Raw genomic sequence first — 255,628 nt, 5'->3', positions numbered from 1 at the left:
CCATTTTGATTGTTTTATTACAGAAAAGTGTGGTACAAATAAAAGTTTTATTTTATTATTATTTATTCATTTAATCTGGGAGCAAATTATCATTGAATTAAATGTGTCTAAAACTGTTTAGTGACTTTAAAGACTAGTGATTACTTGGAGATGAGTTGTCAGAGGCGTTGTGTGAGTGAAAGCTTGACAGACCACTCATAATTTTAGATTTACACCAAGAAAGTGTGCTACCTTTTTCCTTTTTACAATTCCAAAGTGGCATAGAAAGAATATGCACATGCAATTCACTGTGAATCAACGGTGATCCCCAAACTTGGGTCCTCCAGAGGTTTTGGACCTCAACTTCCAGAATTCCTGACTATTGACAACAAAGCAGGCTGGGGCTTCTGGAAGCAGAAGTTCAAAACACTTGGATGACCAAAGTTTGGGAATCCCTAAATTAGAGGAACTGAATCATCAACTAAGGAACTGGATTTCTGTGAATACCTATATAAAATGACTTCATCTGCACCTATCGGGCTACTGAATATATCAGAACTTATTTAAATATGTGTTCTTGGAAATATATGGTCCTAATGTAAGGGTCTCAGAAGACACAAATGGGAAAGGTGGACAGCTTTATATATTTGAATTAATACATGCAGTTTTTCTTGACAAAGCGATATAATGATAAGGCAATATAGTGTGTTTGTTTTGTTATTGTTGTTGTTTTGGTAGAATCACACATCAGTCTGAGGCTCTTGCCATCCTGTCCTTAAGTCTGACCATGACCATCCCTAACCTTCAATACACTAGAATTCAAAGATATAGCCCTGTTAGGAGCTTATTGGATGCACAAGTAAGGCCCAGTACAGACCGGTGCCATAGCACATCATGACATGCTAGGGTTGCCTCGGGGTGTCTCTTACAGATGCCCCACAACCCTAGCATGTCTTCCGTACATTAAAATGGCGGCACCCTGTATAGATGGGCACCGCCATTTTGACGCAACGGACACCTAGCATCCGCACATCGCAGCACCATAATGACGCCGCGAGTGCACTGCAGCATCATTATAGTGCCGCAAAAAGAACTCACTTTTTGCAGGTTCTTTTTGCTCCATGAGGAAGCCGCGCAGTTTGTCCTCTGCGGCTTCCTCGCGGAGCAAACCAGGGCGCCAGCTGACTGCCCTTTTGGGGCAGTCTGTAGCGGGCTTAAGCTGGCTTACCTCTTCTGCATTCAAGCAGGATCCAGGATGCCCCCAGATGTCATCAGACCTAATTTGCCGCCAATCTAGCCGCAATGCACCACCTGGATGTGTCCTGGCTTGAAGCTTCATTCAACCAGGACTTTTTTGAAGTCTGAGAGTTTCCAACTTCAAAAAATGGCTGGCTGCACAAGGCTTTGACCTGGGATGCATCTGGGCAGCATCATCACGGCTAAATCATGACAATTTAGGTCTGATAATATCTGGGGGCATTCCGGATCCTGAATTGAATGCAGAAGTGGTAAACCACCTTATTTGCACATGTGATAAGCTCCTTAGTCTGTAGAATCAATATGTAGAGAGATCTTGTAGCACCTTTGAAACTAGCTGAAAGAAAGAAATTGACAACAGCTCGTGCTGCCAACTTTTTACTTTCAGCTAGTCTCAAAGGTGCTACAAGATCTCTCTACATACTTCAGTACACTGGAATTGTTAAGGATCAGAAAATGCAGTACAATTAATTCAGTGTTAATTTTTAAAAAGCAAAATGAAAGAAAAATACAAAAAAAAAACCCTTAGTGCATGAGAGTAAGGTAGATGAAATATAGGTGATGGATTTTACTTGAAGTTATTTACTGATCACATTGTGTCCATTTCACTTTTAACTTTCTCAACAGCATTTTAAATGCAGGATAGGAAGCCTGAGTAGGATTGGAGTTGTGCTAGGTCAGTGTCCTGATAATATGGCTCCTTGACTCTGTTTTCATTAGGGACACTTGACATTTTTATCCTGAAGTGAAAACATAAAAATTAACCTTCTGACAAAAGAGTAATAACAGAAGGCTTTTAAAAGGGAATTGTCTCATTAAGTGGTCAGCCTCGAGGGACAAAAGGCTAAAATGTTTCCTTAAACTAAATTAATGCAGCTGGCATTGATGAATAATTGTGCAACTGTAACCTAAAGTGAGTATATTTATGGTGCAGAAAAATCTCCTCCACTGATTTTATTCTTCAGTTGGAGAGGTGGGAAGCATATTGAGAGAGGCGGTCCATAAAAGAGCTGGAAAGAAGTCTGCCACCACTGAGACATATGGGGCTCTTTAATATTTCATAAATATAAAGTTATGATTTCATTGCCATGGTGATAACCTATGGAATTCTGGGATCTGAAGTTTAGAAAAGGGTATTTATAATACTCTGCCAAATGACTCTAGTGTCCCACCAACTACTACCTCCAAGATTCCATTGGATTTATACCATAAATGAGTGATATAAAAGGGCCCCTGGTTGCCAGTGTAGGTTATGGAGGAGAACACTATGATGTCTTCATTATTAATTCAGGTGTTATTTATTGTAACCAGGCAGGGAGAGCTAGGGGCACATATTCCCACTTGCACCCTCCCGTACTTGGAAGTGGTAACCCTTGGCCCTTTCATATTTATAGTGCCATGGTTGCCAGCCAAGGCAACCTCCTATGGAATCTTGGAGTTTGTAGTTTGATATGCTAGAGCATTCTGACTATGAATTTTAAACACCCTTCCCTAAACTGTAGATCCCAGGATTCCATAGGATAGAATCTTTGTAAATGAACAGATTGTGCTATAATTGTGCAGTGTGAAAGGGCCCCCAAAGAGGCAGCATTTCTAATCATGAGACTTTTTGTATCCATGTTCACTTGAAAATGTTATACTGTAATAGATCATTTTCAGACCATTCCCAGCAAAGTGAGGAGGGAGAGAGGTTTGGCATGGAGGTGTCCCACAAGTCACTTTGCTACCTGAGGCAGAGCAACAAATACAACACACACACCCCGCCGCCAGCACAGTACCCAATGCCATTCAACTTGTTTTAAAATCTGAGGTAGAAAATCACACAAGCTCCTCTCACCTCCCTGCTAGTAAAAATGCAACAGAAAAGATATAAATCATCAACAATTTGCTGACTTCTTCCTAAGACCTGGCTGTTTCACACTACACAGTTATACCACTATGATTTCACTTTTGTGAGCCATTAGAGCTCTCTGGCTGAAAATTATAATAAACCCTCCTTAAACTGCAAATCCCAGGATTCCATAGGATGTTGCCAAGGCAGTTAAAATGGACTCACAGTGCTATAATTGTGCAGTGTGAAAGGGTACCAGTATGAGCTACCTATAACAATTGCTTGCCTCTGTCTAACAGGAGAGCTGGCTTTTGGAGTAGGCCAGTTTTATGATATTGCTCAGAGATTCTGGGATCTGTAGTCCTGAAAGGTTTCTCCACCTTGGTTGTCTCATTTGATGTTGTCTGATTTGAAATTTGTATCTTGTATACATTAGTGGCTATGGCTATTTATAACTTTTCTTATTATGGTTTTGTGAAAAACATTTATGTTGCTCCTTTGGTATACCATAGTGCATAAAAAAAACATAAATGGGTTAGGATTATAAATTCTAGCTTTATCTTCTCTCAGAGAAAGGTAATGATTGCTTGGTAGCCAAACACAATTTCCAATTCTCAGTTATTTTTAGGGCAGGAGACAACATTTCAGAGAGCTGACAGAGGTCTGAAACTGATGGGACAAAAGGCCACTTCAGGGACATGCCGTGCAGCTGATGTACACCCCCAGTATGGCCAGTAGGTGCTCTGAGACCATCAGAAAAAGGAGCAGCAAAAAGCTGCTCCTTGCCAATGGCCTATTTGGGACCGCCACTGAGGCCTGCTTCCAGAGTAGGCCATCCCGTCCGGTCACTGAAGTCCCTGGCTGATTGTGGGTTGATCGCAGATGGAGTGGCCAGAGGCCACTCTGAGCTGTTGGTCTACCTCAGCCCATAGTCATGGAGATGCACCACTTTGCATGTATGCATGCAGGAACCCATTACACTATCATCTTTATTCTTGGGTTCTGATACTATATCCCTATGTAAACTTGCAGTTAGGGATTAATGAATTTGCCTATTTCATTCTGTCCTGTTTATGAGAAATTTGCAAATTATCCTATGGTCTTATTTTCAAAAAAATAAAGAAAGTTCTCACTCACCTGCACTGGTTGTCCAGTAGGTACAACTATTCATGGTATCAATATACCTGTCATATAACGGTTAAATATGTTGACTAGTCTTCAACATTGGCTGCTTCACTGAGTATACTTAACCTGCTTAGCTGAGTATATTTAAGTAAGTAGTCTCTCCTTGTCCACCCCCACCCCCCATAACCTGATGGAAATATCATTCGCCCATACTTTGATCACCAGCAGATCCTTCTATCCATGCACCTGATGCACTTGTTGTGGGGGTACAATTGTGAAAATAATGTCACAATCATGGCTAAGTAGCAATCATGAACAGGGAACAGTTACAGATAAGTGTAAATGTAGGAGTTAAGAAATCTAGACTCAAAATGCATGGGGTAAAAGGTGCAGGTTCCAACCACTTCAGGGTCATAGTGTGCAGTTGATGCACTTTCCCAGATCACCCCAAAGCTACTTTGAGGCAGCCTAAGGCAGCCCAAAGCCACTGGCAAAAGGAGCTGCCAGCAACCCTTTGGACCACAGCAGCAGCTCAAGGTCAGAGCAGGCCGTCTGGTAGCCATAGTATCTGGCCGGCTGGGAGATGGTCAGGGCTGGAGCGGCCAGAAACAACCAAACCAACAGTCTGCTTCCCCCCTAAGGCTCATTATATTTCAACTTAACCAGAGTTTGGAAAAGTTAACCAGTTTGGCCATGCTGGCTCAGGGATTCTTGTAGTTACTCTAAGAGTAATTTTTCCAAGATCTGTTAGAGATATACCTCAGTTACCAAAGGAGATGTGTTTCTGGGCATTGGTACTAGAGGAAAAAATAATGTGGGAGGCATAGTGGCAGGTCCCTATATCAGAGGAAGTAGAAGAAAAAGAGTAATTCAATATGTTTCAGAAAACTTTTTATCCAAAACTAACAGTATGCACATGTGAAATGAAACAACCAGGTCTGGTAAGCCTGCCATAACTAAACAAAAACATTGTGAACCTTCTGGAGATCGTCTGAAACCTTCTGCAAAAATGTGTCCAGGGATTATTATTTTTCTTTCCCCAGCCACTACTTTCTTTCTATTTCCATTTTTGGTGGCCAGACTTATAAATCTATTTATCTATGCACTTGGGGTAACTGGTGATGAGATTATCTACTTTCCTCTTCTCTCTCTTCTTTGCCCTTCATAATACTCACTGAAAGATTCTCAAGGCAGCTGCTATTTATCTCCCGTGTGGTAAGCATACTCACGTCTACAGTAGAATTTCTAGATTAGACTTACATTTTCTCCCAGCTTTATTGCATTATTTACTGTAGGCACAGTGCTAAAAACTCTGTCTCTTTGGCCCTTTTTTAGCATCTTTCCAATGCAATGCGGAGGAAAGTGGGCAGGACTGACTGGGCATAAAAAGACTGTAAAAAAAAGAGCTTCTTTCTCAGAGGTTTTGTTAACTGAGGTATGCCTGTACTTATTTTAAACACACTTTAAAAGAAAACATGCTTCATGTATTTTTCTTTTCTTCTAAGTTTGACATTTTGTAAAAGCTAATGTTAAGTAAACACACAGGTTCTAGGATGTAGACTGTGAGTCCCTGTGATTTCAGTGCAACTTCCTTTCATGTAAATTGTGCTCTAGAGTACACTATAAATCTAAAACATACATAATGACTCATATTTTATGACATCCATCTTCAGTTCACAGGAGAGGCAGTGACAGAATACTTCACTAATGCCTATGCCACACATGAGTTATTGCTTCTCTCCTCATTCATGAAGATAAATGCCATAACTATAACAGACACCGGACTTATCATGTATTGTATTGTTTTTCAACCTGGAAACACACTTCCCATTTTTAATATGTCACTATTTAAAGTTTAAATACTTAAATACGCCATTCTCTGTTTTGGAACAGAAGTAGTAAAGACAAAGGTGGGAAAATGTACATTTTTGCAGACTGTATCTCCCAGAATCATCTAGCTGGCACCACATGGACTTAATGATGATCCTGACTGAGGAAACTGCAATTCAGAAAAGTAACATTTCCAAACTCCGAGTATAGCAAGTAAGAATGTTGCTCTACAGGTGGGGAGACCAATGTCTGATCCTTATTCATCTATGATGTACACCAGTGGCATACCTAGGGTTGGTATCACGTGGTGCAGTAATTCCCCCCTTGACCTCTTTCTCCCATACTACCACATACAGAATCCTTAGGAATGTTTTTTGCGCTAGTGTTACTAATAAATCATAATTCCCCTATATCAATGAATGTAATGGTAATAGTTACGACATAAACAACTGGCACAATTAAAATTATATGTTTAAATTACGCACAGATACACAGCCTAAATGTATTTACATATACATATACCAGATCTCTTTGACAGAGAAGACTAAAGTGCTTGTCAAAGTACAAATCCCAGGATTACACAGGATGGAGCTATAGCACTTAAAGTGGTGTCAAACTTCATTATTTTGACAGAGTAAAAATAGTTAAAAATCACCATGCATTTAAATACAGATAGAATATAAAAGTGTGTGAAAATTCACCCCCTACCCCCTAAAATTACAAATCCTTTGTCTTAGGGTCCATATGTTCAATGTTAATCTGACAAAAGAAGAACAATCACTTTCTTTGAAGGAGTAAAATGCCATATCCTGGTTTTCTGTGTTTTTGAAAGAGTTAGTGAATGATTTTTAGTTAGCTGTATTAGCATGGTTTTGGTTTTTTGCACATGGGTTAAGACCATTTGATATAGTTTCACAAACACCCCAACTCCTTTACTTCTCAAATCACATGCTTAACAGCTGTAACTGATTTGAAATATTATATCAGTGCTTATTAATAGCTGCAGTTTACTACTTTGATTTTCTGTATATTGCCAGTCCAGAAGTAATGAATAGATATTTTCATTAAAAAATTGAGTTTCCAAGTAACAGCTCCTCATTGTTGTACAAAAACACATTAAATGTATTTTATGCAATTGATGTCTCCATCAAGAAATCGTTTAAATTAAAAGTCTAGTATTGTCAGCTAATAATAAACTACTATGTCCCCTTTTCTTTAAGGATTCCCATTCAGAAACCCATATACCATTATTGATTAGCCCAAGAAACATTGCCAAGAATTAATAAGCATAAGTAGGCAATTTCATATACAGTCATTCAAAATACAAAAATGAATCATGCCTTCAGCAAACTGCTTTAAAATCAATGGTAAGCAAGATATGGGAGATAGATGCTTAATATAACATTTTAACAAATAAATATACTAAAGAAATCCATCTGTCCAGCAGATGTGGAGCAGTAGAGAAGCAGCTCCTTTAATTGACTCCTGAACAGAGTGAAATTATTTTCTTATTCTCTCTAACTCTAAGTAGGTGGCATTGAAAAGCTGTAGAAATCAACTCAGTGAAATGCTATTAGAATGCTCTGTGGTTGTCAGCGCAACTGCTGGGGTCCAACAACCACTGTCAGCAACTCAAATGAGTCCTGGGGTTAAATCAGACCTTTGTAGCAGAGCTAGCAATTTTAGAAGCAGAAGCGTGGCTCCAAAAGCAACTGAGATAACAGCAACTGGATGTCTTCCAGGAACTGAAGCAACGCAGGAACCTCCGGGGACACTCAGTAAAGCAATGCAAGACTTCTACTGACAAAACACCAGAGAAGCCAAATCTCCCGAAGTGCTCTTTATTCACAGTGCTATCATACAAATACAGATCTCCAAAACTCCAAACCATACCAAACCAACTCCTACTACAAACTCACAAGCTATCCCTTGCAACCCCTGGGTTTATATAGACTCCAGACCATGTGAGTTCCTGCGTGTAACCATGACAAGTGTCCCCTGTGCAATCCAGCCAGGTGGTGTCATCATCCATGGCTACGTGCACCTAGACACTGAAGTGTCCTTGAGCCAATGAGCATCAGCTGTGCTAATCAACCTTGTCCTTCTGCTGAATGCTCATGGCCAAACATCAAGCATTTCCCTGTGTGCTGTGTTTTAACCCTTCAAATCCCTGACAGTGGTATCTCCCAAACAATTCATATCTTTTTCTATTTCTCCTTAAAAGCTTGCAACATGAAAAGACAGCTAAGCACAAAGTAACCTATGTTTAGGTCAAAGATGGCCAAAGTGTAGCCCACCCCAAAGTCCCCTCATGATCCTCCTAGGTCTCCCCTTGGACCCTTTAAATCACATTCATGAAGTTTCCAGGAATACTATAAGCCATTTCACCCGATTTTCAGTCTTTCCCTAGTCTGCTTTAGACTCTTGTAGGCCTTTGTGTTTTTGAAAACTTTGTGTTTTGGAAAAAAGTGACCATCCAGTGACTTCCAGGTTTTTATAAAGAGCCATACATGTCTCATTCAAGGGGGGGGGGGGAGGACACAAAGAATTAGGTAAATCATCCACTTCATTCTCAGCCACATTATAAAATAATTAAAGTTCAGTGAGAAAGGAAAGAAAATTTTAAACATGGAAGGAAAGCGGAAGCAACCAAACATTCAACATAGTTCCTGACCTTAGGCAGACTTTCATTGGGAGAGACACTTTTGGCCCTCCCAGTGTTTTATACTACAGCTGCTGCAATCTCTGCTTATTAGCCATAATGACTAGGACTTCTGGGAGCCAAAATCCCGAATATGGATCAAAGTGGCTTCTAGTCCTGGACTATGTAATGATCCTGATAAAGATATATTTGGGCATGTATGCAGTAATGTATCTGATTAGATGAGATTATGTGGCACATAAACATGAATATCAGATAGAATTCACTAAGACAGTTATGAGTGTATACCCACCATAGTTCCATAGCTACATAGTATTTCTTGGTCCAACCTTCCTTATCCCCACTTACCACACAGCAACTGCTGTGACTGTTCTGTTCCCAAGTCAATTGTGAAGCAACAAGCTGATGATCTCACCCCCTCCCATGAGCAATCTTTGGTGACTTTGGAGTTTAGAGCATAGCTTTTTAAAAAACTGGCTTAACTTTGCCAGTTTGAATCCTAATTTGGGTAGAAACTGTGCTCAACCAGCCTCTTTTCAAAACCAGGAGGCTCCCGGCATTACAAATTGGCTGGCTAAGCACAGCTTCTACCTGCAAGTAACCTGGGCTGCACCCAGCCAGCGGCATTGGCAGCATTTTGAGTATGATAATATTTAGATGCAGACTGAATTAGGATTCAAACTAGCAAAGGTAACTCAGATTTTTTTATTTTATTTTATTTTATTTAGCTGTGTGCTAAACTCTTTTGAGACAGCTGGAAGCACTAGATATTGCTCACTTGAGAAGGTGGGTGGGAATGTCAGTCAGCTGCTTCTGATCCATACGGTAACAGACATTTGTTGATCTCAGTGGTTGCTGCCTAGTAAGTGAGGACTGGCCCCTATGCATTCCCTAAACTAGGGAATATGTAGGGACTGTGAATACAAAGCAGTCACAAATGTGTAACTGTTAGGTTACACATTCATAACTGCTTTTGAGAATTCCAGCCAGTAATACAATATGCATTGCATGGAAATAGTTTTAAGGAATGTGAGACAGGCAGATTGGAACACTTAAAAAGGATTTGCACTTCCCAAAATTTAATCCATAGCTCTGTCACCATACTATCACCATGTTTGCTTCCATACCGGCTGTACTCAATTATGGCAGAATATAATATAATATAATATAATATAATATAATATAATATAATATAATATATAGAGATGGTGAGGGGATGAGCCATAGCTCAGTAGGCACAAGATGCCTATCGCTTAATTGCACATGGTGCCAGGTTTACTTCTCAAGTTGAAAAGGTAACAGATTTTGTCTGCATACCTTGAAGAGCAATTGGCAGTATGAATTGGTAGTATGAGGCTAAATGGAGCACAGCACCAGAGGGCTCAGTTTCTCATTAAGAATTAATTTAATTATATCTTTGCTTTACAGTCTTTAGAACCTGTCCATGAAGTAGGGGAGAAGGACAAGATTTTTGCACTTTTAAATGCAAATATTCCTATTAACATTCAGACTCTTTGATGCCATGACTCCAATAAATGGATATATTAGTTTTAGCATCTTCAGATGGACTCCATCATCCTAGAAAATGCAGAGGTTATAATTACCAAATAACCGACTCCAGAGTAATCCCAGAGGCTTCAGTAGGATTTTAATTAATAAATCCTGCAGGAGTTGCCAAGGTCCAGTGTTCACTCAGCTATTAATGGCTTGCAGGCATGCTGGGATTGGGTTTTTTTTCTGCTGTCCAAACTGAATCCCTAAGTCATTCCACAAATTAACTTCTAACATCTTAAAGACTGTCCATTTTTGCAGTATGCAATAATTATGTGATAAAAAGCCATTCAACTGTTGAAAATCAAGATTAAACCAAGTACTCTCAACTGAAGCAAAAGAAGATAAAACAGGTCACCAACACCATCTATAAGAGTCAAAGCTCCAATTATTCTCTGGTGGCAAATATCATAATATTTGGCCTCACTTCTAAATTTTCACAATATAAGGAACACTGGACCATTTATTTTGTTGGTGGAAATAATCACTAGAGCTGTTTAAAGATTTTATACTTGCGTTCAATATACAAAACCCTCTAATCTCTTCACTGATGGCTTTCAATTAATTGCATTCACAGATCCAGTTTAACCAATTTTAGAAGGAACAAATGTAATTTTTAGTTGAATTTATCAGCTAGAGCCTGGAATGGCTGAAGTGCAGACAAAATATTCTTTGCAGATAGATTTTATATAGATTTGCAAATTATATCCCTTTTGCTAAAAGTCCAGTCATAGTTTGTTGATATATACAGTGTGTGTGTGTGTGTGTGTGTGTGTGTGTAAAATCTTCTTCAGTTTTTGCTAATTCTTTGTGATACACTTAGATTTTAAGAATACCTTAATAAAAAACCTATTCTTTTCTATTTCTGCACCCCTGTGACAATAAAGTCCCTCTTGGCATAAATAACAGAGTTATAAAGCATTTACAGAATACTGAACATCATTAATAAATTAGGGATAGCCCAAATGAACTACTGGCAATGTTAAAAAAAATTATGTTAGACCAGAATGAGAAAATGATAAAATCAAGTTAGGATAAAGATTCCAATCAGTGTTTCTTACCCGAAAAAATCATGCCAATGGAAATGTCAGAATCAGCACTTCCTAGTATTTTTCTTGTGTGAAGCAGAACCCAGGCAAACATAAACTGAGAAAAAAGTGTGGAAATAAGTACAGTACCATCTTTCCTGTTAAAAATCCTTAAAATCCAGTGTGACTAATCAGAGGATAAGCTGACCTAATTCTAGAAACTGACATTCTAGTTTATTTGCTGCAGCCACCTATACAGAGTTCCTCTGTATGAATACAGGCAGAAGAAATGAACCTGCTTAGATCCTGAGGTCCAGGCTTCAATATGCCTTCAAAGTTTCCAACTTCCTTTTTCTTTCTGTTCAATTGTTTGTCTTTGTGGTTGAACCACTCTACCTTCTTTTAGACAGGTCCTGCATTGAGTTTTTAAAGCATAAAGTTACTCTTTATACAACCACAAACATATGTACTCTTAATCACCTTCCAGTACACAATTGTACTTATGAACCACAAACACTAAGTGAACCACAACAAATGCACTACCTATCTTCAATATGGCTGAATGTTCAATTGTGCAAGTGTTAAGAACACACAGCTTAACTGTGTATACCCAAAGGCATCACAGAAGTAAAACTGGGCTATATGCTGAATTGTGAAATGCAGTTAACATTTTGTCATTAACATATGATCTATTCTCATATACATCGCTCAAAAAAGTACACCAAACATAAAATCTGCTGTTCAGATTTTAAAAAGGAGAGTTTATATTCATAAGTTTTATTGTTAATTGCATTTGCAATATACATTCTACTTCTAAAGAGCTCAGTATGGCATACAGGAATGTGGATTGTCACTCTTTGTATTGTTGTTATATTTATTTGTAGTCTTTGTAGTCACCAAAACACTGTGAAGCTGAGAAAACAGTGACTAATCCAGAGCTAAAGAGAGTGAAGGATATGAATTCCACCTTTCCAACCAAAGTTAAGTGTTTCAGCCACAGTACCATACTGACCCTGTGTGTGAGATGGGGGGAGATGTCCAGTTGTTTTAATATGTGTTGGGTACTACTGAAACTTGTACAATAATTAACTTATTATCAACCTTTACATGGAAAAAAATAAATAAAATCATGATTACTTCAATGTCAATGAGGTGATCAATCTGCTCTGGGTTTATTCTGAACTTTAAATGAGAACTCTCTGATTTTGGGAATAGGTTTCAGCATTTTGGGTTGCCCCTTTGAAGTTTGGACTAAAATCTGGATTAGACCCTCTGCCACACTAATGTGGAATTCACCAGCTGGCACTGAAGAAAGCCATTTTCAAAAACATTGTTCCTTGATGATGAAGCAGAAAGAGAGGGGGAAAGAAGCCAGCTGGACCTCCTGGGTAAGGGAATTCCACAACTTGGTAGCAGCCACCAAGAAGTTGACCTTGAGCAAGTCACATTATCTCAGTTTTAGAAATCAGCAATAGCAAAAGTACTCTGAATAAATCCCCCCCCCCCCCCAGAGTAGGATTGCCTCAAGTCAAAACTTGAAGGCACAGGTACTGTGGGGACAGTTAAGCTCAGAGAGAGAACAGGGAAGCCTATTTCCATAATTAAAAATCTTTGTCCCTGATTGCTGTGAGGACATGGCATTTCCCAAAAGACTGGCTTTCAGGTTGTGCTCAGTCTAGAGTTGCCAGGTAGATACAAGACTGAGTTTGTTACTGGCGGCTTTTGAGACGATCTCAACTCATGGAGACCCTGTGAATGAGACGACTCCAAGCCCCTCTACCCTCTACTTCCTTACTCAGGTCCTGCAGGCTCAGGCCCATGGTCTCCCTGATTGAGTCAATCCATCTGACATGCAGTCTTCCTCTCTTTCTACTGCCTTATACCTTCCCTAGCATCACTGTCTTTTCTAATGGGTCATGTCTTCTCATTATGTGGCTGAAGTGTGACATCCTCATTTTAGTCATCTTGGCTTCCAGGGAGAGTTCTGCCTTCATCTATTCCAGGACCCATTTGTTTGTCTTTTTAGCTCTCCTTGGTATCCTCAGCATTCTTCTCCAGCACCACATCTCAAATGAATTAAGATTCTTCCTAGAATCACAAAATCATAGAGTTGGAAGAGACCACAAGGGCCATCCAGTACAACTCCCTGTCTTGTGGGAATTCAAAATCAAAGCATCCTCGACAGATGGACATCCAGCCTCTGTTTAAAGACCTCCAGAGAAGGAGACTCCACCACACTCCAAGGGAGTGTGTGCACTGTCAAACAGCTCTCACTGTCAGGAAGTTCCTCCTAAGGATGAGGTGGAATCTGCTTTCTTCACTGTCCAGCTCTCACATCCATCCAGGGTAATAGGGAATACAATGACTTGATCAATTCTAACTTTAGCATTCAGCTGTATATCTTTACACTTCAGGGTTTTGTCTAGTTCTTTCATAGGTGCCCAGCAGGACTGGAGTACTATATATTTAATAACTGTGTGAAACAGGAATTTCAGGATGTGTTCATAAAAAAGCAACATTTGCAGAAATCATCTCTTCTACACAGTCATGAAAGATACAGAAGCCTTTATTTCACATGCCAACCCTGGTTTAAATGAAGGCTGTGGGTAGTGCTTTAAAATTCAAACTCAGCTAGGGAAGTGAACCTAAATGTCAAGAACTGCCTTTTCCCAGAGGTCAGTAAAAAAGTCTTCAGGACTGCAAACTGTAAAACTTTATTTCAGAAAACATGTAGGTCTTAGCAAGAAGACATCAGCAGACAGAAGTGCCATCATCCACCAACATTGGCACAGCATTAATATCGTCTAACCCCAGAATTTTGTGGGCTTTATCTTAATTCATTCACTACTTAAAACATACCAACTCTCTCTTCAATGCCTCTTTCACTTGCCCAGCTCCCAGTATAGGCCTGTTTTCATCTCTACTTTCTGCTTCCCACCAACAGGCTTTGAGAAAATTCCTCCTCCACACATCAGCACATTCCTGCATCAGGAATCCTTTTGAGCTACTACCAATTACTTCTACAAATACTATACTTCCTATTACTCTCATCATTTCCCAATAACCTATAACATCTATTATGTATCTAAAACATTTAACAACCACAGTAACAATCTTATGCCAGAATGTGCCAGATTCTGACACTAAAAGAGTTTTCACTTTTAATTATTATTCTTGTACAAATCTAATAGAAAAGTTTCTGCATTTCAGGAAAATCAAACCAAGTCAAGAGATATCTTCCTTTTAATGCTATTTGATCTTCTAAGAGCAATTTAACCGAAGGAAGAAAATGATACATTCAATTCAACACCTTTTAAAAGATTCTTTTAAAAAGGAAAATATAGACTTTGCATTTATTAGTATTGCGATAATGTTCCTACCTATTAAAAGGTAATTGTATATAGCTACCCTATAAAGCTGAATTAATATTATAATGATTCAGATTAACAAGAAGGCTTGTTTGGAATACATAGGAAGAAGACATTTCAGAGGAAATGCAGGCAAAGATAGGAGGACAGGTTAGAAAAAGAGAGCTATACAAGTCTTGAGATTGCCTTTAAATCTCTCTCCAGGAAAGAGAAGTTGATTGTTGTCAGTAAGGAAAAAAGCAGAGAATAGACATAAGGCAAATTGTTGGCCCTCTGTTTTCGCAGGGGATCCATTCCGGACCCCCCCCCCTGCAAAAATGGAGGGTTGTGCATATTCAAGCCCCATAGGCTTGAATGGGGTGAGTCCCATTAAAAATAATGGAGGTCACACACCCCCCAGCAGATTTTCAAGGTCACAGATCAAAGATCTGAGAGTTAGGCGGGGAGACTGTATAATGTAGGTTGTCTGGTGGCTCTTCTGGAGTGAAACTCAAATTAGGCAAGATGGCAATATCCTAGAAATTCCTGCCTCAAAAAATTAGAATTAGAGAACTCAAGTGTCTCTGATAATATATCATCCAGTTCTCACCATATGCATATCCATCAGATCTCCTAATTTGGCAGGGATGGTCCCAATTAATCCCCCGTCACCTGGCCTTTTCAGCTACATTTTAAATGTCCCAGTTTCTCCCCTCTTCTTCCCACTTTCCTCAGCAGCCCTCCAATTTTTGCAAACTTGAGTTCAAAGTGCATAAATCTGAACTCAATTAACTCAGCAGGAGGGGGTGGTGGGATCTTGCCCTTTCCCATAGGCTCAGGCAGAAGCAAACAGCTGCATCTTATCCTAGCTTGTGTGTTCATCTGCATTAATAACCGTTGCCATCTTGACCGCACTCAAATCTTTCTTGGCCACGTGTGTCCCAGTTTTCATCTGTGAAAATTGGTTCTGGGATTTGGAAGAAAATGATGTCAGTGCACCTTTTCATCCTGGAGAGAAGTAACCAGTGGTGTTCCACAGGGCTCTGTCCTGGGCCCAGTACTGTTCAACATCTTTATCAATGACTTGGAGGAAAAAATTGGGGGAATACTTATCAAATTTGCAGATGACACCAAATTAGGAGGAATAGCTAATACTCCAGAGGACAGGATCAAAATTCAAAATGATCTGAATAGACTAGAAAGCTGGGCCACAGCTAACAAAATGAACTTCAACAGGGAGAAATGTAAGGTACTGCACTTAGGGTGAAAAAATGAAATGCACAGATATAGGATGGGGGCACCTGGATTAAGGAGACAACATGTGAAAGGGATCTAGGAGTCCACGTAGACCACAAGTTGAACATGAGTCAACAGTGTGATGCGGCAGCTAACAAGGCCAATGCGATTTTAGGCTGCATCAATAGAAGTATAGTGTCTAGAACAAGGGAAGTAATAGTGCCACTATATTCTGCTCTGGTCAGGCCCCATCTGGAATATTGTGTCCAGTTCTGGGCGCCACAATTCAAAAAGGACATTGAGAAACTGGAGCGTGTCCAAAGGAGGGCGACTAAAATGGTGAAGGGTCTGGAAGCCTTGCCCTATGAGGAACGCCTTGGGGAGCTGGGGATGTTTAGCCTAGAGAAAAGAAGGTTAAGAGGTGATATGATAGCCCTGTTTAAATATGTGAAGGGATGTCATATTGAGGAGGGAGCAAGCTTGTTTTCTGCTGCTCCAGAGACTAGGACCCAGAGCAATGGATGCAAGCTGCAGGAAAAGAGATTCCACCTCAACATTAGGAGGAACTTCCTGACAGTAAGGGCTGTTTGATAGTGGAACACACTTCCTCGGAGTGTAGTGGAGTCTCCCTCCTTGGAGGTCTTCAAACGGAGGCTGGATGGCCATCTGTTGGGGATGCTTTGATCTGGATTTCCTGCATGACAGGGGGTTGGACTGAATGGCCCTTGCGGTCTCTTCCAACTCTATGATTCTATGATTCTATGAGTAGGCCACAAACAAGTCATATTCTAGGACAGCAACTAAGCATTAAAGGAGCCAGTGCCACATGTACTTTCCAAATTATGCAGGGTAGATATTGAAAGGGAGCTAGTAGTAGTTTCAGTGTCAGACTAGACCCTGGAAAACAGATTTCAATTCCCAGCTCAGCCATGAAACCCACTGGGTGACCTTGGGTAAGTCACATGCTCTCAGACTCAGGGAAAGGCAAAGCAAACCTCTGAATAAATCTTGCCAAGAAAACCCCATGATAGGGTTACTTTAAGATCGCCATAAGTCAGAAATTATTTCAAGTCACATGACAACAAGATATCAAAGGCAGTGCTTGCCTTTCATCTAGTGATTCTCAATAGCTTTTTTTACCTCTTTTAAATCTGGCGGTTATATCTATCAAATGAGATAGAATGATCATGCCATTTCCAACAGACCTTGGAAGTAACTTGTAACGTATTAATTGGAGGGGTTAGTGAATGCCAACTTAAACTCCAAGGAGCTGCTCTGATTGATGGAGGTCTGTGCTGCTGGTGACCAAGGTGCAGCAGGATGATGTTTCCAGCCCCATCCTGCCACAGAGAGAGGGTGTGAGAATCATAAACAGGATCCCATCACAATTCCTTATCACACTGATTCTGGTTATCACTCAGTGCAGCTGCCAGCTATTAAGATAGCTTTGGTGAATGGGTTGGACCAGGAAATAATACTTAGTTGTGTTTTCATAACTAAGCCAGTGGTGCAAGATCTTGGCCTTTGCTTTTAACCATTTTTCTCTGTTGTGATTGGGTTTTGGCTGTGTTTTAAACAATTGAATTGTTTTAATTATTAGCCACTTTGAGTCTCATCTTGGGAGAAAGGTAGAATATGAATAAGAGGCTTCCTACTAGAGACAACAAAGCAGAAATGGAGAATAGCAGCTTTCTCTATGTTTTACCGCATGATGTCATAGCGCTTCAGTTCTCTTCCTGTAGGAAACGGTTGTAAAAATGTGTCTTCTGTTGAACAATTTTTTTCAACAACATTTAGAAAAAAGGCATGCTTTTACAACCATTTTCTGCAGGAAGAGAACTGAAGTGCTATGATGTCATGTGCCCTGGTGGCGCAGTGGTTAAATGCCTGTACTGCAGCCACTCACTCACAAACCACAAGGTTGTGGGTTCAATCCCAGCTGGGGGCTCAGGGCCAACTGAGCCTGGCATCCTTCTGAGGTCGGTAAAATGAATACTCAGCTTGTTGGGGGCAACTATCTTACACATTGTAAACCGCTTAGGGAGTGCTTAAGTGCATTCAGAAGCAGTATAGAAATATACTTGCTATTTCTATTGCTACATGGTAAGGCACAAAGAAAACTACCACTCTATGGTCTGATTTCCACTTTGTTTTCTCATATGATAGGGCTCCAAATAAAGTAGATATGTGAGTGTAGCTTTCCTTTTCTATCTGTCTTGCAAACGAAGGAGAAATAAGGTCAGTTGAAACTATATGCAACTATTCCAAGAAACAGGAAACAAACTTAATCCTGATTAGGGTATTTGCTTTCTCAGATCCAGAATCTGAATTAATCCAGAAAGCTTCTAGCCTACCTGGGGTGATAGCTTGTTAGATGGCAAATTTATGTTGCAAAACCAAAATGAATTTAATGTATGAATGGAACAGTAGAAAGCACTTTAGGAGTGTTCTCAGATGATGGGAAATGATTGGTCTAAGCCACCCGGCTTCAAAGAAACTTGCCACTAATGGAAATGGAAATGATAAAAGTCTGCTCATAAAACTTCAGAGTGCTATCAGTAATCAACAGTGAACACAGTTTTTCAGAGCCAAGCAATACCACTGTGTTCTTATGTTGAGAAATCCTTACTTTGATCTTACAAAGTTATCAGCAACTGAGCTAATAGACCAAGGGTGGGCAAACTGTGGCCCTCAACTTAATTTCAAAAGCCATTTGCAAGAGATTAGTGCAGATCACTAGTAAGAACAATGTGTCTCTCCCCAGGCAGCCAGCTGTGTGGGAGAGTCATATCAGATAGACATACACACAGAGAGAGAATATTTTGGGGGTGGGAGAGAGAGAGAGAACAAACAGAAAGGAGAGATGGGATGCCCCTCCCACCCCTTTGGCTCTAGCTGCTCCATGATAGTAAATCTGCTTTTGACTTTAATATGAACCAAATGAGTTCAACTTGGATAGCTCCTTTCAAGTCCTGAAGTCCAGAAAGGATTAATCACTCCAGATGTTTTTTAGACTGCAACTCCCATTATCCCTCCCCATTGTCTATACTGGCTGAGGCTGACCTAGGCCCTGTCTGCATAGGCCAAATAAAATGGTCTCCCCCATCCTCTTGGAGGGGAGTCAGGACAACATGGCCCAATCCCTGAGTCGTGTGAAGAGTCCAGAAGATGTCTGGCTCATTCAGTACCAAACCAAGGGTATACACACACCCTTATAGCAAAGTTTTTAAAAACACACCTTTTGTTCTGAATCTTTCCTGGAAGATCTTGAATCTTTTGTTTCAATATCAGTGGCAGTAAATATGCCCTGTTGTACAACCTGGCATGGCCACTGCCACAGCCGGTCACTCACTCTGAGGTCAGAATGAGGCGCCCAGCCATGTGATGATTTGGGTGCCTCATTCTGACTTTAGAGTGAGTGACTCACTGCCACCTCCACCAGACTAGGTGACACAATGTGATGCTCATTGGGATGGGATGCTACCTGGCATCAGAAATGAGGTTCCACAGAAAACAGAGGGAGGTCAGGGCCTCTCCAGGGCCAAGATACTTGGGCCAAGATCTTGGAGACTGTACTAACATAGGACTTACTTGCATCATGTTTTATTTAAAATAAAGAGGAGTGAATTTTACTTAGTAAATCAGACCAGTAGAGAAACCTGATAAGATTTACAAATAACATTTACAGTGATTTCTTCATGGAAAACCCAATCAAATATGTTCCAAATGTTTTGTCTGCATTTTTTTCTTGCACTGATACTTTTGTGAGACAGCATCTGTCTTCCCTCTTTCCTACCTGGCGTTCTTCTCTGCATGCATCACGGAAGAAAATGTATTTTCTCAAAGCCATACAATCAATACTTCTTTCTGAGCAATGGTGAGGTGCCACATTTGGTGGTTCTGTTATATTATGTTTTTATGGGTGGCTACACACCAGTAACTTGCCTTGCCAGTAAGCTCCTGTTCAGCCATGGATGACAGCCTAGAACTGGCTCTTGTTTCTTACGGTATAACTAATAATACACTTTAGTCTACTGGGCTTCCGAGTACAAACAGGTGAAGTCAAGCTTAATTTTGTCAAAGTGTGATAGTGTCTATTAAGTTGTAATGGCACACAATTCTACAAGCTTACATTTATAGCTGAAATGCAATAGTTATCTCTCATTGAGACAGCAGTGTAAGATTACCTTATGAAGCTCATACTCAGAATATGAGGATATATGTAGGGAGGGACCTTAACTCCACAAAGCTTCATTGTCAGACCCCCTCTCAACATTACATATGTCCCCAAAAGAGGAAATAGATCACTAACAAAGAGGACATAAATCTGTATCCTTTCTGTCTACAATAATAATATTTTAAATTGAAATTTAAAAGTTAAATAGAAATGAAATATTCATTTGGAATGAATTAACTCACTTGTCTTCAAACACAACAGGGATGTAAAAAAATACGTACAAATTATCTTGTCCTTGACAAGAAAAGGTGCACTGACACTGAAACACCTTGCTGAGAAAATGTTTAAATGATTTACGGTTGTGGGGCTTTTTGATTATTTTTGTATTTCAAGACTTTTGGGTGAGAAAAATCATTTTGATAAAAAACTTATGTTTATGGAAAATGCAACATTTCTATACAGAAAAGGGCATGTTTTGTGCAAAGTAGAAAGCTTTGGGTGCAAAAATGTTACCTATGTAGAACACACACACATACATATTTGTTGTTGTTAGCTGCCCTCGAGTCAGTTCCAGTTCATGACAACCCTGTGGATGAGACATCTCCAAGAAACCCTATCCTTCACTGCCCTGCTGAAATCCTGCAAGCCCTTGTCCACAACTCTCCTAATTGATTCTATCCATCTGGCTTCTGGTTTTCCTCTCTTTCTTCTACTCTCTACCTTTCCTATCATTAGTAGGGGGGTTTTCCTAGTGAACTGGGCGTTCTCATGTGGCCAAAGTACGATAGGCTCAGCTTTTTCATCTTTGCTTCCAAGGAGAGCCCTGATCTGATCTGTTAAAGAACCCATTTGTTTTGTCTTCTTGGCTGTCCATGGTATCCCACTCTTCTCCAGCAGCACATTTCAAATGAGTTGATTTTCTTTCTGTCTTCTTCCTTCACTATCCAACTCTCACATGGTATTTATACATGGTAATTGGGAATACAATGGCCTGAACGATTCTGACTTTAGTGCTCAGTTGTATGTCTTTGCTCTTCAGTATCTTTTCCATTTCTTTCATAGCTGCCCTTCCCACTCCTAGTCTTCTTATTTCTTGACTGCAGTCTCCATTCTGGTCAATGTTTGATCCTAGATATGAGAATTCTTTATTGAGCCCCCACCATGAAATAAAGAGACAAGACATGTAAATTGGATGTAAAATATGGGCCTTTATTAGACCTTAAACCCAAACTGTTCTTTAAACTCTAGACACATCAACTGAGAGTGAAATCTTGATGCAGGTTGAACTGAAGCCACGTGTCTTTCCTAGACCACCTCTTCAGCCTTCCCATTGGGCAAAACACCAGACTCTGAGGGCAATCCAAATACTCAAATTGTATCCTCAGCCAGTCATAGGGAGGTCTTTGATCTTTCTTATTAAGTGTTCCAATTCCTGAATGTCTTCTGCTAATATGGAGCCCTGGTGGCGCAGTGGTTAAATGCCTGTACTGCAGCCATTCACTCAAAACCACAAGGTTGCGAGTTGAAGACCAGCAAAAGGGCCCAAGCTCAACTCAGGCTTGCATCCTTCCGAGGTCGCTAAAATGAGTACCCAGACTGTTGGGGGCAAATTAACTTACTTGCTAATTAGCTTACTTGCTGTTCACCGCTATGATCTTTGGAATAGCTGTCTATAAATAAAACAAATTATTATTAATAATTATTATTAATATGGTGTCATCTGCATATCTTAGGTTGTTAATGTTGCTTCCTCCTATCTTCACTCATCCTTTTTCTGATTCTAATTCTGCTTTTCCTATGATGCTTCCAGCATATAAGTTAAACAAGTAAGGTGATAGGATGCAGCCTTGCCTGACCCCTTTGCCTTTGGGGACCACTCTGTTTCCCCGAATTCTGTTCTGAAGGTGGCCTCTTCTCCTTGGTACAGATTCTTCATCAGAACTATCAGAGGCAGTGGCACCCCCATGTCTTTGAGTGCATTCCATAGCTTTTAGTGATCTATACAATCAAATGTTTGCTATAGTCTATAAAACACATGCTGATTCTTTTTTGGAATTCTTTGGTGCACTCCATTAACCATCACATGTTTGCAATGTGGTCCCTAGTGCTCCTTCCTTTTCTGAGTCCTGCTTGCACCTCTGGAATTTCTCTGACCATGTATGGTTGGAGTCTATACTGCATAATTTTGAGCATTATTTTGCTTGCATGTGAGATTAGTGCTATTTTCCTATAGTTGCTACAGTCTTTTGTATCTCCTTTCTTGTGGATTGGTATGTATGCCCAAAATTTATTTTAACACCAAAAAACATTATACAACTCTGATTGCAAGGAAGAAAAAAGAAACAAGATACAGGCAATGGTCGGCACTGTTGGCTTCCTCTATACAAAGAAATACAAAATAGCTCTGGGTCATAGTCACAGGTATGTTAGGTAACCTTGAAGAATCACCCCAGTGTAATATACCAGCACAGACATGTGAAGCGTATATTTCCACCTTGTTTAGTGACTGTGAAGAGTATGATATAGGGTCATTAGAAGAAATATGCACTGCCTCTTTGAAATCTTTAAACATTCCACACTGGCCCTCTGTAACTCATCATGAAGTCAAGCTCTTAATTGGCACATTGAGATCTGGCAAAGCCCCAGGGCCTGATTTAATTATTCCTGAACTTTTAAAAGCAAACATTACATGGTGGACACCATTACTGGCATCTTTGTTTACCCATATCAACCAAACAGCCCAAATACCATATAGCTGGCCTCAAGCCATTATAATTCCTATATACAAAAAAGGAGATCGAAATGACCCTATTAATTACCTCTCCATAAGTTTATTGTCAGTAGAGGGTAAATTGTATGGTCTTTATTTTAACAACCGACTGATAGAATGGATTGAGACAGAAAAAATTCTCGTGGATGAACAAGCTGGGTTTCGGAAAAGCAAGTCAGTGATGGATCATTGTGTAGTCTTAAACCATCTGGTAGAAAAATACTCAAGGACACATAGTAACAGCCTATATGCTGCCTTTATAGATTTAAAATCAGCATTTGATTCAATATCTAGAGGAAGACTTTGGGCTAAACTCCTTGTCGCCTCTGTTGACAAACACTTACTTGGGCTAATTATTAAGTTATATAGCAACACCACAGTACAGGTCAGATGTAGTTTACAGGGTAACCTTACTAAAACTATCCCAGTTAAAAGAGGTGTACGCCAAGGTTGTATTCTTGTGCCCACACTATTTAATTTATATCTTAACGATTTTGCTGGATGTATTTCCTCAGAGACTTTTCACCCTCTCAAATTGGCCTCAGTTAGTATCCTTTTACTGCTATACGCAGACGATGCTGCCTTTCTTTCATTCACCAAAGTTGGCTTGAAACGAGCATTGAGAGCTTTTCTGGAGTACTGTGAAAATAAATAGTAAAGCCATTGTTCGCTTCTTTTAAACTAAAGGTGAGCAACTGATACCAGCTGCATTGAAAGTATTCCAGGCCAAGGTTCTCCCACAATTATTGTTTGGTATCCCAGTGTGGATCTTAGGTTTCTCGTCAATAGTAGAATGAGCCCTTTCAGTGTTCCTTAGAAAATTGTTTGCATTGCCTAACTGTGTTCCAGCAGTGGCCCTACATCTTGAGGCAGAATGCCTATCAGTTGAATGCACTGCATGGAAATGGGCACTAGGTTGAGAATTATTTTTGTGGAGCTGGCGGCTGGATATGTTTATTTCATGCGAAGGGATACTTATTCCACCCATCTTTTTATGGCCATAAAGGAAAAATTACAGATATTAGGCCTCTCAGATAAATTTCTCCTCACACTGGATTGGCCTAGGGCAAAGCTGATCCTTGCTCAACGGATTAAAGATATTGACACCCAACACCCAATTTCTGTTGCATGGGCCACTTACTCCCACATAAGTTTGGGCCTGGAATTCAATTTAAAAGGGGGTGAAAATTATCTAAAAAATCTAACAATTCCTAAATATAAGCTGGCATTCAACAAGGCCAGATTCAATGTGATTCCATCAGCTGTATTAGAGGGTCGTTTTCAACGAACTGAGTACAAGGACCACATATGCCCTTTTGGGGAGGAACTAGTAGAATCTTTATCCCATATTCTGCTTTTCTGTACTTTTTATACAGATGACTTAAAAGAAGTGTAACTAGTCTTAAAATAAGTTCCTAGGTAGAGCTTCAGAATGTTATCTTATATATCTGCTAGAAGATACTGAAAAAAATAACAGAAGAGGCCGCAAAGTTCTTTTTTCTGCAGCCAAAACACGAAGGACTATGTCCCATAAACATTAATAATTTAAGGATGGCCTTCTGGCCCAAATTGTATGATGTGTTAAATGGGAGTCATAGCCCCAGGAGAAAGAGGGATATCTAAAGTTTGCTTACTTTGGCTGTAAGGTTTTAATAAATGTTTTACACATACACACACACACACACACACACACTATTTTATAAGCTATATTGGTGGGTTACACACTGCCATTAAAGTACGCGCGGAGCGCGTACTAGGGTTAGGGAGGTGCGGTGCTTCCGCACCTTCCTAACTCTAATACGTGCTCCGCGCGTAAAAAATGATGACGGCCGTTCCAGACGGCCACCGCCATTTTTACATAGCGTACGCTGTGCTTACACACGTGTCGCGGCGGCTATGACATCGCGAGTGCGCCACCAGCGCTTCGCAGTGTCATAGCCGCGCCACGAGAAGGAGCTCCATTTTGGAGCTCCTTTTTTGCTCCGTGAGGGAGTCGCGCGGTTTGGCTGCTGCGACTCCCTCGCGGAGCAAACAGCAGCGCTGGGAGACCGCCGCAAAGCGGCGGTTTGTAACGCCTCATTGAGACTAAACATAGTATATATTTCAATAATATTTGTTTTCTCACAAATTTTAAACATATTTTATTAAGTCATTTTTAAAATGCATGTATTTGCACTTAATTATACCATACCATTCTATTTTCCTATGACTTGTTCTTATTCTTCAATATAGAGTACCTATATTTTTGTGTAAAGAGTATAAGATGTATATAACTGATGGAATGTTTTCATTGATTTTGTTATAGCTGTATTGTTGTTGTTTTGCCTTATGGTTTGTTAACTGTAATAAAGGTTTCGATTGATTGATGATTGGTTGGTTGGTTGGTTGGTTGGTTGGTTGGTTGGTTGGTTGGTATGTATATTGAGTGTTTCCAGTCTGTTGGCCACCACTGTGTTTTCCATATTTGTTGGCGTATTTCAATTAGCACTAAAGTTGCATTTGTCTGTAGGCACTGTAGCATTTCAATTGGGGTATCATCTGTTCTTGGCAATTTATTTTTTCCCATTTACTTTATTGCAGATTCCACTTCACTTCTCAGAATTTGGGGTTCATCTTCATATGACTTCCTCATTCCAAATATCATTCGTTCCTTCATCTCTCTTGTATAACTCTTCTGGTATTGCCTCCAGCATCTTTTTATTTCTTCTTGTTCCTGTATAATGTTATTTTTTTTTCTCCATAGAGCATTCTTGCCCTTGGTTTGAACTTGACTTTAATTTTTCAGATCTTTTGATAGAGGTCTCTCGTTCTTATGTGAAGTCAAAGGCTTTCATGGCTGGCATCCATGGTTTTTTGTAGGTTTTTTGGGATGTGGCCATGTTCTAGAAGAGTTTATTCCTGACGTTTCACCAGCATCTGTGGCTGGCATCTTCAGAGAAGATGCTGAAGAATTTCTCTAAAGATGCCAGCCACAAATGCTGGCAAAATGTCAGGAATAAATATAATAATAATAATAATAATAATAATAATAATAATAATAAATCTTTATTTCTATACCGCTTTTCCTGGGATCAAAGTGGTTTACAAATTCAAAACAACTATACAGAATAGGATTTACAATATAAAATACAATCAAAAGTACATTAGGTTAAAACATCATATAAAAGCAGTTAAAATCTCAAAATCACACTTAAACATCCTAATACATTTCACATTACAGGATAGGGGATAGGAGGATGCATTCTCTAGGATGGATCAGGAGGGTATGCTAAACGAAACAAATGAGTTTTCAACATTTTCTTGAAAACATCAAGGGAAGTTAAACTCTTCTAGAACATGGCCACATAGCCCAAAACCCCCACAAAACCCTTCTCTCATCCTTCCCTTTTTGAGTTTTCTTCTATTTCTTTGCATGGATCATTGTAGTATTTCTCCTTATCTCTGTCTGTGAGATGTTGGACAGTTGTGTTCATACTTCTGGCTTTGTTCCTATCTTCCTTTGCTTTTGCTTTTCTTCTTACTTTTATTGCATGAAGTGTTTCATTTGTTGTCCATTGTTTCTTATCTTTCTTTTTGGCCACTGTTAGCATTATTTTATTTTATTTTGCATTCACCCTTAATTATGGCTTTGGCTTCTGTCCACAGTTTTTCAGGTTCCCAGTCAATTATACTCAGTAGTTCAAATCTGTTTCTTACATTGTCCTTGAATTCATCTGAAATGTTATTTAGGTCATATTTTGGTATAATGATGGTTTTTGCTTTCTTCTTCAGCTTAACTCTGATTTTTGTTGTGAGCAGTTCATGGTCTGTGCCATAGTGAGCTCCTGGTCTGGCTTTGGCCACAAGGCTAGAGCTTCTCCATCTTCTAATTCCAATTATGTAGTCTATCTGGTTTTTGTGTTTACCATCTGATGATGTCCAGGTGTATAGTCTCCTATCTGGTTGTATGAAGCAGGTATTTACAATGAATAGATTGTTGGCCTCACAGAATTCTATCAGATGCTCTCCTGCTTTGTTTCTTGTTCCTAATCCAAATTTTCTTACTGGTTTTGATTCTTCTTTATTGCTAACTTTAGCATTCAATTCTCCAATGATTAGTTTGAAATCTTGTGATGGTATGTTGTCAGTTTCTTTCTGGACTGCATACATATACATATACATATACATATACATATACATATACATATACATATACATATACATATACACATACACATACACATACACATACACATACCTATCAGTTAAATCAAAACTCCCCCCATAATGATGTATCGCATTTGCTAACAAAAGAGATAGTTTGGGGTACAAACCTGATTGGTTCACGGAACACTTTTACACAGGTTCACATCAGCATGGATGGGTCTATTTTGCTCTTAGGATAGCTGTTGTTAATTACCATCAAGTGGCATCAGCTTATGGTGACCTCATGAATGAGAGACATGCCAGACAACCTAAAAGTCAGGAATAAACTCTTCTAGAACATGTCCACATAGCCCGAAAAACCCACAAAAAACTATGGATGCCAGCCATTAAAGCCTTTGACTTCACAACCTATCATTATCAGCCCTGCAAAGGTCCTGCGGATTCAGGACTGTGGCTTCCTTGTTGAGTTTATCCATCTGTAATTCAGTACTACGCTTTTCCTACTTCCTCCCACATTATAAGTACTATAGTCTGCTCTAGTGAGTCATGTGATATGGCCAAAGTATGATAGCCTTGTTTTGGTCATTTTGGTTTCTAGGAGGTATTCAAGCTGGATTTGTTCTGAGATCCACTCATATGTATTTTTGCAATTCTATAGTCTCCTCCAGCCCCAAATTTCAAATGAGCTGATTCTTTTCCTTTCAGCTTTGTCTGTTGTCCCCTTTCACAATCACATATAGGCTGACACTGCTTTAACTGTCATGGCTCAGTGCTATGAATTCTGGGATTTGTAGTTTTGTGAGATATCTAGCCTTCTCTGTCACAGAGTTCTGGTGCCACAACAAACTACAAATTCCAAGATGCTATAGCATTGAACTATGGCAGTTAAAGCAGCATCAAACTGTATTATTTCTGCAGTGCAAGTGTATCCTTAGAATTCAGAAATACTATGGAAATACAGATGGCTTTTTCTCATTGTGATCACCATCAATATTGGTATGGCAGCTCTGAGCAGGTCCAAGTCTATTAAACACAAAATGTAATTTAATACATTTGTTAAATTTTTTCAGTGTAATAAAATCCTCAAACAACCTAAACTAAAATAAAGATTTGGGGAGTGAGTTATATTCTGTATTCACTGACAGTTGCAGCCAATGGTGACATTTAATTTAGTGCTGGAAGTTTAGCTTTGCATTATTCCAGCCTTCTTTTTATCACTATGGCCTAGATTTATAGCCATTGGTTGCTATAAAATATGACTTAGTTTTGAAAAATATAAAAGCCAAATATTTGAAGTTCTTCCCTTTGGTGCATTATGCAAAATGTAGTCCATGCCTCTCAACAACCAAAACCTAATTTTTTCAGTAAAAACATACTAGTCAAACCAGAATTAAGCATAATATCCAACAAGCCCATATAATATCCTACCTGAAACTCAGACTCCATTTTGCATAATTTAATAGCACTGCTCCTCTCTTTTAGATCAATAAACACTTCTCCAACCAGTATTACAAAGAAATACTGTTTCAATTTTGTCCTTCTTCAAAATCAAATACTAATAAAGAAAACTGAAATATGTTTGTTGTATTGTACATTAAATTAAAACATTTATCATATATGCCTTTAATTTTGGTCAAAAGCAATAAATATATTTTTAATTTGTCCACTTTTATACATAAATAAAAATATTACGAATTCTACTGGGGGAAGAGAAATATGCCTTATCTGTTCCCTTTTAAGTAGCATACTTAACATGCTGTTTTGTATTCAAGTATGTAACAGCTGCTAGGAGAGCAACTTTGGACCTTGAACTAACACCCAGCTCATGACTTCTGGTGCTACCAACAATTGTGTGAGTGTGATCCAAATGCAGAACAATGTGGGGTGAATTATGCCTTCCATTTTGCTGCCTTCTTTGTGACAGTTTCGGAAGATGGAAGGATCCTGTCCTCAACCATGTCGTGGTTTTGGTGACAATCACTTAATAGTGGTCATTTCCCCCCCCACACACATTTTTTTTTAAAAAAAAAAACTATGGTAATGGTGCAGAACTGGGAAACCACAGCATATGCAGCATGAAAGGGCTCCTGGTTTCAGGATCAAACTACAATAAAAACATTGGTGTGAATCCTGCTTGTTAGTCCCAACTAAAGAAGACCCGCAGTAGGATGGTGAGTCAACATATAAGTACAATATATCTCTTTGACTCAATAGGTCTATCTTCATTGGGACTAATAATGGTGTTTATCACACAGAGGTTTTTGCAGCTCAGATCCCAGGTGACTCCTGTTCAGCTATGCAAATTCACGTTGTAATGTGAATGTTTTATCACACCTGGTTGCCCTTCCATTGCCCTTCTGAATCGAGGGGAAATCGGATCCAAGGCAAAGTGGAGTGAGTACAAATTGTATTACCACACCGGTGCATGTAGATTCAACGATTCAAATTAGCACCCTTGCACATGCTCAGTGGGGGTCTGAACCCATCGTGACTTTGTATGTTTCCAGGGAGAAAAGGGGCACAAGTTCTCGTTCCCTGTTACGCATAATTGCACGATTGCGTGAATATTTGCCTCGTGAATATTTCTATGTCTTCTTCATCCCCTTATTTTTATTTTCCCCTCCATTTCAGCAATTTCAACACACACATAGACAGACAGACAGACAGACATATGTGTATATTCACATTCACGCACATACACACATGTATATATATTTTTTAAAAAATGAGTTGCCCTGAAAGTTACCCTGAAAGTGAAAGGACCACCGAAAGGAAATGGGGGGAAATTGCAGTGCCACATCATGGGAAATTTGCAACCCGGGGGGTTTGCGGTGGTGTACCAGAGCAGAAGCAAAGTTGCATTCCACACCAGACCAATTTGGAGTGAAATCAAAGTGAGCTTGAAAGCGAATTCTGTGAATTCAATTTTTTCCAAATTCATCAAAATGAGGAGTCACTTTGGATTCACTGCGGAAGCGTCATGGAAGGAGCCCCCATAGAAACGAATCACATGTGATAATACATCACGTTATCACATGAATTTGCATTGTTGGACCCTCAGTCACGTTGGATCAGAACTGCAAAAACCTCCATGTGATAAACCTCAATAAGTTTGAAGTCATAGAATGCAGTTTGCTATCTATTTTTCTTACTGAGGAATAAATGTATGTGGCTCTGGTTTTTTTTTTTTTATCATTTTAAAATACACAAACATATACACACAAAAATTGTGCAGTTCAACTTGAAGATAAAGAGGCTCCAGATGCATATGCATTGCAGAAATAGTCCAGTTTGACACCACTGCAACTGCCATCGCTCAATGCTATGGTATTCTGGGAACTGTAGTTTTGTGAGACATTTAGCCTTTATCAGAGAGCTCTGGTGCCAAAACAAACTTCAGTTCCCAGAATACAATCACACCCAGAGTCATAGCCTAACGCTTAAACTACTACACCACACTGGCTCACATCATAGCAATATAATTAGATTATTAAATAAATAAATAAATTCATTTTGTATAATTTTAATCTATTGCTGCTAGGTTTGTAGGCTATAAAAGAACTGTAGTGGAATGCAAACCACCCTAATCATAAACAAAAAGACAGATATATCACTTAGTTTGTGTATATAGGCTGTCATTTTATTTGTTATTCCCAACTACAGTAGACCAATGTTATCAATTGTTGACATTTAGACTCAACATTTAGGCAAATCTTACTGACTGAATGGTTCTACTATAATCAAGACTAGCAACAGGATTTAGTGTGTGTGTTGTGTGTTGTGTGTTGTGTGTAACTGTATCTTTAATAGTCAAAAAATATGTTAGCATCTAACATATTTGCTTGCTATTTGTTGAGATGTTTAAAGGGCTTCCACACAGTAAACAAATGGAAACCATGGCACCATTAATATCTTCTTTAAATTAGAATTTCTGGCTTGCTGCACTTAGCAAATTTATATATAATTATAGTTTCCTAAATTTTATCAATCAACTGCTATTCAAGTTGACTGCTTACAGAAGAATACATATATTTATGCAAACATCCAGAGCCAATAAGCTCAAATGATGGACTTTAGAAGTTGCATGTGGTCTAATGAGAAGACATTATTATAAGTAATAATCACTTTCCAAAATTTCTGCACTGTTGAAGATTTTCAGCAAAGGCACAAATATGAACCTATCTGGCCACATCCCTTCCCACCAATGTTAAGTATAATCTGTAAGCACTAGGTGAAGCTTTGCAAGAGTAATGTGCCACATGTTGAGATTATTGCCTCATGTTTCCTTTATATTACTGTTGGCAAAGATGCAAAAGAAGACTAAGCCCCCACCAAATACCTGTCAGTCTCCTATGTCCATCCATGTACTGGCTATTCTCCTTCTGATACCATTAAGAAGAAATTGTAAAGAGACCATACCAAAACTTTAGTTGAACCAGTAACAACTTGCCCAAATGTTTGCCACTCATTTCTTGATATTGAACTGAAGATGAATTAATGATGGGAAGTTTCATTTTTAAATCAGTGCACGGGTCCAGTGTCACTCTTATGTACTGAAACATTTAAGAATTCAGGTTAAAGCCTAACTGACTACCTAAAAATGACCAAAAAAGAGGATAAAAGGAAGCATCAGCTTACACAAAAATTCATAAGCTTATTGTAAACATGCATACAAGTTCTTATCTAGAATTCCAAAATCCAAAATATTCCAAAAAACAAAAACAAAAAACTTTTTTCATGAGTGGCTGAGATAGTGAAACCTTTGCTTTCTGATGGTTCAGTATACACAAACTTTGGCAGGTTACAGACGGGCAAAAAGGGGTGTGTTCATGACGTCATGAAGGTGTAGCCTTTAGACGGGCCTTACCTGAATGCCGTCATGAACGCGCCGCCCGCACGCCCCAAGCGGGAAGAAGCGGCATTAAAAAGGTGCCACTTTTCCCCGCTTCTTTTTGATAAGCGGCGTATGTGCGCATCTCCGTATGTAAGCTGCTGCACCGATACGCCAGAATTGTTACGCCGCTAATTTAAGTTGCCCATTTAAAAGCTCCTTGTCTGTTGCGTCGCATAATGAGTCGGGGTCCCGGGACATGCGCGGTTTGCAGTCAGGCTTTAATTGCAGCGTCAGATGCCAGGCAGCTGTGGAAGCTGCGGCACAGCTGCACTCTATTTTAATGCTCGTAACCCTAACCCTAGAGCAACATGTACGCATGCGCTGCTAGAATTGTGGAAAGTTTGGAATTTAAAGTGAACCCCTACACACATTCCTGTGCCATTTTCACGTAACAATAAAAAAACACTAAAACTTTAAATATTTACATATGTACAAGGGAGGTGATGGGGGATGGCAGGGGGACAGCAGTGGCAGTGGTGGCAGCGGCGACAGCTGTGGCTGTGCATTGCAGATTCAGCAAGAGCACGGGGAGCAAAGGAGAGGAGGCATCCATGATGCCAGTGAGACTGGCAACGTGTAAGCGGACAAGGATGCCATCACCAGCTGGCAGGAGGCCACCTTTGTTCTTGGGTAGGGTGGGGGGAAAAGTTTAAAGGGGCCTGGGCGCTTTAAATGTGCACATACGCTTTCTGCCGCCGGTGCTGACCGCTGCAGCTGCGCAGCTGCGCATCCGCCAGCCGGCAAAAGAAAAAAAAGCCACGTTTTTGGCCGCCCGTGCAGAAGCTGCCTCTCTCTTTGCAGCATCCTGCAAGGCGGCGGTATGGAAGCTGCGGGTAAGAAACGGCCCCAGGTGAGGTGTCTTCACTACCCCCAGTGTGGAAGCCCCATCCACCTTAGCCACGCCCCTGGGGCGGGCGGTCTGGAGGCTCCGTATTCAGGGGAAGACACCTTCAAGACGTCTTCCCCTGCCCGTCTGTAACCCGCCTTTGTTTCATGCACAAAATTATTAAATGTACTGTATAATATTACTTTCAGACCATGTGTATAAGCTTTATATGAAACATAAGCGAAACTTGGGTCCCATCTCCAAGACATGTCATTATGCATGTATGTACAAATATAGGTATTCCAAAATCCAAAAAATAAAAAAATAAAAAATAAAATCCCAAATCCTAAACACCTCTCATTCCAAGTATTTCAGATAAGGGAAACTCAACCTGTACTTCTAATCATTATTATAATTTAAATAGCTATATACCATATACCTCACCATATGGGGGGAAACTGTAAGTCTGCTTGGCCTGCTCATTCTGCTTCCCAGGTGTTGATGTCCTCAAGGCTCCTGCTTATGATTCTTTAACTGTAAACCAACATGGACTGGAGACCCTTCTGCAGAAAAAGAACCCATTCAAATAGAGGACTATCCTCTAACAACCCTTCCAACCAAGAACCATTCTCTGTACACGAGACCATCCTCATTCAAGCTATATGATTCAGTTTATATGGTTTAGAATAATTTTGACAAAGTTGGTCTTAAGAGGGAGAAATAAGAGCATTCTGATAATAGTTTATTCATAGTTTTTTGTGGGTTTTTCAGGATATGTGGCCATGTTCTAGTAGAGTTTCTTTCTGACATTTCGCCAGCATCTGTGGCTGGCATCTTCAGAAGATGCCAGCCACAGATGCTTTCTCTGAAGATGCCAGCCACAGATGCGGGTGAAACGTCAGAAACTCTGCTAGAACATGGCCACATAGCCCGAAAAACCCACAAAAAACTATGGATACCAGCCATGAAAGCCTTCGACTTTACAATAGTTTATTCCCCTGAGATAAACTCAGAACTGAGAAATCGAGGCAGGATAACCTTCCAAATTCAATTTAGCTACATTATATTTACAGTTAATAATGTGATATGAATCTGGAACATCTACATAAAACCCAGCAGATTTCCACCCCACACACCCCAGCAAAATTATGATATTACAGCTCAGAGGAGGATGCATTTCATTCATGGCATTAAAAAAAAACTTTAAAAAAAAAAAAACATAGCTCTGGGCTGCTTTTCTTTCCTGTCTCCAGCTGCGGTGCCATGTGACAATTGCTGTTGGAACATATTCCTATTATGCTTCCTGCAGAAATAAGCCTGGAGCAATTGGACTACCTGTATTCATTGTTGTGTCACATTGTGCCTGTGCAACACATTGTTAATGATCAATAGACCTAGTGTGGCTAATAGGATCTTATTCTTTATAGAAGCTGTGTCACAGGTACGATTAGGCTTCATATGTCATTTCATTTTCACCACCGCAGAAGGCAGCCAAGCTAAAATGAAATAAAATGTTCAGCTTGCTTGCTATAATTTAATGCAACCTTTTAAAACATTTTTATATGTAAAGTAGAATGATAGAAACTAGTGCAACATATCCCAAAGTTATACCCAGCCCAAGGAAGGAATCTAAAGTTAGTTCGTCAGCACATAATTGTACTTCTCATTTTCCATTTATTCTGAAAATCCCACCGTATCTTACTGATGTTGAAACAGCATTAAGCTGAGTACTGCTCTGTCGGTCAGTAGAACACCAGGCTCTACTGCCTTATATTTAGGATAGGCATCAGATATTTGGGCAAACACATTTTTGCATAACTGTGTTCCATAACCATCCACTGTCCCCATGTCATGTCTCCAGTTTTAGTTTCGCAAGAGTAGGCTAAATGCACAGCCCCTACATAGCACTACAGAATTTTCCAACCCTGAACAGAATGGAAGGAAAGGAGTTTTGAGGAATAATATTTAAAATAAAAGGTAATGGGAATTCTTTGGTTAGGAGGATCAGAGTTTGGAAAGGTGCTTTTTGTTAGTAATAAATCACTATTACAGTTCCAGCCTCTCCCCCTGTAATTACTATTACAGCTGCATTTTTAAAAAATAGCTAGATTTTCATATTGTTTAATAGTAACTAAAATGATTATCATTTAGTAACTATTAAAAGAACACCTAAGAATCCTGTAAGCTTCTTGTTGAGCTGTGGAAGAAAACACACTAAGTACCAAGGCCCCTATAACTATAAAAGTGACCGAACTAGTTAATTATCCTGCAAAGGGATTGAAACTGCAATTGTAATATGACTTATTATGCTCATTATGACTTTATTGCAAAATGGAATTACAAGTAACTCATCATTTAGAATCCATTACTTCCAAGCTTTGGGTAAAACATCAGAAATTTCTCTGTTTATAATGAGATGCTTACTATTTAGGGCTGCATTTTCGCATTCTATTTTCAAAATCTGCATCTGGGAAAATGAAGCAGACTTAAGAAGGGTTACTAAGAAGCTGGGCATTTCATTAGGAACTGCTATTTCCATGTGCATCAAGCATTGCACTGCATATAGTTCAGTAGTGGCCATTTCCATGAAGTGATAATTTGATAGATTAAACATATTAGAGAGCTGCGCAAGAACTAACAAAATGAACTTCAACAGCAAGAAATGCAAGGTACTACCCATTGGCAGAAAAAAAAAATGAAATGCACCAATATAGGATAAGTGATATTTGGTTTGACAACAGTACGTGAAAAGGGGATCTAAGAACCTTAACAGACCACAAGCTAAACATAAGTCAACAGTGTGATGCAGTAGCTAAAACCAACAGGTTACATCAACTGGAGTGCAGTATCTAGATCAAGAGAAATAATATTACCACTCTATTCTGCTTTGGTTGGAGCTCACCTGGAATCCTTGTCCAGCTCTGGGCACCACAGTTCATGGGATATATTGATGAGTCAGAGTGTCAGTTTTGTATTCCTGTGTGGCTGGGAGTTGGATTGGATGGCCCTTGTGGTCTCTTCCAACTCTACAATTCTATGATATATGCTCAATATGACAACTGGTATTTTCTAGGGATCACCAAAATTGTTGAAACAATGGATTTGAAAAGACCACCAAAAAAAGGGGTACTATAAATAAACTTTATCTATATTTGTTTAAAAAGATAACAAACAATGTATATAAGAACAGTATACAAAACCAATATATACAAAGGATACAAAATAAACCATAGTAATAATGGCAAGCACAAAAACAAATAGCAAATAATATAAACTATATTGAAGCAAATAACACAAATATAATACAACAGAAAAAAGTCTGAGAATAGAGTGAGTAAAAGAATAAAGCTAGCCTTATGAAGGCTCAAAAGTTGATTAGAGCTATACATACACAGCTAAGGATCATCTGTATTCTCAGAGCTCACCATTAATCCTATAATGGTCATTAACTGTATAATGACTCAAATACTGTATAGATCTGGTTACTATACAAATCAGAAGGAAGGAATAGAACATTAAGCATGTGTGAACAATCCTTAATTTTCTTCTGAAGTTGTTACCTAGAAATATATATATAAAATATAATTTTATTCTTTTCTTTGTTTCAGAAAACACACATGGCATTCTTGTTATATATGAAGAAGATGCAGAAGAATGGGCATTATATTTAAAATCCATTTTCAAGCACATTGTATTAGAAGACAGAATCTTGCTTTGCAACCTAGAAAGCGCATCCCTTCATGACTTGGAATTACAGTCTCTGTGCTCTTTTGGATGTAAACTCTTGATAATATCAAGTGAGCTTCTAAACTCCTTGAATCTGAAGAAAAGATATTTTCTGGATCAGGTTCTTCAGCCTCCTGAAAAAGTGGTTATATTGCTTTGTGGGATTGAGAACTCAGCCATTATCTATCAGATACTGAGTATAGACACAAACAATCAGCTGATTACCACTGATCAAGATCCTGAAGTCTACCTTGCAGTCATTGCAGACATCATGCAACAAGGTAATATCACCATCCCATTTGATTCCATGTTTATACTTCAAGGAGAAAAAAAGCTAATAGATGTATTTTTGTTTTGCTTTTTTTAAAAAAAATGGGAGTTTTAAATTATTCTGAGTTTAAGCACTTTCTTCAATTAAATTGTTTAATCCTAGTAACAAGTTGTTTGTCCATGTTGTAAAAAATATGTCCCAGTATGCAGGGATGTCTTCAAAGTTCTCCTGAGCTGAAAAGCAATTTTGATGGAATTAAATGCACAATTACAGGTATGCAAGAAGCATATGTGTGGAGAAAGGGATTGTGTAGCTCGGAAAAGTTACTTCTGGGAACTACAACTCCCAGAATGACAAGTCATTGGGGATCCCGGGATTTGTAGTCCAAAACTGAACCATTTCCAGGCTGTGTCAGAAACAGCATACGTACACACTTTCTAGTATTTGGAAATAAAACATTAAATAATGGAGTACTCCTAACATGTTGAGTCTTTTACAAAAGCAACATTAAAGACCCTCCATCTATGATTTCTGTGAATTGAGAATCATGCAATTAGAAGAAGAGCTGCATTTCTGAACCTATCTCCTTTCCTCTGCCTCCTCCCTTAGCCAGGAACTCTCAAAGGTTGGGGTGTTGTTGTTGTATACACCCCAGCTTGCCTTGGATCCACCTGTATATATGCTCCCTTAATTTTTTTTCAGGTTTTTATGTCCCTCCAAGACCACAACATGTTTGCACACTACAACACAAATGGTTGGCTCCCCATGGCCCCCTCAACTCCTGTGTCACTCCATAACACAACAAAATACTGTAAGTCTGGAAACTGCAATTGGAAGTTACTCCTAAATGCAATTTTGGTAGGTGTGGGGTTTTGTTTTGTTTTGTTTTGTTTTGTTTTGGCTAATTTGGATGCAAAGTGGCTTGTCATGGGTGCTCAAGCAGAAACTGACCCTCAGACCCACTGCAGTTGTCCATCTCTACCCTAGGTGTCCATGCTGTGGACTGCCTCTGCCTAGGGGAAGCCTGTTCATGAACTGCTCCCATAAAACAGTTCACAACCACACATAGATTCCTGAGTGGTGGGGCCATCAGAAGAATCCCTCTCCCAATAGATATATAAAGGAGTGTGTGGTTAATTCAAAATACTGCCATAAGTACTTTCATGGGTAACTCCACCTCTTCCACTATTACTCCATCTCTACATTTTCAGCCCTTCCTAAATCCTACACCTCTTTCACCTCTGTAAAGGCTGGTGTATGCAGCTCTGATCCTATGGGATGGAATGGTGTATGTATATGTGTGTATTCATAAACAGATAAATAGATATCCCACATTTCAGCAGACTTCTGTAAAAGTTCTGGTGGAATGATTTTCAAAATGACATTATAGTGTTGTTGGTTTTTGGGGGAGTAAAAAATTGTGTTCTATTGCAAATTCTTTTCCATAATGGAACCTAAATTCTAAAAGTATGGTTCTAGAAAACAGGCCAAAGAAGAGAAGGCATGAGCTTTGTAAAAAGTTAAAAGCATAAAACCAAGGTTTATTTTAATTTTCCTACAACTTATGGTAAAATTCTGATCAGTTCTGCTATCAGAAAAAAAACCTGAGCAATGTAAAAGGAAATTTATTAGTTATCACCTTCACATGCATTTACAAAGTGAAGTGGCTTCCTCTTCCACCTCATGAGAGGTCAGCTTTCTCTATAAACAAAATGTCCATTCTGTGAGCCTAAAGATCACTTAGTGTGTTCTGTGTACAGTACAGGTTGTTCAGCAACATCCAGCCCATGACATCTCATTATGGGTTTTTATTGCCCATAGAAAGCTTGCTACACAAATATTAAAAATATAAAAGAAACAACTTAAAAACATTAAATAAGCATTTAGTATGCATGGACATGAACACTATGCCCATTTGTCCCAGTTTAATGCTAAAGTACTTCCAATGAAATGAGGAAATTGGGGTCCATTGAGCCTGTAAGAAGCTTACAAAAGCACTGCATGTCTCTATTTTCCAAAATACATGGCTGAACATAATGATTCTACTGAAGTCATATTCTTTCGGTGCTATTTTGATCCACCAGTATCTCAAAATGGCCTTAAAAATGGAGTGCATTTCAGAACCTACATGTTAACATCAAGCTGCAGGACTATGGTTGCTTAGGTTTGATGTATTTGTCCAGTTACTAAAATTAGAGGGACCAAAAATGAATTTCAGCGAAGTAACAACAAACTGAAATGAACTGTCCTCAGTCACATGAACCAAATTCAACAGGCATAGCCATTCTCAGCATGGAGAGGGCCTACCTGCTATACAAGAGTAAAGTTGAGATGCAGATGGCAACCCCATTTAGCACTAACATAATGAAGAAGGGTGGAAACCAGACCAAAGCTGCACTCCGGGGCTAAAACCTGGATCAAACATAACCTAGGATAGTTCAGCTTTGTGCCTACATATAAACTCTCTGATGTGAGTACAGGGCTGCAGTAATGCAAAGAAATGAAAGTGTGACAACTCCAAAGGATGTAATTACAACATATACAAACCAGACAGTCCAGTGGGGGCATGCAGGGAAGGGGGCTCAATGATTGTGTTTGCCAGTGTATTGCTCGCATACCAATACTCTGATGCTATGTATGGGAAGAGTATTGCACGTATGACTGTGTGGCTCTTCAAAGGGGTGGCCATCCAATGGGATGGCATCTGGGTGAACATGGGAGGTACTTGTGGATTGCCAGTGGTGTGTTTGTGTAATGGTGTGCATGTAATAATAATAATAATAATAATAATAATAATAATAATATAGTTTATTTGTATTTTCCCGCCTCTTCGAGATGGATTGAGGTGGAATTACAATCAATTAAAATCACATGCATCAGTATAAAATACATTTAAAATACATCAGTAAAATAGCTCAATTAATCTTAATGTATGGTGTGGAGGCAACCAAAAAATATTACCCAGTAACGCAGCTTGATGCCACACCATGCCATCGGCCCATGCCCATTCAACCCACCTTGCGAGTGGGTCGTGCTGGCAGCAGGGTTTCAACCTGCTTTGGGAGAAAGCAGAATTGAATTGAGCTGCTTTTTCCTACCTGTCTGGTCCAGGCCCTAGACTTTTTTAAAGTTAAGGGTTCAAAACCTGAACCTGAATGTGTGAATCAATCAATTTTTTCTTTCTCCCACATTTCATTTTTTAAAAAATCTTTCCATCATGAAGAAATCTGGAGATGTTGCTGTGTTGTTGTGTGCCTTCAAGTAGCTTCCGAATTGTTGCCAAGCAACATCAGAATATGGTCAAGACGGCAAAAGTTATTAATGAGGAAGAAAACACAAGCTAGGAGAGGCTGCACCAGTTTGCTTTTGCCTGAGCTTCCTGGGAAGGGCAAAAATCCCCCCCTTTTCCTCTCACCCACTGCTCAGTTGAGTGCAAACCATTTTTGCATTTTAAATTAGTTTGCAGCAATCAAAGTAAGCTGGGGATGAAGTAGGAAGAGAGAAATTGGGACATTTTTAAAGTCACTGAAAAAGTGGGACAACAGAGTATTCATTGGTACAATCGCTGCCAAATCTCTGCCTTTCACCACCGATTTCTTGAACACACAGCAGAAATCATCTGAATTCACTTCATGTTAGTATGAGGAAGAAACGAAGAACAAATTAGTGGGAAAGATGAAAACAGGATTTGGAAAGAGTCACAACAGAACAAAACAATGGAAAAAGATCGAAGGCACAGAGATTTTTCTTGTTTCCTGTAATGGCAGACACTTAGGTTACCGCATTACACTCTTATAGTGTTGCTATTCCACTTTAACTGCTCTGGCTGCCTCCTGTTGCATTCTGAGGTTTGTAGTTCAGTGAGACCTAAGAGCTGTCTAGCTGAGAATTCTAAATGCCCCTCAACTGCAAATCTTAGAATGCAACAGGAGGCAGCCAAAGCAGTTAAAGTGGAATAGCTGCACTCTAAGGGGCCGTTTCCACTGGGGTATAACGCGGGTTACGAAGCGAATTCAGAAAGTAGCGTGCCCATTTGAACCCGATTTAAACCTAGAATGGTTCTAGATCACCCCGCATGCGTCCCCATTTGAAATCGATTCATATCTTGGTTCTTTTTATAAACCGCGTTAAAGGCGGATAACCCGCGTTAAAAAAATAGAAGGGTTGAACCTTCTATTTTTTCCTTGATTCGGGATAGGAATCTAGTTATTTAAATGGGAACGATCAGCCTCTGAAATCGGGTTAGCTGGATGGGAGGAGCGAGCGCGATGGGCCGGCTTGGGGGAGTTGCCCTTTCTGTCCCCATCCGTCGTGGCCATCGGCATCTTTGCTTCCCTCACCCCTTTTTTCTGCTGCGGTCTTTCAATAAGAGATAAGGATTTTTATTTTATTTTAATGGTTTACAGGCGCTTAATCTCTTCAGCATCCGTGCCACTCAAGGAGAGGGTTGCTGCACAGCAATCTCGGGGGAGATAAGGAAACCCTGTGTGTGTGTGTGTGTGTGTGTGTGTGTGTGTGTGTGTGTGTGTATCAATGAACACCATTTGTAATGGAGGGGAAGAGTGCTCCCTCCCTGGGCTGTCTATAGAGCCATGAAGCGGGGATCCGTCCTGCAAAACCCATCATAGTTCCTCTGGAAGGAGCTTTCCCTAAGCAAGCAGCCTCCGCCAGCCTCTCTGGGGTCTTTTTTCAAAGGCAGCAGCCAAGCAGAAGTGCTTTGGGGAGGCAGTTTCTCTCTCCCCTCAACCATCCTTCCCCACGGATAATTGCAGGACTCCCCTTCCTTCGAAGGGAGAGACCAGAGAGGGAGGAAAAGGAAGGAAAAAAATCGGTCTTCAGAATTCACCCTGCAAGCGCAGGCTCCCAGCTGTGGGCAAAGCTACCCCTCCTTTCCCTCCTAAACACACACAGCCTCGCAGAGCAGAGGAGTAACCCGAAACCTTCTGTCCTGTCCTCCCCCCAGGAGACAGAAGGAAAAAAAAAATGCAAGCCTGCTCTTTGTTTGAGAAGGAAGGCTATTCTCCCTTTCCTCACATCTAATGCTCCTTCCCTTTCCCGCCGCACTTTAAGTGCCTCCTCATTGGCTCTTTTATAAAAAAACCGCGAAATTTAAAAGTGACGTTTTGATGACGTTGCTTTGATTGACAGCCCCAAAATGGTGAGTGGGAACGAAATAAGGCTAAAACCGGTTTATATATACACTGTTTTATTTGAATAGGAACGCAAGCGGATCACTTAAAGCGAATTAGTTGGTAAATGAGAACGAAGGAAAAAAAAGCGGGATAAGACCAGGGTTATTTTGAATCGGTTTTATTTAAAACGGTGTATTTTAAATCGTTGTAAATCACAAGTGGAAACAGCCCCTAAGAGTGTAGTGTGGTAATCTAGTTAGTCTGTAAGGCAAGACTGAGAATTGTTTGGCCTTTCAGATATTGTTGGACTGCAGCTTTCAACATCCTGCAGCATTCACTGTATTGAATAGGGTTTCTTGGAACTGCAACCCAAAAGCATCTTAAGTGCCAACACAATTCCTAACCCTGGGATCCTTTCCCCCTACACAATTAGTACAGTAAGATTCTACTTTAACTGTCATGGGGCATGCTATGGAACCCTGGGATTTGTAGTTTGGTGAGGCATTAGATCTCCCTAGCTGAACTTCCTGAATTCCATAGGATGCTGCCATGTCAGTTGAAGTGGCTTCACAGTGCTATAGTTGTGCAATATATAAGACCCAGCAGAGTAAACAAACAGACCCATCTGCCGAATGGCAGGGTTGGAAACTATGCAGCTTTTCGATGTTGCTTGCTTATAACTTCTAGCATTCCTCACCATTGGCTATGTTGTCTAAGTGTGCTGTGTGTTCACCAACATCTAGAGGGTTGTACAATTCCTGCCCCTACTATAATCATTTAGCTTACCTTAGGTTACCTAGCAATTCAAAGCAAGGAAGAGCTCAGAAGGAACAATTTCACTTTATAAAATTAATGGGATGTATGCTTAGCCTTTAAATAACACTGTTCAGAACCTTTCATGCATATTATTTCAGTAATCTTTGCAACTCTGTTAAAGTAAGCCAGAACCATTATTCCCATATTATAGAGAAGTTATGATGATGTGTTGCCAAAGGCCATCCACTGTCCCCATGGTTAAGCATATGGTCCCTGACTCAGGATGAACCAGGGACGTGCTAGATATGGAATCTATTCTGAAGGATGATACTACACTGGCACTCAGAATTATTTCCAGAATATCCATTTCTTACTTAAATATGTAAGTGGAAGATTAATTTGAAAGAAGTAGGTCTGCTTTTGCTTCCGAATGCCAACAAAGTGTCACGTTAATATGCATTATGTATAGTGATGAGAGGTTATGGGCACGTAGGATTAAGAAGCTCAGACATGGAATAAAAAACACACCTTTTGAACTCTATTTTCAAAACTTTTAAGCTTGAGGTATAGAATGGCTTGAGAATTAAGTGAGTTGAATGACTTGGCACTCAAACCACGATATGAAGATAAATAGGATTTCAAATGCTGCATCAGCAAAACACTGGTATGATTATGCAAGCTCTAGGCATTGGAAAGATGGCTTGTGAAAGAGATTGGATTTAACCATTATAATTTTTTGTTCTTTTTAACTGCAGTCAAGTTGACTTCAAATTATGGTGACCCCATGAATTAGGGTGACTTCAAAGTCACCCTAATATCAACAACCCTGCTCAGGTCTTGCAGTTTCAGGGCCATGGCTTCCTTGACTGAATCTATCCAACTGCAATGCAGTCTTTCTTTTTTCCTACTGCCTTCTACCTTACCAAGCATTATTATATTTTCTAGAGAAACATGCCTTCTCATGATATCACCAAAATACGATAGTCTCAGTCTAGTCATTGGGAAAGTTTAGGCTTGTTTTTTTAGCAATCCACAGTAGCCATAGAAACATACAACCCTATAAACTGTCAATTTCAAGGGTTTCTGAATGAAACAGATTATCTGCATCCGTTTCACTCTGGCTTCAGACCTGGCTATGGGACGGAGACAGCTTTGGTCGCCTTGGTGGATGACCTATCCAGGGAAATGGACAGGGGAATGTGTCCTTGTTGTTCCTTTTGGCAGCGTTCAATACCATTGACTATGGTATCCTTTCTGGGATAGAACTTGGTTAGAGTCTTTCTTGGAGGGATCAACTCAGAAGGTGATGTTGGAGCACTCCTGTCCAACCCCTTGTCTTTTAGGGTTCTGTTCTGCCCCCCCCCCTGCCCTATGCATGTGTAATGTAATATGATGAATGTAAGATACCTTACATGCAGTGCAATTCAATATAATAAAAGCAAAGTGCCAGACAATGACATATCTATGTTTCACTCTAATGAGTGTGTATATATTTATATATGTATGGTTGGGTATAATAAAGTAGCCTAAAAGGTTACCAGAAAGCCTGCTCATTCTTCCATGTAAATATTCTGACATTCCAATACTTAAGAATGCTTAAGTAGGGTTTTGATGTTAATGTTACCTGTCAGGATTTCACCACCATTACAAGTTGAATACCTAGATGGCCTAAAGGTTAGAGCAGGATCACCAAAAAGACTACTGATTAGCTGACAACTGGCAAAGGACCCTCAGTCTTTCAGCCTAAATGGGTTGGGGAACTACATCCTTTCAGGACAGACTCCCATCACTCACAGCAGCTGCTAAATCCTGTAAATCAGGATTTGGCGGGGGTGGGTGACAAGTCAGGAGATGCTACTTTGTAAACTACACTTTTTCCATTCCTAGTTATCATTTCCTGCTTCTTTTTCTCTCAGGCGATTTACAGACTGCCCCTTTGGGGCGGCCTGTTCCCGCCCCTTTCCCCACCAGATCGGGGCCTCAGCTGCCACAGAGGCAGCCTCTAAGGCCCTGATCCGTCGCTTTCCAGGCTGCGGGGAAGCGGAAAAAGGCCGCTTCCCCACGGCCTGGAAAGGGGTGTCCTTGGGGCTTCATGCCCCAACGACACCTGATGGCGGCGGGGACAAAGAGAAAGGGGCCACTTGGCCCCTTTCTGCTTTGTGTCGCTGACGCAGCCGTCTAAAGGCTGAGCCCAGCAACACAAAGCTGGAAGGAGCTCCGTTTTGGTGCTCCTTCTGGCGCCACAAAAGGACACCCCATGCGCCCTCACGCAGCACCAGGATGTCACTTCCACATGGCTCTGTATGGAGGCGGCGCAGTCATGGCGTCACAATGGCGGCGCCCATGTAGAATGGGTGCTGCCATTTTGTACGTGCTCAGCACGTACTAAGGTTAGGACATCCAGAAGGGACGCCCTTTCCTAACCCTAGTACGTGCCGAGCACGTACTTTTGGCGCGTGCAGAACACACCTCAGTTAGAGAAAGGTAAGCAGCATGTGGAGTTTCTATAATGGCTACCTAAGCAGACTTGACCACATGGAAGCCAGCTTTAGGGGTGTCTATAGCCAATTTTAGAGCTTTTCCTCATCCCTATCTTTGAATAAATGTCCTAAAATGGTAAATATGTTTTCTTTTTATCTTATTTATTTATTTCCAGGATTTATACCGTGCCTTTCTCCCACAATGGGATTCAAGGCAGGTTACAATATATTGTTTAAAAAAATACAGAGTTAAAAAATTGATTACAAAAGTTAAAAATAATTAAATACTACCAACATTAAAACGTAAGATTAAAAACAGCATAGTTAAAAACAGTAAAAAAATAATCATTAAATATTAAAACAGCACAACACATTCCTCAAATAAAATCTACCCACCAATAGCCTGCCTAAATAAAAATGTCTTGAGCCAGTTAACCTTTTTACCACCAGTAGTGGAATAAATCATCAATTATTTCATCCTCACATTCAAAGACACATAATTAAAATAGTTTTATACCCTCTGCAGGAGGAGACAAATCTTCCTTCACAATGTTTTCTTATATTCAAACATCCTGAAGTGTGGTGCAAGAATTATTTTGCTGCGAAAACATGTGGTGGCATTTCTTTTTTAGCAAACCCTTCCCCCCTCTCCATTTTCTGTTCAGAAAAAAAGGGGACTGTACTAAAAAAAACAACATGTTTTTCTCTGCAGAATAATTCCTGTGCAAACCTTCAGGATGTTGTCTACAATGAAAAATTATGTAAAATTTGTGCTGATCTATTATTCTTTCCAAGGGGGCCAGGAGTGGTTAACAGAAAATTCATTTTTCAACCTAGGAATCAATAATTGTGAATATTTTTCCATCCATATCCTAAATTTACCACATCATCCCACTGTAGTCTTCAAGCAAAAATCTCCAGTATCCTTCATCTGGGGCCCTGGAAGCTACCCAATGATGCCAGCTATTGATGCTGACCCAGAGTGTCAACATTTGGTTTCATTTTAGGTTAGGAAAAATGAACAGGCTGTACTAAACAGTACTGAATGGAAACAGGTGGAGCACTTATAATCATGTTGGATCTTCCAGTGTTATATTTCTCCACCAAGATCCTTCCTTCATTTTCCTTTGTCCCAGTAGCTTCTCACAAATGTTGGTTCTTGAAGGACACTAAAGTCTGATTTGCACTGCAGAAACAGTGCAGTTTGACAACACTTTAACTAGTATGGCTCAATGCTATGGAATCCTGGAATTTGTAGTTTTGTGAGACTTTTCTGACTTTCAAATTTTGATTTAGCCTTATCTGTTAGAGAGCTCTTGGTGATACAACAAACTACAAATTCCAGAACTCCAGAGCATTGAGCCATGCCAATTAAAGCACTATGAAACAGCATTATTTCTGTAGTGCAGATTAGACCTAATTTCTATAGCTACTACTTTACTACTTTTTAAGGGTTTTTGTGTTTTAAGAACATGAAGTGAGATTGGGGGTTCTTTAAACACATCATCCACTCTACTGCCTAATGCCCACCTGACCTTACAGAGGTGTGATGTTACTGGGAAGTACCTTTATACTTATACCTTACTTCCTGGAAATTTACCAAAATGCCCCAAACCTTCACTGCCTGCAAACAGAATGAAGACGTTTGGGGGTTGAATCAGTACAATCTTCTTTTATATCTTCCTTCTGTGAATTTTATATGTGGTAGCAGAGCCTTATCATGGACCTCTCAAGCACTCACTAGGTGATCCTTTATCAGCCTGTGAAGAGAGGTGTGAGAGAGATCTATTGACTAAGGGAATGCTCCAGCAACAAGAAGTGGTACTTGAGGCTATACAAAAGTACAGGTTGTGAACAAGAGACAAAGAGCTTTATATTTATGGGGAAAGAAAAGACATAATACTGTGCTCTTTTCTGGTCAAAAAATACACAGGAAGATGACTTTCCGGTGAAAACTTAAGGTGATCAGCAGCTAAACATTGAAGTACCTGTGAAAAAAGTACCTATCATTTTTTCTGCTTTGTATCCTGCTAGCAATATTCTCCCCTTAGTAGTTGTTTTTTTTTAAATGGGTTGCAAGGATTTTTTTTTTACTTCACTTCCCAAAGATGTGACATGTTGACATCCATGGTTCTTCTTTTTTTTCTATTTCACATTTTTAATGTACCCATTTTTTTCTTTGACTAAAGGAAAGGTGGACAAAGTGCCATCTTGAAGCCACGTGCCTTTCCCTCAAGCTATCATTTGACACTTCCAAATTACCCTGGAAGTGACCATCCACTTTTTAAATAGCCTAATGGGGTCCCCACTGCCATTTCACATAATAAAATACACAATTTTTTACAAACTAAGAAATGGACTTCTGGCCACTTCTGGTTTTGTTTAGTTGGCAGTCTATGCAGTGCACTGGTGTAACTGTGGAGGTTGTGGGGGGACAAAATGATAAAACTGACCTGCCTCAAGATTCTCTCCCACCCCCATGAAATTTTCTCCTAGCTTCTCCATTTCTAGCATTGCAGTAACCTAAAATTTTGGTTGAGCATTTAGCATCTAAAGAAAAATGAAGATTAAGTTGCAATGTGGACATAGCAAATGTAAAGGTTCCAAATATGACTGATTTCACTGTGTCACTCTTTGCAAGAGAAATTGATGGCAAAGTCACTACAGCATCAAAATCCACCACCACCCCTGAAAATAGTGAGTAGAGTAGGAAGTGGGGGTGAATTTTTCCTTAATATCTCTTCCCAATTGAGTTCATGAGAAATTGCACTTACAAGTTTTGTCTTAGTGTTGTGCATATCAGTTTTAGTACTCTCCTACTTGAGGATTAGGAATGGAGATGGCCTGATCTGTCAATTTCAGATTCTCTTTTTCTCAGTCTTACGTTTATTTCCTTACATTTTTTCCTTTTCAATTTCATTTCTAATTAATTTTTTGTATATTTTTTGTGGATATGTGCATCTTTGTGCAAATATCCCTAGAGATGTACATGGTTTTGCAGATTGTTTTTTAATCTAGGGAACCATGGCCTGTTACAGACTGCCAAAATAAAGCTGCTTCGGGTCTCTTTGAAGGTATGCTATTTAAATGATGCATGGGTCCTAAGAGTCCGGAGATCGCACCAAAGCCACACTCCGTTCCTAAGCACTGGAGTGCAGCTTTGGTGCAGCTTCCGGATTCTTAGGGTGCATGCATCATCTAAACAGCATACGTCCAAAGAGACCCGAAGCAGCTTTATTTTGGCAGTCTGTAACAGGCCCATGTTACAAAATTGATGCAGCCTTCAAAGTACTATTGTGGATTGGTTCAGATATTGGTTTGGGAAATGCAAATTTGCATTAAAATGCAAACCAAATTAATTTTTCTTCCCTGTCTGCTTGGGAAACATAATCTGCTTCTTTTTGTAGATGGCCACTGTATCATAAATTTGATTCTTGGTATTGATTTATATTTTTAACTAGTTACTTCCAAGTTGTGGAAGTGGTGTACATTCAGCAGATTCTTACGGAGCTCCATGGTAAAGTTGGAGAAATTGTAGCTTTCCAAATGTCATTGTACTACAATCTCCATTTGCTCCACAAAGCATAGTCAATGGTGGGATGATGGGAGCTGCAGTCCAGCAGCATCTAAAGGACCACATGTTCTACTTCCTTGGTGCTTTAGACAGTGGACCATGCTTTGATACTTGCATAATTGGCAGCATGTAACAGACACAACCTTAAAGTCAAACTGCTTATCTGCTTGCAAGATGTCAATGGGACTAAGAGTTTCAGCAATCAGGCCTGCATAACTTCAAAATGAATACTTGGTGGCTTTGCTCTTGATTCACACCCAGATAGCCAAAAGGTTGCAGCAGTTCTTCATCATCTTTGAGTCTACACTTTCTCTTTTCCTGTCCTCACACCCTCCAGCATTTCACAGCTAAAATCAGGATTCTGTTTTTTAATATCCCTATGATCACTCTGCCAGACACATCCTCTCCACTGTTACATACAATTGAAAGCTTTTCTCCAAATGCTGTATGCAGTAGTTATGTATTGTACACACCACATGGAGGGGGGAGAGATGAAGTCATACTTGTCCTACAGCTGATGATCAGCAGTAGAAAATATGGTGCCATCAACTGAAACATGTTGCCAAAGACACCCATACCAACTGCTCTTGATTCAGAAGCCTTTGACCATTTGATGTGATAATCTGTTTGTTTTATACTCTTCTTTCCATCTTTCTTTCTTTTTCTTTTTCTTTCTTTTTGTTTTGTTTTGTTTTGTTTTGTTTTGTTTTGTTTTGGTATTTTTATCTCCAGAATTGTAGTCCAATGCCCAAACCATTACACCATGGTGGCTTTCTTAAATATTATGCATCTGTAAGTGAATACACTGTAATCCATCCAACAAAAAAGAAACATATCATATACAGTACCACAGGGAAGACTAAAATACTTTTGGAAGCAATAACTAAATAGCTGACAGAACCAGCAGGTTGTTAGAAATTCTTAACATTTTTCCTACTTTCTTTCTGTCATCTTTTATCATCCCAGATCTTCTGATTATCATATAATCAGACTTGCATAACATCCTGGCAGTTTAGGTTTTGATGTGTCTAACCATTTGTGGTGACCTATGCTCTCAGCATGCATACAAGTATGTGATGTTTTTCTCCTCTTTTCAAGACTAATTGGACAAAAATTGCTTACACCTGGTAAAGTGAATTGACTGAGTTAATAGAATTACTTCTTTTATGTATAAAATGGAGCTCATCAGTAATAATCTGTATTGCAAGTTTAACTCATCTACTTGAAAATATAATAGTTGGGATTCATAGGCAGTATTCATCGGTTTATCTCTGCTGATTATTTTTTTCATGTGAGCAGTATCACCTTTTTCTTTTTCTACTTAATGCATTGCAGTAACCCTGAAGGTATGTTTATGACATGTTTCAGTCTTGCATCTATTTTGCTTTCAGAAATGAAATGGACAGTGTAACCACATTACTGCATTACAAACTTAAAATGTTGTTTTCCACAGTTCTTCTCTTGCTGCCTCCTGTTGCATTCTGAGGCTTGTAGTTCAGGGAGGCCTAAGAGCTCTCTGGCTGAGAATTCTAAATGCCCCTCCTTAAACTGCAAATCCCAGAATAAAACAGGAGGCAGCCAGAGCAGTTAAAGTGGATTAGCAGTGCTATAAGACTGTATAAGAAACACCCATCAGTCTGTGATTAGTTGAACTCATGAAGGCATTTTTGCCTTCTAGAAATAATTGTAGCCAACAATTTTACTCAACAGTTAACAGTGAATTACTATGATTCCTTAAGTGTCTAAGAATGTGTGTATACTAACACATTTACAGCACTTTGATACTAGTTTTAACTTCCGTCATTCCATTCTATGGAATCCAGGAATTTGTAGCTTGGTGAAGTATTTAGAATTCTTTGCTAGAGCATTTATGTCCTTATCTGAACTACAGAACTAAAGTATTATAGTAGAGAATTCTAAGTTTCTCGCCAAACTATAAATCCCAAGGTCTCATATGCAGGATCCATAATGGTTGAAGTGGCATCAAACAACTGTAAATTGTGTAGAGCAGGTATACTCCAAGAGACTAAGTTCTGTAAAAAGCAAATAATTGTTTACAGTTGAGAAGACTTACAAAAAAAGTCACAAAACTGGTAAGAGAATACAAAAACCACAATCTGTCCAAACTGTATTGTTGCCAAGGAAGAAGACAATGCCCCACACCCATTCTGTGCACAAAAGCTAACTGGTCTGGCAGGTGAATCTTACTTTAATATTTCTGGCAGGGCATGTAGGAGAGTAGAATGTCCATCTCATGGGTATAATCTGGTATATGAGGTCCAAGGAAAGCCCTCCTCCTCAAACCCAACCCCCATATAGGAGAGACCCTCACTCCCACCCAGAGGGGCAGGTTCGAGTCCAGAAATAGTGAAGGATAGCACTTGTCTCTTTCTGCATGAAGAAAGAGCTGACATTGAGAATTTTGTGATGAGGATTAAATAGGGCAAAATAAATTGATATGCTTTGTGGCAGGACCCCACTTGTCATGACATTATCTGATACAACAGTTTGGTCTCAAGGGGAAATCTGGCCCCAAGAACAAGCCACATCCTCATCCTTACTGTACTGAAGGCAGCAGATTATTTGATATCCAACACTGCTGCTGACTCCCAAAATCTAATGACAGTGAGGTGTCTGTGTCACTCTTGATGATGATAGAACAAGTCCTGATTAAGGCCTCCTACTCTGTCCAGAAGTTGGAATTTGAGTCTCTGAGATACCTTGCCAGGGCAGTCAGGGCCAAAGGCAGCAAATGCCAAGATGTTGAATGCAGATTAAGCCATGTCAGCATGGCAAAGCCTGAACCAGTCAAATCAGAGTTATTTGAGCCAATGATATGTGGACCTCTCTGAGCCTGCACCCCTTAAGAAACTATCCTTTAGTTCAATACATTCAGTTCAATCCTCCATGCAAGTGACCACTACATGTCTACCTGATAGCACTGTGAATAGGTTAGAAGGAAATGAACAGAAAGGAATTATAGTAAGTCAAAGTAGTGCTCCATTAAGCCCGCTTCACTCTTTGGGGAAAGAGATGGAGCTTGAGAAAAGTGTTCTGGCCCTGGAGGAATGAAAGGCCAGAAGTTGAAGTATCAGACTTTGTTAGATCAAATTGCTGTCCTGAAGCTCTTTCTGAAATGTTTGGCCCCATTGTGTCTCATGGGCTTTGCCCAAAGATAGAATGGCAACGGTACTATAAAATGTTGGGATGTAAGATATGCTAATAACTTTTCAGAGTGAAGGCTGAAGTTCCTTGAGGTAAGTTGAGCTTACAAAAGTTGATTTGAAAATCTGGCAAAGAGAAAACAACGTGGTTAATGTCAACCTTATTTGGCATCACTGGGACTTAACCGTAGTTAAGGGCAAAAAAGCAAGAGTGAGGATTCAGTCCTAAATATGTATATCCTAAATGGCACTAGTCCCTGTATGGTTTTTTTTTTTTTTTTTTTTTGGTAGATTTTTGGGAAATCAGTACTGCATCTACATTGGGTCATGGTTTATGTAACAAGATTAACAAGTGGTAAATGTTTGTACTAGGAAGAACGTTTAAGGCAGGAGTGGGGAATCTATAGCCTTTCGTGTGTTGTTGGATTCTTAAATCCCCCAAAACCCTAACTGACACAACAAATGGAAAGGAATATTAGGAGGGGTAGTTCAACAATATATGAAGGATCACAAGTCCTCCATCCCTGATTTCAGAGGTACAAAGGAAAACAGAGCTACAAGAGAAAACAAACTGAATGTGTGCCACCATGCTCATAAAATCTAGATCTGTATTAATACGAGTTCTGTTTCTGAGACACAGGAAGTGATGATAATAGATCAGAAAGGACTGTAGGTGCCATTGTTTAAGAAGGATGTTGACAGGCTGGAAAGAATTCAAAATAAAGACCCCAGGATAATCGCTATCTTAATCCTAAATGTACTTATATCAAAGAAAATATCTCTAATTTCATTGTAGTTTATTTCCCCTTAAATGTGCTTATGTGTTCTGCCAAAGTCTAGAAGGCAAATCAGATGAGGAAAAACTGGTGGAAATTGGTATGTTTACTTAAGGCACAGGAGATGAATGGGTGTGTGTGTGTATGTTGGCAGTTTTCAGTTGTTGAAAGGATGTCAGAAAGATAACAGAAAACAATAGTTCACTCTTTGCAGTGAACACCTGATGAGAAGCAATCAGTTAAGCTACAGGAAAGCAGATTCAAGTTAAATATTAGCAATGCTATTCTAACCTTAAGAGCAATCCCACATTGTGGAATCCCTGGAAATTTTCAAAAAAAAGTTTGGAAAGGAGTGTTTCAAGTGTGAGCTATTTGTTTCAATGTGAAGTCAAAGGCTTTCATGGCCAGCATCCAGAGATTTTTGTGGGTTTTTCAGGCTATGTGGCCATGTTCTAGAAGAGTTTCTTCCTGACGTTTCCCCAGCATCTGTGGCTGGCATCCCCTGTGGCTGGGGATGTTTAGCCTGGAGAAGAGAAGGTTAAGGGGTGATATGATCACCCTGTTTAAATATTTGAAGGGATGTCATATTGAGGAGGGAGTAAGCTTGTTTTCTGCTGCTCCAGAGAACAATGGATGCAAGCTGCAGGAAAAGAGATTCCACTTCAACATTAGGAGGAACTTCCTGGCAGTAAGGGCTGTTCAACAGTGCAACAAACTCCCTTGTAGTGTAGTGGAGTCCCCTTCCTTAGATCTTTAAGCAGAGGCTGGATGGCCATCTGTCGGGGATGCTTTGATTGAGAGTTTCTGCATGGCAGGGGGTAGGACTGGATGGCCCTTGTGGTCTCTTCCAACTCTACGATTCTATGATTCTAAATAGTATGAAATACCCTCTATCTCTCCCATGCCACAAATGCAAGCCTTAAATTTCTTGGAATGTTTCTTTATCTGCCATCCAAGGCAGACACTGGCATAGTTTGGAAATGTTGTTTTGTAAATGCTGTTCTCAGGGGGTAAAGGCAATTTGATTTCAACAGATGAAAACATTGATTTCAACAGATGAAAAAAAATATGAAGATTTAATTGAAAATAAGTCTTTATCATTATCCAGCCTTAGTCCCTTAGCTTGTTTCTAACTCCAGGAAGACAAAAATATATTTGAAAGGGTTAATAAGTCTTGAAATAGCTTAATCCTGCCACCTTTCTTCCATTCTTTGCCTAAGCAAAGTTTAGGGAGGTGGTTCTGCATCATGTCCAAGACTCTCTTATAATACAAAAGGGCTGCCATCACAGCCCTAGCTTTTACAGATACCACACCTCTCCCTGTCCTGAAGAATGTTGCTGGAGTCACCAGAGGTACTACCAAAGTACCTCAAAAACATGTTCTCAGATACTTCCAGGTCATTCAAGTTATTGTGATTGATCCCCCAGATCTCAATGCCATATTGCATTTGAACAACTGTTTTCCCTATAAACACTTTCAATGCTGGAATTTCCAGCCTCTTTTAGAGTAGAAAAAATTCAGTATAGCATGGGTGACCTCTGTGCTGTCATTTCAGTGTTTTGTAGCTGAGTCTTCCAAGAATTTTTCTCATCAAAATATACTCACAAATACTAAAAGAGGGGATCTGTTCCATCTTGTTTCCATCTAAATTCAAATTAAATTTAGGTGACTGTTTGCCAAAGACCTTTCATTTAGCATAGTTTATTCTAAGGTGTCCTATTTGACAGAATTCAGAGTTTAATTTAGACTTCTCTTTAGTCCGATTTTATTCTTAAATGTTAATAACGCAGTGTCATCAGCATATTAGTATTCCCATTTTATGAATTCCTATTTTTTCCATTTTATATAGTTTATTTACAGCTATATTAAATACACTGTATTTTTATGTACTCAATGTATTTTTCTCCCCCCCCCCCCCAATATTTTTATTCAACAATTTTATCCATACCTTTACAAATTGTTATTGTACATTATATTACATATTGTTTGCTTATTGTCATGTAATATGGAATATTCTTTTTTTTATGAATTCCTGTTGAGGGAGGGAAGTGATCAGGGCAATTTAACTTAAATATGTTTGATTAGTTGATTGTAATAAATCTACAACAACTTAGTTAACAATATTATTAATATAAAGATTTACCAGGTGGAGGTGCTAACAAGCAGTCTTATTTAATTCCTTTTGTTAAATAATTTTCCTCTGTCAACCTTCCATTAGTGCTAATCCTTAATCTCATGGTTGCATTGGTGTATAACTCCTGAATTAGGAATAACAGCCTCTTATTGATATTAGTCCCCACAAGTTTACCCCACAATTATTCCTATCAATTAGATTAAAAGCTGAGAAGACAATGAATGCAACAAAATGCCATTTGGAAAGACTACTAGTATATTTACAAATTAAGTGATGTAACAAAAAAACCCAGCTTCATTCTGATGAAGACTATTATTTTGCTTCACCCAATTTGTCAACTTCTGGAGAAGGAAGTGACTGTAAATCTTAGAGCTAATATCCAACAACTGATAATGTTGAGGGTTTAATTTATCTCATTTCTTATTAATTGGTAAGGTTTTGCTCTGGGTCCATCCCTCAGGAAAAACGTCTGTAGAGTTTATGTGAGAAAATATTTTTTGCTAGCGGGGGCTCACAATTCAGAATTGTTCTCTAATGGAATCATATCCTCACCAGAGGCTTGGTCATTGCAAGAGCATATAGGAGTTCATTCTCTTCTTGTTCTGAGGCTGGGGGACAGTCTGATAATGCCATTAACAAATCTGATTAGTACTTGATCTATTAAAACTGCTAGCCACACCACTTTGAAAATATTGCTAAAGTCAAATTCCATACCCATCTTTCATTCCTTTCCAGGGTTGCCAACCTTAATTCCTTCCAATGAGCAATCATAAATATTTTTTCCTCTTTTTCTTAATAAATTCATACAAATTAGGTGGCAGGAAGCCAGTGCTTCCAAATCAGCTTTCATCTGCATCTGCCTTACCCTCCTGGTTAGTTGGGCTGGATTCCTTTTAGCTTGCCTATATTCATGATCATACCAGCCCACTTTGCCAGAGGCCATTCTACGCTGATGGGCCATTTTAGGTAAAAGTATGTATCCTGTGACAATGTTCTGATGCATGTTCAAAAGGAAGGAACTATCCCAATGGTCCAGGATTGACTGTTCAACAGCATAAGACAACTTTAAACATTGCTCCATAATTATTATTCCCTCAACCAGATCAATGATATAGCCTTAGGGTCACTATAAGTCAGAAATGACATGAAGGCACACAACAAAACATTAGCTTTGAGAGGCAGAAGATATAATCAGTAACACTACCTACTATGGTCTTAAAAAATGTAAAATATCCATTAGAATTAGCTTAGCACTGCCACAGAAGTTGTCAGTTGCAGGCTAGACATTAACTCAAGTAACTTCCTACCTACTTTATTTACCAGTTCGTCTAAAGAAAAACAATAAAAAACAATCAAGTAAAAAAAAAAACACACCTCATTACAGTCCAAGTCTAAAACATGTTTCTTTTCATTAGCACCTGAACCAACACTAGCATTGAAATCACCACTCACACTATGGTTACCTTAGGATACTGTGTTTCGTAAAGATGCAGTCTCTTCCTGTTCATCCCAAAAGAACCTTGAACTCTCAGATTTATCTGGTAGACAGTATACATTAAAACAAGTTAGAGCATCAATCTGACCCCCAATTAGCTCTTAACAATATAGATAACTGCTTTTAGACTGATAAATTACTTCAGACACAACATTCAGTTTCACCGAAATGAAAAATGGCTATGCTGCCCCTGTCTCTTCCCTTCTTAAAATCATAGAATCATAAAGTTGGCAGAGACCACAAGGGCCTTCCATTCCAACCCCATTCTGCCATGCAGGAACACACAATCAAAGCACTCCTGACAGATGGCCATCCAGCCTCTGTTTAAAAACCTCCAAAGAAAGAGACTCCACAACTCTCCAAGGGAGCGTGTTCCACTGTTGACCAACTCTTCCTGTCAAAAAGTTCGTCATGTTGACATGGAATCTCTTTTTCTGTAGTTTGAATCCATTACTCTGGGTCCTATTCTCTAGAGCTGCAGAAAACAATCCTCAACATGACACCCCTTCAAATATTTAAATAGGGCTATCAGAATGCCTCTTCTCTTCTCAAGGCTAAACATACCCAGCTCCCTAAGCCTCTCCTCATAAATCATGCTTTCCAGATCATGGTTTCTAAAATTTTGTTGCAAGAAGCAAAAAAGTACTAAACTCCTGTAAGAAAAGATGAGAAGTAGCTGATATCCAGGTTTTCTAAAAACATAGAATGTAAAATGATGAAAGAAATATCCTAAATTCCTCATCTGAAATTTTTATTCTACCATCCACCAATATTTCAATATAAAACTGAGAAGGAAAGCTGTGACTCTGAGCTGTCCAGTCATGGAAAGTGCATTAATGGGATCTTGGTAACAAAAGGAAAATCTCCAATTTTCCCTAACCTTTCTTTAATCCTATCCCTTCTTGTCAGATCAGAAAGGTTTTATAATTTCTTGTTAAAATTTAAAGCGTGCCTGTTTATATCTGGGTTGGATGCTCTTAATGTGAACTCTGAGGGGGATCAAGGGATTAAGAGCTGAAGACCTAGAAAATGGCTTTATCTGATGCTTCTGGACCTTCCAGGAAAAAGGGATTTTATTTGGTTGCTTACATATGAAGGCATGGCTACCAATACTGCCATTATATATCTGACTATCTGACTGGACTGATTCAATCAAGGAAGTCATGACCCTAAATTTGTAAGATGTAAGCAGGGCAGATGATGACTGGGGCTCTTTGCAGTCTCTCATTCATAGGGTTGACAAAAGTAAACTTGATAGCAAAAACCAACAACATGGAGCCCTGGTGGCGCAGTGGGTAAATGCCTGTACTGCAGCCATTCACTCGAAACCACAAGGTTGAGAATCAGGACCAGCAAAAGGGCCCAAGCTCAACTCAGGCTTGCATCCTTCCGAGGTCGCTAAAATGAGTACCCAGACTGTTGGGGGCAAATTAGCTTACTTGCTAATTAGCTTACTTGCTGTTCACCGCTATGATCTTTGGAATAGCGGTATATAAATAAAATAAATTATTATTATTATTATTATTATTATTATTATTATGTCTTATTCATAGAATTTCATTGGTGCTCTGCTTGATGGTACAGGAGGTGGTAGTACTGAAAGGAACTTCAGATGTGCCTTTAGGACTGGGATCTTGAAATTGTATATATTATGCTACATATATTTACATAAGTATATATATAATGTGACATGGAAGAAATGAAGCCTCCCAAAGCACTTGGAATAACTCATTCATGGTATAAATATCTCTTTGGTGTTTAGCATCTCAGAATGTAAGTTTCTTCATACATTACAGAGTTGACCCAGGCGTGAGGCATTTTGTTCCCTCTGTAGAATGATAAAATAGCACAGAGGTTCACTATAGGGCTAGCTGAATATTACTTCAACAATGGTGCTGGGATATCATTTCCCACCAAACTTAAGGACAGTAGATTCGTTTCATGGCCAACAAGGCAGGCTACATAGCATCCAACATCTCACTGCTATTCTTCCTCCATCATCTGCTGCTTTGGGCAGCTTTACCTTATGGTAAAGCTGCTCCTTGGCTCAGCCACAAGTCACCTCAATCTTCAGATCAGAGATTATTTGTTGATCAAAGTGGAGACCAAGAATGCCAATACTTTTTCCACAGAGCCCATACCTTCCAACATTTTGCAGATAAAAAGCAGGACATATAGCTAAGCACCATCAGAGCATGGTCGAGATAGCAAAAGTTATTAATGAGAAAGAACACTTTGGCCTGTTACAGACTGCCAAAATAAAGCTGCTTCGGGTCTCTTTGGAGGTAAGCTATTTAAATGATGCATGCATCCTAAGAATCCGGAAGCTGCACCAAAAGCTGCACTCCGGTGCTTAGGAATGGAGTGTGGCTTTGGCGCGACCTCCGGACTCTTAGGACCCATGCATCATTTCAATAGCATACCTCCAAAGAGTCCCGAAGCAGCTTTATTTTGGCAGTCTGTAACAGGCCATAATAAGGGGAGGCTGCAACTGTTTGCTTTTGCCTGAGTCTACACAGAAGAACAGGATTCTGAAATCCTCTCTTTCAGAATCTTTCCCATACCTTCACTGCACTCCAGCTCTAGCCAAGCTGTGTACCATCCAGATAGGGTCATGCAGATTTCTTTACATACATCACAGCTGCTGCATTTGCCATAGATCCTCTGAGATCGGTAAATGTATGTGCCTTTCTTATGCAGCTTCTTATTTCACACTACCATGAACCAAGAAATCAATACTACACTACAACCTTCCCCATCCAGGGCCCTCCAAATGGTAGTTGTAGTTAGGTGATGGTTGTATTCAGACTCATACAGAGGACATCAAGGAAATAAACCCTTTTTTCAAAACCTTAGCATTATTGATCCTACAATACTGAATCATTTTGGATAAAAATGTTAAACGTATTCTGTATAATAAGGAAACTCATTAACGGTTCGATATTTCCCCCTGGAAACATGGCAGTTTCACCTTCTGTTCTCTGATCTCCCCCACCCTGTGAAACCACAGATTAACAAAGCAATTGTGTTCTCAAAAGCAAGACATACTAAATTCACTAGATTTACATCTAGGTAACCATGTACAGTATACAATTACAGGCTTAAACATTTTTGTTTCTCTCTTTCAGCAAGGCTCGTTGCTGAAGGTTATACCCCAGCTCCACTTCCTATGTTTTTTGTTGCGTTCCAAAAGACTGAGGAAGTAAATGAGCCACAGTCTGACACCTGCCCCCCAATTTTTTCAGCAGGGTATATCTTGAATTCTCCAGCATCAATAAGACAGTGCTAAGAAGGCTTTCAGGCTTCTGAGGTTCTTTCATTTGCATCTTGTCAGAATTAAAAAGGGGAGAATGGATGTTTTCAGAATATGGAACAGTACGGGGCAACATGCCTGCATTCATCTACCCACGCTTCCACCACCCACACATTCCTCCTGGGGCTATCAGAAAGAAAGAGCAAGCTAATCGCTCAGCTCTCCCTCCCTCACTGTCATGAATATATGCATAGCTTCAAGTGAGAAGTGCAAACACCCCAATCCTCCCACTTCTTTGGACTGGCAAAACTTGCACATCTCCTTGTTTCTCGTAATGGGCAGGGTGATCCAAAGAAAGGGAAATGCTGCTTTACAGAGGATTGGGGGAAGGTAGGAACATGCTGAGATGGTTCTCTTTGCAATATAATGCCTCTACTGCTCCATCTAGTGGTAAAAGCCATGGATGATGACATACACACTGCAGACAGTAGCTTTTAAGGATGTTTCCTTAGACAAAGCCTGTAAGGGAGTGTAATCATCTAAACAAAGAGAAGTACATTATTTTTCCACTGGTCAGAAATATGAGTGTTATTGTATTTCTAGACCTTTTGTATGCAATATCACATTCAGAATAGACAATTCATTACTAAAAATAATCAGTGTTGATAGCTAAACGATGGAAAGGTACAATAAACCAAAGATTTTATTTGGATCCTGCTTTGTCACTTCAAAAAGTAGGCCATTTCTGCTCAACTGATTCAGAGCTGGTCTATTTCAGCTTGGGTCCTGAAAATCCAAAGCTTAGTGCTTGTCACTGACTATCATGGGAAATAAAAATAGTTATCTTTTCGGTTCTCTGACATATTATCCTGGAGGGAAGTGACCAGTGGGGTCCCACAGGGCTCTGTCCTGGGCCCAGTGCTATTCAACATCTTTATCAATGACCTGGATGACAGAATTGGGAGCAAACTTATCAAATTTGCAGATGACACCAAATTAGGAGGAATAGCTAATACCCCAGAGGATAGGATCAAAATTCAAAATGACCTGAATAGACTAGAAAGCTGGGCCATAGCTAACAAAATGAAATTCAACACGGAGAAATGTAAGGTATTGCACTTAGGGCGGAAAAATAAAATGCACAAATATAGGATTGGGGACACCTGGCTGAATGAAACTACGTGTGAAAGGGATCTAGGAGTTCAAGTAGACCACAAGTTGAACATGTGTGAATAGTGTGATGCGGCAGCTAAAAAGGCCAATGCAATTTTAGGCTGCATCAATAAAAGTGTAGTGTCTAGATCAAGAGAAGTAATAGTGCCACTGTATTCTGCTTTGGTCAGGCCCCACCTGGAATATTGTGTCCAGTTCTGGGTGCCACAATTCAGAAAGGACATTGAGAAACTGGAGCATGTCAAAAGGAGGGTGACTAAAATGGTGAACGGTCTGGAAACCATGTCCTATGAGGAACGACTTAGGGAGCTGAGGATGTTTAGCCTGGAGAAAAGAAGGTTAAGAGGTGATATGATAGCCCTGTTTAAATATTTGAAGGAATGTCATGTTGAGGAGGGAGCAAGCTTGTTTTCTGCTGCTCCAGAGAACAGAACCCGGAACAATGGATGCAAGCTACAGGAAAAGAGATTCCACCTCAACATTAGGAGGAACTTCCTGACAATAAGGGCTGTTCGACAGTGGAATGCACTCCCTCGGAGGGTGATAGAGTCTCCTTCCTTGGAGGTCTTTAAACAGAGGCTGGATGGCCATCTGTTGGGGATGCTTTGATTTGGATTTCCTGCATGGCAAGGGATTGGACTGGATAGCCCTAGTGGTCTCTTCCAACTCTACAATTCTATGATTCTATGATATTATGACATTTGTAGTCATAGTAGCCTCTTTGAAGGGAACCTCTGGTCTAAATCCTATTGTTAGTCTCAACTCGAATAAATCTTTTGAATCAATGGAATTCATTTATGGGTTGACTCAGCATTCAACAACAGATCCATTAGGTCTACTTGAGTTGGGACTAATTAATAAGATTCAGGCATATATTAACCAAATAGCAGGTAAGTAGACACAAAGTCATTTCCCCAACAATCACTATCCCCCTTTATGTAGGAACTAATAACTTTGTTTCAAAATTTGCATTCTTATCACTATAGACCTCATGGCCTTTTCTGTTTCTTCACCATACCTTAGTTGTTGTTTTTTTGGTACCATCTAGTTTGATTTTCATCTAAAAACCATGCCAAAAGACCCCAAAATGCATAAAAACATTGAGAAATGCCTTCCTATGCCATCTAATCATATTGGATTCCACATGAAAAAATACTTGTTTGGGGCCATACGTCAGCCAAAATGGTGACAAGAAGTTGCATCCTTTCCAGTTGCCATTTTCACGAGTATAGGGCTGCAAATTGATGTATTGGGGAGTGCTGACAGAGAGGGGTGGTCTATAGGGATTTGAAGAGGAGGATACCTCAGCTCTCAGCTTTATTTTCATTTTATTCTGCTTTATGTGAGAGATTGAATGAATGAAATGAGGAAATTTAGTTTTGGCTATGACACTGTACCAGCTTTAATATGGGAATCAGAGACATGCATGACTTATTAACTGGGAAATGATGTAATATGTTTTATTTATAGACCGCTATTCCGCGATGATCATAGCGGTGTACAGTAAAATCGTTAATACAATAAAAATACAGTTAAAGGAGGGAGAAGTCTCATCCTTCAGGCAGTCCAAGATGTTGCTGGTCTGCCTGCTGGCTCCCTCTGAGGCCGAGATGACAGTTGAGGAGGGAGGGGCCTCTTCCTTCAGGCAGTCCAAGATGTTGCTGGGTCTGCCTGATGGCTCCCTCTGAGAGTAAAGAGTCCATGAACTACCTTAGGTTTAGGGAAGAAGGAAAAGCAAAGACTGACAAAAAATAGCATAGATTAAATTACCTGGGATATAAAATAAAAATTGGAAGGCAGCATAATGTTGACTTCTCAGATCAAGAATGAAAGCTAACTGTATCAAAAGTACAACACCTAAATGAAAAGGCAGTACTGCAAAGAACTCCTGACAAGACAAATGGCAAGAAAGTAAACAATATATCCAATAAAGCAAAGACAGATGAGGAATGCAACAGAGCCAGCAATCAATGCTGAATGATTGACGAAAGAGATTGTGCAATGCCTGGAGGAAGTAAAAAAAGGCCAACATGCAAGTTGGAAAATGGAAAAACAATATGATCTCTGGAATCCTTTGGGGAAATAAACTACATAGGCAGATGTGAAAGGAATTGATCTGTTGGGACTTGGGAGTGATGAAGAATACCCATTAATGGTACACTAATCAAGGTGATAGAGATTTATGAGACCTAATTCTGATAAACAATATAACAATAATCTGATTCATAGTTTTGCATTGCAATAGAATTCTGTAATGAAGCTGGATGCTGTTCAAGCCAAAACAAAACAAAACCATACCAAAAAAAACCTCTCAACTGAGTTGTTGGCCACACACTGTTGTAGTCATTAATTCATTAAGCTTTCTAACAGTATTTTTGCTTCTTAGCCAAATATACAATTGCAATGTTTGCTTAAAAACAAAAGAATTCAGAGCTGAGATTATATACCCTCCATGATGTCAAAGATGAAAAAAGGACATGTGTAGCCAACAACGACAGAGTGTGGCCAAACTGGCAAAATTCATTAATGAAAAAGAACATGCAAGTTAGGAAAGACTGATGCGGTTTGCTTTTGTCTGAGTCTACTTGAAAGGACTAGACCCTTTTCTTCCCCCAGCTGAGATGAGTGCAAACTACTTTTGTACTTTGAACCAGGGACGTAGCCAGGATTTTGGGAAGGGGGGGTCCAGACTAAGTGCCACCATTATAATGGGGCTTGGGTGTGGCGGCGCAGCAGCACACACCATTCATTTTATCTAAAGGAAGGGGGAGGTCCGGACCCCAAGAACCCCCCCCCCTTGGCTACGTCCTTGTTTGAACTCAATTTGCATCCATTGAAGTTAACTGATGGTGAAAAGTGACAGTGGGAGGAATAGAAAGAAACTAGAACTTCTTAAAAATCAACTGAAAAACATGGAATGATAGAGGGTTAATCTGGACTGTACCTGCCAAAGTGAGACATTTGAGGGTATGAGATTATGCATGTTGGTTTGCTAAAGTGTAAATTGAAAATTAAGCAGTCTTGAAATATCTGAAGATACATCTGTACAGGTTTTGAAGTAACGGAATTATGAGGGAATATAGTGTTTTCTAGTGCTAGAAAAATGTTCTTAACTTAGGCTTTGAAGTTAGGATGTTAAGCAAGATAGACATTTGGGGTATGATCCAGAATGCTTGTGGTATGGCATTTCTCATTATCTAGCCTAGCACCTTTTCTAGGACAGCACTATACATATAAATAATAATAATAATAATAATAATAATAATAATAGGATTTATTTATATGCCACCCAATCACCAGGAATCCAGGTGGCTTACAACAGAGGGGATCATATTCCCAGGCATTGCATAATTGTCGCTTACCATCTGATGTTCTTTTAGTGAATGTTTATCAAACCATTTCCTGTATTGCTATGTATTGTATTTGTATTATCCTACTTGAGAGTATATATTTTCCCTGGATGAAGATTAACCTTCCATTTTGAAGCCAAGCCCTCCCTCCAGTCCATCTGCCTTGGTCCAGGCCTTGGAGGTAGAGAGGAACTGCTGGACCTCTTACCCTCTCCCTCCACCACTCCCTTCTCCTTCTGTGTCATGTCTTTTTAGATTGTAAGCCCGAGGGCAGGGAACCGTCTAACTCAAAAGATTGCATGTACAGCGCTGTGTAAATTTACAGCGCTTCATAAATAAAGGTTAATAATAATAATAATAATAATAATAATAATAATAATAATAGACGGTTCCCTGCCCTCAGGCTTACAATCTAAAATCTATCTAGAGTTGTACTTCCACATTGCTAGGTTTGTTTCTTCTGTATTAGATCTGAGGCATTTTTTCAAATGATTATTTTCTTAGAAAAGTACTCTGAGAATTTTCTTTATGAAACGTTCTAGAAATAAGATCATTTCAAGACTTTCCACTGAAGTTTCTCTATGACTATTTTTGTGTAGTTGGTAATCACCATTCCCTACATTGTGATTTGGAATAGTGCTATGAAAAGATTTCCATCTCTACATCCATTCAGAATCAATTCAGTATTCCCACTATGTTTACTGCGATTGAATCTCACTATGCCATTTTAAACCTTTTGCCATTTGCATTTACCACCGTGTCAATTTAAAGTGGAGGTGCCTCCATTTCTGGAAACGATGTAGTGCGATTCCAATTGATTCAGTAGTGTGGTCACACTACCGAAGATGCAGATCATTGCAGCTCTTTAAAAAAGAACCACTAAGGGGGCTGGTGCCAAATACACCAGTTTAAGTGAGCTTTTCGGCTGCTACCCCCCCAAAAAACTGCAACAAGTTCAGTCAGATCAAGTGTGAACTTCATGGAAATAAACTGGTTCCACACCAATTTATTTCCATAGTGTGAATGGGGCCTAGGTCTAAACATGGGCCTGGTTTGTCCCCCCTGTGTCCCTCCTAGGTCATCTGTGGAGCAATTTAAGTTTCCTAAGGCTTCAGCCTTTGTGAGGAAATAAAAATATTTAAATATCAAAATATCAAAGCCAAGCCTGTTAGAGTTTAGCTTTAAAAATTAGCAGCGTAGCAGAAATGTGCTCTTGTCTAACTATGCTTTCCTAAGAACTGACTCCAAAAACAAGAAAACATATAGTTTGTAGTTTAAAATAAAAGTTTATTAATGGCTTAATCTATATTTACTATTGTCCTGGTTCACCAAAGCACTCACCCCAGCTGATAATGCAGGCAGATGTAATGAATTACAAACAGCTCAAAAATGTCCTTGCCTATGAAAGTCAGTTGAGAGGAAGGCATTGGTCAAGCAGTCTGAGTCAAGGGAGGCATCAGGAATCGTGGTCAACATGGTCTAAAGGTCAAAGAAGCCTGGATGTCTGAAGTAGGAAGGCAGAAGTCTAGAAACAGATAACAGGAATGCTGGCCTAGAAACAAACAAGTTGCTTCCAGCAACTCCTTAGGTAAACTCAGCTCTTAAATAGGCTAACACCAGCTGGTTCTAATCAGAGCTTGCTGCTTAGCCTGCAGCCTGGCTGAGCATTTTAGTTCTTACGTTTGTTGGATCCTTACATTCCTTGGTTGAGTCTTGCTGCAATTCCACAGGATGAGCTGGCTGAAGCTCTTCAGCAGGGAGGGCTGGCTGCTCTGCAACAGGGAGAGCTGCAGGCTGTTCCCTGTTTGGAAGACTTGCCTGGGTCCTTTCCTCAGCCTCCTCATTGGACTCTTCCTCCAGGTCCCAGTCCTGCAGCTGCTGGCCCATGACAGCTATAACCTAACCTAGTTAGTGAATAGTTCAGGTGGAAAAGAAATCTTTATGTCACCATATTTCCAAAAAAAAGTTGAGAGAGGAGGAAAACCAACAGTTCAGTTGAAAATCTTTAAAAAGAATGTCAGTTAGTCCCAAAGAGGGAGTGATCTAAGTTACATGGGCAGTTTACAGACTGCCCAAAAAGGATGGTCTGCTGCCGCCTCCGTTTCTGCCGCCGGGAAGCCTCAGCCTCCAAATGGGGAGGCTTCCCGGCGGCGGAAAAAGAAGCCGCAAAAAGCGGCTTCTTTTTGCGTCGCAGTTGCAACGCACGAGTGCGCAAATGACACACTCGTGACATTGCAAGTGCAGGGGGACGTGTGGACACTAAGTGTCTGGCACGTCAAAATGGCAGCGCCCATGTGTATAGGGCGCCACCATTTTGTATGTACTAGGTACATACTAGGGTTAGGGCATCCGGAAAGGACGTCCTTTCCTAACCTTAGTACATACCTAGTATGTACTTTTTGCGCGTCTGGAACGCACCATGGTTAGTTGAATGAGAGGGAGGGAGGGAAGAATGTGCATGCAGGAAATCCCTATCAGCCACAGAGGAAGGAAAGGGGAAAATTTCTATGAACAAGTCGTGTCAAGAAACCCCGATGACAGAATTGTCTTGAGGTCACCATTAGTCAAAACTGACTTGAAGTCGAATAGCAGCAGCAACAAAAAGGAGGAGAAGGAGGCCTTACTATGGAGAAGAAAAATGATTTTCTATTGTTAAACTGAGCCCCAACTCTGACAAACTATTGAAGAATTTTTCCTCCCATTGTACCCCAACTGTAATAACACCCTGAATAAATAACTTTAGTTTAATTGACAGTTATAATTATGTGGTTATCCAAGTGTGCTGCTGCTCATGAGTGCAGCTAGACTTCCAAAGATCTATTAGGTTTTATTTAGGGCTTGTTGCTCTTCTTACAGTGTCATCATTGTTGGTTGCTTCCACACCTCTGTTATTATTTGTCTTTTCTTATCCACCTCCCTTCTGTTATACTGCTGGTGTCTAGTAGACCTTCCCAAAGGTTACAGAATGGCACTAGCATTAGAGTGACTCATATGAGAATAGAGGACAAGAGCCTCTTACCTGGCACTTTCTTGAAGATTCCTCCCTCCCTCCAACCTGCATCTAACCCTGGGTTAAAGGAACTGACAGAGCTAGAAGAATGGCATGAATTTCTGCATTTGGATTACAGTACAAAATCTGTTGGCTCTCGTGCAACTCTGAAATGCTCATCATTTATTTGTTTGTTTGTTTGTTTGTTTTTCTAAAAGGATATTCCTAGCATGCCAAGAGACAGAGCTGAAACCTTTAAAGTGTCATTGTTTCTAACAGTGTAGAAATGAGTAGTGGGGAGGAGGAGAGAAAAGTTTAGCAAGAGTTTTCAGGTAAGATGAAAGTTTATCTGTGGTTGTCACCTTGCAATCGAGATACCATTCATCTAGCTTCAACCTTCCAGTGGGGGACCAGGCTGCTGCAATATTTGATGCACTTAAGAGTAGCTTTTTTGAGTAGTGCAGATGACATTACTGGGGTGTGAGCTCGGTGGTTTAGTGGTGAAATGATAACTTGCAGGCACTCATCTTAAAAAGGGAATAATCAGTGGGCATTTTGGCCATTGTAGGCCAAAATTATAGCCTTTTATTTTAGTGCAGATGTGGACAATCCATGGGCAATATGTGGACCATGGCCATCTCCTGAGCAGACCAGGTTGGGTCCATAACTATAGGGGCCATGTTTTACCAGATCAGCTGAGTAGCAGATGGTGTAGAACACAATGGAAAGCATTCATCTTGTTTGTTTTCTTATGCACTGAAAAAATGTTCTTCCCACCCTCAGTTGATTGGTGCTGGGAAATGTGTGATGGCATCAACATGGAGAAAAGGTAGATTTAAACATCCCCTATGCTGGGATGGACAGAAAAAGTGAGCAAATACATGTGTTTGTATGTCTCTAAATGCATGTATCTCTACATATGCACATCTTAGCACATGACTCTTGGAGATAAAAATGTTGTCTATCCCTCTTTTAGTGTTTTAATTCTACTAGCTCCTCTGGGATGAGTTACAAGGTGAATAAGAACTCATATGGGCAGATGAAAAGGTTTTGAATATGACATGCATTATACCTGTAGTGTGTGTGTTTTAAATTTGAATGATGTACTTCCTGTCCTGGTGTATTCCCTGTAAAAATCCAAGACCAGCTACAATACATTTTTGACAACCCAAGTCAGGAGGAGAGCTTTAAAAAAATCCTGGGAAACTCCAGCACAGGTAGGGGTTAACCCTTATATCTGATTCCATAGTTCCCCCTGAACATCTGGATGATTGAACTGGGATCTCACCTTTGGTCCAGAGCTTCCTCTCTTCTTTCCCCCAATATATGTCCATGGGTGAAGGGAATCCCATTCACACCACACTTCAACTGAGAAAACACAAAAAGGATGAAACTATGGCGGGTTACAGACCGCCCATTTGGGGTGGCCTGCACCTGCCCCTTTCCCCGCTGTATTGGGGCCTCAGCTGCCAGACCGGCAGCCTCCGAGGCCCCGATCCGTCACTTTCCAGGCCACGGGGAAGTGGCAAAAGGCTGCTTCCCCGTGGCCTGGAAAGGGGTGTCCTTGGGGCTTCAAGCCCCAAGGACACCCCACGGCAGCGGGGAGGAGGCGAAAGGGGCCGCTTGGCCCCTTTCTCCTCTGCGCCTCTGGCACAGCCGTCTGAAGGCTACACCAGCGACGCAAACTCAAGAAGGAGCTCCGTTTCAGAGCTCCTTCTTACGCTGCATAAAGGGCGCTCTAAGCGCCCTCACTTGGCGCAAGGACGTCATGTCTGCGCTGCCTCGTTTGGAGGCGGTGCGGTTGTGACATCGTAATGGCGGTGGTCTTGTGGAATGGCCGCCGCCATTTTGTGTGCACTCTGCGTCTGCTAGGGTTGGGAGCGTCCAGAAAGGACGCTTCTTTCTATCCCTAGCACGTGCGGAGCACACACTTTTAGGCCCGTCTATAACAGGCCAAAATATATGAATGTGTGTGTGTGTGAGAGAGAGAGAGACATGTCTGGATGCAGCAAGGCTAAGTACCCAGAGTCAAATTAGTGTGATAAATCATGAGTCTTTCCTCCTAACCTGGATGAGCCAGTCATGCAGCAATAGAACATTCTGTTGTGGCAACTTGAGAAAATTTTGTTGGACTCAACAAATAGTCACATTTGATAGGCAATCAAAAATGTATCATTAACATCTGGCTAGGAGGTCCTGAGGATGGGGGAGAGCTTTCATGATGTTCTGCTTGCCATTAAGCGTTTCATCCTGTTTCTTTACTGACTATCAGTAGCAACTTGGTCAGTGAGACAGTGAATCTGTTCTGGGTTTCAGCTGGAAATTTAATGAAGCCATTGAAGGGGCAGAACCATATTCCCAAAACAGGCTCACCACTTTGCACTAGTTCTTTAATGTTTGGACTAAAATTTGGAGTATTTTCACTACCTAAGTGACATGGGAACCGCTGCCCACCATTCCTGCTGTAAATTTTATAGCAATTTATGTGTACATTGTGGATAGCGATTTGCCTCAGTCCATTTTTCATCTTCATTCTGCCCTGCTGCAGAGCTTCTAAAAGTTATTTTTGGACTTCAGATCCCAGAATCCCTCAGCAAGCATGGCTATGGTCTGTGTTACCTGCGGGACTCTGGGCATTATGATCCAAAATAGCACCTTTTTCCAAGTTGTAGTTCTGACAATGTAAATTGAATCTGCAAGATTTAAGTCCCACTGAGTTTACCCCCAAAGGGACCACTCTGCTGGAGCCAGGACCTAACACAACCACCCCTTTCTCTAACCACCACCACAGACAATTTTCCATGGGTATCAATTTCTGATCTGTGAAAACCATCTTTCTTTATATTATGCAGAATTGCATAAAAACCATTATCTCTTTCCAAAATGGCATTCAAACTACAGTAAAGCTAAACATATCACAGTCATAATAGTGAAATAACTGCAGGCTTGGGGCATTTTATCTTATTCAGACACTTCTATGGACTTCATCAGCATGATTTCTAAATGTAAATGAAAAATAAAGCTATATCTCACTGTGCTGTCCCATAACCCCAGCTCATAGTTGCTCTCTTTTTGCCATAGCTGATGCATACAGGATGTGCCCTGTGGGAGTAGCATTTTGAATAATGGTGCATAAATGCACATCCTTTTTTGTAAGATTCAAACACCTGAACTCATTAGTAGTTTCTAATGATGCTCAGACTGTGTTCTAAGCTGGAAACTAAATAGAAAAATATATGGTCCAATCCCCCGTTTTAAGGTACTCCTGTTGAGAAAGATAGTCTAACAGAAAGGAAAACCTTCTGTCTGAAGTTGCTTTCTTTGCCATGCTACTGACAAATATCTCCTGCTATACTTCACACCCAAAGAATTAATCTCAAATTGCACTTTATGTATCTCAATAATAAAATATTAGCCCACTGTCTGTTACATACATTTACTGTCACAGTGATTAATTTCATTGGATATTGTGCTGATGCTTTGAATTTTATAGCCATGGTGTTGTGGTTTGAGTGTTGCACTCTGGAGATCAGGATTTGAATCCCTGTTTGGCCATGGAAACCCACAGGGTGGCCTTGGACAAGTCATACTCCCTTAACTTCAGAGGAAGGTAATGGCAAACTCTCTCCAAACAGATCTTGCCAAGAAAACCCCATGATAGGATCGCCTTGGGATCACCATCATCTGAAGGCACACAACAGCACCTCTCTTTAACTCATATTACTCAGTACTTCATTTCAGCCAGTCTTATGCAAAACATTTGCAACAACCCCTGCATTATGGCTTTTACTTGTGTGTTGTAAAAATGAACTGGTGAAATAACTTTGAAATTCCAACTTCCCAAATAAACAAAATATTTGTCATGAACCTTCCCATGACTTCAGAAATAGGGTGAGTAGGGATATTTGATTCCAAACAAATAAAAGTAACTCTGCACTTCTATGCCTATCTGCTCAAAAGTGCATCTCACTAACATGGCTTATTAAGTGCTTACGTTTGCAGTCTTAATTGTCAGCGCATATCATTTCTGCTCACTGTATAAGATTTCATGGTTATGTAGCTGGAATTTTTTAACAGTGCTTCCTAAGTTTTCTGAAATGTTCTCTGTCTACATTTATATCCAAATTTTGACACTCTAAAATTCTGTAATATACAAACAATTACACCTTGTCTAGCAAGACAGAACAATACAATTTCTTTCAGAAGTTGCCATTGCCACCACACTCTTTGATTATTCCACATTTTTGTGGGATTGCATTGCATTTAATGGACATCTTTTTACTTGATGTACCACTTAATCATGTGGTACCCTAAAGGTGGACATCACATGACGTTAACTGCCATCCACAAATGCTCATTTCAAATATAACTTTTTAGCCTTTACATTACCATGAAACTCTGGGGGCTTAAGCATCCGATTAAAATATAGCCCCTTTCTCCATCCCTGATATATAGGATAAGACTGCATACCTTCCAACTTTCCCAGTTTGGCAGAGATAGACCCAATTAATCCTCTGTCAACCCATTTTCCAGCTGCTTTTAAAAAGTCCCAGTTACTCTTTCTTTCCTCCCATTTTCCACCTTTGTCCCTGTCCTACTTAAAATTTCTGCAAACTTGAGTTCAAAATGCAGAAATACTTTGCATTCAGTTAACTTAGCAGGAGGGAGAGGAGGGGAGGGGGTAATCTTACCCTAGAGTCAGGCAAAACCAAAGGTTTACTCTTTTATATTTATTGTTTTATGTACAGTGTTGTGCAAATCTACAGCACTATATAAATTATAATAATAATAAAGAATAATTTCTCTGTGTGTTCTTTCTCATTAACACTTCTTACCATCTTGGACACACTCTAATGATTCACTTTTATGGCAATACGTATGCATACTTATTAGGGACCCAAGCCCTTCTGGAACTCAATATAATTTCTCTGGCAGGTCCTCATGAGCACTTGTCTTTGGATTTAAAAAGTAGCTTGAAGCTAGAAGATATCAGTGTGGAAACAGAGGAGATCTTGGAAACCTCAGAAAGGACAGAAGTTTTAGTGCTACCAACAAGGATATCATGTGAGGTAAGATCTACTGATAGTTTAAAAAATTATCATCATCTATAAGTCTAAACATTTATGCCCAAAAATTGACCCCAAAATCCTAAGGTCAACTTATTTACAGGTCCATCTGATAATGTGATAGCAGCTCTTTCAAATTTCCCCATGCAATTTCTTTCTGTCCTGAGCCAAATAGATAGAGTCCTTGGTGATTGATTGATTGATTTATTGATTGATTGCTCTTTGTTTAACAGTCCCTCTCCGACCCACACACTTTGCTGCTTCGGGAGTGAAAGCTGAAACACTATTGATTGCTGCTTCCCTCTTGCTGCTCACATACATACACTGAAGCAGTCTCCAAGTTTTACACTTGACCTATCCATGGGTCATGTCAAAATCCATAATTTTGGTCCCAAAACCTGCCCTCGACTTATATATGAGGTCAACTTATAATTGAGTATATACAGTAAATTAAAGTGTCATTCTTAGACCAAGGTTGTATCTACACTGCAGAATTAATGAAGCTTGACATCACTTTAACTGCCATGGCTCAATGCTATGGAAAGCTGGGATTTGTAATTTTGTGAGATATTTAGCTTTTTCTTTCAGAAAGCTATGGTGCCACCATAAACTACAAATCCCAGGATTCCACAGAATGGAGCCATGACCATTAAAGTGGTGTCAAACTGCATTAATTCTGCAGTGTGGCAGCAGCCATAAAGTAGCATTAATTCTACTTGATTCTGCAGTTGTGCAACTGAATGCACAACTCACATCAAGACCTTGAGCTTGTCTTTTGTTCAAATGTTAATTAGTTTCTTCACTGATCAAGTGAAAAATGAGAATGAGAGGTCTTTACCTGTACTTTTGCAAAATGCTTTGCTACACTGGGGACCATCCTTATGTAACTTTTGAGAAAGCAGAACTGATTGCACAACTATTTTTACACTAACACAGTGCCCCAGCAGATACCAGCATTCTAAGATTTCTCCCTGTGAATGTTCTCTTTGTGTTCCATTTATAAAATCAATTACATGCAAATGCAAAGTAATCTAATCCCCCTTTATCAGTCCCTTTAAACACAGTGAGTCTTGGAAGTTTATCGCACAGGCCCTAAAATGGGCCTGTTGCATTACAAAATGAGTGTACGCAGGGGTGTGCACAGAACAAGATGGGGCTATGGATGACATTTTATTGCATAGTGGAATGTTGCCGCTGCCGCCAGGCTTTAGAACAGTCCTCAGAAATCGCGCCCTCTGGAACGGAGGGAGGACATGATTGGAATGCCTGGCGGCAGCGGCATCGCTCCAATGTGTAATAAAATGCCATCCCTAGCCCCATGTCATTTCATGCGCACCCCTGCACACACTTATTTTGTAATGCAATGGGCCCATTTTAGAGCCTGTGCAATAAACTTCTTGGATTTAGCAAACAGGCTGGCAGAGTGTAAGTCTTCACCTATATATTTATACCACCATGAAAGGGAGTGAAGCAAGTTCCGCCAACAGACTTCTAGCTATGGCTCTCTTCTCCCACCCAATGACTGCGCACCAGGATGTTCCCAAGTGCATTACAGCTGTTCTTGCACATCCCATGGAAAAAGATCATCCTTTGCCTCCAACATAAGTCTGCTCCTTCTTTGTACATGCTCCAGAGGCCAAACACAACTCTCTAATGAATCAGTGGCAGGAAGAATGGACACAGCATTTGTAATCTTCTACATTTGGTAATCTACCTTCTGTTGGAGGTAACAATGTTGAATGAGGAGGTACAAGTAGGGTCCCCAGATCTCAGGGCCTGGTCCCTCCTCACATGTCCTCAGGACAAGGAAAAGGATCTTAGGCTGAAAATACTGTTTTGAAAAAAATGTGTGTACAGTACATATGTTTGCTAATTTATTAAATGTTGTGTTTTTTATTTGAATGGCATATTCTTTACAAATGTGGTTGATGCTTAATGTATCTTGTTTAATGACATTCACCAGGCCTCATCTTCAACTTGCCATGTACTAAACCCTACATCTTTGGCCCTCCAGATGTTTTTGGAGTACACCTTTCCCAGTCTATCACCATTGGTTTTGCTAGCTGGGACTGATTGTGCAACAACATCTGGAAAGCCACAACTGTTCTTCCCTGTCATATGTAGATTTTGCTGTTATGAGTGCTGGCAAACACCTCAACATGACCAAGTGGTACATTGGGGGGAAAGTTTACTAGAGATGTAAATCTTCATTCACTTCATTCTCATGCACAAGAATGGGAAATTTTAAAATATGTCTTCCTGCTGGCCGAGATGACATGTGTTCATGTGCATTTTAAACTTGATTTCCTGCTTTTCAGGACTTCTTTGTTTGAAGATGTTGTTTTCGGCAACAATGTTGAAATTTGTGTAAATCCAACAAAATGAAAAAATGGGGGAAACAGGGTTTGGACAGTATATTTTTACTGAACAGTAAAGGGGGGGGGGCATTTACCAGATGAAATAAAAGTCAGAATCTTATACTTTTAATAGTTGCAGAGAAAAGAATTTTCCACAGATGTTGCACAACAACCAACACCTGCTAAAATTCCTTCTCCATGCAACAGTTAAAGATACAGGAATATTTATTTCATCTGACAACTGTATTACAAACATTCTATTTTATATAAAAAAATATTTTTAAAAAAACATGAAAAAACATTTTATTTTGTTGAAAACCCCAACATTTTTTAAAGAAGAACCCAAAACATCCCACCTCATTCGTTAGCCATTGCTGCTGTTTCCATAATGCTCTGGTGTTTTGATTTTCATGTAGGAGAGTGTCAGCAAAATGCCACAAAGGCAGGGGTTATAAATATTCTTTACATCGTTACTATTCAATCATTCCATTGTCTGCCATGCCCCCTCCAAATTCCTTCCAAAACTCTTCCTGACCCTAATGTTTTCAGCATGATCCTATGTTCTGTTCCACATGCATAGGGAAGCCGTATGTTTCTGGATGGACTGTTTATGCATATTTACGTATAATATTTATATAACCTACCATAACTAAAGAGCAAAACAGACTAACCTGATAGAGTGGCTCTGTGCCTCTCCTGGGAGTGCTGGATTGGGCCCATGCTTTACTGGCACAAAAAGGGCTGGCAAAATGCCACTCTTTCTTAAAGTGGTGAAAAGTAGTTGTTGCTGCTTTTCGCCGGTTCTTTAGCACAGAGCATCTAAATGCTGCACCAAAGAAAGGGCATGACACTGCCCACCCTTTGGCATCAGGGAGGAGTCAGGGCATCCAGCTTATGGTCATCACACCCCCACTCAACCCTGATGCCAGCTCTTTTGGCCAGTCTGTACAGCCCCTAACATTTTCTAGCTAGCAAAAATTCAAAAGTGGACATGACACAAACTTCAAATCTAAAGCACAATAAAGACAACAAGAATGCCAGAAACAGCAAATATTACAAAAAAAGAGCTGAGCAGAAGAAAAGGAGGTTAAAATGGAAAGTTCCAGGCATATGAAAAGGTCTTTGCATAGCACTGAAAAGATCACAGTGACATTTCCAGTTCAGTCTACAAAATGAAATCAGGAGTGCATCTTACTACATGGGTTGGACCAATTACATTGGCATATCCCATAGCTATCACATGGTCAGTGCAATTTCTATATATACCTATGTACTTTAAATAACAATCATGCAAAATTGTAATTTGTTAATACTTCTTCATTTATTGACATGAAAGGATAAATGGACATAATTCTTATTTTATAGAGCCCTGGAGAAATATTCATTCTCTTGAGAGATGAAGTCCCAGATGACTCAGTAGTGGTTGAGTTCATAACAGAAAAGAAATGGATCAGGACTGAGCCAGGCTTTTGGAATCAGAAGGTCAGGTGTATGAAAGCTTTAGGTAAGAGGATTAGGGCATCAAAATATTCAAATATATGATCTTTTTCTCACTTCATTTGTCTTGTAATACAGAGTTTTACTTTCTGTCAGAAGTATGTGCTACATTTTAGATGTTCCTTATTCATGATTTTTTGTTATTGGATGCCACTATATTAATATACCATCATTCAAGTGTGAGATTTATGAGAAACTAGATTTATTGGATTTTTGGATTGATAAAATGGCAAGTGACAGTCTTTAAAATGCCATTGATTAGTCACAGGTTGCTATTCTCAATCAATTCCTGCTATAATATGTAAAGGGTTCATATTTCTCTTATTGCTGCTTCAAGTTTAGAAGAATGTTTTCTTGCTTTATACAGCTGAAACCTTTTCTGGTCATTTATTTGACAATTATTCATATTAAGTTCTGCAATCATTTTTATTCCTTTGAAGTTAATAGTCACTGTGCTCTTTTGCATGATTCACTGTTTCCTTCTTTAAAAAGGAGCCACTATGCAGCTCCCTTCATGCACCCAGAAAGAAAAAGAAGAGAGATTCAAACTACTATCAATATATGTACATGAATCTGAAAACTAAGCATCCCTATTCCTCTAAGATAATATGCAAATGTACTCAATAAAACTATCCCATTTTTAAACTGCTTTTAAAATGTCCTAGTTTCAGCTCCCACTTTCAGCTTACTTCAAATGGAATTCATAGTGCAAAACTAATTTGCACTCAATTAACCCATCAGGAAGGAGAGGAAGGCAGAGTGATGTCCTTCTCAGTACACTTAGACAAAAGCAAATTGCTGCAGCATCTCCTAGATTGTATATTCTCCCTCATTAATAACTTTTGCAATCTTCACCACACTCTGATGTTGCTTGGCCACATATGTCTTGGTTTTCATTTCTAAAATACTGGAGAGTATGTTATTGTCTTTTATTGCTTTCTCTGTTCTCTGAGAAATGTATACCTGGTGAGATCATAGAATCATAGAATCGTAGAGTTGGAAGAGACCACTAGGGCCATCCAGTCTAACCCCCTGCCATGCAGGAAATCCAAATCAAAGCATCCCCAACAGATGGCCATCCAGCCTCTGCTTAAAGACCTCCAAGGAAGGAGACTCTATCACCCTCCGAGGGAATGTGTTCCACTGTCGAGCAGCCCTTAGGAAGTTCCTCCTAATGTTGAGGTGGAATCTCTTTTCCTGTAGCTTGCATCCATTGTTCTGGGTTCTGTTCTCTGGAGCAGCAGAAAATAAGCTTGCTCCCTCCTCAACATGACATCCCTGTTGATCAGTTTAGATCAGTTTAGATTCTGCATACCCTTCCCCATTACACTTTCAGCAAGACTGTCAAGACCATGTCATTACTCGTTCCCATTTTTTCTGGCTAATTTTTGTAGCATCATGTTCAACAAAAGGACCCAATGATGCATAAAGTTTTGGTTGTTGTTTTTTAGTTGTCCTAATAAAGGTATTACCACAATATGGATTTTAACATTTCTGGTCAAGAAGGTCTCCCTAACTAATTTATGTGCATTGTTGTTTAATAACTCAGTGGTGCCTAATTGCTAGGAATCACTCATCTTGAACAAGGCGCCCATTCTTAATGATAGTGCTCTACTCCATATTGTGTACTATGCAACTTAGAATTTGTATATTGATGAGGCACCAGAGCTCTCTGGTGGAGATTTCTAACACTCAGACCACTATACCATACTGCTCTGCTATTAAAAGGCTAATGCTCTGCTATTAAAAGGCTGAAATTGATTATTAGTTCCCAGTACCTTTTTTTAGTTCCCAACTCTGTACCCTAAAGTTCAAATCATAGTTTGGAAGGGATAGTTTCCTGGGGCCTCTGCCTTGCCTGTTTATTAAAATGGTTGAGAGATCCACTATTGTTATCATATTTCCCAATACCTTTTCTTCCACCACTACCACCTCCTCCAGCTGCTGCACCTGCTCTGGCCTTTTGTGAATCACTAGCATCCCACTTCTTTGTCTTTTTGTCTTTTTTTACTGCAGTTCCAGAGTGCCCTTCCAATTAGCACTCTTTTACTCTCTGCCTTTCAGGATTTGTTGTAGCTTCTGCCTGATTCCTCTGAGGCATGTTGCAAGCCCCACTTGGGCATTCCCTGAATAAAACAGGGTTCATAGACACATGGAAAACAACATTCCACATCTATTCTTTTTAGACTGTAGTACAATGAACATGCAGTTTTCAGAGACAGAGCCTGCTGTGCCACTACTGCCTCCTAGTGTGCCCATGGATTGTACATACATATGATGTATTACAAGGGCTTATCTCATCACTGACACTGACTTTATGTGACAACCACCAGTGTTGGTCTCAGATCTCTTTAGGTGATTGCTCCCCCTCAGTACTTCCATGGTATTTTATTTTTACAGTGTCTTGTAAACTGAAATTATTCAGATGATTTAATTTTTTTTAAAGAAAATTGCTGTGATTTTTCTTTTTCTCACTCAACCCCATCCCAAAGAGGCAGGCTACTTGGAAAATTTTTATCTTTATTTTATAAAACATATTTCCCTTCAAAGAAAAGTGATGGGGGACTTGGCCAGGAAGCAGGGGGTTCACTAGCAACTGTATCATCTTTTCTTTAAAGGTTGAGGAATTTAGCTACAATTTAGCTACAAAAAGAAGTTTGGTAATTTCAGGATTATTTCCACTAGTGATCAGTACTAGCTGAGGAGAACTCCATCTTTGAGTGAACTGAGAAGGTGTACATTCAGAAATATGCAAGAGTGCAACCCAGTACATGATGATAATTCAGACAGACACATCATTCAAAAATAACTGAAACTGAGGTATGGAAATTGGATAGTGGAGCTTGAGAAGTATAAAGAGGGTAATATTTACCTGTCCAAAGAAGAGACAGAAAAAGCAGGAAGTGGCTTAGAATGAGGTCTAAGAGCAACACAGATCATACATGGAGCAGAGACTGGGGGCCGACTGTATGTGTACTCTGCATGCAGAGGCTAGGTTTTGGGACTAATATTTATATATGGGATACTAGCATAAAGGGGTAAGCTAGCTTGCAAATTAGCAAAGACCGGCTGTTCATCCCAGGTAGCGACAGTGGGATTCCAGACAGGTTGATGGCTTTAACTTTGGAATAACAACAAAAAAAAATAGTGATTAGATTAAAACAACCACAGAGTGAAGGTATAGGGAATTTGGTTGGGAACATGAAAAAGGAGTATGCTTTTGGTACAATGAGACTGTCTTTGTCTTTTGGTGCAAGAGGATATGCAGAGAGACTGGGGGAGGAAGGAGTGATCAGCACCTCCTTTTAGCCTTTGTTTTGGTATTACCTGGGTCCTCCTGCATATCTTTGCGTTTCCATGTCCTTCCTGTGGAAAATTCATATGGTGTTCCAAACGTGTTTGTGACCTCTTAAGAACATGTCCAGCTCCAGATATGAAAATATGAAAATATGGCAACCCCAAATATAACGTGGGGTATGCAGAGTGTATTTACATGTGAGAGCCACCTTTTCTATACAATGATATGCACCCTAAAATACTAAATTTGTAGTATGTAATGATGGTGTAAAATGGTATAAAGGTCACAAAAACAGTTCACATTACTGCTTGTGTCAGCAAGAGAACATTTTAGGATTAAGTAACTATCCTACTGCTGCTGTTGATTATGAAGTTCACCCTTAAAATATTGTTGGAGAATTTCTTCTCATTCTGGATGAAATATTTCATGAAATATTCCATCACTTCAGTATGATTTCCTCACCAATATGATTTCTCTAGTATAATTTCTTCACCAATAGAGCAAGCGCCCTCCACACAACACATTATAGCATGATGATCCCATTTTAACGGCCACAAATGCATCCTATAGAATCCTGTGCTTTGTACTTTGGTGAGGCACTAGAGCACTCTGATTCCAATTCTAAATATCCTTCCTTAAACGAGAAATCCCAGGAATCCATTGGATGGAACTCTGGCATTTAAAGTAGAATTATAATGCTATAATTGTCTAGTGGGACAAGGGCCCAAGTGGAGAGTTTTGCAGGACTATTTTTATATAGTTCTGGAATGGGCTCTACCCATTTCCCAGATAAATACTTAGCAGTGTCCACACATGACATGATTCCATCACAAGATTCCACTTGCTATGTGCATTGTAGAGAGTGGCCCTGCTTTTACACTACACCCTACAGGAGGAATTGTGGCAAGGATCATGTTTCTGACTGTCACACTGGAGTTTGCTGGAGCGATGGGGCTTGAAATGTCAGTTTGTAGCTCAATCAACAGGAGAACAGACCTCCATTGCTTACAGCAGCTGCTGCCTGGTAAGACAGATTTGGCAGTCAGACCAAGAAACACTATTTAGGTGACTAGTGCCAGCCTGTGGGCGGAACCATGGCACAGCATCTGCACACTGGATGCTGTGACTCCACCCCCATTGTGTCATGATGCCATGTGTCCTTCTAGACAGCACACAGCATCATGGTGTGGCCCTGGCACTGCATTTAGATGATGCAGCGTCGAAAGGGCATCACAAAGTTGTACCACCACTGCTACGACACCCTTTAGAGGGCGCAAAAAGGAGATGCTTTTTACAGCTCTTTTTTGCTCTCTCTGGAGGCTGGATCGGTGCCGCGGCATGCAGTTGCTGTGGCACCAGTCCGGTCACTAAGGGTGGCTGGATGTCGCCCATCTGTACAGCCCCTGTCGTTGATTTAGAATCTCAGCCAACATCTCCTGCATGATGCCTGTGGAAAGGTAGTACTAGGCGCTGCCTATCTGGAAGCATACTAGGCCTGGTTGGACATTAAGAGCAAAATTTCACATTTTTCATTTCAACAAAAGATAAAAATTTTAATGAAAATTGTCTGTAAATGGAAAAACCTTACCCAAATATGTGGAAGAACAGAGGGCCATACTTTACATTATGGAAAATTACTATTCTCTGCAATGTATCCATTTTTCCTTAAGATACAGGTCTCAGCAAAAAGTCTCACAAATTAAGTCATCATTTACCTTCTGTTGACTAATCACAACCCAAAACACCCCAAATGCAAGATGCATAGGTGAGGAGACTTGTATGCAGTGACAAACAGAGGTCTTTCATTGTTTGAGGGAACACACCTTCTAAAAACCTGCTAATCACACTGTCCAGTTTGATTTATTTAACTCTTATGAATGTGTGAAAGCAATATTGTTACAAATGCCCAGAATTTTTTGCTTCTGGCAGTGATGTTTTTTGCGTGGAGAAGGAGATAAGATAAGTTGGAATTAAGAAATCTATTAATCCTACATCAGAGTTTTGGCTCCCATGTTGAAAAAGAGGGGGAAATTGGCTACGAAAGACAAGAAGCACATGAGCCAATCAGTACATTAGTAAATGAAGACTTTATGGTATGATAATAATGTAGACAAAAGAGTAATGAAATTTATTTTGAATATATCTTTCTGACATTTGACAGTAGAAAAGTAGTATACTGCACATACAAGAATGGCTAAGAATTTTAAAAGCCTGTATAGACAGAACTAATCCAGACTGATGCTTTTGGGAAATTTGCAATTTGATTACTGAGATACCAATGCTTCCTCCTTTTACCAACCTAGAAGTATACAATATTGAGATATATTAGTGAATAAGCCAAAAGAATCAATCATTTTCAAGAAGTCTGGTGGCATCGCTCTGAAATAATGTTTTCAAAAATACATTTTCACTTTAAAATCTACATGTTGACTGATTCACACTTTTGACTTGCACCCATATTTGACCAAATGTAAAAAGGTGACTTGATTTTGCACTTTTTACTAAGATAATAAAAATATGTGATTATCAACAAGTTATGGGAATGATTTTTTAGATAAAACTATCTATAGCAGATAGATAAGGACAGCTAAAAGTTAAGTTGTTGGATATGCATTCAGCACACTAACCACAAAAGGAGAGGTTTTTAAAAAACTTAAGTTCTTTTCTCTTTTCATATCAGTAGGTAGATAAAGCCAAGGGCCATGATAATTAAATGTTTTCTGAATGCAAATTGTACATAATACTTTCGATGAATGGTAAAATTCTTTCTTCTCCTTCATAACTTTTTTATTTTCTGTTTCATCAGATTTTCCTGCCGGCATTGTAAATGTAAATGTCTACTGCGAGGGAGTCATTACAGCTACAACTCAGATTGAATACTACACAACAGTTGGAGAGATTGAATCCGTGCTTCAGAAAGTGGCTGATCCAATAGCCTTTGCTTGTCAGGTAAACTGATCTTTGCATTAAGTTAATAAAATAGAGGAGGTGGACAGATGTGCCACTATGAAATAAAGAATGCACATTTTGATCCAAATGCTATATTTTATTTAATCATTTAAGAATATTTCTATGTAGTTTCTCATTTAATAAAATCCCAAAGTAGTTTACAGCAATTAAAACAACAAATGTCAATGTGATTTTTAAAAAAAAATAAAACACAGAAATACTTTGTTAAAATAATCAGGGCTGACATAGTAAGAGGGAGAATAGAATCAGTTTCATGTATTGGTTTGAAAATTGGACTATGACTCTGGAGACTAGGGTTCGAATCACCACTCAGCCAAGGAAATCCACTGGGTGACCTTGGGGAAGTCACACTCTCTCACCTTCAGAGGAAAGCAAAGGCAAACCCCACTGAAAAAATCTCATCAAGAACACTCTGTGATAGGTTTGCCTTAGAGTCACAACAACAGCTATGTTCCACATTGCAGGAGAAACAACAAAAAATGTTATGGTGCCAGAAAATCTAACAGGTTTTTATTTGGTTTGTGGGCTGGGGTCTGCAAAAGCTTAAATCAAATATAATTTATTTATATATAAAAGCTGCCACAAGACTGTATATTGTTAATTCCAACAAAACAAACAAACCAACAAAGTGTCTCTGAAAATGAATACATTTTCACTTGACAATGGAAACACCTGCTGGGGTTTTCTCTGATGATGCGAAGATTAATCCACAGAGTAGGGACCCCTATAGAAAAGGTCCGGCTCTGCACAACAATCATTGGACCTGTTTAGGCTACAGTACATTTCATAATGCTTGTATCTCAAAGTAAATAGACTAGGGTGGTCTAGCTGGGGAAAATGAATGATGAAAGGAGGAGGAGAAATGGATCAAAAGGGAGTCACAGAGATGTGGAGCATGGATGATTGGACACAGTCTTAAACCAGGTGAGACTATTGCTCTACTTACATCATTAACGCTTACCTGACTGGCAGCAACTCTGCCAGTTTTCAGGCCTGAAATCTGTCCCAGTTGTATGTGGAGTTGTCAGAAATTGAACCTCAGTGCTTTGGGACACAAAGCATTTGCTTAACCACTGAACTAAATCCCTTTCACTGGAGGCAACTGTTAACAGACTTAGGTGTAAAGAGAGGAAAAGTGCTTTGATCTCAAAAATCTCTGCATGGGTTCTTGCAATTCAGGCTTGTTATCACTTCTCTTTTCAGAGAGGCTCCTCATCTTTAATATCTATATGATGGGAAGACCCTACATGCACGGAAAATGCATGTGTCTATTGAATTTGGCGAGTTTAAATGGGAAATAATTTTGCTCCAGATCATTTTTTGAAGAATTTCTTCCGAAATCCACACATTTCCTTCTGATGAGCACTAAAAGGACCCTAAGTTTATAAAGTTTTGAATGCAGGAAAAAGCAAAATAGTGATATCTGCCATTCCCTACAGGTTTAATAAAGGTGCAGTACAGACCGCTGAAAAATGGCAGCCTGCCGGCACCTGTTTTTCCCCTGGAGGGAAGCCGCAGCCACCAACCACACAGCTTCCCTCTGGTGGAAAAAGAACCTGAAAAAGTGGGTTCTTTTAAAGCCGCAGGGGCAGCATAATAAGTACACCACTGGTGCAAGCGCCACATGGTAACATGCAGATGCCGGGCAGCACTTACATAACAATGGCACTGCTCATGTATACAGGGTGCTGTCATTATTACACCGCTGCTGCCACATATTAGGGTTGTGGGCCATGCGGTTGCTCCACCCCCGTGCAAGCCTAGTATGTAGCCAGGCTGGCACAAAGTGCCGGTCTGGACCGCACCAAAATTATTAGGTCTTTTCCAGGAAGTGAATATGATAATGGAGCCATGTTGTTTATAGAAATATCAGCAGCCAGTTTCAGTCTTCAAAAATCCCCAAATAAAGTCAACAATCAAATGGCATTATCTATCAAATTAATTAAGTATGGTGAAAGGGATTCAATTTACAGTAAATGTGGTGTGTGTGTGTGCGCGCGCGCATGTGTTTGTGATTTAGGCAGCTGTTTGACCTTTCAAGAGGTTTGAATATTGCTGTGCACATGTCTTATTCTATATATCTCAGGACTGTAAACATAAAAACAAGAGGACATGGCCTCTGCAGTTCAAAGGCTGCCTCTGCCAATGTCACATAATGGGAAAAGAAAATCTATTGTAGGAGAGGAAAGGACCTGAAATATCATTTGTCCCACAGACGCTGGTCTGAGTGCACTTGACATGTCTACATCATAATTGCAAAGCAAGACCAAAAATAATAGCTGTGTTTGTAATTCAGGCAGTCTCATTTTCCTGTGACAAATCTACCATGTCTGCCGCCCAAGGCATTACGCTCATAACAAAAGGATTAATAAAAAATGATGCATTACATTATTAGCACTTGGTTAAGGGCTGTAGTAAATTCCTTTCAAACACACATTTTTAGGACACCATTGTTCTCTTGAAAGTACATGGGTATAAAGTGAAAACAAGATGGAACTTTCAGAGTTCACTCATCTCTTAAAATCTTTATTGCATTTTTTTATTTAAAAAAAAATCTATTAAGGACAGAAGATGAGCTTTCTTTTAATTTGAGAAGAATGCTGAAGTTTTAAAGAGAGGCAGAAGTGATACCATCAAATTTGTTGCAAACTCCCAGAAGCCTCCAGAGAGCATGGCCAATATATAAAAGATATTCACTAATGACATAGAGATTCTGAGTGATGTAATTGTTTGAGAGTTGGAGTAGGACTCTGGGGTATCGGTGCCCATTCACACTACAGACTTATAGTGCTATTGTTCCACTTCAACTGCTGTAGTTCCATCCTATGGGATCTTGGGGTTTGTAGTTTGGTGAGGCACTAGCGGGCTTTGGCTGAGATTTATAAATGCCGCTCCCTAAACTGCCAATCGCAAGATTCCATGGGATGGAACTATAGCAGTTAAAGTGGGTTCAAATCTCCTCTTGACCAAGGGAAACTACTGGGAAACCTTGGGCAAATCACACATTATTAACTCAGAAGAAGACAGTGACAAACCCCCGTTGAACAAATCTTACCAGGCAAACCCCATGATAGGGTCACCATAAGTCATAAATGGCTTGAAGACACACAATACCAGTGGCCTTTCCAAATAGAAATTACTTGACCTACCAACATCAGAGGTTAGAAACATAATTTTTTTTTGATCAGAATTGCCCAGACTTCCTAGCCACAAATTGTCGATTTTATAGCCAAAAACTAGTTTTTCTGACTAGAATATAAGTTTGTGGAGAGCCCATAGATCACTAGTACGTATGCTTCCATGTAGAAAGTCCTGGATTCAGTCTTATGTATCCCCATTTCATTAATACTAGTTAAAGACTTTTCCCTATGACACTCGCAGCAGGCTAGTTGAACTAGTAATCTGACCTGGCAGCTTCCTATGTCCCAATTAAAAATGTTTAGCTGCATTACAACCCAAGCATAATTTCCCCTGAAAGATTTTCTTAAGCTCAGATTTGTTCTAGGATCTCAATGTCCCTGGAAAGCAGTGGTGAGCAACAGCATGGGGAATCTACTCTGATTTTAGTACAAACTTTGAAGGAGCCATCCAAAGTACTGAAGGTATGTGTGGGATGGTAGCTTCAGCACTTTGGGAACTTCTTTCCAATTTCTGACTAATACTGGTAGTGGATTCATCACCCCAGTGACATAAATCCCCTCCTCCTAACTGCCAGAACTCCGAGTTTGTTGTGTTTCTGTCCAGTAGTATTCTAGGTAGAAGTAACCCACAGAGATATTGTTTTCAGGGCTGCGAACACCCACGATAAGGGAAGACACAGGTACGTTGGAAAATACATTACCATGGAAAAATACTATAAGGTGGGATGTTTGATAAGGAATTAAAGAAATAAGATACAGTGGACCCTTGTTATACGCTGGGATTTGGTTCCAAGATCCTCCGTGGATAACAAAATCTGTGGATGCCCAAGTCCCATTAAATAGAATGACATAGCAAAATGGTGTCCCTTATAAAAAAAATGGAAAATCAAGGTTTGATATTTGAAATTTATACTTTTTTTGAACATTTTCAAACCATGGATGCTTGAATCCTTGTTCATGTCTTTTTAGATTGTAGATTTAGATTGTCATGTCTTTTTAGATTGTAAGCCCGAGGGCAGGGAACCGTCTAATTAAAAAGATTGCATGTACAGCGCTGTGTAAATTTACAGCGCTTCATAAATAAAGGTTAATAATAAATAATAATAATAAGTATAAAAATCCGTGTATAAGAATGGCCGACTGTACTTTCAAAACCTGCATAACCTCCAACTAATCCAATTTAACAAGGACAGGCCCAATGAATCCTTTGCTGTCCCACTTTTTCAACTGCTTTAAAAGTGTCCCACTTTCAATTTCCTACTCCAGCTGTCCACCTTTGTTCTCTAACATACTTCAATTGCTGCAAAGTGTTCAAAGTGCAAAAGTAGTTTGCATTCAATTAACCTAGCAGCGGGGAGAGGAGAGGACAGAAAATTGTCCTTCCCAGTAGACTCATTCAAAAGCAAACTGCTGCAGCCTCTCCTAGCCTATGTGTTCTATCTATTTTACTAATTTTAGCCATCTGGAACACCATATGATGTTGCTTGGCTGCACATGTCCTGGATTTCATCCGTGAAATGTTGGAGGATATGCACCTGCCAACATCAATGATTTCACCTCCCCATCTGTTCCTGCCATCCACTCATTCACCTTCTCCAATTGAGCTCAAACTGTACTGCCAAAAAGAATAGTAGAAGTCAAGTGAAGGAAACTGCCTGTGGTCTCTTCACTCTTCCCATTATTTGCATACTGAAATGCCATATGGACAAGCAATAACAGAAAGGAGATTCACCAGGAAGGCTAGAAAGATTTTGGCATTGTCAGTGTCTCCCTGCTGGGGTGTGGGCCTTTGCCAACACACAGTGACACCTGACACCATGTGCCTAAAACCTGGGACACAGCCTTTGCAGAATTCAAGGCATGTAGGAGAGAATTTTGCCTCTTTAATTTGGAACATATGGTCTTGTGTTGTGGTTTTCACTGTACTACTAAATGAAGGTAATTTGGACTAGAGTTAAGGGTGGCTGGTTTCAGCAGTTATGTGACCAGTCTATGTGCATTCATTAATATGGATCTCCATACACTGTGCAGAAGAGAAAGCTCATGCTTCTGGGCTAGAAAAAATAGCCTTCTGGGCAAGGTAGAAGAACCAAATTTTCATGCCAGAGTAAGCCTTAGTAGATTTTCAGCAGCCTAAAGGCTTTTAGATATTTTGAAATTTGAAAGGGGAAAAAAAGAAGAAAACCCTATTGTAAATCTTGGATTTGTTGTATTGGTAGGTTTTGAGTCATACTTAGTTTCCTTGTGGTGATACATGATCATCATGTTATGCTTGCTTAAAGAAAATTATATTTCCTTTACTGATGTACATAATTTATCCTCAATTTCCACTTCTGTTATATACTGTAAAGTTAAATAATGCCAAAACTGCACTAGAGAAAGCAATACAATTATTTTATCACAATCCTTTCATTTTATTTATATTCATATCAGATTTATGGCATTGTTTGTAACACATCAGTTCTAAATTGGTTCCAGTAACAGGTAAATTCCTTAGAGGTCTTTAAACAGAGGCTGGATGGCCATCTGTCGGAGATGCTTTGATTGAGATTTCCAACATGGCAGGGGATTGGACTGAATGGCCCTTGCAGTCTCTTCCAACTCTATGATTCTATAAACAATGTGCTTGGAAAATCCATGAACCTCCTCCATTCCCATTGTTATAAATAAATATTTAATTCATAAGAACTATTTTTCGCACACCACCCCTCCTCCATTGTTCAACAGTAAGTAGTGCAGCTGTTCTCCATTCCTTCAACAAGAGTTGGCATGCCTTTACTTGACACACTCCTTTACTGGATGCTCACCAGATTGGTCATGCTTCATTAACAAATGCATGTGTAAACATTTGTATATGCTTTTCCTTTCTCTATGTTCTATCTTCAAAAGGAGATGGAGCTGCACTTACTTATTTAATGCATACATACTGGGTTTTATATATACATCCTGTATGGAATCCTGTATGGGAGTTACATCTTCATAAGTGGTCTTAAATATGCAGGAATTAAAGTTGGACATATCTGTATCCAGCTGAGCTCTTGTGACATTATTACATAGCAGAGCCAGCAAAGTGATCATTGTGCAACAGGGTTGATGCATAATGGGATCAATGCACTTCATACACCAATGCACATTAGGAACTATTGCCAGTGTCCTGATCCACAATTTCATGGGCCCGAACAGATGGGCCAAAATAAAACTGCTTTGGGTCACTTTGGAAGTATGCGATTTAAATGCTGCATGCATCCTAAGAGGCTGGAAGTCGCGCCTAAGCCATGCTCCAGTCCTAAGGACTGGAATGCAACTTTGGTGCAGCTTCTGGCCTCTTAAGATGTGTGTTTTATTTAAACAGCATACCTCCAAAGTGACCCAAAGCAGCTTTATTTGGGCTCGTCTGTTCGGGCTCGTGAAGTTGTGGATCAGGACACTGGCAATAGTTCCCAATGTGCATTGGTATATGAAGTGCATCAATCCCATTATGCATCAGCCCTGTTGCACAATGATCACGCCAAATGTGCACATCCTCATATTCTTTCTTCTTATCTTCTTATTTATTCTCATTCCCTTGCACAGGCTTCCAGGTTTTCCTCAGCAGAAAAAGTGGATAGCATTCTCACCTTTTTATTGAAAAGTCCAATTATTTCTCATGGTTGCTTTCGACATGAAGACTTGGATTGTCACCAACAGACTGGTGTGTACACTATCTTGCTTTTTGTACTGATTGGTTACCAAGACAGACCATAAGTTGACAATTCATCATCTATTCAAAGTGGTGGTCCCAGCACCAGTGCTAGACCTGAATCCACTGGCTTTGTGGGGGGGGGGGATCCAGTTGGAGTTGATGGGCTCAAATATGCTAGTCCCTGGCACAATGGGGGGAAAAATAACAGTTCCCCACATCATTCTAATGGTGAATCTATTATCTTAAATACTGCTCTTTATGCAAAATAAATAAATAAATAAATAATGATTATACCAAGTTCCATACCAAATGGAAGAAAACCCACAGTTGGGTGGCAGAAGAGCCAAAGTTTGGTGATAGGTCCCACATTCACATGACAATGTTTAAATATCAACTTTGTTCCAAAGTTGGTCCATAAATGTGCTGTTTTGAGGAATTTTTTTTAAAAAATACAGAAATCCAAAATGCCCCCCCCACACACACACACACCAGAAAGTACCTGAAATAGCTAATGGATTATCTCCATTACTGGGGTCTTTCTTTTGGGTATAACAGATAGCACACCAGACTGGTCAGAGATCAAACATGTGAATTTGTACAGCATGAGAGACAGAGAAAAGGGTACACTCTACTCTGTATAAAGCACACTATAATATACAAAGCATACTATACTACGTATATAGCATATCTATATGCTATATAGAATATAGTATATATTATAGTATAGTTTCTACAGTAGATAGTGTATCTTCGAATGAGTTACGAAAGTGATGATCAGTGCACAAACCTAGCTTCTAAATAGACTGGAAAACTTTTCCCTTTTAGGATTTTTTACTATGCCCACTTTACTCTGATTTTATTTATATTATATTATATTCTGAAGAGGTTGGCTAGGTGTCCCTGTGGGATCAGCACATCAGTCTCCCATGGAAGAGATGGGCCACTTAGGTTGCCATGAAGTGGTAGTATGTGCCCCAGCCCAAACCCTGGAAAGACTACTTTTAGGAGTTTATCAGACAAGGGAAATTGGAAGTATAATCCAATGACAATCTGAACTCAATCATGGGGTTTAACGTTATTGCATGATAGACTACCACACACAATTTCGGGCAATGGGAAGTCAGTCCAAACACAATCATGGGGTTTCACGTTATTTCGTGAGAGGTGATCACATGCAATTTCGGCCAATGGCAAGCTATTTTCTGGCAATGGGAAGTCAGTTCGAATGCAATTCGAATTCATGTAAATTCGCTGAACTAGCGAATTCATGTGAATGTGTTCTGGCTCCACTTTCTTTTCATTCGAAATTAAGAGAAATTCCTCCCATGTGATAAACTCCTTAGACTTTAACTCCTAGAATCCCCTAGCCACTACTGGGCTCCTGCAAGCAATCCCTTGCTGTTTAGAAGATTCTAGGAGTTGTTGTCCAAAAATCTATCTTTTCTAAACTCTTACTACCCAGATCATCTGGATTATAAAGGACTCCCGCAACCAAATGCTTTATACATTGGTGAGCTATGTTTCTGTTGTGATAACTGCTGCGCATGCATTCTCATTCTGTGTGCTGATACTGAAGATGAAGGTTTACAAGGTCAAGAGTAGTAATTATCTGTAATTACAGTGGGCTCTGAATAAGGGGTGGTAGTGGAATAAAGGCTGTCCATTCAGTACATGATAGTAGCAAGAAAATGTGCATCCCCTTAATAAGTAAAATACATGTGTTGGTTCTGAGTTGACAAAGATTGGAGATTTTTTGAGAGCTGAAAAATCTTGTGCCATAGCTAGAAAAATCCTTACATAATTGGATACTGAAATGATACAGTGAAGACTGCTACTTATTCAGAGATATAGCAGGGTTAGTCTGGAAGATCAGTATGCACAGAGATCTTGTAGCACCTTTGAGAATAACTGAACAAAAAAGCTGTAGCATGAGCTTTTATATACTTGGAATGAAAAAAAGCCTATAAAAACTCATACTGCAACTTCTTTCACTATGGAATAAAGCAAAAATGACAAGTAATTGCATGAATGATTATCACATGCAATTGCGCAAATAAAGTGATACTGGAAATGCATTGTTGCTGAAATCCCAAAAGCAAAAATATGTGTGTTAATGCTTCTTTGTGACCCATTTTAATGGCAGGTTTTATGCTGCATCGTGTGAAATCATTTCGCATAATTATGCAATTTTTCTGGGATATTCACAGGATAAACTCCCAATCTCCTTCGTGTGATAAACTTGTAAATTAATCAAGGGTGCTGTCAGGGCTACTACATCCACGCTGCAGATTTAATGCAGTTTGATACCTCTTCACTGCCATTGCTCAATGTTTTGAAATATTTCACCTTCTCTGTCACACAGCATTTGTGCAACAACGGACTATAAATTCCAAGATTCCATAGGATTGATCCATGACTGTTAAAGTGGTGTCAAGCTGCATTAACTCTGCAGTTGGAAACAGCTAATATCCCTCTGTACCTATTTTTTACATATCATTGGCAGTATCCACCCAGATTTATGTATAAGCAGAGTTTCAGACTGCCATTTCCATATGTCTCAGCCAGCATGGCCATTGAACAAGGTTTAACGATGTAGTCAATCACCATTTTGTCAGCCCAATCTTTTTTCACTGAAAGCAATGGAACCTAAATCTGTTTAATACCCCCTGGGTTGCCCTTGCTTAGTTTTTTCCCCATGTAGGGCTTGTTTGTAGGCTTAAGGTACATCAGTGCCCCCATCAAATAATCCAATGGAACTGTATTTCTCTTCATGGAATATCTTCTACATTTCTTTTGATAAATGGAAATTTTTGGTGCATGAATTATTTGCATATGAGGCAGATTGGGTAACACAAGAGGTTCTTATGTAATTGGACATTATTCCCAGAACAAAAATTTTTACATAGGGTTCAGCTAACTGCCATGAAGCTATTTGTCCAGTGACACAATAAAAATGAGGGCAATGTTTCTTTTCTCAACCCAATATGATGGATTAAGACTGGCCCAAGGAGTTTTACTGCCCAAAGCCAACAATTAAATGGTGCCCCTTCACATTCCACATAGAGAAATTGACCAGACTGGCAACTGAATCCTATTTCAGTGCTGGCTGCATTTGAGGAGCATAGAAAAAGCTGTGTGCTACACATGCAGCTCAGTTTTTCTCCAGTTTTTGCTTTTCAATTTTTCCTCTTGGTGTCTCAGTCTGGCTTCTGAGTTTTCCCAGATGGTCACACTTCCTTTTCCATTATACTACTGCTTGGTGGTTTCCTGTCTTTTGTATGCTTCTTTCTCCCCATCTGAAAAGGTGAGATGCCTTTCCTGGGACTTAATTTCTGGCAGTATGTTCTTTTAAGTTAAAGCACTTACATGTTTTTGGTCCCATCTTTTTGACTTTTAAGTGGAATATGGCCCTCAAAACTTTTCTGAAATTGAATTTGGACCTCAGGCTGAAATATGATCTCCACCTTGGCTCTGTATTCTTATATTTAACTGTGGAAGTCAAGAGTAGGGTTCTATGAGGGTTAGAAATGGGGCCAGTGCCCTTGATTGTTTCCCTCCATGCATCCAACCTTCAACATTGTTACATTCATCATTCATTGTTTCTTCCAAAGCTTGTGAATGGATTTAGTTGTTCTCTATTTTTAATAAGAGGTCATAATGTCTTTAATATGTCTCATACTTGGGTTTTTCCTATATGTAGGGAACCAACTGCTTTATTGCACTGAATGTCATGTCAGGATCCCAACTTGGTTTAGGAATACAGCTTAAACATTAGAAGCAAAAGTTAACACCTCTTGCTTCACAAATCCATCCACGATACTGTGGTTTCACTGTGCAGTTATTGCATTTGAAAAGGTGTCTTCCTAATGATGCTTAGAAAGAAGTCTGCATTTTCCTCATCACATTGCTCTAGCTGCTAAGCACGAGGGCCGTATAACAAATAATTGATTTCAAGTCACCTCACTTCACAAGCTTCCCAAATGGCAAATAAATGGGACAGTGTAAGTTCTTGACCTGCTATTTTGCAATTGTGCTTAACAACCTCCTGCCTAAATTTGCAAATTACAGCAATCTTAAATGGTCTGAATGCTTAACAAACCAATACTCTTCACACATTTTAACTGCAGTTATAATTCTGTGCCATGGAAAAAGCCATTATATATCCAATTACTACAGGAGATCCCCTCTAGAAATTTTGTGTTAAACTAGGCAGCTAAGGACAAACATGTTTTTATAACAAATGTCTACCAGGTTTGTTTATAATGTAGAATTGTTTTTCAATTATTATTATTATTATTATTATTATTATTATTACAAATGGTAGGATCCCCCATTACATATCACCCATATTAACTTCCAGTCCTCTTCCCTGTACAAGATGCCATCTATAAAGAACTAATTGCTAATTGTGGAAAGGAGTGCTGCTAACTCTGTTAAATGAAAGATAATATGGAATGACTGGGGAACCAGTTTGAATGCTAGGTGTGGCTTGGCTTTTTCCTGCTGAAGAGTTTTTTAATGGGAGTGTATTGGGATGGAAAAGAATTTCATTCAATTCCTTAGTCTCAACAGATGCAGCCTTTCCATACATCCCAAGACTCATGTCAAGAAGAAATTTGTCTCACCTCAAAAATTCACATGAAAGGCTTACAGAGAGTTTAGGGAAAACAAAGCATGTACAAAGCAATGCATACAAGTTGAAATGCAAGTAGTTACAGATGCACACAGTTGAAAATAGACACATGAGCATGCTTTTGCCAACAAGAGAAAAATTAGGAAAAATGCATAATTAAAGGAATACAGTCAGAAAATGCATTAAAATGTAATTAATTTTTCAAGTCTCACAAACTGGTGCAAAACAAGAATGATAAGAAAATGAAGGTAAGATCTGGTAAAACATAATGGAACAGAGACATCCCTAGCAGTATTGTCACACCTGGAAAAAATTTAGTAGGATGTCTCGACCTGAATCCGCATTAAGAAAAAGAAAAAGGACTGTTTCTACAAGGGCCCCTCAGGTTTATTCCAGATCACCACTTTGACTGTTCCATCTTTGTTTTGCAATAAGTACATCTCTAGTCTTTCCTTCTTGTGGGGATATAAGAAAATGCTATATGCCTTCAAGTCATTTTCAACTTACAGTGTCCCTAAGTTGAACCAATTACAAAATTTTCCTGGCAAGATTTGTTCAGAATTGGTTTGCCTTTTGCCTTCCTCTGAGGCTGAAAAAATGTAATTTGCCCAATGTCAGCCAGTCAGTTTCCATGGCCAAGCAAGGATTCAGACCCTGGTCTCCAGAGTTGCAGTCCGATACTCAAACCACTGCCCTAGGCTGGCTTTCATCATATAAGGCTACCCATATTTATATGCCAGTTGTTCTCCAGTGACTCTCCATTTGAATTAAATCCCATCATCACAACACTTCTGGCTATGGGTTTAGACTGAACAAGGACCTGGTGATGCAGTGGTTAAATGCTGGTACTGCAGCCACTCACTCACAATTGCAAGGTCGTGAGTTCAATACCAGCCAGGGGCTTCCAGGTTGACTCAGCCTGGCATCCTTCAGAGGTTGCTAAAACAATTATACAGCTTGTTGGGGTCAATTAGCTTACATTGTAAATGGTTTAGGAAGTGCTGAAGTGCACTGATAAGCGGTAAAGAAATGTCCTTCTATTGCTATATTGCTAAAGCTGTATACCAGCATGCTCTCAGTGTAGTAGTAGGAAACCCAGACTTGTAAAAAGGATGTGTTTCCTCATGTATATTTGCTTTTTTCTGTGATACAGACTTGCACTTGGAAGAGCTTCCTTCACTTCTCCACTGTGCAGCAAAATTTGGGCTAAAGAATCTTGCTACTCTTCTTGTTCAATGTCCTGAGGGAATTCCAGCTTGCAGAATGACCAACATATATGGAGAAAATCCAGCACAGCTTGCTGAAAAACATGGCCATAGGGAGATTCAGAAGATCATTAAAGAATTGTCAGTAAGTAACTACGTACACTAGGGGTGGCTTCAGAGTGAAATAGAGTGCAGAAAGATGCTGCGATACTGGTCATAAACCTTCAGAGATGTGTAAGACTGACTGCCTGTCAGTCAGCTGGCCTATTAGTTGCCTCTAGGGTTTCAAAGCAATACTTTCTGCTTAGTGTAAGGTTAGTTCTGTTCAAATCAGATATTTTGGTGAAAGTTTGGTTGTGTGAGTGTGCTGTGATGAGAAATTGCATATTAATATGTGAGGTGTGCCAAGAAGCCATGATCTCTCTTTAAACATATGCAAATAGAGTGGAATTTGTGAATATATCCCAATTCAGGCATTGATCTTTCCAACCTCCCTTTGATATTCCTTTGTTCCAGAACATATACTGAGGGGTCATCTATTCTGTGTCTTGGCAGAGTGAAGCATTCTGCCACTGGTTTTGAGGTACTGCCATTTCGAACATTGATTTGATCGTGTCACATTGCCATCTGTTCTCTTGCACAGAGACTGTACTGCATAGAGTGCAGAAGGGGACATTGCAGGCAGAGGATCACATATCCTAACACTGGAAAATGAGCAATGCACCTGTGTAGTTGTGGGTGACATTATTAGGGCCTGTAACAGTATGGTCAGAATGCGTGTATGAACAAAGTGGCATTTAGATTTGTACCATGGGTCCAAAACACACTGCAGAAATAATCCAATTTGAGCCTGCTTTAACTGCCTTGTATCAATGCTAGGGAACTCTTTGAACTGTAGTTCTGTGAGCGATTTTGCCTTGTCTGTCAGAGAGCTCTGGTGATACAATAAACTAAAATTCCCAGGATTCCCTAGCACTGAGCCAGGGCAGTTAAAGCAGACTCAAACTGGATTATTTCTGCACACGCTGCTCCTGGGAACAACAGGAGCTGCTCTAATGGCGGTATGGCCACATGCACACATCACAATTGAAGTTTAGGACCATAGTCTTGTCCCTGTACTTCAAGCCATATTATGTGTCCTTTTGTTTTGAGCAGTTGTCCATAATCTTGTTTATCATCAGCCTGTGAGAAGACAGTGTTGTTCTTCAGAACTGGTGATAACTTGTTGATGATTGTTTTGAACAGTGTAAGCTGTAACAATGAATGGTTTTGTCATTTTCTGATTTCAGACTTGTTCCTGGTTTTACTCTTGCCTTGTTAAACTTGTTTTTCCACCCCATTGGGTGGATATTGTAGTTTGCAAAAGGCCTGCTATAAATCCATAAGTTTTGAGTACCTGTCTTGTGGTTCTAAGCAAACATGGTTGTATTGGAGAGCTTGACTATAAACAATAGATTTGATGGTGTCTTCTAGGTGGAAGCTGGAAGCATGTAGGTATACATAGTGATCCAAGGCATTTAAAATAAAATGCTTACTTGTCTGTTAAAAAGGATCTAAAAAAATCACAACTCAGCCATCAGCAACTGATATAGCAGAATAAACTGCACATCAAGAAGTAGTACTCATGGGTCAAAATATCACACAATATCATTAGTGCCCTAATTATACTTTTAAATAGCAGTAACTTCCAAGTTTCCTTTAAAGATGTGAGGACACCTGTCCAGTTTCAAGATGCCACAAAATCCTTGATTTTCCAAAAGCAAATTCATTGTTACAGAACTTGCAGATAAGTTCCTAGACAGGCAACAGTTTGCAGTTTGCAGAAAAAAATGATAATGTTGACTCATGCATATGCAATATGCCATGTGCAATGTAGTGTATATGCCATATGCAAGAAAGCTTTAGTTTTGCCATAATGTACATATGCTTTTGGAATGTGGAAAACAAACAATGGTAAATAACAATAATGTGATTCTTATAATTGTTACTGGAATCTGCTTTGCAATAACTGAATGTTGTTTTTGTATATTAATGATGTAGTTCTATAGATGTCATCATTATGTGCCTTCAAGTTAACCTTGACTTATGTTGATCCTATCATAGGGTTTTCTTGACAAGAATTATTTAGGAGAGGTTTGCCATTACCTTCCTCTGAGAGAGAGGGAGAGAGTGACCTGCTCAGGGTCACCCATTGGGTTTTCATGGCTGAGCAGGGATTCAAACCCTGGCCTCCTTATTTCAAACCACTTTGGGTCCTTTCTTCTCAAATGTACACCCCGGGTGCATCTACACTAGAATAGACATAATAGAGTGTTGCACCACATTAAGTGCTGTAGCTCACTCAGTCTTATTGTTGTCGGGAAACCCTCTCCATGTCTTCTTGCCCAGCCAAGGAAAAAGATCTTGATCATTTTGGGGGATTTTGTTAGAACACTATCAAATCCTGCGATTTTGTAGTATTACTAGGTCTTTCACTTTCTCTTCCAAAGAGTGTTGGTGCCTCAGAAAACTACAAATCTTAGGATTCTGTGGTATGGAGCCATAGCACTTAAGGTGGTGTCAAACTGCATTACTTCTTCAGTATAAATGCACCTTCTATTAAGCAGAACGGGACTTATTCTCAGATTAGCATTTTTAGGATTGTGGTCTGTGTTGAACTTGCAATATCAGCATGGCATGTCTGAAAGACGTATGACAACAAAAACAAAAACATGGTTTTGCATCATGTTACATAATGACATTCTATAAAATACATTAGAATATTGCCGTTCATCTGAAAAGAAGAGGAAATAAATTAGTCTATTTAGCTTTAAATTAAACACTTTAAAGAACTGTTGATTTCACTGGCTAAGTGAAGCATCTGATTATATCTTTTCTATCAGAGCCCACAAAGTACCTTTGATAGACACAGACCATAAAATAGGCAGAAATGCCACAGTAGTACTGTTGTATCAGAAAAATCCATCTTCTTCTTAGCTTCTCATGAGCCAGAATGTACATATTCCTTTCTTAGTCACAGAAGGAGGAAAGAGAAGAACAGATTGCCCAGCATGTGTTCTTATTGTGGGAGTTCATCCAGGCTGGCCTCAGGCAGAGTAAGGCAAGAACTGTTTCTCCGCTGAAATGGTGCTGATAGGATCCAAGTACAAATAACAGAACTCTGCAGCTAGAGCAGAAGATGTAAAACAACAAGAAAGGTCACTAGAGTATTATATGTGTGAAAGAGTGTCATGCAGATGGTCCAAGGTATGATGTAGGTAAACTTTCTGCTGCTTGGATGTGACCATATACATATGGGGATGAAGAACATTCTTACTTCCTAAAACTGAGTTCAGAAATAATCCCATTAAAAGGCAGTTTGTAATATCTAACTTTTTGTCTGCCCATCTCATCTGCTGAAAATAAATGAAACTTAGGTTACCTGCTGGAACAGGAACTAATTACTATAGCTTTGGATGCTTGCCCATGGTTGGGGGGTTGGGGAGAGAATTGACAAAAAAACAAGTGCAAAACCAATCCTGAGGCCGATTTTTGAGAACTTGTTTTGCTTACAATGGAAAATTAAGTCTCGGCTGCTGCCACACTGCAGAATTAAAGCAGTTTGAAACCACTTTAGCTGTGACAGCTCTCTCCTATGAAATTCTGGAATTTGTAGATTGTTGTTACATCAGAGTGGTATGGCAGCAAAGGCTAAATAGAACACAAAACTACAAATCCCAGAATTCCATAGCAATTAGCCATCTCAGCAAATACTATGTCAAATTTCATTAACCAACATGTTTGTTTGGTTGGTTTTTTTTAAAATATGTGGCCTTTTTTCTTTCTTATGCTGAGGCAATGAGAGCTCTCTGTCCTTACAGTACCTTTCTGCAATGTTCATGTTGGATTGTCAACCAACTCATGGGAGGAGACCATGCGGGGGGGGGGGGGGATGGCCTGGCTGTGATTTTGACCTCTGGGGTGGTTGCCAGGATTTTGTGACTAAAAAGCAAAAATGCATGCTGTTGTCAGATATTCAGTAAAGCTGGATTTATTTACTCGTTGAATAAAAATTCAATAGCTGCATTTCGCAGACACACTTTAATAGGATAACCTGTGCCTGCATATTAAGGTTTACTTTTTAATAATAATAATAATAATAATAATAATCCCAATACTAAATATGAAATGAACATTCTCCATTTCAGAGAAGAAAGGTAAAGAAAAAGAGCAAAACTAGTCTTCTTAAGAAATTATTTCCTGACCACCATGACTTTACTACTGCAAATGGCTCAAACTTGTTCTCAGTGATGCCTAACTGGTCACCTTCCCCCTCCCTCAAAGCCATTTGTGAATATTAATATTCCATAATGTTACTATGGGACTTCTGGCAGGGGGTGAATATGCTATCAGCTACCAGCAACCATTTTGTTTGTATGTTTTGATCCCATGTACTTTCCAACAAACAACCCTCCATTGCATGCACCTGCAAATGAGGAGGCAAAACATCAGCCTGGCCTTGAACCTGAAGTCTCATTGTCCCTAATGGCAGTGCTAATGCGGACAACAGGAACTTCCCTAATGGTGGCGTGGCCATGTGCACACCCCACCACTGGGGACAATGGAACTTGACCATCTGCAGATTTTGGTATCCGGGGAGGAAGGGAATCCAGATCAGATCCCTCATGGATCCTACGTGAATTGTGATTAAGGATTGTGTATGATGTGGTATGGGAGTTGAAGTGACACCATGTTACCCCACCAGGTGACACCATCCCTAGTGACACCATTGTACATAGACCAAAGAAGCAGCATAGCAGTACATTAGTGCTAATGTTGTTGCTGTTGTTGTTGTTGTTTATTAATTAATTATATCCAGATATTGGAGCTTAAGTTTGCTAAGTACAAGTTCAAAATGGTACAAGTTCAAAACAATACAAAAACTTTAAAATGTAGATATAAGGCTAAAAGAAGTGATTAAACAGTTAAAAAGGTTAAAAACATTACACATTTAAAATAGTGAAATATATTTAAAACCATATAGTAACTTGACATCCAAATTGCATGGCATTTAAAAGCCCAGCCCTTGTCTGTTTGAGAAAGCCTGATAGTACAAAAATGTGTTCACCTGCTGACCTAAGGAAAGCAGGGATTGGGCCATCCCGACCTCTCTAGGAGAGACTTTCAGACCCTGAGAGCAGCCACCAAGAAGGACCTCTCCCTTACTCCCACCAAACAAGCCTGAGAGGATGGTGGGACAGAGAGAATGGCCTCTCCAGATGAACTTAGCACTCTAATGGGCTCATAAAGGGAGATACAGTCCTTCTAAACCTGGCTTTAAGGTCAAAACTAGCACATTTTCGCAGCACTGAAACTGATGCTCAGACTCACATACATAGATCTTTTGTCTTTTGAAGAACCTGGTGCTTAACTCACCTCCCACTTTCAAGCACACAAGCCCATGCAAATTCACTTGCTCCAGTTCCTGACTTATTGGAGTATCTCTGCTAACCATCCAGACACTGGGAGTTGCCTACCATAATATATAACAACACTTATCAGCCTGAATGCTTTGAAAGACAGTTAGAAAAAATCATCATGGATGGATCTACTAATGGTTGCTGATCGTGATAGCTATACCCTACCTTCAAGTATCCGAGGCAGAATGCCTCTGAATATTATGTGGTATGTATGGACTGTGAGTAAGAGGGTGGTATTGCACTCATGTCCTGCTGGTGGACCACCCACCTACTTCTAGGTCACCATTGTCCAAAGATAATGGTTTTGGTTTGATCTAGCAGAGCACTTGTTATGACAAACAGGCTTCAGTCAAAGCTCTAGCCTTCATGTTCAGCTTCAATTGGAAATTTCCAAACTCTCTTCAAAAACAGCCTCATAAAGAGTACATTTCAGCAATCTAGGACAGATATAAAAAAGTTGTGTATCAATCTGACACAGATAGCACATTCATAGTCTGGTATATCGACTTGGTTTGTAGCACTCGTATCCACCAAACATGAGTACCACTTTCTGCCTTACTGAGAAATATTTTACTTGCAGGTTTGTAATCAGATACTTAAAGTCATGTGTATGTGTGCCTGTGACTTCAAACTGGCCATCAGCATGACAACCTCATGGATATTATAAGTTTTATTTTTAGGTAAGGAATACTCAAAGTTGGTTTTACAATTCCTACCTCTGAAATATAGCCTTACAGCTCCTTTTTTGGTAGTCCCTTATGCAACTACTAACCAGAGATGACCCTGGTTAGCTTCCAAGATTAGATAGGGTCTGGTGTCTTTAGGGTATTTAGGCCAACTACATAAAACCATATTAGAACTGCAAATCCATTGAGATTATCAACCATTGAAATCTGGCTCACCAGGCACAGAAAAACAGTTGGTCTCTGTCACATTCATTCATTCATTAAAGATGGCAAAATGTTTATTTTTTTCATTATGTTAATATAACTGTTAGCAATATGACCCTCTTTCTATGTGGTCCTCAGCCAAATTGAACTATTCAGCTTAATATGATTTCCAGCAATTTCCCATTAGAATTTTAAAGCTTGTCTTCATACACAATGCAAATGTTTTGTAACCAGGGACTGTTTTAATATCACTGCTCAACTTTCTGAAATGGCTCAAAATACTCAGACCAAGTGATGCTAGCATTGTCCCAAGCTACAGTCATTGGGGCACCAGAAGGGTGAGTGTCCAAGCTCTAAACTCCATTTCCTCTTGGATCAAAATTGGAGTGGGAGAAGAAATCCTTTCTCACCAATTGTCTCAGCCTTCCACTCTGCCTAGAGCAGGGGTGAGCAAAGTGCAGCCCATGGACCTTATGTGGCCTGGGGTGTTTTGTTTTGTTTTTGCCCCAAAATATTCTCTATGGGTCTTGGGACATTTTTCACCATGTTTTGTGGTGGGAGCCTGTATCACTTCCATTTAAAAAAAGAAAAGAAGGCCTCTCCTGGGCCTAAAATGGCCCAGGAATAGTTAAAAACCAGGAGAAAATGCCCCCTGCACAACCTAGAGGATGTTGGGAGTAATTTGGAAATTTAAAAAATAGTTTTTGGAAGTGGAGAGTGCAGTGGGGATGAGACCCTCGAAGATCTGGAGGGGCTATTGTATCTGCCTAGCCTCCCATAGTTGCCCTCCTAGAGCCTTCTTTACCACTAAAATACACATTCTCAGTTCTCTTCTCTCTTATTCTTATGGAAGCAATTGCACCAGCAGCTCCCCTGCTCCCCAAAAAGGTAAAAGTGGAGGTTCACTCCATCCACCTGCCCCTACTCTGAATAAGAGACTAAAAAGAAATGGTAGTTCATGGTAATGAAATGAAAACGAAAATGAAATGAAAATTTATTTCTATACCGCTATTCCTATACAGATCACAGCAGTTTACAGTAGCTATAGTTGTTTCAAGTTGTTCCTTACACTTGCCATTAGGATGTCTTGCCATTTCCTTGGAAGAAGTATTGCACCTACAGACCATCATTCCTCATTCTACTGTTAGGAAGCCAGTTAAAAGATACAGGTAAAGGTTTTCTGTTGAAAAGATTGTCTAGTCGTGTCAACTGTAGGGGGCAGTTCTCATCTCTGTTACTAAGCCAAGGGACATCTCTGTTACTAAGCCAAAGACGACTCCATGGTCATGTGGCCAGCATGACTATACAGAACACTGTTACCTTCCCACCAAAGTGGTACCTATTTATCTAGGTTGGCAGAAGCTAGGACTAGTGATGGGAGCTCATTCTGTTCATGCAGTGCTTGGGTCTTGACCTGCCCACTTGCCAGTCTTGCAGTCGTGAGAGTCAGCATCTTGACCACTGAGCCACCATGTCCCACCATGTCAAGCCAGTTAACTTGACATTTATTATGACATTTGACATATGAATTCTTCCTTGTAGATGGAACTGGTTTTGTCTAGTATAAATGAACTGTTTGAACTCAGCCAATTTGGCAATACTCTACAGCTCACCAAATCTTTCCATAACTCATGGGGTTTATGTTTTACATTTTTTCCCACTACCAAGATATAGAAAACAAAAAAAGCTTCATTAAACTGGGGGTGAGATATTTTGACAATACCTTTCACCTCAGTTAGAAGAATTACATACAGCTTTGACCCACAGCACTTTTCTGCATTTATTTATTTATTTATTTATTTATTTATTTATTTATTTATTTTCCTGCCTTTTTCCTGGATGGAACTCAAGGTGGCTCACAACATAAATTAATAAAGGTGCATAAATTAAAACCTAGCAATAAAAAAGTTTTTAAAAAACAATTAAATAAGCAACCATATTAATAAATCGATAGTGATAACCACATTCAGCAGTAACTTTTATTTTCATGTAATTGTGCCAGATGGAGGGAAGAGAACCTCTCCTATCTTTTCCAACATTTAATCTTTTCCAATATTTCAGATTCATACCTTAACAGAACATGAATTGATAGAGGTATTTTGTTTTTCTGAGATTACTGAGCTCCTCTTCCTTAACGTTTGTGAAGTATTGTCAAAGTTGACAGTGAAAATGAAACAGTCCCTGAAGTGAGTGTCCACCTCCATGTAAGTGGAGCACAAGCTCACGAGAAGGGGGAAATCTGCACTGTATCTGCATGTAGAATTATCTGCTTGTGGTACCATCTGTATCTGTGTGTAAAATCTAACAGGGTCTTGAATGAGTGGAAAGGCATGGATCCTTCTGCAAAGTAACAAGTGGTGGTTCTCCCATTTATCCTGGGGCCCTGTATTCTTGTACTCCACCCAAGACTTTCTAGCAGCTGCAATGACGTTCAGAAATGGCTTGGGAGTACAGGAGTCTTAATGGGGAAGAAAGGGCAGGAATTCTTTATTACATCCATGCAGTGCTATAAGTGCTTCTCTTGGTCCACGTATGAGGGGCATGTGGCTTTCCAGATTGCAACTCTTATCTGCCCTCAGCATTCACATTTATTGATTAGGAAAAAAATGTATTGATTAAAAATGTAACCCAATCCAAATTGTGGTTGTTGTTTCAGCTGCCACTCTGGAAGCTGCATTCACCATTTAAAACCCTCTAGATCTAATTGTATCCAGTGATGAGGAAGGTGGAAGGTGCAAGTGAAGAACATCTGGAGGGACCACACTTTGTCCATCTCTGCCTTGTACATGGGGGAATTCACCTGTGTTCTAATGTGAAATTAATTTGTATCAATTTATAAACAAAACCAGTTTTTGTCCTGTATGATCCTATCATGGTATATTTTAAAGAGTTACAGACAAGTGAACTGGTAGAAAGATGTAGTCTCAAGGTTACCCTAGCAACCACTCCCAAGGAACAGAAAGAATCATAAAAATACTCTTTGTGCAGCTCGCTGTTATGCACTAGAATTTACAGCATGAAGGAAATACTCAAGGAAAATGGAAGTATGTTTGGAGCACTTCCTGCTTTTTTTCATGAGTGCATATTGTTTTCTCATGCATTTCTAAAGCTTGGAATTACTAGTGCAGTGCATTTTGGAGTTTTTTTATAAATTCTTTTTGTCTTTTTTGCCAATGGTGACATAATTTGAAAGTGCTCATAAAGATGTTTTATTCTGCATTATTTTAATGTTAGTAACAAGACAATGTGTCTCCACAAGCTATTGTCCTGTCTTGTCTCTGATTTCCTCTAAGGCCTAATGAATAATTGGTGCAAATTTAGTGCAATATAACAAGATGGCTATCTATAATCCAAGTGATGTAAGCATGGGGGGGATGAGAACCTTGCCTCTCAAAAAAGACTTCCCATCAGTCCCTACACTGCTAACATTTTTATTTAGGTTATATATACAAGGGGTAGAACCAATAAAGACCTGGAGTAATTACTGAGGAAGGTTAAGGAGGAAAGTGCCAAGGTAGGCTTAATGATGAACATTAAGAAAACAAAACTAATGACCACAGAAGATCTACAAGAACTAATCCTAGATAATGAGAAAACTGAACTAATCAAAGAGTTTCCATATCTTGGATGAAATATTGACCAGAATGGAGACTGTGGTCAAGAAATTAAAAGAAGACTAGGACTGGGAAGAGTAGCTGTAAGAGAACTAAAATGTAAAGATATAACTCTGAACATTAAGTGAGGATCATCCAAGCCATTGTATACTTCAATACCACGTACAGATGTGAGAGCTGGACAGTGAAGAAAACCAATAGAAAGAAAATCAGCTCATTCCAGATGTGGAGCTGGAAAAGAGTCCTGAGGATACTATGGATGGACAAAGAAACTAGAATACATCAAACCTGAACTCGCCCTGAAAGCCAAGATGATGAAACTGAGGCTGTCATACTTTGGGTACATCATGAAAAAAGCATGAATCATTAGATGCTAGGAAAGGTAGAGGGCAATAGAAAGAGAAGAAGACAACATGCCAAATGGTTAGACTCAACCAGAGATATCTGAAACTGCAGGAACAGAGCAGAGCAGCTGAAGATAGGGAGACTTGGATGTGTCTCATCCACAGGGTTGGTTTTTTTTTTTTTTAATTACTTTATTTTATAGTGTAAGACATACAATTCAGAATCAGATCCTTCAGTTAACATAAGTTCAGCCAAAACAACTTGCTTTAACAGAGAACTTTTAAAAGAACAATTATTATTTAAGCTAGCAGCCATAACATCTGAATTGTATTTTGTTACTTAATGTTGGTGTAGTCCTACACATTTGGGGGAAAAAACTGGTTTAAACAAAATCAAGCCAACCTTGGTTCCCTCCCCCCACCAAAAAAAAATGGCTTGAAGAGATTCCAAAATTCCCCTTTCGTCTATATTATCATATATACAATATATTGTACATAATAAAGTAGATACAGAAATAATTCCCCCCCCATCCATTCTTCAAGTAGATCTGTGCTTATTACCTTCCAGCGTCTAGCAAATGTAAGGCGAGCTGCTGTGACCAAGTACAGAACAACTCCTCTTTCATCATCCACAGGGTTACCATGAGATGAGGATGACTCGAGACCATTATACAACAACAAGAAGTCCCGTTGAACAACAAGGGTCTTACCTCTGGATAAATATACTTTTTTAATACTATGCACAGTCAGGCATTGCACTTTGCAAAGTTTTTCTGAAGATACTTTGCTTTCTTTGTTTTTAATAGCTTATTCCTATATGGTTTATGTTCAGCAAGACCCAACAATTCTCTTTCCACTCGCATATAGATTCCAGCTGAAATGCAGTTGTGAACATTCTAATTGATGGCTCAATAAAAACCATCCCAATGGCAATTCTCCATTATAGACCATATAAGGATTATTACCAAATGTGTCATTTAAGTAAAATGATTGCCATTCTCATTTGAAAGTATACAATTGCTGTTTCTGCACTGAATCTGGGGAATAACATGCTTTCTCCCACATCCACACCCACACTCACTTGACTGAAAGAAAATTACAGGTCCTGTGAAATTTTAGAGATCATTCTAGTTAGCTACTATTGTTGTTGCTGTTGTTGTTGTGTTGTTTTTTACTTATGGTGCAAAAAGAGCACTAGGGGTAAAAAATTGAATGTGTTTTGTCTGCATTTTTAAATTATGAAACAGAGCTGGTAAGGAATCTGTGGGCAAACTGTGATTATCTCTTTGTTGGTTATTAGCAAATGTGCCTGTTTGCACAAAGGTTAGAATACGCTTAGGTTACCCATAGGTTAAAATACTGTTAGAATACCTTATTTGAAACAGTATCACATAGTGACCAGATGCATTGTCGTACTTTGTCTGGATAAAATCATGGGGGTGGGGTGGGACCTTTAAATAACCCACTGATATTGTGTATCCTTTCAGTCCCCTCTTGCTGGAACTACCACATGATAGGGGAGGGATCATTCTATAAGCTGATCTTCCAGGTAAAGCTTTGCAAGGGTTTGAGAAGTCTGCCATATACAGGTTGTGTTATCCTGAATTCCAAAATATTCTAAGATCCAAAATTGTCCATCTGGGTGGCTGAGGCAGTGACACCTTTGCTTTCTGATAGTTCAGTGTACGCAAACTTTGTTCTATGCACAAAAATATTGTTAAAATTGTGTATAAGATTGCCTTTGGGCTATGTGTATAAGGTGTATATGATACATAAATGAATTTCACATTTAAACCCATCTCCAAGAAATCTCATTATGTATATACAAATATTCCAAAATCCAAAAAACTCCTCAATCCAATACACTTCTGATCATAAGCATTTTGGATAAAGGAGTCTCAGCCTATAATGAATGGAGATGGTATTGTGGTCCTCAAACTCAGGGATGTGTTTAAATTGCTTAAAATAAATTATCTCATGTTAAAGGTCAAATGAGACACACCTGTAAGATCCCTGTCAGTATGCATGCTAAAATTCAAGTGTCTAGACTTAGACTTATATCTCTGACAGACAGCCATTCTCTTACATATTACTGCACTGTAATGTTTAGAATGATTGGTTTAGAAAAGACCAAAGTTGTACTATTTTTATTTTAAAAAGCCTGCACTCCAAGCAGAATGCAGAAGAGTTGTTTCACACATCAGTGATTTCCTGACATAGAACAAGTCCCACAGGCGTATTGTCTGAATGGCTCCTACACACTTTTACCTGACAAACTCATGTCTTTTGTTTATTTACAACATTATTGGACTACTGTTTTTAGAAGTCTAAGAACAGTATACAAATAAAAAAGAAATTCACAATATCACACAAATTTTAAAAAAATTAAAAGGGAGTGTAAAATAAATCACAAATTTACAATTGAGAATGCTCCTTAGTGGGGATATAGCCATTATACATCTGTCTGCTGATAATCAACATTGTTGTATGGTGCCTACAAGGCAACTCTAACTTATGGTTAACCTATCATAGGTTTTCTTGGTAAGATTTATTCTGACAAGGTTTGCTCTTGCCTTTCTCTGAGGTTGAGATTATGACTTGCCAAAAGTCACCCACTAGTTTTACATGGCTGAGAAAGAATTCAAATCCTTGTCTTCCAATGACATTGTCCAGCACTCAAACCATTATACCACAGTAATTATCAGTGCTGGTAAACCATGCTAGAATATAAATAGATTGCAAACCTTTAAATAGATGGGAAAATTAGCTCTGTTCTTTTTCCAGAACTGTAACTACAGCTAACTTCTTCCACCTACAGGCTAAAGTGAGTATTGTACTTCCTCTGCAAAGCAATTGTAGTCCCTGCTTTGACCTGTAGGTGGTAAAATGCCAGTGTACAGCATTATTCACAATATTGTGTGTAAAAAATGTTTCCTTTATACTTTTGTATTTGATATAGCTAGTCAGTGGCAAACCTCCTCTAAATAAATCTTTCCAAGAAAATCCCATGGTGTGCTCGCTCTAGGATTGCTCACTCTAAACTGGAAATGACTTGAAGGCACACAACAACAAATAGCTAGTCTAAGATCTTCATTATCTGAAATTCAGATATGTTGAACTATAGTTCCCATCTTCTCCACAGGTCATATCAATTGCTGTGTTGTCAGCAGGTGGTGGGAAGTGTAGTCTAGAACTTTTTGAAGAGTGCTATATTGGGGAAGGAAGTTATTGGGATTTACATATGAGACTTCTCACCAAATTATTATTTATCCTCAATTGTACACATCTGGAATTTGCTTTTGAGAATGATAAATATATATTATCTGCACTTATTGTGTTCAGTGTTCCAGTGGGTACATTTATATAAATATCCTGCTCCTTCTCACATCTTCTCAGTAGGATAGAATGAGAAAACACAGAAGAAACAGTACCTAGTAAGAATGCCACCAATTTGCCAAAAGAAGTAATAATGTTAGTTTGTCCTCCGTGATGCCAAATGAGGTGAGTGGAGATATATGTCTCTTCAGTCTCGCAGCTTTGGAATCTGCTTATAGTGTGAACCAGTTTATTGCCTTCGCAAATAAATATGCTAAAAGTATTGACAAAAAGCTTGTTACCACATTTCATCCTGCCCCTACTTTTCAAAATATGTCCTCCTCAACCATATTATTTCTTATTACCCTGCCTGCACCTCTGTTTGAAGTGAACCCCCCAAAGCCCTCATCAGCCCATTGATTCATTGAGGATATGGTGGCATCCATGCTAATTACTAAGAATATACTTTGGGGCTTTCCCAGATGTGCCCTGATTAGTTTGTGGGCACTGAACATCCATCTGTGCTTTCCAGAGCTGCCAGTGAAAAATTGCTTATTGAGGAGGAATGAGTACATTAAGAGCCGAGAGAGAGGGTGAGGGAGAGTTCTTGACACAGCGAGCTGAAAATCTCAAAGCTTTAACACTTATTTTAATAACAAGGTCATACAGAAAGTTGGTCATTCCATACGTAGTTTATATAACAAAGGGGAATCCTAGACTGTTGTATAGCTAAGAATTTGTGTGAATTAATATTTATCTTCCTGTTATTTAAATTATCACTGCATTTTTTGGCAGTGCTATCAACCAGCCATACTTTTCTGGGTCCAACCAGTCCTGGAACCTGAGGAGCAAATTAGTATCTTAAGGGAGTGACTGAATAAAATAACTTTATCACACAGGGATCCTGGAATGGGATGAGAACACGACAAAGGGGCCTGGAAGGGAACGGGACGGAACGAATGGGGGATGCATTTTACTGCACACAGGAAGTCCCTCACTCATTCCGTTCCCTTCCCTTCTGTTCCAAATCCGTCCCCAGAGGGGGCGATTTTTGAGAACTGTTCTGAACAGTTCTCAAAATCGCCCCCTCTGGAATGGATGGAGAACGGAACGGAACAAGTGAGGGACTTCTGTGTGCAGTAAAATGCGTCCCCCATTCATTCCCCACTCATTCCAGGTCCCTTTTGTTCCATTCTCATCCCATGCCTCCTTCTGTGGTGTGATAAAGTCCAAAAACTCTGGGATATGTAAAAAAAAAAAAATGTTAAAAGTCTTTTTGAAAGTTCCCCACCTTTAAAGATGAAATAAGTGGTAAATGGACATGGCCTTTTCTGTGGTAGCATGTAAAATATGTAACAGCCTCAGGTATATCAGCCAACTTAAGTAGGGTGCTGGTACCAGTTAACCATTTTAAAGAATACCCAAGAATTTTCTATATTTTGTATCTTATTTCATGATGCTCTTCCTCCTCCTCATCCCTCTTTTTTGGTTATTTCTGAGCCTGTTTTGTTATAATACAGTGTTTTAGCTGTCTCTTTGTGAGCCACTTTGCAGGCTTTCTATCTGATAGAACTGCAGGATTCAGATGGTTTAAATCAATACATGGATGTCAGACGCTGACTACTTTATCTGCCAGTTATTAATCTGGATCCATTCTCAGGCTTCTAGGTTTTTTGACTTACCATAGGCCCTATACAGACAGGCCAAAATAAAGCTGCTTCAGTTCACTTTGGAGGTATGGTGTTTCAATGATGCATGTGTCCTAAGAGTCTGGAAGCTGCACCAAAGCTGCACTCCAGTCCTTAGGATAGTTTGATATTTGACATTTATACTATTTTGGAACATTTTCAAGCCATGAATGCTTGAATCCATTTATAACAAAAATCCGTGTATAAGAAGGACCGACTGTATATTCCACTTTAACAGCCATGGTAACATCATGACATAATATGCCCTATGAGGAGTGGCTCAGGGAGCTAGGCTTGTTTAGCCTGGAGAAGAAAGGTTAAGATGTGACATGATAATCATGTTTAAATATTGGAAGGGATGTCATATTGAAGAGGGAGCAAGCTTGTTTCCTCTGGCTCTAGAGACCAGGACATGGAGCAATGGATTCAAACTACAAGAAAAGAGATTCCACCCAAACGTTAGGAGAAACTTCTTGATGGTAACAGCTGTTCAGCAGTGGAATATCCTGCCCCAGAGTGTGGTGGAGTCTCCTAATTTAGAAGTTTATAAACATAGGCTGGATGTCCTTATGTTAGACGTGCTTTGATTACGTGTTCCTGCATGGCAGGAAGTGAGACTGGATGTCTCTTACGCTCTCTGTCAGTTCTATCATTGTATGATTCTTTGGAACCCTGGGATTGGCAGTTTGATTGGGAGTATTTAGAATTCTCAGCCAGAGAGCTCTAGGGCCCTTGGATTCATTCAGAGAGTAATCCTTAGATTCATTCAGAGATTCAACCTCCACACATGATTACCCTGTATTATGAGACATTTCCAAGCCTACCTATCCTCCACTGCTTTACTTAAGTCTTGTAGATTCAGGCCATGACCTCCTTGACTGAGTTCATCCATCTGGCATGCAGTCTCCCTCTCTTTCAGCTGTCTTCTACCTTTCCTAGCATTATTGCTTTTCCAATGATTCATACCTTGTCATGATGTGGCCAAAGTACGACAGCCTAAATTTGTTTATCTTTGCTTCCAGAGAGAGTTCAGGCTTCATCTGTTCAAGAACCCATTTGTTTGTCTTTTTGGCTGCCCACAGTATTCTCGCCACTCTTCTCCAGCACCACATCTCAAATGAGTTGATTTTCTTTTTATCTGCTTTCTTCACTGTCCAGCTCTCGCATCCAGACATAGTGATGGGGAATACAATGGCTTGGATGATTTTAACTTTAGTGCTCAGTTGTATATCTTTACTCTTTAGGATTTTGTCTAGTCCTTTCATCACTGTCCTTCCCATTCCTAATCTTCTTTTGGTTTCTTGATTGCAGTCTCCATTTGGATAAATGGTTGATCCTAGGTATGGGAAATCTTTAACTATTTAGTTTTCTTATTGTCTAGGTTGAATTTATGTAGGTCCTCCATAGTCTTTGCACTGTCTTCCTTGACCATCCTTACTAATTGTTCCAAGTCCATGATGTTATCTGTTAGTAATATGGTGTCATCTGCATATCTTAGACTGTTGGTATTCCTTTCTCATATCTTTACTCCTCATTCTTCTGAGTCCAAACCTGTTCTCCATATGATATTTTCTGCATACAAGTTGAAAAAGTAGGGTGATAATATACAGCCTTGCCTGACCCCCTTGCCAATTGTGAACCATTCTGTTTCTCCATATTTTGTTCTAACAGTAGCTTCTTGTCCTAAGTACAGATTTCTCATCAGGACTATCAGACACATTAAGAGCATTCCATAGTTTTTTGCAATCTAAGAGAGGAATCCTATTGAAATACAAAGAATGGCAGTTTCAAGTGGCATATAGACCTAGGTGTCTCATAGTTGTTGTTTAATTTGTCTCCAAATACGGCAATGTGGCACATTCTTGGGTTGTGTATAATTGTATACAGCAGAGCTGAAAGTTATTTGCTACTTTCAGATTATATTGGAAATCAAAGGCAGGACAAGGTTTTGGTGCCTGCCAGGTTTTAAATGCTCAAGCGGTCTATTGATATATTTCTTAATTTTCCTTCATCAGTACGGCCTTTGCTTCTAACTTTCTTTCTTATCCAGATCCCAATCATTTCATTGTTCTTCTGTCTAAGCAATTGATTGCCAGCTACCTCTGGATGTCCTCCTCAAAATATTCCAAAACTCTTTTAGAAAGTAAGTGCATTGGCATTTTCTTCATCTTTTTTTTATTCATTTTTACATGGAATTTTATGGCAAGATGAAACATTCCTGCAGTTCTTCTTTCATTATTTGTTCTTCTACACCATCCTCATCTAGTAAAAGCTGTATCTTTACTGACAATTAGTGTTGCTATTTTGTCAGTGATCTGATTCTTTGTATTGTGTCTTAGTTTGAGCACATCCAATGGGCACTTGTTCCAATAGTAACTACAATGCTTTCTTACCTTTTAGTAAGACTTGTCTGTTTTATGACTGAGCAAATTAGACTTCTCAAATTTTAGGCTGTCCTAATGTATCAGACTACAACTCCCATCAACCCTACCCCATGCTGGTTGTGAGTGATGGGACTTGTCCTCCAGCACATTGACAGGGTACTGAATTGGGAGTGGTTAATGTAAACTGTGGGTGCATGCAATGTTCTTGTGAGTCATACTTTTCTGTTCTGTAGATATTGCTTTCCTTGTGCTTATTGATGGGAGACAAAGGGTACTTACCTTAGTCACCCCCATTTGCTAACTTGGCTCACAAAGGCCAGGCACCACTACTGTGGATAATACTGTATTGGAATGCCCCATCTGTCCTGGTTTGGCAGGGACAGTGCCAGCTATTTTCTTGCATCCCACTTTTTTAGCTGCTTTTAAAATGGCCCACTTTCTCTCTTCTCCTTCTTCTTCCCCCTTTGTCCTCAGCTTACTTCCATTCATGGAAACAGAGATTAAATTATAAAAGTAATTTGGGCTCAATTAACTCAACAACAGGGAGAGGAGAGAAGGGATGAAATCTTGCTCTTCCTATTAGTCTCAGGTAAAAGCAAACTGCTGCAGAGTCTCCTAGTTTGTCATTAATCATTTTTGCTGTCTTTCTAATTGTGCTAATGTTGCTTGACCATAAGTGTCACAGTTTTCATCTGTAGAATGCTGGAGGATATAGGTGTCTGCAAGCTGCCCACCATTTAAATCATCCAAACTTATTGTGATGTAGTTTTCCTCCACAGTATCATGGAACATTAAACTAGGACACCTGTTCACTGGGTCTTACAGAGTGATTCATGGTTCAATTTGGGGGCTCACCCTCAAATGACAGAGTGAGATGCTGCCCTTGCCAGGACAATGAAGTGAAGGTGCTGCAGCGTACAATTTTAATTATCAATAATGACGATGACGATAAAGGTCTCATGTTATGTTGGATCAGAGGCACTGTGATTAAACAAAATGGTAGGCAGTATTGCAGGTGATTGCTACTAAGAAGAGTTGGGTTCTTCATCAGGTAGAATTTTTCTCAGGCCCTCTTAACACCTGGTATTTACCCTAGGAAAATGTCTTGAAATCTGTATTTCTCTTGGGGAGGAGCTGACATTGGTATGAATCTGCACCTCCAAAATACCTATTTAACATTTCTGTTTGGCTCAGATTCAATCAGTTGCCATTCTTTTCTTCCCTGAAAGAAATACAACCTATAGAGTCTTCCTACTATTTGACAGAACACCAAAAACAGTGGGATACTCAAGTCCCAAGTTATACAATGGTGTAATAAAATGGTGTCCATTATATAAAATGACAAAATCAAGGTTTGGTGTGTGTGTGTGTGTGTGTGAATTCAAGCCATGGATAGTTGACTCCGTGATGTACAATCTGTGGATACAGAGGACCGACCCACTGTACTATTTTCTTTGGCCCTTTACTAACCATCTGGTAGCAGCAGGCTCTTGGACTTGTGTTGCCATCTCTTCTGGCTTCCCTAACAGGTTGCATTACTTATACAAGATCTACACAAGATTATGAAGGATAACTGGAAGGTTGAGATGATTTTAATTTTTCAGCTTATAATTTCCTGAGAGAGAAACACTGTGGGCTCTTTATTCACATTTTGGTTTATTTCAGAAGTCAATATGCTTTCTCATTTTCCTTTTCTAGTGGTGTTCTGTATTTACTTGTTTGCCAACAGCTAACAATCAGTTGGCCAGACTCAAGGAGTACAAAGTCCAATCAATTTTGGGAAAATGTCCAAGCCAGAAAGAAAGAAAAAGTATTCTCTAGAGCCCCTTAAGTACTAGGATTGCATCGATCAATTACAGAGCTTGCTGACCACCTGCAAGATATAAGCCATTTATAGCTATCAGGACTGCTGTGCACCAAATGGCGTCATGATGGAACAGACGTTAGAGCTTGTACAGATCGATAATTGGCTTCATTTGTCTTTGTAGCAAATGGCATTATTTTGTCATCTGACTCCATTGTGGCTCAGGCACGTGTGTTCCCCTAGGACTCCCAGATCCTAAATAAGTCTTGCCGACTCCAAATCACTTGCTCCTTTTTATCAGAACACTGGGACTATTTGCACCTGTTAATGGTTCAGTTTGGAGGAGTTCAGTTTGGGCAGTACAGCAAGTCTGACCCTACCCACAGGCAGCATGAGGCAACAGGCTGGGAGAAGTGGAGCAGTGGCAATAGTCAGTAGTGAGTGGCAGCTTTCATGTCACTGGAAGAGTGAATGTATTTTGGGTTTTAGTCTGCACTAAATGGCTTTTGAAGATACGTAGATCTGGATGTTTCCTTTAAAAGCCAGTTTGAAACCTGGAGTGGGTCCACGGCCTTATTTACATGGACCAAATAAAATTGTCTCTCCCCATTCCCACAGCAAAGAGACCAGATGATACATGGCCCAAAGCCCAGTTCTGGTGCAAGCAGACCTGATGATGGCCAGCCTACTCAGCACCAGAACTGGATTTTGCCCCACTTACCTTGGATTTAAATTTTCATCAGTTGCTCAGGATCTTCTGGGAATATCCAGAACCCTCCATTCTGATGCCAGGCAGCTGTTTGAAATATGTCCCGCTGAGCCCCCTGCCATATCTGCAGCCACCAACAGTTGCTCACTGTGAGATCTGAACAAGGCATCCAAACATGTGATTATCACTGGGTGCCTCATTCTGACATCAAAGTGAAGTAACCCATAGTGGCAGCAGATGCACCAGGTAGCTCAGGAGAACATGTGTGCAGTCAGCCACCCAACTTCAGGACAGAGAGCTTTGCAACAGAAGGGGAAGAAGCCATAGGAAGATGATCAGACATGCTGATTTTAAAGCAGAAGTGGTAACTGTGTGATCCTCCAGAAAATTGTAGACTGGGATTCCAAGCATCAGTCACCATTAGCTGTGCAGACCGGGGCTGCCGGAAACTGCAGTCCAACAACTTCTGGAAGGCTGAATGAGTCCCACAAAATGATGAACAATGTGGATCAAGAATGGATAGCTTTTTAGTGCCCCCAAGTTCTTATTGAGCATTAAGGGACAAAAAAAAAAAAGTTACAATCTGGAACACAGCTGTAGGATGACAAAGCTGCTGTCTGGATTGTCACATGGATGGGAGCTGGGGTGTGGCAGTCGAGAAGAAGGCCTGGATCCTGAATGCGTTGCACAAATGTTTGTCTTTCTCAGTAGTACGGTAGGCCCTTGGTATGGGTTTTGGTTCCATGACCCCTTGTGGCTACCAAAATCCATGGATGTTCAAGTCCTGTTAAATACAGTGGCATAATAAAATGGTGTACCTAATATAAAATGAAAAAATCAAGATTTGCTTTTTGGAATGTATATATCTTTTTAAGCTTTTCAAGGCATGGATGCTTGAATCCATGTTTTAAGAATCCATGGATATGGACAACCAACAGTATCATTTATTGTCAGTTGCTTTTGACATCCATTGTAAAATTGGTAGATTTCCAAGAAAATAAGAATGATTTATAAAATTTCAAATCCCATGTAAAGATGTTTAGCCAGTCCCTCGGGGATGCAAAACTACCACCAAGCAAGTGAAGAAAGGGAGGCAGAATCCTTGAGATTCGCTCCTGTAGACACTAAATGAAGTGGGCTAACCAAAGAGGGTGTCTTCCCAGCTCCCAGCTGAGCCAGGCTCCAGGTTGGTCCAGGTACCAGAATGCCTTCCAATTTCCTGCCCCTACCTGCTGCAACAAGCAACCACCTTTCCCTCCTCCCCAGTCTGCCCCAAAAAGTCAGGAAAGGAGGGGATCAGGTGAGAGAGACCCTTCCTCAGATCCTTCCCTTAATGCATACCTAGGAGTCCCTTTTCCATTCTTCTCAAAGCCATCATCCTGGCCTAGAGAAGCTTACTGAGCTCATTGGTAGGTCTACAGTCATCCACCAGCAATTCTTGCCCATTACACAGATCTGCTGTCAGTCAACAGCTGGGGCCCTACCCCACCAAAAAAAAATCACCAGGGGTTGAGCCCACTCTTGGCAGCCCTATTGGCAGCTCTGCTGGTACCACTGTGGACCTGTTTGAGATTCTGGTACCACTGAGAGGAGTGATAGCTCTGTATCCTTCCACTAACTGAGATCCTCAAGGGAAGAGTGCTTTGTGTTCAAATATGCAAAGCATACACCACCAGGTTTCATTGTAATATATAGGCACTCCTGTCACTGTGCCCTCTCATCATTATGAGGACCATTACAACAGTTAGAAAGTAAAACTTTGTCTATCTAAAACATAAACTACCCCAGTGCAGGGCAAGAATTGATGTTTAAAGAAAAGTTTTGCATAATAGGCTCAGTAGCTTTGAAGGATGTCTTTTCTTAATGGTTGATCTATTGTTGCAGAGCCTAAGGACAATTTTCCTAATTAAGCAATAAATCACCCTTGCAGAAAAATTTGGTACATCACTGTTAGAGCTGTACAGAATTTTCTTAGTTTAATTTGTGCCAGCTAACATGAATAAGCCTGTAAAAGGAAGAAAACTGCTTCACCCCCATTCATTTTGGATGCCTCCTTGCAAAACACTGCCCCATTTTTTGCTTTGCATTTCATTTCTCAGTACTATTTGATTACTCTAAATATTTTTGAATTATTAAATCAACATTTTATTTATCAGTATACATTTTGAAAATGGGCAGTTTAGATTATGATATCTCCCCCCTTAGAAATCTGTGGCCCATTATGATCAGAATTCAAAAAGAGACTTAAAAATCAATGGGACTGACAAGTGTTGACTTGACTCACAACTCATTAGCTGGGACAATGGATCTACTCTACTTGGAGTTACAAACAACAGGGTAGGAATGATGCAGCTTGCTAATGTTGCTAATGGACTGCATGTCCCATCGCACCTAGCCCACATAGCTAATGTTGAATACCAGGTATTGCAATCCAACAACATCTGGAGGGCTGCCTGAACCCCATGCCAGGCAAATATGATTCAGGACTATGAGTCACATTTGAGGTTCACTCAGACTTGAACAGGAGGTGTTTAGTGGAATACTTGCTATTCAACAAAAAATAGTTGGGGTAACAGAGATCACCTTAATACCGAGTCAGATTACGGGGCTATTTAATTCAGTCCCATTTATGTTATCTGGTAATGACTTTCGGGGGGCTTTATTTTTTCCTAACACTACCTGAAGTTTCCAGGAATTAAATATAACAATTTCCAACATCCAAGGTTCATGCCGCACCACACACCCTTTTCTTCAAATTTATCTTGTGAGCTGCCTTGGATTCCTTTTTGGGAGAAAGATGGCATAAAAATGAAATAAACAAAATAAATAAATTCAAAGGGTACTCATCCTGTTTCTACAATTCTACTCAGATAAGGCACTTCAGTGGAGCCTCCTAACTTAGTAGAAGTGGGAGCATGAAAGCTAAGACCTCTCTCACAATGAGTGTGAATTTGTGGGTACTCTGTGCAAAGTGGGCCCAGAAGTGGTGTTGTGACCATTTCCATCTTTGGATCTCCAACAAATGCCCTGTCTCACTGTTTTCTGAAAGGTGGAACTTACACATCTTTTCCATAAGGAGATTTCTATAATGAACATCAGGGCAGCTCATCTTCCACATCAAAAATGCTCAAGTCATGCCTACCCATTATGAGACACACCCACACGATGCCACATTGATTTCTTAACATCTTGAGATTAGAAGAAGGAATATCATTCCTTCTGTTGATTTGCCACAGATGGTACAATCTGTACACATACCTGTATATCAACTGTGGAGAATATGCACCAGACAGGCAAACTGAGGTTAAAGGGGTGATTGTGGATGTACTATGAAGATAGGAAGGAGAAAATAATATGTATCATAGTTCAAAAGCAGAGGATGTATTTTCTGATGTCATAATATGAGTGTTACCTTGCTATCTCTCTGCTGATATCTCTTTATAATATTGAGATCTTCATTATAACATGGAGGGAGATAGAGTTAAACCAACGCTGTCAGTAATACTGGCAGCCAAAATCACCATAGAACAGGAAGTTAGCCATCTTTACTTTTCTCCCAATTATGCACCTTTCTAGATTTTTTTTCTCATGTAGGAAAGCCATAATAGGCCAATGCCTGGATATCATTTCTGGCAACCATAGTAGCTTCTGTTGCTGAAGAACAGCTTCAAATGTCTTGGCACGATATCTTTGCTTTGGCTTACAAGAGCAGGACAAATGAAGGCATCAACCATTCACTGGAACAATCAAATGCAGATTTTAGAAGTTTCATTTTTAACAAGAAGCATTTTTGTCATATGGCTTGGCTTTTTAAAAAGTTTTCCATCACTGGGTTTGGATTAGAGCTTGGGGTTCTATGTTTTGAAAGGAACTACTTACTTTATCCATTACTCTTTACTCATTATTTGTTATACTTATTGCAGTCTAGAAAGGTAACTCACTGAGTTACTCATTATTAACAGGTTAACATTACTGTTAATATTGTACTACTACAAAATACAAGAAAATGTTCTCTAGTTCCCACAAGTGGCCAATTCAGATACTGTTCCTTGGAAATTCTAAGAAAAATGCAAAACACATTACAAACCAATCATTCCCGGCTGCAGCATGAAACAGTCACCCATGTAATCCTTTCTTTTGCTCTTTCCATTGCTCAGACTGAGTTAATACACATTCTCAGTTATGAGTAATAATAATAATAATAATAATAATAATAATAATAATTTATTTATTTATTTGTATCCTGCCTCTCCCTGTATTGAAGTAATAAATAGGCAATCTGTTCCCATTACTGTATAAAGTAGTGAATTACAGCCATGTCTGTTAGAGACAGAGATGTTTATCACACTATACTCTTAAAGTGCTACTATTCCACTTTGACTCCTCTAGAACTTCTCTGCCTGAGAATTCTAAATACCCCTCATTAAAACTGCCAATCCCAGAATGCAACAGGAGGCAGCTAGAGGAGTCAAAGTGGAATAGTAGCACTTTAAGATTATAGTGTGATAAACATCAAAAAGTAACTGTTCTAGCTCATAACTGCAAAAAATAACTGATTGTCAAAGTATCAGAGCTTCCTAGCTGTAGCTTGGCTTTACCTGGTGTAATGTATAATTATTTTTCCTGGTTGCATCTTGTTTGCAAAAAGAAATGCACTGATTGTTCATACAGGTTGGAAGCATTTCTCCACCTCCTTCTAACCATCCAGATTACCTCTGTGGTGCTGAGAACTTCAAGTGCAACCATTGCCAAAGTTTGGTTTGTTCCTATACAATCCCAGGTATCTCATGGATACAGTGGCAAAAATGGTATATTTTTGATTTCAGCCTTTAGATACAGTTGTTCACATCATTCTCAGATTCATTCTCAAAGTATGAATGCAATTTATATCTAGCCAAAACAGCACCATCCACCCAGAAAAAAGAGGGATTGATAAATTCACTTTTTTAAAAAAAGCCAAATTTAAAGAAATGCAAAAAAAGTGGGAAGGGGAAACAGCCTGATGAGGACTGTGTATGCTCAGTGATCACAAAATGTTGATAGTGGTGGATGGGAATGGTATGGAGTATCCTGGAATAGAACATAGCTGTCTACATTGCCCCATACATTGTTGCATGGCTGTTGCCCATCTTGTTTAACATTAAGTGAGTTTTGGAAAACTGTGGGGTTTGGAAAAGGCCATCCATATACCATATGCTGCAATTTGTTGGTACTTCCCCAGGCACGCTGTATTTTGTTAGCCTTGTAATTTTGTTACATTTGTTAGCCTTGTAATTCTTCACTGAACTTAAAGAATGAAAGCTGTCTATATAATACGTATTCAGTGACTGCAACATTATTGATTATATTGAGCTTATATAGCATTTTCTACAAGTTAGCACTTTAAAAAATTGCTGACTTTGAGTTACTGTGTGATTATTATTATTATTACCATCATAATTGGCAATATTCCTGTGCCACTTCTACAGCATCTATGAGCTCACCTCTAAGAGCTGTTAAAGTGATTTTTCACAACATATCCCTTTCTTTAACCTCTTAAGCAGAATTTCCTTTTCTTTCTGATTAAACTTTAAACTGCAAAACATTCTATGAGAGTAACATTTCTGGAATGATGTGAGAGGACTGAGTTATATTCAGCCATAGATAAAATAAATGCAAGAATGAATTTATGCAAGGGAGGAATGTATGCAGCTGCTTCATGCTAATTCATTAACTATACTCCATGTTAACAATCTTTCCTTTTTTTCTCACAACAATTCTCAACAATAAGGTAGGATAGACAAAGAGAAGGTAACTGGCTCCAAGGCCTGTTACAGACAGCCAAAATAAAGCTGCTTCGAGTCACAGTGGAGGTATGGTGTTTCAATGATGCATGCGTCCTAAAAGTCCAGAAGCCACACCAAAGCCATGCTCCAGTCTGGAGCGTGGCTTTGGTGCGACTTCTGGACTCTTAGGACACATGCATCATTGAAACACCATACCTCCACTGTGACTCGAAGCAGCTTTATTTTGGCTGTCTGTAACAGGCCCAAGTCATTCCAGGAGTTCATTCTCAAGCAAAGATTCAGACATAGACCTCCCCAATCAAATATTTAACACTCTTTCCCTGCCTTTTCCAAGCTAAGACACCTCCAGATCTGTTGGGCTATAAGTCCTATCATTCTCACCTGGGGTAACATAGCCCAGTTCACTGGAAGTTGAGGAAACTTCCTCTACACTACAGTAGCTCTCACTGATTATGGTATCTGTAAAGAAACCACAGTGCAAAGCTGTTAATCTTGAAATCATGGAGTGAAAAGAATACTGTGTAGTGTTGTTGTTGCTGTTACAGTATGTGTCTTCAAGTTAACTCTAACATATGGTGATCCTATCATAGGGTTTTCTTTACAGGATTTACTCAGAGGAGATTTGAAATTATATATATATATATATATATATATATATATATATATATATTTGTATCCCGCCTCTCCTTTTTCAGGATTGAGGCAGGTAACAGCAGAAGTTAATACAGATACAAAAACAATAACAAAGAACAGCAATCCCCCAAATCCCGCAATCCTTCAACCCTCCCTCCCTTCAGTATAAAATTACAACAATAAAAGCCATATAACTACAGAACAATTAAAACAATTCAATAAAATGGCAATACCAAGGGGGGCTTAATAAGATGGGCAGTTAATTCTATTCTGGGCAGAGGTCAGTCTGGGAAGGCCCACTGGAAGAGGATCATTTTTATTGCCTTTTAAAAAACATTGAGGGATGTAATCTGGCGAGTCTCCTCTGGCAGGTCATTCCAAATTTTTGGAGCAGCAGCTGAAAAGGTCCTCTGGAAAGTCACCACCAGTCTACTTTCCTGAGGACCTGAATGTGCGGGAGGGATTATATGGTACATCACCTTCATCTAAGGCTGAGAAAGTGTAACTTTGTTCAAGATCACACTTTGGGTTTCCTTAGATGAGAAGAATGAAAACTCTGCTCTACCAGAGCCTTAGTCCAGCACTCAAACCACTACAATGTGTTGGTTGTCTAGTTTGCAGTTTTACCAACAGGACATTGCCAGCATCTTGTTCCTGGTCTATTTGCTGCATCAGGTCTACAAGTTCCAAAGCTAAATGGTAATCTAATTCCCAATTTTCAGTCTATGATCAATGGGTTTTCCCACTTATGTGGGTTAAATAGTTGGTTTTAATGCCAACCGTTTTTGTTCCTGAAGTCCATTTTGCCATTTTTCTTTGTAATATACTCCATCCTTTGTTATTTCACTAAGGTGTTGAACCATTGGGTATCTTTTGTGAACCAAGTAATAGTTATTAGGCATTATGCAAGCTTTTGAGTCAAAAACAGCCTATCTCTTTAAGGCTGCAATTTTGTATGCACTTATCTGGTTGTAAACACCACTGAACTCAATAAGGCTTACTTTTATGTCAACATCAATAGGATTACATTGTGGTAAAGTGAGCACAATATACATTTTAAATGAATGAAGCCTGCTTTGTTTCTTCTTTAGCGGTAAGAGCATTGGACCAGGACAGATGACACCTGGGTTTAAACTGTGACTTGCCCATGGTGACCTTGGGGCATTCACTCTCAGCCTAGACTACTTTACAAGATTATTGTGAGAATAAAATAAAAAGAGTGCCATGAATGCTCGATAATTATTAATTTCTTTAACCAAAAAGATGATTTGTGACCAAATGGTGCAATATAGCTCAAATTAAGCTTTCTTTACTTCAATGGGAGAGCATTTATTTAAAAAATCTTGTCTAGAAGCTGTCTTATTGCCAGTTGGAGGTACATTCATTTCCTATTCTCTGGGCTGTGACTATTCCTAACTGTAGTTATTGTGGCCTAAGATTTTCTAGTTAAAATATTAATATTCTTTGTAGAAAGAGTATATATATTGATGTGTAAAATCACTAATTAAGTGCAAGCATGTTTGAAACTATCTGTACTAGCAGGCACTGAGAAGGTAGGCTTAAGCAATGGCCAACTCCAGTGTCGTAATTTGTTCTACAGTCATCAATACACAACTGTGTTATATCATTTCTTATCTTTCTCCCAATTACGTTACTTGTTTTTAATTTAAAAGCTATCCATCTCTCTCCTCAAAATAGAGGACTCAGTGTGATTAATTAGAAATGAATGAATCAAATACAGGCAAAAACATGACATTGATTAATGAAAACATCTCACCATTATAAAAGCAAATGCAAACAACTCATTTTAAAAAAAGATAGTACCTCCCCAAATCAAAAGCCCCCACTTATTGCAACCCAGTTGACTTTCCCAATAACTGCCTGCATAAAAAGATATTTACCTGCTAGCAGAAGGATGTTTGGGAGATGGCCAAGCTGGACTTTCTTAGCTGGGAGTTCCAAAATGTTGAAGCATCCACCAAGAATTATAAAACCATTAAGTCTTTAAATCTACCTTTCTTTCTGAAGGTATACTAATAGATGCCTTCCCATGTTCTAGGGCCAGCCTGATCATTCAGCAAAGAGATAAGTTCATTGGCAAGGAAATGTTGGCAAAAATGGAGGTGCAAGTTGGTATCCAATGCGTTGAACTCTATTGGCAAAATAGGTTCAGCACATTGGACAGCTCATTTAATAGATTAAACCTTGAAGTGAATTCATTTCCCCCATCACTGGTGCCCTATATCACACTTTCTGCCCTGAGGTTCCTTGCAAAATGCTATCCAAATGCCAGTATTGGAATAAGATTCAATTGTCAATTCAGTTAGTTTCTGGAAATGGAAGGGAGCAGCATCTTTTCCTTCACATCAGGCAGCAAAAAAAAACTTTGGGTGTCCCCGAGATATCTATAATGATATCAAAGTGATCATGAGTTTTGTCTATTACTTCTGGGTAATTTTAAATTGCACTGACATTTTCCATTTCCTGAATTCTAGCTATCCAAAAATGCTAGGTATTCATATTCTGATATTATGCAGCCAATGTCATCCCATGGCAATATAATTACATAAGGAATTTGGAAGATACCTTTCCTAAAAAAAAAACTAATTCTCCTAGCCTCAGCTCATGATTTTCTCCCTCCTACTATGTTTGCATTTCTATTATGCAACTGATCTCCAGCTGGAGAAGGAAAGTGCCTCAGTTTGCAAAATATGTTTTGCAACATCCTTTGGAAATACTTAATACTGACATATGTATGTAGGACATAGATTTTGTCACGTTGTCAAACATTTTTAAAAGATATGGTATGTGGCAATAGGTCAGTTATTTCAGCATTAAAATATAGTCTGCAGCATGGATTTAATGTGACTTGACACTGGGCAGAAATTATCTGTCATCTGTTGTTCTTATCACTTTCTCATTTCGCCCTGTAGAAATTTTACAGATAGGTGAACAGAAAAGATTAAAATGTTCTGGTGAAACAAAAATTAGCCCAACTAACCAAGAGGCGGGATGCAGTGGCTCAAGTGGTTAAGATGCCGACTCTGTTGATTGCAAGATCAGCAGGTTGGCAGTTAGAGGTCTGGTTGCCGCATGATGGGGTGAGCTCTCATCACTAGTCCCAGATTCTGCCAACCTAGCAGTTCGAAAGCATGCAAATGCAAGTAAATAAATAGGTACCATTCCGGTGGGAAGGTAAAGAGCATTCTGTGCAGTCATGCTGACCACATGATCACAGAGTACTGTAGTCTTTTACAATGCTGGCTCTTTGGCTTAGTAACGGAGATGAGCACCACCCCCTATGGACTGACATGATTTGACAACCTTGTTAATGGGGAATACCTCCCACCTTTAACCTAGAGGCTTAATAAAACTCCTTTCCTTGAAAAAGAATAAGAGGTAGTAGTATAAATTAGTATCCCAATTATCAGTCTTATGATCATAAGAACCAGTGTGGTTTAGTTCAGCTCTGGAGAATAGAGTTCAAATCCCTGCTCAGAAATGAAAACCCACTGGATAACCTTGGGCAAGCCATATCCTCTCAGTCTTAGAGGAAGGCAGTGGCAAACCCCCTCTGAATAAATCTTGCCAAGAAAATCCCATGACAGGTTCACCTTAGGGTCAAGGCATCCAACCACAACAATGAACATAATACACCAATGAGGTCATATTATAGAAGAGATCTAATAGGAATTATGTTTGCTATTTCCATAAAGATGAAAGATTAAGCACTGTGCAAAAGTTGAAAGGAGCAAAGCTTGGAAATGTGTTTGTTTTTTATTGTATCTACCCAATTCTACAAGAGGTCTTGCCCAGTAGACAGGTTGCTTGGAGGATTCTGGAAACTGAACTCCAAAAAAAGTAGTATTTCTAAGTTCTGAAAAGAAGATAGCTTTTGCTCATGGACACACAGTACATCCAGAACTAAAAATTAGCATTCAGTGAACTTCACTGTACTGATCCTTATAGTAAACACCACATTTGCCCCTAATCTTCAACCAAGATTCCCATTAAAATTTACTGTATTCCCAACTGCAGAGCAGCTTAGTCTAAAAGATCACAGAAAAAAGACTTCTACTTATGCTATCACGTGGGTTCCTGAAGATTCAGGTGAAGGGCCCACTATGATGATGTGGGCCATTTTTCTATTTAAACTGTAAAAATATTTCTAAATTCATATATATATATATATATATATATATATATATATATGAGAATTTATATATATATATATATATATATATATATATGAATGAGAATATATATATATACACACACACACACACACACACACACATACACACACACACACACACACATGCATAGACACCTATGGATAGTTCTACAGATATTCTATCAAACTTGAGTTAATTGTTAGGTGAGCGCCGAGGATCTGCTTCCCATTGGTAGAGCCCTACTCATGGAACATGTCTCCATCTATAGGGAACTATCTCCCAAATCCCCGCTCGGCTATGGAAACCCATGGGTCGACCTTAGGCAAACCACGCTCTCTCCGAGGAAGGCTGTGGCAAACATCTTCTGAAGAAATCTTGCCAAGAAAAACCCTGTGACAAGTCCCACTTTAGGCTTTTAAAGCCAAGTTGTAGGTATCCAACACTGCAATCCAAAGTGAGATTGTGGGGAAGGTAGATCTACAACCTATTCATTTTGGAATCTTTGGTGAGGTAAGACCAGCACAAAGCCCATTGCTAGTAACCTCACACACAAGGAGTTTTTCATGGATAGCATGGAAATCTGTATGTCACCATCTAATTCTTGTCCCCTCCAATGAGCCAGATGCAGTGGTTAGTATTTGACTGCCAGTCAGCAAAGGAAGAGGGACCCCTAGAGCAGAAGAGCAGAAGAAAGACAGAGACAGCTACCTTTTGATTGTTGAGTGGCAGCAATGGAATCCTGTCTTGCTTGTTCACCAATTAAAGGACAGTCTATTCTGACCAAGGAAAAAGAACATTTGTATCTTGCAGTAGTCTTCATCTTGAATCTTTGTTAGTTGTTTCAAGTGGAACCATCAGGGAAGGACTTTGAGGCAAAAATCCAGAGCCTCACTCAACAGAATGAACAGGGCTGGTTTACCCCATTGTGAAATAACTGAAGTAATCAATGTTGCCATCTAAAGAGCCTTCCACACTAATACCATTAAGTCTAGAGTCTAAAATTACCTAACTGAACTCCTGCCAGTTTCCTTTCAGCAGGAAAAATAGACAAACTGAATGCCCAAAATCTGCTATCAGTTGCAGGGGAAAAGAAACAGTTACATTACTCACCATTTCCCTTGAATCTTCTAAATCTTTGTACTGATTAGGCTAATGTGCTTAAGTATATTGCAACTAATGTTAATAAAACGAGGGGGAAATGCTTCAAAAATGATGCATGAGTCAGATTTAATATGCTACATTTTGCTTGGATACCGTTGGGATTAAGAACTGCCAGGTTTGCCTTTAATTTTCTTTCCCACATCCTCAAAAGGTTTTTTGATTTTCAGCAAACTTGGCAGAGTGCACTTATCTTCAGGCACTGAACAATGCACAAGGAGCAAGCAACAGAGCACATTTCATTGTTCTTGATCTCCCACTAACAAAAACTCAATATGCCCCAAATCTGCATTCAGGGATGGGTTTGATGGAAGTAGATTTAAATAGAAAATAGCAATGGGATGGGGAGTGTCTTTGGGTTAACTCTGAGTTATGGTTATCATACAGTTTTCATGTGAGATACATTCAGAGAAAGTTTGTCATTGCTTTCTTCTTATGGCTGAGAGGCTGACTTACCCAAGTTCACCCAGTGAGTGTCTGTGGCTGAGTGGGGATTCAAATCCTGCTCTCCCTGAGTTCTATTCCAGCACTCAAACCAACATATCACATTGGCTCTTATACAGATTCTAATGAGTGCAAATAAACAAGTAAAGAACTCCCCTGAAGCAATACCAATCCTCCCCCAAGTTTATGTTACCTCTCTTAAAACTCACTCATTGTCATACATTCCATTGATTGTCATCTATGTGTTTAAATATAATATAAAAATAAAAGTTGGAGGAAGTTAAATCTGTTGAAATTCTCTCACACATGGCTGTTGAAAGGCACAGAACCTATTCATTGGTATGAGTGATCCATTGTCTCTCCAGTGCTCTGTTGAACAAATCATGATTAATATTCTAGCATATTTTCAGTGTGGTTTTCATTACAGGGGACACAAAACAGTAAATGGAATGATTGTTAAAAGGAACAATTGTTCTGTAGCCAAAATAAATAAGCTGAATAACTCTTGAGCTTCAATGTGAGTGAAGCCTGTCTTTGACAATAATACATAGGGTTGCTGGGAATCAAGGCGCTGGCTGAAGTCTCAACAAATTGCTGTGCTTCCCGAGGTAGGGAGATAGACCCTAAGACAAGCAGTAGTGGAAAATGAAAAAGATTAATTTGTGTGAGAGAAGTGACATCAAATCTTGGTTATCCATTTGTATGTGTTCTTAGTTGGTGTCAGGGCTCATTGGTTCAACACTCAGGTGTTTGTATATTTGTTGTGCTTGTACAATGTTAGCATACTAGCAATGTGGGGAAGGGATCAATGGAGAGAACCGATAAGTCCATCTGTGATTTCTAGAGCAAGAAAGGTCTGGTATACCAATCCTATTGCTCATTTTCCTTTTTGTTGGATAAACAGAGCCTGGAGAAAACACTGCCCATGATCTGGTGGTAAGTCGTCTACAAACTCCACAAGTAGCATAGACCCTGGGAAAATTTCATCTGAATTATAAGGCTTTGTGGGGTAGGAGCCTTAGGAAGATTATTAGCAACCACTGCAGCTGCTTTGCTTACCTGGTTCTTGGTTACCATATTACCTGATTAGCTAAGATTTACACAGATTCTGGATATTTATATTCTTTTCATGCACAGTTCTACCTTCCCAGTCTTACCATTGTGGCATCTCAAGACTCCTCCCTCCCCTAGTTTCAATTTTTGACTCTAATATAAACCTGACAGCTCTAGCACTGCCTAAGGGGCTCTCCAGACCACCCCAAAGGGACGGGCTGGAGGTTTCCAGTTTCCCTCCAGTTGGACGGCGCACCAGCCAAACTGTGCAACCTCCCTCCAGACCAAAAAGAATCTGGAAAAACCGGGGTGCATGGGGACGATGTCATCAGTGTGCCATTGGTGCACTGTGGCGTGTCCATGATGCAAGCATGGTGCCCTGAGGTGTGGACACAGCACCATGCTTGCATTGTGCACATGTGCCAAGTATGGACGGCACCACGTAAAGATGACACCGTCCATACATGTTAAGGTTCTGGAGACTGCCGATGCTGTGTGCTCCAGAACCCTAAAATTGGCCTGAGGACGGTGCTTACCACCTGTCTCAGGCCTAAGTTTAGATTTTCTTCTAAGGAATTGGAAATGATTGGTATGATGGTTTCTGATTTGGGAGGGAAACCAGTCTAAAGCTTTTAAGTTACATTACACAATTTAGGGCTCTGGGAATACTACTGCAGGAACAGGACTTTGAAGACACACTTATTTCAAATGAAGAAAGTTAAAGATGGAGTGGAAGTAAGCAGGGAAGCATGCACTCACTGGTACCTTACAGACTGCACACGAGTACACACTCTGTTTTGAAATGGGTGGGTGAACAGTAAGTTCTTTTTTGTTCATTCCTTTCTGTTTCAATGCATTTTGGTAGGCAATTTCCACTACTTAGTGCAAAAAGGAAGCCTTAGTGTTAATCATAAGCACATAAGCTTAATCATAAGCTCAAATGTAAAAAAAAGAAAGATTTGTGCTTTATAGCTAGAGTAATGAAGCTATAAATTAATGACACAGTGCTGACCTGGTATAACGTAATAATATTTAATTGCATCCTTTCTAATATACCCAGTATGGTTTCACAAATTAACTTCAGCTGTTCGGTGGAAGCAGAGTGGGTTTCAGAAATGGACTAATTCCTGCAGGCATTATCTGGACATGAGCTTGCCCTCCACTTACAATTCCATTCATGCCTCCCCAGTTAATTTGGAGAGTGTTTGAAGTCTAGAAGCCATTCCATCTCAAATTAGTCTCAATTGAGGGATAGTGGAAACTTTCTAATGTTGTCACATATTACTGCCACTTCTTTAATATGTGACAGCTGATTATTCAGATCTTAGAAATGTTATTTTGACTACAACTCTCAGAATTTATTGGTTATGTTGGCTGGGAGATTCTAGAAATTGTAATCTAATTAGAAATGTTTCTAAATTTTGTGATTATTGCTCAGATACAATAATACCAATTATCTCTTCATCTTCTTTACATACCTAGTACCCTGTGTATGTAAGTATGTGTATATATGATACCTGCCCACTTAGAATGGTATTGCATGCACCTGAGGACAGGGACAATGGTATATGACAAACCATGCCAGAATAACAACATAATATATCCTCTGGTGGTACCATTTTTGGACCAGCCAAAAGGCACAAAATACATCATGCTAAAAAACTGGATGATAGGTTTATCTTATGGTCACCATAACTCAGAAATTACTTGAAGGCAACAACAAAGCTTTCAGAGGTTCACAGGGTGCTTCATCAGGATTCAAGACAGTAAAATAACATGAAGGGGAAAGAAAATAAACAGTGTTGTGGTCTTATTGTCAACATTTTGGATGTCATAGGAAGTGAATTGAAATGGCATGTACAGACCTCCATGGTCAGAAGCTGAGTGAGAACATAGATATTAAAACAGCAAATAAAGTTTGGCTTCTTCTTTTGAAGAACTATGCTTGCATCTCTCTCGTATGAAACCACAGCTCCATATGCTTGAAAAATGTATGTAGTCTCTCAGGAAGATCTCTTTATTCTCAGATATGGAAATAACTTGAGGCAGTGGAATAGACAAGGTCTATCAACTGAAGTTGCATTAGGTTGTATTGATGCCATAATAGATAGTTAATGAGTGAGATAGCATGAGAATCATTGTAGTTTAGTGGTTAGAACTGTGGGACTGAGGCCTGAGAAATCAGGTTCAAGTTTACCATGAGACGAAACTCCTTGGCTGACTTTCAGCCTGTCATTCTTTCTGAGCCTAATCTTCCAAACATGGTGGTGGTTATGAGGATAAAAGAAAAGTCATGCATACTGATTTGAGTTCATTATGGAAGACAAGAAATAAAGGGGATAAATAAATAATAGTTCTCAAGATGCCTCAAGTCTTTGTTGTTTTGCTACAACAGATTAACACAGCATTTCCTCTGAAATTTTTAGGAAAGCTATATATCATAAAAGTTAGGTACTCTGGGATGCATTCAGCTCCTTAAGCAGCCATGAGAACTCTTCTTTACTGATGAATCCTACAAATGTAGGACATAAAGAGAAGCTTCAAAGAGCCTGCTAGAATAAACTGTAGGTTTGGGGATGAGACAATCAAGTACTTAAATCAACAATATTTAAGAAGGCAGTAGTCCTCTTCACATGTTCATCAAACACATGGATGGGGAATAGGAATGTACTTGCTGTTAAATGTGTGAAAGGGGGTTCTGTGTACCTGTGTAGGTTTTTCCATATAATTGGAAACCTCAAATTTTGAAACACATGGGGAGCAAATCAAATGAAAGCCCCTTATGCATCTCCACTGTTCCTTTCATATTTAGCTACAAGCTAAATCTTGGAGTTTAGACCCATAAAATCCACCTGAATTTGGCAGGATTGTTCCACTGAAAAGTGCATGAAAAGGAACATGTGAGGGATGGTATTGTACATATTTTCTACCAAGTAAGTCCCACTTGTGTTCTATCTGCTTCATTCCCTTGTAAAGGACTGTAGCTTCAGTGTTCATATAACTAAATGTCATCAGTATATTTGAAGGAAAGGCTTTTTATTTTTTTAGAAAGAAGCAAAATTGGATAAATGTTTGATGAACTAATTAACAAAGAAGCAAAAACTAAACATTTAACTGATTATGTAAGGTTCTGGTGAATTAGCTAAGAAAACAGAAGATACAAATATTGGATTTACCCCATTTTATGTGCTGCAAACAGAGAGCACTCTGGCAGCAGAAATAGCCTCTTATTTAAACAATTTTCAGATTCCTATAGTGTCTTTTAAAGTTAATTGAAAGCTAAATGTACCAGTTACTTTCTAATAATAAATTAGGTTCAGTCACTGGGGAGTCCTTGGTCTTGACAGCTTTACTGCCCAATTTTATCAAACTTATGTGCTAATACTTGCACACCTTTAGTAGATTTATTTGGTCACTGAACTGTTCAGAACATTACTTCTGAATCTTGGATTGAAGTAAAAATCATCTTGATACTGTGAGGTGCAGATCCTATAAGACTTTCTTTTACTAACTTTTCAATACTGACTATAAAATGTTGATTGCAATCTTGGGATGGATGAATAGATAGACAGACAGACAGACATGCAGACAGACATATAGCATTATATCTTTATTCGGAGGCAAGAATTTACATAATAATATTAGAAAATAGTTCAAGAAGTACAGCAAAATCCCTGAGCAGCTTCTGAACATACCGAATATCCTTTTCTAGAGTAGCAATAGGCAATATACAGCTTCCATGAAGTCTTCACCCATTTATTGGCTCGTAAAAATATGAGTGCTGAAAAAATATTTTATTTATAAACAAGGACAGACAAAGTCTGGAAAGCCTCCAGGGAATGAGATTCTCCTCTAAAGACATGTACTTTTGCTTTATCCAAAAAAAAAACTATTTTTACATGTTTAGAAATCTAGAGAAGAATATCTAGTCATTTCAGGTTTGTTTTAAAAACTGAGGGAAGCAAATCACATTTTTAGGCCCACCAAAGCTGCCCAGCCCCAGGTTAGAGTGACGGAGGTTGATGCCTATCCCAGTTCATTGTGCTCTCCAGACATCTTAAGCAGCAGACTAGTTTAAGGGGATCTAGGTGAATAGGTCACATACAGCTGTCTTCTCCAACAATGGAGAACTCTAGGGAATTCAAGGGGAACAAGAAGGCTACTGACTGTTCCCAGCATCTGATACCTAAAAGCAGTTGACTCCCTTTGTTTAATGGTAGGCCCATTCCTGGTGAAAGCAAAGAGTTACAATATATATAGTTTGCATTATGTACAGATGTATTGCATTAAGACAGAGGGCACTTGCTATCCCCACTCATCAGCATGCAGTATAATTTCTGAAAGGGAATATGTATTTTTTTAAAAAAAAAATCAGTCTAGGGAAGGTGCATCTCAACCTATTTGATATGGAGGACCAGCACTATGATTTTTTTTTCTGTACCTTTATTGAGGAAGTATTTAGATACAAGGCTTATGTTACAGTAGAAAAATACAATTTTTAATTTTTAATTCCACTCAGATTTGCTCCATTCAAAAATACAAGTGCTTGGGAGAAATCAGGTTACGGATGACTCCCTTTTCCTGGGTCAAACTGTTGATCTCACCCACTGTACATCTACCCCTTTTGATAGCAGCTCTCTGAGGTCTCTGACTACCAACCTAAGAAAAGGCATATTTCTTTATTTGTGCTAAGATCCTATGCACATGAGTTGAATCTAGGCCTTTTCCTTTGAACTATTTCATGATAGCAATAGCAATAGTAAGTACATTTCTATACCGCTTATCAGTGCACAGTTTACAAAGTGTAAGCTAATTGCCCCCAACAATCTGGGTAATCATTTTAGCGACCTCAGAAAGATGCAAGCCTGAGTCGAGCTTGAACCTTTTCACTGGTATTGAACTCGCAAATGTATGGTTTGTGAGTGAGTGGCTGCAGTACAGGCATTTAATCACTCTCTCCTGTACCCACCCATTCCCATGCACACATACCACATACTAGATCTGAAACTAAATCATGATATTATTCACCTATCATATTCTTCAGCTAGGAAGGTGAATCCTCAACAATTTCACTTTTGTCTACAAGAATGAATAATTACATTGGTTTTCTTCTTGCTATTGGAGGAAATGAATATTTTGTGGTTGTATTCTCCCTGTATTCAAACACCCCAAAGTGTTGCTGAGATATTATTCTGCAGAGGAAAACATATAAGGGTTGGGGAGTGCACCAAAATTCTGTTTTCTACACAGGACTGAAACAGAGTTTTCTCCTCAGAAAATGTTTTTTATGCAAAAGATAAAAAGCACATTTTTCCCCTGCAGAATAATTCCTGGATTTGGATACCAGGAGAAAATTGGACAAAATCCTCAGGGGTCTATTATTCTTCGTGATTGTCAGGAAACATGTTTTGTGAACTGTGAACCAATAATTTTGATTTCCATCCCAATCTGCAGCCATTGCATACTGAAACAAAACACTAGAGATTCTAGAGGTAAACACACAGGAATACCTATATTCTGTGTTTAGCCTGGAGCAGAATCTGTAGCAGTTATATGATAGCTCCTTTCTAATATTTGGAGGGGGTGTTATGAGAAAAGTGAAACTGCTTTCCACAGTTCGCAAGGATAGGACCCAAACTAATGGTTTCAAACAACAAGTAAGGAGAGTTTAACAAAATATTAGAAAGAATTCCTCTATAGTAAGAGTTGCTCAACACTGGAGCATAGTGTGTTTTTTGTCAGAGGTTTTTTTATGTGGCAGAGGTTGGCTGCCATGTTTGCTTAAGCTCTGTGTTGATAGGAGATTGGACTAGATGCCTTTGGTTAACCTCCTAGATCTCATATGCTGTAAAAAATAATGCAGTTTGAAACTTCTTTAAGTGCTGTAGCTCCACCCTGTTGAATCCTGGGATGTGTAGTTTTGCAAGGTCTTTAGCCTTCTCTGCTGTGCCTCACAAAACTACATATCAAGTTATTTGTAGGATGGAACCGTGGCAGTTAAAGTGGTGTCAAACTGCATTCTTTCTACAGTGTGCAGATGAATGCTAAGGTCTATCACATTCTATCGTTTCCCAACATTCTCAAGTTCTTTTTGTTCACAATATATATATTTTAAAAATTTTCCAAAGAGACAGATTTCATTTAAAAGAAATTAAAATCATTTTCTCTCAGGGGCATTACGTACACAGTCAGAAACTGCTTGCATTCTTTAATGGTAAATTGCAAGTGCAAGTGCAATTCAGAGGGCCTTATCACACGAGGGGTTTTGCAGCTCAGATCCTGAGTCACTGCGGGTCCTGCCATGCGTATTCACGTTATAACGTGATGCATTATCAGACATGATTGCTTTCTGGGGGGGGGGGGTTGTTCCGAGGCTGATCCGCAGTGAATTTGGAGTGACTCCTCATTTTTGTGAATTCAGTAACAAGCAAATTCACAAAAATTGTTTCCAAGCTCACTTCGATTTCACTTCGAATTGGTCTGGTGTGGAAGATCACCCCAATCTCGCCCCCAGTGACCCCTGTGAACTGTCCCATCATCCCCTGCCTGCTCCTTCACCCCAATCTTGACCCCAGTGACCCCCTGCGATCTGTCCCATCATCCCTTGCCTGCTCCTTCACCCCAATCTTGTCCCCAGTGACCCCCTGCCACCTGTCCCATTATCCCCTGCCTCCTCCTTAACCCTAATCTCACCCCCTCTGGCACCCTGCCACCTGTCCCATCATCTCCCGCCTCCTCCTTCACTCTGATCTTGCCCCCTCTGGCACCCTGCCACCTGTCCCATCATGTCCTGCCTGCTCCTTCACCCCGATCTTGCCCCCTCTGGCACCCTGCCACCTGTCCCATCATCCCCTGCCTGCTCCTTCACCCTGATCTCGCACCCAGTGACCCCCTGCCACCTGTCCCATCATCCCCTGCCTGCTCCTTCACCCTGATCTCGCCCCCAGTGACTCCCTGCAACCTGTCCCATCATCCTCTGCCAGTTCCTTTACCCTGATCTCACCCCAGTGACCCCCTGCCACCTGTCCCATCATCCCCTGCCTGCTCCTTCACCCTGATCTCGCCCCCTCTGCCACCCTGCCACCTGTCCTATTATCCCCTGCCTGCTCCTTCACCCTGATCTCGCACCCAGTGACCCCCTGCCACCTGTCCCATCATCCCCTGCCTGCTCCTTCACCCTGATCTCGCCCCCAGTGACCCCCTGTGACCTGTCCTATCATCCCCTGCCTCCTCCTTCACCCTGAGCTCGCCCCCTTTGCCACCTGTCCCATCATCCCCTGCCGGCTCCTTCATCCCGATCTTGCCCCCTCTGGCACCCTGCCACCTGTCCCATTATCCCCTGCCTCCTCCTTCACCCCAATGAAGGATGACAGCTAAGAAGGGGGCAAGGAAGGATGACAGCGTCCAGAGCCCCACTGAGCATGTGCAAGGGTGCCAATTCGAATCGTTGAATCCCTCTGGTGTGGTAATACAATGTGCATTCACTCCACTTTGCCCAAGTAGAGACCACAATTTCGTTCCTCAGGTAGGATAATACTCACATGAATTGCCTTGGATCCAAAGTGACTCTGCTCCCCCCTCGCTTCACATTGGAGCTCCTGTTTCACGTGTGATAAGGCCCAGAGTAGAATTCAGGGAGAAGAGATGCCGCTTTTGCTGCTGTTCAGATATGGACCATACATGCATACATGCACACCTTGCAGCTGCTTCTTGCACTGAAAGAAAAATTCCCTCTGTACCCATGAAAATACAAAAACTACAAAGATGCTGTAGGGCTATGTTTTATTATTTAAAGGCCTGATGCATTTCAGACTGTTAATATTTTAAGGCCTTCTGCAGGGTTCTGTTTTTAAAAAACTATAACAAATGACAAACAAATGCATGTATATAAATATCATACAGACCTGCGTTATGCTCTGTATATACCTTCTGAAAAGGAAAGAGGCTCAGAAATTTCTCTGATATAATTTAGTCATGACTGAAACCAAACGGAAGCCTCTGGATTTTTATTGCCTAAAAGATGTTATGTTTTCACATTGCCATAATGTGCTGATCACAATCAGGGGCATACATATCTGGACAGAAATAGACCAGAGGACGGGAGGGTGTTTCAAAACTCCAGATATTGAAAAGAGTGGAAATAATTCCAAGTGCTAGTTAAAGGGCCAGCAGTTTTAAAATCAATTCTATATCTCATACATATAAGAGACCCAGCTATATGCATGATTCAGATTTGGATCGTACTTACTAGTGGGTTTCTTGTTAGTAGGGCAATAAATCTATTCCAGAATATAGCCTGAACTTGAAAAAAGAAATCCAAGGGACTGAACTCTGTCCCCGCCATCAAAATAAATTCAGCACTTTGAATGCCTTTTTCAAAAAGTTCAGATAAAATTGCTAAATAAATTCACCACTCCACTGACATGGAAGTCCCCGGACCCCAGTGAGGTCAAACAGGAGAAAAATAAAATCCCTCCCTCTGAGAACCCTGTTGACAATTCTATGAACAGGGTCACATATGTTTTGTCCAATAGCATAGTGGTTTGAGCATTGGACTACAATTCTGGAGACCCAGGTTCAAATCCTGGTTTGGCCATGAAAACCTACTGGGTGATCTTGGGCAAGTCACACTCTTTCCGCCTCAGAGGATGGCAATAGCAAACTCCTTCTGAAGAAATTTGCCAAGAAAACCCCATGATAGGTTCACCTTAAGGTTGCCATAATGCGGAACCGATGTGAAGGCACACAATACCAAACAATAACTGTGTTAATGCAGTAAGAATAGTAATCCTTCTATAGAAGGAAGAACATTTATCTCTTGCCTCTCAACTCACCAGAACCCAAAGGCAATGAACAATTTAAAACATTAAATATACAAAGAAAAACTTTTAAAATTGAGTAAAATAACTTCTAAAATAGTTTTAAAAACCAGAAGGATGGCAAAACTGAGATTCTTTCATCACTTTAACATATTCTTATGCAAGGGCACGCAACTTCTAAGAGTGAGTAAATGCTGCAGAGCCCTTCCTTAAATCCATCAGGGGCACTGCCACACTATTGAATTTCATTCATAATTTTCAGTAGTGTGATGCTGACAAATATATGCACAATTTACCTCTGAAACAAGACATCAAGAACTGTCCACCTTATTTTCAACTAAATCACACTTTGAGGATCATCATTCATCTTGAAAGTAGGGTGTGTATTCCATGCATGCTTTTCTTCTACAGATAATTCATAGCCTTTTTTTTTTTTTGCCTCCATGCCACTAACATTTGGCAGCGCAGCAAGAAACTCATGGCCAAAGGTTGCATGTTGCCAACCTATTCTGTGCTGTTCACTTACTTTTATCAACAAAATATAACAAATCTTATGTAGGATATTTTTTCTAGATGATTTTTTTTAATTTGCTGATTCTGAACTCTACACTTTGTCATAACTTTCATAAAATAGTTATGGCATGATTCCATCATACATTAATTTTAGTTCATTGAAGTCTAAAGATCAATGCTAATAAATATTTCAAAATAAACACATACAAACATAGTAAACTTTAAATGTATTCCTGAGTCAAGCAACTCTTGCTGGATTTTGAACATTTTGTTTGCCCCAAAAAGAAATCTGACCTTGAGTTTCATTTATCACTGAAGTTCCCTGAGTTTCTTCTACACTTTGCACAGGCTTCCAGATGCATCCTCATATGCCCCTGCACTTTATTCTGCTATGACAGTCAAATTTACAAATATACCAGCCTCAACAAAGGCAAAAGAGCCATTTCCTGCCTGAACCATCAGCGTATTTTGAACTTCTGAAAAACAATGAAACAGAGAAGATTGATGTGAGGTGCAGCAAAATAAATTATCATTCATCATTGTAATAGGTTTCATTCAATGTACTTGGAAGCTTTCCATTCAGTTCCTTCCTCTTCCATGTATTATTTTATGCCTGAAAACAACATTATTGGCTAAGGGAAGGAAATGTTAAACATTTACCAGTATCTGCTTCCTCTAGTGTTTTAAGGAGGAGGGAAATGTTCAGCAAGATTGTATGATGTCTAGGTCCTAATTCAGACCCTGGGAAATTTCGTTTTCCTGTTAAGTTAGGCATGCTTCAGATCAACTTGCATAGTATGTTTGCCTCACTTGCAGTCCTTCTTCCAATTTTTGGCTTGAAAGAATCTCCTGACATCAAATCCATTTGCTGATTGCCTTGATCTTAAGCCAGAAAACAGCAAACATGCCAGCCAATCTAACTTAAATTTCAAGAATGCACTCTTTTTATGTTAGTGAGGCCCAAACAATTTTGACACATAAAGGGAGGGGGGACATTGAAGCTAACCCCTCTCAAAGGTATCCTCTTTTTTAATATTGTTGGCAATTGCTTCTTCATAATTTTTAAAAGACCTTTCTATTGCACCAGATATGAGATCTAGGGCTACAGTGACTTAGTGGTTCAGACGCCAATATGATGATCAGAAGGTTGGCAGTTCGAGGCCCGAGTCCTGAATGATGGGGTGAGCTCCCATCATTAGTCCCAGCTTCTGCCAACCTAGCAGTTTGAAAGCATGCAAATGCAAGTAGATAAATAGGTACCACTTCGGTGGGTAGGTAACACTGTTCTGTGCAGTCATGCTGGCCACATGACCACCAGCATAGTTTTTGGACAATGCTGGCTCTTCGGCTTAGTAACAGAGATGAGCACTGCCCCCTACAGTCAGTTACAAGTATACATTCATATCAAGGAATTACTTTTACCTTTACTTATGAGATCTAGGCATGCACTTCTCAGGTTGACTGTTTTAACTTGGTTTAAAAAAATACTTGGTCACTTTAGAATCCAGCATTCAGAAGGGTCCAAAGAGCAAAATCAGCCCCCCAATCCACCCAAGTTAACTACTCCTGCTCTAAATAAACCATAACCACATTACAATGAAACAAGCAAGGAAGGAGGTGATTTCATTCATTTCTGATGTTGTTATGTTTTCTGGTGCAGTTCAAAACAGCTAAAACTTCATGCTGAAATGATTAGGTGATGCATGCTATACTTATACCACCACCAATCCAAGAAAAGCCCTGCATTTATGCAAAGGTGTAATTCTGTGCTCCTACCAGCACAGACTGAAACTGGTTTTATGCTTTTACTCTTTTTTCTATAAATACACATTGGTCTACACTTACAAGTAGAATGGCTGCCTGAAACAGAATGTTTGCCCCAGGCAGTCTTGCCTGGAAATCATACAAAAATCACAATGGATAAAGAATCTGTGGAATATTTGGGGGATTTGGCTCCAAATCCATAGGTCCCTAGAAAACTAGAAATTTTGGACTACAGCTCCCAAAATCTTCCATTCGTTAGATGAAGGGGTCTGAGAGATATAGTCTTAAAAAAGTAACTTTCCCCAGCACTGCAGAATCATGTAATGCTGAAACAGTGAAAGATACAAAATGTAATCCAAAATTCTGCTGAGCCATGCCAATTTGTGATTACATCCTCAACTTTTGTCATTTAGTCAATCCCACTTTGTCAGCATTAGACAGCCACTGCATCAGCATCCCTGAAGCTCCTTATAGTTCATTTCAACAGTATACATGGCAACCCTTCATCCACCGATGCTGCTGCTACTATCTTTTCTGCCTAATATAATGAAAGATAAAGAAGAAAGGAGCATTTAAAAGTAAATAATCAGTTTCCTCAATGGCTGTTTTGACTGTTCAAAGGCAGTCTTGTGTGACAAGAGTCCAGCAGCAAAGCAAGGTGAAGTTAACCATTTGCCAACTAGCCAAGATTTGATTTGGTGAATTTCTGTGGAAGAAATGTTGCTTCAACAAGGCATTGTGCACAATTCAGTGAACACCTAAATAACAAAACACAGACATACCAAGTCCTAGTAGACCACAAGTTGAACATGAATCAACAGTGTGATACAGCAACTAAAAAGGTTACTGCTATTCTAGGCTGCATCAATAGCAGTATATTGTGTCTAGATCAAAGGAAGTAATAGTGCCTCTCTATTCTACTTTGATCAGGCCTCACCTGAAACACTGTGTCCAGTTCTGGGCACCACAATTCAAAAAGGATGTGGAGAAACTGGAGCGGGTCCAGGGGAGGGCAACCAAAATTATGAAGTGTCTGAAACCATGCCTTATGATGAGAGACTTAGGGAGCTGGGTATGTTTAGCCTGGAGAAGAGGTGATATGATAGCCCTGTTTAAGTATTAGATGGGGTGTCATATTGAGGATGGAGGAAGCTTGTTCTCTGCTGTTCCAGAGAATAGGACCCGGAGCAATGGATGCAAGCTACAGGAAAAGAGAGTCCACCTCAGCATTAGGAAGAATTTCCTGACTGTAAGAGCTGTTCAGTGGTGGAACACACTCCCTCGGAGAGTGGTGGAGTCCCCTTCTTTGGAAGTTTTTAAACAGAGGCTGGATGGTCATCTGTTGGGAGTGCTTTGATTATGAGCTCCTGCATGGCAGAGGGTTGGACTGGATGGCCCTTGTAGTCTCTTCCAACTCTATGATTCTATGAGTAACCCTAAATATTATAGAATGCTATCTTGACACCCCAGCACAACCAAGGAGTTTTCAAATGTATCTTTTGTGCACTGTGGTGGGAACTTGTAAGAAACTATGCTGGATGGAGATGAGATGGAGTTCAGATACTCATTTAGGAATACAGGAAGTTTGTTTTAATTGAGTGACACCATTGGTCCATGTAATAGCTTCCCAAGGCTTTAAGTGATGTTTTTTTTTTCCTGAGTGCTATGGATTACATCTATAGATTTACATCTATAATAAAAGAGAAGGTGAGTTTATCAGAAGCATATTTCCAAGACCATTTGTCTTGGCTATTTGTATAGGGGTGTTTTCATGTATTCTTAATTGTTTTATAGCATATGATGTTTGTACAGGGGGGTTGTAATTTGTGATCTATGATGTTTTAACTGTTGTATTATTGCTGTAATTTGTGATCTATGATGTTTTAAGTGTTGTATTATTGTTGTTCACCGCTATGATCCTTGGAATAGCGGTATATAAATAAACCATATTATTATTATTATTATTATTATTATTATTATAAAATCTAAATATCTGAAATGTGGTAAATGAATAATATATAGGGATGGGCATCTTTGGCCTTCAAAATATTTTTAAAATCTGCTCTAGCCAGCATGACCAGTCATGAGGACAACACTTCCTCTCAACATTGATTGACAGAAGCTCTCCCAGGTTCCACACAAGTCTTTTCCAGGAGCACCTAGGGATGTCTAAGATTGAATTGGAGAGCTTCTGCATTCAGTGCCATGTGTTCTGCTTTGAATGTAGGGTCCTTCTCTTAAGGAGAGAAGTCCACTCTCCTATCTTCAAAAGATCAGGTGTCAAATCTTTCTCTGTATGGCCTACAGAGTGCTCTTTCTCAGATGTAGGAAACTGGTGGGACTAGAGGTATTTTTCCACACATGCTGGATCTCTGAAAGAGAAATAGCAGCAACTATCATATTAACTTTTCCGATTTTAATATATTTTCTCTGAAAGAAGTTCTGGTGATTTTGTAGAAGTTAACTTTTGTAGGAGTTAACATCTAAGGAGCAGGCATAGATGCCTTATTTCAATTTCAATTTAATGAACAATTTATGATTGTATTTTGTTGTTAAACACCTTTGAGTTAATTCTGACTCTCGGTGACCCAGTGGATGAGACATCTCTAGGTCTCTCTGTTCTCCATTGCTCCGTTTAAGTCCTGTAAATTCATACCCATGACTTCCTTAATAGAGTCCATCCATCTAGCATGCAGTCTTCCTCTCTTTCTACATTCCTCCACTGTTCCTAGCATTATTGTCTTTTCCAATGAATCATGCCTTCTCGTGATGTGGCCAAACTAGGACAACCTCAGCTTTATCATCTTGGCTTCCAGGGAGATATCAGGATTTATATGTTCTAGGACCTAATTGTTTGTCTTTTTGGCTATCCATAGTATCCACAACACTATTCTCCAGCACCAAATGTATATTTCATTCAATTGGGTATCCATCATATGGAGGGGAAATTGAAGCAAGCAACTTGATTGAAGTGCAATGATGTTCACCTCCATTTGTTACCTAGCACCATTCATAGATTCCCTCTGTCTCAGAATCCCTCTTTGAAGCATCTGGGGCAAGGTACTTCACATATCTCAAATCACTGTGTAGGGTAAGGCATCTCAGATTTCTAACATCCCAGACGTCCTGTTCCTGTATGCCAGCCTGTATTTGCTATATTTTTCCTGTATTTTAAGTTTGCATATTTATTTGGGCATCAAAGAACTGTTTAACATTTGAAACATTTTAAGTTTGCATATTTATTTGGTCAGTGTGTTGACTCCTGTCCTATTATTGCTATTGAAGGAATTACTCCAATACATCTATAATAAAAAAGAAGGTGAGTTTATCATTGAAATGTGGCAGATAGGATAGCCTTAGGAATTTGTATTTAGGAATTATTTTGTTCTTAATGCACATTAAATAAATTTAAAGTGTCTGCATGTTTGAAGCCTGCAGTACCAATTTGATTTACTAGATCAAAGATAATAATAATAATAATAATAATAATAATAATATGTTTTATTTATAGACCGCTATTCCGCAATGATCATAGCGGTGTACAGTAAAAATCATAATGCAGTACAAAATACAAGGTGACAAAGGAGGGAGAAGTCTCGTCCTTCAGGCAGTCCCTGATGTTGCTGGGTCTGCCTGATCGCTCCCTCTGAGGCCAAGATGACAGTTTTGGAGGGAGGGGCCTCTTCCTCCAGGCAGTCCCTGATGTTGCTGGGTCTGCCTGATCACTCCCTCTGAGATTTCCCTAACTAGTGCACAGCTCTGTAGTCAATACAGTTTGAAACCATTCGGAAGGCGGGGCAGCCTGAGGAGCACTTGAAGGAATTATCTTTCCCTCTTTTGTGGCTCAGCCTCCCCCACAAGCATAGTGTACATGAACCCCTCCCTCAAGGGATTCTGGGGATATATCATGATAGTGGATATCCCTACAGTTCGTAGCAGCCATGATTTCACTCAGTTGGACACAATGTGGCCAACTCTGCCAGCTTATTAACTTTGTTTGAAGGCTTTGATATATTTTACCCCATGGAAAGACAGGTTACTTCACTATTATTTAATAAAGTATTTATCATGGCAAAACTAAAAATCACACAGTTATTCTCTGGCTTTCCTTTAAATGAAACCTATGAAGCGGTAGGAGGGTGGAATTACAATATAAGCAAAGGCATGATCGATGTTTAATACCTAACCTGCCTTCCATCCACCCTACTAACCCAAAAGAACAGAGGGTCAGTCCAACCGTACCACAGACTCTGTCTCTGCTCCTATGCAATGCCAGGTCAATTAAGAATAAAGCCCACATAATACAAGATCTTCTGGTAGAGGAAAAACCTGACCTGGCTTGCATTACCTGGCTGGGGGCCGAGAGTAACGCAGTGTGGGCACAGGCTCTCCCAGCTGGGTATACCATTAAGGAGCAGACCAGAGCATGTGGGCGGGGGGGGGGGGGGGGAGGGGTTGCCATAGTCCATAAAAATACTCTTACCTTGATTAGAAAACCCATCCGGAAAACTGACTTGATTGAGTGTATTTACCTGACCCTGAAGGCTAGGGATAGTCTGGGGATCCTGTTGGTCTACCGTCCACCCCGTGGTCTAACAGACTTCATAGCCGAGCTGTCACAGCTGGTCTCGGAACTGGTGCTGGAGTCTCCCAGACTTCTTGTCCTGGGGGACCTCAACATCCCTTTCGAGGCCGGCTCACAAGATCTAATAGGTGCAGCTTGGGAGTTCATGGCTTCCATGATGACCATGGGCCTATCCCAATTAGTCTCGGGTCCAATGCATTGCTCAGGTAATACGCTCAATGTGGTCTTTAGTACGGATTGGGAAAATCCATGGGCAGAGGTTCTTGGCACCTCTGCTCTGTCATGGACAGGCCATTTCCTAGGCGAGGTGCGACTTAAGGCAACTACCCAAGTTCTCCCCGGGGTGGAGGACCTATTAGAATGGTCCACCCTCGAAGGCTGATGGAACCCAAAAGGTTCCAAGAAGCCCTAGAGGGGTTTATGGTTGGAACTGACGGAGACTCTGTTGATGCCCTGACCGGCATCTGGGATAATGATCTCTCCAGGGCTATACACAGTATCATTCCCAAACATCCTTTCCAGCCCACTTCTAATAAGAAAGCCTGGTATATGGAAGATATTTGGGAAATGAAGTGGGCCGTGCAACGACTAGAGCGCTGCTGGTGGAGACACCAGCGCTTATCTGACAAGACACTCCATCAGACCTTTTTGAAGTCCTATGGAGTGGCAATAGGTGCAGCAAAGAATTCTTTCTATGCTGCACGCATTGCGTCTGCAGAGTCACATCCAGCAGAGCTGTTCAGGGTAGTGAGGGAGCTGACTCAGCATCCACCCACCCTGAACCCTATTTTAGAACCAACTAAGGCCTGCTGTGATGATTTTAACAACTTTTTCGCAGATAAAATCTCTCGGATAAGGGTTGATCTTGACACCAGCATTATAGCAGAAACAATAGGAGAGGCATCCAGAGCTTCCGTGGACTCCATTGAACTGGATTACTTTGAGTTTGTACATACCGATGAAGTGGACAAGCTTCTTGGAAGTGTTAAGAAGTCGATGTGCTCTCTCGATCCCTGTCCCTCTTGGTTGACCTCCCAGGGTGGTGATGCAGTAACATCATTACTACAACTTATAATTAATGCATCTTTCAGAGATGGTAAATTTCCATCTAATTTGAAACTAGCAATAGTTAAACCTCTTCTTAAGAAACCCTCCCTGGACCCCCTGGTGAGAAATAATTATAGACCAGTCACCCTGTTGCCATTCTTGGGCAAGGTGATCGAGAAAGCAGTTGCCTTCCAACTCCAAGCAATTTTAGATGAAACCGATTATCTGGACCCATTTCAAACTGGCTTCAGAGAGGAATACGGAGTTGAGTCTGCCATGGTCGCCTTAGTTGATGATCTCCGTCTGGGCATCGACCAGGGAAGTGTGACCTTATTGGTGCTCTTGGACATCTCAGAGGCTTTCGATACCATTGACCATGGTATCCTTCTGGAATGCCTGAGGGAATTAGATATCAGGGGCACTGCGCTTCAGTGGTTCCGATCCTATCTCTCAGCCAGATTCCAGATGGTGCAGTTGGGGGACATTTGCTCCTCTAAGAGGTAGCTGACATCTCGCGTCCCTCAGGGAGCTATTTTGTCCCCACATTGTTTAACATTTACATGAAACTGCTGGGAGAGATCATCCGGAGACATGGGGCGCGATGTTATCAGTACACTGATGACACCCAAATATGCTTCTCTGTGTCTCTGACTGATGCAGTGACTAAGGATGGCATCTCTCCCCTGAATGCCTATCTGGAGTCGGTAATGGGCTGGATGAGGGAAAACAAACTCAGACTGAATTCAGAGAAAATGGAAGTACTTGTGATAGGCTCCCCAGGTCCAGGGAAGGAAATTTATCAACCTGTCCTGGACGGGGTCACATTTCCCCTAAAGGACAAAGTTCGCAGTTTAGGAGTACTTCTGGACTCATCCCTGCAGTTGACATCTCAAGTAGATGTGACGGCCAGAAGTGCTTGCTATCAACTTCGGTTGATATGCCAACTGTGACCCTACCTGGGCCAAAGGGACCTTGAAACAGTGGTACATGCTTTGGTAACCTCTCATCTAGATTTCTGTAATGCGCTCTACATGGGGCTACCCTTGTACCAAGTCCGGAAACTTCAGTTAGTACAAAATATGGCAGCCAGATTGGTCACCGGTGCATCTAGGTTTGACCATATAACACCTAAGTTGAAAGATCTTCACTGGCTGCCCATTCACTTCTGGACACAATACAAGGTGTTGGTTATCACCTATAAAGCCCTACATGGCTTGGGCCTGAGTTACTTGAGGGACCGCATCTCCCCATATGATCCACCCCACACACTTAGAACATCTGGTAAGAATTTATTGGAAACCATCTTCCAAATATGTTTCCTCATCTCAAAAGGCCTTTACAAAAATGGCCCCGAGGCTGTGGAATAGTCTTCCTGACAAACTCCGTCTCATGAACCCCTTGGAAACATTTAAAAAGAGACTTAAAACCATGCTCTTTCACCAAGCTTCCCCCCCCCCGAGGAGTGATAACCAATCTGCCTGTCTGACAACGATATTCTGCCCTTGCCCCTGGATGTCTGATGGTTTGATAAGCTATTGATGTTATATTTATTCTTCATATTTTATAAGATTGTTGTATGTATTTTGATTTTAGTAGCCTGTAACCCCACTTCAATCCATCGGGAGAGGCGGGGAAAAACAAATAATTTATTATTATTATTATTATTATTATTATTATTGTTGTTGTTGCAATATTCCACAGCTCAGTCTATTAAGACTGAAAGAACTGATGTCCACTTCAGTGTTCTCTCAGACCTAGATCCTGCTGTTCCTTTCTTTCAGTGTAATAACTTTTTCATCACATTGATTAATTTGTCATATATCTTCTAGTGTGATACACTCTGGCTTTGTGGATCCTACCAAATGTTGTTTAGGAATCAATAAAGTTAATTAAGATGGAATTTGCCAAGCCAAGGGTTTTTCAATAAACTGCTGGAGGTGGAATATAATCTTGCAATGTATGATATGTCTAGGCAAAATTGAACCTCAACAGCTTCCTTATTCCATTTGGTATTAAAGGACTTTTTTCATTTTATTTTGTTTGGACTGATACTTTTGCTACAGTTTTCTATATTAGAAAGAAAGGCTATATAATACTATCATGTTACAATGTGATATAATAATATCATCTTTCAGACCTACTGACACTTATGCTTTCATATGTCATTCTAAAATTGTTGATAGTTCTAGCAAAAACCTGACCATATTTCCAAGATATCTCCATTTTAATCCTGTCAACACAATGAATATTACCTTTCTCATATCTTTTTGGTTCCTAAAGTTTCTTGTTCTTTGAAAAATCACATAAAGGAACTTGGGTTACAGGTTTTATTTATTTATTTTTTATCCTATGGGTATTTTCAGTAATAATTAAGAAGGGAGTACCTAATTCTAGGTCTTTTTTTATTTCAGCATTAATTTATCTCAGACACAAGTCTAGAATCTTTCTGTGGCAAAAAGAAGGGGAAGATTTGTGGTAAATGCTACTTAAATATATCCATTGTGTCCCTTCTTCAAGGCAAATACTTCTCTTAGGAGTTTTCATTACACACACATATAATGTAATTAATAGGCTAATCATATACCCCATTTGACAGAGTGTTCTATTTGAAGGGATGCCAAGTGCATTTTTAAAAAAACACAGTCCTTGGATCTTTGGAGGGGTGTCCTCAGTTCTGAAGTAGAATAGACATGTGACTTATTGAGCCTTCTCATTCCATGAATAAGACAATGTTACATATGGAGAGGTGAGTCTTTTTTATGAAATGAATATTATATGTGGTTTATTATACTATTATCTGTTAAATAAAGACAAAAGAAGTGGTAGTGTACAGGTCATGAAGTTGCATACCAGCATTCACACAGAACAGTTGGTAACAGTCATCCTCACTGTGATGAAATGCATTACATTTCAATTTCATGTATATTAAACGTTTCTATATTTGCATTACTGTATATTGGTGTAGGCAACTGCATACAGGACAGGAACTGCTTTTTACCCTTCCAGACTTTCCATGGGCAACATCAGCATGTCCTGGACACAGTGGAAGTTGTACAATGCCATTTCCAACCGCAATTTTGCCCCATTTTCAGCTGATATCAGTCATTTCTGAAGAACAACTGGAGTGTTGCATATTTTGGAGAAGTGAGTTTAAATGTTGTGTTAGCAGGTAGTTTTGGCATGTCTTGAGCAAAAACTTACCCAAGAACTCACCCAGAGTTTTTTAAAGGAAGGCTTAGGACTCTTTGGGTGTCTCAGAAGGAATTCAAGGGCCACATACAGCCCAAAAGCTGCAGTTACTTTAATCCTGATGTATTTAAATCCCTTTTTATGCAAATCTATGTCCTCTTTTGTCCTCTTTTTTGATGTTGAATTTCATCCCTTATTTTTCAGCGACTGAGCCGCCACCCAATGTAGTTTTCCTCAAAGTAGTTTCATCAATTTCGTCCTGTCCAAAATAGTATTACATAAGATATAATGGACAAGAATCTTGTACTATGCATGACTTTCAGAAACAGTGTTGTTTTACAGATTGTAGCCTTAGGGAGTAATCTAAATGTATTAAAATGTCCCGGACAGTGCTTTTTTCTTTTCTGTTTTTACTGTTCGCTTTCTGAAGTTTCCCCTTTTAATGCCCTTTTACAAGATCTTTTTAGGGGGGGAAATATTAGAAATTTCAACAGAGTAGTTTTTGACTGCTTGGTACACTGCTAAGAAACATTTTATTGAGAGTTAGACAGTAAGCAGTCCATACAACATAAACAATGAGGGCACAAGCATCCCTGCTGCTACTGTGTAACAGATGTACAGAAACTGTCTTATCTCAGCATTCTGCTGCCCTCCAGATGTGTTGAATGGCAACTTCCATCACCCCAGCAATACAGCCAATAATGATCAAGAAGATTTCTTCTACTTCAGAAGACAAGATGGACTCTAGCATGGAATCAACTTTTTTCCAACAGTCAGCCAAAGTCATGTCACTGGTACCATTTGGATGTCTGATTTATATGTATATGACCATAAAGCTGAAAAGATAATTGTCAGAATTTTGTTGGGACCTTACATCTTTGTAACTGGACTTTATTCTGTATGAATTAGAATTGTGCAGTTGGATAATGCCCATATGCAGTAGAGGGCTGCTGTTGCATTATTACATAGCTAAGCCAACAAAGTGCCTGATGTGCCTTGGTGCACATTCTGCATTGGTGCTCTTGCTGGTGTTCTGTTACACACCTTTGTAATTCAGTTAAAGGGTTTCTGCTATGTAGCTAAGCATAAATAAAGTTGGTTATCTTAACAGATCATACAATATTCCAGTGTTTGTCTTTCAGCAAGTATCAGAACTATTTCAAGGCTCTATCAGAGGGATCTGTTTGTCACCATGTCATAAGGTGAAATTAGATCTGCCGAACTGCACTATCATGAAGCGTGTGTGGTTTGTGTGACAAGGCCGGGACATCTAGAGAGAAATGTCCTTGAGGAGGCCAGACACTTAATTGTGTATTGGAATACACCTATGATTAAGCTATATGATGTAATGTATGAGCAATGGTTGCATCAGACAAGGGTATATAAGTCCCACCTAACTGTAAATATATGTGAGCCATTGTGAAGTGTGGATCAAAGTTTTGGAGTTGTTGAGAGAAAGAGTTGTGAAGAGAGTCAGGGCAATTGCTGTGTGTATATTGAGTATACCACAGAGTTCTGTATAGCCCTGTTGCTGTTGGGCTATTGAGGAGGAGGAAAAGAGTGTTGTACTTCCATCCTAGAACTCTGTTCTGTTCCTGCATCTGTAAATAGTCTTCCTGATCACTGTGAGCTATTCGGTCCTGCTTCCTGATTTCAGCAAAGTGTCTCAAGGTCTGGCAGAGATACTGAATTTCACATTCGTGCTTCAGTCTCAGTTTGACAACTAGACCCAGTGTTGTTCAGCATCTTTATAAATGTATTGGATGATGTAACCGGAGGGGGGGGGGGCGTGCTTATCTAATTTACAGATAACATTAAGGTAGAAAAGGACAGTGGAAGCTAGAATCAGGATTGAGTTATGCCTCAAATAAGGTAGTTATCCTTTGTTATGGTACAATCATAGTTGTATTTAGTTATCAGGGAAAGGACATATTACAAGGAACAGGTTATTTTTAACTAGTTTCTTCTAAGCTCTACTTCTTTGAAGTGGTTTTCTGAAAGCAAAGTAGTGGTGTTCTGAAGCAGCATCTAGTATTTTTAAAGATCAATTTACTACTGAGGGATAAGGAGATTTACAATTTAGAGTCCTGTATATACTTTAGTTATTGGAGAAAGGAACTAATTTGAACTAATAAGCTGTTTCAAACTCATTATTGCCAAGCTCTGGTGGTTTGAAATTGTTCCTTGAAAGTAAGTTAAAATGCTCTTCTGAGGTGGCCCCATGTAGCATTTTTGAAGAACAACTTACAATAGAGGGATAAGGAGATTTGACTTGTTTTCTCTTTTCTGGGCAACTTAACAATAGATATTTCTTATATCTGTATCCCAAGGGAGCACAAATGGGGAAATGAAAAACAAAAAGTATTAGTGCTCATCCAAAAATTCTCATATGGTAAACTTTTCTTGGATTTGATAAGGGGTAATCCCTTGACTGAAACTCCTTTGACTAGTATTTGTGATAATGTACCAATACACCTTAATTGTAAGAAGTTTTTTCTGGCAGCCACTGGACAATGGTCACCATTTTTCTTTCTCTAGGAACACTAGTATGTGATGGTAAAACAATGCTCTAACCAGTCTTCTTAGAAAAATAGTTGCCTCAGTTGTAGGCAGAAACAGCTTCATAAACTGTTGGTATGAGTCACCAGACAAGAATCAGTGCTCCTGAAAAGTCAACCACAATGATTGCTCATCTGTTGCCCTATCATAGTGTCCCAAGAGGGCAGGAGATTTTTTTGGGGGGAGGGAGTTTGTCACATATAATAAAAATAAAGAAACAAACTTTTTTCATGCCTATTTTCCCCTTGCCAGAGACAAATTCAAGATCAGTTATCAAATGTTTGGAGGATTTGGCCCAAGGTCTTTTGGCTCTAAAACCCAGGACTCTTATCTAGTATGAGTCTGAGGGCAGATGATTCCCACCTTAATCAGCATAACTGTGATTAATTGCTAAACAGACCAACAATTGGGGGTGGGAAGGGACTGTAGTGGATTTTCCAAATGTATTAAATCATTTTATGTAACCATTGACAGCTTCTACAGTTCGGTTGGCTATGAGACAGTGATTAAGTGCTAATCAGATTCCATGCTTCAAAATGTTAATTGCTTGTCTGCTGCAGTTTGTAGGAAAATTTTTCCACTCTGTTGTTCTCAGATTGACTAATGTGCACATTCTCACTGGCCTATATCAGAGAAACCTTTCCATGGCTGTCATACACATTTTTGAGAGTCTACTGATTTAGGGCAAAACCACATGTTATCGTGGCTGCAAGTCTCCTGCTGATCCATGACCCTCTTCCCACTATCTCTCTAATGATGTTTTGTAAAGAAGTGGCATCATCATGTCTCCATTTCTCCTCCCAGTCATTGGCTGTTACTTGCAGGAGGCATGATCATATCATATCATGAATTTATAAGGGCCTAAATCCAACTATTAGTCCTAGCAATGCATTGGATTAATGGAACTTTCTGGAGTATTGTATACCAGGCTTCTACCAATTATATGGGTATATTGTGATTGGTAGTAAGGATGCTATTCTTCACTGATTATCTTGAAAGAAGCAATGAGTAATTTTAGCATTTTTCTTTCTGTTGTGAGAAAGTCTTCAAAAGCTATGCTGTTTTCTATGCCTATTTGGAAGCCAAGATGTATTCTATGCAAAAAAGATTTCAGAGGAGACAGCTTTTTTTTTCTACCTAAAAGAGGCTCGTGCAAAACATGCTATTTTCTGTGCAAATCAACCATATGCACATTTTGTAAAATAAGTCCCCAATTAAAGCATTTACTGTGCAAACAGCTTTTTCTGTACAGAAAATAATATTTTGAACAGAATAACATTTGAACTGCAAATATTATTTGTCAGTTAATGATTCCTATTGTTAAGGATTGCTCTTTAGAGAGGGACTAAGAACACTCTTGTGAATTACGAAGATGTATAGTGGGACACTGGCAAGAGTATCTGATGTGTATTGGTCCCCTTGTGCATCAGACCCATTGTGTGATGGACACTTTGCCAGCTGTGCTACAAAGTAATATACAGCAACCCTCGACTGGGTACAGATATTACAAAACTTCCCATTTCTAATTCCCACGTACATAAGTTCACTTATGAAGACATAGCTTCCATACAGGATTCCAGCCTATATATTGAAAAACTAGATGTTTAAATACAAAGTTCTGGGTTTTTAAAAAGCAGATCCATGTGGAAATGGGAGAGGTAGAATTATGAATTAATATACATAAAAACATAAATTCATCAGAAATTGGTCTGTTCACACATCTGTTGGCCACTGTCCTGAATATCTAAGCTCATGAATTACTTGTGTGAATTAATTTACACTCTGTGGTAGGCCTGTACAGCTTGTGAACTCCAACTGAATGCAGCCTAACATCCATGGATAGCAGTTAATCAAAGCAGGCTTGTCATAAGATTTTGGCACAAAGTCCAAACTCTACCAGCTAGAAAAGTCTATCACAGTTTCCAGCTGGGCCTGACACAAAACAAGGTTCATATCTCACTTCTGTTTTCATCCAGCAATCCTTGTCCACTGCTGCTCATATTCTTATGTAAGCAAAACCAGCAATGCTTTGTAGGAGAGAGTAGTATCAGTTAGAAAAACCTTAAGCACATATTATAATCATTCTAGGAAATAACACTCAATGCATTATTGGTAAATAAGGTAAGGAACATAGGATGTTGTTGTTGTTTGCCTTCAAGTTGACTTTGACTTATGGCAACCATGACCTAGAATTTTCTCAGCACCCCTTATTCACAGGAGATTTGCCACTGCCTTCTTCTGAGGCTGGAAAATGTGATTTGCCCAAGGTCAACTAGTAGGATTCCATGCTGAGCAGGAATTTGAACCTTGGGCTCTCAGAGACCTAATCCAACACTCATGTGACTACATGATGTTGGTTCTCATGGAAAGCTGTATTATATCAAATCAGACTACTTGTGTCCAGGGAAGCAGCCAAATGGCTGATAAGGCCAGCTCAGTTCTCAAACAAACAAACCCCTAACTGGGGGTCATTGAGTCTAAGTGCAGCATCATGAGAGGTATTGCCAAAAGAGTTGTCAAGAAGTCTGAGGTCCTGGGTATCAGATAGGCAGGTCAATAAGGCAGTCCAAGGTCAAGGGTTCCAGATAATCAAGATGGGTCAGCAGTCCAAGGAGCAAGGGTTCAGGAGCAAGAGACAGAGTTTTTCTTCAAGAAGGTCAGATAATCACTGGCAACTGGACACACATTCTCCAGCTGCCTAAATAGGCAGGCAGCAAGTGTTCAGATGTGTCTGATTAGCAGCTCATTTCTGATAAAGCCTCCGCGACTTTCAAATGCCTTCCTTTTTGGCTCAACACTCCCTGAAGATAGGCACATTTCCCTGACCCTCCTCTATGTCCACAGACTTGGCCACAGGTAGACTTGACTGCTGAATCTCTGGAGCGGCCCCAGACTCTGCTACAGCAGGCTCAGGTCCCAGGGGCTCTGGCTCATCCTCTGAGTCATCCTCCAGGCTGGGCATGACAACTAGAGAAATCTAACTCACTATCTTATTCTCTACTGTGATTGGCAATCATTATCTGAGGTTTCAAATAGTCATCTTTTCTAGTCTACCTGGAGGTAACAGAGAATGAGCATGGGATACAAATCATGTAATAATGTGTCATTGAACAACGGTCCTTGTCTTAGTAGCTGATGAAACTGGAGACATGTCTCAAGATGTTCAAAAGATTTTTGTTTTCTCCATAAGAAAGCCCAACATGTTTTGGCATGTGTATGCTTTTATGCTCTTCAGGCGTTCTTTGGACTAAGAAATTCTCAAACCAGTCACTGGACAAGATAAACATGGTTATGACCATGGAAGGGAGGAAAAGCTGATGGAGAAAGGTGTGATATCCTATTTGGTTTTCTATATGTCTCTTTCTAGTGCTCAAAAAGACCTTCTAATTATTTTTTAGTGTTTTGTGAGATACTGCATCATGCCAAAATATTAGGAGAGTGGGAGATGATGGTGTTTATAACAGAAACATTGTTTGCCTGCAATCAGTTTCTCCTGGAAGGAGAATTTGTTGATCAGCTCACTCATAATGCATGGTGTCTTTCTTTAACAGAGGTCTTAATGCTAATCTCCCATTTAGAGCTCTATTACAGCCAAATAAGCATAGAATGATTTGTGCAATTGTGCCAGATGGATAGACTCAGTGAAGGAGACCATGAGCATGGCAACACAGAGAATCTGCTGTCTAACCGGCCTACCAAGGGAGGTTGAAGATATTGGAGCTTTGAGATGTCTCATTCACAGGGTTGTCAAGAGTTGAGATCAACTTGAACACAGTTAACAACAATTATCCATCCTCTGAAAAGTGTTTTAAGAGTAAATAACAGACATGGTAGGCCTGATCCGGGAATTACCTATCAAGAATTAATCCATGGACACCAAGCTGAGCAGGAAAAGAGTTACCTGGTGATAATCTTCCTTACAGTAGTGACTTACATTGCATTTCTATTTAAACTATAGTAGTTCTGCATCTATCAAAACGTATTAGCATATACAAATCACTCTCCTTTTTTTGTCTTCTTTTGAGGAAAGGCATTTCTTCTTTTTTGTCAGTGCACAAGTGGCCATCTTAAATAAGGCCCTGGTTTGTAAAGCAATCTGTGCATTGGCTAAGCATTGTGCCATATTACCTGTATATATCAGAAGACACTTGAGACCGTACCAACACAGAAGGTGCACGCATAATATAATAAGCACATACAACAGCCATTGCACTAGTATCACCATTTTCTGAAGGTCGTATCTGTAAAACATTTTTTAATAAATGCAATAGCACCACCTCATGGATTTAACCTGATTTATATATAAAAAAAAGTTTGGTCCTCAGTTTTGGATGCATTTCATTTTATTGAACTAAACTGAATAAAAACAAAAGACAAAAATATGTTTCCTTTTGGTCATCACATATTTCACTGATTTTTTTTTCTTTGTTCGTTAATGTAATGACAAATTCAGAAGAAAATGCACTTTAAACAATTCCACTAAAACAGCTATATTCTTTTGGAATGTTGCCTTAAACTAGTATCCATAGTACTTACATTTTCTGAGATAAAAGCATTAGGAACATAAAGGAATATAAACAACACTACCTACACAAGAGGATGTGTGTTCTATATTTAAACCCCTTTTGGTTTATAACTCTTGTGCTTCAGCAGCCTGTATAGGCCCCAAAAAACTGCTTTGCAATAAATAGGGCTTGGCTTTCGAATCTAACTGAGAATCATCCGGAACCTGATGTCAGAAACTATTTACAAGTGTAAAAATTAATTTCATGATTTATTGGCATGTTTGTGTTTTATAAGTAAAAGAAACACCATGCAGGACTATAGCAGAAAGACCAGAGTTGTGTTGTCAGCCATTAGTAAATAAACAATTACAGCTACTTCAATACTAATATACTAATACTTCTTCATCCTATAATATAATTGGTGAATGGTCCAGTCATTTCATGGTGAAGCCTGGAACAATTATTCAAGATCTGGGAAGAGCTTGCAAATACTTGTTTAATGGCAGTCCTGCCCACCACCACTATTCAGATCTCTGGGTCAATGGACAATAATGGCTGCAAGGCCAGAGGCAAATAGCGGAATCTAGGAAGGCATAAGTCAGTTCCTGAGGCAAAAGCAAATAACATAGTCTCAAGATGGTGAACAACATGGGATATGGTGCACAGAAGGTTGGTTAGAAATCTGAATTTCTTTCTTGGTCTGAACAGCAGTGTGATGAGTCTCTCATGCAAAAGGATCTCTGGCTTCTCATGCATTTGGCTTTGCCTTTAAGAAACGCATTTGTCTTTCAAGAAAGCAGATGTGTGTTGCATGATCCCATGCTCAAAACAGATCTGATTCCTTAGAGGACAATATAGATGCTACAGAACTCTCCAAAGAAAGGAAACCTTGAAATGAACGGTTGCCTCGGGATTAGTTAATTTTGGCAGGTTATAGACCGCCGAAAAGCGGCAGTCTGGCTCCGCCGCCACTTGCAGCGTCCGGGAGATGCAGCCTTTAAACGGCGCGACTCCCGGACGCTTCAGAGAAGGAGCGCGGAAATCGCGCTCCTTCTCGGGCCCCGGAAGAGGCACCGCAAGTGCCAAAGGGCGCACTCGCGGCGTCACTTCCGGTGCGCCACGTGCGGATGCAGAGCGTCCGTTACGTCAATATGGTGGGCCCCATGTGGAAGGGGCGCTGCCATATTGTATGTATTCCATATGTACTAGGGTTTTGGGGGGTGCGGAAGCACCGCCCCTTCCTAACCCTAATACGTATGGAATACGTATTTTTGGGTGGTGTGTAACCCGCCAATAATAATAATAATTTGTTTTATTTATATACCGATATTCCAAAGATCATAGTGGTGAACAGCAAGTAAGCTAATTAGCAAGTAAGCTCATTTGCCCCCAACAGTCTTGGGTACTCATTTTAGCAACCTCGGAAGGATGCAAGCCTGAGTCGAGCTTAGGTAGGTTTGGCCCAGTATTCTGAAAAACACACCAGAGAAACCAATTCTGCTCTGGTTCTCAGCCCAGGGACATGGCAAGTTACTTTAACACAAATTCACATTTCAGCAAGATACTAGATACATATTCAATAAAATAGGCATAACAAGATGTTATCAGGAAGGCATAGGTATAACATAGTCTTCTTGGGTAAAGTCTGTTTCTTTAAGAAAGCCAAGACAGTGTCTGCATGGAGGAAATGAAACATTCCTGCGCTGACCTGTTTAGACAACACACAGGGCCCATATTTTTTAGCAAGATGTTGCATGTTTGTGTCTTGGGTTCTGACACATCCTGTCCATGTTCCTGTGGAGAATACTTGAATTCCTCAATTGTACTGACAGAGCAAAAACAGACAACAAATATACGATTTGTATGCACATAGACTCTTCTGAGCCCAAACAGCAATGGCAATTAATTTGATAATGTTAACTATGAAAAATTGGGAAATGAATCTATTACCATAAACACTGATAACTGTAATCATTTAACTGGTTGATGTGTCATTGATTCACTTGTGTAAAATGTTATTGGCCGGAGCATGGAATTTACAGAGAACATCATGTAGGTTGTCACCATTGACTTTCAAGAACCACATTTTGTTTCTGACTGACTCCTTCAAAAGGAGTCTTTTTTGTCTATTTAAAGTTATCTTCCTGAAATGTAGATTTCTTTCCCATGTGAACTACAAATCCCATAATATGAGCACAACCTGGGAATAGTGGGTACCCAACATGTCGGTGAAGTTGGGGAAGGCTGCCAAAGATATGAGAGCTCTTAAAGATGAGGTCTCATGCTTTTGGACAGCCATCACAAACACTTCACTTGCTGTTCAAATACTTTCTTTGTTAAAGAATAACTTTCTTCATTTTAGAAGGCACTGATCCACTGCAATTGCAGCAATAAATGGATATCTACAAAGACTGAAAACTCTTAATCTGAAATTTATTAGAGTCTCTGAACGTTTGCAGATATTTGTTCACTCTATGCAAAATATGCAGAACATATTTCTCTGCATAACTGAATACTGTATCCTTTCTGCCTCCCAACTCCCACTCAAGAAATGTGATCTGCAAAAAGCAGTAGAGCTTTTTGTTTAGCATGTAGGAATTAGAGATCCCAAATTCAATCTGTAGCATCTTCAGTTTAAATGATTAGGAATATAGCAAACCCACTCTTCCCTAGATCCATCTTAACTTAATTTAAAAGGGGTGGGTAAAAAAAGAAAAAGGAGGGGATAGGTAACAAGCAGAATAGGGGGAGAGGGAGGAAAAGCCAAGAAACAAATAAATGAAAAATACGTTTTTGGGAGGAGACTTTTAATTTAATTATACAAGCACAAAGTACTGTGTGAACAAGATTACAAACTGATTTACTGCAATTCACCTCAATTAATATTATACAATATTATATATTTTAGAAATAGAAAGCAGTCCATAGAATCAGTAGAGGAGGAGAGCTTGCAAGAATCACAAAGCACACTCACCACCCAGAAAGATTGCTCACACTTTCCGTCCCTACAGGTGCCCCAGAGAGTGGTATTTGTCATTCAGGGCCTGAAATTCTGAAAGGATGCTGAATGACTGAGGGCTTTACTCTCCTGCTAAAGAAACAAATCACTCCTCCTCCAACCCATTCCAACATTCACTTTCTTCTTTTTTTTCTACTCTTTCTTTTCATTTTTTCTCAGTGCATTTCTTCTTCTTCTACCCAAACCAAACTCTTCTGCTCTGACCTGGGCTCCTGAAAATCCTCTCCTTACCTCTCACTGCTGTCTTAACTCCAAAATCACATACATTTGCCTACCTAACAACAGAGCTATCTGATATATTTCCTCTAATTCTAATATTTCCTCTCCTGAAGCAGCAGGCCTTCCTCTTTTGTCTAGCATGTCACAGAGAGAAGCACATACCCTAATGAAGCCTAATGATCAAATTCACTAAAACCTATTTTTAACTTCAGCATTAATTGGAGAATCTGGTGGTTTGGAGAAATGGTTAGAAATTCCTAGTGGTTAATAACAGCAAGTTTTTAAGTTGATTCCAAACAATAACCAGGCTATATTTTTGTGTGCAATAGAAAGGAGAGCTAAACAAAATGCCCTTGTCCTTAGATTTTCCATTCCAGTTTCCTTATTACTTGATCTTCTTGTGTTTAGTAGGAAGGTTTAAATGGGGCGTTTACTCCCATTTGCCTGAACATGAGTAGAAGCTGCTGCTCCATAACGATTCCTTTTACACAAATAAATAGGAGGAGAAGTCCTCTTTCTCTTGAATATATGGAAAGCAGATCCAAGTCTAGTTCATTCAGACACACAAGGGATATTCAGCCATGTAGCCTTGACTCACAAGTATTTATTGACCCTGTCTGGGCACAGTGCCTTAACAGGATGTACCTGAACAGTGATAATAAGAACATTGTACTTGTGAATGGACATCATCTAAGTCCCTCTTTGCACAATGAAATTAATATCTGAGTTTTGTGTTTAGATGTTGTTAGCATGCTGAATCTGCAAAATTAAATATTTCTTGACAAGTAAGATGCTGATAGACTCTGGCTAGATTAGGAATGTTCAAATGTTTTATTTGAACAAATGAGAAGTGTTCTCCCACTCAAGATTTCATTCTGTAAACTTGAGACAGGGAATGATGATTCCTATTACATATGAAGTGCTTGAATCCTTTATATGTTTTGTGATTCTTACATTTTAAGTGCATTTTAAAATATGGAGTTCAGTTCCAGAGTACAGCTGCTGTTGCTTACTTAGAAGAAGGTGTTAAGAAGCCAGTAGGTTTCAGATTTAAGTATATATGGCTATGCAAATTCCACAAATGGATTCATACTGACAATCTGCAGCCTGGTGTCCTCCAAATTTGTTGGGCTGCACATCCTATTATCCCCAGCACACTAGAGTTCAGCACTCCTGTAAGGCTTCAGATTGTATAAAATTAGTCTGTTGCATTCACTTTCTGAATGTACTATATTATCTGCTTCAAAGTAAAAGTAAAGTCAAGTATGCTAAAATAACATGTGCTTAGTTTAAAGGAAGGTGGTTGAACATAGCAACCTAGAAACATTTTCACTTCCAGTAGTGTCAACCAATATGGCTCACAACATCCCTATACTGATTACTCTTTTCAAAATTTGATTCAGGTTTCAGAACTAGAGACCAGAAATGGGAAAAATGATCTTTTAGGACTATAGCTCCCCAAATCCCCCAGCGAGTATGGCCAATAGTACAAAATTCAACTTTCATGAGCTCTGGTAGAAACTACAAATAACAATCCAGAAAACACACAATTAGACCTACAGGTTTGCCAAGTAAACCATTTCACATGCTTGAACTCTCTTCCTCCATTGCCTTGACAGTAATTTCCCTGCCTGGGATAAACTCCAGGGCAAAAAGCTATCAGTAAGAGGAGTTTGGGGGATAATTACTTATTGGAATGAGTTGAAATTTTGTGTGTGTGTGTGTGTGATATTAAGACATCCATTGGATGGTATCTTTGGCACTCCAACTCAGTAGCTTTGTACACTAGCATGTTTGTTGCTTTTCATTTATGCAATTTCCAGGGTACTCTATACTATTCCTCATAGATCATGAAAACAATTGTTCATTCCTTATTAACACTGAAACAGGTGAGAAAACAATCTGAAGTGGATGAAGTGCAAAACTTGAGTTCACTACCTACTTTAACGATAGTCTACAGAAATTCATCTGGAATACTTGAGTTTAGTTCCATTTATTTCTATTGAGCTAAGCAGACATATATCTAGGACTCCAACCTCTAAATCAAGAGTAGGCAAAAATCAGGACATTTAAACCAAGAGTAGGGATGCTGTATGATCAGAAGGGTAACATAAGTCACAACCACAATGAAATAAAAAAGATGGAAGGAATATACAAAGATATATTAAAATGTGAAACAATGAATGACATATGGGAGGAAGAAACTTATGAAGATGAACCCCAAACATTGAAAAGTAAAGTAAAAGCAGCACTCAAAGAAATAGGGAAATAGGGAAGAAAAAAAATCACCAGGAACAGATGACAAACCATTAGAACTGCAATCCACAGAGACAGAACCAAGTTCAACTGTTACTTAAATCTGCCAACAAATATAGTAAACAACAATGGCTCACTATTGGAAGCGATCAGTATACTTTCTCATCCACAAAAAAGGAGACACAGAAGATTGCAGTACTACATTAATTTCAACACTAGGAGGAACTTCCTGACAGTAAGGGCTGTTTGACAATGGAACACACTTCCTTGGAGTGTAGTGGAGTCTCCTTCCTTGGAGGTCTTTAAACAAGGCTGGATGGCCATCTGTTGGGGATGCTTTGATTTAGATTTCCTGCATGGCAGGTGATTGGACTGGATGGCCCTTGTGGTCTCTTAGAATCATACAATCATAGAATCATAGAATCAACTCTATGATTCTATGATTCCCGCTCAAACAAAGTTATGCTTAAAATTCTGCAGCAAAGACTCCTACAATATATGGAGGGAGAAACCCCAGCAGTGCAAGCTCGATTCAGGAAAGAAAGAGACACTAGAAATCATATTTTAAACATGCAATGGATAATTGAGCAACAAAGGAATTCCAGGAAAGAATTAGACAAGATCCTAAAGTGCAATGATATACAACTGAAGACTAGAGTTAGAATCATCCAAGCCATGAGTTTCCCCATTACATTGTATGGATATGAGAGCTGGACAGTGAAGAATGTTGATAGAAAGAAAATCAAATCATCTGAGGTGGTGCAGAAACAGAGTGCTAAGAATATGATGGACAGCCAAAAGACAAATGTGTCCTAGAACAGATCAAGCCTAAACTCTCCTTGGAAGCCAGGATGACTAAACTGAGGCTGTCATACTTTGGACATATCATGAGAAGGCACAGCTCATTCGAAAACACAACGATGCTGGGAAAAGTGGAGGGCAGTAGAAAGAGAGGAATACTACTTCCTGAATAGACAGACTCAGTTAGGGAGACCATGGGTCTGAATCTGCAGGAGCTGAGCAAAACAGTAAATGACAGGAGATAGCAAAACCAATTTGTTCACCAGAAGTGGGCAACTGTCAACTCAAGGGCAGTTAACAACAACAAAGATGAATAATTGACTTTGTCATCCACTCCATAAGCCTATGAAAGACTCTGGAATGTGAAAACTACAGCAGCTGTATTCTGTATTGAATTCAATCCAAGAAACTTCTGTCTTCTCTGTTAGATGATTGGCTAGCAACAAAATGTGTTTATTCAGCTGTTTCTCCATTTTTAATGCTCTTTGCTTATCCACTGCCTTTTGACTTATGGCTTATCCTTTGTCCCTATTATTTATTAAAGACCACTTGCTTTTGCAGTACAAACCTTCTGAACTGTGGAGCCAATGAAATTCATACAATACAAAAAGAGCAGAGAGGAAGTACTAAAACAGTAATTTAAATTTACCTCTGACAGCAGTTTCTTCACCCTGCAGAACAGCTTAGTAGCCATTTTAAAGGAAGAAAGCAACAAATAGCAATGGGAGGAAAGATATGTAAATCAAAAGATGGTGATAGATCAAGAATGAGAAGTTTTTGTTTTGATATTCTAGTGTTTATAAGTGGTCAAGTGTTGGCTTGGCATCTGGTTGTCAATTGCAAGTATGGCTCTACAAGTAACCTAATCTGTTTACCTTTAGAGAATAGACATGGCTCACTGATAAAGCACTCTTTTTGCATACAAAATATTACAGGTTCAGTTCCAGCATCTCCATTTTCTCATGCTGTATAGCAAAATACAATAACAGCCAACATCCACAAAACAGTGATACCTTTATTCTGACAACCAAAATTCACAAAAAATATGAAGCATTTGGGTTGGCTGAATAAAAATATCACTGTTTTGTGGATTTTGGATATTACAGTACTTTGCTATATGGCCAACATGACTATCTGTCAGAGTTAGCACCCAGAATCCCAGACAATCAACCAGTCAGCTTGATTGATATAATCAACAGCACTTTATTGATAGATACAGAATCAGACATGTGCCTCACTCAGCTTCTTAGCTGAGACTAACCACACCCCTCCCACAGACAAAGTAACAGAATTCCCAAAAGCCAAAATCCCCTTCCATGCAGAAACCCGCCAAGCGAAGCCCCTCCTGGTTCCCACAGAACTGAAAGCACATTCCCTGCTCAGAGAGCCAGGCCCTCAAGGCCACCCGATAAGACACCTGGCCCTGCTATGCACTAAACATCACTATCTACATTTCTAACTGCAACTAAAGCCCCACCATCCCCAACTACTATACTACAACACTAACCACTATCTGGTAGAATACTAACAGGATTCTAACACTATCCCAAATATGTTTCATACAGTATAGATGGAACAAAAGGTTTGACAGCACAGCTGAACTTCAAAGTATTAGATAGTGGAATTCAGTGCCACAAGATGAGATACTGCTAACTTAAATGAGTTTAAAAGGGGATTTGATAATTTCTTGGAAGTTAGGAACATCAAGATGACCATATTCCAGTATCAGAGTCAGTATGCCTCTGTGTATCAGCATCTAGGAAACTCATGTTGCAGACTTCCACATTTTCCATAGTCCACTAAGTGAATAGAATGCTGGACTAGAAAGCCTCATGGGCTAAACCAAAATGGCTCTTCTTATATTCTTATTTTAAAAATCTTTCACTGCATTTTTCTGCCTCCCATGTATGATAATCATTTTCCTGGGAGAAAAGGAATGACTGGTTTACTTCATAACAATATTGTATTATAAAATTGATGTGCATTTTGGAAAGGCAAAGGACCATGTCAAAAATTCCCTTTGGAGTGATCTTTTAGGAATCACATTGATTACTCAGCATCACACAGCTGTCCTAGCTCACAAGTGGAGAATCATGGATAAGGCAGGCTGCTGAATATATAAAGAGGTATGGTTAATCTCAAACTGCAGAACCTTGGAAAGCTCCAAAGAGACAGTCCTTTTGAGATGAAACATTCACAAACTGAATCTACATGAATTAGTCCATATAGACTAATTCTGCCACCAGTGTATGGACACTGCATGTACACTCTGCAGAGAGAAAGCCTTTGAACACTCAGCTGTATGCACAGTAGTGTCCATGTGATCTGGAATCTTCTGTGACTGAGGTTGCCCTTTTTTTTTTGTAGATAGCCATACAATTGAGATGTTCCTGCTGTACATGCAAATGTCAGAGTGGGGCAATTCAGTGTACATAATATCAAGGCTGTGGGTAAATAGCACAGTCTCAGTCACCATTTTTACACTGATTCAAGTTGTGTCTGTTCTCTCTGGAGCTTAAGTAAGACTTTTTTATCCATCCTAGCTCAGCTCATCATCCCCAGGCTCTTCTCCATTGTTTAAATGTAGAGATTCTTAAAGTGGTAGGTCTCTGACTTGGATCCTGGTACTCTGTTTCCTCTCAGTCAGCTCCCACCAGATCTCCCCGATGAGACTGTTCTACAAGAGGCTCATCAGGAGTCCTTAGACCCCTCACCATAATTCAGGATCTGTTGTGGCTTTAGATCCTGCCTGAAAGCAGAGCTGGCCAGACAGAATGATCAACACAGAGAAATACTTAAGACCATTGGTGCCACTATGTGGGTGCAGGGAGCATGGATGCCACCACTCCTCAAATACCTACTTTTGGGACAGAAATGGGCTGTGGGTGTGGTGGAACTGAGGTGAAGCTCTGTGGGAGGAGAAAGGAGAGGCCCCAGAATTTTTTTAATTTCAAATTTCCAAAAATTTTAATTTAAAAAAAATGTTGAATTTTTTTAAAAAATATTATTTTAGAATTTTCTTTAAAAACATTACATTTCAACCAAATCTTCACTATACGTATGTAAATACATTTAGGTTGTGCATATTAAATTGTAATTTGAAAGTATAATTTTAATTTTGCTAGTTGTTTATGTCACAGCTATTAGCATTACGCTCAGTGGTATATGGGAATTACAGTTTACGAGTAACATTAGTGCAAAAAAGCACTGCTAAGGATTCTGTATGGTGTGAAACAGGAGGAGGTCAGTGGGGGGGGGGGTGACACCATGAGTGACCACACTGGGTGGCACCTACCCGAGGGATGCCACTGCTTAAGACTATCATATTTTTAGGGATGTAATTGAAACAGCACCCCTGGAGGTACTCCATATGATGCTGAAAGTGACAGATTCCATGGTGCAGCAGCCACTTTGGTAAGGAAAATATTATTAGCAAACCCTCACATTGTCAGGTGGTAGTCTCATAAATATGCATGAATGAATTTGTGTCCAGAAATATGAAAGCTGCTGATATGGTAAATAAGTGACAGTGCAGTACAGTATAATACAAAGTACAAGGTTTATACTTTTGTATTGTTTCAGCTGTGCAAGCCTGGGGCAACTGTGTTTATTTAAATGTGTGGCATATAGTAGATGCCAGCCATTAACTACATTAAAAAGTATTTATAATTATCTTCATGGTCTCAATAATGCAGATTTTCTGGTATGTGTACTGTGTCCTTGCTTGTTTACAGAGGAGGTAACATTTACTTTTTTTCATACCAGTGTAGGGTTTGATATAAATAATGCATGGAGCCATGTTTGTATAGTCCTGCACAGTAAGCTAACGGTATGCTAATAGATTATATGAGGAACAAGAGAAACAATGCACCATTCCTTCCTCAATAGTGAAGGTTTTTCAATTGCTGTACCCTTTCCTAATTCAGCTATGGCCATCAACCTGATGATAATAATGCATTCTTCTGAGATGCTCACATAAAACATTGGGTGTGTCTTCCTCTCTCATAATGGTGGAACTAGAACTCATCCAGTGAAACTAGTTGGCAGATGATTCAGGACCAACCCCCAAATATCTTCATATAGCTCATCATTTATGGAACTTGCTTAGATTCCTTTGAAGTAAATTGCACTAATTTTTTTTTTTGCATTATTTAAACTTTTGTGTTAAACTGTATATATAGGTGCAATTTTGGAAATAATAACTGTGACTTGGATATACAGTGAACCATCCACATTTGCTGGGGTTGGGGGCACAGGACCCCCATCAGTGGAAAAATAAATTAACTGAGACAACACCACTCTAGGAATCTCTAGGTCCCTGTGGTCAACATCTGCCAGAAGTTGATCAAACAATTGCACTGGTGAACCTAGAGATGCCTAGAGAAGTGTTATCTCTAGGAACCTCTAGGTCTTGCAGCATGACCTTTGGCAGATATTGACCACCAGGTTTGTACTTGGCCCTTTCCAAGCTCTAGATCAACTATGTACCAGCCTATACTCCCTCTATTCATACCCACTTTCATACCATGTTGGACCACTGTGCTATGCTCTCAGAGACCAAGGGAACGTCTTCATAATGGTGGGTCTGGGTGTGATTTTTTGCCTCTATCGCAGATTAACTGACACCTATCTAGGCTTGGTTTTCCCTATACTGAGATTAAATATCTATTTGTGGGAAATATACCCATTGTATCTCAGCCAAGTAAGCTAATTCAACAGCACTTGGCACCCCCTGCTTTTTTTTTTGGTCTAAATATATTTGTTTAGAGCTGAACAATGTCTTGAAAACAGCTGAAGTTATAGCTCTGCTTCTGCTGAACAAAAATGAATGTGAGAAAACACACACAGAGACCACTTACTATCTGGATTGTGTCACACTCAACAGAGTATTGCAAAGTTTCCTGTGATTCTGTAGCCCCCACCCCCACCCCAATAGCAGTACCTTCCTTCCATCTTTCAAAAACAGTGCAGATGTACAGGAACAAGAATTGTAGTCATAGAGGAAGCAAGCAAAAATGAATCAAAGGACTCATTACTGAATCTAGGCTCGCTCCAAGAGAAATCCCTTGGTATTTGATGTTACTGTTCACATTATACATGGGTACAAGCACTGAGAAAGTACTGTATTCCAAATGGGGACTAAAAGACTCTCTTTCTGTTTCTCCAGCTTTATAAAAATGCTTTCCAGTATTAGCATTTCTGTATATAACTGCAAATACAATTGACCGCTTGCAGGTTATTTTTTCCTTTATTGTTTCTGAAGGCAAGAGTGAAAAGGCATCTGCAGTTATTTGAGTTGCTATACCATAAGACAGATGGCCACAGAGGATGAAGAGCTATATCTCATTTCAGGCACTTGGCTATAGAAGAATGAACTGAAGTCATGTATTAAAATCAAAAAATGCTGAGCACTTGAGTTGAGTTTCCTGCAGTTCTTGCTCTTTGTAACTTCACCAAACTACAAACTTTTCTCTGAAATTATGTATGGACCAAATGAACATACAGTTTAATCTCTGGCCAGGATTCTGGGATTTGTGGTTCAAACCTGGAACAAAAGCACTGCCTTCTTCCCTTTTTGTTGGGGTGCAGTTGACCTGATGAAAGCCAACAAGGTGTAGTGGTTTGAGCATCAGACTACTACTCTGGAGACCAGGGTTTGAGTCCCTCTTCAGCCATGGAAATACACTGGGTGAGTCACACACTCTCAGCTCCAGAAAACCCCATGAGCGGATTCACCTTAGATTCATGATAAGTCAAAAACAACTTGAAGGTATACAACAACAACAACAACAATGTTGACTTGAAAAGGAGAAGGGGAAGAGGAGACATGGGTAGACCCAGAGCACCTTCAGGTTGAGTATAAATACAGTATATTCACTAACCCCCTAATCTGGACTTTCTCCCACAGCCAATTTAGTCCAGGTCTGCCAAACAACTTTTTGGGAGCAATGTAATAAGTATCTGCACAATAGAATCATCTGGGTCTCAGGGTTTAGGTAGGGAATAGTGGAAGATATTCCACTGAATTAGATGAAATCCTATTTTGTTTAGCACATCTTTGCTTATTTCAGACAACCTGTGTCTCTGGCCAAGATCCAGGAATGCATGGTTCAAAAATGGAATGAAAATACATTAAAAATACATTCAGTCTTGAAAATACATTTAGCACACCCTAGCAAAAAACCAGCTAAACAAAAAGCAACAATCAAAATAAAAAGACACCCTATGTCTTGACTAAGAGAACAGGAAATAGACCAATGTTTAAACTTGCTTTTTATTATTTCTAATTATATATTTTAAATTGTTCTAATATGGTGAATAAATCCATTTTAGTATTTTTAAAAAAAACAATTTATGCTTCAAATTATATTTGGACAGGTTTGAATTTGTAAGCCTCCTTGAGTCCTACTCAAGGCGTTGTGGGAAAAATGGGGGATAATAAGAATAATAAGAAGAAGTCTTCGATCCAGTCTACATTAATGAGATATAGGTGCCATCAAAGACAACGAGAATTGATTCATGAAAAACATGTCCCATTTATTTCCATACAAGTTAAGTTCAATTAAATTAGGGTGAAATCCATTGATGTTAGTAGGGTTGGTCTCACCCAGTGCAGTAACTCATAGTGTCACCTCTCCCATTGACCTTCTCCCATGCCACACTTTACAGAATCCTTAGTAATGTTATTCATAATATCATAATTCCCATGTATCACTTAATATAATGGTGATACTTGTGATATAAACAACTAGCAGAATTAACATTATACCTTTAAATTAGAATATCATACTGACAACCTAAATGTTAATTACATGTACATATGTTTAAAGTAAAAAAAATGGTTAAATGTGATGTTTTTAAAGAAATTTTTAAGCATTTTTAAATTTAAAAATTAAAACTTATTTTTTTGAAAATATTTTAAATTAAAATTTATTTTTAAAAAAAAGGGGGGGGGGCTTTCCTTTCTCTTCCCACTGAGATTTGCCTTACTCACACCATCTCATCAGTGTTTTAAGAGGAACAATGGTGTAATCCTCCTTAGGGTGTCGCCTGGTGTGTTCTCCACACCTGTGAACCTCCCTAGTGATGTCCCTGGATAAATCCAGTCATTAGTTCCAAGTACAGCAGACCCGCTTAAATCAATGGAAACTTGATAGATTAACACTTGCATTTAGTCCCCCTGGTGTAATGAGTCTACTGTAGATGGAACTACCGATAGGATCTGATCTCAGTATAACTAAATACAATGTCAATGTCCACAATACAGAGACTATGTAGGCAAAACATGCTACTACTGTCCCATTTCTGTTTGAAAAGTACACCAAAAGTAGCTAACACAGTAAAACAGTGGTGTGTTCAAATAAAATGAGCAAAAAGAAATGGACAAACTGGCCATAAAAACCAAACAAACTCTTTACCAACCTCAAGAAACAAAATGTTTTTTACACAGCATCAGAAGAACAGGAGTTGCACAAAGAAACCTCCCTAGAGGTTTCTAGCCCAAAAAACCCACAATAAATTAACCTCCCTAAGAGGCTGAGATAATCCCAGAGCCAAAGTAGGAGGGCTGAACAGGATCTGCCTTGTATATTCACTTGCCTAACTTGCAAAGTTGGGTGGTGGGTACCATAGACTAACAGCTGTTCTGAAGACCTTAAAAACTGGCTAGATTAAGAGAAATAGTAGCCTGTAAGGATGCATGAAGGTTTATCCTGCAAGAAGCAGACCTCTACTAACAACTTTTTGTCGTATTTCCCATTCTTTGCCTCTGAGTGTATTGGATACTCCCATGATATTAAAAGATAATGCTACGAATGATCAGAATACACGAGAGTCTTCACATGGTGTTACTGATAAGACACAGGGTAAATGTGACTCATACACCTACTTGGATTCTGCAAAGGAATACAAAGATTGCTATTAAAGAAGTGTAAATCTGTGGCACAAGATGGAAAAAGGTGCTAAAGGCATTAGCAACATTAATATCAACAACAACAAAAAACAGTAGCGACCAAGTTGAGTGATGGACTACCTTTGTATTACTTGAAATCTCCATCAGCCTGGATAAAGAGCCACATGGTTTAAGCAATTATACCAGAGATGGTATAAGGAACATAATGTTACAAAAGGTCACGACTGCTGGCTACTAGAAAGCTCAGCTACAACTAATGATTTGCCTTCAGAATCTAGTGTTAAAATAATTGAAATGATAATTGGTGCTAAAACACATTTACTCATCTCAAATGTTAGTTTCTTCACTTCTTAGCAGTTGTGCCTCAACTCTAAGCAATTTCCTTTCCGTTTGCTTGGTTAACTGCATTAGAGTTACGTGTCAACACAGCCCATTTGTAATTAAAGAATGAGTAACAGAAATGCAGTACTCTACAAATGATGGTGTTTGTCTGACATGTTTGTCCTGTACTGCCATTAGACCTTTGGAATGAACAGATCTGTGCAAAATCACAACCATTCTACCATAAACTGGGTTCAGAACAGAGAGGTCTAGTTTCATAGCATTACATGGCCATGAAGCTCACTGGCTCATCTTGAGCCAATCGGACTCCTTTTACATTTAAGGCATTTATGTATTGCCTTTAAGCCCACCAGGGTCCCTGAGGTGATGTACAACTTTTACTCTTAGCTTAACCTACGGAACTTGGAATTAATATATTCAGGGGCAGCTGTCTTGGTCCTGTAGCAAAGTACTACAACATCCACAATCCACAAAATGGTGATGCCTTTACTGTGCCCACCAAAAGGCACACCTGTTGCAAGCTTTCAAAGCTCCACTGGCTTCTTCATCAGGCAAAGATGTTAAAAATCATAATGGAGAAAAAATTATGATGATGTTAGTCGTAAGTCTGTATTTTGTCAAACTGTGGCTGTTCTCACTTCAGCTGGTATTGGAGAGACACTCCTGCAGGGAGGCCCCTCCTCCTTCTGGCCATGTGATTACTCTAGGAAATAAAAAAAATAAGTTCCATTAGAAAGACAAAAAGATATGCTCCTCTTGAGATCCAAATTGCCTGTCCTTTATGAAGCTACAAGGTCCTTTGTTAGGCAGAGAGCATTCTGCTGAGACAGTGGAGATTATCACACGGAGGAGGAAAGCATCCTTCTTCCATCATCAAATCGTCTCATTCACACAGTCGGGAAGAAGATTATCACACCCTCATGTGCTTATCTTGTTCTTCTCCTGCAGCTAAACTGAGGAGGGATTGTAAACACCCCTCCAGAATGATGCAATTCAGATCCATCATTCCCACTTGTTGAATCCACTTCAGAATTGATTCTTTTCAAAAGAACCGCCGAAGAACTAGTGTCCGGAAAGAGTGGGTTTTTTGTGTTTGCCTTGCTTCATCGCAATTGAAACTGAGCACAGTAGAACCGAAACTGGTTTCAGATGGAAACGATGGTCATATAACCCAATCAGCAATTTGCTTTAAATCATAGTGGGAACATGGCCCATGAGAAGGCATGACTCATTGAAAAAGGCAATAATACTGGGAAAGGTGGGTGGAAGTAAAAGGAGAGGAAGTCTGCATGCTAAATGAATGGACTGTATTAAAGAGGTCATGAGTGTGAGTTATTTGTGGGGGGTTTGGCCTATGTGGCCATGTTCTGGAAAAAAATTATTCCTGACATTTCACCTGCAACTGTGGCTGGCATCTTCAGAGGCTGATGGCATGGAAGTGAGTGAGGATATGTGGAAGGATATGTGTGTCTATTTAGTGAGCAATCCATTGTCTGTGGGGAAAACCCCTGACTTGGTTGATGTTCATTTGCATGTGTTGAGTTTTGATTTTGGTGTTTCTCAGGACTGGTAACCTAACTTTGCTTACTTTCAGGGTTTCTTCTTTCCTGTTGAAGTTGTGTCCCTGTGCATTCTGACCTGATAGTTGTTGGCATGGTCCAGAATTTCAGTGTTTTCAAATAGCATTTTATGCCCAGGTTGGTTTATAACATGTTCTGCTAGTGCTGATTGTTCTGGCTGGCCCAGTCTGCAGGAGCTAACAAGCCAGCAACGGGGGGGGGGGGGGGGGAATATGATGGGAGAGGAAGAAAAGGAGAAACTGTGAAAACTTGAGCTGCACTAGAAACTCCAGTCAGCTAGATCTTAAAAAAAACTTTTAACAATGTAGCCTGCCTTTTCTGCCATTCTCCATTCTGCTCAAATGAAAGAGCTACTGCTGTCGCTGCTGAAATGAGCAAGAGAGAACAACTCCTAGGGCAGCACACATAGCCAGTATTTTCTGACTCTCAGTATTTCTGAGATTTTTGTTGAGAAAACCTGTCAAGGATTCTTCAGTCTCTGAGAAAGTTCTCTTCTCCAGTAGAAGTGCAAGGTACCAAATACTTTTTATCATTGTATTTTTCTGCAGTTTGTGCAAAAGATTTCTGTACAGAGCTAACATGTTTTCCCTTCCTTTAGCTAAGCACACAAACATCAAAGGACATGAAGCAAGCACAGAAGGACAGACTGATTGATCCCTAAGATACTACAGCTTTTTAACAGTCTGTAGAACAAAGCTATACTTGTTCCAATGTTGTAATTACAGAAATGTTCAGGAAAATGTCTCAAAAATGCACAGTACCTCCAAATCTACAAAAACAAAAAGCAAAAACACCGTGCTGTATTCTAGCAAGATGCCTTAATCTGTGTAGCTATGTGTTGTGTCAACCTCTGCAGGAGGACCAACCAAGTTAGAATTTACATCCCTAGCACGAATGCATATATTATCACTTTTAAAATTTAAATCTGCAAATGATTGTGAAGAGGTGTATGCTTGAATACAAAGGTAGTGTTCCTGCTCAGGAACCAATATTCAGAGTGTTGGGAATTCTGAGATACAACAGTGAATCTTGGTTGACAAAGGAGACTAATCGACAAAGCAGAAGGTGAACAACAACTGATTCCATGCCCATTCACAGGGTCTAGCAGATAATATGAATAATTCAGTTGGCTTTGTAAAACATATAAAATTAGGCTTACTTAAAAATATTTTTGTATAATCAAATATATGGTTTAATGAGGAGAGAAAGGGAAGAGAAAATGGCTGCAGGTTAGAGTGATGCAGGAAGAGAGAGTGTTTGTGTGAAGATCCTAACACATAACGTATTCACACATATGAGTAACATAGAATCTAGCAATTAGTGAGGATGTGGAGGAAATGGGGAAACAAGGTAGCCTCATACCACAAATGGAGAAATGTTTCTTTATGGAACAAAGTCTGCAATCTAAGCCATGGAGTCTGAATCCTCTTAGTTAGTCCCAGTTTGAGTAGACCTATTCAGTAAATCATTGAATTCAAACATCTCGTAAATCTAATTGGTTCTGCTGTCCTGCTCAAGTTGAGACTAAAATAACTTTCACATGTTTGGTTTCTCTTGCCTTTTTGGTTTCTCTTCCATGTATTTTCAAATATCCTCTGAAAATGTGCAAAAATGTTTCTTATTACCTGTACACCATCTATAGATACTGTCAATCTGAGTGGCTTTCAACTGAAGTCTTTCTCATAACAGACATCCTGGAGTTTACAAAGAATAGCAAAATAACCATAAGTGAGAAACTATGAGGCTTATCACATGCATCTTAAATCAGCTTAGCTATATCCGGTTTAAAATTTAATTCGGGCAGCATCCTGATGTTACCAGACAGTTTTTACCTCTAAATTTGCTGCCTAATACAACCCGGGTCCATCCCCACTTCCAGAACCACTCCTCCCGGCTCTTTTTGGATCCGAGAGTTTCCTGAGTTAAGAAAATAGCTGCCAGAGTGGCTCTGGAAGTGGGATGGACCCGGGCTGTATTCACGCAAAAAGTTCAGTGGTAAAAACTGTCTGGTAACATCAGGATGCCATCTGAATTAAATTTTAACCAGATAGAGGTAAACTGAATGAAAATGCATGCAATAAGCCTCTACTTATAGACAAAATATTAACACCATTATGGAGGATGCTGATTTCCTTTTTTCTTTCTTTTTTACTGTAAATAAAAAGAGGTTTCTGAAAATAAAAAACATGACCTTGCAGCCTTACCTAGAGATTCCTTTTGATTCCTGCCTGGAAACCAGTATGAATACAATTTAAATAAACAGAGAGGCCATTCTTAATCTTGCTCCATTGTATCCAGAACAGGTGCTATGAAATCCTGGCCTAGAGCAACTCAAACAGCTGATAAAATTCTGAAGTATCTATTTTCTTCGAAGTGAAAAGGGGTTTCCACTGTTCTGTTCTAAGGGACTAGTGGATTAAAGACTGTGAGTGTGCTGGATACTAAAAGAAAGGAATGGGCAGCTGAAGTTTGCTTGTGGCATTTGCCTTTCCAATATAGGGAAACAAATGCTGTAAAGTTTTCTTTAGATGTTCTGCCCACCCCCATCACCCATCAGTCTGAAATAAGCTGGTAGTGTCTCTTCTACAGAGAAATGGATATATAGTCGACCCCCCGTTTTCACAGACTTGAAGTCCATGGGGCTTAAATATATGTGAGTTTCCTTTTTCGCAGGGGGGTCTGGAATGGAGGGCCAACTTTATTCCAAGCTGCCAGAAGATCAAAATAGCAGTTCAGGGGAGAGCAATAGCTGCAGCCCAGTAAAAACAGGGTTTATGTATGTATATGTCTCTTTATATGCCTGTTCAAGAATTGACGTCTATTGGAACAGACCTCTTCTGTGTCCCACAAGTAGGGGAAATACATGTCAGGAAAAAGCAAGATGGGATATATAGTCACAAGAAATATAATATGTATATGAATGTATTTGAAAGTAACATGACACAGCAAAAGCAATTGAAATGGCACATAGGTGTTGCATATAATGTAATTAGAAGTTCCTAAAAGCCAAGGACACATGTGGCAAGGACAAAGTGAAAAGGTGCAAATTGATATCACCTGAAAGTCATTGAGTGGACAGCAATGTATGATGCAATGTGAGGTAAAGATTGAGCCAAGTATGATATGTCAATCATAATGTATGTACACGCCCAGGAGGTGGCAACTGTATAATGAATGGAGAGACAAATGCCTATATAAGCAATAATGTATGGCAATACTTTTTGTGGGTATTGAGGAGTATAGTAGTGTGGGTATTGAGGAGTATAGTAGTGTGAGTTTTGTGAGTAGAGAATTGTTTTGTGCATAGTGTATATATTAGAATAAAAGTAGATCTTTTATAGAAGACTACTGTGTTGACTGGTGTCTTGAGAGCTGAACAAGAACCAGCAGACTCCAGAGAAGATTGGAAGACATCTTCAGCCAATTCTCAGAGCTACTGGTCAAACTGGTTGTTCTTCCGCTGACCAGGGGGGTGAGAGTGAAAGCCAGGAGAAGAGCTGCAACTCCCATCATGCCTAACAATACATTGTAGGAGGGCATGAGAGAGGGCCTTCTCTGCAGTGGTACCCCAGTTGTGAAATCACCTTCCTTTGGAGGCCCAATAGGGACCAACATTGGCACAAAGTCCTGACTTGGCTTTTTACTAAATCCTTCTGATTTAATTGTTTTCATCTGGGCTGCATCTATGTTATATTTGCACTATTTTAAATTGTTTTAGCTGGTATCAATTGTCTGGGTTTTTTAAAATGTTAAACTAATATATTTTTAATCTTTTTAAATGATTGTTACTATTTATTGCTTTAAACTGATATTATTGTAAGCCACCTTGAGTTTGTCAGATATAGGGTGAGATATAAATATTTTAATTTTATTTTAAAAAAAAGTCACCACCACCATCTTTTCCCCAAGGCCTGAACTGTGTAGTTGGAAATCTGCCATACAAGCATTGTGGAAACAGTGTCCAGCCACCATCTGTAGAAGAAACAACCTGTCAGAGACAGAGAGAAATGGAGGCTTGCAGAGTCATGCAGAGAGGGGAGGAAAGAGGAAGACACAAATGGAGACTAGCTGAGACAAAGACAGGTCTAATGGAGAGGAGAAAGCAAGCAAGAGCATTCCTTGGGTTGCAGCTTGAAAGAGAAAAGGAAGTTGTGTTGAAAATATAAAAAGAATTCTGGCAATTGGCTACATATGTGGTGGTCATGCCCTGTGATAGAAAAAATTTGGAGACAAATACATAAATCAATTCATTCTATTCTAGATATTTCTTTTCAATTTATGCCAGAACTGTATCTATTAAATATGATGACCATCCTCCAGCATAAAGATCAAACTAAATATCTGGAGGGCCACACTTCTACCACACCTGTCATGTGTTTGCATGGTCTGAAGTCATCTTCATCAGTTGATGTGTTTCCTGAATGAGAGAGAGAGAAAATTATCCTGAATTTGAATGAATGGATGGATAAGATAGACATACCACAGTTGGGCATGGACTATACATTTAATATTTTAATATATACTACACACCCTCCAACTATCCCAGTCTGGCAGAGACAGTTCCAATTAAATCCTCTGCTATCCCACTTTTTCATCTACTTTTAAAACATCCCAGTTTCTGTTTCTTCTTCCCACTTTCACCCTTTGTTTCTAACTTACTTCAGTTGCTGCGAAATAAGTGCAGAATGCATATGTAGTTTGTATTCAGTTAATTCATCAGTAAAGAGAAAAGAGAAGGGGGCAAAATCATGCCCTTCCCAGTAGACCCAGGCAAAAACACCATGCTGCAGCCTCTCCTAGTTTGTGTGTTCTTTCTCATTAATAACATTTGCCATCTTGTTATTTCAAGGGGACCTTGAAACAGTGGTACATGCTCTGGTAACCTCTTGGTTGGACTTCTGTAACACGCTCTACATGGGGCAACCCTTGTACCAAACCCGGAAGCTTCAATTAGTGCAGAACATGGCAGCCAGGCTGGTCACTGGATGTTCCAGGACCAGCCGTATAACACCTGTTCTGCATGATCTACATTGGCTGCCTATTCGCTTCTGGGCGCAATACAAGGTGTTGGTTATAACCTATAAAGCCCTAAATGGCTTGGGCCCAGGGTACTTGGAGGACCGCCTCTCCCCATATAATCCGCCCCGCACACTTAGGTCAGCCGGGAAGCAACTTTTGGTGGTTCCACCTTCGAAACACTCTGCGACTGCACAAAGGGCGTTTTCAATCTCAGCCCCGCAGTCATGGAACTTGCTTCCCGAAGAGCTCCGCTTGACCCCTTCCCTCAACCTTTTTAAGAAGAGACTCAAAACCTTTCTCTTCGAACAAGCTTTCCCCCAGTTGTTGTAACACTTCCCTTCCCCCCTCCTTTGCACTTGCACTTTGGCTAGTTTTTGTATGGTTCTTAATTTGTGTTTTTAACTCTTGTTTTTAATGTTGAATTGCTGTACATTGATGTTTATACTTATCGTTTGTTGCTATTAAGATGTTGTAACCCACCTTGATCTCAAGGAAAGGCGGGCTATAAATAAACGATTTATTTATTATTATTATTTATTAATATCTTGACCACACTCCAATGTTGCTTGGCTTCACATGTTCCAGTTTTCATCTTTGAAATGTTGTAGGGTGTATATGCTATGCACTGATATTTTTAATATATATCATCGTTGTCATGAAATTGTGTTACCGTTCATTGCAAAATACTGAATTTAGCAGCTGCAAAACATGTAAGAGAAGAAATGTGAGGGATAGAAACATTCATTGTACACAGCACAATATTATATTAAGTAGAGGCAAGAGAATTATAAGACCTATACAATTACCTGGTAGCACCACTGGGTAGAGCTCTTTTCTTCTGCCACTTTTCTGGATACATCATGTTAGAAACATTCACATAGAACTGGAAGCAAGCAAAATGCGTAGATCCACAGTTCCTGGTTGCTAGGCGACAGCATAGAGATGCACGATATTTAATGTGTAAACGTGTATATTTACAACACTGGCTTTGTGGCTTTGGGAATATGTGTGTGGAATAACTCAACTGACAATGATGTATAGAGCAAGCCCAGCTAAGAGGAAAACAGAATGGTGGGGTTGGTAAATGATGATGGTCCAGTATATAACAGGGACATGGACTGTGATGAAAAAGAAAAAGAAATAAGGGGGTAAAGATAAAAGATTCCCATCTAGATTTTCACTGAGTTCACTTACGTTTTCTTATTTCACATTAGATTGTAAAATGGGTGTTCTTACACAATGAATACACACTTTTTTCCTGCATTTTTTATCATATGTGGTACTCACTTGTTTTGCCTCGATCCAACTAGCACATTGCTGGAATTACAGGCTCTACCAGCACAACTTATTACTTCAGTTGAGTTTTAAGAAATACAATGCAGGGATCCAAAGAAAAGGGGGATAGGCAAAATTACCAAAGGAATGTGAATCTTGAAATAGAAGAGTTCTAGGTGTGAATGATTTTCAATATCACACTCTCTGCACCACTAGAAATTTGGAGACTGGTTGAAAAATTCATTTGGGGGATAGGTTTTTGTGGTGTTTTCAGGCTATGTGGTGTTCTGGAAGAGTTTAATCCTCTGAAGATGCCAGTCAGAGATGTTGGCGAAACATCAGGAATAAACTCTTCCAGAACACTGCCACATAGCTTGAAAACCCCACAAAACACTATGGACTGTGGCCATGAAAGCCTTCGACTTCTCATTTGGGGGACATAATTCTTACTGTTGAAGGATAACTACTTCCTTCTCTACTTCCCCCACATGTAGTTACATCTTGGATTAGGATGTTTTTTTAAGAATGAATATGCTTTAAAATGAAAATGATATGAAGTAGTATGTTTCATAGAAATACTTGGATGTCTTTATTTGACACATAATAGTAGAGTTGGCCCTCCTCATTTGCGGCTTTGATTATTTACAGTTTTGATTAATATGTTCTCTCTAGGAATGTCTAGGTCCTCCAGTGCAACACTGCCAGAAGATGACCATAGTGTTGTGCTGGAGAACCTAGAAGTTCCTAGAAAAAACATTTCTCTAGGCTTTTGTAGATCCTCCAGCACGATTCTATAATCAGCTACTGACAGATGTTGACCATAGAGTTTCAATGGAGGACTTGGATGTCCTTCACCCCTAACCCCAGAGAATGTGGAGGGGCCACTGTATATGGTTTGGTTCCCAAGAAAATTTAACTTCAGAAAGCTCACAAAAGTAAAGTCTTCTCCCTCCTGCCGCCACCACCACTACCCAACTTCTCTTGAACAATGTGGATAGGGCATGAGAAATGCACAGGAAAGAGGAGACACTAAACTTTCTTTCCATGAGATTCCTCTAGTTAATCAGCCTTAAAATCCAATTCTCTTTCTCCTGCAGTCTCTCACCTCCATTTTATATTGTTGGGAAGCACCCCCTGATCTCCCCAAACAACCTTTGGAAGAGGCACAGGAAAAGACAAGGAATTTACATTCTGTAGACTTCTTTAAGTTAACTTTTCTTAGAATCCAGGACTACATGTTTTATTGTGGAGTTCTTTCAGGGAAACATGTTAAGGCTGTCGTTCAGTTGATGTTCATTGTCTTGTAGACGGAATTCATGCATTTCAAATAGGGAGGTAAATTCTTGTTTGTCTCATTCTTGCATGCAAGAAGAAGAAATTATAAATATGTCTCACTTTTAATCCAGACAAGACATTTTCTCTCAGTCTCTCAAGAGTATTTGAATTTGTAACAAAGATTTTTGAGCGAATTCTGTAAATGACATAAATTGCATAGATGATAGCTGTTACCTTTTTGCATTGTTTTAAAAATTAAAAGCATTAGATGGATTGTGGGGGTCTTTTTACACAATCAGGCCACTATCTGCCCCTGCTCACTCACCCACTTGCACATGCTCTCTCTCTCCCTCTCCCCCTCTCTCCCTCCCCCCCCCCCTCTCTCTCACAGGCCTCAATCCAACATCCCCTCGATGTAGCAAAAGTATCCACATGTGGACCTGTACTATGCTGAGTCTCCAGTTTACTGTAAAATCCCTGAAGTCTCCTGGTCATTTCATGTTTCACCACAAAAGGGCAGGATAAGTGTGGAACACATGGCTACATCCCCATAGCCAGACACACAATGAACTTTATCGCACGGTCCCTGAAATAGGCCCACTGTGTTCTAAAAAGGGGTCGTTCTGGGGATGGAATGGGCCCAGAACGCATCTTACCGCATTCTGGAACACCTCCGCTGCCACTGGATGTTCCAATCACGGCCCACATCCGTTCCAGGGGGCACAATTTCCAAGAACGCTTTGGAATAGTTCTCGGAAATCACACCCCCTGGAACGGATGTGAGCCACGATTGGAACATCCGGCAGCAGCGGCAGCGTTCCAGAGTGTGGTAAGATGCGTTCTGGGGCCCATTCCGTCTCCAGAACAACCCCTTTTTAGAACGTTCCAGGGCCTGTGCAATAAAGTTCAATGATTATGGTAGCACTGAGCCACCTGGATGACACCAGACAGATCTCACTACTGATGTAATCATTTTGCATCTGGCAATGCAGAGGTAATCTCTAATCCTGTCTGCTGTTCGTGAAGCATGGAATGGCTATAGTCAGTAGCATCACTAGGGGTGTGAGGGGTGCAGACAGCACCGGGTGACACCCCAGAAGAAGGGTGACACCCAGCTGAGCAGCCCCACATATATCTCCCTGCCCAGTCCAGCTTTACTCGCATGTAAAGCCACATCAGGCAAAGTGGGAGAGGCTCAGGGCACCTCTTCCTCCCTGCCCAGTGCAATTTACTCACATGTAAAGCAGCACCAGGCAGGGAGGTGAGGGGTGCCAGTTTGACCCTGTCCCATGAAATCCTACCCCTAAAGCCTGGGTGACGCCCCTATGTGGGACACCACTGGCTATATTCAAGGGCTTTACAGTAAGTTGGGGAAGACTTGGGGCACTGCAGAGGGAGGGAGGAAATACCAGCCTCTACAGCACAAAGTAAAGGGCACCAACACATATGCAGGACACTTACCCATTTTTATGTACTTAATAGAATTCCAGCCACCCTCTCTCTGTGTGTAGGTGTATGCTTTGTTTCACAAAAAAGAAAAGACAGTCATATTACACAGAACAATTTCTGTGCAAATGATGAGAACCTCAGCAACAAACAAAATGATCCTTTTCTCTCTCATTCACATGTTGAAAGTGAGAACTCGCATGGAGCCTGGTGGTTTCACACTGAGCCAGCCTTTTTTTGCTACAAGCTCATTTTCAACATTATCATCTGACATGCAAGAGGCTCAGATTACAGTAGCTGGGGAGAGGAGAGGCATGTTTGGAAGCTGGAATAGTGTGATCTCACTCCTCCACTGCCATATAAACTCGACACACATTTTGAGGTAGTGTGAAAAAGGCTTGCTTTCATCTATTCCTTTAAAAACATGCTCCCATAACTCTGAATTAAGAAAGACAAACAATATGTTACCTTCCTTCACTGAAAATTGCCAAACTCATCTCAGACAATATAAGGCAGTTGACAGCAAAAAGGTCAGGGAAGCACTCATCATTATTCTGTTGTGTTATAAAAAATAATTGTTCATTTGTCTTTTCATGTAGTGGGGGAGTTCATTTCTTTTTTGTGCTCATGACCCTTCCTACCATGGCTATCATTCTTCAGAGCAGTGGGCAGAAAATTCTTTTAATTGTTTTAATGTTTCCGTTGTACAAAATGTAGAACAAAATGGGGACTATGTAGATGTTCTTCCCTCTGCCCCAGAAGTCAGCCACAGAGCTTTATTTTGACAATATTTTCATAGGGCTGTCAAAGAATAATTAAAATTATGTATTTGCAACATTCTACAATACTATGTTGCAGAATGTTATACTGAAACACTGCAGAATCCCATAAACATTTTAAGAAGTTGGAGAAACTAGACACTGATTATTTCACCATCTGCCATTGCATTCTCTCCAACTTTTTCAGTTTTGCAGAGACAGTCCTGATTAATACTTTATCATCCTAATTTTTCAGCTGCTTTTAAAATATCCATTTCTTGTTGTTGTTGTTGACATTTTGCTGTCCCAACTGTTGTGGGACCTAGATAGTCATGAAATTATGAACTTCAGGCTGCTTTGGGACTACAATGGATTTGTAGCCATCCTAGTTCTCCATACATCTTCTGAGCCCTGGGTCCCAGTCACATGGCATCCTGTGTTACATCAGAAACACCTTATGTTCAGTGATGTGCATGACGATGTTGGTGGTTGCAATGAATGCATTTAGCGTGTATTTTGAAGAGGTCTTCCCACCAGTCAAGAAAGAGATCTATTTCTCATGGCATATGATTGTCCTCAATTGCATACTGTACATTTGCATTTAGTGTACTCCATTTTGTGATTGGTTTTGGGAGGCAAATTCTACCCTGGTATGCAAGTCAGATTGCTGTAGCTTATTTCTTTGAGGAAACCCTGTTAAGAGGGCAAACTTCCTCATCATAGGTAGCATGCATTTAGTTTGACCCTTAGCATTATTTGTAATGCAGTCTAGATCGTTTGACTCTTTCTTCCCCACAGTTTGGCAAGTTACCTGTTACTGTACTTGGAAAGTAACTAGTTGCTCTTACTTATTACAGTGCTAAGTAAAGTAATTCATCATGTTCTTTGTTTCATTTGTTGTTGTTGTATCCCTTCAAGTCATTTCTGACTTATGGTGACCGTACTAAGGTGACGCTATCGCGAGGCAAGATATGTTCAGAAAGAGTTTGCCTTTGCCTTCCTGTGCGGCTGAGAGATTGTGACTTGTTTAAGATCACCCAGTGGGGGTTCCATAGCTATTCCATGGGGATTTGAAGCCTGGTCTCCAGAGCTGTAGTCCAGTGCTCAGACTACTACACCACAAATGCTCTCTGTTCATTTCACTACTAGTTGCTTTTCTATTACTTTGCGTTACATTTTTGAGAGGAAGAAAGTCAGGATTGATAAAATAAAGCTTTTTTAAAAATTCAGCCAGAAGGCTTCTGAAGTGTCTGTTAGATGTTACCTTTGAAAATAACTCAAACCCATTACTCATTAAACCAATAAAGTAACTTCATTGTTTCTCACTGTATTGCTTTTGAAGTATAACTTCATTCTACCTTAATTTCCATGTGAAGTAACTAATTTCAACCTTTCCTGCAGACTTCTATGCCTGTTGTCTTAATTCCAGTCTGAATCAAATAATTGGTTAGGCAAGACCTGGTGTGCTTCAAAATTCAAAATATTCTAGGTTCTGGGAAAGTTTTCAATCAGGGAAATCTACATTGCTTAATAACTTCCATTGCTTTCCATGGTTTTAACAAAATGAAACTATCATCATTTTTGTAACACTCAGTCCTGAGTATTTATAATTTGGTAGGTCTGCAGTGCTGATATGCAGGCTGTAGACTATAATTATTTATGGACAAGTAAGTCTTTTCAAGTAACTCTCACTGAGTAAATCTCATTGCTTGATCCTTCGGTCCTGCTACCTGTCAGGTATATCTGGGGGAACACAAGAAAAGGACTTCTCAGTGACTGTCTCCAGGCTCTGGAATAACATACCTAGGAAGACTAGATTGGTTCCTCCCTGTCCTAACATCTGTAGGTGAAACACTTTTTATTCCAACAGGCTTTTAGAAACTATTTTGTAAGAAAATGTATTTTCTTAGTGTATTGTCCTTTTTAGCTTTTAAATGGGTATATTTTTAATTATTGTAATTGTTTATGATTCAATGGCATTTTAAACATAACTCTTTTGTTTCAGTGTCTTTGTGTTTTTATTTGAATTTATTTTTATCTTGTAAACTGTTTTGAGTCAGCTTTGGGATGGGAGATGGGGTATAAATAAGTCAATACAACTTATCTCAGTAAAATACAATACAGTAATTGTACACTGAGAATAAGGATTAACATGATTGCATCTTAAGTGCTATTACACAGAGGAGGGTGCAGGCTTGTTCTCTGCTGACCCAGAAGATAGACCAGGCCTAATGGTTCTAAGTAACAGGAGGGTAGATTTGATTGAATTTTAGAAGGAAGTTGACAATAAGAGTGTTTTGGCAATAGAACTAATTACCTATAGCCTTCTTGCATGTTAAAAGGAAGCTGAGACACAGCAAGAGACATGCCAGTTTCAGTAAAGCCTTCAACAAGATTCCCCATGACATTCTTGCAAACAAGCTTGTAAAATGTGGGATAGACAAAATAACTGTTACATGGATTTGTAATTGGTTGACTGGCTGAACCCAAAGGGTGTTCAACAATGGCTCCTTTTCACCCTGGAGAGAAGTGACCAGTGGGGTTCCACAGGGCTCTGTCTTGGGCCCAGTGCTATTCAACATCTTTATCAATTACTTGGATGACAGAATTGGAGGCATATTTATCAAATTTTCAGATGATGACAAATTAGGAGGAGTAGCTAATACCCCAGGACCTGAATAGATTAGAATGCTGGGCCAAAGCTAACAAAAATGAAATTCAACACAGAGAATTGTAAGGTACTGGAAAAATGAAATGCACAGATATAGGATGGGCAACACTGGGCTGAATGAAACTACATGTAAAAGGGATCTGGGAGTCCAAGTAGACCACAAGTTGAACATGAGTCAACAGTGCGATGCGGCAACTAAAAAGGCCAATGCAATTTTAGGCTGCATCAATAGAAGTATAGTGTCTAAATCAAGGGAAGTAATAGTGTCACTCTATTCTGCTCTGGTCAGGCCCCACCTGGAATATTGTGTCCAGTTCTGGGCACCACAATTCAAAAAGGACATTGAGAAACTGGAGCATGCCCAAAGGAGGGCGACTAAAATGGTGAAGGTCTGGAAACCATGCCTTATGAGGAACGACTTAGGGATATGGGGATGTTTAGCCTGGAGAAGAGAATACCTGAAGGGATGTTTAAATACTTGAAGGGATGTCACATTGAGGAAGGAGCTAGCTTGTTTTCTGCTGTCGCAGAAAGGAGGATCCAGAGCAATGGATGCAAGCTCCAGGAAAAGAGATTCCACCTCAACATTAGGAGGAACTTCCTGACAGTAAGGGCTGTTCGACAGTGGAACACACTCCCTCAGAGTGTAGAGGAGTCTCCTTCCTTAGAGGTCTTTAAACAGAGGCTGGATGGCCATCTGTCGGGGATGCTTTGATTGAGATTTCCTGCATGGCAGGGGGTTGGATTGGATGGCCCTTGCAGTCTCTTCCAACTCTACAATTCGATGATTCTATCTCTCTTCATGCTCTTGAAGCACTTCCATTCTCTTTCTGAGAGATACAGTTGTAAAAGCATGTATTTTATTGCACTGGAAAAAATTGTTTCGCAAAAGTATGCTTTTACTACCATCTCCCTCTGGAAGGAGAAAGGATGTGCTACAACATCAAGAGGAGGGGTAAGCAGAAACCCAGTGCTCTCTTGCTTTGACATGCAATAAGACTCCTGGAGAGATGGTGGTGTCTCTTTCTCTGAACATCTTCAAAAAGGGATTGGAGAGACTGCTAGGGATGCTCTAGCTGGAGTTCCTGCACTGAGTAGAGGCTTGAACTTGATGGCCCTTGGGGCCCTCCCAATGCTATAATTTAGCAATTTTTTAATGGACTGGCATCTGAATAGGCATATATAGGATTGCACTGTTAGCTCCTTTCAGAGAATTAATGGAAAACAGTTCCAAGGGTAGAAAGAAAGAATGGCTACAGTCATCTTAAGGATGTAATACTGATGCCCAGATTGTTTATTAAAAACAGTTCTTGGCAGTCTTATATGAATTGCATAAGGCTTCATCTACTGGGTTGATACTTGTCAACAAAATGAATTCCCGAAGAATCTCCTAACCTACTTATTGTTTATTGTTTCTCCACAATTAATTTCCCCATGTACTCAGCTTCTGGGAATCAGGGCCCATTTACATTACCGAAGAGCTGTACCTGGTTTTAATTAGACACAGAAACGCCATCTTAGGAGGCTTCTTAGCTTTCAGCTCAATTGCTAGAAGGAATGGGTTGTCAGAGAAGTGCATTTAAAAATGCAAAATGATGATAAGTTTACTGAACCCTGGGTAAAAGTTTGTTACCAAGCACAAATCTTAATTGCATAATCTGTGTTATTATTATCATTATTAGTCACAATGGTAAAGAACACAAGAAACAGCCCTGAAAATTAACTACTTTTACCATTTTGCTTGATGAAATGCCTCAACTCTCCCTCCCTCCCTTTTTTTTTTAGCAACTTCTTCTAAACTTTATGTATACTCTTGTAGGAAGTATGAGGAAGAATATCATCTAGAAATTGTGATGACTGTGAGAACACAATTTTTGACCAAGTTGCACAGCTTTAAATATCAGGCTAGCAGTCCCAGATCCATAGACAAAGGTGTTTAAAGCTCATGTGCATGTGCCCAAGTAGATGTTCAAAGGTGAAGGGAAGCTGCTAAAAAAGAAAAACCTCAGGAATTATGACTCCATAAACAGAATAAAATAAGAATTGCCAGGGATGTCATATACTTGTATATACTTGTGTGTACAAGTATCTGAAATCATCAGATTTTCCTTTCCAGTTTTTAAAATCAGTTTATTATTAAATTAATGTATTTCTTGCCAGGATCCTACATCAGTGTCTTAGGGCCTGTACAGACTGCCCCTTTTAGCACCAGATCGGGGCTGCAAAAAGGACACCGTAGGCACCGGCACCAAGGCTTTTCAGTGCTCCTTTGGCCCTGTGTCATCTAGACACATCACCAGAGGAGCGCTGTGACACCACCCACCGTGTGGTGTGGCATGTGGTGTAACACTGGCCTGGGGGTGTAGTCTGGGTGTGCGTCATATGGACACCATGCCCCAACTCCACCCCGAGGCCAGCCTTAATGAACCCTGATGGTCTGTATAGCTTCTTAGCTGTGAAAGTGTAAGTAAGTATAGTCTCCTAGTCTCACTCTAAACTTACCTTGACAGTTAGCAGCCCCTCCAAGCAATAAACTGGGAGAACAGGGCGCAGTAGGATGACCTTTCCAGCTTCCTTCCACCAGAAATATGTAGTGTGACAAGTAATTGCCATAGGGGTCTTGTTTCTGAGGGTCACATAGTGGTTTGCTAGCAGGAGGCTGCTAGAAATGTCATCCTGCTGCACCCCAATTGCCAGCAGAACATACCCCCATTGTTCAGAGCAGCTCCCTAGAGTTTAAGGTGGGATACAGGGGACATTTACAATTCTGAGAATAATGTCACTATCATGAATACATAATACAGCTGAATGCAAAGCAGTTACAGTTTTGTAACTCTTGGTTATGAATCCATAACTGTAGTACATGATGCTATATCCTGCCTTACTACCTGTGAGATTCTAGGAACTGTAGCCCAAATCATTAATTTTGCAAAGTTGTACCCAGTTAAGTTAATGGGTTAGTACAGAACTGAGGCAGAAGATGACAGCATTACAGTCAGTCCTCCGTATCCAAGAATTCTACATCCAGGCATTTGACCATCCACAGTAAATTTCCACCACAGGTTGAAAATGTTTTTATCTAAAATCCAAAATGCAAAGCTTGATTTTACCATTTTATATAAAGAATACCATTGTATAACATCATTATATATAATGAGACTTGTATATCCTCAGATTTTGGTATTGTTGGGGGGGTCCTAGAACCAGATCCCAGTGGATACCAAGGGTCCACTGTATTATTTTTCTCTTCTCGTGTACTTTTGCTCACATAGGGAATGATTGTACTCATATCAGCTCTCATGTGGAATATAATAGAAAGTAAAGCCCAGCTACCAAAACCAACCTGAATAGAAAAATCTAACAAGATGTCTACACATGCATATTTTCATAAGAATGAGAGCTCCAACATACAGTCCTTAAATTCTGGCCTTGAAAACGCTTTTGAAACCCGAATGCCAGTGAGTACACATTTTACTACCTTGTTGTTTTTTTAAAAAAATCCTCCCATTAAAAACTCTCCACGGAGTTCTAAAAATGATGGAATTGGTACTTGAACTGACAACTGCGCTGATTTAGATCAAACACCTAAAATTCAATGTAAATACAAAACAAACAAAAAAAGCCCGGTTTGGCAGCTGTCTACTCATTGTTGCTCTGTTCCACTGGATAATGTGTACCAGCTGGGTGATGCCATAGAAATAGAACTGAAAAGGACAGAATTTATTATTGGCTCAATATCCAAGAGATCTCTGATTGTAGTGTTGGAAACAAATATGTTTCTAGCCCTTAAACTTAAAAAAAATAGGCTTGATGGCAGAGATAATACAGTTGGCCCTCCATATTCATGAATTCTTTATCCGTGGATTCAAACATCCACTTGAAAATATGTGGTGTGACAAGTAATTGCCATGTTGTTGTTGTTGTTGTTGTTGTTATATTTCTTTATATCCCTCCCGTTACCCAGAGCAGCTTACAAGATTAAAAACAGTACCATTAAAACATAGAAAAATGTTACATTAAAATAGGATTAAATTATTACAATATTAAAACAGATTGCATTAAAATACTTTAAAAGAATACAACATCCAGCTTGTTCTTTAAAAACTTTCTGCTTTAAAAGCCGATCTGTAGAGGAAGGTCTTTGCCTGCCAGCAGAAGGCCAATAAGGAGGGAAGGGAGTTTCACAGTCTAGGGGCAGCCATGGAACAGGCTCTCTCATGTTCCCACCAATGGTGCTTGTGATGGGGGTGGGACAGAGAGAAGGGCCTCTCCTGGGGATCTCAGACCCTGGGCTGGCTCATACAAGGAAAATATTGTTTTAAAAGTATAAATTCCCAATATAAACCTTGATGTTGGCATTTTATACAAGGGATGCCATTTTATTATGCCATTCTATTTAATGTGACTTGAGCATCCACTGATTTTGGTATCGACACTGGCTCCTGGAACCAAACTCCAGGCCCATTGTAGATAGTGAAATGACCAAAGCCAGAGAAGGGGCTTACCAGATTTCTAGTGTTTCTAGAGGTCAAGGCTTCACTACCTACTGAGTTCCTTGCTGTTCTGTTATCAGACAGAATAAATTACTTGAAAATAGATATATGTTTTCAATATATACAAATTTGGTGTATGAGTCAAATAATTTAGCTTTTCTCATCACAGATGTTGGGATTTTTGATTTTTTATTCAAAGTGCACATGGATCTGAGAATTAATTGTCCTTTGCATTCCCCACCTACCCCTGCACTCATAATTGCTGCAGTATAAAGTGGAAGAAGAGCCATAATCAAGCAATTCCAGGGGGGAGCAGTTGTGCCAAAGAGAGTATTAATCTGTTCTGCCAAAGAGAGGAAGGTGTATCTTTAAAAACGTCCATGGCATGGCAAGTCCATGACTAGTAGTGCAATCCTATGCATGCATAGGCCATGCTGATATGTCCTGAAGACAGCAAGGCCAATAAGCTAAAACATAATCAGAACAAGTCAAAGAACCAGGTGGGTGAGTCTTGGGTTCAAGAATTTGGTAACCTGATAAACGATCTGTTCTTGAGGAGTTTACACTATCTCTGAAAAATTCTATGTGTAGTCTAGGGACTTTCTTTAATCCAGCCTTGTCACTGCAAATCCAGGTGGCCTCAGTGTCCATGTTTGCCTTCTGCAGACACTACAGCTCTTCTTGGATAAACAGAGTTTAGTTACAAATCTCCTCTCCTGCTGGGACTATTAGAGTGAGTTTTGTATAAAGATGCCCTGGAAGACAAGATGGATGTTATAGTTGGTTCACAATGCAACAGCCAGGATGATAGCTGTCACACAGACCATGTAAAATCAGTTCTGAAGAACTTGCACTGGTTGCACTGAAATCCATATAGTAATGTGGACCTGTTGAGCTCCAAATGACTTGAGACCAAAGTGTCTAAGGAACACTTCTCCCTTACTTATTTTCTTAGGCTTGTAGGAGACCTATTTTGTGATCCCATCTTTGGAGAAGTACATTGCTTGTTGATCCCAAGACAGGCGCTGCTCTTAGGTGACAACCCGGTTTTGAAATCCCTTTCCCTAAGACAGTAATACTTGGACTTTTTATTCTTGGGATCCCCCTTTACATCTACATGTAGATGTTGTCCTCCACCCCACTTGACGTAATATATGAATAAAAATATTTGTTGATTTAGTGTGCTTGTTTTCACTTGCACATTCTTGTATATTCCTATTTTAACATTTTATAAGGAAATAACATTGTTCAAATTAGAAGTTTTATTTAAGTTAATTCAATATTTAATTCAATGCATGTATAAATTTTACACATAAAAAGTTTGAGAAGAGCAGGAAGAGGGCTCACAAGTTTCCCACCCTCTTCCTCTTGAGCAACTGTCACCACCCCCAGGGGTCCTGCCCCACTGTTTGAGAATCACTGTCCTAAGATATATTCCTGGTATCAATCTTATTCTCTTTGCAGCACCAAGTTTAAACCTCTATGTTCACCTGGGCTGTTACAATGTATTTGACCCTTGCTGTGGCTTAGTTCATACATTCATTTTTATTACCTGCATTTTATATTTTTATTACAATTATTTATTTAAAAGTGTTAGTTTATTGCTTGTTATTTAATGCCATCATTACTTGCTTTGGGATAGATAGATGGATAGACTGATTAGCTTTACCAAAGAGGAGAAAATAATTTAACATAAATAAATAAAGGAAGCCTCTTTAATTCAAGTCAGCTCACAGAAGGTAAATTTCTTAAGAACTCAAGCTGGATTTTCCCGACTTTTCTTTTCAACACAACTGCAGCCATGAGTAGAATGGAGGTGCCAGTTAACATGGGCAGCAAAGGAAAGAGGATACTTAACTCATGCTGTTTTCTAAATATAAATCCTAAAAATAAATCCTACATTCTACTGTTGCTACCCAGAAACTCCCAGGCATAGCATATCTTGCAGGGAAAGATAAAAATGTAAGAGGTCCAGTGGATCTCCCACTTCAGATATCTTTTATACTGTGCAATCTGGTGCGAGAAACAGAAACAGAGTTATATATATATATATATATATATATATATATATATATATATAATACAGCTAGTGCCAGCATTGATTCTGACTATAGATAGTTGCTGGTCCAAGGGAAGGTTGGTTCACATGCATTGTCCAGGGGCAGGAACATCACTAGGGGGGTGCAGGCTACACCAGGTAACACCCTAAGAAGACATGATACCACTGCTCCCCAAATGTCTGTTTTTTTGTCAGAAATGGGCCATGGCATTTGACCACATCCCATTAAACCCTGGAGCTCAGCAGTAGAGAAGGCTCAGTGGGCAGAGAAAAGAGAGACCTCAGGTTTTGTTTTTGTTTTTATTCTTCAAATTTTCTTTTAAAACGTGTTACCAAATTTTCACTTTAATCACATGAAACTATATTGTTGTAAATATATCTCACTGTGGGTATGGTATTGTAATTTAATAACTTTAATTTTTACTAGTTATGTTACAACTATTGCCATTACATTCAGTGATATACGGGAATTACAATTTATCAGTAGAATTAGTACAAAAAACATTATTAAGGAATCTGTATGGTGTGGTATGGGACGAGGTCAATGGAAGGGTGACACTATGAGTTACTGCACCTGATGATGCCAGTCCTAGTGACACCACTGTGCCAAAGAACAGCACAACTAAGTTCCACAGATATGAAAGATACTCACAGTTTTTAATCATCCTTGATGAGAAAAAGTGTCGTCACAAATTCAGACACATTGACAAAAAAAGATAATGCTAGTAATAATAAATTGCTATACAATTTGTCACATTTCAGATTTTAAAAAAAAATCCAAAATTTTCATTTCTTAAAAAATTTTTAGCTATAGTGTGCTTGTATAATATGAATCTTCACTCATGAATTCAGGTGATGGTTGTGTGACCTCACCTTTTTGCTGAATACAGATTTTGTGAAACAAATTCCATATATACAAATGTGCTTGATTATTGCCCCATTGTGCAATTGGGATGTACAGTGGAAATCTTTGCAATCTCAGTGGAGCAAGTGGTACATTGAAGGCACTGATAAATAGTCAAACGTTCATCCAAGAACACATGACTGCAAATGCAACAGTTACACATGTGGAACTCTGCTTATGCAGCTGTGAACTGAATACCAAGTTGGAGGAAAAAGAAAATGGGAGGAGTAGAGAGAAATTGGGACATTTTAGAAATAGCTAGAATAGCTGAAAAAGTGGAGCAACAGAAGATTAATTGGGACTGTCCTTGTCACAGCAGGACAGCTGAAGGGCATGGAAATGAAAGGATTTTGTTTTAGTGTGAGGCTAGGGGGAATTTTGTTTAAAAAAAAATCTACTAGGCATGTCCAAGGTCTTGGATGCAACTAAAATAGCTATTTGGATAATAGCTGTGGTAATCCTTGCAAGTCAACAGAACCTCAGGAAAAGATCTAGGGAACGATTTTTTCTTTTGGTTAGTGCGGCTCAGTCAGTTACTTCCAAACTGTCATGTTTCAGGTTTTTCTTATGCCCCAAGTCACACAGAGAATTATCTGCAATTGGCTTGGATGGTGCCGGCACATTAGTGGTGGTTGGGATGATGTGCTTTTTGGCAAAGACGAGAATCAAAGGGCACCTATATGGCAAGAAGAGCCTTTCTGTCTTACCCTTTAGATTCTGGGGACTGGTGATGGGCAGGAAAATTGGGGGGGGGGGGTTTAAGGCATGTTGTCTTTTGAATTTTGAGGCTTGGTGGGCATATTCAATCAGGAACTGCCTTGATAGCAAGAGATACATCAGGCAGCAAGAAACTATTAGATATGGATTAGTGTCAGAGCCATGACATTCTTGGCTCATCCCTGGCAGGGCAAAGGAGGTCATGTGGATGACACTTTCCAGACAGCCTTGAATAGTACTGCCGATGATTGTAGAAATGTTTATAAAGTTTATTCAGCTTTTGCATCCTGCCTCTTTCTTTTAAATAGCTGCACTAACCATTTATGCAAAAGTCCACAATGGATACAACATTGGCATGTCTGGTTTCAGATCTGTGATATCAAACTGCACTGATACCTTTATTCAATATCCTTGTTCATATCTGTACTTTCCAGATAAACGAAGACAATAAAGAAGACAATGAAGAAAGAGATGATCCAGAAGAAGAAGTGAAGGCTGAAGATGACATTTATGTGATGATGATGAGATCAGAATCTCCTTGTAATGCACTTGGTAAGTTCCTAGTACAGAAATTTCTAGGGCTGCTTAACTGGGTTCTCCCTCAGTAATGTCTCATTGTTAAAATGAGAGTGGAAAAACCCTCTGATATTGTGATCAGGTTTTAATTTTAAGGTACATTATTCATGAGACTTTAACATGTTACATTTTGCTCCTAAAGCCACCCCAACTTAGAGCATGTGATAAGTTTTGCTCCTAACTCTTTGTTGCACTGAGCTGAACAGAAACCTGGAGTCTATAGTATGTATGTATGTATGTATGCATGTATGCATGCATGCATGCATGCATGCATACACTCTCACAGAGAGAGGAGGGGTGGTCAAAAGTTCTTCCTTTAAACCATGTTACTATTCCCGATGCTTCCCATGTAAGACATTTGCTAGGACATCCATAGAATAAATACATAGCTGGTTGTACCATGGATGAGTTTTCCTTCCCACCTTTGCTTTGTAGCCTTATAAAAGCCATTGGTTTTTGCTACTGTTTGTAGTTAGATAGTGTACTAAAGGGGAGCCACAGTCAATTCAGACAATTTGACCATTGTTTTGGTTACTGATATTGCAACTATCACAGTGCAGTGTTCCCCAGTCCTCAGTATCCAGATGTTTGGGACATCATCTACCAGCCAGTATGGCTAAAGTTTAAAGTTTATGGGAGTTGCAGTCTATCAGCATCTGGGTCATTGATAACTGAAGCTGCAAACAAACAAAATACTGAGATATATTGATCACAAACAGGGATAACCACAAAAATTATACTGAAACAATTTGCCAATAGTATCTTTCCCCTTCTGCCCCTATCTTGACTCATTTTGAAATATATTTTTTTTAAACTTTTTAAGGTCAGGTTTAAAATGTGTTTTTAACCTGTTTTTAAAGAATATTGGCTTAGATCTGGGGTGGGTTTTTAAAATCCTTTTAAATGTTTTACTGTGCTTCACTATGACAGCCCCAGTGAGTAGAAAAGCAGTAGACAAATTTTATAAGTAAATAAATAAAATGGTCTTTGAGGTCATTCAAATTTCTCTTCCTTGTATGTGCCCTCAAGTTAATTCCAACTTGTGGTGACCTAACCATAGAGTTTTCTCTGAGCAAGACTTGTTCAGAGATGGTTTGCCATTGCCTTCCTCTGAAATATACCCGACAGCACCTGGTATTCCCCGGCAGTCTCCCTTCCAAATACTAACCATGCCTGACCTTGCTTAGCTTCCAAGATCAGACAGAACCTGGTGTCTTTGAAGTAGTTAGGCAGTTCTCCTCCTTATGGTCATATTTATTCCAAGTTGAAAACATGTTAAATAACCAGCCAGCAAGCCACACTGTATTTATTCTTACAGTTGCGTAACCTATGACCTGCTATGCTCATGCATAGGTACAGTGCTGCATTCAATGCTGGAAAGGGATTGCTGAGGCCTGCAGGGAACAGCACTGTGTTACCACAGTCATTTGGAGAACGTCTAATATTATCAAACACATGAATATGTTGTGTGTGGCAAAGTTATAGAATCTAATGAAAGCCTCCACCATTCATTTAATAAATATTTTAGAGATTCCTCCACTGGAGTTATAGATGTGACAGCTTTCCACAGTATTAGTTCATGAAAGTTTTATTAGCAGTGCTGCTGTTGCTCCTGTGAAAATCTGCAAGATATGAAATGCTTCCAGATGGTGTATTTTAAATGAAGTACTAATCTAGCCTACCCAACATTAATAGGCAAAAGAGAACACCCTGGAGCCTTTCGGAAAATCGAGAAGAACAGAGGCATGGACAATGAGGCAGAACAAGAAGAAGATAGAGGGGAAAGAGTGGTAGAGAAAGAAGCATCAGCAGAAGAAGAAGGAAATAAATCTGAGGAAAACCTGCATCGCCTGGGTGGTAATGATGAGAAACATAATATCACAACCAAGGAAGTCTCCCAGTCACATGACAGAGATGTGAACTACGCTGAGAGGCCACCATTACCACCTCGAGTTCAACCTATTACCACAAGACAGGATGAGTTTCCCTATCTGTCTCCAGGTACACACATATGGAGGGAGCAGGAATGAATTCTGCAAAGATGTGTACGGTAGAGCTACATTCATCTACATGTCCAGTGGGATGCTTTGCGAGGGGGGAGGGCCCCAAAATTATAATGTATTATATGCTTACCTAGGAATAAGGCACATTCATCTCCATCAAATTTACACCTGTATGGGGTGGAACTGAATGATAATTAGATTATGACCTTGCATTGACATGGAAAAACATATTCAGTTTACAAAAATAGGAATTATTTCAGGTATCCATGGGAATTTTACTAACATAGCAACATTAGAAGCTGACTTATTGTTAATGACATGTGCTGACACTTTAACTGCCAATGCAACATGGCATGGCAGTATCTAAACATTGTGGCACCATGCATGCATCATCGCTGTGTGTGAGTGCACTATTGGTGCACGCATGACACCTGCCACGCAGACTAAAAAGAACCCTCTTTGAGCTAATGGAGGCTGCAGTGTTTGCTTGGTGCAATCTCCATCAGGAGTAAAAACGGGCGGATCCAGCCCGCCCTTTCGAGGCAGTCTGCCAAACCCCTAAGATTCAGTAACCAGACTAGTAACCTTCTGTATGTATGTGATAAAATGGAATGTACCTTTTTGTCTTTTCTCTCATATAGCCCAGTATTTTGGACTGGCTCTACAAATGGGTGTGGAGTTTGAATTGTTCTTGCTTCCAGTCCTCATCATATTGTTGTTCCGTACCTTCAGTTTGTTTCTGGCTTATGACAACCCCAAGTTTTGTTCAGATACAGCAGAACAATACCAAATCTCAACAAATTTAACAATTGACAAGACGCTTGAGGACAGGGGAGTGATATTAAAGATATTGCCACTGTGTAGCATGTAGCAACAAGTATTGTGCCTTTTTACCTGGAATAAAAATTGAAGTGGGTTTTGCTGTGCATGTGCATGATAAAAGTATTACTCTTCTGGAAGATGGTACCATTTGACCAAATCACTTTTTGCATGGTTGCCACCTTTGAGTGGTTATGTTCTTACAAGAACCACCTACCCCAACAGAAGAGAAGGGATTAAAAGATTCATTGGAAAGAATTTAGAATAGCTGGCTGGACCGCCAAATTATTCTACTGCATTGTGAATTTATCTGTAAGCACACACACACACAGGCAGTGCCAGTTAATATCCCAGGGATGAAGCAGAATCCCTCTGAAGCACTTTCTGCATGAATCTTTCAGTATAATTGTGCTGTGTTTCCATGAAGTATTAGGTTGGTTTCATCTTTGGGAGGGGATGATCGTTTCTTTTCAAAGAGAAACTGTAATGAGTCATCCCTCCACATTCTTTAGAGAGCAGTTTACTGCAGGTACTGCAGAAGAATAGCTAAAAAGCCATCTGGAGTCACCCTTCCCCCAAAATCACACACACACTTTCAGGGAAAGGTTTCTTTTTCAGTGGCATCAGTGCCCCCTATGGAGGTTCAAAGCCAAGATTATTGGGAGAAGAAGGAGGACAATATAGGAGGAATAGCATGTTTCTCACACAAAGCATTTTATACTGCATTTATTTTTAATCCAACCCATTGGAACATTTTAAAAGTGGATTATTTAAAAAGTTTTTAAAGATAAAAGGATTATCAATATGCAGAACATTTCTTTATTATTTATTTATTCTATTTATATGCCACATTTCTCTCAATGTGGGATCCAAGCCAGTTCACTAAGTTAAAAACAAGATAATCTAAAAACTTGATAATACTTATAAAACACAATCATCACATTTATACCAATATTTTTAAAAGTAAAAATCATTCAAAAGCATAGCAAAGTGTTTTTTTTAAAAAAAAAAAACATACATACTCCCATAAAAAGCTCCCTGAAAACAATTACACATTAAAAGCCTGTTTGAACAGGACTGAGAGAAAGCCCTCTCCTGATCTTAAAATTTGAGCTTGCTCATAGAAAACAACAGAGCCAGCAAGGTACAGTGCTTTATCTATTGGACTAGGACTCTGGAGACCAGGGTTCAAATCCCAGCTCAGCCACATAAACCCACTGGGTGACCTTGAGCAAGTCACATTCTCTCAGCCTCAGAGAATGGCAATGGCAAACCTCCTCTGATGAAACTTTCCAAGAAAACCCAATTGTTTCCTAGGGTCACCATAAGCCAGAAACGTCTTGAAGGCACACAACAACATAGTAGACTTGGGCCTGTTACAGACCACCCAAAAGGGGCGGTCTCGGGCCGCTGCCGGTTGCAGTGCGGAGGAGTCGTAGCAGCCAAATCGCGTGACTCCTCCGCGCTGTAAAGAAGGAGCGTGAAAATCGCGCTCCTTCCAGCAACCCGGAAGAGACGCCGCAAGTGCCAAAGCGCACACTCACAGTGTCACTTCCGGGCCGCGACGTGCGGACGCAGAGCGTCCGTTACGTCAAAATGGAGGCGGCCATGTGGAACGGCCGCCGCCATTTGTTACGGACTCTGTCTGTAACAGGGTAAGGGGCGTCTGGAAGAGACGCCCCTTTTTCAAAATGGGATGTCCTAAGGACGTCCCTTATGGCGGTTTGTAACGTGCCATAGATACAGTCTTTAGGCCATGTAGGGCTTTAAAAGTGATAACCAGCACTTTGAATTCTGCCTGGAAATTGACTGGTAGCCAGTGATGCTGTTTCAACAAGGTGATAGTATTTTTCCTGTAACTGGCCTCAGTCAGCAGTCTGGCAACAGTATTTTGGGTAGTTTTTTGTGGGTTTTTTGGGCTATGCGGCCATGTTCTAGCAGAGTTTCTTTCTCATGTTTCACCAGCATCTGTGGCTGGCATCTTCAGAGAAGTATTTTGGATGCACTGAAGTTTTGTAAGTTTCCAAAGGCAGCCCCACATAGAGGGTGCTACAATAATCCAGTCAAGGCATGGACAGAAGCTGGAATCCTGTTAGTGACATATGAAACCATAATGTCAAATTATGCCTCTGTGTGCTTTCTTATGGTCAGTGTAGACAGAGGTGTTATGATCCAGACAGCTGCAGAAGTACAGTGAGCCACTGTGTGTCTGTTCCCCCATTCTCCTCTAGTGACAAAATGGCCAGAACAGTAAGTTAAGGGTACAGCAAGGGGAGAGGGCTCTCTGTTACAACTGGCAGAGCTTGATGGGGTGCAAGTACCATTAGGATCTTGCCCAATGTGTTGTTTTAATAAGGGGTGAACAAAACATAGGAGCAGGAGGGCCATATTTCCCCTCCTCCCCCCCCCCAAATATCCTGCATCCATGCTACCAAATCTGCCGATGTGGTAGTATCAACAACAATTTTTCAAAAAATGCCCTCTCACTTTCTCTTTAAGCGAAATTATGCTTCCAGGTGGTTTCTGGAAGTGCAGATGGGGTCAAAAACATGGTACATGTGCCTCCCAAATCTTGCTTTAAAGGGAGGTTGGGGGAAGGTATTGCCACCGCAAATTAAGCAGCCATAGAGGAGTACATACCAGTACAGATGAGAGCTGAACAGTTAAGAAAGAGGATAGGACCCTCATCCACAGGGTCACCATGGCTCAAGATTGACTTGAGGCCAGGAGAAGCAGTGACCTCAAAAACAGCTAAGGGAAGGCTGCACAGCTGTCACCCAGTCTTGCTTTAAGCTAGTGATAAGGAGCCCTGGTGGTGTAGTGATTAAATACTGGTACTGCAGCCAAATTATTGTGAGTTTAATCCAAGAGGGCTCCAGGAAGCCTTCCATCCTTTTGTTGGTTGCTAAAATGAGTACCCAGCTTGTTGGGGGAATTGGGTTACAGACTGTAAACCTCTTAGAGAGTGCTGAGTTCACTATGAAGAGGTTTAGAAATGTAAATGCTATTGTTATTGCTATTGATTCCCAGACTTTGATCCTTCAGATGTTTTGGATTTCAACTCCCAGAATCCCCAGCCAGCCTGGGTTTTGGGAGTAAAAATCCATAACATTTGGAGGACATTTGGAATCACTGCTTTCAACCCTTTGGTAAATCAATGAGGCAAGTGAGGATTTCATTCAGTGCATTTTTAAAATAACTTACTGACCTTTGGAAATTTCTTCCTAAATGGGGTGGACAGAACTTGACATTTAAATGACCCAATTATGAGAGAAAGTGAAACTGACAGATCTGTCCATTCAGATCCAGGGCTTTGTATCCCTGCAGATGCTGCCATATTTGTGGTGCTTAATGAGGATTGCCACTTTTACCTGATCAGCTACTTATCTTCACTACCTCTAGCAGACCAATGCAGTCATGCCCTCTTGCTACTGGAAATGGCTGCTCCAGTTGAATTTGACCAGTGCAGGTGCATAATAATTTCCTTGTGTTCATTTTTTAAATAAAACCTAGCCAAAATAAGTGTATTTCTTCATGAAGAGGACAGGAAGAATGTAATTTTTAAAAAAGTGGAAGAAGCCAAATAAGCATTAGCCCATCCCTATTTAATAGGCACTGGCAATTCACACAGAACTCTGGGCCCTTTTACATTACATGATTATAGGTTATGGCTGTCATAAACTAGACTATCTTTCATATTCACATTTGCAATGGTGGCACCATTGTCACAGCCACAAATGTTCCTAAAACCCACCTGAATCCAGGCAGACATACCAAGCAAAGAAGTTGGGGAGTAGGGTACTGAAGGATGATGCCTCCAGCCCCCTCCAACCACCAAGTTGCAGTGTGACAAAGAATTGCAACAGAAACCCACTGGGATCAATCTTTATGCTCATTCTATCATGGTTCACCACAAATGATATCATAACTATCTGTCCCATGCAGAATCTTGCTCATTATTTCACTTTACCTGCAATGGCAACATGCTTTGGGACTTCCAACAAACCACAGGATCCCAAACGATGTTGCCATGACCATTAAAGTGAATTATAGTGGCATAATTGTGTTGAGTGAATGGGCCCCTTCAGGACTGTTATTTTGTGGAAGTTGAGTGTCATCTCTGTCAGCGCATTTGCCAATCCATGCCTTCCAGGTTTCTTTTGGGAAAGCTGGAGCAAGTAAAGACCTGTCATGAGAGTAAGCAAAAAAATTGCACTCAAGACAAAAGCATATTCAGCAAAACAAGATTTCACGTCTCAGTAAGATACATCTATTCCTAGTCCTGTCAGAACACTCAGATGCTTTAAAAAACTGACATGTAAAATACAGAGAATGCTAAGATTATCAGACAGCCTAACTGTTGACATTTTATAGATAGGTCTTTTCACAAAGCTTTTGCAAAAGATTTTTTTTTAATGAGGGAGTGGTCATTTAAACTGAGAAGTGATTTTGGCAAAATTTGAATGAAGAATATTTGCATAACTAAACCCAATGAAATGGCAAGAACTAGTGTCAGCACCTGGCATCCTCAAAAGATTGTTGGGATAGTGGTTTCTCCTAAACAGAAAATATACACAGGGCAACAAACAGCCAGTACATACCCAATAATCTCCATATGAATGCCATAGTATTGCCACATAGAAACAGTTTGAGGGCAGGTCTGGATGTCCTTAATCTGCAGTTCCTCCCAGCAACCCCCCTACATATTGGTACTGAGTTCTATCATACATATTTCTATAAAACGCATTACTATTTGCAATGATCTTCCTAAGAGACCTAGGATAAGTTAGAGAAGATCTCTCTTTGCAAAAGTGGAGAGAAAGGTTCACCCTTGGGGAGATCTGACTTTGGAGCCTCCATTCCAGCCATTCTAGAAGCATCCATGGTGAGATGTCTTCAGTGTTAGAACTCTAAAGTCAACTGGGAAGAAGGAGGCAATATGACAGGGGGACTGCTGGGAGGGGCTGCAGATTAAGGACCTCCAGACTTTCCCTCAAACTAGTTTCTGATCTAATCAGGTCTGGAGCTTTAGCTTGATTCAACAGGAAGTAATTTATAAAAACATTTTTTAAAAAAAAATGCAGTCACAGAAAAAGGAAAACCACACAAATCATGCTTCAGTGTCACTTTAACTGTAATCTCAACAGGGCTTTAGATATCTTTGAAGTTTTAGTGTTGGAGCTTTCAAGAGCTTTGGTACTTCTAGCACTTAAGACTTGCTTCTAGTCTTAGGTCAAAGATGGGCAAATGCACAACAGGGTCTGGGGTCACTTTCATCTTTGCGGCCATGTTTCAGACCACACTGGTGCAGCGCAGCATACCAGAAGTGGCATCATATCACTTTCATTGCCATTTTCAGCTGGCTTTCATCCTTAAAAAAGAGGAAGGGTTAGGTTCTAGGTGATGGGGGAGCCACACCACATATCCACATGTTTTCAATTCAGTTGGGGGGGGGGGCTTTCAAGTTTTTAAAACTCAGATTAAAAAAAACAATGTGAAGCATTGAAAATGGCTTTTTTTGAAAGAGTTGGGACATTTGGGAAGATACATTTTTTTCAAGTATTCAAAACCCTTCATCCCAATGAATTTGCATTGTTTATAAAGACCACTGGGATATTTCAGCTGTCAAATATGGAATGAAGCAGACAGGTCTCTCCCTAGGCATTCTGCAGAGATCTTTTACAAAGGTGTGTAGTGTACTAGAAGACCTCTGCTCATCCACACTGGTTAACCGTATGTTTGTTGCAGTGTGGGAAACAGTTGAAGACAGAAAGGTTACCACAGAAGGACAGGGAGACTGGAAACGGGAAGACAGATTTCAGAAAGAAGAAGAGGAAGATCCATACAGTTCTGCTCTGTTGGATGATGGTGTCTATGATATGATTCTTGCTAATGCAATCAAAGAGCGCAGTAAAGGAAGCAGATCTTTCATTATGAACCGGCCACCAGCACCTGCACCTCGTCCTTCGTGTGTCCCAGTGAAACAGGAGAACACTCCCTACATAGCACAAGGTAATGCCTATTTACCTTTATTTTTCCATGTCACTAGAGTAGTAATTCTGTGCTAGGTTTTAGTCCAAACATTAAAAGATTTATCCAGAGTGCTGAACCTGTTTAGGGAATATGATTTAGCACCTCAGATAGCTCCTTTAAATTCTGTTTCATGACAGAACTGTATGCAGTTAACTGCTACATAGTAGGTTGAAACAAGCATACCAGGAGCCTGTTTACATTACACAGTTATAGCAGTTTTATTCCACTTTAATTGGCATGATTCTGGCCTATGGAATCCTAGGGCTGACAGTTTGCAGAGGGCCATTTAATATGCCCATTCCAAATGCTCCAATGGCTCACCAAATTCCACTCCCTGGGATTCCATAGGATGGAGCCATTCTATTCCAATTAGACTGGAATAGTAGCATAATAATTGTCCAGTATGAATAACCCCCTAAACATTTTGCAGGGAAATATGTAGACCTCTTCAGGGAAAGCTTGGTGGTACATGCTATTTTCTCACAGAAAATGCAAATGACAGAGCTTGGAAATCACTTTTTGACTACAATTTGAGCAGGGTTCTGCAGGTAATGTATTATTGATATTTGTTTCAGTGCTTAAAAAAACAATCCCTTGCATTACTCACAGTGATAGCTGGTGGGCTCCATGTCAGTTTCCTTGTTGGTGGAATGATAAATCCATTCTTAGTTTTAATCTGAATTTAAAGGAGCTATCCAAGCTGTTGATTCCATTTGGGGGAGTAGAGTGCAAAATCTTGGATTGTTCTTTATAGTTCAAATTATGTTGTTGTTGTGTGCCTTCATACATGTTATAATACACCTTTAGGCCTCGCTGCCCCTGGTATATAACAACATGCACAGAGTCATGCTAGATTAGCCCAAAGGTCAATTTAACCCAATATTTTGTTACCACAATGGACAACTGGTACCTATTGGAAACCCACTACCAAGTTGTCAGTGCAATAATGCCCTCCTGCCCAATCTCCTGGTACCTTATGCACCTCCAGTTAGAGAATCTTAGGTAGCAGGACTGAGAAGGATTTACCAGTCAGCATAGCTAATACTGTCCTAGATGAACAAATGGTCTAGGTCAGTTGCAAGGTAGCTTGAAATATTCACACATTATTGGAGCAAGTTGTTTTTAGTCAATTAAAACCTACAAAAAAGTAGCCCAACAAGGTGGGGGGAGGGGGTCTGGATCCTATATAGGCCACCCACACATTCCACTAAATTTCCATCCCCAGCAAGGACCATCAACAAATCAAAGTAGAAGTAATGTGAGCATTTGGGGACACAAGCAGTAGAAATAATCTGGGCATTTAGGGACTCCAATAGCAATCCCACTCATATATAAACATGAACTGAGAAATCACAGCAGTAAAGAGAAAATGAGCCAGCTGAATCATGCTTCTCGCTGTGGGAAAATAGCCCACCAAGTGTCAGAATATCCCACAAGCACTATAGAGAGAATGTTAAGAATCATCTATTGGAGATTTCCAGTTCACTTAAAGAACTACATTTCCTAGGGTTCTTGGTAAAAGGCTTATTTGCAAGATAAACATCTATAAGCAATCTGTAGTGTAAATGTAGTCTCATTTAGTGAAGAGACAACAGTGAATCTGGAAGCAGGGGTGATGATCTCTTGGCTACCATTTATGCAGAATTATTTTACAAAATAAAATAAAGAGTGGAGGACTGAATGTCTCAGTTCATAAAATGGAGTAGGTGTTCTCTCTTTTGCTCTTTCTCTATCTCTTCCCCTCCCTCCTCCATCCACCCACACAGAGTTCTTTTCAGAAATAGATTTACATTTAGCGGGAGAATACAGTACATTGCAAAATAATGCTGTCTGTCCCCCTCCAGTAAATAGCAGTGAATCTCCTGCCCACCAACTCCCCAACCTTGCCTAGTCATCATACAATTTAAAGCCAGATATATTCTCCAATATGAGGATATCTCATCAAAGTGAAGCCATGCTGCAGTGCCAAACTGCTTTGCATCCTGATGGTGTGCACTCTCAGGCTGCTCGCTTCCTGTTCCTTGAGGGTTTTTTTGTGTTTTAAAAAATTCTTCATTAGGTTATTTCAATATACTGCCAGTTGCAGATTGACAAAAAAATAATGTTAAATTGACTTTGAAAAGATAGGGCAAGGGAAATGATTTGCATCCTTCTGGGTCCTATTACATTCTATCCCATTCCTGCAACTGCATAGGTGTGCTTTATACCTGAAACCTTTGGTAATGCATCTCATGAAGTAGGTTTTTATCCACAAAAGCTCATGCTAAAATAAAAAAGGCAGTTACTCTTAAATGTGCTGCCACATTTCATTTCTCTTTTTTCCATTCCCCTTCTCTTCTACCTCTTTATTCTGGAAAGTGAAGTTTGTGCAGTTTAACCACAGATAGATGCCATTTTTGTTTACTGTGATCTGTCATGTAACTCAGCTCTGACCTTTAAGAACTGCTTCAGGTCTGAGAAGGAAACTTCAGTCTCTGTGTTTCATGGCTCCTTGACATCCCTGGCTAAGATTACAAGTAAGAAAGCCTGCCAACTTTGGTTAGTGTTTTTGTATTTTTGTTCAATTCAGCCCACTTTCCAGTGGGCAGGCTTCTGTATGACCCTGTCCCATTACTTGAAAAGAAATCAGTATGTTTATTCAAAAGGAAGCCCACAAAGCAAAGCCCTTGACTGCATAGATCACGAAAAGCTATAGGTTGCTCTCAAAGGAGTGGGAGTGCCACTACATCTGATTATCCTGGTGCCAAGTTACATTTTTTGGACTTCAGCTCCCAGAATCAAGATGGAAGATTCTGGAAAAAGTAGTCAAAAAGCAGTAACCTGTTCAAACACATCCAAGGGGAAATGCTAACACTTTCTCCACTACTGTGCTGATTCCACCATGCAAATTACATTACCACTTCATCTCTGAGCTACTGTTATCTAATGAAATAAGATGGGGAAGAAGCCCAGTATATATGTCAATCTCTTTTCATCTCCATGGACAATAGCTGCTGGGGAGGTGTGGTTTTTATTAGGAAATCAGCAAGGAAGAATAGGTTGACAAACCTCTCCCCATTTGCTTTTGCAGTAAAAGGTTAAGGAAAAAAGAAAAGGAAAAGACTAGGATCCTATACTGCCCATACAAGTGCCATAGACAGAGCTTTGCTACACCAGGACTCTCATAGCCAGATTCAAATCAATGACATTGTCTACTGAGATCCCCCTAGATCTCAGTGGACAATGTCATCAATCTGCATCTGGCTGTGGAGCAAAAAGGCGTTTTGAATGTGGTGTGCTATGAGCTTTTTATATTTTAATTATATTGTAAGTATATTTTAAATATATTTTAACTATGCAATTTTAAATAGAATTCTCTGTTTAATTGGCAGAGAGGGGTTCTTTCATAAATATACTTTTAGCTAAGCTTTGTTTCAGTTTTTTGTAAGCCTCTTTGTACCTTGTCAGGAGGGAGAAAGGTGAACTATTAAATAAAATGAAATGAAACTAAATAAATAAATAAATAAATAAATCTTCCATGAAATAATGGATAATTTCAGTTATTTCCTCCCCTTTTGCACAAATGCAAGGTTTTCTGTACAGTTTTCAATTATTATTAGCACTGCAGCCCTTTTATTAACAAAATTATTGGGAGGGAACCGTGATGCTTTTTTTTTTCATAAAAAAGGCTTTTCTTCTACAAAATATACTATTTCTTGTGCAAATATTTTTCATGATTTCTATAAAACTATTCTGTTTCCTGTAAAAAATAAAACCTAGGTAGAGGTAGGAGTGAAAGAGAGAGTTGAGGCAAAAGATGACAGGAATAAAAGAGGAATACAAGAATGGCTTTGTATCAGGTGGGGCTGGGCTGCTAACATTTCTGTACTGATGTAATAGCTAGCCAGAGGTAGGCTAAAACATTTTCTGGCCTATGGTAAAAGACCAAATAGTGTTTTCCACCCACCTAAATCAAGACACATAATAGTACTCAGAACCAACTACGCTATTCTGATACATGAGCAGAAAATCCCAGGAGTACTTCTCCTCCATTGCTGATGGTTAAAAAAAACCAAAACAGAATGATAAAAAAATTGTTAATAACTTTCCCCCATTCATGACATCTAAAATCTACTGCCTTAGACAGCTGTCCCACATTCTAAGCAAGGAGCCCATTATATAAGCAAAAGGTAAGAATAATTGTTTGAACAACTTACTCCATCCTTTTTTCACGGACTTGTTTTGACACCCAGGGTTGTTTTTCTCCCTCCCCATTAGGATGTAATTCTTTTATGGCTACATATCTTAACTGTAAGCCCACTAGCCTAAGGTCTTGCTAGAATTGTACTTTTATTTTGATGGTCTGATAACAAGCATATTCTCATTCAAAGCACAATTTCCACTAATGTTCATGCGTATGGAGTATTTTCTTTGAGTCAACAAGACTTGTATCGTGTCATCAATGATATCTGAGGGCTTTTGTCATAACAGGTGGTACTTCCAATGAAGCAAATCAGCTTCTTGCCGCCTCAACATGCTACATTAGGCAGTTAAAGCTGAGGAAAAAATAAGATCAGTGTGTGCATGCGTGTGTTTGTACACTTTTTAAAGTTGCCTGTTGGAATGTACTAAATTTACCAAACACCTATTTTGCTTCACTGTTTTATCCAAAATCATCTCATAAAATGTTAATTTTCAGGGCATCACTCCTAAGGTACTTATTAACACTTTCTGTACAATATCAATAGATGGTCATCAGTCTCTCATAAGGAAAGCAGGTGTTTCATATAGAAAAGTGCTGAGCATCAAAATGGGTTCACGAGAAAACCAAATTGTTACAGATCTGCACCAATATCCTACATCAGCTACATACAGTAGTTATGTCTGCATAAATAAATAACATTCCCAGCACAATACAATCCCACCACCACCAGTAGCCAGGAGACAGATCAGGTGAAGTAGGTCCATTCAGCTTCCATTTGGGATACGATGGCATTTCCACCCCTCATCCCACCAGTGAGTGAGGCTGTGACAAGAATATGTGACATGTCACAAGTGTCATGCTTCTGGTTGTTGCAGCCTCACTTGCTGGCAGGACAGGTGATAATGTCGTCCTCCTTGCACCCCAATTGGGAGCTGAACAGACCTCCTTCACTTGATCTGGTTGTTGGCCCTTAAGAAGGGCTGGGGTGGCATTTATATAAGTTTGCAGTACAGCTATGTAGTTTTACTGTGCAAAGATCAGTTACAGTTCTACAGTTGTAGGTTATGAATCCATAACTTTAGTACTGAATTGTAAACCAATTGATGCCTGTTTGTATTTGAAAGGAATTCCTTGTCATCCCAAATATACACACACACACACCTATACATATCAAATCTGAGGGCCTAAATACCTTAAAGCCACCACTGTCATATCTGTGCATAGTTTGAACTGTTTCACCCTTTTCTGCTGTTTTAATCTGGTGATTTATTTAATGTTCTTTTCTTTTGTTGAATTTATTAAAAGCAAACATGTATGATTGAATGCCAGCACCGTGGCTGCAACATACAATATGTGAGGGAAAATACCACACTGCATAAGATTCAGGAACCATAAACCAGCAACCATGGCAAAATAAATCAATAAATAAAATTTAAAAAATGGTAACAAGTTATCACTAATCATTTTAATGAGGAACAGAGCCATGGCTACATTTCTAGTAAAGAAACTCTATGACCCAACCATGCAGGACCCAACTATGCAGGAGAAAGGGGGTGCGTTACAGACCGCCGGATTGTGGCGGTCTGCCGCCGCCGCCGGTTGCTGCGTCCAGGAACTGCAGCAGCCAAACGGCACGGTTCCCAGATGCAGCAAAGAAGGAGCGAAAATCGCGCTCCTTCTTGCAGCCCGGAAGAGATGCCACAAGGCACTAGTCGCGCACTCGCGGTGTCACTTCTGCCGCGCAACGTGCGGACGCAGAGCGTCCGTTACATCAAAATGGCGGCAGCCGTGTGGAACGGCTGCCGCCATTTGTTACGGACTCAGTCCGTGCTAGGGTTAGGGGCGTCTGGAAGAGATGCCCCTTTCTAACCCTAGCACGGACTGAGTCCGTCCTAGGGTGCCCGTTCGTAACGGGCCAGAGAAAACCTTTACAAACCTTAATAAATCTTGATAGCCTTTAGGGCTGAAGGGCGTGTTATAATTACCATAAACAAACAAACAAACAAACAAACAAACCTGACACCTTAACAATAATATAGTCTCCTACATTAATTCTGCAATGGGGCAGCACCCTCTATAATGGCACTCTTCCCTCCAGCACCATGCTCTTAATTCCATTTTTAGACACTGGAAATTCTATAAATGACACTGGATGCTGTTTATGTCTACCATTACAACAGATATCAGTGTCTTATGTTATTACAACTGGCCAAGATCCAGCATCATCAGACATAACTATGGCTGCATCTTCACTGGAGAAATAATGCAGTTTGACAGTACTTTGCCATGGCTCAATGCTATGGAATCCTGGGGTTAGTAGTTTGTTATGAGCACCAGACCTCTCTGACAGAGAAGGCTAAATGTCTCACAAAACTACAGATCCCAGAATTCCATAACATTGAGTCAGGGCAGTTAATGTCAGGGATGATGGGAGTTGTAGCTCTTCACCTCTGGCTCAAACTCACCACCTTGTTACGCACCGGCGCTGACCAGTTTTGGCCACTGGATAAAGCTTTGCTCTAAAGCAACAGAGTTACAGAGAATAGGCTGAAGACCCTGACAAACTCTCCAAGCCTTCTCACTCTTGCTTCCACAGAAGTCTTCACACTTCTTCAGGATCCAGCTGGCTCTTGTTACTTGACTCAAGACACCAGACAACTCAGTAGTCTTATATAAAAGATCTACTTTATTCTACTATATACAGCTCCAAAACTATCCAACACAACTCCAATACTTCTCACGACTACCCACACAATACATTGGGATTCATAGCCATTATTATAGTCATTGGAAAACACCACCCACTCTTGTCAGTTTCCACCCAGTGGGCGTGTACATCCATTTTCATTGGTTCTCTTGGTTCAACCCATGATTAATGATTTCATCATCTCACCTTGTCCACTTTAACAATTCTCAGGTGTGTTCAATATCCACTTTGCATTTCTGTCCTTGGCATTTAGGACTTGTTAATTACATTACCATTTACACCTGTGTGGCTCCTAATTGCTTTTGCTGAGTCATCCTGACTCTCACATACATGTTTTATTTCTTTGACTGTATATCCCATGTTGCTTTTTCCTTAACAGTTAAAGTGGTCTCAAAAAGGTAAAAGGTAAAGGAAGTCCCTTGACATGAATGTCTAGTCGTAACCAAGTGTAGAGGGTGGTGCTTATCTCTGTTTCTAAGCTGAAGAGCCAGCGTTGTCATCCGAAGACTGCTCTGGTGGTCAGGTGGCCAGCATGACTGCACCAAAAGCTGTTACCTTCCCACTGAAATGGTACCTATTTATCTACTTGCATTTGCATGCTTTCAAACTGCTAGGTTGGTAGAAGCTGGAACTAGTGATGGGAGCTCATCCCATCATGCAGCACTCAGACCTCGAACTGCCAACCTACCAATCTTGCAATAAATAGAGTCAGCGTCTTAACCACTTGAGCCACCGCATCCCTAGTGGTCTCAAACTGTATTAACTTTGCAGTGCAGATGCAGCTTACGAGTGCCACTTTCCCACTCAAAAAGTCTATCTATTCAGCCTGGCACACTCCAACTTAAGGCCTTCTGGAGTGCTCTAATTTGGAGCACTGCATAATGACATCTGCAGAGTTTCTCCTGATTGTAAGGCATGTCAAGAATTGAGACTTCGAAAGCCCCCTACCCCACAGGATCCTGTTGCAACTTCTAGCCTCAGTCCACCCTGCAACCCAGAGAGTACTGCACCCCAATCTGCAGTACCTCTAGCCAGCTTGAAGATGTGGTGTTTGGGCAGAGGAGGGTGTCGAGTTCAGTCATTAATAACTATAAACATGACTCCTCAGAAGCAGTTATGAGTTCATAAATCCAGATTATACCCTCATAACTACTGAACATACTGCCAGGCGCCTGTTTTCAATAATTTTATGAAATTTTAATAAAAACAGCTTCAGGTATATAGTATCCTCCTGAGATCCAGGTTCTAAATAATGCTGTAGGCTATGCCTTTCAGTGTGTGTCTCTCTGTGTGTCTCTTCATAAGTAACACAAATTTATCTCAGCCTCTGAACAGGAAGAACTAAATCCACCTACCTGCACCCCTTTCCCTTTTGAAAGGCATAAAAAGGCATCAACACTGCAGAATTAATGTAATTTGATGCTGCTTTAACTGTCATGGCTCCATCCACCCTAGGATTTGTAATTTTGTGAGAAATTGTCTTTCAGAGAACTCTAGTGCCACAACAGATTACACATCCCAAAATCCCATAGGATGGAGCCATGACAGTTAAAGCTATGGAGATTATTGCATGGCCATTTTTGCCTGAGTCGTGCACTGGACAGGCAAAAATGGTCATGCAATAATCTGCTATGTCTAACTACATTAATTCTGCAGTGTGGGAGCACCCTCTATGAGCATGGCTACTAAATTAGCCTCTTTATGAGAATATGAATTTCCTCATCCAACAAGGGGCATATGTATGGAAGCCATCTTGCCATACCTCAAGTGGCCCCTAGTTTAATCGATGCAAATATTACAATAAAGAAAAATAAAGGAATCAATATGAAAGAATCAACAAGAATAGAAACAGTAGCTCTTCTTACATGTAGAAAAGAGGTGGGGGGGATGAAATCCAAAAGAGATGCAACACTATAGAAACAGAGGAATGTTGGTAATGTGCCAATATAGAAAGAATTGTTATAGTTTTGGAAGTGGTAACATCCAAGTAGTGGTAGTTGGCAGATTCTGTGTCTGTTCAACAGTAAATCCACTCTGGGATTTTTTCAGAACTTTAAAGGAGCTATCCAGGGGGTTGAACCTAGTTGCAAGTGAAGCTTCAGCCCACTTTGAAATTCAAACTAAAACCTAGATTCAGTTCACCATTCCACTGAAAAGGAAGCCACTACTGCTCCCAGAAAAGGATAACTACAAAGAATTTATCAATCTGCCCTATCTCTCCCCCCACAAACCCATTGCAAACAACATTGTGCTCTAGATATGCCACCTTAGTAGGAATACACTTGATGACCAAAACCAGGGGGAAAACATGTGAGTTAGGAGAAATTTGAGAGGCAACGTCAAAATGTTTGAAGGACTGAGTCCAGTGTCTGTGATTTAGCTCTTATTAGGGCCAGTTAACACTATTTCCAATCATATATATAAATGTATTTCATACTAACTTGCTAGAACAGTTTTAGTAGTAGTAATAAGATTCACATATTGCATTGCACCATTGTACTTTAGTCTATAGATTTTGAGGGGAGTGTTCACTGTTACACAAACTGAAGAATGTTTCTCCACTATTTCCCCTAAAATTCTGAGGTGTTTGTGCATCTGCCATATTGCAATGTAGTTACGTGTCTTCCTAGTTCAGTCCAAAAAGTGGGTAATTTATTTTCTCTCACCTCGCCCACTCAGTGTATTTGTTGCCAGCTGAAATAATTTCCAGCAAGATGCTGAATGCAAAGTGGTTCTAGCAATTTGACTTTGAACAGCTGGAAAAGAAATTCCTTTTTTTTTAATTGCTTCAGCATTGGAAAAACTCAGCAGAAATCCCCAGGCCTATCAATTAAAATGTTTTCTAATCAGGTACATTACCTTGGACCTACCTGAATTCCTTTTCTAAGGGTTTATCAGAGACCATGACTCTCAAACTCTCCTGCTCTTAGTCATGAACATAATAATCCTACCATAACTTACATCTGTTAGACAGGATAGAATTTGCCTCAGTACCCTAGTGTTGGCTAAAAAGATTCTACCACTATAGCAAAGGTCTTGTGACTGTAGTTCACAAGAAACCTATAAACAGGAACAAAGGAAGCTGCCTTATACTGAGCCAGACCATTGGTTCATTTGACCCAGTACTGCCAATTCTGCAGCTCTTCAGGGTTCCAGGCATTATTCTTCTATAGCACCACACAGAAGAATCATGGGGCACTTTCACACTACAAAATTATAGCACTATGATTCTGTTTTAACTGCCATGGTTCCATCTTATGGAATCCTGAGAACTGCAACTTGTTGTTGGTGTGTGCCTTCAGATCAAGTACAATTTATGGCAACCCTACCAATAGGGTTTTCTCAGTAATATTTATTTAGAGCAGATTTGCCATTGCTTCCCTGTAAATATGTGAGATTGTGACTTGCCCAAGGCCACCCAGTAGGTTTCCATGGATGAGCAAATATTCAAACCCTGGTCTTCCAGATACCTTGCCCAAAACTCAAACTAAAACTCCATGCTTGATCTCTCACATTTGCTATTTAGGAAGGGCTATTTCAAATTCTCAGCCAGAGAGCTCTACTGCCTCACCAAATCCCAAGGTCCCATAACGTGTTGTCATGACAGTTAAAGTGGAGTCATAGTGCTATAATTGAATATTGTGAGGGGGCTCCAGATATGTCAAGATATTTGGAAGGTACCATGGTAGGTGTCAAAACAGCGCCTTCAATAGTCAGTGTGTAACATATCACCTTCTGATTCTCTATTACTCAGTGCTTCAGGGGGAAAAAACAGGAAACTAGTATTTATATATCAAGGGCCATAGTTCCAGTATGAAAGGATTTAGTTCACCCAGTTTCTCAGTTTGCCTTCCATATTGTTGGCTGGGTCTACTAGCCAACCAAAAAATTCAGAAATGAATTAATTTTGATGCAGCTGTCCAGATAATGCAAAGGATAGTCCTAGAAAGTTATGCTTTCCAAAATAATGCCTGTGAAAAAGCTTTCTTCTTTCATTCTGTTTTCAAGGGCTTCAGACGCTCTTGTGGAGTTCTGAAAGTCAGCCATCTTTCTTGTTATTGTGTTGCTATGATTTGTTTCCTAATTTGCTTTTCACTGCAGTTTTTCAGCAAAAGGCGAACAGAACTCATGGTGATGAGAAGTCACTCTGTGCTGCTGGAAAAACAGGTATGGGACTTGATCATTCTTTTAAAGGAACTCAAAGACTGTTTAATGCCAGTAGAATGACTCATTTTTGCAATTATCCCTTCTTACGTGTAATTCATAATGCTATCAACAGTACAGTTAGCTGCAAAAATATCATTTGCTGGTGGTTGTCCTCAACATAGTTCTTTGGAAGTGCATCTGCATCAGCCTTCCACCAACCTAGTGTCCAGGAAGGAGAGTCAATGGGTCTCAGTTCCAAGCACGTTAGGGGGGAATGTTGTTGATATCAGAAACCTTATTTTAAAAAAGCTAATATATATTTGACATGTGCCACATACTAGGGATGGAAAGAATATTTTAAAATATTGCCAAAAATGGTTGAAAGGGGGTTTCTTGAGTGTAAGGAAACCCTAGTGAAAAGAATCCTGGATTGACACAAATCTTCACAGTTCAGGAATTTGCACATTTTCTTGCAAATGAAACAGCAATGTAGGAAACAGCATTTCCTAGACAAAAATAATATTTTTGCATAGAAATATTGGCCAGGATCAGACATGGAGATACAATGTCATGGCTATGTTCTGGCTTTTGATCCAGCCCCTAAAATCCACCTTAAAACTAGACAGCCATACCAAAAAACAGTGTTCTGTCATGCTGGCAAGAGGGCTGCTGAAGAATGACCCACCCAGGCCTCTCCCACCAACAAGTGGCATTATAACAAGACGTTGCAAGAGGAAAACACAAGGGTCCCTACATCTGCACATTGCACTCCATTTCCTAGGCAAAAAAAGGGGGGTCATAATTTTAGTGCAGCATGCGTAGTTTTTGAAGACTTTCACACAAGAGGAACAAAATTGCTAAAATTGCTCATTGAGAATTACTCATTTACTCAATTACACTTTGATAATGATAGTACTGAAAATTACGTCCCTAACATACACACCTGGAAAGTTCATATACTGGGAGGAAAACTAGGCTAGAACTCTTTTTCTTGCTCTGCTGTGTTTGTTTACAGAGTAAGAATATTTATTTTCAAAATGTGCATTTCAGTTTACTATTTTCAGTCTGATGTGACACTGCAGAAATAATCCAGTTTGACACAAGTTTAATCACCATGCCTCATTCCTATGGAATTGTTGTGGCACCAGAGCTCTCTGACAGTGGAGTTTATCACACGTGAAATTGGAACTCCAATCCAAAGCCATTCCGAAGGGAAGGAGAAGCAGAGTCAATTCAATCCCAAAGCAATTCACGTGATTAATTATCACATGTGAAGAATGAAATTGTTGTCATTCCTGAGACAAAGCGGAGCGAGTGCATATTAAATTATCACACAGGCACATATCATGTGGATTCAGTGATTTGAATTGGCACCCGTGCACATGCTCTAAACGCATCGTGAACCTTTGCACTTCCGGGGTGATGAAGGGGGCCACTTCCTGGTTCCAGTTTCATGTGAATGCTAGCCCCACATGAATGCTAGCTCCCCATTTCTTCTTCCCTTCTATTTTATTCTATTTTTTACTCTTTTTACTCTATTTCAACAATTTAGCAATCCCTGCAACTCCCGCCATGTGTGCTCTTGAGTATACATACAGCCACATCCAAATGTGTCTTCAGTGTCACCCTTTCCTACATGCCTCCCTGGATTCCTCCGAATGTCTCCCGTGTCCTCAGTGTCACCCTTCCCTACATGCCTCCCTGGATTCCTCCGAATGTCTCCTGTGTCTTCGGTGTCACACCCTTCCCTACATACCTCCCTCGATTCCTCTGAATGTCTCCTGTGTCTTCAGTATCACCCTTGCCTCCATGCCTCCCCTGTTTCCTCCAGTGTGTCCTCCCTGTCAGTCCCCCCATCCCTCACACAACATCCAAATGTGTCCTTCATTCTTGAAGAAGTACTAGAAGCAAATGGGGCAAAATTGCAGTGCAGCATCATGGGAAATTTGCCACCTTGGAGGTTTGTGGGGTTGTACCAGAATAGAAGCAAAGTTGCATTCCACACCAGACCAATTCGGATTGAAATCAAAGTGAGCTTGGAAACAATTTTTGTGAGTTCGCTTGTTACCGAATTCACAAAAATCAGGGGTCACTTTGGATTGACTTTGGATCCGGCTCAGAACGACCCCCCATAAAAAGCAATCATATGTGACAATCAATCACGTTATAATGTCAATTTGCATGGTTGGACCCGCAGTGGCTTTGGATTGGAGTTGCAAAAAACCCTAGTGTGATACCGTACAAAGTAGGCAAAATGTCTCCCAAAACTACAATTTCCAGAATTTCATAGTATTGAACCACAGCAGTTAAAATGATGATAAAATTGGATTATTTCTGCAGTGCAGATGCACCCTGGTCTTCAACAGTGCTATATTACTTTAGTCACAACAAAATTCAGCTCCCAAGTCTTAAATCAGAAACCTCTTGGAAACCTTTAATTGGATGTGGCTAATGCTTGATAACATCATTTTATTTACTAGGGCACTTGCAACCATTTATGATCAATGCTTCAGTCCTCTCCATGTTGAGAAACTGTTGAGCAAAAGAACACTGCAGTGGCTGTTCATGCACAATTTGGGGTCCATGTTATGAAATTGCTGTGTTCATACCCATTTAATCGGTGAAAAAGAATTTCTAGTTCACTATTTGTTTGTTTTTTAAGAGTGTGTTTACTCTAACCTTCAAACAATATTATAATATTTTCCTAAGAGTGATTAAATATCTAGGTTAACACTGCTGAAGCACCAGTGTCCAAGGTTATTGCTGTACAAATCCAAATAATTTCTAAACATCAATCACCAACTGAAATGAAAGTATTTTTCCTATGTTGGCCAGATGCTCCATTGTACTATGTTATCTTGTAGCCACTGGGTGCAATAAAAAAATGAAAAGGGAACCATTAATAAAAGCAGCTTTGCAACAGTACAGATCCTCCAATGGGAATCAACTCAGGATATATTGTGGGTTGAAGGACAACAGAAGACCCACTGATAAGAATGCCAACAGTGTGAGCAAGACAGAGGAGAAAGTATCTTTTTATTTCCTACAGAAAATTAGGCAGTGTTACAGTTGGCCCTTCACCCACTGATTTAAGTATCAATAATAATAATAATAATAATAATAATAATAATAATAATAATAATAGGATTTATTTATATGCCACCCAATCACTGGAAATCCGGGCGGCTTACAACAGAGGGGATAATAGATGGTTCCCTGCCCTCAGGCTTACAATCTAAAAAGGCACGACAAAAAGGAGAAGGGAATGATGAGGGGGGGGGATATATATACATGGCTTGGATATATTTTAAAAAGATACAAATTCAAGAAAACAAACCTTGATTTTGCTATTTTATATAAGGGACACCATTTAACTATGCCGCTGTATATAATGAAGCTTGAGCATCCACATATCTTGATATCTGCAGGGTATCATGGAACCAAACCCCAGTGGATGCCAAAGTTTCGCTGTATTAATAACCTTTAATTAGGAGGTGCTAAATTGGCCCCTACAGTGTTACAGCTGGCAATTCTGATGAATCTATGTGGACACCCAACTCTACTACTCCTTTCTACCCCATTCTTAGGAAGCTCCTCCTGGACCTAAACCAGTGTCTGTCATCAGTAAAGAACTTGATGAGGGCAAACAAACTCCAGATAAAACAGAGATGTTCTTGGTCAGTTGTAAGGCAGATCATTGAACAGAGATTCACCTTTTGTTGGATGGGATTACGCCAGGGACGTAGCCGGGGGGGGGAGTTCTTGGGGTCCGGACCCCCCCCCCTTCCATTAGATAAAATGAATGGTGCGTGCTGCCGTGCCACCACACCCAAGCCCCATTATAATGGTGGCACTTAGTCTGGACCCTCCCCCCTTACCAAAATCCTGGCTACATCCCTGATTACACTACTTCTAAAGACATAGGTTCACAGTTTGGGTGTATTCCTGTGTTCAGCTTTGAACTTGGAGGCCTAGGTTTCTGCAGTGGCCAGGAGTGCTTTTGTACATTTAAAGCTGATGCATTAACTGTGCCCAAACCCTAAGATGTCAGATATGGCATATTTCTTAGTCACATCCTGTTTGGACTACTGTAATGCACTACTTGGGGATGCCTTTGAAGAATATTCAGGAATTTCAGCTGGTTCAAAGAGCTACAGCCAGATTAGTAACTGGGGCAGATTACATACTACCCCACCCCCCATACTACCGTCTCTGGCCACCTGTTTGTTTCTGGGCACAATTCAAAGTGCTGATGATTACCTATAAAGCCCTATTTGGCTCAGGTCCAGGCTATTTGGCAGGCCGTACATCACTGTATGAGCGGGCCCAGGCTCTGAGATCATCAGGAGTGGTCTATTTCTTAGTCCCACCAGCATCACAAGTATTGTTGGTGTGGACACCAGGCAGAGCCTTCTCGGTGGCTGCCCTTAGATTCTGGACCTCCCTTCCCAGGGAGGCCAGATTGACCTCTTCCTTGTTGTGCTTCCCTCCTTAGGCTAAAACCTTTTTATTCAGACACGATTTTGAAACAGAAAGTTTTTAAAGAATGTACTACAGGATGATGTATTGTTTCAAATGAATAACTTTTTTTCTTTTTAATTGTACTTTTTTATTTAAGGCTGAATTGTTTTAATACTGTAAAGCATTTAATGTTCTTTTAATGTTAATTTTTGTAAGTTTTTGAATACATTGTTATTTTAAATTGTGAGCTGCTTTTAGTCACAGTTTTGGGGGGAAAGTGGGATATAAATAAATTCAGTCACCATAATCATCTAAGCCACTTTCGGAAATACTTTATGGGGGGAAATTACAGGTGTCCCTCCCGATTTGCAATAATCTGTTTTGGACACCCCTGCGAATCCAAAAAAATGCAAATTTTAAGTTGAAGAGCGGGGTATACATAAATACAGTAAATAAATAAATGAAATAATGCAGTGCGGGCATTATGGCATAGTGGTCTGAGTGTTGGAGAATGACTCTGGAAACCAGGGTTCGATTCCCAGCTTGGCCATAAAACCCACTGACCTTGGTCAAATCACATGTTCACAGCCTCGGGGGAAGGCAATGCCAACCTCCTCATAACAAATCTTGCCATGAAAATCCCATGATTTGTTCGCCTTAGGGTTGCCATAAGTTAGAAAGGACTTGAAGTCATACAGTAATAACAACACACTTTGCTTTTACATTAGGATGAACAATTTTGGCCTTCGATGTTTGGAGCCAAAAATATTATTTATGCTTGCTAGGGCCAATGGGTATTATATTCCAACAATATCTGTCCTCCATCACTTGACATCCCACATAAGATGATGATAAAGATATAAAAATTTTATACTTCATCTGTGAAAATTTCATGGAATGTTTTGTGGACCATTAGCGTTCTGAATCAAAACACCCATTCAGAATGCCATCTGCCATACTGGTTGCCATTAGTCCACACTCCAGACAGAGCAGCAAAAAGAACTTAGATGGGGTGAACAAAATCCAAATTCAAGGTTGATCTCTTTAATCCTCTGAAATAGGAAGTACTACTTTCTTCTGGGCATGACAGCCAATGTGAGACAGTGGATATACAGTAGTAAGTTGGGATGAGACTAACATTCCATTCACTGGCTGCATGCACACTGAAGAAACAATCCAATTTGACACCACTCTAACTGCCATGTCTCGATGCTGTGGAATTCTGGGAACTGTAGTTATGTGAGACATTTAGCTTTCTCTGTCAGAGGCTTCTGGCACCACAACAAACTACAATTCCCAGAATTCTATAGCATTGAGCCATGGAAGTTAAAGTGATGTCATACTGAATTATTTCTGCAGTGCAAATGCAGTCTGGGTGACTTTGGGTCATTCTGTCTCAATCTCAGCCTAATCTACATACATCGCATGGTAGCAATGATGTTAAAGTTGGGAGAAGGTATTGCTGTTGTGAGTTCACTTAAGAATAATCAGATATAATTATTGAAAATGATCTGATAAATAAGCAAGAGACCATTGGTTTCCTGAAAAAATAATTCCAGAGATTGACTCCTCCAGAAGCCCTAACCAGTTTTAAACCAGTTAAGATACTGGGAGAGCACTGACTTATGTGTGCCATTCCTTCAGCTTTAATTGGTGTTGGAAGCAGGTGTGTCCTCTCCATCTTCTTTTAAAAAGAAAAAAACCTTCTGGAGCACAAATGAATAGGGGGAAATTGATATTAAGAAGGCAAGTAACAGCCCCTTGTGTCCATCATAGCAGTCTCTATTATTCTAAGAGAACAACAACAGCCTGAACAATTGTGTAGTTGTGCAGTAGACAGGTAAAAATGGGACTTAAGGGATAATAGGATGGCAGAACAATATCAAAGCCTTGGAATGTTACCTTTTAAAAGTAATTTGTTTTTGTTACAGGGTTTGAACCATCTGTTGCCATTACCTTTTATAATTTGGGAAAGTAACTTGTTATGTTCCTTGTTACACTGCTTGTTGTTTTTCTATTACTCTCTGTTACTTTTTTACTTGTAAAGAGGAAAAACTGAGTTTAGTAATGGAATAAAACATTAAACGTTCCTGTCAAAAGGTCTCTAAAATGCACCTTAAAAGTAACTTTTGAAAGTAATTAAAACAGATACATGTCGCACCAATAAAGTACCTATCCCATGATGTATAATTCCCACCTAGGGGCCAGACAGCATCTTGTCTGCAGAGTCTACAGCACCATGTCTCCCTGCCAATTGTGCTGTCTGTGCTAAACCGAGAGGAAGAGAGAGAATCCAGCATTACTCAATGCTTATCTTTGGGAAAGTGTGATATATACAGGGTTTGGTTGCTGTGCGACACTATCTTGATAATGCTGTGTTTCCTGTCCTTGTTTTGTGAACCAAAGTGCTTGGCCTTAATGTAATGTGTCAGTACTTCCTTTCTAGAGTTTCATAATTAGTTAATGGCACAATGCTATCTCATAATGGAAACACCAATGACAACTAAATTTAATGAAGATTGAATTAATCAGGCAAGTGGCCATGAATCTGAATGCTCTGTACACCAAGATATCCACCTCCCCCACTGCAGCTAAATATTGGCTTTTCGTTGTTCTGTGTGGGTAGCATTCATCTCATTATATCAATCACAACAACACAAAATCCATTCTGGAAAGTTAAAGCTTCTTGATACCCCAGCTGAAATCTAGATTGAGCCTTGCAAGATCAAGCAGGCAAAACAGAAGCTAAGACACAGGGAAAGGTGTGGCATGCTGCCCACTGATCTATGGGGGCGGGAAAGCAGAACTCTCATAGCATATATGACTGCTACTTATAACAAAGGCCAACACAAGTTGTTACAGTGCCTGAGGCATAGCTGGAAAAGTTGCCCATCAGCAACCAAGGCACATAGGATGCAAAGTCAGCTATGTTATTTTGGTATGTGAGGCAGAAATTCTCACAGGTGCCTCTCCCTATCCATGGCATTAAAAATACAAATATAACACATAAAAGAAGAAATAAATGGTGGCACAGTGGTTAAATGCCTGTACTGCAGCCATTCACTCAAAACCACAAGGTTGCGAGTTCAAGACCAGCAAAAGGGCTCAAGCTTGACTCAGGCTTGCATCCTTCTGAGGTCGCTAAAATGAGTACCCAGATTGTTGGGGGCAAATTAGCTTACAGTTGTAAACTGCTTAGACACTGCTTAAGCGGTATGAAGCGGTATATAAATGAAGCTTGTTTAAATTACTGCCGTATCATGACACTTCAAATTTTTTGCCTGAAATTGCTGCCTCACTCTACCTAATGGTAGGGCTGGCCCAACGAAAGGTTCTGTAGGTTGGTATATTTGAGAAACAAGATTAAACAACATCTGTGTCACTAAAACATTTACAGTTTGGGCTTACTTACTGGGTATAATTCCATACTCTACACTTTAAAAGTAAGTCAGCTTTCCTCAGACTGATACCTTTCATATTTGAATCCAAAATGCATTCTAGGATAAACAATGCTGCAATACAAGCCAGAGTATCCAGTAATTACTTCAGAACTATCCATTTTCTGACAGGGATTTTTATTACACTAAATACAATTCTGGCTGTGATTTCACCTTTCCCAAAATTTTTATATTTGCTACTTGCAGACAGAACTGGAAATGACAGGACCACATACACTACCATCAAGCCAAGTGTCCCATCAGGGCAAGAAGAACTAATACTACTGCAGGAGCAGGTGAAGAGAGGGATAATTTCTATGGATGAAGCTGTGGAGAAATTCAAAGAATGGCAGAACCAGAAAAGTGGATTACAAGTCATCCAAAAGGTAGGATTCTCATGGATTTCCATGGGTACTTATGTGCTAGCCATTATTTCAAGAAGAAATGATTAAGCTTGGATGAGTTTGAGGTTTTTCTCAAGTTGTACATTAAATCAAATATGCATGTGTTAATTATATAGGAAAATGTTTCCTATTGGGTCAGATTTATGTGGTTCTGACATTATAGTCTCTGTGGTTTATTGCACCAGGAATAAGTTATGGGCTCATGCACTCATTCTTTGCTCCTTATCTTGTGTGCCTCACTTTGGTAAAGATATCCTGGTTTCTTAAACCACAATTCCTTCTGAAATGCAGACTGTAATTTAAGGCTTTTCTCCAATTGAGGGATGTGAAAATTTCTCAGAATCAGTTTCACTGAGTTTCTCCCAATCTCATATGCATTTTTGTTCCATTGTTGTTTCATGCAGCATTGCATAATTTTGGTTGCCTCCTGTTGGTATTTTATAAACACATAATTTCCTTTACACACAGGTCCAATAAAGGAGGGTAAAAATTTGTTACATGTTCCACGTAAATAACAAATTAAAGTATAGATTTTGGTATCTTAGCCATGCGTTTTTCTCTAAAATTACCATATTATCCACATTAAAAAAATATGTGATGCACACATTTTGTCTTTATGAAGGGCCCACTCCTCAGAAATACAGGATTTGAAGGGGGATTTTTATAAAAAGAAAAGCTTTCCAATCCTCAAATAGAGGACATCCCTTATAATAAGGGACACCTGGCAACCAAGGCACAGGCAATTGACCAAGGTCTCATCTGCACTGCAGAAATAATGTAGTTTGACACCGCTTTAACTGACATGGTTCCAGCCTATGGAAACCTGGGCCCCATTCCCACTGGTTTATAAAGCGGATCAAGACTCGGATTATGGGAGTATCGTTCCCATTTGAGCACGCATTCGATCCTCATCACACCAATTTCGTTCCCATTGGAATGTGTATCTGATCCCCATGTAATCGATTTTTCCAGGAAATCGGGGGTGGGGATCAAACCTGGGTTAATTTGACTGCACTGGGGCAAATGAATGGAAACGACATGGGTGTCCAATTTGGGAACTTGGGGATGGGAGGTGTCACCCACTTTGTTCTCTTTCCTGCATTACCAGTGCCATCCCCCCTCCCCCATTTGCATAGCCTTTCCCCCAGTGGAGTGGGAAGCAGGGTAAGGTGATTGCATGTGTAGACAATTTTTTTAAATTAAGCTTTCGATCGCCTAGGCACTCTGTCGGGTGTCCAAATATAGCAAATTGCTACATTGGCCTCCAAACGCGGTAAACACATTACACCCCCCTGCAACCTCCCCCCTGTTCCACATGAATAGATCGACGTGTGAGGAGAGCCATTGAACACCATTTTTAACTATTACTTTTTCTTTTTTTTTAATGCCTGCTCGATTGCCCTCCAAACAGCCCAGGGAGCAATGGGGGAGGCAAAGGGACTTGGGGGGATGGAAACTCCTTCTCCTTTTCCCAGAGGGGCTCTAGGAAGACACAGGAAAGCTTGGGAGGCAAAGGGACTTGGAGAGATAGAGGCTCCTTCTCCCTTTCCCAGAGGGAAAAGGCACCTAAGCAATTGGTTGACTGCTTTAAAAAAAACAGAAAAACAGGTTTGAAAGACACAAATGGGAACGGGGAACAAAAATAGCCCACGCCAAAATGCATCAAAGTAACTGACATCACTGTGACGTCAAGCGCCTAGTCACTTGATTGACAGCTGCTTTAAAAAAAAGAGGTTCCGGAAGGGCAATGGGAACGGGGAGTGAAAAAGTCCGCTTCAAATTACAAAGGAGAAAATTTCAATGGGAACAAAAAAAAAACTAAGTCCGTTTGCACCCTTTTGTAATGGGAACGAGGGACCAGATTCGAATATGGCTCGGAAAAAAGATCCAAGTCAGAATCTCAGCGAAATATGTTGCTTTATATGCCCAGTGGGAATGGGGCCCTGGGATTTCGAGTTTATTGTGGCCCCCGAGCCCTCCATCAGAGAAGGCTAAATATCTTAGAAAGCTACAAATCCCAGAATTCCATAGCATTGAGTCATGACAGCTAAAGTGGTGTCAAACTGTATTATTTCTACAGTGCAGATTAGACTCAAGTTATCTCTGCCAAAGTACATTTGCTCCATGGTCCCTCCAAACCATGCACTGGAGAAACAGGTCACTGAAAGCCAGCAGACATCTCTCCCTCCTACTTCCCTTCTTTTTACAGAACCTTGTAAAAAGTGTAATGATCCATGTAATGAATAGCTATAGGTGGGATATGCATCAACAAGACTCCAGCCCAAGTCTATAAGACAATTATATAATAGAGATAGGGGAGTACAAATAAGGTTCACAGAACAAGTTCTCCCTGTAACCCATTATGGTTATAAAATATGTTCTTCTGATTAAAACCATGAGGATCAAGGCAGTTCTCTGTATGGAGGATAATAATTGCCTCTGGCCTTGGAGAGTGGGTGGCAGAGGTGGTGATGTTTCATTTGCTCTTGGAGAAAACATTCTACAAATCCTGTGGTATCAGATTCTAAACTACAAGGATTTTCCCAGGGAGGAAAAGAAGAGGGATGCTTTTTGTCCTGCCATGTATTTTAAAAATGATTTCCTGTGCTAAAAGGCTGAAGTGTGCAGCATATTAAAAAGCTCTTCTCCTCCAGCGACTCATTCATTATTTTTAACAATCAACTGCAGCCATTGATTTTTGTTGTTGTTCATGTGTTTGTTTCTTACTTTAGGAAAAAACATGCCAGCTCAAAGTCTCTATTATCAGAAAAAGACCAGAGGAGGAAAACATATATGGTAAATTACATTTTATTAGTATCTCAATACACTGAAAGAAGGGGCTTGTAGAATAAAAGCAGGCCTGAAATAAAACTAACTGAAACCTATGGGGAGATTTCTGTAGTTTTTCCATCATTTGATGGTTGACATCTTGTGCAGTAATTACAGTGCCATAAGCCACTTTTGCAACATTGTAATTGCACTAGTTCACTTCTATGGTTGTTGCACATCACAGTGACCAAAAGTGCCCCCATACTACCTTTTAAGACATGCAGTTCCCCAAATAGAGGAATTTTTGAGGTGCTAGACAGCAGGGTGATGCTTGATTATGCTTTCAGCTTTCTCCCATTAGTGAGTTGCACCACAACACTTCCTTCAGATGTCCAGGGGGAAGTAGAGTGTAGGATCCAAAGTGCTATGTAGACATAACTAGGGCCCTGTCTGCATGAGCCAAATAAAATGGCCTGCCCGCTCCCATCCTCTCAGTGGGGAGACCAGACAACATATGGCCCAAAGCTTGGTTGTGGTGCTAACAGATTGGGTGATGTCTGACTTGTTCATCACTAGAACCAGTATATGCCTCTCTTAAAGAAACGTAAATGTATTCCCCTTTGACAAGGATGTCAAGTCATGTCTGACCAAAAGGGGCAGTGCTCATCTCCGTTACAAAGCCAAAAAGCCAGCATTGTCAAAGACAACTCTGTGATCATGTGGTCAGCATGACTGCACAGAATGCTGTTTACGTTCCCACCCTATTTATCTACTTGCATTTGCATGCTTTCGAACTGCTAGGTTAGCAGAAGCTGGGAGTAGTGACGGGACCTCACTCAGTCATGCCTCGAACTGCCAACCTGTAGATCTTGCAATCAACAGAGTCAGCACTGTAACCACTTGAGCCACTGCATCTTAGCATTCATTGAAATAAAATCCCTCCATTCCAATGCTGGGCAACTGTTTGAAATCTATTCCAGTGAACTGCCTGGCCCATCTGCAGCTATGCCCAGTCACTCAGTCTGAATGAGGTGCCCAGCATGTGATCATCACTGGATGCACTGAGCAGCTCAACAAGATGTACATGCAAACAGCCACCCTGCATGGAGGGCCTTTGTGATGAGGGAGGGTCAGAGCAACTCTGAGGCCAGGATATACTCTGGGCTGCCCCCAGAGTATCCTGGCCAGTGCAGACAAGACTTCAGTCATCATAGCTACATCTCCCCAGGCAACATCTCACCCTGTTGGTGTCTGACAACCTAAAGACATGCATTCCCATACAGAAATATAGAAAATACTTTTCATTTTTTCATTTTAAAGTTTGCACGGCATGCTCTATGTAATACAAGCAGGAAACAACTCTCAAAGATTTGGAGGCAACAGAGTATAATACAGAAGTATAATACACTGGTGCTGGAATTTGTCAACAATTGTCAAATTCTTGTGGCAGTGACAATGAGGGTGGGTGTAATAATGATGCTCCCAGTGTGTCCCAGGGGCATCCAATGCAGCTCCCACAACCTTGGGAGCTTTTGACACCCTCTTTCTATGTAGCCAGAAGCTTCCAGGTTCCTCTAACTGAATCCATTCTCTGAACTGCTAGAGCTACCTGTAAAAATACCTTTGCAACTCAGTCTCAGTATTGCCTCATCACCCAACTGCTCATCCTTTGAAGCTGTAGGCTTCAATTTGCAGCAGCCACAGAAGATAAATATCTTTGAGTAGGAGGGGAGCACAGAGATTTCCAGTTTCTCTTCAACTTCTTCATGAAGAAACCTAGTAACAAAGAGGATGAGAACAAATATTGAGAGGGGTGGAATGAAACTCTGTGTGACTGCACTAAGAGAGGAGGTGTGCCAATTACCTGCTTTAAAATGGCAGTTGCATATCCTGTCTGTTTCTCTCTCCATTTACTACCTGAATGTTGGTTGAGAAATAGGGTGAGACTGCACTCTGTGCTGTTCAGTACAAAATGTACTAGAAATTGCCATGCCATCAGGCAATTTTCATAGCAAAGATTATTCCAAAAATTTCAGCACTACTATATTTATATTTATAGCGCCAAGGTCAAATCTGGTGGTGTAGGCTGCATCCACACTGCAGAAATAATCCAGTTTGACACCACTTTGACTGCCATTGCTTGGTTCTAAGGAATTCTGGAAATGATAGTTTGTTGTGGCACCAAAGCTCAGACCAGATTGTTTCTGAAGTGTGGAGCAGCCATAGATATAGCCATAGTGGACACAGAGCCTAATTAGTAAGTCAGGAAGGGATTAACTGAAATAACTTGTAACCACAAGGTATTTTTCTTTTTCTTTTTCCTCTTTCCCTTCTTCAGACCAAATAAGTACTGTTCATTATCCACATGGTAAGTCACATCAGCTTAATTTCCTAAATTGTACTTGCAAATAGTTTACAAATTTGCCCTTACAGAAGTGACAATCTGTTACTGGATGGATATACTTTCCCTCCCATCATTCCATCCATCTCTCTCTCCACCCATTCATTCATTATATTTGTTGTTGTTGTTGTTGTTGTTGTTGTTATATTTATTTATATCCCACCTTTCCCCCAAAATTGGGACTCAAAGCACCCCAATCTGAGGATGCTTGTTAGACTAGCTGTTGATAATAGTGATTTTTTATTGATGTTAATATAATGCTGTGATTTTATGGACTGTATTTTATATGGAACTGTAATTCTATTTTTATTGATGTAATCCCACCTTGATCTGCAGGGAAAGGCAGGAAATATAAATAAAAACTACTATTATTATTATTATTATTATTATTATTATTATTTGGAAAAACAAAAAGCTTCTTTTGTTTTTGAGTGCCTGCTAAAAGTGGAGAGAGATTTTATCATATGAACTATCTATGACAGAAAATTTGCCAGCTGTGATGCTACCACCAAGATATAGGGATGAAACTACTAGCTAATTAATTTTTTGAAGCAGCCATTACTTATTTAAGCAATTTTCTTACTGGTGTGAGAAATTCTTCCAGTTTTCCAAGACTAGTTCAGGACAAATTCTGTACCCATTTTCAGGTGGGTTTTGTGCATGAAAAACAGTATTTTCTGCCTAAAAATAATATTTCTCTGCTGAAAATGTTATTTCTGTGCACAAGATACTGTATTTGATAACTTATTCTGTGGAAAATTTGCATTGAAAATGCATGTAAATTTTATACAGAATAAGTCCCAAACTGTGAAGATTTTCATCAGTCCAGGACTCTCACTGTCAGGGTTTCCTGACACTTGAGAAACACATTTTTTCAAATATTTTTAAATATTCGTTCCACGCCTACCAACAAATTCCATAGGGTTGAACTTCAAAGAGCAAGGTTTCTCATAGAACTGTCTCTTCCAAAAAGCTAAGTATGTAGGTAACAATACACAAAAAGAGGTATTTCTTCAAGTAAACTGAGCTACATTTGTGTAAAGCATCAGTGAACAATGTATGGCCCTCCAGATGGCGTTGGATTGTAATTCTCATTAGCCCTCGCCAGCATAGACAATGGTGATGAATTATCTAACAACTTCTAGAAGGCCAAACATTCCACACTGCCAGCGTAAGACTTTAAATTCTGCACATTCTATACTCCTATTAACCTAAATACCCTACAGGCATCAGATCCCATCTGATATTGGCAGCTAAGCATCGTCAGCTCTGGTTAGTACTCAGAAACCACCAGTGAATAGGGTATATTTCAGAGGAATGAACTGGCAAAACCAGTTTTGTATCCGTTGCCTAATGTTATGAAATTTATGGGGTCACCATAAGTCAACATGTAAGGTACACACTCACATACACATCTATTGATTTGTCTGTTGTAAAACAAAGATCTTTCTATCGACTGAACAGAACCAGTTTGACACAAAGTGTTACTAGTATTTATGTATTCTAATAGCTTCCATGAAAAAAGGAAGAGAAAATGTTACTACTGAAGGCATTGTGTACACCACTCCCTTTGGAAAGCAGGTATGTACACACTTTTTCAAAGCTTTTGTATGTGGGTTTTTCTTTAAGTTAAACATTGGAAGACTGGTTTTGAGACCAAAGTGTTCTGCCAATTATTAACTGTTAAAAAATGTCATCCTGTTGCCAGATTTCAAATCTATATATTTAAGAAGTTGATCCTTACTGCCCTTAATTACCTTTTTTGAAGCCTTTTAGATTTTACAGCATACCTCCTATAATTTAAAGTCCAACTGTGAAAACAGTTCTTTTAAGGTGATCTGAAATTTGTTTCACAGACTTTTTCTATAGCCATACTGGCCATATGTGTTTTTGTCTGCACAATTGTTTTCTAAATGGAATTGGAAGCATTAAATGCTTAAGAAGAAAGATTTTTATTAGTTTAATAAATGACTGCATCCCATAGTCTTTAAGATGTTTATATTCTTGCAAACTTCCAGAAATAAGTAGAACAAACCTATCTCCCATGTGTACAGATATACATCGGGACGCCTGCTATTCCAAGATTCCTGAGCATGTAGTCAGTACAGTAACAGAGAGTACCTTTTCCAATTTAGAATGAATATGTTGAGCTACAATGGATTAAATACATAAATATATTCAGACTTTTTATTTTTCCTTCCATGGACATGGATTTACAATTGAGGTGGCCACAATCATGAGCCCTGGTCTAGGTAAAGTCTACCAATGCTTGAACTTTGGTTCTTGAAATTAGTACCATCTATAGATTTTCATAACTATTGAGCTTATGCCTCAAGTTAGAACAGTACTATAGTAATAATGAAGTACTTACCAACTGCTCCACTCCATCTCTTTTATTAATGTGCACTGAATAGCCAAGTTGCTGACTGCATTGGAGCAATTCTAGATTGTATGACCTGAATTTTGCAAATGAGGCTGGTTGAAACTGGTGGAGCTTATGGCAATAAAGTATATCTGGTTTTAATTAAATTTGCCCCTAAATGTCTCCCTGGGTCCAAACTGCTTCCTCAGCTTCATCCAAAATCCATTCAGGATAGTACCAAGTCACTTTGAAAAATTATTCACTTAATGATTACATGCACTACCTTGATTACCTGGCTGCAGATCCTTAAAGTTGTGCCTCCTTACTAGAATCTTGTTTCTATTCCATTTGGTGGCAGCTTGCTCATTTGTCATCCATTGACTACACCATGTTAGAAAGAGACATCTCTCTGTGGATCCATGAGGAAAATAGTTACTACTTTTTCTGGCAGGTTGTGAATAGCTATGTGATGGTCGGGGGGGGGGGGGGAATCAGTAGAGGGAGCTTTCAACATTGCTGCCTCTCCATCCTGGGAAAATTAGCATTTTTACATTTCTGCCCATCTCTTTTGCTGTAAAAGGCACAAAAGATTTGGCACAAGCATGGGAGCCCTACTGAGAATCACTGTTTCCCTTGTTCAAAACCCTCTGAAAAAAGACATCCAAAGAGAACCAGCTCTTCCACGCTGCAGAAATAAAGCAGATTGACACCATACTGTGGAATCCTGGGGTTTGTAGTTTAGTGAGGTATTCATATTGATCTGTCAGAGAGCTCTGGTGCCTCACCAAACTACCAATACCATGATTCTGTAGGATAAGTTGTGGCAGCTAAAGTGGTATCAAACTGCTTTATTTCTGCAGTGTAGATACACCCCTGGTGCCACCATGTAATTTTTTTTTTCCTGACAGTAGTCTATTGATTGTAAATCAACCAATAAATTTTCCACTGTGATTCTCATAAACTGGCTGAATTTACATGAGGAACATAAAGAATACTCATAGATTTTCTTGTCCTTGCCAACAATAGATGCCCTGATACCATGAGACACCCCACTGAAAAATATGATGAACTCTCAAAACATTTTTGCTTTTGTGCTCAAAGAAATAATGGTTTTTTGTACAAATAATTTTTTCATTAAACGCCCCAAAATGCCCTCCCTGAAAAATTTTAAAATTACAAATATTATCATAATCTCAACCAGCAGGCATATTCCTTGTCCTTGTATGGAGGAATGAAATAAGGGAACTATAGATAAAGGCGATCTACTAGACTTTCTCTTCCTGTTTTGTTTTAGGGCCTGGCATGTCAACAACCAAACCTTGAATGTAGCTTGATAGCAAACAGGCAGGCAGTTTAGTGCTTTTCCAGGTTTTTTATACAAAAATGGTCCCTGGTTCGAATACTAATATCCCTATGACTAAAAGTAATTTCAAGTAAAAATGATTCCAGTCAGAGCAAGAACATTTCCCATCTACTCCTGTGAATTTGCCTGCAAGTTTCATCTCCCATCCTCCAAAATGAAATGAATCAGTTTCAAAAGTGGAAGGCTATACTGTATGATGTTTGTCCCTGTTAACAACCTGCCAGCCCCATTCTGGGCCAGCTCATTTCTGTACACTTTTCAAAAGCAGCCCCACACAGAGTGTAACAATAATAAGTCACCAGGGCATGCAGAGCTGTTGCTAGATCCTTAACAGCATTCATGAAAAGCATTGTGTCATTTCAGACTTTGCTTTGACACCCACCAGGGAAAGAGCATTGGACCTGCTGATAACCAACAGAGGTAAGAGCATTTTTTCAGTGTGCTTTAAGAATGGAAATTGCTTTTCCACGTATGCTTGGTTATTCATTTAAATCAGAGGTGGGAATCATTTGCCTGTGGACTTCATGGGGCCCTTTTGGGAAATTAGTGCAATTCTTGGGTTCTCCAGTAACTCTCCTCCATGCCCTGACACCCCCATCTTCAAAAATCCAGCTGCAAAAGTTGGTTTTACCCTTAAAATAACACATTCAAAGACGATGGAAGCTTGGCAGAACTATTGCTCACCACCCTCAAACAGCCAAAGGAAACCCCAAATAGCCTGACAGATGCTTGGAAATGACATATATCAATTTCAGTTCATTGGAAGCATCTAGAGTTTGCCCATGTTTATTGAATATTTGGAATATTTCAGACCATAATTTAATTTTTTTTTCAAAAGAGTCTTTATTGGAAACAGTTTTGATGCTTGTCATGTGGTAGGAAAATACATTGGTCAAGGCTACAATCTTTCATTTCTTGGGAGGCTCTATAAAACATTTGGGTTTTCTGACCTCAGAAAGAGAGCACACTGCACAAAATACTGTGAGTTCACAATGCACTTTGGAATAAGCAGAATCTGGAAATGTTGCTTTTTCCTTTTTAAGTCAAACTTCTAGAAGAGGGGTAGGCAACCTTTTTGAGCCGGGGCCGGGTTGCTGTCCCTCAGACAACTGGGGGGCCGAAGCCAGGGGGGAGCTTCCACGCTCTGGGGGCGGGGCCGCGTGCTGGGGGTCGAGCTTCCACCCTCCGGTGGCGGAGCCACATGCCAGGGGCGGAACTTCCACCCTCCGGGGGCAGGGCTTTCTCTGCTTCCTTTTCTCAACCTCCAGCTGTCTGAGAGACAGCTAGAAGTGGGGGGGATTGGGAGAGGGGGTGACAGGCGCGCCTGCTCCTCCTGCCCTTCCTTGGCCCCCAGCTGCCTGTCAGAGACAGCTGGGGACCAGTAAAGGCCCGTGAGGGGCAGGAGCAACAGGTGTGTGGCCCCTGCTCCTTTCCTCGGGGCTTTTCCAGGCCTGAGGTATCCTCTGAAGGACACCTCAGGTCTGCCGAAGCCCCACGGGGAGGAGGAGGAGGCCTGCGGCCCCTGCTCCTTTCCTCGGGGCTTTCCCAGGCCTGAGGTGTCCTCCGAAGGACACCTCAGGGCTGCCGAAGCCCCGTGGGGAGGAGGAGGACGAGGCCGGCGGCCCCTGCTCCTTTCCTCAGGGCTTCGCCAGGCCTGAGGTGTCCTCTGAAGGACACCTCAGGTCTGCTGAAGCCCCGTGGGGAGGAGGAGGTGTGTGCCCGCCCTCTCCTCCTCGGTCCCTTCCTTTTGCCGAACGGGCTCCAAGGGGCCCTTTCGACCGAAGGGGAGGGAGGCCGAAGGGAAGGGCTTGGGCACCCGTCCCAGGCCCTTCCCTTCGGCTCTTCCCTTCGGCCAAAGGGAAGGGCGGCCACCAGAGCCCTGTTGGAGGGCCCCAGCGACCACAGCGGGCCTCCTAGAGGCCCGCTGGGGCCGCCAGTGCCCTGTTGGAGTGGGGGAGCCCTGTTGGAGGAGGACCCCCGCCCCCTCCCTTCCCTCCCTGCGGCTGTCTGGCAGCCGCGGGAAGGGAAGGGAGGAGGAGGAGGACCCCCGCCCCCTTCCTTCCCTCCCCGCAGCTGACTGGCAGCCGCAGGAAGGGAGGGAAGGAGGAGGAGGACCCCCACCCCCTTCCTTCCCTCCCCGCGGCTGTCTGGCAGCCGCGGGAAGGGAAGGAACCCCCGCCCCCTTCCTTCCCTCCCCGTGGCTGTCTGGCAGCCGCAGGAAGGGAAGGGAGGAGGAGGAGGACCCCCGCCCCTTCCTTCCCTCCCCGTGGCTGTCTGGCAGCCGCAGGAAGGGAGAGAAGGAGGAGGAGGACCCCCACCCCTTTCATTCCCTCCCCGCGGCTGTCTGGCAGCCGCAGGAAGGGAGGGAAGGTGGAGGAGGACCCCCACCCCCTTCCTTCCCTCACCGTGGCTGTCTGGCAGCCGCAGGAAGGGAAGGAAGGAGGAGGAGGACCCCCGCCCCCTTCCTTCCCTCCCTGTGGCTGTCTGGCAGCCGTGCGAAGGGAAGGAAGGACGAAGAGGACCCCCACCCCCTTCCTTCCCTCCCCGTGGCTGTCTGGCAGCCGCAGGAAGGGAGAGAAGGAGGAGGAGAACCCCGCCCCCTTCCTTTCCTCCCCGCAGCTGTCTGGCAGCCGCGGGAAGGGAAGGAAGGATGAGGAGGACCCCTGCCCCCTTCCTTCCCTCCCCACGGCTGTCAGGTAGCCGCGGGAAGGGAAGGAAGGACGAGGAGGACCCCAGCCCCAGGAGGAGAAACTCCTATTTAGCCATGCGAGCGGCCCTGCAGGCGCGCACAGGGCTACAGGAAGCTGCCAGTGGGCGGCGGCGCACTGTGCGAGCTGATACCACCATGCCTGCCTCTGCTCGTTCCTCCTCCGCCTCCTCGGCCATGGAGGCCGTCTGTGGCCTGCCCTCCTTGGCACCCTCCCTGCTGCCGTCGCCGCGGTACCACCTGGTGTCAGCGGCAATCGGCGGCAGGACCGGGCTGGGGCCAGTCCTGCTGCTTCGCTGGACCAGATCCGGCCTGCGGGCCGGATGTTACCGACCCCTGTTCTAGAATCTCCCATTCAGCATGGCCACTGCAGTGGACCTGAAAATGTGACTGCCATTTCTATGTGAATCTGTATTTTCTGGTGATGAGTTCGCCTCTTCTTTTCCCTCCTGGGACTGATATTGAATACAACTACAGTAAAGATGCATCTCCAATCCCAATATACTTTTATAGGATGATTCTGTGAAACTATCATCAGTCAGTGACATACAGATGACAGGGTACTGTATCAGTGCATCCTTAAGACTTGCAAACCCTTCCCTCTTAGCAGTTTAGTAATGCCAACTGTCACATACAGACTGTAATCCTTTATGACTCAGAAAAGTGTAGTAGTTTCACATGAAGAACTATGCTACAACTGGCCATTCTCTGGCCTTAAGACTTACTATACAATCACTGTACACATACACCATCAGTCATTCCATGCCTGAAGACTGGAGATAGGATCAGAAAAGCATCTAGCTATGTTTCCAAAGCCAGACACAAAATGATTACATCAATTACTGAGGTCAGTTAGAATCCTCCAGAGGTCTCAATGGATGGTGTAATCATTTCAAATCTGACTACAGGGACATAGCCAGATGGAAGGTGGCATGCACAAGTGTAAGGCCATCTTATAGCAGTGTGCGTCTTCTTCTTTTTTCTTTTTTTTTCTAATGCAGAGGTTCCCTTTCTTCCTCTGCAATGTGCAAAGCTGTACATGAGCATTTGTGCAAGTGTGTGTACTTATGAATGTGTATGTGTATGTTTGGATGAATCCCCTTTTTGTCCATGAACTGGTTAACTGAAATTATCCTCCAGAATTTCAAAGATATGACTATGTTTTGGAGAACAGTAGAAACATTAATTAACTATCAGATCAGTACAGAATTCATTAACTTTCATTTAAAAACTGAGCTTACACAACTTAGCTACTAATATCTTCACCTAGGGAAGAACTTGCCAGTGGTTTTATTAATGAATGTGACCTTCTTACTTGGGGCATCTCATTATTCCTTTCTACAAGAATTTTACCTACTTTTTAAATTAGCTTCTTGATACCTCCTCCTCCCCACCACTGTAGATTGTGCCAAGGGGGTGTTGTTTTTAGTCATTAGTCCTACTACCTTCACCTTCTTTTCTAATTATTTCTTTTCTACATTCATTACAAAATAATGTAAACATCCCAAGAGATATGAGTTATTAAGAGTTGATTGCTTGGGGGGGGGGGGCTAAAGATACACACAGAGACACACACACACACACACAGTTAGTTGTGTGCCTGATTGTTTTGCAAACAACGTAGTTCCTTCTAACAGCTTTCTGATCTGCCTTGTATTGGAAAATGCAGATAGTATAGGGTTGTCAGGTCAGGACTATCCCAGGCCCTTAAATGTCAAGGCCAGTACCTGAGACATGTGATGCCACAGTAAGTATACTCTGGTGATATTACAAGGTTGATTTTACAAGGAGCAGTCCCTAGTGATGACATTGAACATGATACTTTAAGCTTCAATTATCATTGCACAGAGTATGCTATTCAGATCCCAAACACTATAATAAAAATGATGAAAATGCATACACACACTTTTCAAGGCATTTCTCTCACCTCCAAGTTCCTTCCCCTTGCCTGAGACTCAGTACCAGCCCCTGAGACCTGGGAACCCTAAGACAGCATGATTATTTATATAATATCTATCTATGCCTAAGGGGAAAAAGGGAAGAACAAGAGACCTATTCCAAAAGATCTGGGAAATCAAAGGAAAATTCAAACCAAGGACCAGGACACTCTATGACAATAAAAACAACATAATTCAGGATCAGGAAGGAATAAAAAGAAGCTGGATGCAGTACACAGAAGAGCTGTATACAGTCGGCCCTCTTCTTATGCGGGCGATCCGTTCCGGACCCCTCCACGTAATGTGAATTCTGCCTATGCTCAAGCCCCATTGGAAACAATGGGGCTCGTGCACGGCAGTGCAGCGGCACAGCAGCACACGGGTGCCACAGGCGCGTGTGCCCATTCAATTGAATGGGACGTGCCGCCCCTTCCGCCCCGCGTGCTCAATGCAGCTTGAGTGCGTAAGCTCAAGTCCGCATAAAGCGCGCCCGCGTATGACGCGGGCACGCTGGATAAGGAGTAACAAAATGAAGGACATATGGATTGAAGGTGAACCCCAAATTCTAAAAACAGAGGTGGAAGCTGCAATTAGAGAAATGGGAAAAATAAATCACCAGGAATAGATGATATTCCGATCAAATTGCTTCAGTCCACACTAACAGAATCAACACCAATGCTAACCAACATATATCAACAGATATGGAAAATAAAACAGATTGGAAACAATTAATATACATCCCCATCCACAAAAAAGGGAGATACAAAGGACTGCAGCAGCTATAGGACCATAGTCCTAATCTCTCATGCAAGTAAAATCATGCTCAAAATTCTGCAACATAGACTCCAACCATATATGGAGAGAGAACTCCCAGAGGTGCAAACAGGATTGAGGAAAGGAAGAGGAAAAGATATTAAAAGAAATTACAAAGCATAGAGTATATGCTATCCTGAACACAAAAAGGCTTGTTCTGGCCTGTGAGTCATGCCCTAACATGCACAAGGCTAGTTTAACCAGTCAGTACTGGGTTAGGGAACTGCAAATCCCATACGGAGGTATCAAGCACACAAAATACCAATTTCTCTGTGCCTCTCAAAATGGAATTAAAAGAGATAACATAATGTGTCCATACAGTAGGGGAGTGCACAACAGAGGCCAAATTAAAAGGGATAACACAGTATGCCCATTACAGTTAGAAAGTACAAACAAAGACCAAACGCGTTTCAACTAGAACGTCTTCGTCAGTGGTCATAGAAAAACTGTAAAGATAAAATAGGTATGGGTCACATACAACAGCATATGAGTAATGAAGAAGATCAAAGAGTTAAAAAACAGAGTACATAAATACCTAATATAGCAGCCTTGTAAGGTATATCAAATGGTATGTGGGGACATCCCGTCGCTGTAGGTAAGTTGTTGGTCCTCATAGACCTTATATCATGCCTGAAAAAGTATGTGTGCAGGCAACTTATGAAATATATATTGTAATAGTCAAACATTTTTATTATAAAAATGCACTCTAAATTGTATCCATACTTACCTAGAACTAGGATGTCCCACATGTAATTGCAAGCCCTAATGGAGTTTAGCAACACATTGTTTTAATAAAATTGCTGTGTTTCCCTTTTATCCCCCCTAAACTTTCTGTTCACTCACTTGAGGAAAGGAAGAGACATTAAGCACCACATTGCAAACATATGCTGGCTGATGGAGTGCACCAAGGAATTCCAAAAGAAAATCAGCATGTGCTTTATAGATCATGAAAGACTATGGAACACCCTTAAAAATATGGAAGTGCCATGAGAAATCATTACTCATGACAGGAGGCTACTATCAGAACAGAACATGGAGAAGCAGAAAGGTTCCCAATTGGCAAAGGGATCAGACAAGGCTGCATCCTCTCACACTGTCTGTTCAACTTGTATGCAGAACATATTATACGAAAAGCAGGCTTGGACACAGAAGGAGGAGGAGTGGAAATAGAGGAAGGAATATCAACAATCTAAGATACGCAGACGACACCATACTACTAGCTGAAAACTTCACAAACTTGGAACAACTACTAAGGAAGATCAAGGATGAAAGTTCAAAGGCAGATTTATTGTTGAACATAAAGAAAACAAAAATAATGAAAATTTACACAGATTCAACCTAGACAATGAGGAAATAGAAACAGTAAGAGAATTTTCATACCTGGGATCAAATATTGATTAGACTGGAGACTAAAATCAAGAAATCATAAGAAGACTAAGAATGGGGAGGGCAGCTATGAGAGAACTAAAAAATAACCTAAAACGTAAAGACAGACAACTGGGCATAAAAGTTAGAATCATACAAGCCATTATATTCCCTATTTCCATGTATGAATGTGAGAGCTGTACAGTTAAGAAAGCAGATAGGAAGAGAATTAGTTCATTTCAGATGTGGTGTTAGAGAAGAGTGCTGAGGTTACCATGGACAGCCAAGAAATCAAACAAATGGGTCCTAGAGCAGAAATCTCTCTGGAATCCAAGATGACTGGACTGAGGCTGTCATACTTTCACCACATCATGAGGAGGCATGACTCACTGGAAAAAACAATAATGCTAGGGAAGTTATAGGGAAGCAGAAAGAGAGGAAGGCCACATGCTAAATGGATGGACTCTATTAAGGAAACCATGGATATGAATTTCCAGGACCTGAGCAGAGCAGTGGAGCATAGGGAGTCTTGGAGTTGTCTCAGCTACAGGGTCGCCATGGGTTGAGATCAACTTGAGGGTCGATAACAACAACAACAAATGCATAAAGAACTATTGGACTTGAGAGTGTTCCTCCTTCTAGACCAGTTCCTATCTTTGATCTACTCCACTGAGATTGAAGAAAGAGCTTTGTAAATTCTTTACTGTTCCTTGGGCACCCTTTCCCAAAATGGGGCTACGGTGGCTTACTTTATTTATTTATTTATTCATTCATTCATTCATTCATTCATTCATTCACCTTTCTCTCAGCACATGACTCAAAGCAGCTTACAACAATTTAAAACCAAGTTCAGCTAGAATCTTATTATGCAAAAGTTTAAAACAAACAACAATTTAATATAAACTAAAACAAAATACAGCTAAAATATTATACACTGCAAAAGGTTGTTATAGAAGAACAAAACAGACAATGCAATTAAAACATTGGCTGGTACCCTTTTGGGAAGTTACATCATCATAAACCAATGTATGATCATGTAAAATTGAATTGCACCATTGTGCAATGTTTATGTTGTCAGGAGGGGAGGAGAGATGTACCTACACCACTGACACAACCGAGTAATCAGAGACAGCAGCATGGCTATTGTGCAATGGTCTTGATGCACAACATGTCCCAGCACCCAATGTGTCCCAATGCACATGTCCTGATGCCCAACATGTGCCGTTGTATAACATATTTCAATTAGCAACATTTCCCATTGCTCAACATTACCTGATGTCCAACATGTAGGTAGCCCTGTTAAAATATTTCAAGGGATGTCACGTTGAGGATGAAGCAAGCTTGTTTTCTGCTGCTGCTGCAGAGAATAAAACCAACCAAAGTCCCTATAACCAAAAAAACCCAAGATAATAACCAACAAAAAGAGAATAAGACATGTAGCAATGGATGCAAGCTACAGGAAAAGCAATTCCACCTAAACATTAGGAAAAACTTCCTGATAGTAAGAGCTGTACAACAGTGGAACATGCTCCCTCAGAGCATGGTGGAATCTCCTTTTTTTAAAGTTTTTAAACAGCGGCTGGGTGGTCATCTGTTGGGAGAGCTTTCTGTGTTTGATTGTGTGTTCCTGTGTGGCATGGGGTTGGAGTGGATGGCCCTTGTGATCTCTTCCAAGTTTATGATTCTGTGATTCTATGTCCCATTGTCCAATATGATCCCCCAATACATAATAGGATAGTTTACATGGTACCCTAGTGTGTACCATCACAGTTCACTAGCATGTTGTGTATCATGTCAGTGACCTAGCTCCATTATCATAGAGTCACACATCATAGCCTCTGATGTAGGATCTCAGCCGTACACTTAAAACAGTTAAAATGCATTTTTAAAGGTTTAAAAAAATAACACACCCCATTAAAAAAACTTTTTGCCCCAACCACTTAAAAACTGAAGGCCTTTTAAAATAGAAAAGTATTTGCCTGCCAGTAAAAAAGAGAAATGGGGGGGGGGGCATATCTTTAAGGTGCTACACATCTCTGGTTTTGTTCAGCCTGCACTTTATTTTGCATTGTTGAATTTCCTTTTTTCTGATTTTACAGGCCACCTGTAGCAGACTTCTCATGAATTCTCTTATAAGGGGTTTGGCTAGCAGGCATGAACCTGCTTCACCTTTATATGTTAATTGAGCCTGTGAGGAGGAAGAGGATCCTGTGAAGAGCCCTTATGGCTTTGGTTCACATATTAATACCCTCAAATCTGAAAAGCACAACACAAGGGACAAGAAGATTCCATAATGCATATGCCTTAACATTCAGCAAATCTTTCATTTTATATCTAGTTGGTAAAAGGTTGTCTAGTAATATGCCTTTCACATGATTCCTTATAGTGCCACTTTTTGTACGTCCTATGAAACTTGTTCTACTTCTTGCATGGCAGAGCTTTCAGTCTGCATCACAATGGAAGGATCATAATTTCAGCAGACTCTGCTGTACAAAGCTGAGCTGTGAAGACTACCCAAGCAAACTTCTCCAGCATAGCAAACTGGAACAGGGAGAAGCAATAGACCGCACCATTCTCTTATTTTCTTTCTTTCAGAAGATTTGGGCCCATTCACACTGCACAATTGCAGTGCAATGATTCCATCTGAACTGCCATGGCCACATAATATGAAATCCTGGATTTGTAGTTTGGTTAGGCACTAGAGGAACTTTCTGGCTGGAAATGCTAAATACCCCTCCCTAAACTGCAAATACCAGGACTCCATTAGCATGTTACCCTGACAGCTAAAGCAGTATGGTAATTGTGTAGTGTGAAAGGATGTGTCATGACACATAAACTGGATCAACACCACCCTTACCCCTTACACTCTCGCACACAATGTTACTTTTGTTCACATTTTATTTTGAAGACTGCTTGTAAGAGATTGGAAACTTGTACAGACATTTGGAGAGGCACTTGTAATAATGATAAAAGGTGGAGTTTGAAAAGTTTCTTGTTTGGACTACAACTCCCAGAATCCTCCAGAAAATCAGTGGCTGTGCTTCAGGGGAATTCTAAGAGTTGTAGTCCAAAAGAAAATGTAAAAAGGAATCCAAAAATCAACTTCAAAAAAGTTCACTGATCCAAAAATTGGATTTTGTAATCGAAAAAGAGAACTTGGAGTACAAAAGAATAACTACTATATATATTCATGTATAAGTCTACAAATGTTAGTCAAAAAATTGACCCAAAAAACCTGAATCGACTTATGCATGGGTTAAAGTCAATTCTATGCTTAAGGGAACATCCCCTGGTAAAAAGCAAGAGTATAATCTGTCCTGGAAGCACTGACCACCCTCTCCTCTCTCATCCAGCCAACCTTTATTGTGAGAACACAGTTATGCCTGATCAAATTTTGTAAGTTATTTGGCATTGTTATACTTTGCTTCATTCTTTAGATCCTGTTACATGGCCCTAAGTTTTACCCCCAACATATCAAAATCCATAATTTTGGCCCCCAACCCTGCCCTCGACTTATACATAAGGTCGACTTATAGTTGAGTATATACAATAGTTCAATTTCTGGTTATTTTAGATTATGCTTTCATATTCCATATGACTGCATGTCTCCTACCACATACTATCTTTTCAAATTTCTGTTTGAACTGAAGTGGCATGACTGGTATCTGAATAAGATTCATAGGAGCAACATCTGGAGGACCACAAATTACTCATCCCTGTTTTAGAGCTAGAGAAATAAGATGTGTATTGGTTAATATTAGCAGTGCAGCCATCATATGTTGATTTTTTTCTGATTGATTTTTGTATATTCTTCAATTATTTGAAATATATTATATATATTAATTGTTGGAATTATTGTCCTGGTTTTACAAAAGGCGGAGATATCAGTATTTCAAATGCATGACACAAAACAAATTCAGTTTTCAGATTATTCACAAAATAGATTTGTTACTGGAGATTACTTTAACAGGAAAATTTGATAGCAGAGGCAGAAATAACGGTGAAAGAATAGGAATAGTTTCCTACATCACTGAAAAAGGAGCACATTTTTATTCAAAACTAACAATATGCAAACACGAAATTAAACAACCAGATCAGGTAGGCCCTGCATTAGTAAATGAAAATATTTTGATCCTTCTAGAGACCACTTGAATGCTTTTTCCAAAATGCATTCAGGGATTACTTTTCCTTTCACCAACCTGCACTGTTCTTATTATTTCCATTTTGGTGGGCAAAAGTATAGCTCTATTAACATATTGTTTTTAACATGCTGGGGTAGCTGTGAGGCAGGCTTATCTACTCTTCCCCTTTCTCTTTGTTTTACTGTTCACACATACTCAGTAAATTATGTTATTTTCCTTGCCTGTGGTAGGCAAGCACACAGCTACAGTAGGATCAGCTAGACTAGATTCATGCTCTTCATAAGGTCAAGCTTTATTGCATTGGCTACTTCAGACTTGTTGCTGCAACCCAACACCAAGTCTGTGTTTTTCCAGCCCTCCTTCACTATCCTCCCAATGCAATGTTGAGATATGTATAAACACACACACACATATTTGTATGCACATACTAAATTAGATGGAGGACAAGGAGGAAAGGTAGGCTGGGCACACATAAAAAGCCTTTGTAGAAAGTAGCTTTGTTGTCATTGTTAACAAAGGTATGTCTGTAACTAAAGCAGCACCCACCACAGTCACACACGAGAGGGAGCTATTAGTGGAACACCAACAATTTCAAAAAGACCAAAGGATTAAATTATTTTTTAAAAGAAAGATATGGTCCTGTTAACCCTCTGAAATAAGCGAAATTAATCTGTATGTGGACATGCTTGCACAGAGACTAGGGGAATCAAAGCAGAATTTACCGCCACATCATGTAACAGTGGCTTCTAGTTTGTACAGCTTTAAATGGGGACTGGAGAAATTCATGGAGGACTGTTCTAACAATGGCTATCAGAGAGTTTGTGCCTCTGTATGTCAGCTGTTATTGGTGTCCTGCTTCCCATGGGCATCTAACTGACTTCTGTGCAGACAGATGCTTGGAACTGATAAGTTTTTGGACTCATCCATAATGGTCGTTTTCATGAGTGGGAAAGGCCAAGGCACTGCAGTCAGCTTCTTTCTCCTTTTCCCTCACTCTCCTTTCTATGCATCAGTATTCTTTTCTCAGCCTCTCCCTTCCTATACAGTACTGAGCAGGCTTTACTTTGAGGGATACTTCTGAATATGCTGCCTGATCTGTTCTTCCAGAACTCTCCCATCTCAGGCCAGAAGCTGTATTGTGTAGCCTCTTACATGAATCCTTTGAGACCACAATACATGTATCCACCATCAGAGCTCTCCTTTCTCAGAATAGGGATTTCCCAAAAAGCACATGAAAACACAGACAGCAAATGGAATCCTGGTAGTGGTATGCAACAGTATATACTGCTCTTAGACCTGCATAGGGCCCTTTAAGGTCATTGAAGAAGGATTTATTCAGTGCTACTTTTGCACCATAATACATGCATAGGCTATCTATCAGCTGCTGGAGCATTCCCCCACAGCTATTTAGAGGCTGCAGGAAGACAAAGAAATTACCCAGTCAATGCCCAGCTGCATTTCTTCAAACATCTGTGAAGATGCCCTCTTCTTTGTGCTATCTGAAACACTGCCAGATGCTGCTTGGCACCAGCCATCCCCATCCAGCCACAAGATGTCCACGGGGTATATGGGGCAGCTGAAATGTAGACTGTATGCATAAGATGAGGGAGGTGGCTGTATGCCTTATGGAGTTTTGATATAAGATCTTATCCTCGATCAGTGCTCTACCAACCTAATAGATGGTTTCCAAGGTGTTCCTTCTCAGGTGGGAGGCAGCCTTCCATGTGACCAAAGGAGGAAGGCCCAAGCACACATGAAGTTACAATTTGATTCCCCTAACCAACCAACACCTTCAGAACCTCTCCTTCATTGTTGGGCAGCCTTTTCAACTCTGGACAGCTCCCCCATGTGAAAAGAGGGAACTGTGAAAGCCCTCCACCTATTTCACTGGTGCATCACTTTTTTTATTGAAAATTACAATTTCTAGCACATTGCAGGGATATCTCTCCTACACCGAGAGAAATAATTATGTTCTAATTTTAACTATTCCCCCCACCCACAGGCACCTTTCAACAGTATTCTTGTACCCTGCATTTGCATGTAAATCAGCACTAATTATTGGCATCTATTAGCATGATTACAAAATACAATGTTTATACACATTATTTTGAGTTCTGTGTTTGTTTAATACGGTACCCAGGATAAACAAAGTGAAGATTCTACATAAATTTTGCAGTTCTGATTCTATTAATATTCACTCAGATCTAAGTATGCTTGTATTCTGTGGGGCTTGTTCACAGGTATGAATGCATAAAATTTCATCTTTGGCTGCACACAAGTCATAAGCAAATCTCATAGTGGCGCAGAAGTTCATGCAGCACAAGCAAAATTTAACTCACCTAAAGCTTCCAACTCCTGTCTGTTTGTGCTCTCATAAGACCACATTGCTGATTTTTTTCGGATAACAAACAGCTTTAAGGCAGAATCAATGCATAGTCCAAAGTTCAACAGGTATAGAACATGCATCCATTTCAAAAATCACTATTTACTGTTATTCACTCTTATAATATTTTAATATTTTTACATATTCTATATGCACGAGTGAAATGTATATTGCCAACTGCCTCAGCAGCCATTAGTTACTAAGCATGTTACTTGAATTATGGAAAAATGAACAACCTAGTCCTAAATTTCTTGATTCTTTGAGACTGCTCCCGATGCTTAGGATTATAAACATAATCAATTCACAATGCAAACCAACACAGAGAGATTCAGAATAGGGCTCCCATGGGCGATCCTCTGTTTGAAGGTCTTCTCTGTTTTAAGGGCTGTCAATTCCCAATCTTATTTAAAGAACCAGAAGAATGGGAAGCAGGAGCTTTAAGCTGCCCATGAAGAAATTACTTCTGGAAACCAGATAGAACAAAACATTTGGGTCAGTTGGCCAAAGTCTTCTCTACTACTTTACATTGAAGTAATTACATCTAAATGTTTACCTATATGTATAGGTACCTATAGCAGGTGCAAATTTAATGCAAACATGTATCCTCTTTTTTGAGTGTGTGATGCATTCCATAAGCAGCCGTCCTAATAGAGAAGTAACTCCCGCTGAGTTCATTGGGACTTACTACCTAGAAATTGAGTTCAAAACCACATCCTAAATGCCATAAATGGATTGTTGACACCTTACATAGCCAGATGTTGGGTGGTTATGCAAACTGGGAGATTGGGACACTTACCATTTATATGGCTGCAGGAATGCAGTCCCAAAACATATTTTTTTTCCAAGCTCAGTGCCTAAGGAGGAGGCACCTCCAGATTTGACAGGTCCTTACTGGTGTGCATTTTTGAGGGGAAAATTTCCTGTATTGGTGGGTTTACCTGCATTTGACAGCTGGTGGCTCCCATGTCAGAAGGCCAGTGTATTTATTACAGGTTTCAGCCAACTGTAAAGGATCGATACATTGGTCTGAACCTGTTTTGGAGATAAAATTCAGGACCTTGGATGAATCCTTTAAAGCTGTCCAAATCTACCCACAAGGTGCTGCTTGGAGTAGAAGAGAGTGTTAAAGAATGTGTTATACAGGAATTAGTTATAGACCTCACAGGCCCCATATGACTTGGGTGTGGGCATATGACTTGGATGTGGGGGGAAAGTCCAAGCACTACTGGGGTATCACATTGTCTTTGATAAATTCCTAATATAAGGAGATGCCCTTCATTCTGTTGCTACATATTGCCTCCAGAATCTCTTTGAAACCACCTTTCACATATGGGGTTACAGGCAACCAAGGTAGATAAACCAAGATTGTAATCTATAAGCAAGTACTAATTTAAAAGCAATTTCACAACTGCATAGCTGACTGAACTGTTCCCCTTAGGAATTTGTTCACCAAATTGCCAGAGTTCCCTTTCTGAAGAAAAGCTTCAAAAGAGTGCAAGAGTTTTTACTGAATCTCCTTTGCACTTGTTTTTTTATTGGAAAAACAACTTTTCATTAGCACGGGGAAGGCCTCCAAGTTGTTTACATGCTGTTCCTGGAGCGAACTCAGTCAACAGTTCAATATTCTGAATCTTGAAATTCAAGGCTTGTTGTTGGTTAACTAAATACCATGGTATGTTTTCTGCTTCTTGAAAAGACAACAAATACAAGCACTTTCCAGGTGACACACACAGGTCAATAGCTATCTTGTTGTATGAATAAAAATTTGCCATCCCTCCCTCGCCAAGCTGGGACTGGCTTCGTATCATTTTTCATTTTCCCAAACAGTCTTTTTTCAGATATCTTTTAAAAAGAACTGTTCTGTATTTCAGCAGTAGGTAAGCCATAGACAATATGGTTGTTTTTATTTCCTTTTAAATCTGAAAGCATGCATCATTCTTAGTGTTTTGACATTTAATTGGTTGATTAATTGTTATTTTGTTGTTGTTTTTTTAAATATTTTGTTTGGCAAAAACACTTCCTGATACACTTTTTTTTAAAAAAAAAAAAAAAAGTAAATCATTTTAATGGTTGTTGTACACCTTCAGGTCATTTCTGATCTGGGCCCAAGATGAATAGAGATAGATAGATAGATAGATAGATAGATAGATAGATAGATAGATAGAGATAGAGATAGAGATAGAGATAGAGATAGAGATAGAGATAGAGATAGAGATAGAGATAGAGATAGATAGAACAGTGGGCCCTCCTTATCCGTGGACTTGCCACCTGCGGATTTGAGCATCTGAGGATGGCAAACTCATGGGGGAGGGCAGAGGAGAAGGAGGAGGAAGGTGAGATGAGGTGGGATGAAGAGGGGGAAAAAAGGAGGAGGAGGAGGAAGGCATGGTGCAGTGTGAGGAGGAGGAAGAGAAGGAGGAGGAAGGCAGGGCAAGGCGAGACAGGAGGAAGGGAGTAGGTGCAGGAGGAAGAGGAGGAGAAGGAAGGTGCGGCACGGCACAAGATGGGAAGAGATGAAAGGCGAGACATGAGGCAGGTGGAAAAGGAAGAGGAGAAAGAGGAGGAGGAGGAGGAGGAGGAGGAGGCTCCTCCAAAGTGTCATTGTCTTCAATGGTGGTATGGTCATGTGGGCGCACCACCATTGATATCAATAGAACTTGAGCATCCATAGATTTTGCCATCCACGGGGAATCCAGAATGGATCCCTTGTGGATATCGAGGGTCCATTGCATAGGTGTTGATTTTATATAAATACAGTTGCCCCTCTGTTTTTGAGAACTTGTTGTCCGTGGTCTCGATTATTCACAGAGGGGAGAGCTCCATTGGGTAAAATGGCACATGCGCAAGAGCACGCAACCATTCAAGCCATTGGGGCTTGAATATATGTGAATTTCTGTTTTCATGAAGGGATCAGAATGGATCCCCCACAAAAACAGAGAGGGGACTGTATATCTATATTAAAGGGAAAAAGTGTTGAGGATACCATGGACTGCCAGAAAGACAAACAAATGGGTCCTTGAAAAGATCAGGTCTGAAATATTCCTGGAAGTAAAAATGATGAAACTGTGGTTGTCATACTTTGGCCACAGCATGAGAAGCCATGACTTATTAGAAAAGACAATAATGCTAGGAAAGGTAGTAGCCAACAGAAAGAGAGGAAGACCACATACCAGGTGGATAGGCTCAATCAGAGGAGTCATGGGCCTGGATTTGCAAGGCCTGAGCAGAGCAGTGGAGGACAGGGAGTCTTGGAGAAGTCTCATCCACAGTCGCCATGCGTTGGGCAATTAACAACAATAAAATATTAAAGCAATGCCATACTATGCCATATTACATCATGGTTTACCATGCCATTGTATTTCTCATTTCTATGTATGGTTGTGTGGATAGTGAAGAAAGCTGACAGTAAGATAATCAACTGGAAGTGTGGTGCAGCAGGAGAAATTTACAGATTCCATAGACTTAAATTGACAAATATGTGAGTCTATAATTAGATCTAGCCTAAACAACCCCTGGAAGCCAAAATGAATAAACTGAGTTTGTCATATTTTGGACTCATCATGACACAACAGAAAATATCAAAATAAGTGGTAAGGTGGAAAACACTGGGAGAAGAGAAAGAGTGCATTAAGTAAGCCATGGGTCTGACTTTGTAAGACCTTAGTAGGGCTGCTAAATAACAGGGTGGTTTCTCATTTATGGGCCATAAATCAAACCCAACTTGATGGCAGATAACAAGAATACTTAGCCATCTGTGAATCTTAGGAGATTATCACATGGACAAGTAACCCGACTGCTCCCTAACAAAATGCAGTCAGGTTGCGGGATGCAGGCAGGTATTATCACTCATAATTTGCCACTGATTCTGCAGGGTGATTGTATCCTGGTTGCACCCCAGGTCCAGGCACACTTCAGAGGCCTCTTTTCAAAGCCGGGGGCTTTTGAAAAGTTGCCTCCGGAGCGTGCCTGGGACCCAGGATGCAGCCAGGATGGAATTGCCCAGCAGAATTGGCAGCAAATTGCAAGCAGTAATACCAGCCAACATCCCACAACCCAGCTATATCCCATTAGGGAGCAGTCAGGTCATTTACGATAATCTCCTTGCTGGGTTTTTTTTCCAGATTCCTCCTTTTCCTGTATGTTATATTTAAACTACTGTATTTATTTCATTATTGGAGTCTAAACCTTGATACAAACCATCAGAATTTATAAAAATGGATGCAAGGATAGAGATTTCTGGACCTTATTGCACACACATTCTGGGGACCGAAGGAGGACGCTCATGTGCGCGCGCGTGCTGCAGAAAACGGAGTTTACCGCACACGAATACGTCCTCCAAGAGGCCCTGTTCCATCCCCCGGCGCGCACCCGTTCGCGTCCAGTCCTGACAGGCATGATTTTTTGCTGACAGAAGGTAATCCGTCAGGCAAAAATCATGCCCTTCAGGACTGGATGCGAATGGGTGTGTGCCGAGGGACGGAACAGGGCCTCTTGGAGGACATATTCGTGTGCGGTAAACTCCATTTTCTGCAGCACGCGCGCGCACACGAGCGTCCTCCTTTGGTCCCCAGAACGTTTAAAATTGTGTGTGCGATAAGGTCCTCTGTCTTGACAGGACGCGCAGCAAGATGTTGAGTTTCTTACTGACAATCCTCAAAGGGGCATTAATATGGAGTGAGAAATCGCCATAACAGTAATCTTCTTTCTTTTAATTTATTGTGACCAGCATTCTCCATCTTCAAGGTTGCCTCTCCTAGCTAAGTTGCATGGATGGAATCTAAAATCCAAGTTGTTACTAACTTGCCAAAGATAAGAGAAATATCCCTACCAGCCATTTCAGCAAATCTGATTAAGCACTCTGGAATATTGTTCAGGTTGGTAACGCCCTACTGCTGAATAAAGTAACTCAACCCACAGTCTCAAATCAATCAGTCACAGGTTCTACAAAATATCTTCTCAACCAGTCTAGCTTTCCCTTTAACTAATATAGTAGTCAGAATGTTGATCTGGAGCAAGAAAGATCCAGGTCCAAGTCCTTTTTGAGTCATGAGCATGCTGAGTGAGCTAGGGCAGTCCCTCCCTCCCTTCCTTCCTCCCTTCTTATTTTTTTCTCTCTCTCTCTTTCATTAACCCTCTCTCATTTAGTCTGACATACCTCACAGAATTACTGTGATAATAAAGTGAGCACAATAGGTGAGACAGGCTGGATATTAATGTAATAAATACTCATGCCCTAACATTAGACTTTTCACTGGCCCAATTTAGACTGGGATCCTAATTACAGGAGAGTAAGCAACAATGAATGCAGTCGGAGATAACTTGGACATAATTGTGTAGTAGCGTCCCATATTTTCAGTCTTTATTAACACTGACCATAATTCTTAGCCTTGTTCAAAAAACACTTCTGTATTGACTGTATTGACTCCTGAAAGATGTCCATCCAACCTTTGCTTAGAAACCTCCAAAGGACGAGAGTTCACCACCCTCTGAGGCAAGCTATTCCACAATCAAACCACTCGAACAATAACATTCTTCTAAATGTTTAGACTCCATCTTTTTTTTTCTTGCAATTAAAATCTATTGGTTCATTTTCTAGTCTCTGGAGGAGCGAGGGTGGGGAAGAATTGGCTCCATCTTCTACATGACACCCCTTAAGGTATTTAAAGTCATCTTCTCCAACCTAAGCATTCTCTTCTCCAGGCTCCCTTAGTTGTTCCTCATAAGGTTTGGTTTCTGAACTTTGATCATGTTGTAAGTCATCCTCCCCTGGGCACTTTCCAGCTTGTCAATTTTCTTCTTGCACTGTGGTGCCTGGAAGAGGCACTGTATTCCAAGTGAGGTCAGACCGAAGCTGAACACAGTGATACTATGACTTTCCCTAACACTGAACACAGTGATGCAGCCTAATGCAACTCCATTTCTGCAATCTTGAACTGACAACCTGGATCAGACAAAAAATTTCTGACCACATCTGTAGGGAAGTTAATACAGGATTCTGACTAAGAAATTTGTACGCATTGATGCTTTATCAAATGTTATGATTAAAGTGAAGGGTGGGCACAGCTTGTAAATTCAATCTGTCTGCCCCATTTTTATATATCCTTTGACCCATCTTTATATATGTTCACACAGCATCTAACCATAGCAGCTGATTTCTAACAGAGGGTAACAGACCAGTGCAGAGCACCTGAGTAGCCATGTTAATCTGTTGTAGCAAAAAGAATGAAGAGTAAGATTATTACAATAATAATTCAATAATGATGACATTTACAGGTTATTGTTAAGTGTTCAGAGTTTCACATACATTTTTCTCATTAATCTCTCCAACAACCTTTTAAGGTAGATGTTTACTGTTAATACCAATGACAATAACAACAACAATAATAACAATGCAAATCAGGGTGAAACTAAAAGGATAGGAATAGGAACATTCATGAATAAAACAGGATAAATCCCAATGGCAGTAAGTCAGAATCTTATCCACTACTCTAAGGCGGGTTACATACCGCCATTTGGGACGTCCCCAGGATGTCCCAGTTTAAAAAAGGGGCGTCTCTTCTAGACGCCCCTACTCCTGTTACGGACTCTGTCCGTAACAAATGGCGGCGGCCGTTCCACACGGTCGCCGCCATCTTGACATAGCGGACGCTGTGCATTCACACGTCATGCGGCACTTATGATGTCACGAGGGCGCCATTGGCACCTCGCGGCGTCATAACTGCGACGCGAGAAGAAGCTCCATTTTGGAGCTTCTTTTTTGCCCCGCGTGGAAACCGCGCGGTTTGGCTGCTGCGGCCCCCTCGCGGAGCAAACAGCAGCGCCGGCAGTAACAGACCTCAGTCAACTCTTTGAAAAACACATACCTCGGCTTGAGATCACCTCCTCAAGTATCAGTAAAAAGTAGGAGGAAAAGTAAAATGAACTTGCCATTGTGTAGGTTGTTGTAGGTGTCTACTTTCATTGAACAAACTCATTTATTTCTCTGCATTGCTGTTCTCTTCCACAAGGAAATCCCCCTGGGATATATGCAGAGAAGTAATAACAAACTAGTAATTAATGTATGAATTAGCCAACTGTCTTGCCATTTTTCAAACCACAAATAAACAAGCAACACAAAGCAGTTAGTATATAGTAGCTAGAAGGGGAAAAATTAAGCCCAGAAATTCACTTCTGAGACAAATTTTCATGAGTAGAACTTGCCTTGCAACCCAAATAAAGCTACAGTGTCAGAGAAGAAGCAGGAATCAATGACTGGGCTGAATTTCATGAGTTGTTTTGAATAAAATAGTTAATGTTTTTATTGTTATTTTTCCCCAAGCTTCCAAACTCTAATAAAAGGCCTGAAACCAAACAGCTCTGTACTCCACATTTTAAGGATACCACTGTAGACTAAATAACCTAAAGGCACCAGATCTTATCTGATATTGGAAGCTAAATAGGATCAGCCCTTGTTAGCACTTGGATGGGAAACCACTGAAGAATACCAGGGGCTATAGGCTATATTTCAGAGGAAAGAACTGGCAAAACCACCTCAAAGTACTCCTTGCCTAAGAAAACCCTATGAAAAGCATAATGTCACCATAGGTCAACAGGCAATCTGAAGGCGCAAGCACACATTGCTGTTGTGTACCTTCAAGTTGTTTTCTGACTCATGGCAATCCTATAATGGGGTTTTCTTGGCAAGATTTGTGCAGAGGAGGTTTTCCATTGCTTTCCCGAATCTGAGAATGGGTTTCCATGGCTGAGCTCAGATTCAAACCCTGATCTCCAGAGTCGTAGACCAACACTCAAACTACTACACCACACACCACACTGGATCACATGCACACACATGCACACTGCCAAAATGGAGTGGGTCCAGAAGGCTGGAGGCAACAGCAGAAATAGCTAGATTGGTTCTGCTTAGAAAAAGAGAAGACTTTGAGAAGACTCAAAGACTTTGACAGCTATGTTATGGGCAGAAATTCACCAGAGCTAGAATAGTTGCCTTTGGCTATGGAACAGATCTGTCCTCTGTTGCTCCAGAGGGAAGGACTCAAAACTGCAGGACTGGAGGGAAGGTCTTAATGGTAAAAGTTGATCATTAGCTAAACAGACCACCTGAGGCAGTGGTGGGTTCTCACTCTCCTTTATTGGAAGCACTAAAAGCAGTACGAGAGAGAAAAATCTAGATTCCTGTGACACATGAGGAACCTCCTCCTCTCTTCAAATTCTGTTGCTCTCTACACAGAGAGGGAGATGGCAATAGGCAGGAGAGGACAGGATAGCCTGTCTCTCCTTTTATTCTGAGAGTCTTCCTCCCATGGTTGATCCTTTTATTCAGTTCCCTTTAAAATGAATGGAAATACAGGGTTCCAAGGTCATGTGAAAGCAAGAACCTAATATAATTATGAAGTAAAGAAACCAGACTTTTAAATGAAAATTCCCTACAGTGCTCACATTTCAAAGGAGACCTCCACACAGTTTAAAAAAACAGAAATCATTAATTTTAGCCCGAGGAGCTGAATGTAAATGAGTTCCACAGAAACTTGACTGATATTCCAGAACATCTTTCAATAAGCCTTAGGTCTACTCTGTCTTGTCCACCAGCCAATAATTACAACTTTAATCTAGAACTTGCACAGTCTTTGAGGCCTTGTGGCATGTCTCTATGATATAGGAGTGTTTCTTGTATATAGTACATGGGACAAATTATTCTCTTCCTTGATGAGAAGCAAATTTCTCATGAACAAACTGCAGACTAATCCTCATGCTGAGGTAGGTAGGAGGCTTGAAAAATGCACAGAAACAAGCCACAGTTTGGTTAAGCAAAATGTGTGCATAATGCAGTGATGTGTACAAAAATGCCTGTGCCAGAAACATGTAAATAAAAGGGGAATACATCTTGAACACACTGGGTACACAAAGGCTCACAGTTCCATACAGAAATGATATGGAGCAAGAATGGCAACAAAAAATTGAGAAATTAAATGCGAATGAGACTGATAGAAATGGCCTACATACCCTATAGGAACCAGATCCTATCTTGGAAGCTAAGAAGGGTCAGCCCTGGTTAATACTCGGATGGGAGATGATTAATAAATACCAGATGCTGTAAGTTATATTTCAGAAAAAGGAACAGGCAAAGCCACCTGTGAATATCCCTTGCCTAAGACAACTCTGCAAAATTCATGGGGTCACCTTAAGTTGACAGGCAACCTGAAGGCACAGACAAGACTGACAGACTGAAAATTGACATTTAGAAAGAATCCTAATTGAGATACTTTCTCTTCTGTGCCTTTAATAACATCAGTGTCATTAGAAATTCAGAAGGTTCAACCTTTCCCTGAGTGGAATATAGTTATGAAATGCACTGTATCTACTAAATTTCTGCCCATAAGATAACTGTCAAAGTCTTTGAATTCCTGCTAGGGAAATGGTAGCAGCTTTCATAGCTCTAGCAATAACTGAGTGATTCAAAATGGATGGCCAAGTGAGCCTTAGATCAAGTTAAACTTTGTAAGAACCTTGTGGGTGGACTGCCAGTAATGACTACTGGGAGCAATAATAGAATAATAGAAAGTAAAAGGAGTTACACCTCCAGACCTTTTATTATATAATTGACCAAAAAATGAACAAAGATTTTCTGCTACTGAGTCTGCCTGGAAACCACTGCTATTCTCCAAAATGTTAGCCTGAAGTAGTTTTCACAGACAACCAGCAAGAGCTGGACTTTCTGTTCAAAGTAGACTTGCTGAAGTTTTAAGCTAGTTTAACTTGTTTTGCATCTCTATAAGATTTCTCCAACTGACAGCTTCTTTGATGACATGGGATATTTACAAATATTTTAATGGTTATCAAATATAGATTTCTGATAATCAGAACAATTACTATGATAGAAAAACCTCTGGAATGGGAAGTGCAGGATGCTGAAAGAATCAGAAATTTAGGCCTGAAAATTTGCAAAGCAGAAGGTCAAGGGTTTAAGGATGCAGCTTGTGGGTAATATGCAGTTTGGGAAAGAGAAACAAAGAGGAGTCCAAAGAGATAAGACATAAAGGAGACAGTGAGGAGGGCTGAATGTCATGTACTGTTTCAAGTTAATGAACCAAAACATCATTAGCTTCATAAGCTAATAGCTGTAGTCCTTTTATCATGACAAAAAGCAATTTCTTTCTTCAGATTTCTTTGCAATGAATATTTCCTGAGTCTAAATAGATTCCAGGTTGTCAAGTGTAGACAACTGCTATCCCGTGGATCTGCAGCATCACTTCATTAAGAAACTTACAGGCATTGCTGATTATATCAGCACTTGAAATCAAACACCAAGGAATTCATATACTTTCCAGCAGTCATGTGGCAACAAGACCACCAATGTAAAATTGGTGTTTCATTCTAAGCAGCAGCTGACAAGAGGGTTTCCATTTAGGTTTAACCATGTTACAATGAAAAGCAGTAATCAGACAATGGCTATCTGAGTATTTGAGAGATCATTTACCAGACCCTCATTTTAATTTAATCTAACTGATTTTGGAACACCTTTCAGCCAATTAAATTTCCAGCAGGTACCAAGCAGTTTCAATGGAAGCAATAATCAATGAAGAACTAATGTATAATAGACACAGAATTGAACCTGAAACTGGAGAGGTCTGGTTTCAGATCCCTACTCAGTGATGACGCTTTCAGAATAATCATGAGCCAATTATTCTTCCTGTCTCACCCTAATTTATATTACAAGACTATTGGATGGATAAAATGCAGTGAGCAATCATACTGTGGGAAGGATGAGTGGGTGAATCTTGTGTTTCATAGAGGAAAGGTGAAGTGTCATATAAATATTAGAAATTTAATAAAGAGATAAATCCATCCCTAATATATTCATGACATCTTAAATTGCATGCATCAGGGATTCTGCTCAGTTTGACTGTCCACATTCCGTCAATTCAGACTAAGGTCTCTCAGCTGTTTATTCCATGTTGAAAGACAGATTGCATCCTTTTTTTTAATCAGCTCTAGCAACTTTGTATTTGCAGTGGTTACCATCTACTTCAGGCCATGGGTAGTTAGTGCCTTACATGTCAGTGAGGCAGGAAATCAACTCCTTATTTTAGCATTAACTTTAAAAGAGCTGTCCAACATTTTGGTTCAATGATTTTGATAGATCCAGATTACAATCTGGAGTAGATTCAGTGACCCACTGACATAGAGAATGCCACTGCTACAGCCTCTTTCCTAAAAACAATTTCAAGATTGATGAAGGTACAAGGCTGACAAAATGTAGTGTTGTATACCATAAACTATAGTATATGTGATTTATTGGTAGACTATAAGCCACTTTAGAAAAAAAATGACTCTGTTTTTAATTTTGCCAAGGGATACCCTTCCTTGGGGACCTCAAGCACATAATTTGCACTTGGCATTGATTTTTCTCTTGATCTTGTGGTAATCAAAATCTCATTAGGGCACTATATGCTTTGTATGTACCAGTCCTATATATGGATGTAGTAGAATTCACATTTTCACCCATTTCTATACACTATAAGAACTTTGTTTATGTGGCTGAATATAGTAGTACCAAAACTGACTGGATATTCCCAAAGTACAGGATATTCCTAAAGTACAGAATATTGCTGAAGTTCACTGGCTTTATTTTTTCAATGTTTTATAACATCTTTTGGCTTCATTCCAGAACTGATTCTATAAAGACAGCCTATGTGCTCACTCATTGATTTAAGCTTGTCATCTTGAAGTATGCAAGATCTAATGGGGGTCATATACCCCAATTGTTTTATTTTAAAAAACCTTGAAGTTTAAATATTTTGTCCATTTGTCATAACTTCTTTATGTTCTGCTATTTAAAGGGATAATGGGACAAGGAGGACACTGAAGTCCCACCTCCATATGTCGTCTGAAAAAATTTGGGGAGAGGGGAATAAGTCTCTGTCCATATATATTTTTAAGATAAGTGGTGTATTTTAATGTTCTTTTTTTTAAAAAAAAATACACTAATGAAAAAGCCAAGTCTCATTTCGTAGACAACTAATTTTCACACACAATGTCCAGAATTCACAAGCACAGTTATGAACACAAAACCCAGAATAATACAGTTATAAAGGAATTATATTCATGATCCCTATGTATTCACAATTGTGCCAATACTGTAGGGCATACACAGGGATCATAAAAATTGCCAAATCCAACCTTGCTGGCCAGAGAGATGGAGATCTGTACTTATATTGATCAGGTTGAAGCAGACTGACATTTCCAGCTCCAGCCCCACCAGCAATCTCTGGTGCGAGAGGAATACCAACAGGAATCCTGCATCTAATTGTTCCACCAGACATTGATGGCAGAAGCGGGTGGAAATGTCAATCCACTGCATCCCAATTGATAGAAGAACAGGCCTCCATCGCTTGTAGTGGATTCTACCTACTAAAGCAGAATTGGGGGGGGGGGGGGGTTCCAGCTTGGAGACACAATAACTGATCTAGAATCTCAGCCATTATTACTTTTCCAAGTTACCAGAGAAAAAATTCATCCAAAATACAATGTACCATAAATTTGTATGACATTCTCTATTTCTGTTTTGTATGGAAAAGAAAGAAGTGAAGATTATAGTTGTGGAAATTGAGGATTAAATTAGTTCTATTTAAATATTTAGGTCAGAATTAAGA

At 40.0% G+C, this 255,628-nt stretch overlaps 1 protein-coding gene across 1 annotated transcript; it reads left to right on the top strand.

Annotated features, from left to right (window-relative positions):
• Positions 1–34,040: 34,040 nt before the first annotated feature.
• BANK1 (B cell scaffold protein with ankyrin repeats 1) lies at positions 34,041–240,211 on the top strand. Its single transcript, XM_089527249.1, has 17 exons — positions 34,041–34,100; positions 36,213–36,666; positions 71,869–72,002; positions 75,722–75,860; positions 81,958–82,100; positions 88,835–88,952; positions 94,730–94,926; positions 192,399–192,516; positions 194,236–194,541; positions 201,111–201,374; positions 212,387–212,452; positions 220,537–220,715; positions 223,466–223,529; positions 225,841–225,870; positions 227,414–227,484; positions 229,992–230,048; positions 238,550–240,211. Exons 1-16 carry the CDS (start codon positions 34,041–34,043, stop codon positions 230,001–230,003), a joined length of 2,355 nt encoding a protein of 784 aa, XP_089383375.1. The 3' UTR covers positions 230,004–230,048; positions 238,550–240,211.
• The last annotated feature ends 15,417 nt before the right edge of the window (positions 240,212–255,628 follow it).

This window comes from Sceloporus occidentalis, unplaced genomic scaffold (assembly GCF_023333645.1).
Source record: "Sceloporus occidentalis isolate IW3139 unplaced genomic scaffold, rSceOcc1.0.p SCAF_5, whole genome shotgun sequence".
Lineage (NCBI taxonomy): Eukaryota > Metazoa > Chordata > Lepidosauria > Squamata > Phrynosomatidae > Sceloporus > Sceloporus occidentalis.
The sequence above is the reverse complement of the archived record's forward strand: the minus strand, read 5'-3'. Positions and strand labels throughout refer to the sequence as shown.

Coding starts and splice junctions, on each gene's coding strand:
- BANK1 (XM_089527249.1), top strand. CDS start 34,041: ATGATCAATAGACCTAGTGTGGCTAATAGGATCTTATTCTTTATAGAA. Junction 36,667..71,868: donor TGCAGACATCATGCAACAAG/GTAATATCACCA, acceptor TTTCTCTGGCAG/GTCCTCATGAGCACTTGTCT. Junction 94,927..192,398: donor AGATCATTAAAGAATTGTCA/GTAAGTAACTAC, acceptor TGTACTTTCCAG/ATAAACGAAGACAATAAAGA.